The sequence below is a fragment of the Aythya fuligula genome, chromosome 15 (assembly GCF_009819795.1).
Source record: "Aythya fuligula isolate bAytFul2 chromosome 15, bAytFul2.pri, whole genome shotgun sequence".
Classification (NCBI taxonomy): domain Eukaryota; kingdom Metazoa; phylum Chordata; class Aves; order Anseriformes; family Anatidae; genus Aythya; species Aythya fuligula.
Window position 1 is genome coordinate 10,662,818 of NC_045573.1, and position 246,600 is coordinate 10,909,417.

General features: G+C 41.9%; 6 protein-coding genes and 1 long non-coding RNA gene across 17 annotated transcripts; 3 read left to right on the plus strand and 4 right to left on the minus strand.

Annotated features, from left to right (window-relative positions):
- The first annotated feature begins 533 nt into the window (after nucleotides 1-533).
- Nucleotides 534-63,620, plus strand: GSG1L (GSG1 like). 2 transcript variants are annotated; one of them, XM_032197285.1, is made up of 7 exons: nucleotides 534-1,176; nucleotides 21,538-21,585; nucleotides 38,630-38,782; nucleotides 42,022-42,133; nucleotides 46,460-46,627; nucleotides 52,827-52,894; nucleotides 61,063-61,139. In XM_032197285.1, exons 1-7 carry the CDS (start codon nucleotides 876-878, stop codon nucleotides 61,083-61,085), a joined length of 873 nt encoding a protein of 290 aa, XP_032053176.1. In that variant the 5' UTR covers nucleotides 534-875; the 3' UTR covers nucleotides 61,086-61,139. The 2 variants fall into 2 exon arrangements, with proteins under 2 accessions (XP_032053176.1, XP_032053175.1); XM_032197284.1 differs by lacking the exons at nucleotides 46,460-46,627; nucleotides 52,827-52,894 and adding an exon at nucleotides 62,833-63,620 and having other exon boundaries at nucleotides 61,063-61,668.
- Nucleotides 63,621-77,326: 13,706 nt separating this feature from the next.
- On the minus strand, nucleotides 77,327-148,727 carry KIAA0556 (KIAA0556 ortholog). Of its 5 annotated transcripts, none has more exons than XM_032197352.1 (26): nucleotides 148,684-148,727; nucleotides 147,801-147,877; nucleotides 145,114-145,283; nucleotides 140,652-140,734; nucleotides 139,605-139,739; nucleotides 136,037-136,298; nucleotides 131,883-132,032; nucleotides 129,426-129,589; nucleotides 127,692-127,801; nucleotides 127,132-127,246; nucleotides 125,067-125,270; nucleotides 121,099-121,236; nucleotides 114,655-115,543; nucleotides 106,830-107,564; nucleotides 105,350-105,558; nucleotides 101,240-101,315; nucleotides 98,127-98,304; nucleotides 95,845-96,010; nucleotides 91,169-91,326; nucleotides 90,839-90,903; nucleotides 88,933-89,043; nucleotides 86,065-86,204; nucleotides 83,463-83,564; nucleotides 82,647-82,804; nucleotides 80,040-80,128; nucleotides 77,327-78,113 (listed from the first exon to the last, which is right to left on the minus strand). In XM_032197352.1, the coding sequence occupies exons 2-26, from the start codon at nucleotides 147,860-147,862 to the stop codon at nucleotides 78,058-78,060; spliced, it is 4,725 nt and encodes a 1,574-aa protein (XP_032053243.1). In that variant the 5' UTR covers nucleotides 147,863-147,877; nucleotides 148,684-148,727; the 3' UTR covers nucleotides 77,327-78,057. The 5 variants fall into 5 exon arrangements, with proteins under 5 accessions (XP_032053243.1, XP_032053244.1, XP_032053242.1 ...); XM_032197353.1 differs by lacking the exon at nucleotides 148,684-148,727 and adding an exon at nucleotides 148,291-148,436 and having other exon boundaries at nucleotides 140,652-140,731; XM_032197351.1 differs by lacking the exon at nucleotides 148,684-148,727 and adding an exon at nucleotides 148,291-148,436.
- A 6-nt stretch (nucleotides 148,728-148,733) lies between these two features.
- GTF3C1 (general transcription factor IIIC subunit 1) lies at nucleotides 148,734-190,477 on the plus strand. Of its 2 annotated transcripts, none has more exons than XM_032197349.1 (37): nucleotides 148,734-148,969; nucleotides 149,156-149,365; nucleotides 149,534-149,710; nucleotides 150,695-150,838; nucleotides 151,381-151,477; nucleotides 152,145-152,268; nucleotides 154,925-155,083; nucleotides 156,549-156,664; nucleotides 158,204-158,528; nucleotides 159,747-159,958; nucleotides 160,563-160,702; nucleotides 162,383-162,536; nucleotides 163,508-163,611; nucleotides 164,861-165,045; nucleotides 165,417-165,692; nucleotides 166,674-166,819; nucleotides 167,241-167,338; nucleotides 168,522-168,618; nucleotides 169,356-169,533; nucleotides 170,304-170,439; nucleotides 171,727-171,862; nucleotides 172,079-172,160; nucleotides 173,344-173,529; nucleotides 175,121-175,278; nucleotides 175,411-175,553; nucleotides 177,119-177,200; nucleotides 177,935-178,047; nucleotides 178,614-178,676; nucleotides 179,811-179,904; nucleotides 180,737-180,909; nucleotides 181,549-181,833; nucleotides 182,927-183,180; nucleotides 184,610-184,896; nucleotides 185,405-186,065; nucleotides 188,168-188,207; nucleotides 189,196-189,388; nucleotides 190,072-190,477. In XM_032197349.1, the coding sequence occupies exons 1-37, from the start codon at nucleotides 148,749-148,751 to the stop codon at nucleotides 190,291-190,293; spliced, it is 6,471 nt and encodes a 2,156-aa protein (XP_032053240.1). In that variant the 5' UTR covers nucleotides 148,734-148,748; the 3' UTR covers nucleotides 190,294-190,477. The 2 variants fall into 2 exon arrangements, with proteins under 2 accessions (XP_032053240.1, XP_032053241.1); XM_032197350.1 differs by having other exon boundaries at nucleotides 160,566-160,702.
- LOC116495109 lies at nucleotides 163,606-182,927 on the minus strand. Its single transcript, XR_004253925.1, has 3 exons — nucleotides 182,577-182,927; nucleotides 164,825-164,931; nucleotides 163,606-163,662 (listed from the first exon to the last, which is right to left on the minus strand). It is a non-coding gene; the product is annotated as an uncharacterized LOC116495109 (long non-coding RNA).
- Nucleotides 190,478-190,878: 401 nt separating the features above from the next.
- POLR3K (RNA polymerase III subunit K) lies at nucleotides 190,879-191,588 on the minus strand. The gene is made up of 3 exons (XM_032197363.1): nucleotides 191,414-191,588; nucleotides 191,223-191,310; nucleotides 190,879-191,140 (listed from the first exon to the last, which is right to left on the minus strand). Exons 1-3 carry the CDS (start codon nucleotides 191,522-191,524, stop codon nucleotides 191,013-191,015), a joined length of 327 nt encoding a protein of 108 aa, XP_032053254.1. The 5' UTR covers nucleotides 191,525-191,588; the 3' UTR covers nucleotides 190,879-191,012.
- Nucleotides 191,557-194,843, plus strand: SNRNP25 (small nuclear ribonucleoprotein U11/U12 subunit 25). 3 transcript variants are annotated; one of them, XM_032197359.1, is made up of 6 exons: nucleotides 191,557-191,672; nucleotides 191,774-191,864; nucleotides 191,944-192,049; nucleotides 192,136-192,210; nucleotides 193,245-193,307; nucleotides 194,645-194,843. In XM_032197359.1, exons 1-5 carry the CDS (start codon nucleotides 191,565-191,567, stop codon nucleotides 193,297-193,299), a joined length of 435 nt encoding a protein of 144 aa, XP_032053250.1. In that variant the 5' UTR covers nucleotides 191,557-191,564; the 3' UTR covers nucleotides 193,300-193,307; nucleotides 194,645-194,843. The 3 variants fall into 3 exon arrangements, with proteins under 3 accessions (XP_032053250.1, XP_032053252.1, XP_032053251.1); XM_032197361.1 differs by lacking the exon at nucleotides 194,645-194,843 and adding an exon at nucleotides 193,735-193,799; XM_032197360.1 differs by lacking the exon at nucleotides 194,645-194,843 and adding an exon at nucleotides 193,507-193,692.
- Nucleotides 194,844-195,306: 463 nt separating this feature from the next.
- RHBDF1 (rhomboid 5 homolog 1) lies at nucleotides 195,307-231,787 on the minus strand. Of its 3 annotated transcripts, none has more exons than XM_032197356.1 (18): nucleotides 231,697-231,787; nucleotides 216,597-216,738; nucleotides 214,305-214,435; nucleotides 208,658-208,871; nucleotides 206,435-206,641; nucleotides 205,581-205,703; nucleotides 205,257-205,417; nucleotides 202,683-202,934; nucleotides 201,972-202,083; nucleotides 200,966-201,040; nucleotides 200,533-200,694; nucleotides 200,319-200,419; nucleotides 199,506-199,569; nucleotides 198,949-199,043; nucleotides 197,899-197,974; nucleotides 197,277-197,377; nucleotides 196,870-197,023; nucleotides 195,307-196,070 (listed from the first exon to the last, which is right to left on the minus strand). In XM_032197356.1, exons 2-18 carry the CDS (start codon nucleotides 216,714-216,716, stop codon nucleotides 195,651-195,653), a joined length of 2,568 nt encoding a protein of 855 aa, XP_032053247.1. In that variant the 5' UTR covers nucleotides 216,717-216,738; nucleotides 231,697-231,787; the 3' UTR covers nucleotides 195,307-195,650. The 3 variants fall into 3 exon arrangements, with proteins under 3 accessions (XP_032053247.1, XP_032053248.1, XP_032053249.1); XM_032197357.1 differs by lacking the exon at nucleotides 231,697-231,787 and adding an exon at nucleotides 231,158-231,281; XM_032197358.1 differs by lacking the exon at nucleotides 231,697-231,787 and adding an exon at nucleotides 221,030-221,140.
- Nucleotides 231,788-246,600: the final 14,813 nt, after the last annotated feature.

Sequence of the window (246,600 nt, forward strand, 5' to 3'; positions counted from 1 at the left end):
AGTGCTCTGTGTGGAGATAATAGCCTGTGAAAGGGGCTCCACCCGCTATTGTGAAGGACACAAGTTCTGCTCACTACAGACATTCAAACCTGAACTCTGAGGCTTTGCTGACTTGCACTGCAAACCCCTGAAGACAGAGAATTACACAAGGATACTCACAGCAGAATCAACCCTTCAGTTTGCTGCTCATTAGCCCAGAGAAGAAAAGCTGAAGTGCTGCTCCATCCCTCCTCCTCTGGTCAAATCCCTACCCTCTGGTATGTAGACAATGCATTTCTCAGCTACAGATGATGATCCTTTTTGGAATTAAGACGTGACGCTCCCCCTCATCTAGCTCGGCTGTCAGCACGATGCAGTTGTCCCCGAGGTCTGCCGAGGAGCACGGCAGCTCCGCAGCCGTCCCTGCTGACTGGCTTCTGACGAGTTTTTTCCTGCCTCATCATACTACAAGCAGAGTACAGCGAGTCCTGCAGCCTGCAGGTGTCTCCCAGCAGAGGAAGCTGCAGAGCCCCTGGGGATCATGTGTGGTCCCCGAGCAGATGTTGACTTGCTCTTGGTGCTCTTCGTGAGGCAGACCCTCTCTGATCCTGTCAGCGTGCTGAAGAACACCGACTACCAGAGGACGGCCGCACTCCCGCGCCTGCAGCTGCTCCTTTAACGTACAAAGGCAGGATTTCAAGTGAAGAGAAGAATGGGAGTCTGGCTGCAGCGTTTCCTTCACAGCTATAACAACAGATTGGAGGAAGCTGAGAGTTTTGGTGCCTGGAAAACTGGATTCTAAATCGTGAGAGGCTTTGAAACACCACCCCGCCCCCCAAATAAAACAAAAACCTTTGACTTCTCTCAGCAGGAGGGGGAGGGAGGGCGGATTTACCATGAAGACAAATCGAAGATGCAGAGCCCTGCTAGCAGTGAGTCTGAATCTGATGGCTCTCCTCTTCTCCACAACAGCTTTTATCACAACCCACTGGTGTGAGGGCACGCAGAGGGTCCCCAAGCCGAGCTGTGGGAAGGAGAAGAAGACAAACTGCCTCAACTACAGTGGGAATGAGACTGCCAATGAGACAAACCAGAATGTGGTTCACTACAGCTGGGAGACAGGAGATGACCGCTTCCTTTTCAGGTATTTCCACACTGGGATCTGGTACTCCTGTGAGGAGAATATCAATGCTTCTGGTAAGTGTAAAACAACTTCCTTCCAGCTTGTGTTGCTTTGTGTTTGGCTCGGCGTAATAGACAAGCTGTTCTATGCTGTATCTTAATGCAGATTTGCCCTGCACACAGAGGCAGAAATTTAACATTTTTTTTGTTTTTGTTGTTAAAACACAACCTGTTTCCAGTGAGAAAAGATTTGCTTGTTTACCTGATGGCTGATGTGGGGTCTGTGCTCTAAAGCCGGCTGAACCTCTGATAAGCAATATGTGTTCCCCCTCATTGGGCACTGCAGCCAGAGACTGGCCAGTGTTTCTCTTCTGAGAGCGGCTCCATGGAGCGCACAAAAGGCAGCGGCTCTTAGTTGTTATGGAGATTCTGACATTTCCCCCATCTAATTGCAGTTGTCCCCTAAATAACCCAAAGGGCAGTGGTCTGAATGACAGTGAAAGCACAAAGCTTACTGTTTTTATCAGGCTGTTGCCCAGACTTCCTCTTTTCTAGCATCCATAAGTAAATGAGTACTCACAAATCCTTCCTGGTGGCTGGATTGTATATTATATATTATATATATATATAGAAGTAGAGTAGAGTAAAGGTAGTTAAAGGACAGAACTGAGCACAAGAAAGCTTATTCCTGTTCCCTGCTCAACCATTCACTTACTCAGAACCACAAGAGGAGACATCTCTTCAGCTATTCAGTAAAATCATTAGAAAGAAATCTGTTTCTGTACCCTGGAATTCACCAACAAATGAACCACTGGAGGATGGGTGGAAGGCAGACCCTACTCCCAGAGCTGTCTGGTAGAGCTAGCATCCAAGCTCTGGTTTGGAAGAGCTTTGCTGCCATTGTCTAAGGAGTAGATTGGGAGGTTGGTCGTTCACCACGATTTGGATAGAAGAACAGCTAATCATCCTATGTGTCTCCTAAGAGACACAAACCTCCCTGATACTGGGAAGTTTATGGGATCTGGTAAAACCCTGTATAAGTGTGTACTATGAAGTGGGACAAACTTTGTGAGCATCTCACAGTCCATTTCAAAGTAACACTCTGGACATTAGAAAAAAGATTACTTTTGGAAATATTCTCAGGCCATAGCAGACTTAAGTGAGCAGCTTAAGACCCTCCAACATTTTGAGCATCTTAGCTGGGATTGGCACCATCAAACATGCCTAAGTTTCTGGCAGACGTTACAAGCTTTCCAAGCCAAGCTTTATGTTCAGGATAACTTGTAATTCTGTGACTCTAGCCCATTCAGAAAACTGAATTATCTTTGTGTGAAGAGAAATACAGTGCTCTATTCTGTACTGAGTACACAAAGCTGTGCTGTAGTGAGTGATTTTAGGAGGTAGCTGAAAGCCAGCTTTAGAAAGTTATGGTGAAACCAGGAGAAAGAAGGTTGTTTCTCCGCTCTAGCACACCACTACAGCCAGCCACATGTATGTTTCCTCTTATTTAAAACACTAACTTGCTGAAAAAGAACATTTCAATTAGCAGACCAAGAATGACTAAACTTTAGAACTCAATCAGATATAGGGATATATTGGCTTGGACAGACAATTGCTTTGTTCAGGATTTATAATAGTGGAGTTTTGTTGGTTTGTTTGTTTGCTTTCTGGTAAGGACAGGAACAGTAGAATGGACACAGATTTAAATTTGATCCCCAGAATGTCAACATAAACCAACCAGTCTTAGTCCAAACTTTCAGGTTTCTAGTACCTATGTACTCTAGTACATTGTCATGGCCTTTTGCAGCCTGATTGGCAGTCATTTCATCTAAGCTCCAGGGTAGTAAGGCCACCAGCCAGCCCCAGTCCAACAGCACTGTCGTCATTGCTTATACATACAACTCCTCTGCTCTATACACCTATGTGTAATCAGTTCCATAGGCTGGTCATGCTGCCCACAACATGCTTACAGACCACACTTGTATCATATGGTCATATGGTCACTGTGTTGTTATTAAACGCGTAAGGATGCCAAGAGAATGTCAAGAAAATACCACTTAGCACACAGACGGCAGTGTATTAAATCAGTCAAAATCACTAGCTTAAATGGACTTCATACTTTCAATAACACTTTTCTTAAAGTTTTACCAATAGCATACTGAAAATGACTGCATAAGAAAGTTAGCCTCAGTACTGTCATTAGATGCTCCTTAGTCTTCCATTGCTATAAGTTACTGACTCCATAAAATGTCAGCATCTTCAGAACACCCTTTGTCCAGTTCGCAGTAATATGTCCAATTCTCACTCAATCCACATACTGAATGTACCATCACCAACACATTGTATTTAGCCAGGTGCTGTTCCTAACAGGTCTTGTAAATTTGCCACACTGCTACCACTGTTATTCTGTGTCTTGGAGACCCTTCACTCTGGGTATCAATACCACACATTCCATACACAAAGCACGGCTTGAAGGATTCACACATGACATTCCCATAAACATACTGTTTGCTGAACACTCTTCTTTTAGCCCCACCTGATGTCAACAACAACCTTCATCTAGGCCCAGTCCTTTCAGCAACCAGCTCTGTCCTTTCAGCTTCTCAGCTCTGTCAGCAGTACACATGGGCACAAACAATGGTCAGTGCCATTCCTATAGTTCTTCACGTATCCCTGATTCCTTGCTGCAGATGTCTGAAACAAAGCAACATGAATCCCACCTGCAATTCCAATAATGCTCTGTGTTGTTGTGATGTTATCAAAACAAAAAACAAAACAAAAAAAAATTTGAGTGTCTTCCCTTCCCACTGCTTATCTGAGAAGTCCATTAAGATTACAGGTGTAGAGGTGCAAAACCATGCCATACGCTGTCTGTACAGAGGCTAGCAAAGCATGCTTTCGTCATGGTGCAGGTTTGTAGGTTTCACTAACATCTCTAACAGAGATGTAATGTTGTGATTATTTCTGAAATATTTTGTGAACCTAAAGTTTGCTTTTTATCCAGCATGCTTAGGACTGCTGAAGTATCTGAAAAACATTTTGCAAATGAAAAATGAAATTGTGAATCCTGGGAAAAAAAGGGATTCAAACATATATATTCTATTTGTGTGTATGTCCTCCAACTATTTAGCACAATTTCTGACTGAAAAGTATGCTGAATCCCAGTCTAGTTAAAAGAGGATGGAGGTTCTCCCTTTCAGAGTGGGTTCAATGCTTTGGATCCCAGGCAGGTGGATGTACCTTCCGTAAGAGCGATACGTCTAATTTCCAGAAGGAGATCAAGCTAAAGCATACCCTATCAGCTGTATAGCTCATGCTTGTTACGAGTCCCATTCTGCACTTAGACGATCCACAGAGTGCTTGGTACCTCCTTCCAGGTTATGAATTCCTTACAGCCAGGTGACTCAGAGCTGAGCTCCCTATTGTTTTATTTTTTTATTAGTATGACCTCGAGTGCATATCTTATTTCACACCTGCTGTTTGGGTCTGTGCTTGTGTCAGTACTGGACACTTCACAGGCTAGTGATGTGCTAGTAGCAGCAGGGATAGGAAAGATTCAATGGTAAACTAACTGGTAGATTTTCTGACTAAAAAATGTAAATAACATAAAATAATTAACACATGAAGTAGCCAAGGTGGCATACCTTATCTTACTGAGAACTGGGAAGCAATAACATTTTTGCTCATTAGAGAATGTATTTGATTTTAATAGAAATAAAACATAACTCAGATCTTGTTTAAGTGGCTAATAAGCAGGCAATCTCAGTAATAACATCCACATTTCAGGCTGAAAAGCAGCATAAGTACAGCTGTCTAGGTGCCCTTTAAGAGTACTGTCCCATCAAATAAAATTGATCCTTTCCATGTTGCTTGTCATGCTCCACAGAAGCCAAGGAGATAAGGAATGAGTATACATAGGCTTGGTCTTATTCTTGGAATTAAATTTTGAGCACAAGGGGTCTATAACATTTTGCATTCTCTGTACTACCACATATTCATTAGCACTCTTTAAGGATTAAATGGTATAGTGGAACACAATATGTAAGGGTATATCAAAGTGGGCCACAAATAAGGACAATAAATGCACATTTGCAAGACCCAGAGAACTAGAGAGGTGTATCCTGCCGTCTTGAATAAATCTCTAACATGAAAAGACAAGAACTTGCCATACATTTTCACAGATCCATAGCAGTACTGTTTCACCCTTCTCTCCCCCATGATGTGATAATAAGCATACGTGACTCACTGTAGGCAGCTGTCCAGGGAGAGGAAAACACCTTGTGAATTTATAATTAAAAAGCAAGAGGAATTGGGAATTATTATTGGATTACGAGAAATGTAATATAATTGTCATTACTGAAACCTGGTGGTTTTATTCACATGACTGGAATGTAAAAATTGCAGGTTTCAAATTGTTTAGGAAGGAAAGAGTAGGTAAAAGAAATAAAGGAGGTAGCACTCTATATTGAAGATACAATTTCAAGTGATGGAGGGCCTGCATAATTTTCATCTGAGACTGTTGAAATAATTGGCACATGAAAATGCAGCTTTAGTAGCAAGAATCCTTATTAAATCTGCATATTTCTGTATTCAAAGAAGACTGGAAAAAATTATACAGGCCACTTGACCCAACCACATTAGGACAGGTTTTGAGGAAGTACTCAGTAGGCAACAAACTGGCTCTATCAAAGCTGCGCTTTTATCAAAGGTGGGCTTTTATCAAAGGTAGAACTTTTAACAAGATGAATACCTTCTTAGACAAGAGTAATGCATTACACCCAGTCTGCATGGATTTACATAAACTGTTTGATAGGATGTCCCACTGAAAATTCTTTACAGAACTAGAGACAGCAGAGAGAATCGTAACAGTGTGGTGATACATATAGACATACATGTACTTCCAGTGGAAAATGCCAAATATCCAAAGCATCTTCAGACTGGAAAGAAGCCACAAAGAAGAGAGCTATGATGGGGATCAACAGGGAAGGACAGAGTTAAATCTGTTTCCACTATTTGTGATCTTGAGGGTATAACAGACAAATATTCCTTCCTGAAGAGCTGCGTGCCATGGAATGTGTTACTAACAAGATTATTTGAGAGCAGCTTCCAACCAGGAAGCCCCCAGACTAGTGATGCAGTACTGATACCAGAATGGGAGTACATGGGTGGAATCACTCTAAACCTGCTCTTTTGCTCTTCCCTAAATATCTGCTACATAATGATGATACAAAGATAGTAGAGCAGGTAGAAATTTTGCTTGAAGCTGTGGTGAAGATTTTATCATGTAATATTTATTTTGATGGGGATAAATAGAGAGGCTGTAAAATCATTAGTGAGCAGTCTTACAAGGAGGTTGTGTCAAGTAATATAAAAAGAGAAGTGATCACAGTGGAGATGAGATATATCTAGTGGTCCTCAAATTTGGTCTTGGGAAGATTCTGTTATTGCAGTGATTATCGATATCTAGGGAAAAGAAGTAGGAACACAATTCATGTCATATAATTTCTTAAAAAAAAAAAAAAAAAAAAAAAAAAAAGGCAATGTGGATCCCACAGCAAACGAGTGGACATTAGCAAATTCAGATGTCTGTACCTAAACTGATCAACGGCATTGTTACAGTCAGTAGAGAGTAATGAGTGTTTCTCAGGACATCTCAGTACTTACAGGAATCTTAATTTGAAGAGAACAATCCTACTTTAAATGTATTCCTTACATATGCTGTGACACAAAGTCTGGAAATATTGGCATTACAGAGAGATTTATCTTCCTAACTAAAAGTGTGAGCTAGAGGGAGTGAGAATAATATTCTATCAGTATCCTGCTCTATGTCAGCAGGGTAGTAAGAATAGTATTGAACTAATTAAAATGAAAAGAAATTTAAAAGCACCAACCTCTAAAGAATAAAATTCTGTGAGGTTGGGGGTACTTATCAGTGGTAGGCAAAAGATAAGAAACAAGCTGTGGGGCAGCATTTGACAATGAGGTGACTGCAAGCTGCAAAGTGCTGCAATATGAAGGAAAAGTGTTATCTTATGGAAGAATCAGCACCAGTGTGCATTTTGTTAACACCATAGGTAGGGTAAGAAAAAGGGAGAGTGTGAAATAGATGCACAGTGGGATTTCTAATGTAGTTAAGGAAAAGAGAATATCCTTCAAGAGAAGAAAAGAAAGAATGGTCCTCTTTAGTATAACAAATTAAAGATCAAGAGGGGATAGGATGATACCACAGATATATACACACACACATACGCGCATGCACATATTTAATTATCAAGAAAAGAATATGAGTTAAGTAATTAGTCATTGAGAAACAAAATGAAAATCCAACAAATGGTTCCCAAAAAGTGAGTCTCTGGAATTCACCTCCACAGGGGGCAGTGTGAGCAAAGGAAACCAATGGGCAGAAATCCTTACCTTTTAAATTCACAGAAAGACTTGCATGACAAAAGAGGAGTATTTCTGTCATGAGGAAGCTTGGCATGAGTACTGCTTAACTGATTTGTTGGTATCTTAAGGAGGTCTGAAAGAAGGCATCTTGATTTGACTGCCTTTTGCCACACCATGTTTATATTATATTAAATTATATTGCATCCATATTTTGGGGTTTCCACTGGTCACTGATGGGAGCCAAGAAAAAAATAGTTGCTAGCTTGCCATGTTTTCTGGAGGGTTTTATGCCTTCTCAGAAGCATGAGAAATTGGCTACAGCTGGAGACTATGCAAGGAGGATGCTTTGCTGCTGTTCACATTTCAGCTTCTCAGAATCTAATTGTTATGGCTGTTCATGCACTGAACATAAACTGATGATCTAATTTGGGATCAGAAGAGAAATCTCCTCCAGGTTAGGTAACAGGGATGGTAATGGATTCTTGCCTTCCTTTATAATAGAGGGAGAAGGATCTGTTTCAGAAAAGCACTAGTGAGTCCCTCTTAACAAATCCTGGGTTTTTGCTTATAGAATAAGATCATTCTGGCCATAGGAATTTAAGCTATATGAAAAGAGTCCTCACATCTGCTTGTCTTCCTCTTGTTTCTCTTCCTGTAGTACATAATAGCTGTGGTTTCTGTTGTGGTCATTGCTTTGCAACAGACCTTCAGATTTTTATAGGATGATGGGGATGTTTCGTGTCCTTGGTGCACTGGGAATTTTGGATATGAAGTCCTCCCAGTCCTGCTAGACAGACTAGCTGTATGAACATCTATCATACAAATAATGTGGAAATAAAATCCCTTCATGCTGAGACTGGTAACAGAGTAAAGTAAGGGCAATGCATCATTCCTTCTCTGGTATGTTATTCTGTGTTTTATGAGCAAAAACTACGTTGCTTCCTCTTCAGATGTGTCAATACTCAACCATTTAACCAGTCTGGAAGGAGGTATCTGAGGGGCTCTCCTGGTTCCCCGTAAATGGAATAAACTTAAAAGAAGTGGAAGACCAACACGTGGGTATTGTATTTCAAAGGAACGGTCAAAGGATGGTCAAATATGACCATCTAAATAACAGACACTTAATTCAGTGCTAGTTACTGCAAAATATAAACAGATGCATTCAGGACTACAGAAATAAAAAGGAATGGAATATCAATCATCATGGAATCCTCATGGTTTTCAAATTACACCAGACTAAATCCTGATTTTAAAATTCTCCTTATGTGGAATTAACAGAGCTAAAAATAGGTAAAATTAGGCTTACTGACATCTCACAATGTGGACTTATCAGGGAATAGGGACACTTCTATCAGGATCCTCTGTTAATCAAGTTTTGGTGTAATGTTATTCAGTATTCTTGTAGGTAATCTAAATGTTTATATATATCTTTGCTGATCTAGCTCGCCAATGATTTAAAGATTACAGAAGACAATAAATAATGAGAAGCAGATGTTATTACTATGGAATGACATGGCCTGTAGAATAGTCACAAACAAAATACACTTTCAGGTGTTCCATCTTGCATTTGGCTACATTATAGGGCATGGCTGGAGGGAAGGGCATAAACCATGCTTACAATGTGGGAAAATGATTGGGAATCAAGGTCACTCCACCATGCTCAGACTCACTAGATTTGGAGAGACATATGTCAGTACGGGTTCTGCCATTCAAGGTCCCTTCTCCTCCAGCAATCACTTTGCCTCTTACCTACTGTCACTTGCATGTGTTTCAAGCTACAACCATAAGACTCATGTTCAAAGCAACATGCCATGCCATGATAGTAATACTCTGTTCTGATTTTGTCTTTTTCTCCATTTTTAGCACACATTAGCTTTTGATGTTTTCATTTTTTGGAGTAATCCTATCCGTGAAATGGAGTTTCCTTCTTTGCTCTTAGAGACTTTCATCTCTGCCTGCCCCGCTTACGTATTTCTGCAGCTAGGGCATGGATCCAATACAAATACTCTGGTTGGGCGTTATCTGGAGAGAAGTTCTGGTATGGTTAAAAGAGAATTCACACTGAACCACCACTAATTGGAAAGAGTGGGAGATACTCCTTTGATCTTTGCTAATCACCAGCCTGAAGGGAACTGCTAATACACTCACATGAGAAATTGTAGAAGACATGTCATGCATATATACAGTGAGGGATATATCACTGATATGTTCTGCCAAAAGCATAATTTTTGGTCTTCCAGTTTCCTGGGGACACCTTATAATCCTACAGACAGCAGACCCTCTGATATCTAGTATGTTTTGGCAGATTTACATTAGTAAGGTCACTCTTGTTTTTAGAGTACTGCGTCACAAATAAAAGCAGATGGGAACTGTACAAATGGTAGTTCTTTGCCCTGAGGTCCCAGCAGAGCCAGTGAGTAGGAGACCCATCTCCACTTCTGCATTAACTGGAATGACACCTTGAAAGAGATGAGTTTCTTACAGCTATTGAGACTCAAAGCAAGGTGCAGAGTTTCTGACCACAAAGCTAAACACAGAATAAGCGCAGTGTGACAGATTGCCACCTGTGGGATGAACAGGCAAAAACTCTTTTTACCATTGTGAGGTTTGAAATGCTTAACGTAAGTCAGTACTCTGCCTGATTTAATCTTTTCTAGTATAAAGTCAGGTCTAATTTGACATCAGAATCATTGAAAGCCTCTCAGCACCATTGGTTCCTTGGTTCTCCCAATCACTTAGAAATCTAAACTGTTTTCCAGCTCCCCAAAGGTACACACATCTATGTGTATGTACATGAAGGGCCACTCAATCCATCAGGTCTTACTAAGGTAATCAGATGTGTCTTGTGACTTGGATGTGTTTCAGTTAGACATGATTTGAGAGTAGCCTGTGGATACGTTTGCTTTCAGATACTGTGAAAGATTTTCACACTACTTAGAGTTCCAGTGCAGAAAACACAGTTGCCATGGCACATAGTCTGACTTAGCAAAGTCAAAGCCACACTGGTTCATTCCCTACTCTGCCTGCACCACAGTTACCTACTGCTGCAGGGAAGCAAAGGGGAAACTCTGGAATGAGGATTTTGCCTCTCTAATAAGATTATTAACATTTCTTTGTGACTATGTGAATTGAGGAAAAATGCATGACCAAAATGAAAAAGTGGAAAGCTTAAAGAAGTAGTCTACCACTGTAAAAGATAGAAACTTCTAAGAGTTCAAGTTTGCTAAAAGAATTGGAGAGAAACAAGAACTTGGAAGTTGGAAGCGAGAGAACTGTTGATGGGCAGCAGCTATGAATGACAGCCTTCAGAGTGACAGAAAACAATTATTTTCATAGTTCAATACATATTTAACTGTAACTGTAACAATTGATTTATTTCCCAGAAGAAGATACTGTTCCAGCAAGATCAACAGAGTCAACTGTAAAACGTTGATTTTGCAGATTAAGACTTGATTCTTCATTAGAAAAAAAAATTAAATCAATTACGTGCTTTGTCTGGTATCAGTTTAATCAAAACTGGAACATTTCACTTGTTAATTAACCTGATACAGCTTAGTTTGAATGAGCTCATTAACCTGTATTTTCTCTAATGTAGTATTTTATTTCAATGAAGTTGTGTTTCAATCCTCATCCTCTTCTAGGTTGGGGCCCCTGGAGGGTTTTATCATTTTGTAGACAAATACAATGATTTTGCTCTCAGTAGATGATGTGGAATCTCATTAGAATCACATGATTCCAGATATAGTTGGAGAGATAAAGAATTGTAAGGGCCTATTGGGGAAAAAAAGGGGACCTTGTCATTCATAGGCTGGGAGCCAATGTTGCTAAAAGGGAATGCTGTTTAAATGAAATTTAATCATTTAACGGAACTGTACTTTTGAACTCATGAAATTTTATGCCGAGTAAGTGAATACAGGCAGCTTTTTCTTTTCTTTTTTTCCAAGATGAAAAGCAGAGTTATAATAGAGATCCTCTTTTCAGTCAGAACTACCATATTTCTTCTAAGTTACATTGCTTACCTAGAATATTTTAAAACAGTGCAGTTGGAAGACGTACCAGCTAGGATTTTTCAGAGTTAGTTTTTATTTTTCTGCCCTGGATATTAATGAGGCATTTATCACTGGCTCAGACAGGAAAGAATTCAGGAACATAGGATCAATAAATATGATACAGGACATCAGCTTCTGGACCTTGCTATGGCAACAGTTGTTATAAACTTAGAATATTGTCTTAAAGCCTATGCTTTCCATGTGTTTTCTGCCCTCTTCCTGATTTCCAGCCCAAACCACCAGCTTGGTCTGGACAAGTCCAGCCATTGTGATGCAGTGTGGTGTCCTGAAGACAGAGAAACTGTTCCAGGTGAAGGTGAGAAATCTGAATTCTCCAGCTACAGAGTGGGAAAGGAGTGAACAAGCCATACATTTTAGGCAACGGGTGGAAGAAACAGTAGAATACACATTGGTCTCAGGAAGACTCAAAGTCAGCATTAACATTGGTCTTGGAAGTACATCTGTGTGCTATAGTTTAGACCCAATCTATGTGCACCTCAACCTGCCTTTCCAGATGTCCTATATAGCTCTGCAATTACTCTCTAGTGACCACCACTTCCCCATAAAAGGATGTCAGCCTGCACCCACTTAGGAAGTTGCAGCTAGGCGTATCTGACCTGTTGCAATGCAGTTTCATTGTCAATGACAAGATGTGCATAGCATAAAGGGAAAGGTAGCTCATGGCCCTGAAGCTGATATCCTGTGCAGTCCTGACAGCTCTATGGGGCTCTGTCTTAATTTTCTGGCAGGTTTGAATTCTGGGGATTTGGAATAGCCATTTCTCTTTCTTAGCTTTTGCTTTCAAATTATTGTTCAGGCTAGGGAAGTGCAGATGCCCGAGGAAGGTATGAGGAGGCAGCATTTGCTTCCAATACAGTCAGAAGCAGCTCAGCAATCTGAAGTGTGTGTGACACACTGAAGTAAGAGTCTTCAGTGGAGAAGGTATGGGAGCAGCTCTGCTAGGTCCAAGTACTGTGGACAGGAAGCTGTCTGGAAGACTGGCCTGCCAGTGCCACTGTATGGCCCTGTGTCTGCACAGGAGGGTTCAGTGGTGCTTTTAGTGACTTATTTGAGGTGCCAGGACAGGCAGGTGACCCCTTCATCACTTCTCGACAGCATCCTGCAGTGCCTACTTCCCATCCCTGCAGCATTCTCACTCTTTACCAGCTCATTTACCCTCTCCAAAATGCAACACTGCCAAAAAAATGCCTCATACTTCTTTTTTTCCTGAAATGATTTTTCAGACATGAGACCATTTTAGTGACAAGCATGTGCCATAAGCTTGGGAGGGCTGGAAGCCCTGGGCTTCTGACCATGTTATGAGCAGGAGGAGAAGCACTATGTAAGAAGTATGGGCCTCAGTGACACTGCAAGTGATATAGTGGGATCATCTTATGCTGCCACAACTTTCTTTCCCATTCCCATGGCCTGACACTCCTCTGAGAGATATACTTCTTCCCATACACTGCTTCCTAGGAATGCACAGAAACCCAAAGCCAAGCTTTCTTCAGAAGAAACCACAGAAGAGCTGGAAAATATTTGACTTCTGTGCTGCAGGTGCTTGCACGGCTGCAGAGCCATGAAATGGGATGAGTTTCAGCAAGCCTGTATGAGGAAACGTTATGTGTGCTCCTGGTAATGGAAGCTGAACCCGGGGGACTTCCAGACCCAGGGGATTTCTCCTCTCTTGCCTGTTTGCTGCTCCTTTCCTTTGTAGTTCAGGCTGTGTAGGTACTCAAGATGGAGATGCACATGTGCATACAGAGAGACGTGTGTTTGACTCTTACATGGCTGGCCATACAGAGACGTGCCTTTACAGCACCCACAGGACCACCAACAGCACTCCCATCAGGTAGCCCTCACCTCTTCCTCCTCTCTGACTGAGCAGGTTCCAAGATCACTAGTGAAGCAGTACCCACTCCTTTCCTCTGTAGATGCACAAGCACATCATACTCACGGTCCCTCAAATATTATCATGGGCTGTAGGGCTATGATCTGTACCAAGAACTCAGGGCTGTTAACCCAGCCACCAGCTGGGAGTGTGGGTCTTTCCAGATATGTCTCCTCCTCCTCTGTCTAGTTCAGTTTGAAAATCCCTAGTAAATTACAAATGCACACACACGCATGTATGCAGGATTAAGTTACATCAATCAACTAGGGAAAAACACAGACAAAAGTCAGTATTTCCAGTTGCTGGTACCTATAGGCCACTACGACCTATGCCCCATTCTCAGGAAGCCCAGCAGAGATGCAACTGAACTTGTGCAGAGCCAGCATGCTTAGGAAGGAATGCATTTGCCAGGGCTTGCATAGATGACATCACAGGTGATGTTTTTACCTTACCCTTGGGAAGCCATGGAAGAAGCTGGTACCACAGGTGTGCTTCAGTTCAGCTGTTCAGTCCTCTCTCCTCAGCTTCCAGCAGTTGAGCTCCAGAGAGCTTCACATACATGGCACGGCAGACAGTGTTCAAGCCAGGTCACATCTCTTCTTTCTACATAAGTTAGTTATGTACAGGAGAGATCACTCCTTGGCTCTCTCCTCTGTCAGAGTCACTGAGACAACTGGGTGAGGGCAGGTCTATCACGAGGAGGAATCTTAGACACTGTTCTTGTTGCATCCCTAAATGCTCCCTTTTTTGTATTCTCTAAAGACTCTCCCAGAGCCTGGTTATGAGAAGATGCATCTGGAAAAGGGCAGCACAGCAGGATAAACTCTGCCAAGTCTAAAATTAAGCTAAAGAGGGCTTAAGAGATCAGTTATACAAGATATCCAAAAATAACTTAGAATAAATCCTAAGAGGAACAGTGAAAGCACTACTGATAACTTCAGTTCTCAGTGAGATGCATGTCTGCACACTCAAGTACGAATGAGCTCTGAGAACAACACCAGTGGTTACCACTGAAAATGGAGGAGGGGTTCCTGTGCTCCAGTGACAGGAGAAACAAAAGGAAGTGTTCTTCATCAGGAGCTGTTTGTGTAGTTCTCAGCACAAGCTTTAGCACTAAGCCCAGCACAATCTGGAAGACAGCAGTTGAGCATGAGGCAACCTTGCTCTCCTTGTCCTGCAGACTACATTTAGAGGAAAACACAATTGTACCACTAGCTTCCTCAGTACCCAGAAATACCAAAAAGTATTGTAATTATCTTACCATGTATCTAAAAGGCATCATGTGTCTCCAGCTCTCAGAGCGTTCTGTTTTCTTTCTGTAGTAGGAAATGCCATTCCCCCTTGGCTGTCTTGGGCAAACTTGCTGGAGAGTTGGGTAGCTGTTAAAGGTTTCCAGTAATAGGGCTTCAGATTCACTGCAGCTGGGGAGACATGACTCAGTAAAGTCAGGTTCAGATAAAATTGAGATAAAAATAATAGCTTACATCTGAAAAGAAATAAACAAACAAACAAAAACAAAAAAAATGCAGGTCCATATGTATAGCATGAAAAATCCTGCTTAATCTGCTTATATCGTGTTCAAATTTAAAGGTCCTTCTCCTTATATTACTTTGCTTTGATGGAATTTTTTTTTACTTTGCTTTGTCAGGAATACATTCCTGACAGACATCGTGTCCTATGATGTAGTCTCTGGATGAAAATGATTCCTACTTACAGCACAGTATCTTTTTATAGTCCACCTACTTGTCTGGACTTCTTGGTCAGGGGCCTAAAGTTCACCAGGTGTGAAAAGAAATTGAGGGAGCTGGGCTTATTCATGTCCCTACAAGTATAGGAAGTATTGCTACAAAGATGCCAGAGCAGCTAGAGGAGTTCAGGTTGGACATTAAGGAGCACTTCTCTAGAAGGGTGGTGCAGCCCTGGGACCACAGCCTTGGAGAACCTCCATCCTTGGAGCCACTAGAGATGAGGTATCTTCATTGCTGAGGTATTTCAGGATTTGGCTGGGCAAAGTCACAGGCAACCTGATCAGGTGTTCACGACAGTCCTACTCTGAACACAAAGCTGGACAAGAGGCCTGCAGGGTCCTGTCAACACGGTGCTAGTGGGCTGTTAGGATTTCTGTGATCCACCAAGTATCTTTCAGTCTGTTGGTTCCAAAACTTACTCTTCTGTCATTCCTTCTGCTCAGGTGTGGACAGCCCAGTCTCCTGGGAAATAGAGATTTCACTTTGATAAGCTGTGTTTCCTTTTCTTGACTGTCCTCTTAACACCTGGATTGACAGAGTCCTTCCCTCTGCCCTGGTGATATTGAAATGTTTCTTTCAGGGTCACATGAACCTTTTATTTTATAGTAATTTACACATAGACAAAGACTACAGATTATGTACACAGCACGTTTTAGCATATTTAGCACAGGTTTACAGCAGCAAAAAGTAAATAAAAGTAGCAGTATTAGCATTATAATAACAGATAACTATTTCATCACAGTCATCATTTGAATAATTTCTTATATGTCAGTCCTGCTGACAAAGACATCAGAAGAATTAACATTTTATAGTGGTTTGTATGTATAATTGCTACTCAGAAAAAAAAAAAATTGCACACTAACTTCAACATCACTACAGCATTTCACTTCTTATTCTTTTTTAATGGCTCACATTTCCTAAATTAGTCATTTGTCTGTGCAACTAAAAGTGTTGAAAAGTAATAAAAACTTTAGCTGTCTTTGCATCAATTGAAGTCTTAAAGGGCAGAATGGATTCTTCTCCATTACCTCCAGCAGGCATGCCATGCTTTGATTCCTTGAGGCAGGGCAGACAGGGTATGGGGCAACTTGTAATATATTGAAAGAAAAACATTCATTGGATGGATGCATCTAAGCAGAGGATTTATTTTATAATTTCTGTGATTGCCTGAAGAAGAAAAAGAAAGGTCAAAACATCCATCTTTAAGATACATTACCTTCTCAGAAGCAATATGCTTCTCAAGAGTTCCTGCAGAAACTGAGGTAGAGTCCTACACAGAGAAACTGTAATTTACAATGATAAACGGATAGAACAGCCACAAGGCAGAGGGAGTGACGTGGGGCTGTGTGGTGGTCATGGCAATGAATTTGTCTGCTTTTTTAACAATGGGTTTAAAAAGGTCTGAAAATACTATGCAGTTTTTTAGCTTGCTTTGTGCTTCATGTTTTGTCTGTCATAGTCACAGTGTCATATCTAAACTAGGGCCTGATTCATGCCTTCTGGAAAACTGGGGTGAGTGAGGCTTAGACATCTGGAACAAAGTAGTCAGAGTTAGACAAATGCCTTTGTTTGGTCCCCCCCCAGAAAGATGATGTCTGTCTCTCCAGTGAACTAGTACTAAATGTCAGGTTCTTGTGGAAAATGACTTTTTTGCTTTCTGCTGTAGCATCAAGTGCCCAGCTGGTGTTCCAAGCTGATTCTCAAAGTCTTTAATGATAACCTTTCCAAAATAATCATCTGACAGCGTGAATCCAGTATTCTCTACAAGCGGGACCAGAATGATTTTTGTTCTGCTTAGCTTGTTCCCTGAGAACATGCTTCCATGGGTTGACTTATAAAATAAAGTCAACTATTCTCTGCTCATTCACATTCTTCCTTGCATGAGGAGTACAGTGTTTGGGGCACTGAGAAAGTGCAGCCAGAATTTGAATGTTATGCCTTGTACAAGAAAGCCAACTGAATGCCTCTTTAAGGGCCCTCAGGTTGGTCCCTCAGGTTTGTTGCAATCAAATCCATTAACATTCTTTGAAGTGAAGTACAGAAAAGTTGTCCAAATGAACTAAAATTTTGAAGAACTTTCTCTATCCTTGAGCCATTACATAGGATTTTGGCAAAAGTTAGATTAGACAAGACCTCATTCCTCACTTTTCACTCTCAAACCACAGAAGTTACCTCTGTCCCAATGACATCCTCACCAGGAATATAATTAATACACTGTCTTTGCCTTTGGAGTCTCTCTTGCCTTGTATGCTCAGGTCGTGTTCAAGTAATGCCACCGTCCTCTCTAAAACATGTACAGATGCCAGCCAGTCAGCCATCCGTAACTTTCAGCTGTGTCTTGGTTGGAACTATCCAGGATTGCTGTAATTATAAGTTTTCATATTCTTCTGTAGCTCGTGCACATGTTGCTGCAACATCCTCCCCACCCACAAACTCCACTGCATGTCCCTCTCAGCTCAGACCAATTAGCAGAAGCTTCTCAGTTCTGTTTGTTCTCAGCTCCCTTTTGATTCCACATCTGTGTCTACATTTTGCTTCATTGATTCCATGAACAATTTCATCCTCAATGTGTGATTTACCCACTGCTCCTCTGCAGATTAGTCCCTTTCCATGTTTACCTTGACCATTTTCTCAACAACCAGGATGCTTATAGCAAAATTCTGAGGGCAGAAAAACAACTTGTTATTCACTTTCCAGTTTCTCTCTGTCTATCTTTCACATGCACTACAGAGGATTAAACTAAATTCCTTCCTGAAAGCTTCACATATAGCTGAATACCTTTCACCTCCTTCTCTCTTTTGTCCTCTGGCTTGCAAGCTGCCCCAGGCTCCTTCTGCATTAAAAAAATAAATGTTTTCCATTCTGCAGGCACTATGAAAACCATAGATGGTAACAATTTAATGATTTGTCTATTTAGAGTTCCTTCTACTCTAAGCTTAAGATAGGTTAATAAAAATAATTTGCAAATCTTTTATAGAAACAAATCAGGAAAGTCTCCTCGAGACTCCAGAGAATGTAGTCCAAGACCTCCTGTTAAACCAAGTCCTTCTAAGGAAAATTTCTCTGTAATCCACAGTCAAGAGTCATTTATTATGATATAGAGGAGTTCTTCATTCTGGTGAAGGCTAGTGGACAGTAAAAGTCTTTTGCAATCTCTAAAATACTTGCCGCTGGTTTCTCAGAAGATACGCTGTACTAGCCAAAAACATGCCTCCTCTTCCATCATCTATAGAATTCACTCTCTAAAGTTTCTTGCATCTTCAGGTTTTTTTCCAAAGACTGCCACATTTAATTTTTTTTCCTAAGAAATTACCAACACATTTTTCTTTCCTTTTTTTTTTAAAAAAAAAACTCAAGACACGGCTGGCATAGGCAAACTGGTCCAACAAGAAGACACCAAGTCACCTGGAACATTAAGTTTTCAAGACACACAGTTAAGGTTTCCTGAGCCAAGGACTTAGATTACATTTGGACTATTAAGAGTCATCCTATCTAAGGCAAGGATAGCAATGTACTCAGAAGAATAGATGCGTGCTAGATGTAACTCAATGTACGCTGGAATACATCTGGGCTAATTGACCTAAAGTAAGACTTCATTGGCTCTGCTGCCACCCCATCATTATTACCCAGAGGAGTGTTGGTGCCAGCTGCCTGTTATTGCTACTTGCAGGTGGTGCTGCCAACCAGGTACACTTTTGCATGGACCATTATGCTCCCTGTTTTAAAGTGGTCCATTGCATTTTGTTGTTGTTGTGAGATACTGGAGTTGAGTATTATCAGGAGTGATCTGCGTTTAAGTCTGAGAATAGCTTCTTGAAACAGAAGTAGCTTCACCCAAGCTGGGGAGCTCTGATGCAGCTGCTGGCCTGAGACATTTGGGTGTTGCAGGAAATGTTCTGCACTGGATAATGGAGAGTCAAACCTCCATTTAAGGTACTGAAAATTCCCTCATGCTACCTAGGACATGACAATTTGGGACCTCTGCATTACAAAGATGTTTTAGTCTAGCCTTGAGAGCTGCTGTTCTTTGCAAATGATGGTTTTCATCACATTTTCCTTTCTTAGATAAAACCTGTTCAAGGGAAACTAAGTAATTCCCATAAATATCAATGTTTGTCTTCTACAAAATGTAGCAGAGTGGATAACAATCAGACACTTGGGATGAGTGACAAGAAAAAGGAGCTCATGTTTCCCATTTTCTGTTTTTTAACTATGCAGGTTGGGAGAACTCTGAGGTTTAGGTAATTAATGAAAGGACAAAGTGAGAAAGGTTCATTCTTCTGTTTCAAATAACTTACTGAAATCTTTAGTAACCTTATTCTCATGACACCACTGAACTGGTTTGTCATGATTTCATTTTTTAAATTTTGCTTTCCTAGGAGGTTTATCCATTCTCACCTTTGGATCTACCCTAGTCTTCCTCCCCCTTCTCTCAATTTTCCTTGCACTGAGTCTTTTGAGGATCAACTGCATCCTTATCCCAGCGTAAGAAACAAAGCTCCTTCTTTCCTCTCTGTACTGATGACTCAGACACCCATCCATACTCTGAACCCTTCTCCCACCCAATATGCAGCTTCCTGTCATCTCCTTGTGGCCATGCAGTGAACAGAAGGAAGAACGAGGTAGCTCTAAACTGTCAGAGATCTCTTTTTCTAGTCACTGAGAACAACTTACCATTCTTTTCACTCACCCCTATGGCATAGGCAGGAAGTTGATTTTTGGCTGTTCTCATTACTCAATGTCCCTAATTCCTGCACTTCATGCAGATTTAATTCTTTAGGGTAATTGTCCCTGCTCTGTAGCCATCAGAATTACAAGAAAAAAATGGGAAAATCACTTTCTGAGTTTGCAACCCCTAACATGTCACTTATCTGCTACTTCTCATTATTCTTCCGTCCTCTTATCCTTTCTTTATTTTTCTCTGCTAAAGTGCCTACCAAGATCTAATCAACAGCAGCCTACCTGAGTTGTTATATAAGCTGTTACCCTTGTGCTCAGTCATCTTGCTGTGCACTCATTCTGTCCCCAGTATCCTCTTGTTTTATGCCTTTTCTTTCTTGTGCACTGTGGGACTGACAGGGTGGCTGCACAGTACATCACCACTATTCATGTTATTATGGACAGTTGCAAGCACAAAGGGGCCCTGATCACTGGTGCAGTTATTGCATGTCTATGCCTGTCTCTGACAAGATGGAGGAAAAATTTAGAGTAATTAGCATTCTCTCTCCTATCGTCAAGTCCTTCAGCTACTTTTTCTTACTCTTTAGGCAAATTTCCTGCAATTTAGGCAAATCCAAATTCTGTAATTACCATACATGTTGCATGAACAAGTGTAGCAGTGTGCTGCTGAATGAGCTTTGGTGGGATCACTGGGATGAGCATCCTGATCAGTTTGCTCCTAGACAGGGCTGCCATTCACTGCCAGGGGCTTGCCAGCAGGATGTGCTGAGGAAGGTGGACACATGCTTCTGTAGCACACGTTGGTCTCCTCGCACACTTTGGCAGTATACTGAGGTAAGGCAGCCAATATTCTAGGGCAGACCTGGCAAGTCCTCACTGCGCTACTCCTTTTCCCTGTTTTGCATGAGTTTTTTAGCTCCCTTGTACATGATAAGTACTTTCAGGGAGGGGCAAGAAAGGGAAATGCTTTGTTGTTTTTTTTTGGTTTGGTTTGGATTTCTTCTGTGTATTGTTTTCATAACAGGTGTTTACTTTTTTCCCTTTTTCAATGTATTTCCTATCAGTATTACAACTGTACTTCAGGGTTGTGGGGGCAGCTTGCCAGCACTTACCAGAATTCTGCAGTCAGAAGTATTTTCGTCACACTGGCATATAAACATGCTGTGAGCAAATCTGTCAGAGTAGCTCGAGAGGGACTCTGAGAACTGAGACATCTGTGCGCGTGGCAGTGCTTCCTGTCTCCAGGAGTTTTGGCCATCCTCTAGTGAGGTACAGACATTGCACTGAAGATGAGAAGAAAGGGATCAAACATATTGGTGAATTAGGCCTTTGTCCTCCCAGTGCTACCCTACCACAGTGCCTCTCCATCTAGAGTTCAGAACTGTTTTAGCCCTTAGCAAAGAGCATCACAGACCCAACAGGGACCTAATCATGTGAGAGGAAATTTTTCTTTGCTAATTTTATTTTGTACTCCTGACCAAAGGACTGTGAATATGGCCTTGTGAGGATAATGTGTTTTGTCCAGGATGGAGGCCCAGTGAATGTCTGCTCTGTGTGTGAGACAACATAGTGGTCCTGTAGAGTCTCAGGTGGGAGTGATGGCAGAAACAGCAGTCAGAAAGAGGAAGCAGAGCAAAAACAATCAAATTATGTCTCCTAAAATAATCCTTTTCTTTTAAAGGTGAAAAATGTCGAAGTTTTATTGACCTTGCTCCGGCTTCTGAAAAAGGTAAGACAATACGGTCAAGGCTTCTTCCCATTTTACAAATTGCATCAGTACTGTTTCTTGTCATACTTCAGTGCCAGGGGAAACATTACTTCCTAAGTACACAGGAACTTACATGTCATCCAGATTAGATGCAGCCAAGGGTTTAAGACAGATGTTTACTTAGTTTATGCAGACCTGTCGTTTCTCTGACGCATTTTTTCTTCATTTAGCTGCTTGGTTTTTGTTTTCTTTTTTTTCAAGTAAATGAAGATTTATATTGTAATAAAGACATCTACCTACTTCTTGTACCAATGAAGGTCACAATACATAGTTTCCTTAGGCCATGAAGACATTTATAGTCAGAAAACTGCAGTCACATTTATTTTCAGATACCAAATGGCACTTTGCGAGAGGAGATCATGTATCTGCTTGTTTATTTGACCTACACTCAAAAAAAAAAGAAAGAAAAAAAAAGCAACTGTACAGAAAGGACAGGCTGCAAAGCTTTTCTTTACCTCATAATAGAGGTGAAAATTCTCTACAGCAATTTAAGCCATATTTCCTAAAAGTGTTTATCAGCAAAATAATAATAATAACAAATGAGTAGAGTTCAATTAACCAACAAATTGGGCAGCTGAGCACCCAGTTCTGCATCCCGCTTCCTGCTCAAGACAGAGCACTCTGCCCATAATTGAACAGGTGCACAAGCCCTGTACTGTCCTTCACACTGATGAGATTCTGGAGAATCCAAGGGGCAGGTGAAAACTCATGTCTGTATGAAGAAATGACACAACTTGTTAGATCACTTGAGACGATCACAAAACCTTTTGTGCATATGGTATGTTCATCAGGTTTGACAGAGGCAGAAAGCGGCATAAAGAAAAATTGTTCTTAGTCTAAATTATTGATCAGCTGGACAACTTGAAAGAGAAGAGTAATTACTATTAATAGTGGGGTATATCAGTGAGAGAGATAGTAACAGTCTCTGTGAAGTTTCTTGTAAGTATACTTGAATATATTATACAGATAATGGAAACCCAATTCTGGGTTTACTACCATTAATGGACTGTGAGCTAAATCTTACACACGGCAATGGGACCTTGGGCATAACAAGTCACATGAAACCACTAGCTCAATGTTAAGTATAGGTCAGAAAGCAACTGTCTTTTAGGAATCATTAGGAAAGGGCTGAGAACAGAGCAGAGAATATCCCATCACATGATGACTGTACACATTCAAGAATTGCTCTCTCTATAAAATATAGCGTAGTATTTTGTCCTTTTTAGTCCAGTTCACAGAATGGCAGCAAGAATACTCAGAGTTCTAGAAGGTTCTGTACAAGAAGGAGACTAAGAGTCTTCATCCTGAAGGAGAGAAATGTGAAAGGAGACAGAATGGACATTTATAAAGACATAAGAGGAACGGAAAAGGCAACAAGACCTAGTGTACATTGCATGACACTGTCAGGAGACAGACTCAAAACATGCACAATGTGTCTGTTTTAAAGGCAGTGGGATGGTTTTGTGCTTTATCCATTTTTCTGTGCAAGTTCATTATGGTTCATAATGCTGGGTTGCGTCACCCACACACTTTCCAAAACAGCACTTAGTACTGTAAGTATTTTTTGGTGTTGCTAAACACTGTCAGCATTTTTTTTTTCCAGTAGCGCTTTTAGAGTTGCTGCATGGTGTCAGTGTATATTTCTAGACTATTCTATTTTTCCTTTTTGAAGAAGTTAAGTTCATTTGGTATAGTTCTAGTGAAGAAAATTACTTCTATTTTTGAAGTCTATCCATGCAGTTGTATGGCATATTCACAGAAAGAGGGGAATGCTCAGCTGGAGATACAAAATACTGACTACCTGACTTACAAGCAGAAACAGGATAAACTCTGCAATTGTAGACCAAATTGACTCTGAAACATAGTCAATCTGAATTGTTCACCATCAGTCTTGTATTGTCCAGAGATCCTTACATAACATGAAAATTGTGTCAATGATGCCCAACTTATCATAGAATCATAGAATCACAGAATCATTAAGGTTAGAAAAGACCTCCAAGATCATCTGGTCCAACCATCCCCCTACCACCAATGCCACCCACTAAACCATGTCACTAAGCACCACATCCATCTTTTCCTTAAACACCCCCAGGGACAGTGACTCCTGAACCTTCCTGGACAACCCGTTTCCAATGCCTAACCACTCTTTCTGAGAAGAAATTTCTCCTAATTTCCAACCTAAACCTTCCCTGCCGCATTCTGTCTTGTCCTATCTCTAGTTATGTGTGAGAAGAGGCCAACACCTTCCAGGTAGTTGGAGAGAGCAATAAAGTGTCCCCTGAGCCTCCTCTTCTCCAGACTAAACAGTCCCAGTTCCCTTAGCTGCTCCTGACAGGATTTGTGTTCCAGGGCCTTCAGCAGCTTCGTAGCCCTTCTCTGTATATGGCTGCAGGGCCTCAATGTCCTTCTTGTACTAAGGGGCCCAAAACTGAACACAGCACTCGAGATGCAGCCTCACCAGAGCAGAGTACAGGGGGATGATCACCTCCCTCGTCCTGCTGGCTACACTATTCCTGATACAAGCCAGGATGCCCTTGGCCTTGGCCACCTGGGCACACTGCTGGCTTACATGTATGTTCAGGTGAGCATTGACCAACACCCCCAGTTCCTTTTCCTCTGCACAGCTTTCCAGCCACTCTCCTCCAAGCCTGTAGCGTTATATGTTGGTTTTTTTTTGTGACAAAAGTGCAGGACCCAGCACTTAACCATGTTGAGCATCATCCCATTGGCCACATCCACCATCCATCTAACCTGTCCAGGTCCCTCTGCAGGGCCTTCCTGCTCTCCAGCAGAAACTTCGCTGTAGTATTCTTTAACTTCCTGACTTACTCTGTTCTTTTCTAATTAGAAACAACTTCCTAATTCTTTAATTTCTTCATCCTCTCACTCAGCATTGATGTTACTAAGTATCCCCTGTGCTGTAATACCCTTTTGAAAGAGATCAAAGAAATCAACACTTGAACCTGTATTTCTCAAATAGATCAATGAATGTATTGAGACCAGATGATTCCAGAGGGCTGACTTCTGCTCCATTCCAAAGTGAATCCTATTTAGAAAAGGTGGTAGCACTATGTAGCTGGCAAACAGCAGCTGGCAAGGGGCAGGAGACAGATTTCCCCCACTTTTGGAGCAATGAGAAACCAGTGAACACCTCCACGTTCTTGTGACATTGATAGGGCATGCAGACTGGTCAGAAGCTTGTTAGCTATTCAGTAACACCCGATGCTGGGACAGATACTTGATTCCTCTTCCAAGTAAATGAGATATTGATAATGTACAGCAAATATGTAAAAACCGAGGGCCTTTTTCTGAGGTAAGCTATACTAACATATTTTGGTTTCCACAGACCATTGTGTAACTGGATTTTTTTAGACTAAATTTATCTTTACAATAAGACTTCAGCTTATTCCCGTAAACACATTCTTGGTATAACTTACCACTTAAAAGTGTATGTTCAAGGTTTTAATTGTCTAAAATGTCTCTATTCATGCATGCACTATTACTGCAACTGGGCACTTAGCTTCCCAAATTTTTCTTTTCAGTTGGTTTTCCCTGATCCAAATAAGACCTCTATCTAACCAACTTCTATGCTAAATACAGGTTGTTGAAGCCTGTCAAAATACTTCCAAGCACATCATCTTCCACTTTTAAGGCATGCTGGAAAGAAGTCTATGAACAAACTTAGCCTGGTTGTGTAACCAGTCTCTTCTAGAGTCCATCACCAATTAACAGCAAGTCAGTATAAAACCGCTTCATAATATTTAAAACCTTCTTAGCAGAGGAAAGGAAATTTAATCTATCTCTAGTGTAGCTGGATACCATATTTCTGAACAGCTATTATAGCCTTTGCATATATTGCACCAGTGCCATCTACTAAAAAGAGGCAAATCTGAGCAGCAAGATTTGGGGCAAACAGACCCACGGAATGGTATAAATAATCATTCGCAACCCACGCTAGGAGAGCTCTCCCCTACACTTAAGTCAGCTGCCAACAATCTGCCAGAACCTTCTAAGGCTAACATTGAATTTATTACCTATTGCTGTTTGTTAATGCCAAATCTGCTTAATAAAATCAGCTTGGTGATGGTAGGTAATAAATAGAAAAAACATTTTCTGTGTTCACAAATATTTTGTATGACAGTTTCCATTCAGTAATGATAAAGGATGGTAGGGTGGTAACCAAGGCTGGTTACTTTGGCCAGGATTCTTAACGGGCAATCACTGAACAGTTATTGTTGGGTCCCATGCTCTGTGCTATTTTCTAATTTTCATTACAGATGTGAGTAGCAAGGGAGCACGTATTTCCAAAAGGAGTTGGAAGGAAACTGCTACCTGATCTTTAAGTTCTGAATTGCTCCTGGGATCTTCTCCACAAAATGTGATCAAAGTTTTGCTCCTGCTGAGTATTTTTATGTCCAAAGAAGAAAAGTAACCTGTTTAGTGAAGGACATTTATGTTTTAGAATGGAAAATGCATGCAGTTTTTAGCTCCTTGGTCCATTTTTAAATATACCTTCCAACCTTTCTTCTCCCTTTGGGCTGTTCAAAACAAAGCTTGCTAACACAGCTTTCTGTCAAGCTCCCTGATGCAGTGCCCATCCAGAACACTGTGGCTGCGACACATTCCATCACAATTTTCCTTCTCTCATCAGCCCTTTTGGGTGTACCTTCTAGCTCCTATCACTTCAAATCTGTGCCTGAGAGAAATTCCAAGAGGCCATGGAGGATACAATAAAAAGGAAGAAAGCAAAGCCAAATACTATGCCTGGGAACAGCAGCACCACAGTATAAAGCAAAAGGTAGCAATATGTCCCACCAAATGATCTGACAAATGACACCACATATAAAGGCCTGTTCCTCCCTCTGCACAGAACTGTGTAGAGATTTGAACTCCCTCATTCTTCCCTAAATGTATAAATGTCAGCTGTGAGATCAGGAGAATGAAGAGTCATAACTGGCTAGACTCCCTATCCAAGTGAGGACTGGGATATATACAGAGGAAGTTACTTGGAAACGGCATCTGTGCTGAAATAACTTTGCTGGGGAAGAGGGAGGGCTTGCAGGGAATGTGGTGCCTCTGAGGGTTTTTGGGATGGTGCTCAGTGTGGCCATGACTCATGTGCATTCCAAACACCTGGAGTGCCTGCACCATGTGCTGAAATGTGGTGTCTGGCCTGAGGAGTACAGACTCACTGGGAAGCTGCTTCAGGAACAGGCTAAAAGGTTGTTGGCTCAAAGTTTAGAGATGGTTGCACCAACACAGGACAGGATTCACATAGGATTCACAGGACAAAATCCCTACAGGTATGGTACAATCTCAGCTAGTACTCCGTAATTCCTCACCTGCTTCAATTGTCATATCTATGGAGTAATACCACCCAAAAAATAACAAAGTAAGAGGTCATGAGCAACTGCCCATACAGCATTGCTTTCTACTTATTCACAGGGTAATTCACATGCATAAAATAAACAATACTTTTCAGACACCATAAAAATTGAGGCAAGGTGAAATCTGACAGAAAATGTTCATTGCTAGTGAGTATTTAACACTCAGAATTGTTACAGAAGACTTTTTAAATTATAGAGTGCACTGTCAAAGATAGAAGGTGCCTTCTGTATGTCCTCTATACAGATCATGATAATGCATCCTGTAGAGATGAAAAAATAAAAGTTATGTATTGACTAAAAAGTAGCTGGCAAAAGTAGGATGGCAAACAAATAAACAAATAAAGTCTCACCTAAACAAAGAAGAAGAGAAATCTGAGCTAAATCCATACATGTTTCTAAACCAGCACTACAACAGCGGGTAACAAGAAAGAAAACTAGATGCCTGATTTTAATGGATACTGACATAATTAGTGTATCAGAAATTTGATGGGAGAAAGATAACTAGTGGGACAATAATGTAACGGCAATGATATTACACTCAAACCCAAAGCAGGTATTGTGCACTCAAGTTGAATTAGAATAACAAGGTAATGTCAGTAACAAGCAACACCATCTCTGTAATTGGATTCCATTCCATTCTCAGAGAAAAAGTACAGAACTATGCTAGTGATCACCCATTGGGGTGGCCAACAGTAGCAGGGTCAAACTTTGTATTAGGGATGGTATAAGGACAAGAAAGAAAATAGTAGGAGACAATTTTAAAATTCCATACGTAGACTGAGAAAATGTCACACTAGATATGATGCAGAGCCTAAAATTTGAAGAAATGTAACGGATATGGAAAAATTAGTCAAGAAACTTGTAACTCTTTACTTATTCCTGAGGGGTGTGGGAATGTTGATTCACAATGGTTCTAGGAGATACTTTGCATCTGTGACTAACATACACAGATTCAGCATCCTTGCAGAGTGAATAAGTCAAAAAACAAACAGCAACAACAAAAAAAAACCTTGTGAATTAGGAAATGTAAGAGAAACAAGCACTAATTAAAAGAAATGAAAGGTTCAGCTAAAATCCCTCCATGGGGAACTGTACAGGGGCCAGTGCTCTTCCAAAAGTGCTTGAGAAAATGGTTGAACAGCTTATTGCTGATAATGGGCCATTCACGGCACTAAAGAAAAATGAGTAGAAAAAAAATGCAATTGCGGTGAGTGAGAGGGGAAATGGCAGATAATATTTGATGTTGATAAATGCGAAGTGGTGAACACGAAGAATAATCCTACCTTTACAAATATAGTGATGGCTTCTGAATTAGCTTTTACCCCTCAGGATAGAGTTCTTGGAGTGGTGACAGACAGTTCTATGAAAACATCAATTTAGTGCTCTGCAGAGATTAAGATGAAAAGAAATATTAGGATCATTGTAGAAAATAAAGAACATAACAAAAAAATATCATCATGCCACCACATGTATTCATGATGTACCCACCCACGGCACTCTGAGTGCACTCCTTATCCCTCCCTTTCCAGTGCCACCTCAAAAAAGATATGATAAAATTTAAGAAGAGAGGAGAATGACAGTCAAAAATAGGAAACACTTTTTTGTATGAGAAGGAAAACACAGAACAGATTTCAGGATGGAAAACACAAAAATGAAACTCAAACCAGCCAATTAAATTTTTTTTTTCTTTTTTCTTTTTTTTCTTTTTCTTTGTGTGCATGTGTACTGTGTAGATGAAGAAGAAGAAAAGAGGATAGCTTTTCTATAACTGCTTCGACCACCTAGAGACCTACATCCAGTGAAAAGAAATTTAACTGGTTCTCCTGTAAGAATTGCACACTTCCCAAAACAGTCCCTATTGTCTTCTTAAATATTTCATATCCTGCTTACATTAATTTTAATATAATTTTAATAGGGTTTTATATATGTATTTTTATATATATATATATATTTATATATACATATACCCACACAATCAAGTACCTGTGCACTTGTATAAGGAAAGTTATGTAGAAAAAAAGATCTTGCTAACCTTTTATTTGTGTTTTCTGACACATCTGTTGTGAATTGTAAGTTGTTTTTAAGAGCCAATTAAATATACAAAGAAGAAACCATGCTTAGGATCAGAATTTAGGTAAATTTGCAATAAGCTTGCTTTTCATGCTGGTAATTCAAAAGGCATGGAGAACATTGTTTCTCTGCTGTAGGGAATGGTAGCCACAAGTTCTGAGTATAACTCATTTCTCAGCCCAGTGCTGAGGAAGTACATTAGCAGTGCTAACTCTAGTTCTTCAAAGGAAATATTTAACCCAAAAATATTAATTAATGCACATGGGATAATCCTGATTTAGGGTGTTTGTCATGAGCTTTCCCATTATATTACTCTACTGTATTCACACTAGGATACAGAGAATGTATGCAAAAAGATATTCCACAGGTTGTTCAATGTCCTATGCAGGATTAAATTTAGAATCAAGCCCAAAGTCATGCCATCAAACTAAAGAAAATTATTTTATTTAGCTCACAGCTCAAACTCACCTTTGAAATTAAAGAAACCAGCAAAGAACTATAGCTAAACAAAACCAAAACAGCTGGCACTTCTTCTATCTCCTGAAGCAGTTTCTGCTGATTTTATTTGTCATATGGTCTTTCACGTTCTGCAAACTATAGTCTTATCTGTGTGCTGCTCCTTTGCATTTTTTGACTGCCTTAGTTTTACAATACCAGATAGTTTTAGGTATGCCCAATGTCTTTCAGGATTATGAAGCTTGCTTTGTTTTGGAGGGAACTCTCTTAGTTTTGTGGTCTGTTTCTCTCATCCCACATCTTTTACACTGCCGCACAAGAGGAGCAGACAGATGGTCTGATATTATGAGACTGCATTAACCAACAGATGGACTGACTGCTCAGAGCTGAGTCCCTGTGCCAGCCACAACAGCATGCTCAATGTTTATTCCTTCCACCATTTTTTATTGATCATTCCAACATTTCTGGCTTATAATTCCACTCTTGGAGCAGCAGACGTGAGCCAATGACTAAAACCATCAAAATGCAACTGAAGAGAAAGCATGAGATTTATGTGACCATTTTAAGCTTATTTTAATTCCTTTCACAAACAAGATGCATAGCATTTCACAAAATGTACCTGTTTGTATATTTTTCCTCTCTTCTCTCTCACAGTGAACGTGGGGAGGAGAGATTAATTTGAGATCTAGGTGTCAGTTCTAACATAATGGGCATGTCTGGAAAAACAGAGCAATGACAGACAGAGGGTCTAGAAACATAGGGGGAAGCTAGTACAGAGTGGGAGAAATGAAGCAAACAGGATCAAAAATGCAGAGAAATCAACTCTCTACATATATAAACAGCCTATCTTAAAAATCACTAGTGTAAGAAACCCAAACCCGTAAGTCTACAGAACACTCACCATAAAAGCAACACCTATTACATGAACATTGAAACAGCTGTCACTGTACCAGTAGCATTATGCTATTAGTTCTGGAATTGAATATTAAAGAAATAACTAGATTTCCCCTGTTGTGGCAGACCACAGTGGGTGCCATGAACCAGGGTGCCATCTCAGTCAGGTCTGATAATCTCAAAGAACACATCACTCTGTTCCACGGTTTCTAGCACGTAGTTGTTTGTTGTATGAAGTGTGAAGGAGGAAAAAACTCAAAGCCTCCACCAGCTCGTATCAGATTTTCTCAGACAGATGAAGGCTGAGTTGATGGAGGAGAGACTATGTCTCATCGTAGCTCAGCTGGACTCCTGACTATCAGAGCAGATATTTAACACTGAATTATGAGGAACCTGGCAAGTGTAAACCTTTTCAAGATCTCTTTGGCTCTCTGCACCATAGTCCAGTCTTATAACTCACCCAGGGACAGCATGGCACAGTGTGACAGTTCAAATGAGGCTGTTTTAGTCAGACCCTTGAATACAACAAAAAGAAGGGCAGTTCTTAGAATGGCTGGTAAGCAGTAACTACATCTCATCTTCAGCAGGGAGCACAGGCTGAAGTAGTAGGTGTTTCCAAGGAGGATAAAATCCCATTGAGATATTGTCAATGTACATTTACCACAATTAGGAAGATGATTTTCTGTTAGAAAGGGCCCACAGGAATGACTCTGGACTATCAGTCCTTGGGCATTGCTCAAGGAATGCCAGGGTGATCAGGAGGCAGTGTCACATAGCTTGGCAGGTAACACATTTCCAAACCACTAGTCAAAATGCAAGACTAACATTTTCATGCACACAGTTCCTGCCTGTACTGCATATAATATAGTTAACATGACTCAGCAAACTCCTTCAGGAATAGCAGTATGATTTTCCCAGAAGAGATTTTTTATGAGCAAACAGCTCATGTTTATGGATTAAAACTGCTTTGAACTCTTAACAGCAATTTCTCTCTCAGCCACCTCCTCTGTATTGCCTTGAGAACAAGCACTAATATTGGATTTTTGATAGTCACTTTCATGACCTGGCCAGCCTGAAGAAGCAGGCCAGGAGGGGATTTAAATATTATTATTTCATCTGGAGACAGGACTTCACAATCTGGCATGAGAAACTGTTGTCATAATGAGCTGGCAACAAAAATCTACTTTTCTGATTTACAAATAAATATATAATCATAAGCATATGGCATAAAACTCCCTGCTTGTATGTGAATGTGGGTGATAAGAAGTGTAGATGTGTATTTATATTCTCTAGAACTGGTTTGTCAGCTGTATTATTCTCAAGAGCACAACAGTAGATGAAATTATGGAACTTTGTGGTTCCATGAACACTGGGAAAGTCTTCTTTATCAGCCCACACATAATATAATTCAGATGGTATCAAATTCTTGGTATTTCAGTCCCAATTTGCTATCAAGCCTGAGAATGGCTTTACTAACATAACACAAAACAATGAAGAATCATCTTTGCATGCTGTGGGGGAAAAAGCACAGAAGTGCATGTCAGTAATTTCTTCACATTCTTGAGGTAAATGTAACTAGAACTTTCTGATATAAAAGTTGGAGTCAGCAACTGTTGCTTATTTTTGATAGGAAATTGCGGTGGATTTTAAAAAATAATACTTGATGCTTCAATATGTATTTTTGCTCAGGCTACTGTGAACGGCCCCTAGTTTTTCTTACATAAAAAAAAAAAAAAAAAAAAAAAAGCCAGATGCATACCACAGGATAACCTACAAAGACAACAGCAGTTACTTCTGTTTCATATTTGTGCTTCTTAAACTAGTTACTAGACAGGCTAAATCTGCTCAAAATTTCTGGAAGTCTTTGGACTGCTTAATAGAGAATTCATTGAAGTGTGGTATGATGCATGGAGTTCTTCTAAACATAATTTCTATGACATTTTTCAGGATTACTTTTTCAAAACTCAGTGTTGAAGATACCTGATTCAGAATGCTCCTTGGTGAGAGGTAATAGTGTGATCATTTACAGGGCCTTGCCTAGTGCTCAGGGCTGACATACTAAAATAAATTCAAATTTTGTGAAGAATTTTTGAGCCTTGAAACTCATTAAAGCTGAGGTAAAGCTTCTTTATCTCATTGTCAAAAAAAAAAAAAAAAAATCAGCTTGCTTCTTTTTTCCCATTCCAGAATTGCCTGCAACATCCTTTTGTTAACATGTTGTCTCTATGCAGTATTTGCACTCAACATGATCACCCACTTCTGAAGATATGCACTTAGTATCTATGATTCTGCTACCAAAATCATGAGGCTGTCCTCCACTGTCAGACAGGAAAATGAGGAACTGATCTGATCTTGTCAGACAGTTACGTTGCAATTGAGTTTCCATTTTCAATCACAATGAATGGTTTGTTCACTTCACATGTAGTTGCTGGAAAATGAATTTGCTTGGCATGTAGCAATGTTGATTCAGTGGCTGAGTCGTTTTCCAGGGTGATCTCAAAGGTGAAGCACTCTTCTCTGAGGAGGTGGCAATGGTGATTTTCACCAGGAACTCCACAGAGAAGACAATCTGTTAGCACGTTGTTGAGGAAATAACAATAGTGTGATGCTTGGGGATACAAAGAAGTTCATTTATGTCCTGGCTAACTTGTTGGTCTTCTCAGAATCTCTGTACAATGACAGAAGCACAGATGAAAAACATCCTTTAAGCATCACTATGTTTGCATTTTATGCAAAGCTGGTGATCAGATAGTAACCTGTTTTGAGATGAGATGATATGAAGGGCCTTCTGAGGTAGGACTCCTATGATATAAGTGAACTTATGTGGACTTTTTCCAGCTCTGCCCTCTAAAGTTCCAGTTGAGCAGCTCATCCCAGGTCATGTTCTTACAGTGCTTTAGTTTCTCAAGAAGGTTGTCCTGAAAATAGCTATTCCCTCTTGCCTCCAGGAATAGCTCTACAGTCTGATAGTGAGCTTCAGAACAATCTCACGTGCAGCATACCCCACGTAAAAATTGTGAAGCAGGAGCAAAGAACCAAAGTGGCCCACAGTACACTAATGGAACTCTATCATTGTCAGCAACCCTGTCAAGGAGGTGATGGTCTGGTTAGTGTGGAAGCACCTGAGGAAGAAATGGCAAGATAAGGTGTATCAGAATAGCAGGTGTTGATGGTACTGAGATTAGTAGGTCATCAAAATCCTACTGACCATCCATCTGCAGCTTCTCAGGCCACTAGGCTGGGAGACATAGGAAAGCAAATAAATTGTGATATGTAACAGAGACATGATATAACAGCAAAACAGATGATTGTCAGCTCCTAGTTGGGACAAAAAGGCACATGCAAACAGTACATTGTTGCTAACCTACAGAAAGCACAGAAGACATGAGGAGGACTTGACAGACAGCATCCCTTATTCTTTGTATCATTTCAGAGAATCCTGGAAAGACTGGCTGAACACACTTGTGCTTGTGAGAATATGTGTGTACAAGGGTGTAAGTGAAATCATCTTATTTATTGATCTATTTATTTCTTTTTAAAGTAGAAGACCTTCCTTTCCTCAGAGGTCTCACATTGCTGCTGCAATGTTGCACTATTATTTCCTGCAAGGTGAGAAGGAATGACACACTGCCTGACTAATGCTGCACATTATGAGGAAGAGGCAGTCAGAACCTAAAATCTTTCTGCATTAACAAGGGATGTCCTTGGCATAACACACACATCTTAGGTGAGCTCTGTACATGAGCTCGCAGCAGCATTCTGTGCACACATCAGACTGATGAAGAAGGATGAAGACCAAAACATGAGAGAAAGAATACAGACCCTCAGATACAGGCCATTGAGGTAGGAGACTCCTAATGAATCAAGCACTAACTTTTCTGAAGGAAATATTTTCGCAAAGGCTGAGTTAAGTCAGACAAACCACTGGAGCAGAGGACAGAGGCTGATAGGTACTAAGACAGACACAAAAGGTGACAGCAGAGAAGACAGGAAAAGAAGAGAAAAATACTCAGAAGAGCTTCTTCCCTGTCATCTTGAACAACTGAGGTTTCTTCAAGAAAGGGTGCTATCTACTTTGCTCGAAGGAGGCATTTGAGGTTGTAAGTGGAGGTAAGTCATGTCAAGTGACTGCCTGATGAACCTCCAGTTGAGAGAGGAGCAGTGGGACATCAGCATCAGCATAGATCAAAGAGTCACTCTCTCCTGAATTAATAACCCAAATCAACTGTTCTGCTTCTATTCATCTTGTACATGAAGATGTAAAATCCAGATACATCTTACATTTGTGGGATGTTATTATTTCAGATTAAATTCAAAATCAAAGCAGGCAGGGCAGAATGTATTCAGACCCGTATAAACATTCTACGTGTGACTTACCTTCCTCTATATTAAATAGATTTTTAAAAAGCACAAAGTAGATGTTCAGTGTACACCATGAAATAAGACATGAAGGTCAGACATCAAGTTCCTTTATAGGTAGGATCAGGACCCAAAGAAGAAGAAATAATTGGCTATGCTTTCCACAGGAAACTTACCCAGTCTATGTGTCTCATTGGAAAACAGTTTCACAGGACAGCAAAACTCATCTCTCATTGAGACTTAACTAACATTTCCAGTTCCCCATGTTTATTTCCCCTGCTGCATACATTCATGTAGCAGCACTTAGGTCGGGCCCCTAATGAAACTATTATTGGATGAAGTGGCTGGAATTCCTTTGTGCTACTCTTCCAGGGTGCTTTCCCGCTGACCTCTGATCCCTTTCCTGGCTCTGGGCATCCATTACTGACATTGACATTAAACTGGTAAGATTGACATTCCCCTCCTCCAGCAACTTTAGTTTAAAGACCTCTTCACCAGCTTGGCAAGCCTGTAGCCGAAGATGCTCTTCCCCTCCTCTTGCCCTGTTTGACCAGAGGGATCCTATTTCTCTCAGCAGCACTTGTTCCTCAGACTCCTTCGCTTGGAGAAGCCAAATCATTTCCTGTGACAGCAGCCACGCAGTCAGGTGTGCCTTCCTCCTCTGACTTTCTCCTTCCCCAGCAAAGTGTATGGGAGGAGGTGAAGCAGTTACAACACAGCAGAAACTGCACTGCTGAGCTCTTTTACTCACTGCTCTTCTGGACATGTTAACCTGGCCTCTCCCACACAGACATACTGTGCACCTCTTCAGTTTCTTGGCATTTCTCAAGCACACTACACTTGTGTCAACCGCACCGACCTTCAAACACCCTTATTGCCTAGTTGGGCAATAAGTAAAGCTTATATACAGGTGATGTACATCCACTAAACCTCACAAACCAAAATAAAGAAATTCTAATATGGTCAGTGAGACCACACTGACTTTCCCAGCTTCTTGAAGCTCCTGGCTCTGAGGGCTTTTTGAAGACATTTACATTGAAGCTTACTTTTCTCTGCTACTCCTGGTAAACTGCATTAGCTTGCTTATTGAGTAGTGTGCTATTGGAATTTTGGTGGTGGTATACAAATATGCCTATGCATCTGGCAGGCATTCTTAAATCTTAGAAAACCTCCAAGCTCTTGGTTTCTTCAGTCAGTCTGAAATACTTACAAGCCACTGTAAGGTGAATGAACGACAACTGCAGTTCATCCTTTGTATAAAATGGGTTTTGAAGCTTTTTGAAGCCTTTGCACTGGAAGATGGGGAAGAAGCACTAGCAATCAGGCTGGATAGAAACAGCAAAAAGAATCACCAGAATTTTGGAAGTTAAGTTAGTATGGCTGGTTGTTTACAATTCTGAACAAAACACACAATGGGTGGCACATTTTATTTACCAAATAAATCTAGGTCTGGCTCACAGGTGAAAATAACATTTTCATCTGCTCAGAAAATAAATCATAATTACTTTATAAGCCTGCATCAAACAATGCTAAGCATCAGAACCTAGTATTAAGGCCTCTTCTATTATTCCCACAGCACCAAATCTCAAATCTGCATTTAATTTGGAAGCAAGCCAGAGACTGTTATAGTATGTGTGAGGAGGTTGGTGCACTTTTCTTAGAAATGCCCAGTTTACCAGTGTTAGTGAGCACTAATATTACAGGGGTACTGGGAGATGCTGTACACTGCAATATTATGCCCAGCACCATTCTGCACAACCCAAGCCTATTTTGCCTTTAATGCCCTGGAAAGATGCTGGAGGTGATCAGAGCAAATGATCATTACAGAGACATGAGACTAAGGGGGGTGAGAGTAGGGATCAGGTGCATGGCATAAATGGAGAAGAAAGAAATCTTGCAAGGAAAGGGGTTGATACAAGGGGATGGATTTCTTGCCAGGAAAGCCACACCACAGCCTTGAACTGCAGTCACTAACACAGCACTACTCTGGTCTGCAGATACCAGTAATGAGTATCTGTGAGAGCTGATACAGGGAATAAATAACCATCCAGGCAGATTTGTTGTGTATTACTCTTTCAAGGCTGGATTGAGACATTTATGAATTAGAACTAGTTAGGGCTTTATGTTGCCTCAGGTTATAGGTCAGGTTTACATAATCTGATTCTTTGTGACTCAAGGCATTTCATCATTTTCATGTCACAGAAACTTCTGGTTTTGACAAAATGAGGTAAAATCCCTCTTTAATCCTCCTGTATCTTAGAACAAGACCCTTGCTGTCTCTCATTCCTGTTTCTTTTCAGAAAAGTGTTACCAGTTGCCCTGATAGCAAACTAACTAACAGGTGTGAGAAGAAGAGGTGTTTACTGCTGATGGATGCAATATTACACAAAAAGTCACTGTAAAAAATTAAAAGGCTTATTTATGGCTATCCCTGTACCATTGTTTAAAAACTCAAAAGGTTGTATATGGTGGCAACAGCTAAAAGCACATACTAATTAGATGCAATTATAATGGCAACTTCCCAGACAAAATGTGAGCTGGGATCATCCTTGTCATTGACAGGACACTCAAATATTTGATAGAAGTGAGACTGTGTATCTGATTTGCTAAGCTCAACTACATGCATTACCACACATGTTCTTCCAAGGAGGAGAGAACATATATTAATATAAGTGAATTCTGTAGTAGTCTCTATGGTTACAAATAGCGTTTTCTAACATAAATCATTGTCTTCAGATGCTTAATTTTCCATGTTTCAACAGCTTAGGCTGTGATTTTCTATCCCTGCTCATTGTTTCCAGGTGAGTTCTCTAGCTATCAGGTTAACAAATGTACTGAGGAATTCTAGCAGATTCTCATGCAGAAACAGCTATTAGAAATCTGGCAGAGACTTACTATTATCATCTGTTACCATCCACTCAAATTTACCCCATGGCTTGCTGACTTTCAAGGACTCCTGCTAGAGGCTTTGTGCTGAAATATCCAGATGTAACATCCACCATGAATGAATCAGTCTCACACAGCCACTACCAAAATGAACCACTTACCTGTGCACAGCCCCAAAGAGCTACAAAAGTTGAGGTTCAAACAGGGCACATCAACTCTTCCCTTCTCCCTTTCAAACCCATCTGGGGTTTGAAAACACAGAAGGCAGCACAATTTTATTTTTATTTTTTATCTGCAGCTGCTCAACTGGGTGTAATATAAAAACTGGTTCCACACTGCTCGCATTCAGGTATTAGCTGGAGCAGCAGAGATCTATGAAGTGGATCCAAATACCCCAAGTCAGAGCATTCATTCAGCAGAACATTCACTTCTGTGAAAGAGAGCTTCCAAGAATGGGGCCCAGGACTATGCTCTAATACATATTTTAAAGTCCAGACTGGAAACATTTTCTTTGAACAGTCTTGCAAAAAGGAGGTATCCAAGACTGTTCATCTCCCACCAACCCAATATGCTCTAGGAGAATATGTGCTATCACCACAATGCATGCCCATCTAAAGTATGACATAGTGGGGGAAAAATGTACTCTGTCCTGTGTTTTGGGTCACAGGAGACAAGATGTTTTAGGTATACCCAAAGAGGTTCTCTGGCCAAGCTGGGATCCTAAGCAACAGCTTTGTCTTTCTCTAGCATCTTCACCACCCTTCTGTACTTCAGATTTTTATTCACCACCTGTTCTACTTCTCAAAGCTTGTGTAGTTGTTTACTAAATTTAATCTACTGGAATACCCAATTACTGATAAATATTCTTGATTTTGTAATTAATTTTTATCAACTTTAACCTCATGAAACTATTTACCAAATAAGTGACTGGTTGCTCCGCTTGTACTTTGCAGGTGTCCTGTGGCTGTCAGTAGTATCTGAAGTGTTGTACATCATGCTGTTAATCGTTGGATTCAGCCTTATGTGCCTCGAGCTCTTTCATTCAAGCAGTGTAATAGATGGGCTCAAGTTAAATGCCTTTGCTGCTGTCTTCACTGTGCTTTCAGGTATGAATGTTCCTTTTTTTTTTCTTTTTCCTTTTTTTTTTTTTTCCCTGGGAACATGGACAAATAAAAATTCTAAAACTTTGAAAGAATAAAAACTGGGAGCTACAAGACTCTTTTATCCTTGGTTAGCTATCACATTTCCACTGCAAGCTGGGAGCAAGGACAGCATTATAATGTTGTCTCTTGCCAAAGAGAAGTAAAAAAAACATAGTCCTGATTTCACAATGGCAATGCAGTTATTAGCATCTCCCACAGCCCACACAGCCATTACTATACCCTCAGGTAATGGGAAATGAAAAATATATAGTGTTGAAAATTATTTTTCCCCAAGAAAGGGTTGTAGTAATCACACTTAGGAGCAAACCCAAGAATAATGTGGGAACGTGCAACTTCCAGAGCAACTGTTCAGGCTATTTTCATGCTGTCTGTACCTGGAGCCTTTAGCATATGAACTTGAGGAATTCACTTCTCTAAAAAGAGTTATCAAATCTGGCCATGTAATTGAGGACCAATTCACTCTGCGCTGTCTAAAAACTCCACTTCCCAGGATTTATAGAAGCAACCATCCACAGATGGCTTTTGTGATCACTCCTAGATGGACTTCGTTGGCAAGAAGAACTTCTGCAACACAAGAGGATTTTATTCTGCTGTATTTCAATCTGAAAGACATTATAACATGCAGTGCACATTTCTGTGAAGGAGCCTCAGACTTCAGAGATTGCCTCAAATTGTGAATTACAGTTAATGATATAAAACTTAGCTCAGAAGTAGACCTGAAGGGACCAAAAAAGATAAAATAAAATCTGGAAAAACCACCAAAGCATAATAGCATAATTTTCAGATTTGGATGGCATTTGGATTTAAAAAAAAAAAAAAAAAAAAAAAAAAAGGTTCAGTTTTCAAACATTGTGGCATTATCAGAAAAAATATTTACAGGAGTTGTTTCTTTTTCACTTTGCCATTAACTGAACTTTTAAAGTTTTGTGAGAATTACAAAGCTTTCTTTCCTACCTGTCTTTTTGTTTTTATTTGTAAGTAGAATGCCATTATGTTCCAAATATAAATTTTAAAATTTTGGGAGGAAAAGGATAGAAAAGGAGGAAAAAGCAAAAATAAAAATACAACATGCATCTGCATCAACAGAGGAGTGGCCAGCAGGTCAAGGGAGGTGACTGTTGTTGTATGAGTCTATGATATTTAATCAATGAAAAACCAAGATCCCATTTATATAATTTTGGCTTCCCTTAATAAAAAACTATTATCTATAGCTTGTATCTATTATCTATATCTTATATATTGCATAATGCCATTGACAGCAGAGACAAGTGTCCACCCCCAACATCCCCGCCCCAGTTAGGCAGAAAAAGCAATAAATGACTCAGTTTCACTTTGGTGCCTGAATTTCAGCAGTCTCTGTCCAAGACCTCCCACTCACCTGTGTCACTGGACTGGCATCCCAGCCTCCCATACAGTGGAGGTCTGAACATTATTGAAACCCCCATTAAATCTTTGTACGATGGAACAGAACAGAACAGCCTTGCTGAAGTTAGTTCTAGCCTTGTCAAACCTCCTGATGGCTCCAAGTGACTATGACAAGCCTCAGGGTAGTCTGTAATACTTTTATCAAGGTCGAAAAGTTACTGAGAGAAGGTATATGACCAGCAAGACACAAATTTTAACATCAATGCATAACCATCAGCTGGAGAAAAATTCTCTGACTTAAAAAGTATAACCAGCTCCCAACAAATTCTGGAAATGAAATACAGCCAGAAACAAGCCAGGTGTGTGCCAGCTTGCTGAGCTCCCACTAGGCCACCCACCCTGCTGAAATCTCAGTTCTGCTGATGTGAGCTGCTCCTTCCACCTCCTGACTTTCCACTGTGTCACACTGACACAGAGCAGCTGAGCAATTTACTGTGGCTTCTTGGAATAAAGTATCTTCTTTCAGCCCCTGCAGTTGTTTGCATTAAATATGACATTTGTCTTGCTTAACGTACCTACAACAATGTCCTGCTTAATATACCTTCAGCACAAACATGGCAGTCCCCCAGCTTCCCTCCCCCCCAAACAGCCCTGAATCACCCACACATGTAGTGAGATTAATGAAGTTCTTTAGATTCTGGAAGAAAACAGGAGTCAAGTTGAGAAGAGCCAAAAAAAAAAAAAAGGATGGTCAGAGACATGGGTAAATGGTGACTTCAGTTAAGGACAAAGTGTAATGTGCCCTGTTGTGGAAGAACACTGGTATTTTTGAAGTGCCTTCAACTGTTGTTGCAGCACAGAGTGGGGTTTAACATCTGTAGGCCCAAGGTCTGTTTGGAAAATGGATGACCCTGCTCTACCTTTAGCTAACCGCCTAGACCCATGCTTCTTGTGAGCTCAGCTGCACCGTGTAGTCACTAAAGCAGACGTATCGCTGCCTATTGTATCTAGAAAATTCCCCAAGAATCAGAGCTGCCACTTGCTACCACTTCTTGAAAACAGTTTTGTTTTTCCTCAGAGGGATGTCTAAGTGTAAAAACACAGGCGTTTTTTTCTGCTTAAGCTGAAGAACTGTGATGGTCAGCAAAGTGGCAGAGCCAACTCAGGTTACCATGTCATCTAACTGCAGCTAACACATGGCCTAATATTCATTTAGTTGTACTTATCTCAGAAAAAAATACAGAGGTGTCATAAAGCAAGCATTATCAACATTGTACCATTAAAAGTATTCCTGTGATAGAATCTCACCACACATTACCAGGAATATCAGTATCAAGCTATTAACTTAAATTCTTTGTGTAACATCCAACTGTTTTCTGAGAGTACAGATTTTTAAATCTTAACAATCATTCAGCTAAAATAACATTCTATTTGGAGCGACATTTTCAGCCTAGCTTTGCCTACTGAAATGTCTCTCCTTATTCTCTTACCTGAGGCCTGTGTGAGGTGGGCTAAGTGACATATCTTGTAGGTGGTATACCCTTGTTTTGCAGCAGCATGGTTAGAGGCAATGCTAATTGTGCAAAATTTTCTTCAACCGTTTTCTTTCTTTAACTCTTCTCTTAATTGAGAATTCAGTATGATGTAAAATAATGAGCTCTCAGTCACACCTTTCCTCTGCAAACACCTCCACGTTAGAATAGGAGGCATTAAAAAAAAAACATAAAGACTTTAGCAGAGCTTTCAGAGTTGCCTAGTGTTATTAAAAGATTTTTTTAAATAGCACAAAGTTTCATGGTACAATCCATACTTCTCAGGTCTCTTGGGGATGGTGGCACACATGATGTATACTCAAGTTTTCCAAGTGACAGTCAGCCTTGGGCCAGAGGACTGGAGACCTCATTCATGGGATTATGGATGGTCCTTCTGGTAAGTGTCACTGCTAGTTAATATCTTTTAATTTTTGAGTTGTTCCATCAGTCTGTTGGGAGATTGTAAGAAGCATCTCAAACTTCCAGTAACATGCATGTGAATTTCCAGCTGCCAAAATGCTAGGAGCAAAAAAACAACATAGACACGCAATCACTGAAGTGTTAGAGGACAGTTATCAATAATTGTACAGCAGCAGCTGTGCGTATCAGCAGGTACATAGCATTTGTAAATAGACAGATACCACAATTACCAACACAAATTGAGCACTCTCATTAAAGTTCAATTTAGGTACATAATTGCCATGGCATTTCAGGGAGCTTTAGGATTTTTTGTTGTTATTTTTGGTTTTGTTTTTAATTAATGTCTCAGATGAACCTTACTTTGTAATTTTTAACACAACTGCAGAGAAATTCGTAGTGCTCCTGGCACTGTGATCCTCCCCTGTGAATCATGGTGAGAAGGCTTGGGAGAACAGAAAAGACATTCTAGCGAATTTTAATTTTTCTTTTTTAACTTTCCCAGTTATCTTTGAAAATAGAATAAAAATAATTTGGTCAAGATTCATCAGCTATGTTATATTGTTTGCAAGTTTATAAGCTTGACAAGAATATCAGAATGAGGAGAATAGAAATAAAAGCATTGCAAACAACATTCTTATTCCTCTAGAAGCATCAGCCTCTTTGTATGGCTCTGGAAAACACTTCATTTTTTTTCATTTATGAATATATTGTATTATTTTAATTCCATCTCAAAGCAAAGACAGCAATCTTGGCAAACACCAGAAAATGAATACAAGTACTTCTTATGCACAACACTGCAGGGAGTTGTTAGTCTCTCCTTTTCTCTTCCCTATCCATGTGTTTCATGGGAAGAGTTATTAACATTCTAGTAACATAATGCAATATATAAATAACATTATTTTTAAAATACACCTTATTGTGTGGATTACTAATAAATATTTATTCTTGCATACAAGGATGAGCTTTTAAATATATTTATATACTTATTTATAGAAATATGTATAACTTACATAATAATAATTATATATTAATATAATTAAATAGTAATGCTTGCTATCTATTTGTCTTTAGTAATCTATTTTATAATTTACTGCAAAACTCAAAATTCATAATGGTGTTAAATGTCTTGCATGGTAAATCAGTCATTAGATTATTCACCCTTCATCTTCTGCAAGACAAGAGATGCCTGTCTCTGAACAGGCTTGGAGGCCCATTTGGCACAAGCCCATCCCAGAGCCATGCACATCGTATATGTGCTAAGAGCCCAGAGTCCCACCCTGAGGTGCCAGCACCTCATGCTGTTTGTAGAAGTACAAGTACTGGAAGTCTCTCCCTCCCAGTACCTTACAAGGCAACATACTTGTCAATGCAGGATGCTGGGCAAGGCACAAACATGAACTCAGTCACAGCTTCCCTGAGGGAGATGTGAACAGCAGCAGCATTTTCAGCCTGCAGTGTGGATCAACAGCATGAGACAGGACAGAGGATTCCTCATACTGTGCCAGTGACAGGGCGCAGACCTGGGAAAGGAAGATTTGAAACTCAAACACAGCCAAAGCAAGGCTTTTTCCCTTCAGCAACACCCAAACCATTACAGCTGTGCAGACCAGTGCATCACAGCTACCTCTGGCACTGCCCAGCCTTGAACACCCACTTGTAGAAGTGTTAAAAACAAGTGCCCACACAACCTGGTGGGTTTAGAAAATGCACGTTTAGGAATTTCTTTCTGCTCTGCCTGGCTCCAGTTGATGGCCAGAAGCATGAGATTTAAATACCCTTGAATAGTAGTGCATCATTTACAGCATCTTGTAAAAAGTATCATAGCAGCATCCCTCTAGACCACCTACCAGAGCACAGAGAATTGCAACACCGCTGAAAGGTGCCAGGGAACAGCCTCCCCAAGCGCCAAAGGTCATGAATAGAGCTGGAGACTGTCATTCATTTCAAACGTGACAAAAGGAGAAATGGTTTTCTGTGACTACAATTCCTTTCTATTGGATAGGAATGATAATTATACCTCTCCTCAAAATAAGCAATAGCTGCTTGTGATCTGCTCAGAAGTCCCAGGGTTCAAAATGCACCCCTCAGTCCATGCTATCTGACTCCTTTTCTAGGCCTCTGGCAAAGCCTGGAGGTTGGTCCATGCTCTGGTGCACACCAGGAATGGGATGATGGATTCTCTAGGCAGAGAGTTTCAGTGTTTCCAAGGATCAATGGGAGTTCAGGCTTGGCCACTCCAGAAAGAAAACAAATGCACAAGTCTGAGCTGTTTGAGCCAAAGACCTGAGCTGAGTTACCAGAGGCAGTGCAAATACAGTCCTACCACACCTCAGCACAGCTGGCATGGAGGGGCATTATTTTTAAAGATGTCTTCACGAGGGTATGATGTAACTCAGTGCTCTTTACACTTAAAAAAATGAATGACATTTAACCAGGGTCCTTAAAAACTAAACCGTATCAATCATAATTGCCTCATTATTATGATTTGCCAAATGTCAGACCTGAGGTCACACCGAGAGTCTTTCTGCATTTCCTTCTCTGAACCTTTCAGCATTTCTGAGTTAATGATTAGAAATGATCAGAAGCATTCAAGAGAAAATGTTCTCCGTGTGTTATTCCCCAGGCACTAAGTGGGCACAGTGAAGCATGTGGTTTCAGCTGGCTTCTTCTTTGATATAGATCTGGAGACCAGCTGGAAATGTTTGGGGCTGTTGGAGCTTTTCCATGCACTCTGTGCATGAAGTCACATGCCAGGCTTCCCTGTGCCTGGACATTTACACATAGCACAAGTTTCCTTTCCACATCTTCACCCAACCATGGGAAGCCTAAGGGAACTTCATCCCCCCAGGGGTTCACTAAACTTCCTTCTCATTTGATTGCATCTGGCAAACAGGTTCACAACTGATTAGGGAAGGGCTGCTTCCACACACTTCATTACCATGGGAGTCTATAAAAGGACTGTTGTTATGCACTGAATTTTGAAATCATTGAAATAAGCCTTTTCTGTTTACTTGAACCATTTTTTCCCAGGTTTTTCAGTTCATGAATATGTGCTGTCTAATTTGAAATGAAGGACTGTTTCCCTGTCTGCAGAACATTTGCAGTTTGGGAAACAGTTCACAGTTCATGCTGAGAGCTCAGTTTATAATGCTTATTTATGAGATAATGCTACTGTGGTTGTATTTTTTCTGTTCTGCATAATTTATATCAACATTAAAATTGGTTATAGAAAGGATGAAAGAAAGGAGCAGGTAAAGTGTGTAGCTGACAGGTGATTAAGCCAATATGAAATAGATGCAGCTGGAGCTGATGGGCTGAATGCGATGGGAGGGGAGCCTGAACAAGGATAAGTCCTTCAAACAATAGGGGGGAAAACAGTGCCTTGTTTGTGCTCCAATTTCGTGTTGAAAAAAACCCTGAATTCCTTGGGCCTGGGAGTCCCCCCAGCTACATCTGAACATAAGATCAGGCAAAGGCTGGAGGCAGAAGGCACACAGGAGGGAAACCTAACCCACGAGCAATGAGCGGAACAGCTCCCAGCTGGATTCTGCTTGCCAGGAGACCCAGGCTAACACTGCTGTTCCAGCCTGGTACTGGGACAGTCACTTTTTTACTTCCATCTTCCTTCTCCCTGTCCCCCCATGTTCCTGGTCGTCACTTGTAGGTGTCCTGCCACTGGCTGACTGAGGTTGGCTAGCACCACTTGCTTGCTTGGAGCACTGCCCTCAGGTTGGATGTCTCCACAGAATGGAAGTGCTGTCTTCTAATCTGGTCAGGCTTTCAGACACCGGATATAAGCCAGGCATGCTAGAAATGTCCATGAACCAGGAAAAATGGAAATACAGTAGTCTGAGGAAGGCAAAATGAAATAGAAACCATTCACTAAGTAGCTCTGGAGCCAGTCTCCCATGGATGCTGGAGACCTTCCAGGGGCCCAATATGTATTACAATTCTCTGCACAACTCCTTCCAGGTGTTCATTACTGCTCTATACATTTTAGCACTTGTCTGCTAGGCTCTGAAACATTTCAAAAGGAAAGCTAGACATGTCAGACTCTTCTGTCAGTGCCCCAAGTGCTAACGTTAGCACTCATCCATGGGATTAAAGCTGTGCCCAGCACAGCATCTGTCTGCATGCCTGAGCATGTGCCACAAGTCATTGGAGGTAAGATGAGGAGGACGGGTTTGTCACTGCTGACTTACCTGCCTAGTCACATCCTGTGTATGTGTGTCTCTTGGCTTCAGAAATATGACATGAGCTGCTGTCTTAACCCAGCTCTGTTTGCTGGTTTCTCTCTCCACAGTCTGGCATGGGGTTCTTTCACCTGCTGCATGGCGGCCTCCGTTACTACCTTGAACTCTTACACTAAGACTGTCATTGAGTTCAGACACAAGCGCAAAATCTTTGAGCAGGGCTTTCGAGAAGAACAGAACTTCCTAGACCAGGAAGCCATCAAGTACTTCAGAGAAAGGTCAGTGCAGACAGTCTCTCGGTCAGTGGAGGTTTTCATGGACTCTGCAAATCTCAGAAAACCTAGGCTCTCGCCCATTTCAGCACATGTGGGCAAAGTCTCTGAGATACGCAGAGATGTGTGTTAAAGAGAGACGCAAAAGATCCTGCTTGATCTGTTTTTACTTAAATTTTGTGATGTCCCAGTGCCTGCCTTTTCGTATGTGCTCATTAAAACACAAGACTGATAAGTCCTTACAGAATGCATTTGATTCATAGGAATACGTAAGAAGCTATGTTACAAATGCAATCAGATTTTCCCTCCCTGAGAAAAGGTAAAGTTGTGGGGGTATAACAACTGTTACAGCCATCCTTTCTCAGAGCATGTCACAGGCACCTCCCTAAAGATCTAGTAGTTGCTGAGACATTTTCCAGCCACCACCAGGCTACATTTGAGTTGCCATCTTCCATATTCACATGCTACAACCCATCCTGGGCTCCGCTACACAAAAATAGTGCACATATCATATTGCGGTGCCATGCTCCTTTGCAAAAACACCCACACTGCCACACATGCTGCTCCAGGGGTCTTAGGTTCACTTCAAATTCCATTTGAGCTCTGAAGGCCCAGAAACACTCTTTTACACTGTCTACAAACACAGCCTGCAGGTGCCATGGCCCACCCGTCCCACTGCTGGCCCCATGCTGTGTGACCATCACCAGGCAGTGCCCACCACGCAAGGCACAGGCCTGTGGCTGTGGCTCTGCACAGCCAACTTCTCAGTGGCCAGTTGGCCCTCATCACGAGATATAAGGTCCATATTCTGCTCCTTCCTTGGCCTGTGAGTGTGCTTACCAGTATGACAAGAACAGGACCACTAGGAAAACCTCTAACAGGCATTTTCCATTTATTACAAAATATTTCCTGACCTCCAGAGAAAAGCTATCACTCTCATCTGCCACCCAGACCCTACATATTCTTGCTGCATGCCCAGCACCCCCTATAGTACTACCTCCTCCTCTATATGGATAGGGGTACAGGGGTAGAGGTACAAACGTTGTCAACACACAGTTATGGTATATGCACTGGTCTTCCCCCTCACATATGTTGCTCACCTCCCACGTATTCTTTGGCCTCCTGTGTAGTTCTATATTTGGTCTGTGACACACTAATCCTGCCTTCCCTTCCCATTCCCTTCCCCTGCACTTACACTCAAAAATCATTGCCCATAAACTTAAACACTTATCAGCAGTCTCCACCTTGCTACTCACTCATCATAACCATCTGCAATGTATCAGTTATACCAGTTATTCTCCTTTCTCTAGAACACACACCTTGTGCTTGTCACCAGTGGGGTTTACAATGTGCCTGAGGAGACAGCCCACATGAGCTACTGGAGCAATTACGCTTGCTGGCAGCAGAGATGGGATGCAGATCAGCCACTCTGGAAGGTGCTGACATCATATAATATAAATTAGTTTATTGCATATGGAATAATTATTCAATAAAAAGCACAGAAAAGGCCTTGGACTTTGCAACGTCCTTCTGAAGGGCAGTATGGGTTAATGACTAGGATATAGGCATGCCTTGTCAGAAAGTATGCTAATTTATTCTGAGTTCTACTAGTTACGGCTCTGTACTCTTTGTTAGCCCGTGAGGCTGCACTTGTGCACTTGGTGCCCTCCTTCTTTCACATGAAGCTTTGCTTAACATTGCAGAATGTGAAGAACACAAAAACATTGACCTCAGACAACAGGGAATGTCTGATAGGCTCTTTAGGTGTGCCTTCATGCAACAAGGAGCTAATAAGTGCAGAGAATCCTCACCAAAAGCCGATTGTTAGAAGCAATGTAAAGAGATTTTGGCTGCAGAAAACATAGGGAGGATTCATTCTCATTCTTCTGACTGATGTAGCAGTTTCTCAGTGGTGGAAGAGTGGCTGGGGAGCTTTGAGGAGACAGGAAATTTAGCATGATGAGACATTTCGGTAGCAAATTGAGGAGTCCTCCTGAGCAGGAAAAACTAGAGACCTTACTGCTTATAACTTTCCTTTGGTTAGCCAACCTTAACTAATAGGCTCTGCTGTTACAATTGCTTCTCTGCCAAATTCCAGATTTTCTCTCTACATTTCATACAATCTGGAAGGATCAAAGAAATGATTCAACCAACCATGACTTTCCTAATTTTGCTTTTAGAGACAACAGCGAGTTTTTTAAAATATTTTGTGTGTAAAAAAAAGTACAGACAGTGAAGGGGAAGTGGTCCCTGTGTGTCTTAGGAGAAACACAAAGTGAGGGGGAAATAGCTGAATTATTGAACTGAGAATGGCAGATGTGAGACCAGCAGAACTGTAAGCAACAGAATATGTTGCATCATATTGGGAAATGCTAAGGAAACTTTATAAGATATCACTGCTGCCCTTTCTGGAACAGTAAATAGGAAAAAAAAAAAAAAACTGCATAGGGGACTGTAACCCTCTTTATCCCACATCTGTGTTGTGTGGCTTGATTTTGATTCTTGCACGCTCCATACTACACAGACTTGCCATTTTTATGTACAAGTAAAACAATATCACATAACACTTGACAATCAAATTCATGTTGGAGCTGTAATCTCAGAGACCTTCACACCAACACACTAGATAAACAGGTCAATGACTTAGCTTGGCCCACCAAACATGACGAGCTGAATCCAGCCCCAAAGGCTTGTTCACGTCTCTTGGGAGGAAGGCTTCACCTTAGCCATGCAACTAACAGGGTATTTAGCACATGTATGCCCAAGACAAAAAGACACTATGGCCAGTATAAATCCATGTCTTTTTTAATTCTCATTACATATATATGACTCAAAAGAAGTGCCATACTGGGCAACATATGTATTGAACAGCCTTCGTACTGGTGAGAGGTGACCTGTGTTTAATATTCTTGTCTCTACCACTTGCTCTATGACAAGGCTGTATATTTTATTCTGTCCTTCCAGCTTCCTTGATCCTTTTGAGTTTGTGTGAACAGTTCACTAGTTGGCCATATCCTCCAGTCTCTTTCACACACACCTGGCAAACACAGCCCGAGCATGTGGCATCCCCAGACCATGTGCTGCCGCAGCAGACAATGAGAGGTCCCACAACGGGCCCCTAAAATGAAACTATTCCTGTTCATAAAGGTAGCCAAAAATACACATTTGTATGACACTTATCCTCTTCCCATCCATGGGATGGAGGCATGTACCCCCAAACTGCACATGTACCCCTCAGAGTGACTATCACAGACCTAGCACCTCTCAGACCTCTCATGCAGAGCACATCTCTGCCACATCCCTGTTCATCCTGCAGCATGACACTACACAGACCTCCCAGCAAACACATTTAGGCTACCAATGTCTTACATTTCTGGACTGATAATTAAAGCATTCTTACTATGTTGTTGATGCTTGATCGTATATTCACTGTCAACTAATGTACTTCATGTTTACGATCTTCTTATTTTTATTTTGTATTATTTTAATTGTTATATATGAGTGTGTAATAACAAGTCCTAAGGAAGGATTACCATGGGATCATTCTAGAGATCTAAAGCCATGTGGCACTGCAGGCTTTTTTTTTTTTTTTTTTTTTTTTTTTTAAGTTAACATGCTCATGGTCAGCATCACCTGGGTACGCAGGGGTGCTGGAAACAGTGATTAGTAGCAACATATTTCTAGATTCCTTGCATCACCAAGTAAGTGCCAACAGTTTCAGCAAGCACATGACTTCCTCTAGCTCTGATGTTCTTTTGCACAAATAGAAAATAACTTAGACTCCCCTTCCTTCTTGTGCATATATCCAAGGATACTTCACCTTCCCACCTACTCCTACACCTCCATGTTCCTTTTCAAAACATTTAAATAAAACCATCCAGCCTCTCTTCCTTCCACTTGCTTTGTATATATCACTACCCTCTTCTTTGCATGTTTCTCTACCTCAGTACGCATTCAGCATCCACGGTACACATGCAAACAGCCTCTGTGTTGAAAAGACTTAGAGCAATGGGCAGTTTTCTAAGAGGAATATATATTTTTGGAGGAAGTTAAAGCTTCAACAGCGGTCTCCACAGCTGCAGTTCATCATCTGGGAGACAGGGAAGAAGAGTTAGCCCCATTTTGTCTGAAGTAAGTTTTTTGTTGGAACATATATCTATAAGCCCTTGTTCCCAGAGAAGACATTTGTTTTATGAATAAAAAAAATATAAAAAGACAACAGAACACCCCTCCTGAAAGTACTTTTTCAAACATAACATCACTGTATTTCATTTAATTTTAACCATATGCATCTGCACCAGCTTTTCTTGAGGACTCCCTAAGACCCCAACTGAAGATTAACTAGCAACATATTAGATGATGTTCCCTTGACGGCTCCTGTTTCAAGAAGCGCGCACCGTGTTCACAACCTGTGCAGGGGATGAGCTACATAGTCCCCAGCCCATTCCTCCCCACCAGCTCACTCCATCCCCTCCTCACAGCATGTGAGCCTTACCCTGTCTGCATTACTGCTGCTTGTGAACACTGGTCTCCACACCACAAGAAGTACGTCAGCTGTGCTGCACATGGGAAGGACCTTCAGAGCTGCAGAGAGGAGGATCTAGGGTGAGGGAATATCGAGGCTTTGGATAAGAGTATGGAGAATTGAAGCTTAGGGTTCAGATAGGGGGGCTGAAAGGGCAGAAATCAAATTCAGGGGAACTTTTCATGGAGAGGGACTAGTCAGTACCTAATCAAGGAATAAAAAGCTATTGAAATGATATGAGTAAACTTGAACTAGCCAGTGACCTCTTTTACTGTTGGCAAGAGGAGGAAGATCAGCAGCTTTTGAAAACTCATCCAGGCATGGTCAGGCCATGTGAGGCCAGAAGTGTTGCATCCCATTGGACCTGTAGCCACTGCAGATGGGGTAAGGAGGTCAGCCCACCCTGGCACCGGTGGGAGAGGGAACCTCTCAGAGAGAGGTTAAAGAGATCAGCATGGCCCTGCCACCAGTCTGATACCCAGCCTTTTACTCCCTGTGAAGCAAATCTCACTTCATAGCAATTGTCAAGCCAGCATACAGATTTATCAAGCAAATCTGGAAAGTTCAACCTTCCACAGTTAATTCATCCATCCAGTTTTTGCCAACTTTCAACTGTCCATCAAAACCCATTGTGGTACTGAGCTATTTTCACAGCGTTTTTCTTGCTGACTGAGCCCTTACTCTGATCTGCAAACTGATGAAACATCAGGCAGATGTTACTGGTGAAATTCTAACTAGAAGTGAGTATAAACTGACATGGATACCAGTGCAGACAAACTGTCTCTGGAGGGCTAGAAAATGTAGTTTTCAAATGCTGGGAGAAGTTTGAAACAGATGTCAGGAGTAAAACTGTTATTGCAGAAGTAATAAATTAGGACTGTTCCTGACCCTTTGAGAATCCAAACTTATTTTTAAATCATTATTTTTAAGCACAATTTTTTAGTTTTTGTGCATTTATTTAATGTACCTTAATCAGACCTTTCTTTCTCTAACTTCATTGTACTCACATAAAAATGTTGTGCAGATCATATTGTCAAAAGATATCTCAGACTCTTGCTTTGATTTCTTCTTTGGTCACCTTGGTATTTGAACAGGTTTTTAGCTACTGACCTGCAGTACTTCCTCTTTACAGGGTCAATATCTTGTCATGGGCAACAATAAGAATTTCACATCTGACTATTCACCTTTGATTAGCACACAAGGATGAGTGTAACATTCTGCCTTGAATTTATTCTGTACTTTATCCTGCACATTATTCTGCAACACAGGAGGGTCTATCTGCAGAGCTATTCCTTCTGGAAAATTACAAACTGGCATTTAAATGGTGTAACACTATCAACATAGCCACTCCCAGCACACACCTACTATACAATGCTGTTAGTCCCTGATGCTTAAATGCATCCTAAAAAGTGAAAGAATGGGAGAGATGCAGCCCTGAGCCCCTCATTTCTATTTCCCATGGCCTCTTTACATAAGTTTTCCCCTGAGAGGGGCAAGACCAATGGAACTGAGTCCTTCCTGAGACTGTTACGATCACCATAATGGGCCTGGCTGGCTATAGATGGAGGAGCCCAGGTATGATGTTCTCTTATTTATTTTTTTTTGACCCTTCCATTTCTGTACATTTGGGAGCAGCCTTGGTTTCTGTTAAAGGTGCTACTTCTATATTCTCTTTTCCAGGACTGAGGAGGAGAGGGCTGAGGCTGGGGACCTGAGGTTACAGTGCCTCCATAGCTGCTCCCCAAATAGTAAGTGATTATGGCTCTGAATATGTCTGGCACACAATGGCTTGTACTGTCCCCACAACTGGTTTCTTGGAGTTAAGAATAAGGTTTGGAGTAGGAAGCACTGTAAACAGAGGTTTGTAAGTTTCCCAGACAATGTTGCCCAAACAGTAATCAACTAGTATATGAAGAGTACAAAATTCTCCAGGATTCAATTTAGGCTGTACATATATCCTATAATTTTATGCTATCTCAAAAAGCTGTGATTTCATAGTAGTTTAAAGATATGCTATAATTTACACCTGTATAACTTTCATTATCGCTACCATTTTTCATCTATATTTATCACCACTTTATGATGATGCATGCTATTGAATATAAAAATGATTGAAAGCAGCTTTGATAGACAATAACATTTATATAATTAATGCCTTTTGTTTGCACTTCTATTAATCTTTACTCAGAAATTTGTTATGCTTTTATTCATCATTTGAAAAAGAAAAAAAAATCTTGCTTTAAGCTATGGGAAACAATGGTTCAATGTATGGAGCAATATTGGAGGATGGCTCCTGTCCTGCTCTTAATACTACACTTTTTTTTTTTTTTTTTTTTTACTTACTTCAGGAAAGAGGTGTTGTGTCTCCATCAATTTCCTTGCAAAGAAAGCAAATGATTCTTCATTCAGGAGGAGGGAGGATGGGGAAAGTGACTTGCTTGACAGAGCTCTAGGATTAAGTCTGTGCTAATAAAAGTAGCATTTTGCTGCTTCCGTCTTGTTGAGATGCACATCTCAGCCACATACTCATGGAAGCTTCGTGTCCACAAGCCTAATGATTAATGGTTCTACTTCCTCATCAGACCAGCTGGAACAGCTCTCCAGGTGGTCTCCACAGAGACGTGCTAGTGTTAGTACAGCTCACAGACTTGTTCTGTCATCAGCTCAGTTGGTAACTCTTGCTCCTTGAAAATGTCATGGCAGTTGTAGAACTTTCCACAGGCAAATCCACATCCTTTGTTTTCGCAGGCCTGAAGAAATCTATTAGTATGAAATTGTTCTGGGTCATATTTCCCAAGAAAACTCCCTCCCTATCAAGCTAATGCTAGTGCTCAAATGTGCTTATTTTATTATGATGACTGTCCAACGTTTTTTGTTTCAAAGAACAAATAAAAATTCTTGACATCATGAAGTGTTCCAAAGAATAGAACCAAGGCTCTGTTGGTCCTTTGCTCAGCCCTGCCCAGTACTTCCCTTTGAAAGACACGTAGCTTACCTCAACAGCTGTGATGACAGATCTGTAAAAGCAAACTGCAAATGAGAAGTCAGGTATCCAAATCATCTGGTGTGCTTCATTCAATGTGTCCATCTCCGTGTCTTCAAATACAGGCAATTGCTTCTGGAAGCAAACAGGAAAAACTACATATACCATTAAGCTAATAAGCAATAGTAGCAATACGAGCATTATACAAAGGGCATCATTTCAGCTAACCAGTCTTCAAGACAACGCTGTGTTTTTATTTGTAAAGACCATTACAGTGTTCCAGTTAAAAGAGACACATAACTGGGCAAGGTCTGGATGGGAGAGAAAAGTCAGGAGATGTGAAATACATCTGAAAAAGAGAATTTCTGCACGTCACCACACCTTGCCATTCCAGGAGCAGATGCAAATCCAACACAATTTGCAAGTCACTATAAGTTCATTTTAGTTCCTCCTGTTATCTTGTCCTCAAGTGTTTTCCCAGAACATTCTGGTTCCCTTTTTCTAAGTGATACTTTAGCATAAACTTCTCTCATTTCTTCATTTGACTGGCAGCGGGTTTATCTTATGATATACAATAGCTACAGAACTGTCACCCCTTCTTTTCATGATAAAATGGCCAAAATTCATCACAAAACCTACACAGGAGTCCATCCATATTTATGTTAAATTCAATGGCAAAAGTAAGATTTATCTTAATCCTGGAACTTCCCAGAGTGAAAGACTCACTATACAGAGCTATTTCCCTGGACCAGTTCATAAATCTCTTGATAAATCAACTTAGGAATTGAATTAATTGGAAAACGTGACTATCAGTAGCTGATTATTACTTAGCTCTGTAACAAGACTCATAACCAGCAAGACAGCTAATGTATCTAGGTCAAACTGAAGCCGAGAGTGAAAATATCACAAATAAATCTAAGACCTTGTAATGATATTAGATTTTCAACCCCACTAGTTGATCCAGGTGAGAAAGCAGGGTACTGACTGATCATCCACACACTCAGTAACAAACTGTGGTGACTTTTCAAAAGACTGAAGACCATTTATTTAAGGAAAAGCCTTATAGACAAATACAAGACACCATGCCAGAGCTTCACAGACCACAAGCTAAACCTTTAACAGCTTTTCAGATTTGGCCAGTCCATCTATATTTATATGACTCGTATTTGAAGTCTTCACGCAGAGGTTGTCCCGTACCAGTAGGACACATGGAGGTATAACCAGAAGTTATTTCCTACGACCCACTTCAACTGGCATTTCGTTCCCTGGAGGACTTGCCAGCTGATCTCACTTAGAAATGCTCCAAGGTTGTTCTAATTTGAACCAGACAGTATATCAAGAATATTCACTCATATTCAGATACCATCCTTTTTCCTGTCCTTACACAATGACAAAACTGAATATCTGGATCTTGTATAGAGAGAGGGTTTTCACTGAGTGCCACTGTAGAGCAAAATGCTAAAACATTTACATAAAAGATTAAAAGGACAAGGCTGAGCAATCATAGAAGACAAACACCCACTCTACAGGTGACTTTAGAGGAGAGGATAGTAAAGGTTTGAGAACAGATCAGGAGAAATGTGAGATTGCAGGTAACACGGCCTTAGGACAGGACAGGACTCAAAGATCTCAGGTTCCTCTGCTAGGAGACTAAGCATCCATTTTGAAAAATGGCCTTTAATTATAAATCTATCAGAAGCTTGATTCTGGGAGTCTCGATCAGAGTTATACAATAGCCAGTCTTGATAATTATACATTAAACCATGTATCGTCCATCACTAAACCATAATTTTCCTTTAACAGGGAAACTTGCCTGAGCTGGGCTAAGAACAACATCATGGAGCTCTAGCTATAAATTGACATCCTCTGCTCTCCCAGAGCTGGATTCCTCTGCAAATGTATGGCACTGGCACTTATACACCTAATAACTCCAGCCCTATTTTTTTCATAACAAACTTACCATTTCCACTCCAAATGTCTAAACACTCTCAGTAGCCTTTTTGTTGTCTTTTTTGACCTTGCAGGTCTCAACTTTTTCTATCAGATGTGCAGGGCTCGGAGATCTCGATGCACTGGTTGGGCAGTTGCTATACAAAAATGATAGAAGAAGTTTCACATCAGGATATCTTTGTTGTTATTGTTTTGCAGTTATTTGTGAGTAAGAAATGCTTACTGTTATTACTTATACCTGATTTCAGACATCTGTATGTTCATACCACTTCCACTCTCTCCTCCAATCCTCTCCCATCACTAGGCATTAATATGAGCCTGCTGCTTTGATCAATGTGCTTGGGGTCCACAGAGCAGATGGGAGAGGTACAGAGAACAGATGTAGAACAAGGGGTAAGAAAGAGGCAGGAGACACAACGAACACGGAGGAATGGATATGGTGGCAAAGCTAAAGAGGTGACAGGTAGCTCAGAAGGGCCAATAGCAGGAAATAGCATATTCTCCATTTTTTTGCTTGTTGTCTGTGTCAAAAAGCCTTGGCTGCTATTTGAGGCAGATTAACCCAGGGTCCAGGACACCACCTTTTCTTGCAGAAAAATGAAAGACTATTCAAAATGCATTCATCATTAAAATAAGATAGTCATTGTTTTTTCAGTGTGGGCGTTTTAGAGGGTCGCCTGACTGAGAGGAGGCCTTGAAAAAAATCCATTTTGTTCTCATATCATCACCTGCAGTCATTTCCCCAGGGTCCATCCCACAGTTCTTCCACCATCCTCCTACCCCTGGTTGTCTACAGTAAGATTTATGCAAACAGCCTCTCAGTGCTTCAATTTAAAGCATATTGTCATCTTTTTCTATTCAAACAAGATCATCAGAAGCAATCTAGATTTAAAATATGATGAGAATGATTCATAAAAATGAAAATCTGCTGCTTTTTCTTGGTTCCAGGAGCCACAGAGGCAAGGTAGTGCTGGGTTTGCAAGAAACTTTCATCTATCTTCGAATTCAGTGCTACAGAAAGTATATTGCACAAGCTCAGCTGGAGAGGGCAAGGCACAGACGGTAGACAAGGTCACTCTAACAACAGGGAACATGCTTTATATGCTGAGCAGCACAGGGCTGGAAAAAGGCAGACAACAAGGGCTTGATGCGTTTGAAATGTTGCTCAAAGCTGAGTCAAGGATTCTCCTTGTGGAGGCACATGACAGCTGCAATCACCTTCCTGTTTCATGTCAGCATTGATTTCAACTCCAAGTCCTGAGATTGTTCCTGTAATTTATTCAGTTCACAGTGATTCACTGCATAAAAACAAGTGAAAAAAAATCCCCTCTGATAAAGCACTATGGTTACAGACCTAAGAACCAGTCTTGCTATACTGAAAGCAATGGGAATTTCAGTCCTGTCTTTAGTCCTGTCTAAACCCTTGCCCACTAGAAAACTCCAAAGTTATAAGTCTCAGTTCTGTCCTCATTTACCTCTGCTAAAATCCAGACTTGACATTTTGCTTTAACAAACTCCAGATTTCTTCTTAAGCAACCTAGTCCCTCTGTTCCTGTGAGAAACATAATGATAAATGTAAATTCGGTCCCATGTTAAGCACTGGGAAGAGTGAAAATTGAAGGATACAAAAGTAAAAGAAAGTGATAGTTTATAATACTTGCTTTTTCTTCCAGTGCACCAGTGAACTGGGAAGTTTCATATAGAAATTTCAATGTGTTATGAAACTGATTTTTGTCACACTCTTTTAAGTATTGTCTTCCCGTAAATGTACCATTTTCTACAGCTAATCCAGGAACTATAAAGAACAAAACAAAATAAAACAAAAACCAGCCCCGTCCAACACTGCTAAAGATGTGAGAAGTATTGCAGATTGCATATGCACCCAAATAGCATTTTAGCTACATGTACTGTGCATGTTATATTTCTTCCAGAATGTAAGCAAGGATTATTGTTCATTTAATGTTCAATTAGTTTTACAGTACAAGATATTTCAGGACAAATATATATATATAAAATTACAGAATGTATCTTCATTTCAGTTCTCTTAAAATGAGTTTTGCTATTGTCAGAACAAGTTTCCTCCACTTTTCCACAGCAAAAAGTATTTTCTGAACATGGGGTTTTGTAGTGAAGAAAGGAAAGCATCTTCAGTGACCTGAATCAAAACCATGAGTCGACAAATTCAAAAAATCTGTCTTGGAGTTTATTCTGCAAAATGGCTGGAATTATCCTTTGAACCTATACCATTGAGAGTTGCCAGGTATCATACTGCATTTCAGCTGCAGATATGTTCTGAGTTGAATAAAGCATGAAAGTATTAACTGCAAAGTTATAAGATCATAAGAAGTGTCTTTCTAAACCCCTTCAGAAAAATGAACAGTAGACTAGTATAGAAAAATCCAGTCTTCTGCAAAAGCACCTGATAGAGCCTTATTTTTTGAGCTTTTGTATAAAAGCTTTTCTAAGGCTTTTCAGATCCTTGGATAGCTGTTTAAGGACTGAGCCATAAATTCTGTCAGAACACCTGAATACTGAAGGCCAAAATTAAAATATTCTCTGTAACACTGCCCTTAAGAGAATTTGTTCAGGGAAGTCTTTCTACTAATAATGCTTTAATTTAAATAGCAAATAAAACCCAACTTTAGAAACTGGTAAAAGGTGGCCAATTTTACAAATTATGCTTATTAGAGAGAGCTTGTAAAATGTGTTCACATATTAGTAAGGAATACGTAGTGATAGGCTGGGATGCCTCAGGAAAAAAAAAAAAAAAAAAAAAGACACTTATTACAAGTAGTAAAGAGGACTAAGTGTTGGGATTCACTTCTGAAGCTGGAAACCCAGTTCAAATTTGGCTTAGAGAAGACAGCATTGTGAAGCTGCTTGAAGTTTCTATTTATGATGGCATAACACTTCCAAAAACAGGAAAAGATGACAATTTCTCCATTTCACTAAAGATGCAATTTTTTTGTAAAAAGGAAAAACACCGTTGTTGATGATGCCTAAGTAATGGCAAGATCCCAGGATGGTCACAGTCCTAGGCCATTGGCTGAGATATCTCTGATAAGGGTTCCAGCCCATTTAAGCTACATGTAGTGTGCGGGCAGGACTTAACCCCAGAAAAAAATGCTGCATTAGAAAATCCCAAAACATTTATTTTATGAGCAAAGAGAAGCCTTTTGTCAAGAGATGGGATGGGGAGCAAGGAACATGCAGAAGCATCCAGAATTTACCTTTCCTCCAGCAACACTAAGGCTTTGCCTTTCCTAACTGTGATTCAGTTAGAGCCTTCCAGGTGTGCCACAAGCAGAGACCGCTTCATCCCTAGCGCCTTGGCTTTGAACATGTCATGTTCTCCTTTGACATCTGAATTGGCAATGAAGTGCAGCAGGAGTTCAAACCCCTCTCTCCTCAACTCTGCTGCACTGGATGAGGGCTGCGACCTTGTAGGTAGGGAGTCTGTTTTGAATCTTAGATCCAGCTCTGTAGCATCTTTAATTATGCCATTGGAAATGTCTTCACATCCCCTGTTCAGTCAGTTTTTGAAAGCAAGGACTTGTGAGGAAGGGTGTTCCCCCAACTTTGGCCTTGTTTACTCTCCTGCTAACTCATATTACACTGCCTTTTGGCTCTGTTTATATTCAGTAGCTCTGCTACTGTCTGCTCTTCCAATTATAAAAATTCTAAATTTGATTTAAACTTGATAATTATTCTGTGATCTAGCAAAGGTCTAAATTGTTTCAGCAGCCCTACTGAAGCCAATAGGTGTGAGGCTTGCCCTTTAGGGCCTTAAAAATGGGGTTTAATTGCATCTGACAGTGAGAAAGGTGGAGAAGTGAACATGCAGTTAATTCAAGGCACTGTTACTAACAGAACAACACTAGATATCATATATAACATATCCAGACAAGGATTTTCTGCGATCTTCTACCACAAAAGGAACATGAACATACCAGATGCACAAGAAGACTCATCTGGCAGCTGGTATTACTACAGAAATCTGTCATGCCCTTTGTTTCTCAGAAATTATGAATTGTGAGATGCCCAGTGAATGTGAACATGTTCCCTATCAAGGTCAAAGCATTTCTAGCTGTAGTCGCTATCCATGAGAACAGTTACAGTTTACACTGGTACATCTTCCTCTCTTGCCATCAGTCTTGCCAAACTACGTCAGATTTAGCTATATAGCAAAAAGCATTGGGATTTCTCCTTCCCAGCAGCAGCCAGGAAAGAAGTACATAAAACAGTATTCAGGTGAGGCAGTCTGGAATGCCATACAATTGGCATTTATGGTCACCTAAAAGCTGGTCAGCCCTGTGCACAGTTTACGACTTAGGGTGGAAGGAAAAGTCCATAGCACTCTGAGCTGTATAAAGGAAATGTCCTATAATGTCACTACAGGAACAATGATATCATTCTGTGCAGTTCTTCTATTTTTACCTTGCCTGTTTATTCATCCCATGATTCACTGGGCAACCATGCAGGGCTACCAGGAAACCAAAGCATATGGGTCCAAGGTGAGGGCTGGTCTTCATGCTTTGTAGGGATGATCAAAGGCAGGTGCTGAGACAACCTGCAAGTCAGGTTTTATCCTCTTGCATTCTTACAGGAATTTGTCACAATCAATATGCCAGAAACTTTCTCCCTTTGCTGTGTTTCCCTGTCCTTGCCCAATACCAAATCCTTATTTCTCACAGAGCTCTATGACTTTGAAAAGGAGAACACTGACATGCCAGTGATTACACTGATGATAGCTTAGCTGGCACCAAGGAGAAACTGGTCATGAATTTGTGTGCCTTATTCTCAAATACTTTGCTCTTGGTCATCAGAAGCAGAGGATTTTATACAGACATGAGAACCAAATCAGGCCATGGGCAAATGCAGCTATGGGATATACACCTAAAATTGTCCCAAAATAGAACTAAAATTGCTCTATAAGCAATTAGGCCAGTCCAGAGGAAAAACTGTGTGTTTGTCTTTCCTCAGGGCTTCACAACACCCAGCTCTAAATGTCACTAGCGTTCAGAAGAACAGGAGTGACCATAATGCTCAGAAAATACCCCCATTTGCTACGTCAAGCTCTTCCAGCAACATATCAAGCAGCTCTTCACTTTCATCAGAACCAACCAGACAGATCTCCATGGTTCAGGATCAAACCCAGCTGGACATCGTCTCCATCACTAGATTGGCCCCAGGAGAATCACCAAGCCCCAAGACATTTGAGCAAAGAAATAAAAATTTAGCAATTTTGTGTTCCAGCCCACTTGGTGCAAGGACTATTGCAGCATCTTGCCCATCCAGCCCCAGGCTCAGTCTAACACCCAGCTCAGCCAAGCCTCAGCAATACTCTGACTCCTCTCCAGTCAGTCCAGGGATCAATGCTACTTCCTTCTATACCTTTTGTCCTCACACAGCACACAGCTTAGAACCTTCAGCATCAGATTACACACTGACCCCAACCAGGAAAAGCACAAGGCCTTCAGCAACAATGACTCCTGAAGATAGTTCCCAATCTCCTGGCTCTTCTAAAACTGGATTAAAAACTACAGGAAAGGGGTTTGAATCAGATCTGGAAGATCCTGATCATGAAAGGTATGTAACCAGATCATACACGTGTTTAAGTCCTCAAATGATTCAACTTAGTACAGATGAAACACAATCATTAACAACCTCTTATCAAACAATTTAAATCTTTTACAATTTAAATGTTTCCAACATTTGTTTTCCTGTAATCACCCTGTGCCCTCACATAACCCTGCAAAACCATTATATTTTCCTTCACTTTTTTTTAGCTAACCAGACCTGAGTATGGACCATGCCTAGGCCAGGTTGTCAACCTCAGCTCCTTGAACAAAACAGTATAAATGTGTCTCATTTCCTTTCAAATGAGAATCCATCTCTCTCCCATTACTAATCAGCCACCTGGGAAGCAAAACTGCCATGATATAGCTCAACCCCCACCATCATTCCTCCTTTATCCTCTAGTGGGCTAATACAGTTACCATTTAGTTTTGGTCTTCAAGGTGAATCTTACCGAATGATGTTCCCACTTCAAGTGGCACAAGTGCCCCACATTCAATCACCATCACGTTAGGATTAGTATAGAAGTACTAAGCCCTGGGGAGGCAAGAGAGTTTAAACTAAGTGCCAGTACTGGCATAAAGACTCAGTCCATCTGGACTTTGGAAAAAGCCTCTTGACAATAGATTCATGGAATCATTTAGGTTGGAAAAGACCCTCAAGATCACCAAAGTCCAACCACCCACCTAGCACTAGAAACCCACCACTAACCCACCACCACCATGTCCCTAAGCTCCACATCCCCAGTCTTCCTAATTACCTCCAGGGGTGGGGACTCCACCACTTCCCTGGGCAGACCATTCCGAAGCCTAACCACCCTTTCTATGAAGAGATTCTTCCTGACATCCAGTCTAAACCTCCCCTGGTGCACCTTGAGGCCATTTCCTATCACTTGTCACCTGAGAAAAGAGACTGACACCCACCTCCTTTCAGGTAGCTATAGGGAGCAATAGCATGATCAGGCTCTGAAAAAACTTCCCATTCACAGCAGCAGAAAAAAATAGGCTGTTACTGTGAAGTCTGACAAATAAGAGCTGGAGGGTGTATTCAGTGACATTGCAGGTACCTTCCTTCCAAACCTCAGTTTCTGTAGCCTGACCCCATGCAAGTTGGGCTGATTTTACCCCACTGAGACACTGAATTCCACACTGTGTCTGCCACTTCTTTTCTTGGCAGGAGATTTGTAACCACAGAGGAATTCCAAGCCATGGAGAAAGAACTAGAAGATGTAAAAGAAGAATTGAAATGCTTGAAGTGGAAAGTGAGACACATTGGTGAGACAGTGCAGCCCCTGGCAGAAGACAGCAAGCGTTACAATGGCTACACCCTGACGGAGCTCAAGGCAATGGTGCAGTCTGAAGATGATCCTTACAAGGCTGCACACAAAATCCTAACTGCACTTTTCAGCGATGTGTACTTGCTACAGCACTCAGTCACTGAACAGGCAAGCAACACAAGATCTCTGCCCAAGCCCAAAATAGACCCAGAGTTGTACACAGTGTATTGTGACATTCTGAAAAGCATATTCCCTGGAATTAGCAGCCAGACCTTGAGGGAAGAGACACAACATATACAGAAAAGCACACAGAAAGAAGTGCAATAACACCGAGTTCATAAAATCTTCTGCAAAGTGAGACAGACGTCTCTGATGATTTTTAAGCACTGAACTACGGTACTTACAGTTGGTTGAGTCTATCCCTTCTAGGTATGAATCATCTGTAAACATCTTGGTGAGCTCTGAGCCCTTCATGTCACCTGATGAGACAGGGTGAGAAGACGTTCTGCATACCTACCACAATTAAGACAAAATTTTCCCCTTAGTGTCTCTTTCAATATGTGGATGTTTCATTGTTTCCAGCTACTATGAATACTGCCAAAAGAATTGAAACAAGGCATTGTGTGTTCAAGCAAGGGCCTTCCCCCACCCCAAATAGACCTGTCAACCAGCATCTGGGTAGTTTCTATTTTCTAGAGTATATCATTCATTAAATTACATTACTTGTTAGAAATTTGTGCCTGTCCTTTTTTTTTTTTTTTTTTTCTTTTTTCTTGTTTTTTCTTTTTTTTTTTCTTGTTTCTAATACTTTACACATCAATCAACAATTATTGCTTGAATACACATTGGGGCAGAACCTGGGCATGCAGCAAACCACCCTCTTCTGCCCATCCACATCCTGGGTTATACAGGAAAAAATCCAGTTGTCAGCTACAGTGCACCCAAAGAGATGTCCACTGGAGATATCTAAGAGCCAGGACATAAAAGTGTGCTGAAATCCCCAGGTCACTTCAGGCATGATGGAGTTAACAATCCACCGGTGAACAGGTAAAGGTAGGAGTCTGTGACCTCTGTCTTTCTCTCCTTCTGATAACTGAGCTGACAGAACAGTTCAAATATTTGAACTATGCTTTGTCTTTACATGGCAAAGACGCTTCTCTGGTGCCTGTCTTAGCCACTCTGTGCTGGTTACCATGCCATCTCGCCACATAACAGTGTTGCACCTGTGACACAGACCAAGACCTTGTGTTTTATGTATGATAGTACACATCTGCGTGAGCTCGTGTACTTTTGGTGAGCAATGACATTTAGGGACAAGTGCTGCTTGATTGCAGTCAAGTTCTCCTGCTTCGATAATTCCAAATGTACAGTATAATAGCACTAATATTCATCACGGTATATGAACAGCAATTTGTGTGCTGGAAAAGCTGTCTCAGATCTGATTAACACAGCCTTGACTGGGAGAGAAAACACATATTCCAGGAGTCCCTGTTATAATAAATAAGGGACAAAAAGCTTTGCTCTTTCCACTTACTTTTAATATTTTTGCATTCTTGCCTACCTTCCAGGCTGCGGCTTCACAGGATGCTTTAAAGTCCCATCTCTCAACTCAGCAATTCCACAGCTTCTTGACAGAGCAGATCCATGCAGCTGCTGCTAGCAGCCTGCCTGCTCTTCTGGCAAGCTTTCCATGTTTGGCCCCGCAGCCATGCTCAGGGTCTATGACAGAGGGAAATGACCAGAGTGTTAAGAGCATGCACACGCCTGGCTGATGATACATGGGAAACGGTCCTGTGTGTTTGTGTGTCTGCGAAATTAAAGTTTTCCTCCTAATGCACACAGAATGAAATGACATTCATTCACCGAGATGCACCTCTCCTGTCGCACGAGCCTTTGCTCTTCAAATCCTCCCATTCAGAACCTCAAAAACTCCACACACCCTCTCTCCCCAGGTGGGATGGGGAAGAGAATCAGAAAGGTAAAAGTGTGAGAACTCATGACTTGGGATAAAGGCAGCTGATGTGGTAAGGCAAAAGCTGCCTGCGCAAGCAAAGCAAAGTGAGGAATGCAGTCACTCCTGCCTAGTGGCAAGTGGGTATGCAGCCCCTTCCAGGATAGTGGGGCTTGTCATGCTGATGGTGTCCTGGGAGGACAAATTCTGTCACCCTGAGCTGGCCCCCTTCTCTTTCGTTCCCCCAGTGCCATGGCTGAGCATGGTGCCCTGAGGTCTGGCCTGGCTGTTTCTCCCCACCTTGGGCACCCCTGGCCTGCTCACTGGCTGTGCAGCATCAGGAGCAGAGAGGGCCTTGGCTCTGTACAGGCCCTGCTCAGCAACAGCTGGAACATCAGGATGTGGCCCAAGTTTTTACCAACCTGCATCTGAAACACAGCAACATATGAGCTACCATGAAGAAAATTAACTCTATCCCAGCCAAAACCATGAATTCCTTAAAATAAAAATGACATACTTGTTTAGGAGCCACATCCTACATGCTTAGAAGTTTGCTAAGCTTTTTGTTTTGTTTTGTTTAAAAAGAAAAGATCATTCTTAGTGTCACCCAGCTCCGGATGTCTTCGGATGGGACATGTTGAGGACATGCTCTGCACTTTCTTGGCTCTTCTAGGTAAGGGCTCTGGGGTTGCTCTGACCTTTGTATGATAGATATTACCTGTCTGCCAGCATGGTGTATCTATACTGTTCTCTGCTTAGTAGCAATTTATTTTACTTGCAATCTGATGTACAGACCCAACACAACTTGTTGCCCACTGTACCCTCATTCCTTTTATGTCCATTTCCTTTTATGATAAAATCACCCATCTAGTCGATCAAGGGAAGCCAGTTGATGTAATCTTTTTGGATTTCAGTAAAGGTTTTGATACAGTTTCTCATAGTATCCTATCACTTCTGCCCATTTTAGAGACTTGCATTAGGTCTTTTACCTTGATAGCTTTCAGCTATTCCAGTGGAAGTTTGGGTTAATTGGATCCCCTCAGAGGGGACACCGGTACTTGAGCCACCTCCCCTGCTTTTTCTACATGGAGCTCATTTTCCTGACTGTTTCCTGGTGTTTGTACTCCTGTGCATTACCACCTCTTCTTGTTCTTGCATAAACATTAGCTTTCCTTGCTAGGCATGCTTACCTAAGTTTGACTGGAGAGAGACACACTTGCTAGATTTGCTTATCCAGGATTGCTGGGGAGAGAACCGCAGCACTCTCCCCCCACTTTAGAAGAGATTTTCAGTGCCCAGGTCATTTTCTCTCTAGCCAGCCACTGCTAACAGAACAGAAGGGTGAGGGCTGAATGCCTACACCTGCAGAAAGAGCCCTTATCTTGGGAGGGTAACAAAATTGAGTCAGCATAAGGAAAATAAAATAGCAATATCTTAAATACATGGGCCTGAAAGTAGCTTTTGGCTTTCACTTTTAGCACGCTGCTCTTGCCAGAAATGTGTCTGGTTACAAGCATGTTCTGTCTAAAGACTTTAGGTTTTGCTGCCTAGTACTCAGTCAGAAAAGAAATTACACAGTCCCATTACTCTGACAGTTAAAGATTCATCCGTTGTTCTTGAACAATTCATACTGATTTGCACTGCGTCTACATTACTCCTAGGCCTAAAAAAGCCTTCTCTCTGAAACATTATCACCTTCACCTGTACAGACAGACAGAGAAGGCAACCAGACATACAGAAAAAAATCAGTCCATAAATCCATGTTGCATTCCATCCTCTTTTTCCTTAAGCTATTTTTTTTTCCTTTAATACATACTTTCAAGTCTAAAGAGCCAATACTGGACCAAATCATTTTTCTTTCCTAACTACAGGAATTACATTTGATACTCTCCAGTCACTCCCAGATCCAGATTCATTAGTATTGCACCTATTCAAGTAACGTGCACCGACTGCTATGTATTCAAGCCTGCATGTAACCTGTGGACCTAAGCTGTCGCACAGGGTAGACCAAGTCTGTCTTCCCCCACTTCATCTCTGGGAGCTGATGCCCAGTCAGAAGAGTGAGGACATGAATACTTTTCACAGCCTCAGGCGATCTGTAGCTTGCACTGATTGATTGAGATAATTAAGCAAGCTATTAAAATTCACCATACTGTGGCTCAGTAGTGTTCAGCTGGCAGAACAAATTCTACAGCAGGTGAGTTATGCTAAACAGAGGGTTCTGATCCACACTGCTCACAGAATTACAGAATAATTTTGGCCTCCTGTTGACCCCTAGAGGTCAACTGGTCCAACTCCTCTGATCAGACAGAATTCTAGTACAAGAAACCAAATAATAAAAGTTATGCTGCAAAATCTAAACTGTTGCAATACAATAAACATCACTAATAAACAAACAAACAAAAATAGCTATACAAACAACCTGTGCTGGAATTATTTGCAGGCCAGATCCACTACATGAAAACCTGAGGAGTTCTGTTCTCCCAGAACTGTACTGGGAGATCATCAAGATAGGAACTTTCCTAAGGCTAATCAGGCTGTAGAACCTTAATTTACATCTGCTTCAGTGAGTAAAAAAGATAAATGGCAAAGTTTCTGTGGTACTGTTTTGCAGGGCCCTTTACTATGGTTATATCATGCATTGCCAATTCATTTTTCAGGCTTCTCATGAATATTTCTAATGCATAATTACAGTCAAATTCAGTCATTAAATCATACATTTTATAACCTCATGCTTACCCCTTCATTCTTTTAATAATAATACCCCTGCATAATGTGAATGCTTTCTGCAAAATAAGTCCACCAGCCCTTCTGGTCTGTGACTTACTATATAGCAGAAATAGTTTTAGGAAATGTCAAGTTTTTATATTCATTTTCAGCATCACTTTCATTGAAATATGAGTCACAGTTCTTGGGCAGCACCATTAATTATCATTAATCCCTCCTCCGTTCTTCCTACATGGAAGGCTGCTTCTCCTGATGTGTACTCTACTCATTTATAGACCTTTACATATTTATATACCTAATTCCTTTTGGACACTCCAATCCAACTGACTTTGGTAATGTTCATATTAAACCTACAATCATTATTTCCCAAGGTGAAACTGCCTCTGGAGACTTTTCCATTTCTTATAATCACGTTTCCGTATGTGGTTACTTTTTCACTATGAGTTGGCTTTTCTCCCTTTGCAGTCTGACAGGCAGACGTGCACCCAGCTAGTAGAAAGGCTACAGATGAGAAATAGACAATGTGGAAAGCAAGTGGACTCCAGTCAGGATGCTGGAGAGAACGGCTGCGTGTTGCAGTTGAATTTCCAGCTCAATTAGAAAAGCTGTTTTGTCTCTGTAGTATAAACCTCAAATTTCTACAAAAGGAAGACCCAAGCAGATATTACATGCTTCACATAGCCTGCTTTGCTAGCAAGTCACCAATGCCAGCTTCTGCCTCCACTCTGACCTGTCAACAAGTGGAAAAGGCTGGAACTACACCCTGCATCCACTTGAATTACTCGTTAGGCTTAATCTGAGCATGGCACATGAGGAGAAGAAAAAGTAGAAAGGAAAAAAAAAAAAAAAAAGAAAAAAAAGAAGAAAAAGAAAGCCACCTTCATCTTTCACCCTGAACAGATTACCAAGATGCAGATCCTCCTAGGGCCTTAATGCTACACTGCAAGATCCTGAAGGACTTTGGATACAAGGACAGGAGATGCACTGATTCACCAAAGAACTACACTGAGAAATTGCAGATCTTAGTAAAGTTCCTTAGTAAATCTTAGATTTATTGTGAAGAGTACATTTTCTCAATGTCCCAAAGAGAGTGATTAAAATACACATCAATGTCTTGCTGGGTCAGTGGATTTTGATCAGATTCCCATTTTGTATTAATATTCAGATACATTACCATCCCAGAGAGATGAATAATAGGAGCTATTTCATTTTTCTGACAATATTAAATATAATGAATAGTCTTACTACCATCCTGCATCCTTCTCCATGAATTCTGACCACAGATAGATCTCCTGTTGGTAATGGAAATGTCAATTTGATTCATCTATTCGCCAACTAATCCCTACCAAATAATTTCCAGTATACAGCAAGCCATCCCAAAACATTATTTTGGAAATAAGCCAGAACTGGTATTCATCGTAGATTAGTTTTTTCCACTGTTTAGGCTTATACCACTTCAGGGAGCTTTGCTACTTACTTTATTTTTAGCAGTGACTCCAGCAAACTGGAGAGAGGTAGTTCATAAGACTTCTGCTAATCTGCAAATCTAAAATTATAGTTGGGAGACCAATTTATCATTACAGAGTTGGATGATGACAGAAGAGATGACCTTTCTGCAATACCAGACATCTTATCCATGCCTACCTAGGCTTTTAATCAGCAGGAGAAAGTATGGATTATCATGTGTCAAGAGAAAAAAAAAATCACAGTAAAAAAATCACAGTGAAGTGTTAAAGCAGGCTGCCCAGAGAGGTTGTGCAGTCTCCATCCCTACAGGTTTTCCAGTCCAAACTGAATGCAGACCAGTGCAAGTTCGTCTGGTCTCCTCACTGTCCCAGGTTTGAGCAGTGGATTGGTCTGGGTGCTTCCTGAGGTTCCCTCTGAACCTGAATTACTCTGATTTTGTGATTCTATTATATCTGACTTCAGCTTTGCTTTGCTTTTCCAAAAGCTTTGGTTTTGTGCCAATTCCAAGACCATGTGTAGATTTTCAGGAGTGCACATGTTGAAGTATTTCATATATTTTGCATTATTTTTTGTACAAATTCCTTAAATTCTCAAAAATATCTCTGAAATATTTTGGATTAAAAATACTCTATGTTACTGTGCAAGCAGATAAAAGGACTTGCATTCAACACAGCCCGTATTAAATGGATTAAAACTGAATACCTGGCAAATTTCATAACGTATGTTTATTTGTGAATCCCAAGATTCACACTGTTTGGACAGAGAGCTTTGCACCAACAAACAGAGAATGTCAGTATGACTACATATAGGAAAAGATTTGTAACAATTGAAGATGTGGGATAGAAACAAGGGACTATATCTTGAAATTGGAGTGGCTCTGTGAAAGTTTTAACGGTGCAACAGTGGGCAGATGGCTGAACATGAGACCCCTGTTAATCACTGTCTCATTTTAGCCTTCAGCACATAAATGGGGAAACACAGCTAAGAGAACAGTTACACCATTTATTACACGGCAGTAGTGTCCACAAAAGATCACGTTCAGTTTTAAATTCAACAAATCAAGAACAGAAGATTCACAGAAGAAGCATGCAAATCACTACAGCATTGGCAAGAACGCGCTACAGCTGATCGTGCACTTTCAGACAGGGATGCTTTGTGGTTTGTCCTCATCCCTGAACACTGGTCAAACCTGGAGCAGCATCACAGGACTGACTTTTCTAACAGCACACTAAGTTAGGGATGCTCAGGTACTACCAGGTGATGCGTCTTCCTCCCACCAAGCAGAAACGCCCCTAAAGCAAAGGAGCATTAGAAACTACTTCATTCCTCCAAGCCCTTCCCTTACAACTAAAAAATCTTACCACGAAACTCCCCTCTGTCACCCTAAGCATGCTCTGCACAGCTAGGTGCACCTTCACTGAGTGCTTTCTGTCTGAAACACCAGATACACATGCAGAGGAACTCAATGCCCTAATGGCAAGAATGTTACACTGGGTCAGATAGACTCTACCCACTATCATGCCTCTAAGCCAGACGTTTAGAAGAAAACAGAACAATTAAGAACCATATAAGAAATTTCCTACTAAGGCTCTTCCTACCTTCAAACATTCAGGCTCAAGGACTACCTAAGCCAGATGCTTTTATGCATTTCGTGATTCTAGATTTCTGCTAAGTCTCCCCATGAAGCTGAGTTAGCTTCTAGTAACAGTCAGCATCTTTTGCTAAAGGCATCCCCATCTACCTGCAACATAAAGAGCCAACTCTTTCATGTTTCAGACCTGATTCCTACTCTGTGTTGAAAGTTAATGAGGAACCAATCCCTCTGCCCCATCCCCAGGCCAGTTATTTGCAGATGGCCATATAACCCCTCCTTCCCATGAGCTGCTGGCAATCTACATCTTAAAAGTTATGTCTGAGACAATCCAAAGGTCCATCATGGCAAAATATAATCGTCTAATGTTAAGGATTTCAAGAAAGGGAAACTAATTGCCTTTTTTTTTTTTTTTTTTAAATGCTTACTTGCAGAAAGTGGCCTGGAGAATAACAAGCAGTAACAGAGTAACAGCACCAGTGCTTTACACTTGCTAAGCCACACTCATAAGCAAGCAGGGATGAAAATCACCAATGTCTCACCTCAGTTCAGTATGCTGGCTGACTCATTTTCCTGCCAACCACTCTGTGTGCTCTGTAAAGCTGCCGTGCTAGTGCTGCCTCAGTCCTCATCCTCGTTGAACACACTTCTTGCTCAAGATGAAAGTTCTTTCCCCAGCTTGTTAACAGACAGAAAAGTCTGTACTGGCTGCTACCTTGTGGTGCTATCAGGTGGAAAAGAAATCAGTGTAAAAGATAAAAGGGCTCAACCGCTATCAGTTCACTGTCTTTACCATCTCTTCTCCCAGATACAATGCTCCTCTTGGGCAAAGTCATTTCCCTGAGAAATCTTCCCAGCCAGAGCAGCTTATTCTGTATTGTCCTATCCTTATGCCTATTGCACTTGCTTTCCATGCAAATATTCTCTACAATTTGGAGATCAGTTCAGCCTATATGCCTGAGCTGAGCCAAACCAATGAGCTGTAGGTGGACGAAGGAGCACTGATGGAAGCAATAGTCTGGAGTGGGAAGCTCCTACCCTGCAGATCATTGGAATGGTCAGTCCTCTCCTTCATCTAGGACCTAAGCAAGAGATCACCAGAGTGCCATCACACAAAAGGTCTGTAGCCTTTTTTTTCCCCCTCTTTTCCAGTAATTTCTAGATCAGTAAGAAAGAAGTCACAGTTTGCAAGTGTTGCCTTTTACGCCTGTATCTCACCACTGCAGCACTGAATAGGGTCCTGAGCCAGGGTGAGTGGAGCTGATGCTGTTAGACAAGGGTGGAAAATTGATCTCTTCCCAGAAAGATTTAGAGGCCAGTCAGACAGGAAATTACTCCAGATGGGCACTCTGTCCCCATCTCTCAGCTCTTCCTACAGCTAGGAGATTCACTCTATAATTGCTTTTTTAGTCCACATTTTATCCTCAGCTGACAGAATTCCATTAGGGTGATACAAGCTGTGTGATAAAGGGATGTTTGTGTCTCACATGGGCTGTAAGTCATTTCTTACCAAACAAGCAAACAGTCACAGAAGTGGGCAAAGAGAACACTGAGCCAGGAGCCCTCCTCCTTTTGCTCTGAATATTGGGACTTCAGCATTCAAAAGGAAGCAAACGTTCTTCCAATATCTTACATGCCCCCTGCTTCCCTCTATTCTCTTTGCAGGAGACACATCAGTGCAAATCTCCAATATGATGGAGATCCACTGTGCTTTGATCACAGCTGAGGGGCTAGTGAACAGTGACAGCACAGGTCACAGCAAGTGGCCTACATATAGGAAACTAGATGAAATGAAATGAATGCTTAAATACATCTAAGCACATACAACTGAAGAGCAAAACAGGTTGGTTACACCTGAAAAAGAATGTTTAAACAGGACCTTCAGGACTATTTTGGAAAAGAGAAGTGGGTTTCTAAGCATAATGATGTAGCTAAAAATACACAACAAAATAAACTGAAAGTGCATAAGGAAAGGTGCATCAAATCCTGTAGTGTACATACATGCAGCACCTATAGCACTGGTGAAGCCATTACCAAGCAGCATATTAAGGTCTGGAGTCCACATTTTTTGAAAAATATTGGAAGAGTTTCAGAAGCTTCAGTACATTTTAACAGGAGATCTGCTTCTGTTAGAACTCAGCCTCCTGTATCAGCAGCCCCAGACCATTAAGGCCAGCCTACAGTATCCACATACAGCATCTGCTCACACCAGTGCTGGTTTGGATTCAAGCCACTTGCTGCATTCCCTGGGGCCAGTCAAGAGCTGCACCCAACAGCAAGGACTGGCAAAGCAGATAGTAAGAGGTCGGCTGCTTGCAAGCAGCTCACAATGCTGTCAGCCTCTCCAGGTATTCCAGATATTCACTGACTGGTGAGCAGCTGTTTACCCTGAACAGCAGCAGTGTTTTAGACAGTGCTTGCATCTGTCTTGCTAACAGTGTGCCACAAAGATGTGAGGAGACCACTTGGATGCTGAAATGACCAAGGAGACACTGAGAGGGTGTCAAAACTACTCCACTGCTGGTCTCCTTACGCTGATGGAGCACAACTGTCCCACAAAACCTCTAAAGTTACAAACATTATTGCAAGAGCTTAAGCTTCTCCACATTCCCAGAGTTGAACTGCAGGAGTAGAGAAATCAACAACGTAAATGGAGCAGATGCTCCTCTCACCACCCATTCCTGCTACTTGGAGGAGATCAGACAACAAGAAGCTGAAAGCAGGATAAAATACAGGCTGTTGCAAAACTGCAAATCTTCCACACAGCATAAAAATCTTTATGGAGTTTTCATAACCATTTTTCTTCTTTCTCAGTCTATACTCCAGAGCAGGAGAACAAATGTTTCTGAATTCCCTGAAATGCTTCTATCTTGCAGAGAAAAAGCCCTTACCTGAATCATGGGTAAAACGGAGTCCATCTGCTTCCTAAGTCAGAATTGGGATGTCAATACAGCACTTCGTATTTGCTTTTACCTGACTTTAGCTGTGCAGTGAGCTTTTCCTGGAAATGTAAGGGGATTTAAAAACTCAGCATTTAACCTCTCTGACCCATGGCTCCCATTCTCATATCATCACTGGCAGTGAGCCCTATCTCTGGCCAGTCCAGAGTAGACACAAAATGCCCTGTGTTGCCAGGAGCACCAGAACTCTGCCCAACCTCACAACACCCAGTCACTCACCAGCACTGTCAGGCTCTGGTAGATGCTGCAAGTCTGGTGTGCATCCTGGAACTGACAGGATTAAACATCACTACAGGGAACAGCATATCACTTGGACCCAGCAAAAGCTCAGCAGGACCAGGAAACCTCACAAAAAATACCACCACTAATGTTGTGGTGTAATTTTATGTCCAGGTTCTGACAGCCTAAGCTACCAGAAGAGCTCGGTTTAACTTGGCTGCTGTATGCAGCATCTCATGAAGCTCTTCTGGTTTCATCCTCCAAAATGAGGACGAGTCCTGAGTCTGTAGAAGAGCTTCCATGTCTTATATGCTGTCTCTTATACTGTCCACACCCCAGCTTGCTCCCTTGCCCACAGATGGGTGCTTCTCATGGGCAGAATTTAAATTCTACTGTATTAAACCACAAAAAGGAAGAAATTGTAGAACTGAAATTGTAGGCCTTCCTGGGCATCCTGGTTTCCAGATTCCACTGTGAAGACTAATAAAACTATCTTTTTAAAGATCAAAAATTATGCAGCACAACATGCATTTCCTTACAGATTATTTCTTTTTCCTCTGCCCTTGTGGGACAAACTCATTTGTTATTTTGACTTAACCCCTTTGAAGTAAGTCGCTATGGGTAAAGGTGAACAAATATGCCTCAAAAGTTTTTGAATAGCCCAAAAATTGAACTGGGCTTAAGTTTAATAATTGATATTAAAGTATTCAGCCAGAGTTCACATTAATCCTCCTTTTTCCTTTGTCATGCTTTTGACAATGTCAAATGATGTGTTATTGCTGCTTGAGAATTATTTGTGCTGAAATTCTGACATTACTTGACATTGACCGAAGCACTCTGTGGGGATTTTCTTGATTGCATGTTTGGTCATCTTCTTTTTCCTCTCCTAAATGCTTCTCTGACATGAATGTATTTGTGACTAGTTGGTTTAAAAAAGTGAAAAAAATGAACTTAATTCTTCCCCTGCTTCACTATGGAAATGAGCCCGATAATTTGAGTACACAGGACTGACTAGGACACAATTATCTTTGGTTACATAAAGGGTCATCACATCTTGGCTCCAATTAGAAAGGCACACACTGACATCTCCACGCTATAGAGATTAATGAAGTATTTTCTAAACATTACGATACTTTCTGTATGTGACTGACCAGTGTCAAGGACTTCATTAGGCCTTGCCTTGGTGACATATGCCGTGCCAGAGTAGACTGTAGGCTGGCAAATCCTTCTGTCAGCCAGAGACAATGCAGAGGAGGATGTTCCATAACTTAAATTTTTGGAAATATTTCAAAAAGACCTTTATGCTCTCTCCACAGTGTGGCAATTGTGGGGAATCTCTTGAATGGGCAGAAGTTGCTGCTAGGAGAGGCTGACAATCTGTGTGCCAGGCCTGCTGCACCATATATGAATCTCCAGAGGCAAAAGGTGTGAAAGCAGGCTGCAGTTACCAGCTGGATGGAGAGGAACTGGTGGCAGAGAAGCGGGGAAGGAGGAATTGTGACCCTGTGGATGCCTGGATGATGCGCTGCACAAGAGGAAGGAAGTGATCAGCCACCTCTCTCAAAGTACACGCCTCTACTTTTACCCATTCTTGCAGTTACAGATCATGAGGACTGGCCCATGAACATGTCCCAACAAGGCCACCTGTTAATTCAGTTTCCAAAAACTATCCCATTATTCTCTATTGAATACAAGGCTTGATGGTGATGTAGCAGAGGCAGCAAGTGGAAGAGAGCAGCCTTAAAATACTTCTCATTTGGAGATTACAGCATTGTTCAGGACCCATTTGAGATTGGCCAAGTATTTTGCAAACAATTAAAAATCCTGGAGACAGATCACAGCATTAGGGTTGGAAAACCACTGCCTGTCCCATAGGATTTGAGATGCTCTGTAATCAGACACAGAGAAGAGGGGTCAGCACAGAAAATCCTCTCCCTCTCAGACCCAATTCTCTGCCTATTCAGTGCAATTTTCTTAGGAGAACAGGCTATGACAGGCCTCATCTCATCTGTAGACCACTTGTATGACAGATCTCTGATCATGCCTTAAGTCTTATAAAAAATAATATTGCAATAGCCTCTCCTCTTCCAAGCACTTTTTTTTTTTTTTTTTTTTTTTTTTATCTGTTCTTAGCTGTACCAATAATGCTTCTTTCGGCTCCTCCTCAATTTGTTTTGGAGTTTCATTTAACAGCTATCTGATTTGGAGAAAAAAATCAGAACTTGGTTCTTGGCAGAGCAACACTGGTAAGTGCACTGTGGGAGACAGCTTGAAGAACAACAGAAGGATTCTTTTGTCAATGAAGTTTGGAAACAGCCTTTAATCAAGGTACAATATACTCACGTACTTCAGTTTTTTCATTGGCTTAACTTTAGTGATGACTGGATAAAACTCAGAAAAACAGTTTATCATTTGGGAATACAACAATGCTTATTCTGATTCATTCAAGCTCTGCTAATGCTCCCAAGAGAAGTCTTGCCACATGCATTATCCCAATTTCACCCTACTGTGATGAGTTGCACTTCCTGTTCTAGATATCCTGGCAATGAAAGGAAGCACTGGTGTTAGAAGATGTCCCACAAGTTTAGTAATTAATACAAATACTTTTGTGGACAAGAAGCACTTTCATTTACAGAAAACAAAGCTCTTAATCAAGCTTTGTGAAAATGTATTTTATTCATATCTTTTACTTTTTAAGCAGGAACACTTGTCACACTAATAACAATACCAATAATTAAATTCCATAACAAATTCTATTGATATTATAAAGAAATAGACATCTGTTTTACATTTAGAAGTGCTTTGAATTTAGTACAAGAGACATTTTGTTGCTTAATCAATACACAAAAATCCAGGAACTGCATTGCTATCTTCAGTCTTTACAGCTTAGCCAACAACAGCTAAGTATTTTATAAGCAAATATACAGACTACTGCTCTCCTGACTTACAACAGAAAGGGAAGCAGCACATTTTGATTCTGTATCAGGAGCTGCAACAGTGTATCTGTGATGTATAAAAGCATTTCAGAGCTTTCAGTTCTATCTGGAAACAACAAATGAGTTCTAAATGAAAAAGGTAGAACGTTCTACGAGATCTTATAATAGATTTACAGGTTGTCACCACTGACAAATTTTCAGTGAAAAGCACATTTGCATAGCTAAAAATCCTGCAGCATGACAATTTGGTTAGAGTATTCTGTATTTTAAAAATGCAGTTCACTCCTTACCATCTGCTAGTTAAAATGCATTTACCATTTCTCAAAAGGGTTGATACACTGCTGGCAGCTGGTCTGGTTGGTGCAATCCAGGGGTATAGCCTCCTTGTTCACATAACCAAATGCAGGCAAAACTGGAGAAAAGAGCATTAGAGCACTGTTCTGTAGCAGGAGAATATGTAGCATATTAGTGGATGGTCCTTCAGAAAAAAATATTATTTTTTTTTTTTTTTTTACTTTTTTGTGATAGTGAAATAATAAAAGAAATGGTTATTTCACTGGAGAAAAAAAAAATAAAAAAAAAATAGGCATGAGACAGCTGAAACTTCCTTATTAAACCTTGATAAACCCACTTCTGACTTTCATTTTCTAAAAACAATCATCACGTCTGCGTGCCCAGTGGAACCTCTTCTGATATCATAAACAGTGTCAGCAACTAGAGAGACAATACATGAAAACATAGAGTTGGCAGCCTAGACACAGAGAGGTAATGAATATTTCTTATATGTGCATTTCCCAAAGAACTATTTACAAGCTTCTTCATCAGTAACAAAGCACACACTTCCTTCTAGCGTGAAGCTTCGCAACCAACCACCTAGGATTTCAAAGTTAAAGCTTAAGAAATGCTCTAAAAGACCTCATTATGACCATCACGCTTCACCCAAGTTCTTGGTACTTTGCAGAAACAGTTGTCAGTTAGCAGTGAGGTTCTCACTCATTCCTATGTTTCTTCTTCTATGGATTTTCAATTAAGAGCGGGGAGAAAATTCAGACAGCGTAGATAACAACAATAAAAGAACCAGAAAACTAAATTCATGCTTTAAATTTCATTACTGAAGAAAATTCTTTTTTAGCAAATAAAGCTTCCTCTCATAAGATATGAAGCAGTTCAGAAAACACAGAACAACTTCCATTTAGATGATGTGTATCTTGGAGAGCTAGATGACACATATCTAGGGCTGGATGTATTCAGGACTTTCCAGCCACCATCCCATGTTACCTCTTCCTCCTCTGCAGTCCTTTTTCACATATGCAGGTTTTGGGACGCAAAGCTGTTGAGGGAAATTAAATGCTGTTTAAAGAATGCTCCTGTATTAATAACAAAGTCCCATTTCTATATCCACCACAGAATAAAAGTTACGCTACTCTTTTCAGTAATATATGTTACATTGACAGTGAGTGAGGCCTTGTAGAAAAGAAGATCTCAGAGTGACAGACTATGGAACAGTATCCATCTGAATCGGGGTGAGGAAGTAATTTAATTTGTTACTCTGTTTCTCAATGGAGGCTGAAGAGCATTTATAGATACACACACAAATTTTGGTCCCAGAAGTGACAGCACAGGGACTCAAAAGAAGACAGAAGTCAAATCAGGTCCTATGGGAAGTAGTGGCAGAACAGCGCTAACTGTGGTTCCATTTCAGAGCACAGAGCACTAACGCTAGCTCTTTCTTGTGCATCATCCCCTCACCAACATTTTGATTTACAATTTTACATGAGTGATCTGGCTTCAGAGACTAGATGGGATTATCACAGGTTTGGGATTATGTTGAGGGAATAGGATGGATATAGAAGAAATAAAGGAACATAAGGGATGGTACAACAAGGTGAGGTAGAAAAGCAACATCTGAAAGCCATGCTGGCAAAATGACTTCCATCTTTCAACAAGAAGGATGGTCTGACTCCGGAGACATCAGGAAAATCTTTTTTCCCCAAAAAGAAAGTCTTATGTAATCACTTTCCTGGGGAACCTGGTCTGAACTCAGTGTTGGCCCTGTTCTAATTAGGAGGTTGGACAAGAGCCCTCCCTAAGGTCCCCTCCAACCCAAATTATTCTATCACTAATTGATGAATTTATATTATTAGCCCCTGTGTCTGATACCAGTAAGTACTATAGAGGTGACAGTGGACAGAAGTCAATAGGCAATCCTCAACAGATAACCACACAGTAAGAGATGAGGACTGGCCCATCTTTAGGTGGCATAAAAGGCCTTTTCCTTCCTTAATATCTGGACAACAGATGTGACAGCAATGGCAATGATACCCTATAGCTAGTAAAGTATAGCTATGTCTGCACTGCAACCCAGGATGTCATTACTACAGACACAGATGTGCGCAAGATACTTCTGACACAGCTAGTGCTAACATATTAATATTTTGAAGATATATTTGCACTGGCAACAGCACTTCAAATTCCTTTACAGAATTATTACTAAAAGCTATCAAATAATTATGAAACACTTTTTAGAGAAACTAACTAGAGAAATTGTCTTGGTTGGGGGAGAAAAACAATCATGAAAATACCAGCTTGGTTGAGAATTTGTAATATATTTAGGGTGCTATCCCGTATAATTTACAATGACAGGGACTTTTCAGACTATAAACACAATCTACTATTCCTCCTTGGGGAAGGAAAAAAAAACAAAACAAAACAAAAAATAGGCTCTTTAGTTATCACTTTGTAAGACAAAAGACCAACAAGACAGACAGTGGGAGGAATAAGGTCAACTCTTTTTCATCCCTGTTCCATTTATTGTGATTTTGGATTTGCTTGAGGAACAACAAGCAAGTAGTTCTAGGACACATATGCATCATCTCTAAAGCTGCTTAAAAGGCCAGTGGGGAAGCAACAAGCCTATTACTCCAAAAGCTATCTTTGGACCTGTACTATAACACTACTTTTCAGTTTACCTTAAGTCAGTTTCTTTCCTGAGGACTTCTGTTCATGTGTTGGTATAAACTACAACTACATGCCACATAGGCCATTGATTTATTTCATCCACTTTCAGAGTTAGATACAGAATAAAAATCCATCAGAGTATGACATTCATGTTTGCTTTTTCCTAAGAAAAGGTAGAGCTAAATAAATAAAAGGGGTGTAAGTCTTCCCATTTTTCCCAGCTTAGGTCTTTAGCAATGTTTATTATCCATACTGTCTTCCTAGAAAATAAGCAGAAAATTGTAAAGACAGAACTAACCTGGATCAGCCACAACTTGCTTCATTTTGCTGTTTGTGATAATCTGATTTTCATTCATCATTCGTACATCCTGATCTCCCATATGATTGCTGAAAAGATTAAAGTCAGTACAATAACCGAAATAATCAACATTTTGTAAGGCTATGATTGGCATGGAAAAGGTTACCAAATGAGTTACTTAGGTTCAGGAGGCTTAAAAGAAATAATACAAAAACTGAAACAAACAAAAAAAAAAACACTGAAGCACAAACACATCATGAGACTACGTAGAAAGACAAGGCATTCTGTCTGCATCTACCTGAAGTGTTTTTTTTTCGTTTGTTTGTTTTTGGTTTTGTTTTGGTTTTGTCTGTTTGTTTGGTTTGTTGTTGTTTGTTGTTGTTGTGTTTTGTTGTTGTTGTTGTTGTTGTTTTGGTTTGGTTTGTTTTTTTTTTGCCAATTTTAACTAGTGGCATATGTAGCAGTAGGCACACATTCAAATATAAACATCAAATTCATGCTACAATTTTCTTGCCTGCCTGCACAACTTGAACCATAACAACCAAAGAGAGATTTTACATTAGTGCTGTACAAAGAGGGTATAAAAGCCCTCTTTATGGAATATGGAACTTAACATTATTTTGTAATGTTTATATAGTATTACTTGAAAAAATCCTGCAATATTAATTTATTGTGATAAGTTTTGTTTACAGGCTGAGATAGAATTTTAAGATTTTTTTGTGTGTGAAAGAAACAATAAATTCAAAGTTTAATTAAATTACAGAAAAAAAATGTAAAGAAAACAACACTAACATCTCCCTTTCACACAGATAAAAATCCGTGCCTTTGATTTTTTTCTTTTCTTTACAAATACCACACACAATAGGCTTCTATTTTTGCAGGAAAAAATGTAATACCTCTCAAACCAACAGAGTGCAACAGGAGAAACAATACTGGAGCAAATCAGAATTTACATCACTGATGATAACATGAGACTTCAGTTCAGGGTTCATAAAGTGTTACCATTGACATGTGAAAGAGAATAGACCAAAGTCAGAGTTCAGGGTTCATAAAGTGTTACCGTTGACATGTGAAAGAGAATAGACCAAAGTCAGAAGTACCAACATATAAAAGCTCAAGAATATACACATTTTAAAAAATATATATATAGATATAGTAGATATCTATGTTTTATTGTCAGAGTACCCTATATTTTAGTGGGGTAGCATAAGGAAAAAGAAGGAATAGAAGACTGCAAAACAAGCTAAGAAGGAAGACCAAGAACATTCCTGCACAGGAATTCTATGAGAAAAGACTCTGCATATTTTTGACTGGAAAACAGATCATGAATTTTGTGAGACCATAAAAGGATTTCCCTCTTAAAACTTAATCAACAGATATATGTCTTTTAAGCATGTGTAAAGGAAGTTATGTGAAGAAGATCTACAACTATACGTGGAACTTCCCTGCTTTCAATAAAATAATACTCAAAGATGTTAAAATGAAGATGTTAAACTGAAGAAAGTAAAAGTTCATTTCTCCTTCTTCCTGTATCCCACTGAAAAACTCTTCAAAACTCATAATTCCTCAAGACATTTTTCATTTCAGTAACTTTTTCACTTGAAAAACTCTTTACCGCCAAATTTTACCATGACAACACAGCCACTTGTCCAAAAACACAAGTCTAACACAATACTTCCAAAACAACAATAATCTACTTTAACATCTGGCATTGCCTGTGGCCCACACCACCTGTGCATTTTCCTGTGCTTTAGAGAAGCAAAGGAAATCCCTGTAAGCAAATGTGAACTTCTACAGTGAGTCAAGATAGCTTACATTCCTTCCACTTATTTTTAAATATTTTAGTATTCTTCTGAATGAATATGTCTCTTCTAAATGCGAACTGTTGTCTTTTTTCAAGTTATGTATGTGCAAGACATTCTGCTTTTTAACGATCCAATGTATAAGCAAGTGTTTATTTGTATAAGCTTTAAATTTTTCACCTTTTCAATCTCACTGAATATATGCTTTTCTTTCAGTCTTCATTTTCCTTGCTAGGGACTGTTTTTTAGGCCCTGTTAGCCCTGATCTTCAGAACATAAGTGTATTTTTCATCACATTTGCTGTGAGATTGCCAGCTTGGTGGTTTCAAAGTGTTAGTCCTCAGAACTCAATTCATTCTCAGTTAATAGTTCACTAGAACATTCATAAAATAATAGATTTCTGTTTTTTGAATCATTATTTGTGAAAAATCAGAGGACTTTTAATTTACTTTTGATATTTGATCGTTATCCCCCTCCCCCCCCCCAACATAGTATCATTGGGGTTTATTATTTCTTCTCTAAGGAGACCTAGTTCCTTTACTTTATCTTTATTACTATAGACTGCCATGAAAATACATATAAATATGAATCAATAATCTAAATAAATGCTAAAAAATGCTTAGAAATAAAGCTAAAGCTAGCGTTTTGGTCCTTTTATTTAAAAGAAAAAGATTATTTTTTAACCATTAAATGGGTTTGAGTATGCTTTATAGGGAACGTTTATACCTATTTGTGTACTCCTAACATTAGTCACAAAAACAGTTTTTGAAAACAACACTCTTCCAGTCAAGATCCACCCACATACCTAATAACACTTCTCTTCTGATGACAAATCTTTTCATCGTCTGTAAAGAGAATGGTATGGTATGGGACCACTGGGTCACAAGTTGGTAGGATGCCTGACACAACATGGTTCACCATATCCAGAATCCCGTTGTACACAAGCAAGTCATCCACCAGAAGCTAAAGATATTAAAAAAAAAAAAAAAAAAAAAAGATTAAAAAACCCCCTAGGAATCACTTTCAGTAGTCCTCTCAATGAAATAACTAAAAAACATTTTGCACTGTTTGTTTCAGAAGTCCAGTCATTATTTTAGTTTTTGTCTCCCTAAATTTCCATTCTGTTCCATTTGCTGGTGGGTTCCCCCCCCCCCCTCAAGTTTTTGTCTTCTTATTTACATTTCTAATGAAGTTTTCAAAAAGGTACTCAAAATGTATTTCATGCTCTATGTAATTGCACTTATATTAACTGGAGCAAATCACTCTTAAATTTAGGAATTAATGAATCTTAACTCACTTCAGCTGTCCAAAACCTGTGTCTGTGGTTATTACAGACCAGTATTAACCAGTATTACAGACCTGTTCTATAGTTACTAGAGAAAGAAAAGCATTATTCTATCTTAAAACAATTATCTAATTATCTAATTATTAAAAACACCTGATAAACAGGACACATGACTTGCAGAGGTTAATCATTTTAATACTAAATACAGTGATAAATGATATAAATCCCTTTCTTTCAGATTATATAGAATCACACTGAAGGAAACTGAAAAAAGTGCAGAAATCATGGCAAGGTGATTCACCAAAAGAGTAACAAGGCATACAAAGGCATACTTACACCAAATTCCTTCACACCTCTCTGAGGTGTTTTGGCATAATTCCATAACTTGATCATTGAAACAGTAGTAGGTACATCAAAAATAACATACACCCTATTCACCTGCAAAAGAGAATTCATTTACATTTTAGAGCACAAATCCCCCAAAGAAAAGTTTCATACAAGTTTCATCAAAATTGGTCTGCATTTAAAGAGATATAGCTAGAGGGCAGAAAACTGATAAGGACTTAAGTTCAGCTATCATCTCTGTTGATAATTCACACATGTTGCCTCTTCTCCAGAGCTGCCCTCTCAAATGTACATTAACTCAGAAGATAACATCTGCATCTGAGCTTGTCATTCAGGACTGCTAATCATTTGGGAGAGGGCGAGAAAGACACTTTTAATGAGTATTACATCAACAAAAACACAGACATGGACTTCAGCATGAGACAAGCTGACTATGAGCGGAATCCATCTTCCTACTAGCAACACTAACATTTCTCATATATCCCAACAAAACTCTAACAGAAGTTGTGTACCGCACACAAGTTGCAAAAACAGGTACACAGACAACTCTCCTAATGCTTGCCAAATAATTATTGCTTGAGATACCGTTCATTTTATCTTTAAGTGACATCAATGTCAAGATGTTAAGAACACAGATTAGGTCACAGGAAACAAATCTTGCCTATTACAGCTAATTCTATGTTATTCCTTTTATGAGTTACTATATCAACTTTAGGCCAATGTATCCTATATTCCCCCTCTAGCATCCTCTGTAGTCTTAATCCTTCAATGTTTTGTAGAAGAAACTGTTATTTGTATTAAATCACTACATATTTTTTGTACTGAAGAAAGAGAGGTAGATGTGGTCAATAAAGCTGCTTTTATGTATGCTTTTCTGGGAGAAAATTTGGGCTAAAATGTCCAAAGACAATTGTTAGTGTGATAGAAAATGAAAAATTTGATGGAAAATGCATTTGAACAAACAAATAAAATATACAGTAAAAGGGTAACAAAGAATTCAAACCAAACTTATATTAGTAATAAATCTCTAAAATTTTAGAGGTAGAAAGGAAGATAAATTTAGAAAGGAAAAGAAAGTCCCATTGTATATTTTTTTCCTAAAGCTTTCAAATTTTCCAATGTAGCAAAAAGTTAATTCAGCTTTCAAGACAATTGAAATGTTTCAAAACAAGCTAACAATGAGGATACAGAAGACTTGGTTCAGCATCCCAACTATAGACAATGATCATTAACAGGCTGCTTGCTTAATCCATTTGTACTTGCTGGCTTTGCAACCAAACCATGGAAGACGGCAGAGAGGAAAGAACTATATGGATCTTGAAAAGGTATCACTCGCTACAGCTTAAGTACAGAAAGGGCCATTACTTTGCTTACTTGTCCCTCCTGCAAATACATATTGAAAAACATATTAGTGTTAAAAAGGGTAAATGGATAATATCTTATCTACTACTTTGGTGCCAGACATGATGACAAAAAAAAACATTGTATGGATCTGTGCTAGAACCTCAGGCATTATTTTCCTTTTGCCAAAATGAAATAATCTCTGCAATAATGTTTTTATAAGGACATTAACACATGTCAGACATGCAAACTCAGATGGTTGTCAAATCAACCATTCACGATGCTACAATGGGTATCTGTGCATCCCGAGTTAATTACCAGGTTCAAGATGTGGGATCTAGACCCTAGGAACCTCAGGCATTACACAGAACTTCCATTTTCCTAAGAAACACAAGCAGTCAGTATTCCCAAGTATAATTAAAGTTTTATCTTAACTATACTCACTGCATTACATCATCAAAGAATATACAGATTATTTTCAAAACTGACTTAATCCTTTGCTTATAGTAGTCTAAATAAATAACTGTAATATATGCAGTAAGGATTTTTCCAACACAGTAAGCTATAGCACATCACGCTTTAGGTTTACATTTTAATAGTTTTGAAATCTATCCTCTAAGAAATACATCTTAACAATGTCCAAAAACAGCCCCATGCAAAAATGTTCTCTCCCAAAACAAAGTAAGAACCCATCTAAGTTTATCAGCTTTTCCTGTTTAGATATTTGGTACCCCATACTTTAAACATGCTGCTTCTAAAAGGGCTCAATTGCTTGGAGTTTTAGGACATGAAATACTATGTCTGTCACTTCTAATTTATGAATTTGAATTCAAGACAGTTAATGAGGTTTAAAGAAATTCTAATTACTGTAACAAAATTTATTGTCTTTTGCAAAAAATGGTTTACAATTTTAGTACATTCCCATTTGAAAGGTGTTCACTGCACAAAACACATATATTAAGCTGTTTTACCAGTAACATTATCAGAGTAGCTGATAAAACATCCATGCTACCTCTGGAAATTATTTTGCTGTTGCATCAGGGAAATAACAAGCAGGTTACTAAGCTGGGAGATATATACCGCTGCTACCTTTTCAGTGAAGAGAAAGTGGAATAAAGAGAACGTCTTCTGAAAGGTAGCCTAGCTTACTAATACCAAATTTACCTAAAGATTATGCATGTTTTCCCTTTCTGTTATGCTTCTGGCCACCTGTATGCACATCGCTAGAATGGAATGAAAAGGGAAAATGTACCAAACCAGGAAGAACTGGTGCAAGCCACATATGTCTGCCATCAGTTGTGTTATTTACTCTGTCAATGAGTTTGTCTGGAGTTCGGATATCTCCAGATACATCTTCCAAAACATTGACACTATCTGGAAAAGCAGCAATGTCTGGAAAAAAAAGCTTTAAGTTTAAATAACTGTAAAGGACGTTTCAGAAATAACATATTTTAAAAGTTCATGCTTGCTCTTCCAGACTCCATGAGCAAGTATTCTATAGATAGAATAGAGCAGTAAAAATTATAAAATACTCCAAGTATTTTACTTAGCTAGCTGAGGAACTTGAGAACACATTCTTTAAAGCAGTAAAACTCTTACAGATTCTGGCATTTGAAATTATGTTTAAAATAGGAAGAAATTAATTAGCTGCATTTCATTTCTTTTAAAGTACATTTTCATGACTTCATCAATAAAGTTCCCTTATTAGAAATAGTCACTTCCCAAGTGTTGTTTTATTTATTTTGTGACAAAGCTCCACTTTTTTTTTTTTAGCACAAACATGTAGAAACTCATATGAAAGATACCTTAAGAAAAGTATCCTTGTAGGAGATAGCCAGTCTGACTGCATTTTCCTGAAGTTCCATAATACTTCTAATAAAAATCATTAACTGTCTAGTAAGACCTTCTTTCATTTCTTTGAGAGGGAAAGATTAAACCTTCTACAGGCTTTCTGTATAACTAGACTTCCTCTGTAAGGGAATGTTTCAGTTTAAAACATATGTATGCTAAAGACATGCAAAGAAATGTGGATGGATGGCATTGTCTTCAGAATTATAAGACCCTAGCAAGCTAGTTTGATGGACAATAGTTTCCCCTTGCTTTGCTTTCTAGAAGGCTGGAGTCTCTCAATATTTATAAGGAATTTAATAAATAGCACAGAAATGACTCAGCTATTTAAGAAAAGCTTGCTTCAGACTTGGTAGCTGAATTATCACATGTACTGTACTGAGACAGATGTGCTTTTTCTGGGATCCTAAGATATCCAAGAAACACTGCTGTACAAGCAGAAACAGGTGATTATTCCAAACTAGCTGTGCTATCTTTACATGGCATTGTAAAAATATACAATAAGGACATACTGTAAAGGCATACAATGTAAGTCAAAAATCCCCTGATCTTAAAAACAAACTATTAACACTTCAATTTCAAATGTTTCTTCTCCATCACAGATGTGGAGATTTCAAGTTCATCATGCACCATAGAATACATAAATAAAAATGTTGCTCAGAAAAGAACCTTCACTTTTTTTTCAGTGTAATCTCTATTTATAAAAAAAATGAGGATCTGTTGAGATATACAATACACACAGCATTCACGTTTTTATCAGTTTTAGTTGGTTAAGATACACTGCTTTTACAATGTGATTGAACAACATCAGTTCTATATGGAGGTATACACTTCCAGCTCTTTAAGATTCATAGAACCAGAGAATGGTTTGGGTTGGAAGGGACCTTTAATGATCATCTAGATACAACCACACTGCCATAGGCAGGAACACCTCCGCCCAACTCCAGGCTCCACAAATCCCATCCAGCCTGCCCTTGGGCACTGCCAGGGATAGAGCTTCTCTGGACCAGCCAGTATCTAGCCACCCTCATGGTAAAGGATTTTTTCCCCAATATCTATTCTAAATCTTCCCCCTTTTAGTTCAAAACTATTGCTTCCTGTCCTATCACTATACACCCTGGTCTCTCCTCATCTTCCTTGTATGCCCCATCTAAGTATTGGAACACTGCTGTAAGGTCTCCCTGGAGCATTCTCTTCTCCAGGCTGAACAACCCCATCTCTCTCAGTCTCTCTTTATCTTTACAGGAGAGGAGCTCCAGCCCTCTGATCATCCTTGTGGCCTCTGCAGGACTAGCTCTACCAGCTCCCTGTATCTTGTGCTGGGGCCTCAGAGCTGAACGTAGGGCTCCAGGTGGGGTCTCATGAAAGGACAGTGGATGGGTTGAATCCCCTCCCTTGCCCTGCTGGCCACCGTACTTTTGATGTGGCCCAGGATACGGGTGGCTTTCTGGGTTGCAAGTGCACGTTGCCAGATCATATCAAGTTTTTTCATCTACCACTACCCCCACATCTTTCTCTGCAGGGCAGCTTTCTACCCATTCATCACCCAGTCTGTACTGATGTTTGGGATTGCCTTGACCCAGGTGCAGGACCTTGCACTTGGCCTTGTTGAACTTCACGAGGTTTGTACAGGCCCACCTCTCAAGCCTGTCAGGGTCCCTCTAGTGGTCAGCTGCACCACTCAACTTCATGTCATCCACAAACTTGCTGAGGGTGCACTCAATCCCACTATCCATGTTGAAGACATTAAACAGTACCAGTCCCAGTACGGAATGCTTAGGGACACCACTCCACCTGGACAATGACATGTTGACCACTACTCTTTGGATGTGGCCATCCAGTCAATTCTGTATCCACCAAACAGTCCATCCATCAAATCCATAGCTCTACAATTTAGAGACAAGGATGTTGTGTAGGACCATATCAAAGGCTTTGTACAAGTCCAGGTAGATAACATCAGTTGCTCTCCCCTTGTCCACCAATGGTGTCACTCTGTTGTAGAAAGCCACCAAGGCAGTCAGGCATGATTTGCCCTTTGTAAAGCCATGCTAGCTGTCTCCAATCACCTCCCTGTCTTCCATATACCTTAACATGGTTTCTAGGTCTACCTGCTCCATAAGCTTACCAGCTACAGAGGTGAGGCCAAATTTAGTTGATATAGAGTGCTGAAGTGCAACTCTTCAGTGGCCCTGATTGCTATGAATCTTTCAGATGTGTCCTTCATTCCATCTATTGGTTACCCATGGAACACTGAATCAAATTCAAAGGATACTATTTTCAGTCAGTAAGATTTGGTCTCCATGTTCATTGAACAGCTCCAGTCCATTCAAACCGATGTAGTATGGATCACCCCAAGTTGTCAGAAGCTGAAACTGAAAAACAACTGAAAAGCAAAGAGCTATTAAGGAAAATTTTGATGCTGATACTTTTTCCTAATGGAATATTTATCTTGCACTTTCAAAAATGACTGTGCAACACATATCTCCAATGTTAGACATTCTCATCTGCAGTGTATGAGATGCTTCTGATACTACAAGGACTGTTTAGCCAAATACCAAAGTAGGCTACATATTTGTATCACAGATTCACAGCTCTGCAAGCCTGAATACTTTGGATGCTGTCACCTTATCTCAGTGTAAAGAAGTTGAACAGATGCAAGTTTTGCCATGCTTTTTGGCACCAAGTTTGGATGGCAGCTGCTTGCCAATTCTCTTTACAACTGGAGATACAGTCTGACAGATTACTCAGGTCTCTTTGACACCACAGAATTCGCATTTCCTATTCAAATCCAAAAATTTCTGTTTGAAATGAAGAAAAGCTTTTAGGAAAAAAATCACAATTCATCCTTGTTTCCTGCAGTGGCCAATACCTAATGCTTTCATAAGAAACATTATTAGACAGATATTGTAGAGTATGCAGCCATCAAGAATTTCTTTTTAGTCTATAAAGAGGGAAGAGTGTTTTTTTTTTAATACTCTCAATACACATTACAACAATCCTTACTCTTCTTAATGTCTATAGAAGTCCAATCATTCATGATCCTTCCTCTTTGAAGTGACATCTTATAGCAACAAGTTCCATTATATCTAGTTATAATATGGGTGAAAAAAATGTATTGTTCACTCCAGACTTTGTCTTAAATCCCTGTGAATAAACTGTATTATTCTCAGAGAAAAAGTCTGTCATTTCTAATACTGATAATACACAAAAATGAAAATCTGCAGTTGGAACAACTACATAAAAGTCTATCTACTTACATTCACATATGCTCATGTATGTTCTTCTGAAGAACTAATGATTTTTTATTATTGTTATTTTTATTTTATCATTATTTATTTTTAAGTGTGTGACCTTCCTCATTATATATTGCAACTTATTAACACCACAGCTCTTATCTGGAGGCTTGATTGCCTTTCTACATTTTCTGAATACACCTTTGCTTGGTTTTGAATTGCATGAGTGTTGCATGAGTGACAACTGGCCAGCAAATATGCCCATTCATTGAATGGCAGAAAATGTAATAGGTATGTGCTGTCCATTTCTCTAGTGGAGAACCTATTTTTCTCTTTCCTCTACCCAGCCACTGATTTTCATGAAACTGTCAGGAACTTAGTCTTGCTGAGACCTCAGTGTCTCTAAACATGGTTAGAATAGCCTAATGGATTTAAAAGGCCTGTCAAGTAGATGGATGGCATGACAGGAAGTAGTATCACAAAAGTCTGTACTTATTTAAGAAAGCTCAATGTTTCTGGCTTTTTAAACTTAACAAAAATGGGAAAAATATTACACAGTTCTGATAAACACAGCCTTAACAAAGATGTAAAATAAGACAAATTCCAAGAAATAGCAATGAGAACATTCAAAGATACGCCAAAAATACAGACTACTTTTAGTGTTGACAGGCTGGCAGGATACTGTGCTTATGAACCTCTAGCTCGGGTGGATTCCAAAAGGCAGGAAAAAAAGCTACTGGAGCATTTTACTACAGGTGACACATTCTTATATTCTGTTTCATTTATTTACTCTTAATTCATACCTTTCTCATCATATTCTTGGTATCTCAGTCATTTCTTAAAGCACCAGAAACTGTTGGATTCAAAACTGTCAGGATTCATTACAATGTTATACAGAACACTTCGGAGTTGCGTACCAAATGAGAAAATGACAGAGAAGGATACAACCACATGGCATTAATGGTGCTTCATAGTCCATACTAGCTTGTTCCATTCTCTTTGAACCAGTCCTGCCAAAATGACCAAGGCAAAATAGTTTGTATGTACATTCTTGGGTTATTCGGAAAAGAACAGAGCAAACCCAAGAAATTAAGTCAAAACACACACACACCCCTCTGCCCCCCAGATTATGTAATATAATGTATTTTATTGAGATTAGAGAACATTATATTTTCATCTAGATGCTACAGATTTGCTTCAAAATAAAAATACATATAAATATTGAACAGTTAAGAGAAACTACGTGGTGCAGATAATAAAAATATCCTACTTTACCTCTTTTGTACCCTATTAATCAGCTGGGGCTGCAGATAGTCAAGGAAGAGAATTTCTTGGGCGAAGTCAAAGTGGCAGTTGCCTGGTCCCTTGCGGATAAGAAAGCCCTCTGGTGGGGAGATGCTGTGACCATCCAGCGTTACATGGACTACCTTAGCCTTGTTTAAAAAAACATAAAAAACATAACATAAATCCAATGCACTAGCACTCACTTCTGAGGCTGAAATAATAGTTTCAGTAATTTTGATGTATTTATTCCTTTCTTCTGTAGTATCACATCCTTTGGCCTAAACCAGAAGACACCAGTTGCAACCTATAGTGTGCAATCCAAAGCATCACAGGTGACACTGAACTGTTGAGATTGATGGGGATGGCAGAGGTTGGGGATGAGGGAAGAAGAAAAAGATTGGAAGAGCTCCTCAATTACTGCTCCCCCCCCTAGAGCTCAGCAAACTGAAGCTTTGTGAGCTGCAGCAGTACACCCATCAGACTGGACAGACTCAGCTTTCAAGACAGCACGTGTCATCTGGGGAGATGGTTAGTTATTTGTTGTGCAGCTGAATGCAATGCTAGCTCAGGCCTGACTGCTCAACCCTGGCTGAAGCTAGCCTTTAAGAAATCATGTAACTTGATGATCTCTTGGGAGCAGACACACATTCAGGTCTCGATTCTGTTTACAGAAAAGCTGTATTTCACCAGTTCTATTTATCTGTGTGGCAGGTGGGATTTGGACTTCTCCAGGATCATGCAAACTGATGTACCAAGCAGTGCTGTATGTAACCCAAGGACAAATGAATAAAGAAGAAGTACCTGTATCAGGCAAAACAGATTGAGCCACGTCCACATCACAGATGTATGCGTGCCTGATACAATCTCTGAAGATTAAACTAAATAATTCAGGCATGCTTAATAAGAAGATGAGGGAGTCCTGGCCCCTTCACCCTCCCCCAGCAGCACCATCTGGTGCTGTATGCACCATCCCAGACACATAACGATTCGGTCATGCAGCAACAATTATCACTGCATCTTGCCTTGCAGTATGTTAAATGTAACCTAATGATAATCACAAGCAGCATTCATTGCACTTAGTCTATCACTAATTACTGCTTAAGGAAGGAATAATACCTGGAAAAACATAACAAGATGGCCTTATAACTGTCACTACGATTACAGCTTGCTGATTAATGGACTGAATGAGAATGGATTCATTTAGTTAGCAAAAGACAATTTAGTCTATCTCTAGATTTTACACTGACTGATGTCTATATGATAATTTGAGGCTAATTTAATTTTGTATGGAAATATTTAATTTTCATCACCTGTTATTAGGGCTTATATTAAAATACATATGCAGTATTTATAGACACTTAAAATGGGAATTTTAGCTTTCTGAGAAGAGCTTAACATTAAGGATTTTCTGCAAAGCCCATATACTATCAGTTTCCTGATATTCATAACGGTTTGCATATCTTTACCATTTGTAAACTGTTTTTATTCAATTATGATTTCATTAAGTTGTACATGTAATAACCCAGAAGTAAAGCTTAAGATATTTATTTTTTTTTTTACATAAATATTTATTGATTTGAAAACTTAACATACTGTACTGGACTAAATGAGGTAATCATTTCACCTTCAAAGAGCACAAAGATAAATTAAGAGGGAAAGTTTGTATAAGTAGGGGGGAAATAACTATTTCTGGCTTCATCTTTAATAAGCTTGGGAGCAAAAAAGGAGATACACTTTTTGTATATGACATGATACTGCATGCTACTTTCCAGATGAATCAGGCTGCCAGGCTAGGAAGAAGCAAAGAATCCACTGAAATACACTTTAGTTTAAGAAACACATATTGAATGGGAAGTCTAGAGACTCAGAGATGAAATCTTACCTATTACACCACAGCTGCTTATATTTATGTGCCCTTTAGAGCCCTCATTTCTAAGTAATTTTCATCATCTGAGAAGGCTCTCAACCATCACACACAGCATTTTACAAATCGCATAACAAAGCTTTCACAAGGTAATTTTTCATAGAGCTGGAAATAGCATACAAGCCTTCATTTTGACAGTTCACTGCCATTACCCTCTCATACTAAAGCTGTGAATAGAATCCACCAGTCTACAGCTGCCTAGAAAATCATTATATTTCACGTCCTGTTTCCTAGAAGAACAGCAATACTTCAGAAAACAAATGTCATGTTGCCCTGGGTTTGCAGTTCAAAGCCTCTTTGCTGCAGGGCCCAGCAGATATCCTGCACCTTCAGTTTTCCAAATAACTTGTCTCATTCATCCTTTTGCCGAACTGGAGGTAAAAACGCCTCATTTAAATTGTACCCGGTAACTGCTATGGGACTTACAGGTGTGCCACTCACAAACATGCTTTATTGGATCCACCTCTTTTGTCAATCTAGCAAATAAACTGTAAAAACAAACAGACAAACAAACACACACAACACCTTCTTTCCTTCCTTCCTTCCTGTCTTGGTTTGGTCTCCAAAAAACAAATTCCCCATTAGATCTTAGGGATCTGTTTTTGTTGTTGTTGTTTGTTTGTTTGTTTGTTTTCCTCCTTTAATAACTGAGACACACACAAAAAGTAGATTTGATTGGAAAATTCATGTTCAAACTTTTCTTCCCTGCTCTGCCTTGGAGAAACTTGGGCTCACAATACTAGAGAAAAACATTCCACAACACCATTTACAGACAGTTCTTCAGATTGCAATACACATAAAGAATCACAGAAAAATTTTAATTCAAATAGAGTTCTGTGTAGTCTCCAGTCACAACTCTTGCTCAGAGCAGAGCGTCCAGCAAAACTAAATTGGGTTATTCTGCCTTTTGTTGGAGTTTTGAAAGCCTCCACCAACAAGGTCTCACCCTGTCACTGCATACTGTCCCAGTGCTGTACCATTCTCATGGGGAAGAGTCCTTTCTTTATGCTCAATCATACAAATTAAGTCATGGATTTTACTAAAAGAACTATATGTTACAAAGGTGTATGTTTACATGGTAAGCTCAGCATGCTCCTGAACCCTACCATGTGTCAAGCATGTTGGGTTAATGCAATGTATTTAAAACAATCACTTGTCAAATGTTAAAATTTCTGTATCAGTTGTGGCTAGAATGAAAGATGTCACACTCAGGACCCTGTGAGTCTTTGGACAGTCTTTGGCACTCTACAACACCTCATGCTTATGTTAAAAGATGCCAGGGCTCAGTTACAGAGAGCGAACACCTCCTCCTTATGTGATTGTCCATATGAAAGAAATTCCTGGAAGGTAAATTTACGTAGAAAAGTAGTTCTCCAATATTTGCTACTATCTTGTGCAATCTTATTAAGGACCCATGCCTCCAACTTCAATTCTAAAAATTTTTCCAGAGCTCTGCTGATTTTTTTTTGTTTTTGTTTTGTCGTCTTCTCTCTAGTTTTATACACACCAACATTTTTCTCCTTATGTGACTGAATTTGGAAGTCAAGAACACACCAGTTAGATGTGAATGGGAAGATCTGGAGACACGGATTCACAAACTGCGCAGTGAACAGCAACAAATTCTTCACTTTCATTGCAACAGCATATGTGTCTTCTGAGAAAAAGCAGGGAAATGAGTTACAGCCAAACTCAGAATGAGAGCTAGATATAACACCAACTCCAACAGATGTTATTTGATAGTCAGCTCCAAGAGTTCAGGATAAAAACAAAATTAAAGCAAGTAATTCAGAAAAAGAAGTGAGGAGGTATGTTATACAATTTTAGCTAAACTACATTAGCCAAACTGCTGGAAGATGGCAGCTTTCCCAAACAAATGGGAAGAGTTCTAGAGACTCACTTCTTGAAAAAGGTAGCATTGATTAATTGGGCTTAAAACAATCCACGTATGACAGCCAAGTATAACTCTGCTATCCCCAGCTGTTTTCCATTCAACTGCCTGGTAACTACATAGGTTTAATGAACCATAAACTCTATGTTAGTATATACTTAAAAACTGAAAGCAAATTTGAAAATTGCATGGCATGGCCACAGAGACAGAGCGTTGGGTTTCATGATGCAAGTATAAAGAAGTTTCATTACATTCCTTGTTTTAAAAAGGCACACCAAATTCTCTATTTAACATTTTACTAAACATTACTAGTTAACTAAATAGCTATACAGCTTTTATAATTGATGTACTAAATGATAACTTTTAAAATGACAGACTTAAAAACAGCAGAGAGCATGAAAACACTAAATAACACCACTGTCAGAGACAACAAGAAGTTTATACGCAGATACTGCTTTCTTTAACTTATCCAAACAGGATTTCTGTTGACGTGCTCACTGTTCTACCACCCTTTTATTGCAGGAAATGAAGAATCATATGGTAGGCCTAAATACTGGCTAGTGAGAGGATATCACTTCAAGATCATGTATCTTGAAAATAATATGTGCTACTATGCGTCTCTTAGAAAAATCATCTGTGAAGTTTTCTTTAAACTGTCTCTCTCTTTTTTTTTTCTCCAGTATTTGCTGTTTGTGGAGACAAAAATGCATTATACCTGCCACAAAACTCAGACTCAGACAATCTAGAAAGATTTATGGCATTCCATTAAGGCAGCTATATTCATTTATCACAGTACCAATTTTCCAATGCACTGCTGTATATTTTTGCTGGCAGTGCTCCTTTTCTTTTACTTACCCCTCTATAGGTATCCTCTGGAGATTTATTATAGTTCCAAAAGCGAAGCCCTGCAATATTTTCAATTTTATAAAAATGGATTGTGAGCAGATGATTTTCTCCAAAAGAGAAGGGAATGAGCCACATATGGTCATCCTCAGCTGTGATATTAGTCCCATCTATTAACCTACGAGGAGAAAAATCCATTAGCGGCAGAAAGGAAAAGCCTGCTTTACTCATGAAAACAAGTGTTTTACTAGGTCTTTTTGTGATTTCCACTTACAGATTCCAGGGCTTTATTATGCCTATATCTATGAAATTAAAGAAGCATAATAATAATAAAAAAAAGTAATACATAATCATTGAATTGAAGGCCGGGGTGGTAGGGAGGCAGAAGAAAAAAATAAAAACATTTCATTTAGTTGAGTCTGTTGAGGAATAACAGACAAATCCTTATTTTTCCCTGTGCAAACAGGTAGAGAAAAGCTAATTTGGTATCTCTGTACCGAAATGACTGAAGGCAAAGCCCTAAGGCCCAGATGTTATATAACTTACTAACACAGAACTGTGCCTAGCTTAGCATACCTGGCAGTCTGCAGTGTGTTACTGTGTGCAACTATATAATGCAACTATACTGAATCTGAGCTGAATGGCTGATGGATATAGCTCAGAGAAGCAGCAGTCTGTTCACATCTTTCATCATGCTCACAGTTAAGCATATTCCTACTTTGTTTTTAATAAATAAATAAATAATTCTACCAAAGTGACAGTGTTGTCTCATAATAGCACAGGTGTTAGGCTGACTAGATAAATTTCATTCCATTATTTCCTCATCTTGGAATTCCAACTTCCACCACAAACTATGGCATACAAAGAGTGCAAAGGAGAACATGAATTAATTGACCCAGTGTAATTACTTTTGTACACTGCCCTATGTATCTACTCTATTTAAAAGTGTAATAAATAAGTGGGTACCAGACTTGGCAGTTCCTCACAGGAACAGGTATGTGTAAGGACTCTTTTCACAGAGAAACTGAACCAACGAAAAAGATGTAAAACTTGGCTTGGTCCTAAATAGTACACAGGACTTACTTGAAATTTTGTAGTTGAAGAGCACTGAAGCCTACTCAAACTCAACATACTTTGCAGAAATATCAAAAGGAAAAAATAAAGCCCCTATTTCTTGTGCTAAAGAAGCCTCTTAAGTAAAAATGGAGTCTGACAAAAAAAAAAAAAAAAAAAAAGAAAAGAAAAAATGAAATCCTTATACACAGCAGACAGAATATTAAGGGATATCATGCTGGAAGCATAGAACAAATCTATCTCACTAAGCAAGACATTAGAAAGAGGGAGGACTTGAAAAAATGGAAGCCAGCCTAGCTTAGTGGCAGATAAAGAAAGTATTACAAGCCATCTTTCAACAAAAGTCATGATCAAACAAACTAAATCAACAGGATCATAAACTCTGGAAGGGTAAATGTATATTCACAGGCTAAGAAAGGTTATGAAGGCTAGCACGCAAAAGGTACCATAAATAAAATTCCTCAAATACATCAGAGGCAGAAAGCCTGCCAGAAACTCTAGGATCAACAGATGACCAAGCTGTAAAAAAAAAATAAAAAACCATCCAGAGGTGATAAGATACCTAAGGAAAAGCTAAATTAATTCTTTGTATCTGGGTCCATCATAGTGGAGTCTGGATAGTACCTCCAGAACCTCTTCATTATAAGGGATCTCACGGGAAGATTTCTTAGATCTTTAAACCTATGGAAAAGATTTTTGTACATTTCATAATTTGAGAAAGTTTATTTGCCAATGAATAAAACTTCATTGGAGTTAAATGAAAGCTGCAGTATTAAAAATTAGTATCTACTCCTGCAATTCCCTAATCCAACCTCACCCTTCACTAACATGACGTTTTTCCTCATAATTATTCAGAAATCCTGCAAAAATATTACTGCATATGCATAGACAAATGCCATAGAAGGCACATATTTCTGCCTGGAATGTCCTTAGCAGTGATACCAATCAGGCACGTTACCTTTTCCTAACTCAAATATTGTCTTTTGGAAACACCTCATTAATTTTTCTGCAACAAACCGTTCCTGGGAAGCTCATGAAATCCAAGAATCAGTAATGAGGGTATGAAAATCGTGTTGGTATTTACATGTGTTAACCTAACAAAAGTTCATATAGTTCTGTCATTTTATCCAATTTGATGTAAAGTGCATTTAAAATTGATAAACTCTAAAACTGTTGATTGATAAGAATATTGAACAGACTCCACCTCTTTCACTACTTACTTTTCTAATGTTCTGGAATCTCCTGTATACTCTGGAAGATCATTCAAGTCTTGGGGTGAAGCAGAAATCTGTTCTGTACTTATTTTTAATGCTTGACCATTCTTTCCTATCACTTCAAGTCCAGTCAGCCCAAGGTAATGAGAATCTCCCCAGTTCATGGTAAAATTCAGTTGCAGGCCTATATAAAAATATACATACGATATACACACATACATAATTACTAGTATGAAGTAAGGCGCAAAGACTCCAAAACTGAATAATCAGTGTGAACTGGAAGACACTTTCACTAGTACAGAGCAGTCAAAGACACCAAAATCATGAACATGAAAGATCTGATAGATTTCTTAAAAGCAAAGATAACAGGAAAGCTGGACTGCACAAAGACTTGAAAGTACAAATGTTTTCCAAAACAGAGCACCAATGCAAAATTGCTACTTACAAGTCCTGATCCTCATAAAAAAAAAAAAAAAAGAACACCCCCACACTTAAAACACTATTGGATCAGATGATCTTGAATGTCTTTTCCAATCTTAATGATTCTGTGATTCATACCGTGGGTTAATACAGAGTAATTCAAGATAATACAGGTAAGAGCACTGCAGTGTTTATGTAGGCTGTCAGGAGGAGGAAGGCTTCTTTCTCTATTATCTCTCCAACTAGCCAGCAACCCAGCAATTTGCTTTGGGTTGGGTTTGCCACTGCCACTAGTGGCACTAGGGGATCCACTCACTCTCCACATTGTAATCCACTAATGCATTCTAAATTCAACTGCTCACAGCCTGGCACAAATGACTGCTGATAGTCTGCATCTGAGCACATTTCATTCAACGATCAGGCTCAATTACCATCAGCTAGTCACATAACCTCACAGTTTTCTTTATTTAGGACAGTGTGGCAGATATTACTGCAACACCATCAATGCCACATTGATGCCTGCCTACTTGTCAACAGCTTGAATCCAAGCCATGAATCCTACCATGTATTATCCAACCAAATACCATTTTCTATCACACGATTTCTAATGAACTAAATAATTTTTCTATAAAGAAGCATGTGTGCAAGCCCCAAGAATTAGCAGTACGCGTATTTTGTTTAAAGAATTTTATATGCTGTATTTGGATACTTCTTGGTCTACATGCCTACCTCCACATAATAGCATAGTAACTACTGTAAATCAGTGTTAGACCTTTAGTGGGCAACTGACATCTGGGTCACTTGTAACTATACAGCTCCTGGTCAAGCATGTTATCAAGTGTCTCATTACTCAGACTGCAGAGTGACAGTTATTCAATAATACATTTAAACTGTGACACGACAGATTGAGATTATGCAGAAACACAGAAGACCTACCAATCTATTGCCTTTTACCTTCCAGGTGACTATATAGACTCATCTAAATCCAGTCTCTCATAAATACTACATCTCTTAGAGAATACCAACTCATAGTTAACCCAAATAAGACAGGTGGTTTACTAATGTGTTTAACATACCATCTTCATGTTAGAACTCAAGTAATCAGCCACCAGCTGGAGTTTGTACCAGTGATCATCATACTCTGCGCTTGGCAGTCTGGCTACTTTTCCACCCCATCCACCTTATTCCCATCCATTCCATTCATCTTTTACCAATTTGGCTACAAGGAGTATATGAGAGACTGTTAAAGGTCTAGCTAAACTGAAGATATATAATATTCACTCAGCATTCACAGCTCTTCTCTCATCTCCATAGCCAGTCATCTCCTTACAGAAGTCTAGCAGGTTGGTCAGGCACAATTTCCCCTTGATTTCATGACTGGCAGCAGGATGAAAGAGATAATGACCTACAAAAGGTCATTAAAATCCTCAATCCTACAAAAATCCTCAGTGACTCCACACACAATTTGCAACCAGGAGTCCCACATGAAAAGGGCAGTGGTGATTCTAGATTTTCTACAATTCCCAGTCATTTCCCCAAGTGAGAAGTAGAAGGACTCTTATTTCAGGTCTAAAGCCCCACGCCACAGCATAAGGGGAAGAAGGAGCAATATACACAGGCAAGACATGGTATGTTGAAATCACTGGGAATCCCATAAACACAAGTGTTAGTTTACAGTCTGGTTCATTGTTTTTTTGTTTTTGTTTTTTGCTTTTATGCAAGGTCATTTATAAAGTCTCTTGTAGCAATTAATGGCAATTTTTTGCTGTGCAACACACTAAACTGGAGGTCTTCTGTGTTTGGTAAGATGTAGGAAACCTCCCTTATTTGCAGCTGGCTTCTGCTCCAGCATTTTCCCTGCAAGAACTCAGTGGAAATCAGAACCTCTTTCTTGGGTAGAGATAAGCTACTCCAATCAACTTCTTAACAACATCTTGTCCATATGAGAGACTCCATCTACTGATCTCTGAATCACACCCTCACTATCTTTTTCATTGACTTTGAGAAATGGGACAAGAGAAAGGCATCTAAAGTTCACAGATATGAGCCGATCATAGATGTTCATATACAAAGTTTATAGGTGTAGATCATACATATAGACCATAGATATGTAGCTGAATAACAGTATTGTGAGTATTTTCAGAGAGCACATCACAGTTTGCTAAAGGCTTTATGCCAGGCCCGAGAACCCAATTTCTCCTGTGCTGGTCAAAGGACCAGGAAATTATACTTCTAGGCCATTCAGAGGTTCACTGGAAAATAATTTAAAGGCCAGAAAGATTTGCTTTTGTACAGGATAAACAGATAAGGTACTTTCAGTAGGGATGTAACATTCTCATCTAGTTTTAACTGTAGGCTTTCTATTGTGAATCTGATCTGAGAAATTCAGTCAGTCTAAATAAATATGGGGGATTGGAATAGAATTACTTGGTAATGGACACAGCTATCACAAATCCCATTCAAGGACTACGCAAATGGCTAGTGTTATTTTTGAGATTAAATGCCAGCTGTCACAATATAATGTTCTAAAATCCACAGTAAAAGAAAGCTTCTGTCTTAAATATTCAATTACTCTTCTTTATTCCAGACCAGACATCTGTCACCGTGTGACTCTGACAATTCAGATTCTCCTTGATAACATGTCAGGATAGTGAGGGGGTAGGTGTGGAGTGGCGTATGCAAGCAGTAAAAGAACTTACACTTTCCAGTAAATATTCCTGGCTCCTTGGGTATACATTCAGAGGAAGAGTCTGGCAGAATTACTTGCTTTTGAACCTAAAAAGTAAACCAACAGGTGCAATAAACATGCATTTAAATATACACTTTTAAGACAGTTCATAACATATTTGTTTGTTTTATGTACAGTTTTTTGTGTTTCAGTCTCCCTTTGCCTCACCACTCAGGCTGTTCTGCAAACAATGGAAAACATGCCCCTAAACATGAAAGACCACATGCATCCTTACTAAGTCAAGACAATATATTTGTTGATGTTAGCGCATTTTTGAGATTTCCTAGCATGGGATGACTTTTCTTGGAAAGGTTGAAATTGATAAGTCACTCTTAGTTTCATGCAGACTGCCATTAGCAAATGATGACATACTGCATTTGCAACATGTAGCATATATGTCACAGAGATAAAATGTTTGGATGCAATGTAAGACCTCAAAGTGCCATCACTTTTTTTTTTCCCTAGAATCAGAGGACAGAAGAAACGAGCAACCTTATCAAAAAGCAGGTGTTTGTTCCTTGACAATACTAATTAATAGTTAACAACACAAATTATCGAGGCTGCCAAGGAATATGCTTTTTCCTCATGGATTAAAAATTTATGATCTTTATTCTATTGATCACCTACCTTGAAATGAAGATATTTTTCATAAGTACAATCATGGCTGACAGCAAGGGATGAAAAAATAAATCTTTTTCACCCCCAGCAATCAACCCATATCTATTTATTTTATTTTTAAACAGAAGCTGGATTCAAATTAATGGCTCAATGATCTAGTAACATTATTTTAATTGGTCAATAGGTAAGGCAACAAGGTGCATTTCCACAGAGCATTTCACAAAAACACCTCCTCAAAATCTCTGAGTAAGCTAAGCTGCCATGGGGGAAACCCTAACTAATTAAACACCTGGTTTGCAAACAGGAATCAACTGTTGGTTTTGACAATCCAGGAAAGTGAAAATCCAGGAAAAACAAACAAAAAAAACCACAAATGACAAAATTTGCTGATCCTACTGAGGCAATTATGATAGTAAAGACAAAGGACAACTGCAAAGGTTTGTAGATAGACTTTCTTTCACCGAGTGAGGGTGATAAAATAACATTAACTTAATTGTAGATAAATGTAAAAATGCTATGCAGAAGAGAAACAATCCTGACTTTACATACGCAATACTGGGCTACAAAGTAATAGGAGATCTGAATGAAATCTTGTAATTGTTGTAAGTAGTTCTACAAAAACATCATCTCAAAACTCATTAGTAGGCAAAAAGCTAAATAGGAAACTAGGAGTCTAGACTCATTCTCCATAGTTTCATTCATCATTAGAAGTAGATTTCCTGTCATTCAGAATACACCAAAAGGGCTTACATTATGGCTAAAAAGTAAAATAATAAAAAAAAATCAACACTTGTCTCCTGCTATTATAGTCAATTTCCATAGTACAACCACTGACATCCCTGATCATCTACATCATCTACATGTGTTCTCAGACAGCAACATACTTCATGTAACAGCTAATGTCCTTGTGGTAATTATGTAGGTGAAACTGAATCAGAACTGCACACTATAATACATTCACACAGAATCTACAGAGGATGAAAAAAACCTCTGCTGTTGGAGGGTATTTTCTCACAAAACAGTGACTCCATCTTTGATGTCTCATGCCTTTTCCACAGAACAACTTTCAAAGACCATCCTGGGAATCAAAATTTGGAACTCTGCTGAATATTAAAACTCCACAGACTCAATAAAGCTACTGCCTTTATAGAATGCAGAATAGTGCCTTTAAATATTTTAAAAGACACCTTTTACCACCTCTTTTCTCCTCCTTCCCCATTTCTTGGCCACTCAGATCCCTCCATTCCACTGGTGCCTGCTATCTTTTTTTTCAGCCTTAGTCTAATGTTCTATTTCAACACTGCCTACGAACATTGTGATACCTCATGGCTAGAACAAAATATTATCCCACATAAGAGTTGCTGGAAAATAAATAAAAAGCAGTAAGTATTACCATGCACCTACACCTGACCATGCTCTACAGCATCTTCCATGTGAGAGAAAACTAAAGTATGACATCATTCTGGAAAGTAAGACATTTAGAATAGCCGGTGGACAAATCAACGCAATAAAAATCCATGAAGGGACACTAAACACAAAAGTCAATAAAAGTTCTTGTGACACAGACTCCTAAGGGTTGGATGAGTGCTCCAGAAAAACAATCACTGCATTTTTGCTCTGTTCTTACATTCTGCCTTGATATTCACTACTGGTGACTGTCAGAGTTGGCTCAAGTGCACTAGTCACAGGTCTGACCTGCTACAAAAGTTGACATGTTAACTGAAATCATGGAGAAAGAGATGGAAGACAAATGACCATAGATAATATTTGACGAGAATGTAAGATGCTTCCATTAAGACCTTTTAAAAATTCTGTAATCAGCACAGTAAAACACTATCTCAGTCACAGCAAGAAAGGGTCAACAGGCAGAGACTGTTCAAACCCAATATTGGTCTGAATGACAACTCTATGCTGGGGAAGACAAATCATATAGTAGATTCGTATCATTCTGACAGCATAAGCATCCAGCTTGAAAATCTTCATGGTACTAGCAAATTCTGAATGACAGGGAGATCAATGGTTCAGTCGCAAAAGCTTTTGTTATTCTATTGCTGATACAGCATGTTTCGGGGTTAGAAAAGAAATAAGAAAAACATCACAGATGAACAGCAAAATAAAAAGCAGAGGCTCTGAGTAATCACCACGCAGTCCAGGCCTCCTAAGCTTTTGCAATGGAAGAGGTCCTGAGTGAATGCTAACAATGAACAAGTGGATCAATAAAAGTCAGGTGAATTTCAATTTGTGTTCAAGAAATCCTACACTGCATAAGGTATCACAACAGTTTAAGATACTGAAAGCAAAGATGGAACCAGAATTACCAGTGGCAGTGTTAAGGCCTATTTGTTAAGTTAAGTTATGTTAAGTTATGCCTCCGGTGGCACTGGAGGATTCAAAGGGTTAGAGTTGCTGCCAGTGTCATAACATTTTATGTCCTATAAGCCCCCAGGAGAAGACGTCAAGGTAGAACAGGCAGGTCTCAACACAGCACAAGGCTCATTAAGAACCATATATTGCTGGGGGCACTTCAGTTGAACCAGCTGGAATTTTGTTTGATTCAGTTTTGGATCTCCTTTTAAATATACAAGAGTTTCCCCTAGCCAACGATGTCCTCATTGGAGAAATAGCAGGTGCTCATGAATATTCTAAGAAGGTGTAAGATCTGATGGAAAGTGGGTCAGAGACTGAATAATACTATCTTAAGCAGAAAATCTTTCAGGATCTTTGCTCAGACACTGGACTGTTGGGCTGGACTGATATGAGGCAAGACTGCAGTGCCTGAAAACACAGTTCTCCTCTAATTAGTAAAATACCTACTGTATGGAATAGTAGGGGAAATTTCTATGCTGCAAAATGGACATAGACCCATGAAGATGCTAGTCAGAATAGAAAAGAGTTAAAAATAAAGTGAGAGAGAGGAAAGGTAAAAAATGCTATTATGGCAGATCCTTCCCACCTCAGTTATTTTATTTGTAAAGGAAGAAATAAAGAAGAGTACACTCTGTATGGAAAACATGGAAAAATCTTTGGTTTGGAGTGACACAGAACAGAGTAAATCATTACAAGACTAAGCATATGGTCAAAGTCATTGTCAATGGCATAAACCTTCGGGAGTAACTAAATCAAAAAGAAACGCCTCTAATCTCTGCCCAAATAAGTAAAGTAATACAAAATAAGAAAAGGAATACACACACACACACAATCTAGTATAGCCTTCCTTGTAGTCTTCCTAACCAGAGAAAGCAAAAATTGGAGGATCTCCCGTGCTTGAAAAAAAATGAAATTATTATTATTGTTACTGAGCTGGTGGAAAAAAAAAAAAACACAACAACACTTCAAAACAGGCAGATAGCTGTATTTAGTTTTTCTGTGGAGATTTATGCCGTAAGGGAAATCAGTGCCTCCTACTTCCATGTCATGTTTCAGAAAGACGTGCCTATAGAATTCTGAATGAAGAGGCCCCTACCTGTTGATTCTCTGTTCTTAATCCCGCTTGTGTGAAAGGTCTTTCATCTCCATCCCCATCAGCAGTTGCTGGCCTCTTTAGCTCTTCTTCATATCTCAGGGAGCTGTCATTTTCTGTTTCTCCATCATACATCTCATCATAGCAGAATACAGCTTCAAGAATATCATCATCAGTAGTGAACAATATAGTATCCCCAAAGTGCTCCGGAGCTGAAGGCAATATATAGAATTAAATACAGAAACCATACAAAAGAATATACAGAGTGATAAAAACTGTCTTCGGTCTTTCTTTTACATTTAAGTTTGCAGTAGTGTTTAAAGATAATATACTGGGAATAGGTACTGACTACTGATATAATAACTATATTCAATTTCTGGGCAACACAATACTGGACAGCAGCCCTGCAGAGAGGGTTCTGGGGGTTTTGGTTGATAGCAGGCTGAATATGAGCCAGCAGTGTGCCCTGGCAGCCAGGAGGGTCAACAGTATCCTGGGGTGCATCAAACACAGCACTGCTAGTCAGTCTAGGGAAGTGACTGTCCTGGTCTACTCTGTGCTGGTGCAGCCTCACCTCGAGTACTGTGTGCAGTTCTGGGCACCACAGTACAAAAAGGATGTGAAACTGTTGGAGAGTGTCCAGAGGAGGACTACAAAGATAGTGAAGGGCCCAGAGAGGAAGATATAAGAGGAGCGGCTGAGGTCACTTGGCCTGTTCAGCCTGGAAAAGAGGAGGCTGAGGGGAAACCTCATCACAGTCTACAGCTTCCTCACAAGGGGGAGTGGAGGGACAGGCACCGATCTATTCTCTTTAGTCACCAGTGATAGGACCCGAGGGAACGGAGTCAAGCTGCAACAGGGGAGGTTCGGGCTGGATATCAGGAAGAGGCTCTTCACAGGAACTCCTCAGGGATGTAGTCACTGCACCAAGCCTGTCAGAGTTTAAGAAGCGTTTGGACTGTGCTCTCTGTCATATGGTCTGATTTTTTGGGTAGACCTGTGTGGTGCCAGGAGTTGGACTCGACCATCCTTATGGGTCCCTTCCAACTTGGGATATTCTATGATTCTGTAATTTCTACCTTACACTGCATAGCAGACGAACCTAGAAAACCCAGTCAAATTTCAAGTAGTTATAAAAAGAAAATGAAAAAAAAACCTTCTCCAAAAAACTTTTCCAAACTGTGAAGACTACCTGTGAAGACTAAAAACCAGCAACCTGTAAATATTGAAGACTATCTGTTACTGAAAATAAGGTCTAGTTGTTAAGACTTTGCTAAGAATAAAAATTAGCTCTATATGTTACTTAAATTCACAGTATCATTGAAGAACACATTAGTTTTGCATTATATTTTTAAATTAAAAGGACTAAATATTAACAAAGTGCCAATTTGCCTTGAAGTGGAAAGTGATAAAAAACAAGACATATGTATTTGTTTATATTATATTACTGTTTCCACACAGAAAGTAAGAAATGATAGCATACCTCCAGACAAGGTTCCTGAAGCTTTTGCAATTTCTCCTTTAAAGATGCATTGTTCATTTAACATCATTATAATGTCTTTCACACCTCTGAAAGAGTGTATGCGAGATTTATTATAATTCCAAATCCTAATCATAGCTACTTGACAGGGATTCACAAAGTCAATAAAGATGAAGTGAGGTTTTCCAGGAGTAAATGGTGCTAGCCAAAGATGCATATCATCCTGCGTCAGATTTACCCCATCAATTAGATTGGTTATTACTCTGGGATCTTTGCCATAAGCTGGTAATATATTTATATCAGGTGGTTCAGCTGTTATTTTTGCAATCTGAACAGGCTCTCCTTTAGAACTGAAAACTTCAATTCCATTAAGACCAACATAATGTCTGTCTCCCCATGTTGTTCGAATGTCTATTACTAAGTGCTGCCCATAAGGTAAAACAGGGATTTTAAAATCACTTCCATCATGTGCCTCCACTGAATTTTCTTCTTCTTGCCTTTTTGGTAGTGTTTGTACTCCCTCTTTTTTCATAAGATGATATTCTCCAGTCCGGTTGATCTTCTGCTGATGGAGAAATTCATCAAAGATATCCCCTTGAAAATCCATGTTAGAGATTCGGCCACGATGGGAAAAATTAAACTTTACCAAGGAGTTCCAGGACTCCTGCAGGGTATGTTCTTGTTCATTGTGCCACTTTGCTCTAGAGGTGGCTATGTCCTTGATAGAAAAGTCTTCATCTGAAAATAACATTACATATGAATTTAATGTATTGACAAGACTAGAAGCAAATGACTACAGCACACTTTCTAGAATTATGCTGGTTATATTCACATTCCCCAACTGAAATTCTGGTATATTAGCACTTTTACATTGCTTCCCTGTTTAAAAGGCTATGTCACAATTTCCCTTTCCACTTAGACATAATGAAAACAATTGAAGAGCAGAGCACATGCCAACATACCAAAATGCAAGTTTTAGACTTAAATTCTTGACTCAACACACAAAATTTGCATAATGATGAATTTCTTTAATTTAAGATCTTGGTCAAAACCCTTTGGAAAAAAAACCATGCAGGAAGTACACAGTGTTAACTATACCCTACCTGCCATTACTGCACTCCACATTTCATATTAGATTTGGAAAACGCCAGTACAACACTTTGCTTTTATTCCCACTTCTAATTTTAGAGATTTTTTTGTATATGTCTCACACATAAAACAATGCAGATAGACAACATGATACAAGTCAACACTTAAAATGTGCAGACTGACAGAAGGCAAAACTAATCAATAAGACAGAGGCTTTTAGACAGCTTCTCTTCATAGTATTTCTGCAAGCACAAAGTCCATTCAATCTTTGCTGGTGGCAGTGTCCAAGTGCCTAACTTTTACTTTTTGAGAGCTATTGAACCTCAGGCTGCAATGGACAGGCTGTACCTGCATTAAGCAGTGACCTACCAGTTGATTCAAGGACTTTACTCAGTGATACTTATTGGGTGGCCATCACAAGGTATCATCCTCTGCATTTCTGCAGAAGACCTTTCATACTGTTGGACAGAGTTGAACTGTTTAAGTTTCCAAAGCATTAGAGGGAAAAAAAAAAAAAAAGTGCTTCCTATTTCAGCAAAACAGACTGAAATAAGTTGGTGAGAAATTCCAGTGGAATGGGTAGGGCAGGCATAATAAAAACAGAAGCAGAATTATTTGTACCACTACTGGAAGATGACGTAGCTTCTCTACTGCAGATGCATACTTATCTGTGGATGGAAATCAAAATTCTACAAATATAGCATTTTAAGATAAATTCATGAAGCATCAATCCAGCATTTTTTGTGTAGTGGGTTAACCTCTGTTCTGTTATTACTGCCTGTAAATTTCAAATATGCTAAACTTTGAATTTAAAATATTAGAAACTTAAGCTGTAATTAGTGTGCACTTCCTAAATGGAAAGAACTGACTTCTTACTCAAGGATTTCTTAAGCTTTGTATCACAAGGTAACAAATCCAAAAGCTAGCTCCTGCTGAAAACATACTGCCAAAACGATAAGTTATTGCATGTGAGTGCATCGAATAACGTGGACTAACCTGAAGAAATCACTTGACTGTTCATTTCCTCATCCTACCCTGTGTCTATCTTGTCTGCCTACATCTTTAAACTGGCTGCTGCCTTTCACCATCACTGGTGAAATGGTCAGGGCTGGGAGGCTAGACTATGCAACAAGTGTAACTGGCACAGCAAAAACAAAACATAATTGAAAGGATTTTACATGGTTTCCTTCTACCTCCTCTGAATGCATAGTTTTTCTGTAAATTGTAAATATAGTTCAGAGCAGGTGGATGGTTTCTTACACATTTATAACCCCTTGTATATTTATACAGCACCAAAGAAATGCTGTGCTCTTAGTGAAAATCTTCAACACAAGATTTAACAGTTTACCAGAAACTTACTTTTTTCCTCCACTTAGACAGAAAAGAAGTCTGTAACAACCTTGACATATGAAGCTAAAAATACTTTTGAGAAACCATCAGAATGATGGCTGGAAAGATACTAACCTAAAGCATGCTCTTTAGTGGGCCCTAAAGGGAGAAAAAAATTAAAACTGCTGCTTGGATTTGGCAAGGTAATTCTTTTAAATTTAGCATCAGATCTACATAACTACAGATCCTCCTCTTCCTTTCTGCTTTTGCCACCGTCTTCTATATTCTACCTTTAACTACAACTTCTGTTGCCACCATCCTCTTGCATAGGATCTGTCTTTCATGCAGGTTTCCTCAATTCCTAACTGCCCAAGTCACTGCATGGTATCAGCAACCAGGGCCTCGATGTCCTTCTTGTAGTGAGGGGCCCAAAGCTGAACGCAGCACTTGAGGTACTGGTGTGGCCTCACCAGAGCAGAGCACAGGGGGACGATCACCTCCCTGCTCCTGCTGGCTACACTGTTCCTGATACAAGCCATTCCTGATGCTGTTGGCCTTCTTGGCCACCTAGGCACTCTGCTGGCTCATGTTCAGGTGCGCACTGACCAACACCCCCAGCTCCTTTTCTTCTGCACAGCTTTGCAGCCACTCTGCCCCAAGCCTGTAGCACTGCATGGGGTTGTTGTGGCTAAAGTGCAGGACCCAGCACTTAGCCATGTTGAACCGTTCTTTCCCAGTAAAATGAGGATTTTTGACTCTGCCACCTGTCAGTCTTGATGGGTCAGGACAAATGAGACCTAAACCAGTACCCCTGGAAAAGGGAAGTCATGGCTGGGAATCGAGTATCCCTGCTAGCAAAGCTTGCACCTGAAGCAGAACGGGTGGCATAAGAACAACAGTAATCCGACAGATTGGCCTAGGTCATTTTCCAAATGGGCAAACAGAAATAATACCTGGACCTTACATATCAACAAAGAATAAGCAATGGAGTGAAGGATACAGGCTTCTCTGGATGAAAAGTCTTTGAGAGGTTATCCAAAGTAAATGCAGAACCCACCAGGACTGGCAAAAGGAACTGACAGGGTGCCATGTCTAAGGCGGGTGTAAATTAAACCATTAAACTGACAGTGCCCAAAGCAACTACAAATAATTAAACAGCAAAGAGGGAAAGAGTCTTCAGTCACATGCATTTAAACAACAGTGATGAGCAAAGAAGTAGATTCAGTGTACAAAGAGGATGAGGTGAATGTTGCTTTCTATGCAGATGAGACCCAAACACTCCTCTCCCTGGCCAGCCAGAGGCGGATAACGATGAAGCATTGCATGGGAATACAATGGGGGCAGCATGCAAGAGGAGCTATGTGGGAGCGAAGCAAGCTCTCCTTGTGGTCGTGCTGGGGAGCAGCTTAATTTCCAGCTCAACATGATTAAGAGCAGATGATAACAAAGATTTTCAAAAAAGCTGTCACTTCTATATTTTCTTCAAATAAATGGAGAAAAGCAAATGTAGTACCAAACAATTACAGGCCCATGGGCTAGATTTTAGTTCTGTACAATGTCCTTGAGTGGATACTAAAACAAATGGTTATCAAGAATAAATGCCAATTGCAATAAAATGCAAAATAATGTTTTCCCAAAAGACTACTTAAGACTAATTTTTAATTTTGGTTTTGGAATCACTGGGAAATAAGTAATGTTCCTAGCCTATCTATGGCCAATAATCTTTTACACCAGGGACAACTGAGATAAAAATAAGAACTTGAAAGCAGATGGGAAACTACTGAAACAGGGTTGTGTTCCATATACATAGGCATAAAAGCCTGGAGACCAACCTGTCTGCTCTTCTCCATCCCGCATGGGAAATACAAATAGGAAACAAATTTCAGAGTAGTATTTCAGAGAACATAAGTTATTTGCAAATCACTTCCTTGTTCAAATCATTGTCCCTGTGTATACTCATGGGATGGGTGATCCCAAAGAGTACTTCCCAGATTCTTACAGTTTACCTGAATAAGATACTGCATATTTATTTAACCCTTGAAAATGCCAAAGCTTGAAATTTTCAAGATAGGCATGTACAGAAGAGTATTTGATATCAGTTGGCCTTCCCTGTTTTCGATTTTTTTTCCTTTTGTTTTCTTCCCCACCCTCACTTTTTTTTTTTTTTTTTTTTTTAAATGGCAAGTACTCTAAGCAATACAGAGATTACAACTCCAAAGCACTTCTAGCAGAGTGCAATAGGAGTGATTTTCAATGGGAGGTTAACAGGTTTTTTAGCTACATTAAAGAGTGACAGCAGGAGAAGTAGAGCTCTGAAAAGAAAGCGGAGGATAACTCGAAAGCACAGGTCAATGGCTGAAGACTTACAGGATCTGGTATTCCTTTTAGCATCTAAAATTTATTATTTTTATTGGAGCCTTGTGCAACTATCGTGGTACTTCTGTCATCAACTCTGCATGTAGCTAAAGAACACTTGCAGGTGTTACAGACACATTCCCAGCCTCCTGCATGCCTGAGAGGATTGTATGACGGATGCTATCCCAGAGCCCAGAAATAACAACACATTCAGCATTCATCTCCCCTGTGGGTTTAAGAGGAATGTCTTGAATCACCAAGCCTTGTGTCCTGCTTCTGCCAGCAATGCACACCATGCAATTCCTCTAGTAACTTCAGTAAAATACATTTTGGGACATTAGCTTGGAAAAAAAAAATCTTTCCTCTTCTCTTCTCTGTTGTATTAATCTCATTTCTATTCCCAGCAGCTATAAATAGCAATCATATTTCCATGCTGCAATCACACGCTTCGTTTCCCAAATCATTCTAAATGCTCTCTTCTGTTCCACTTCATAATCAGCTTTCCTGAAAATGGATGATCAGAACCACAGTTTTCCAATTGAAGTCTCACAAGTGCCTGCGCTGAGATAGTAACGTTTCCCTAACTAACAGAAATGCCTCTGCTGATACATCCTCAGAGTGCATTGCTGTAATCATGCCTGCATCGCACTAGCATTTCATAGTCAGTCTGTGATCAACTACTCAGCCAAGATCCTCCTCTTCCTCAGTCATTTGCAATTGATTATTACTCAGCTTGCAACTTAAGTTTCTGTTATTAGTCCCCAAATGACCTTGCAAGCAGTTTGTACTACTGAATTGCATTCTACTGCTGTCGCTCCAGTCCTCAAGTTCATCTTTCTGTTCTTCAATCCTCTTAACTTTTAATACCCCGAATTATACATTACATGCAAGTTTTGTCAGCATACTTTCATCATTTGCTATGAACACTGAAGCAGTTACCAAAGATAAAACTGTATGCTTTAATAGCAACAGTAACTCAAGCCAAGTATGCATGTATGTGCTATTTCTAATTTCTGTTGTTCTCATTATTCTTCATTTAAAGACCAAAGATGAGCTGTGATGCTGCATATGGGCTTCTGCAGAGTCCCCTTTGTCACATACTTCTATTGGAAACAGCAGTTGTCCCAGCTCTGTAAAAAATTAAATCCTCCACTGTTAGGGAAAGATGTAAAACTGCTCCTTGTTGTTAATGCTCACTCAGTTACACTTTGAAAATGACTTCACCTTGCACAGCACAGAGAACAAAAATTGTAAAATATGGTTTTCTCTGGGACAACCACGTATTGGGAGTTATATTGTCAATTTTTCAGTTTTAAGCTCTGGGTAACAACCTGCTCTGAGCAAGGTTAGAAGACATCCTAACAAGAATCATGATAACCCTCATCTCTAAATTCTGGACATTCTTGTAACTGAAAAGAAAGCATTAAGGTGGGATTTGTTTACAATTTCAGTAATGTTGACAAGTTTTAAAACTCAAAGTCTCACAGGAGGGCTATTCATGTGCATACCATAAAATACAAACTATACGTAGCCAAGTTAATGGTGCTGTAAGATCCCTGGTTTGTTTCTCAGCATTGGTTTTCTATATATTTTATGCATGCATCAAAACAAAGGTTAAAAGAGAACACAATGCAGTAAGAAGCTTCGTACGCCTTATTGTGATTTGGTCAAATCTCTTGCTTTTAATATAGTGAAATCGCTTATTCCGTATTGTTACGAAACCTCTGTTAAATGATATATTTTATGTGCTTCCATTACAAGTAGGTTTTAACTTCTTAACTTAATGCAAAATCTGATTTAGAGGATTTATATAAGATAAAATATATTCCAGAATTAGATGAATAGCACTGCAACAAAGAAGAGAGATTTAGGCCTACCAAATATAGAGTGCATTATACGGCTTGTGGATTGGCCTGCATATAATATACTTACTCAGACTTCCACATGACACTTTTGTCACAGAGAGAAATCTGAGAATTTAGGAACATAAGCTTAGTTAAAACACTGAGATCAAGAACATAAATAAATAAATAGATCAGTTTTCCTTTTTTAATCCCCTTCTTTAAATACAAAACTGAGCAAAACTGCAAACAGGAAAATACAGCTCTTTCTTTTTAAAGTCGTTTAAAAAAAATCTACCTGTTTTCTGCTTACACAGTAAAAGAAAAAATTGAAAAGGCAGTTTTGAAAGTTAGATTTGAAAGTATAGACTAAGTGCTTATAATATTCCTTTTTTTCTGGGGGGGGGGGGGAGGAGAGGGAATTTTACAGTATGGATAAAGTGACAACCACATTATAAACTGCCTTTTGAGTAGAAAAAAAAAATGTTTTTCTTTGCAAAGCTTGATCTGGGGTTACAATCATACAAATTCTCTCTCAGAATTGCCTTTTAGTCTTTAAATAGTATTAAACCAAAAAAAAATCCGTATCTGTGGGCACCTAATTCTATTGCTTCTGCAAGGATGCTTGGCCTAACATGCGCTCATTTAAGTAAGGATAAACAGGCACCTTGTTAGTCTATTTTAAGGCACTTACTGGGTTTATATCATTACCTGAGATATATCAACACTCATAAGGATTGCTAGGAAAGGCAATCTTCTAATGCAGCTTTAAAAAACACTGTGCTCAGACTCCATGGGCAAGACAATTTCAGGTAGGTCAGGCCTCACTGCCAAATCAAACAGGTAACAGCTGCCCCCCAGTAAGGCTCAAGGTGATCTTATCAATATGTATAAATACCTGATGGGAGTGAATAAAGACAAAAGAGCCAGACTCTTTTCAGTCGTGACCAGTGAAAGAATAGCAGGCAATGAGCACAAGTTGAAATCTATGAAACTCAATCTGAGCACAAGAAAATGCTTTTGCAGTGAGGATGGTTCAATACTAAACCACCCAGCCAGGCACAGTTCTGGACAAGCTGGTTTAGCTGACTCAGCTTGAGCAGGGAGGCTGACTATGTAATGCCAAGGGATCCCTTCCAACCAGTGATTCTGTGCTTCTGTGAAATGAAGAAAATATCAGCCCTTGCACTGAAGTTATTATTGTGAGATCTTACCTTTGGGTGCCAAATCATCTTCTTTAATGTTTACAGTGTTTAATCCCTGCTTTCTTACACTTCTCCTTCCGCTTGTAGGGTACTCTAAGCTGCTGCAATGTTTGTTAGAAAACTCCTCTGAAATGTCTAAGCCAACACCATCATCCTTTCTGGCTAGCACTTCCACTCTTTCATCTCCATTTGTATTTCTGCTTCTGGATCTTCCCAGCCCATTTCTCTGACATTTGACATCTTCATTAGTCCTATCTGAAAAGTTTGTCATGATTACATCTGACTTTGTTTGAAATCTTGTGCCTAAATCATGTTCTGTAGCAAGCCAGGAAGGCTTCTGCTTACTGGAAACATCTTGATTATTCTCTGCTACTTCGGAAGATGGCCGTAACCAAGAAGGAAGTCCACCTGTAGAATCAGACAATTTTCTTCCTGTTAGCTTTTCCATTTGCTCACTCAAAGAAAGTTCATCATCAGATTGAATGTGCTCAATAACTTCTCGTGCTGGTGCATTTTCTTTGGTATCTTTTATGCAAATGTGAGATGGGAACACATTTAGATCATTCTCTAACTCAGTCAAATTTTCCTTAGTAAAGCTAATTGAGTTCACCTTATCCTCAATGTGATTTTCTTCTGGCGGAGATTTCCTGTTTATTGAAGTACAGTTTGACTGTAAACACGCGAATTGCAGGTCAAGTTTCTTGTCTGTGGCTGCAGCTGCATTTATTTCTTTCCTTTCACTTGAAGGATAGGTAGCGATATCTTGCTTGCAATCTGTAAGGTCAATTGTAGTGCTATGGTCAGTGATGAGATCTCCAGAGGCTCTCTCTAATTCACCATCAAATACAAGGTTCTCATCAACGTATAATTTCACCTTCTTTGCTCCAACATCAAGGTCCTGGAAAAATAAAAGCATGGAGATTTCCATCAAGGTGTTCAAACATTAGGTACCACTCTTCTGGAACTCTGACAACAGATGAAAACAATGAAAACCCCGTATCAGCAACATGCTTTTAAGTACTTTTTAAATGAAAACATCAAATAAGTGAAAACTACAGTGGAATATTTAAGATTTTATTTAAAAGGACCAACAGATCTTCTAGACATTACTATGAACCTTTTTGGCTGAAACCTAGGAAATAAATGCTTATATATTTAGAAAACCTTGAGCTAAGACACCTAGATTAAGTATATTTATATTTGATCAGGATGTAAATTCCAGAGGCAGATTTGGCTTCAGCACCTTTAAGATTCATGGCTTACTTGACACGTATGCTACACAGCAAACAGCCTGTCGCATTAAGGGGTGTAACTGATTAACTGTTAGGGGCCTGGTTGGATTCAGGGTCCTGAACTATCACAGTCACAGATACACCAATAATGTAACATGCCCTTGCTCTAGTCTCGTTCAACGAGAACTATCACAACTAGAAACAACGCAATTAAGTGCAATTTATTACAGCAACAGGTACACAGGTTCTTTGTATTGCCAGCAATAATTTACAGCATAGGCAGCTCTGGAAGCAGCTCTGCAGAGAAGCACCTGTGGGATCAACAGCAAGTCAGGCACAGTCAGCAGTGTGCCTCTGTGACCACGAAGGCCAACTGCACTCTGCACTGCCAGCTCTGCAGGAAGTGGTAACTCCTAACTCATGATACTCCATCTGAAAAACAGAATATTGTCATCCCCTTTCATCCTATCCCTCTCCAAGAGAAGTGCTGGCAAACTGGGGAGAGCTGAGCAAAGGCTCACTACCACGGCTGGGACTTGACCACAGGGCTTCAAACAGAGGCTGAGGGAGTGAGTTTGGCCAGTACAGAGGAAAGAAGGTAGAATGGGGATCAAATCATAGCTTCTCCTGCCCACAAGGCTGCTTGTCTCAGAGGATGACCAGAGAAAGACATGAGGCCAGAGATGCAGACTGTATCGAGAAGGGTTTCAGTCTTAAATATAAGAAAACAGATTCTTCTCGAAAGAGTGATTTATCTTTGCACATTACACAGAGAGGTGGTATAACCTCTATCTTGGAGACTTTCAAAACTCAGCTTGACAAAGCCTAGAGCAACCAGATTTGGCTTCATAGTCAACCCTGCTCTGAGCAGGATACAGGGCTTACAGACCCACTCTCATTCAGCCTAAATCTTTTTGTAAATCCGTATTGAAGCATGGAAAGGTGACAGGAGGTTCCCCTAGGCCCTACAGCCATTCAGCACCAGAACTGCAATAGGCATGCTAGCACAGCACATCACTGTCTGTTGAAAGATGGACATTTCCCCATGAATCCAAAAGACTGATCCTGTTCAGTTTGCAATCCGTTTTAAAAACAGGACTGATGCTGGTTTTGACATACAAAGTTTTACATAATTTGCCTATTGGATTTCAAAATATAAACTCTCTTAATATAATAAGATAAAATTCAACATGCACACAGGAAGAACAGCTCCCTGATAAAAACTAATTCAACAAGCTAGGAGCCTTCCACACAGAGGAAAAGATAATGAAAAACGAAAAAAAATCAGCACAGCTATTTTGAATTAAGATTTATAGACCCTTGTCCCATCTGACAGATGACTACAGAGCTTCAAATTATATTGGTGGAGTCCAGGCTAAATAAACTAAAATTAATTACACATTTAGTAGCTGAGTTGGCAACTCCTTGTCAAGTGATACTGTGGATGCTATAAGTTTGCAAAGGATCAAGGAAGACCAACTGAATTAATGGCAGAGAAATCCATTGCAGGTTACTGAAGACAACAATAACAAAAAAAAAACAAAAAAACAAAAAACAAACAAACAAAAAAACATTTGCCCTAGTAAGTCTCTTGAAAATTGCTTCTAAGCTGAGACAGTATCAGGAAGAATTATCATGTACTTTTGCCTTTAATCTTACTCAAGTTATGCTTACTATATTTTCTTGCCTACTGCTGAAGACAGGCTACTGGCTAGATGGACCTTTGATCTGATGCAATACAGCAGGATTTACAGTTTGTAATATACTTTACTTTTGTGATAGAGACATAGCAGGATTGCAGACTGAACTCTTCAGATCAAATACAGAATTGACAATCTGTATAGTGGTTGTAATTTGGAATACTATCTTTTTAATTATTATGATTTTTCTAGTCTCAGTTGCTAACACAGCATGTTTATTATGGTGTTTCTATGTTTTCACATTCACCCACATACAAGCTGTCTGTCTACCCCTACTAACTTCTAAGTCACTGATATAACCAACATCCAACAGATTTGAGAGAACAGATGTTCTCAAACAGGACAGAACCCCGCAGTTTGCGAGAGGTAACTGTCTAAAGGAGACAGGAAAAAAAATGAGAACCTATACTGAAAAGAAGGTGAGAATAACACAGTTTCAGGAATTTGGGACAACGGTGGCTGATCAACTATTTTGTCAGCAAATTTTTCTCAATCTGTCACAAAACAGACTGTTTGCTTGTTTCATCAAACAAAGATACAGGGCAGAGCATCTTGTGAGTCAACTTGCAGTCAACCAAGGAGAGTTTGTGCAGAGGCAACTGGAGTTAGGATATTGTAAGATGCACCTACAGAGAGAAAAATAGAAGATGCAGGCAAACAAGAAATCTACAGTGGGGGAAGAGGAGGGGGAAGTGAGATGTGGCAGGAAGGAATTCAAAACATTCCTGATTTTAAAAAAAAAGGAGAGAGAGAGCCTTCGTTAACTTCTCAGAGAATAGCTGTAAACCCAGTTTAACTAGTCATAAAGTCATGGCTGCCTGCATTACTCTTAAAGTATCATAAAGCACTGGATGTCTGTAATGATGCATTTGGTCATAAAATTATTTCTTTTTTTCCCCTTGAGCCATAGGGAACAACACTAGATTAATCTAATTGGGGATCAAATCATTGTAATTATATGTATAAAAAACTAACTACATGGCTTTGCCTGAAATTATCATTGGAAAGACTATCAGGATGCTCCAGTAACGTTATTTTCCAAGTGTTTGCATGTCTGGACAAGTAATTTCCCCTTTAAATGCTACAGATATTGGATATACACAGTTGAATTTGGGATAACTCCAACATTTCTACAGAATATGTTAGCTTTTATTACAGTTTTGAATATTCAAACATTAGTCCTGTGTTTTTACTTAAGAACAGATATAACCTGCATGGAACCACAGAAATATACATGTGTATTTTGGAAAGAATTTGTCAAATTCAGCTTTTAAATTAAAATTATTTAATTAATTAATTTTTAAATTAAAATCAGCAACAGCTTGTACAGAACAGAACGTATTGAAATGAGTCCCCCTCATTTTGTGAAAACAGTTTTATGGTTCCTCAATATTCTTTCTTGGCTTTCAACTTCAGCCCCAACAGAGCACCTGCTGGCATAGTGCTTTCCAATAAAGCAACAAAGACTATATTTCTGGACATTTCAACGGTATCTGTCAGGAAGGACAAAGCTTTGAACTGGAGACACTTTTCTGAGAATTATAGCTGTACAGAAAACAACATTGCCTCTGCCTGACTTCTCAAATAAAAGTGAAAAAGGAGGAGCAATAAGTCAAAAACAAGAAGGAAAAAGTATTTCTATTAACCTAACTCTGTGGGAACAAAACTCCAGATTAGCCAGGAACTGCAAAACCGCAACTGTACAGACAATGCACCCCAGTCCAGCGAATTGGGTGAAAAAAAATCTCCAACTCAAGAGAATGGACATTAAATATACACAAGGATGAATAATCACTTGAAAGATTATCCAGTTGGAAAGCATCTAAAACATCCATGCATTTAAGTATTAATTCCATTCACAGATTTGTGAAGCCATACCAGTCACTATATAGAATCCTATGAAAAGGGCTTTAAAAGTATCAAGTAACAATTCAAATTCAAGGCCAGAGAAAGTATTTACGTGTTTGACAAACTTGAGAAAAAAATGGGCATCCTTACTCTTGATCTGTTTTTACAGATTCAACATGACCACGTTTTTCACAGACCTCATCTGAAGTAAATAAAGAAGGCAAAGTGAAGCATTCTCTGAGACTTTCTTTGTAATGCACTAAACCAATGAATACATGACAATAATCTGACCTGGTTTTTAGAGCTTCCTTCAGACAGTTTTTTCCTACTTTCAGAATCAAAAGCTAAAACTCAAATATTTTCAAAAATCCATAAGTACTGGTCTGAATTAGTCTTTTATCTATTTGAAGAAGTACATGGGTGCCTCTCACTTATGTGTTTTCTGAGGGAAAGAAGGTTAGAACAGTTAAAACAAATAAATACAGCTCTGGATTTATGTTAACAGAAAGAAAATTGTTAGCTAATTGTATTTTTGTTTCTGATCCTTCTCAGACAAAATGTCCTCATGACAAATTATAGTTAGGCAGAACTGCTTTGATTATTCCTTCACATTAAGAATAATGAGCTCGTGTATACTGTTGGACTGCAACTGAAATCTGAAATCCATGGAATTACAATCCTAATGGATTTTACAGTTCACCTCATAGCAGTTTATTAAAAAAAAAAAAAAGTCTTGCAACACACAAATATGTTTATGTGTATTTCCCATATATTCAATAGGTTTGGTAACAAACCATAGTATTACCTCCAAAAGCAGCAATCCCTTTCACACCCTAACTATGACGGAACATTCTGTAGCCTACATTTTAATAGAAAAAAGCTATTAAGATTCCAGAAAATACATATAAATCACATTATAACAAACTTGTTTAAGCTGTTCACTCCACAGCCACTTCCATACATATAAGTTACCACGTGTGCTTATATAAGAACATGGATGAGAGGAAGACCACAGGGATAAAGCCTCTTATTTATAAAATAGAACAGCAAATCCTCTTTCATCCAGTACCTGGGATTTTTTTTTTCCCTCAACACTTCAGTGTACCAACAAGAATAATTTCCATGGTGACATTCAGACACACAAACAAGAGACCATCTGTCATCAAATGTCTCTCTCGTAACACTAGATTACAAATTACATTACGTACATACAGTTAGTTTATTTTTAATTAAAGTAACAAAACAAAAATTGAACACCAGTCACCTTGTTTATACCTACACACATGAGAAATCCAACATTTATTTACATATTGTAATAAAGCAACTCAGAGCCCTGAATATTAAGATGCACTTACCTTTGTATATTTATTTCTCAACACAGTAAAAGATCACCTGACAGAATGTGCAAGCCTTTTGCTAGGTCTTTTGAGATTTGTAACAGCTTTCATAGCAAATGCTAACTGTGCCTATGAAAATGTTCATGTTTACATTGCTACAACTTACAATCAACAACAGAAGCAAAAATCTGCAGTAAACATGGGCCTCTCCTAGCTCCGCATTTCACTAGAGAAAACGTTACCTATTTTTATTTCATACTTTTGGAAAGAAAATTAAACTGAGTTTCTACAGGAAAAGTAGAGCATGCATAGAGGAGTTGAGAAAAGACTACTTACACTAGTTGTGCTGTTGTAATTCCAAATCTTGATCTTGGATATACCAAAGTCACGTGACCGGGTGGGGTTGCGGATAACAAAGTAAAGTTGGATGGGAGGATGGAAAGGGCACATCCAAAGGAAGCATTCCTTTGTCGTCTAAAAACACATACAAGCAGACTGTCACCAGTACACCTTCTTCCAAAGCAGGATATTTAATTAACTCACCACCCCACAGGAAAAAATCAATTGGAAAAGTAAACGTTTAATAAAACCTGTTATGTTAAGAGCAAAACCTTAACCTTATTTTCAAACAGTAAATCCAACTCTCCTGCCTGTAAGACAGCTCTCAACCTGACTATTAGATAAAGGTCAGCTGCTTGCCTTCCCAAGTGAGACATCTGCATGCTCATGAATGACAGGCAGTCTGCCATGCTTTGGAACTACAGGGTCAAAGCAAGTCCAGTTTATTTTAATCAAATTAATCAGCTTTGCTGGCACTAGAGAGGATCACTGAGCACAATGGACACTGCATAATCATTTCACAATTTCTTAAAGTGCTTGTGCTCCTGTTTTACCATCTAAGGAGGGGAAACATCGAATTTATTTCACTCCCTTTATTTTAATCAGGATTTGCAGATAATTAATTTCACTTGCAGATATATTTCTTAGAGCTATATTTGAATTTTTTTTAAGATAAAATAGAAATCTCCAACATCGATTTTACAGACAACTGACAATCAAGATAGCTTAAATACCAAAGTATGCCTAATTCTGGGCACTGTTCAAGAGTGCTATTTGTACATGTTTAGAAACAGAAAAAGGATGTGTGGCAGTTCAGAAAGAAGCAAGGAATAAAGAGTTTCAAAATCAAACGTCACCCCAAAACAGAGAAGAATAAGGGCAACATGTAAACATACATGTAAACAACATTTCAGTGACCTGAGAAGAGCAGGTAAATTACCTCCCTTCCTAGTTTCAATAATCCATAGTGCATACAGTCACATAGCAGGTACACAAAGCCAATATTTTTCCACATCCTTTCACTTAGAACTGAGCCTTACAGTTTTCCCTATAGATGGTAAATAAAACTTTCCTATCGAGTAATTTAAATATATATCTGATGATGCTAAGGACAGATCTCTGCCTGCCTGCTGAACAAACAGAACCAGTTCTCAGAGTGGTCATCTACCTGTTCAAAGTTCTGATTGTTGATGTCATCTCTGCCCCAGAGGCCTCTCAACAAGCTTTGGGACATCATTGTTACTTTGAATGCATTTGCGGCATAACAACTATACAAGCACCAGAAGGGCTTATTCCTTTTTACATTAAAAAGGAAAGAAAGTCTATTGACATTGAACAATATCCCTCAAACCAGTGAAAACCCAATTCCAGGATCAATTTCAAGGCTACATCATATTATTCGAGTCATATTGTGAACAAGCATGATCAAAAAAAGAATACTGATTCTCCAACAGCAGACAACACGTGATGAAGGTCTTCTCCAGACCTCAGACCTCTTAAGTGAGAACCTGATGGCCTAGAAATCAGTAGGTTCTCTGGGTGTACTGATATAGAGCCAGAGTTACTTTAACAGGCAGACAGCAGACTCAGAGCCAAAACAGACTCTGGAGAGACCCATTTGTACTTCTATCCAGAAGCTCTGTAAAGGCTGCAGATCTTCCAAACAACAGAAGAAATAATCAGCCTGGCTCCAATATGTTGTCTTGAGTGAGACGCAACTTGGAGATAGTATTGTTTGTCAGTAGCATGAGCATACTCATTTCAAAAGAGCTGACACCAGAACTTCAAGATACATTAATGAATCCATGCCGAAACTCAGTCTGCGGAGGACGCTCGTGCTTTATAACATTATACATTAGGTACTCTGCTCTGGAGTCTAGAGTTACCATCTTTGGCATTAACGCTGAAAAAAATCTAGCCCCAAAGTTCTTTGAACTATCAGGGTGAACCTGAAATGCCAGGAGTACTCATTGTATTTGAGCTGGATCAAAGCAAAAAGTGAGAGCAGGAACCTTTGTCTTTAGATTTTCTGAGAGATTGGCCTCTGATACATTGCTTTGTGGGGGCACTGAAGGTATGCCCGATGCAAAGGAAAGGAAGGCTTGAGCCTTGAGGAAATCAACAATTTAAAGGACTATGTTACACTGTAATCAGTTAAAAATAAAATATCATGGCTTAAGAATAATGGGATATGTGAATATATGAAAAATGCTGTATAATGGATTAATAATTACATTACTACACAGTATATAACTATCCAGAAAGACTGAGAATCACAACTACTACTACTTAGTGTAAACCGGCACAGAGCATGGCCTATAAACGAGACAAGGCATTTATGACACACAAACTACAACTTCCAGGAGACAGCAAGAAAGATGCTACAAGTAGAAATATTTGTCTGGAAATAACATTCCATACCGAGTTTCAATTAACTTTTAGAGTATTACACATTTGCCCCCTTTCTATTTTCATTCACCCTGCAAGTCGAAGAGTATCACTAGCACGAAATGCACTAAAACTTGTACTTTTAAAAGACTAAGTCATTTAGTAAATTCAACCACTAATATCATACTCATTTTTATTAGAATCCTAGCTCTGAAGTCCCACGGTGAGTTTCGAACACTTTATATCATCAGTATGTCAAAACACATACAGCAAATCCCAAGAACAACTGAAAATATGGCAGTATGAAGAGCTATGAAGTTTTCTGATCTCTGCAGTAGCACCAGAATTTCACAGAATCACAGAACTGTAGGGGTTGGAAGGGACCTCAAGAGATCATCGGGTCCAACCCCCTCGCTAAAGCAGTTTCCCTAGAGCAGGTTGCACAGGGAGGTGTCCAGATGGACCTTTAATATCTCCAGAGAAGGAGACCCCACAACCTCCCTGGGCAGCCTGTCCCAGTGCTCCGTCACCCTCACCGTGAATTAGTTCTTTCACATGTTGGTGCGGAACTTTCTGTGCTCCATTTTGTTGCCACTGCCCCTTGTCCTGTCCCCACAAACCACTGAAAAGAAGTTGGCCAAATCCCTCTGTCTCCCACACTTAAGGGATTTATAGACATTTATAAGATCCCCTCTCAGTCTTTTCTCAAAGCTGAACAGAGCCAGGTCTCTCAGCCTTTCCTCACAGGGGAGACGGTCCAGGACCTGTGTCATCTTTGTGGCCCTCCACTGGACTCTTTCCAGGAGATCTCTGCCTTTTTTGTACTGTATTTCATTTCAGTTATTGAGATTTCATTGTCTTCAGTACGTAAAAGCACCTCATCTTACTATCTAACAGGAGATCTATGAAGTAGTTTTCTTTACCACACCATACATTTTTCTTAATCTCTTGTTCAAAAGCACCTACCTAACCATCCTTATTCTTCCACTGTCCTTCTCTAGGTAAAAGCATAACAAGGGGACAGGAGAAAAGAAGTACATTTCAGTCTTAAGTTTGCAGTCTTAAGTTTACTGAAATTCACATTTAATAAACGGAAGAAAAAGCAGTGAAGCTCCTATACCTTCAGATCACAGGTAGTACTTGGTTTAACAGCAGATGTAATGTAAAAAATGCAAAATTTCTTGTCCTTAAAGTTTTGTGATCTTGTTCTACGGATACTATAATTATATTACAATAGTTTAAAAACTGAATGTGTTCCTTCACCCAAGATAATATCACAGTGTTTATATATAAAGAGGCACAGATAAATGTGTCTCCCTCCAATTGCTAAGTTAACTAAGTCAAATAAATTTATCAAATTCTGTTCAAAAATATTACAACTGAATACCAACATCTTGTACAGGAAAGCTGGATTTGTTAATAATAAATTGCAATTTTTATGTTTTTAATTTTCAGATAGCTGTTCTGCAAGTCAGGTTCAAAATGAAATCATGCAATCAAACAAAAAACCTTAGCGATGGAATATTACAGAAATAGTAAAATAAGAAGTTGTTACATTCCAGACTAAGCTGTCTTACATTTAAGTTCTGATTGACCAAGCAGCACAAATCTCCTGGGTAGTCAGCATTTCGAATGTCCACATCATGAGGAGACACAAATATCTTTTCATTGCATAAATCAAAGAATTCCACCTCTCTCAAGCCAACATTTTCTGGATTTCCCCAGTTCGAAAGAAGTTCCATAGTCACATAAATGGCATCTCGTACTTCCACACTTGTCATCTGGACCCAAATGAAATAGAACAATTTGACAAAACAACAAAGCCTGCAGCAACATGAAGACTGTTAATACTACAATGCTGACAATTCAGAAGCAAAATGCCTTTAAACACAAAGCTATCTGGATGATATTTAATCAATTATTCTGGACTCTAATAATTCTGTCCCACACCAACTAATAAACCTATAGCAGGGTAAGAGAACAGAACTTATCACCCTCTTAGATTTCATCCACTCCAAACCTAAGGAGAAAACTGCTCTCTGTTTTGTCTTCTTCATTTGTCATTCTGATGAAAAGAGGAACGAGTTTTCTGCTCACAGAATAACACGTGAGCTGAGATTACAAACTATACTGTAAAACTTCAGGGTAAGAGTCAAAAACAGGAGGCATGAGCAACATGAATTATATTTTATGGCTTTTAAGTTTTTCAAATATTGTTTATTAAACATTTTTGTCAATTCACATATTTGGTAAGAGTTAAAAATACCACTATCGCAGAGACTGCAGGTTTCTAAGATACATTCTACTAGCAGAACTGTTTCCATCTTAATTTAAAAAAAAAAAAAAAAAAACACAAACACAAAACGTGCAGATTTGTACAAGCCAGCACAAGCTCACTGATATTTGATGTTTTGCCTCCCACATGATGTAAGAGCATGAAGCATAGAGACAGCTAAACAACTTCCATATCTCTTGCCAATAAGCAGTCCAGTAGAACCAGACTACCAGGAGACAAGTGGGAGAAGGAATTTATATAGATAAGATCTCTAAAAGAGAAACTTCTGTTGAAGAACCTTTGCTATCCTTTGCTTTAGATCACCTTGATGATTAACAAAGGGCCTTATTCTTACTGACTAACAAGCAGTAATCTGTTTTACTACACAAATTATAAGGTCTATTAAAAGCATGAATAAGCAGAGACCACTACACTACAACAGGCCTGCACCCAAGATAGCACCCATTAAATGTGCTGACATATTTAAAGAGATGCATCAAATCACTATGGCTAAGTCATCCAAAATGTGTTAGAGCTCATGTAAGCTGGTAAACATCAGCATGTTCTCAGGAAAAACTGAGAGATTTCTCCGAGTACCAGCTGCTTTGACACTCTTGACTAAGAAAGTAAATAGTTTAGGTGTATTTCTGTGTAGTTTTACGTTATCATTACGGAAGCAATGCTTTTCTACTACAACAAATATACTGAAGAAACAGATTTATTGACTGTTAGGAATGAAAGAAATTAAATGATTTAGATAAACAAAATAATCTGGTTACATGGATTTCTTGCAATGGCTCTATGGAATGAAGCCTGACAACCTCTTAAAAATATCAAGAAGTTGGGACCCTCTTTAGCAATCTGAATTTTTCATCATTTTCACCAGAGAAACACAAATTATGTTGCTAAATCATCACAAGGAGGAGTCAAGGATGTATCCAACACTAGAACACAACTCTCAAGAGGAGAAAAGGCACCCTAAGCAAGATGAGAACATCAGTGGGGTCTTCAAAAAGCCCTACCACAGCAGAGAAGAAAACAACTATCACTTCTATAGCAGAAAGTGCTACACAGAAACAGTTGTAGTAAATGTGAACTAAAGAGGTCCTTTATGTTCCCTTCTACCTTACAGACTACAAGAATTAAGTAATCCAAAGAGGTACCTACTAATAAGACGAAGAACAGAGAGCTGCTTTCTAAGGCTTTGAAGTGGACTGCAATTTAAGAGGATGATAAATTCTCTACTATTACCTTGCCATAGCTTTATTAGTTGATGTAAGGCAGAATTGGTGGAATGCCGATCATTCAATGCACTTGTATTTCAGTGGTACTGGCAAGGATCAGTTATGGTGCGCATATACACAGACCTTCTCTCTTAAAATGGAATCTGCTTCAGATTTTTCATCAGAAAGGAATATTTCATTGTCACAAGCAGAATGGCTCTCAGTCTCCTGAAGGATTTTCAGAAGTTTCTGTTGTTGTCTGAAACACACATTCTTTTATATGTTATTTCCTTATAATTCTTGCATTTTTAAGAAACAGTTTAATTCGTGTGAAGGTGAAGAGATGATAGGATGAACCCACACAGCCCACAGAACAATCTCACATATACCCATGCTGAATGACAACTGTTGCAGCATCCCACCTTAGATACACACAGTCTAGTTAGAAGACTGGGCTCCAGTTCTCTGAAGCAGTCTGAGAAAGTAATACACAGGAAATACAAACAGAAGTACATGGTTAATACAGACTGCTGGCAGTTCAGTTCTGATTCACAGCCATTAGCCCAAGGCTAGAACCTTCTCTATGTTTTTGTCAATACTTGCCCAAAATCTTGGGCATCTAGAGACTATTGGGTGTGGTGGTGCCCAGTACTGAAAAATATCCCATCAGAAAAGGAAGCTAGCCTTAAAGGAAATATACATACCTGCTTCCAAAAGGACAAATTCTCTCAACAGCTTCTGTGAGTGCAGCCCTTGCCTGACTTTTTTCTGAAGGTTCATCCATTGCAGAGAGAACAGATAAAACAGAAAACTCCTATGTAAGAAAAAAATAAACATTTAATTCACATTGTTCTCAGCTAATCTTAGCTAATCTGTAACTCTAAACATGTAGTTAAAACAGAGAAAAAGCCCATCAGTTTTTACAACGCTATAGGTTCTTTCTCTACCTGCACACCACTGCTTAAGTATACGCTGATCCCTTTGCGATTTTTCCTAAACATTTGCTGGTAGCTTCTGTTAGAGACAAAATATATAGCATGGTGAACAACTAGTCAGATGAGGAATGGCAGTCCTTCTGTTCTTAGGTCATTTCTATCTCTCTGATTTTCGAAGACTAAGAGAACTTTAAAATGCTTAGAAGTGAATTACTTCTTCAATGTTATGCATTGTTATACATCTAAATATCAAAGGCCAAGTTTTTACAATTCCTTCATTGTGTAGTAGAATTAAACTACTTCTGGAAGATCATTTAGGTCAGCTTCAGGACAGGGGGCTTTTGAAACTCCTTCTCAAGTGTCAAGGTAACGTTACATCTGTTTTAAATATTACTTCATTATTTTTTAAGAATAACAGTCAGAACGCCAGCACGCAGATACTTATAGTTTTGTGATTTCTTTCCAATGAATGTTCTCACATAATGTATCTCAAAAACAGGAGAACTAAGACTGAAGAATTGACCTAGATTGCAACAACACCATGTTTAAAGTACTCACCTAAAATAAAAGAACATTTTATCCTTGGCTCCTGACCAAAACCCCCCAGAAACTTATTGTTGACTCAGAAATGACAGTGGATACAGATTCACCATAGCATTATCTCACAAATTCAGGGACAACATTTTAGGTTAAAGCAGTGCTGTCTCAGAATTCAAATGAGTAAATCCAAAAGGCAATACGCACATCTCTTTTCCTTCCTGTATATGTGGGGGTCCCAAACACCAAACTAGAAGCAGACTTTAAATCCATGAACACTGTCCAAAACAGACAGTTCTGTAAATTTCAGTTTATGCCCAAATTTCTTTATCTACTTTCTTTTTGTTAAGAGAACCGAGGTATTATTACAACTAATCATCGGCTAGGACAATCAGGACAAACTTCCCAATTCTTTGTCTAAACAAGGAATAATAGTTGGATCTGAATCTGAAAGGAGTAGATTTTCACTTATTTCCTTGTTTATTTAAGAATTTTTTAATTGCCTTTGATAAGAGATATACACAAATTGCACACCTTACAATCTGCATATGTATTAATAGGAAACTGTGCTCATATTAATGAGTTCAGTAGGAAGGTAGGATTTATTGGCATGGAAGTAACGTATTATGTTGCTTAAGAAGCTTCCAGAAACAGAATTGTTCAAATGGGTCTGTAGCTGTGTATTTGACTGTATAGACATATCATGTGACTGGTCTATCACTTGTTTGGTGATCCATGAAATTAAGAGTGCATTACGGGATGGTATCCCAAGGAAGCAGATTTAAAAAACAAAACAAAACAAAGACCCCGTATGGAAGAACAATACAAATCCAACTACAGTTGAGAGACATCACCGTTCATTCTTACACAACCTTATAATTATGTACGAATTTTAGGATTATAATTCATGTTTAAGGAAAGAATGTCTTTTTTTTTGTACTTGATCAAACATCAATTTTGCCATACCTTTTGAGGATATGTGGAAACAAACTGTCTTTTCAAATCTCTCTGCAAGACTTCATTTTCAATTTGCATAGCCTTAACCACAGCTGAAACAGAGAGATCAGAATCCTTCTCACACACATTCTTTCGAGCTGATGAAAGTGGTCTTTCTGGTCGACTTAATGGTCCTGCCAAAAGAAGGAATGGGTCCAGCCATACAGATATGGAACATTACAACAGCATACATTTGAAACATCCACTTCAGTTACTGAAACAGAGCTATGTTAATAGTCTGTAACCATCCCAAGCAAGGCTGAATTGCTCCAATTTGTTGTCCTACGTTAGGACTCCACATCTACTTTAGACAACAGCTGATACTGTAAAACTGAAAAGAGGAAAGAAAAGTGACAAATGAGAAATGGCATTTTTAAGCTTTAAAGTGCTTTTGCACTTTTCTTTTTCTTCAGATAATTAATGGAAGTGCCTTGTAACAGTTAAATGAAAAAGAAATGCTTAAAATTTCAGCACAACAACGTTTTTCAGTGAAACCTGGGTAATTCAGCTGTTTTGGAGGAATCCGAAGACTCTTCTAAAAAAACAAACAAAAAAAACCAAAACAAAACAAAACAAAAAAAGATGTGGTTTAACCTGGCAAGCAACTAAGCACCACACAGCCATTCACTCACCCTCCCTCCCACCCAGGATGAGGAGAGGGAATCAAAAAAAAAGTGAAAGCTTGTGGGTTGAGATAAAGACAGTTTATTGGGACAGAAAAGAAAGGAAAATAATAATGATAAGAGTACTACTACTACTAACATGTACAAAAGAAGTGATGCACAATGCAATTGCTCACCACCTGCTGACTGATGCCCAGCCTATCCCTGTACAGCAGTTTTCCCCCACCCTGGCCAGCCCCCCCCATATTAATTGTTCAGCATGATATTATATGGCATGGAATACCCCTTTGGCCAGTTGGGGTCAGCTGTCCTGAGTCTGTCCCCTCCCAGCTCCTGCTGCACCCCCAGCCTGCCCACTGGCAGGACAACGTGAGAAGCTGAAATATCCTTGGCTTAGTGTAAGCACTGTTTTGCAATAATTAAAACATCAGTGTGGTATCAACATTATTCTCATCCTAAATCCCAAACACAGCACCATTCCAGCTACTAAGAGGAAAATTAACTCTATCCTAGCCGAAACCAGGACACAAAACCAAGTATGACCTTACCAACTAAGCAGTCAAAAATGCCCGAACACGCACCCATCTTCCCAAACACACAACAGAAAAATAGAAATATCACAGCCTGGAAACAGATTTATGGGTTTAGAGGAGAGGAAAATAAAGTTTGTTATTTTCACTTGCTTTTTTTAAGGGAAAAAAAAAAATGAAGTGAGATTTGGATACATTAATATCCTACAACATCTTCAGGTGTAGAACCAAGTCCTTTTTATTCTGCCTGCAGTCCACCAACTAGTGTGACTGATGAGGCTTGTTTCTTGTTTAGAATCTGTTATGTTTATCTGTCAGGTTTGCATCTGTATATTTTGTTTATGACTTTCCCCTTTTCCTTAGGATCCCATTTGACAAGATCCTCGATCAGATCATCTTACTGAATTAAACATTCCCCCATTCCACATGCCCTTATCAGTTAGTGTGACTGACTAGGTTTGGTTCTTTCTGCCTCCCTTATTTGCCAGTCTGGTCTGTGTCTCTGTATGTTGTCTATGGATTCCTCACCTGCTTACTAAAAGGAAAATGAGGAAAAAAAGAGAAAAGCTGATATTGTAAAGGTCCCTAACCATACACACTTACAGAAGCAGTGATTCTCCTTCCACATGCAGTTACACAGGTGGGCACAAAGAATGGGACAGGACACCAGTATCACAGCACAGTACCGTTTTAGACATGCACATTACTAAATTTTGATTCCATTCCACTACTCCTGCAATATTTGTTGAAGATGATATTAGCACCATTTACTGTTATGCTCTACTGTGCTTAAGTGCTGTCCTTGCACCCATCTATCATTTGTCTACCCAAAGCAGCAAGAAAGCTGTTTTTTTCTGCTGTGGGAAAACCATGTTCATTTCCTGCTGTAAATGCATTGTGTAAGTATTTCAACAAGGGCTAAATTCCTAACTTTAGGACACACTTCTGTTAATACCATAAGGAATAGATCTCCATCAGGAAAATGAGAAACACAGAGCAAGTACAAGGAACAAAAGGAAAATAAAGTCTTAGGGTGCGGAAGCAAAAAGAGAAGGAAGGTAATAAAGATACATCTGAAGACCAAAGTGTACAAGCTCTAGACTTTCTCACAGTTTTACAAAAGTTAAAACTCCTGAGGTACTAAAAACAACACAAAAAGACAACAGCTAAGAAAAATTTCATTATGACAGATGTGCACTGAAATTACACCCAAACCAATGGGGAAAAAAGCATGAAAACTCTCCTTATTGACATTATATATTCTTATTTCTTACTATAGCAAATTCTTTCATGTCTTTCCAGCTGCAAGGACTCAGCAGAGAGTGGCCGACTGATTTTATTTTTTACCACAACTGGTCTGACAGGAATGTACATTTCAGCATTATCTTTTCTTTTTGCTGAGAGAACTCGTACTGGCTTCAATTCTGCAAGATAATAAGGAAACAGGAAAAAAAAAAAATCAACTTCAGAGATATTAGGGAACAGTCAGCCAGGAAAAATTTATTGGACCTTAAATACTAAAGTTTTGCCACTTTAATTATGCTGGCATAGGTAAAGTGATAACCCATCTTTCCTTCCTTTTACTGACGCGATTCTATTGATGTATTAATACATATGCATGGCTTGCACTGACCTAGCGAAACAAAATGAAATATTTCACTGTGAAGTATGTTAGACCAGTATATCCTGACTGCAGCAGGTATTTTTCAGCATTACTGAAAAAACAAAACAAACAAACAAAAAAAAAAAAAGCACAAGAAACCAAGTCATTAATTAATATAGTTGTACCAAAAAATATCTTAAAACTGTCTTATTAAGAAGTTCCAAAGTGGGAGAGGGTTGCATAGTGCATTTCATAAGAACAGTTATCTACTCTTTCATTTGAGAATTATTAACAATTCCTTTGCTTGCATCACAGCTTTGAAACTTCTCACTAGAAAAAATAAAATCACATATCTTGTTCACGCTGCCACTGTGCCCCTTGTTCCTCTCCTGTCTTCTGCTGCTGCCTTTCCACACACTACTCATTTCCATGATATTAAGAAGAGCAAAAGAACACTCCTTTACTCAATTCATGCAAAGATTTTTTCCTCTCTACTTGACCAATTAACTACGGATGAAGAAAAAAAAAAAAAAAAAGAACAATGGAACAATGAATGTATCTGAAATAGGTTGGGAAACTAAGTCTGGTTTCTCCCTGAACTTTCTACTTTTAACAAGCTAATTGTCTATGAGATCTAGTGACTGGTTTTGGGCTTGGACACTGAGGTCTCCAAAGAAGACCTGATGGGGTTGGGGGGTAGGGAGGGGAGTAGCTAAAAATCCATCTGGCAAATTGACAGATCTACAATCAAGCTTAAATAGCACATGCTATGATAACAGGCATCCAGCACCCAAAAATGTGAAATGGAGGAAGCTGAGACTAGGAAAATTTGGCTGCTCTGATTACTGCAAAAACAGTTCCAAAATATACTTTCAAAAGTCTCTTGAGAAATCTCAATCTGAGACAATTGTTGTTCAGGTGTCTAGACCTGGTGATGCAAGTGGGTTTACCAGGGCTATATCTTGGTTATCCCTGAAAAAAAAAAAAATAAATAAACATAGAGTCCCAGAAAAATGGAAGAAATCAAAGAATGACAATAAATTTCTGTTTACATCTCCCCACACATGCCAGAGCCAGCAGAGCTGCTCTGACAGTGAATAAGTCTGCATGAGAATCTTCAACAACAAAGTAACGGGAAAGCAAAACATAAGGAAGTCACATCAAAGGAGCAGCACAAGAACCTGCCTGACAGTGGCCAGATGAGGGCACACTCTGAGCACACAGTCCCAGAGTAACAACGCTCCTCAAGAAACACTGACCAGTCCTTTAAGGACTTCTTGGACAGGAAGATGCGTGTAAAACATTTTTAACAAACAACAGCGTCCCCATCATCTTCCATGAAGTTGTGTAAATCTTTCTTGAATGCACTTAAAATTTGGCTGTCACATCATTTGGCACTGGGAGCTACAATTAATTTGTATTTGCTTTAGACTTGCTGCCTGAAAACATCGTTGCTGCTCTCAGTCCTTGCATTACAAATGAAAGTGATTAATATACTAGCACCATATGCTATTTTATAGAGCTCAGTCCAATCCCTTCTGCATTTCTAGAATCAAACATCTCTCTTCACAATGAAAAATTATTGCTTCCTTTGTTACTCCTTGCATAAAAGTTTCTGTTGTATTCCAGTTTACAATTGTTACACTCCACTGTACCTTTTACATTTAGAAAAGACTTGATTCCTTTCAATCAAGTCCACTCAAAGGCTAATTAAGCTGGAGACCTGGTATGTTCTCCAACCTCAGTGCTCAGTAAAGCACAACACATGGGCTTGGTTGGAGGAGAGCTGGAGCCCAGGGTCATCACAGCAGCGAAATAGATCTTCAAGTAAAAGCAGAAACCATGAAACTTCTGCAACTTCCCATTAGGAAGAAAAAAAAGGAAAAAAAAAGCAGATGAGGTATTCTGGGGGGCGGAGGAGATCATAGTTCAGTGCCTTAGAAATATTACACTTACCTGGAACATGAGAATCATCTTAAGACGATGCACGTGCATCAGATACATGTATGCACACCTGATAAGTGCATATTACAAACAGGATGGATGAAGAGACAAGCAGTTTAGGTACCCCTAACCCCATCATGATACAACACCTCCAGAAAAGCCTTGATGCTTTACGTGATGTGGATTCTCTGAGACAATCCCAAGGAATTTCAGAAGGAAAGCCAATCTGAGGAAGGGATGTTGGATAGCAGAAACGAAGAGACATTATAAATAAAATGGGTGAAGAATGAGGAGTTAAAATGTCGGCACAAGTTTTAGATAGCATTTTTAAAGAGCTATTTTTTCAACTGTGGCAAACATTTGTGCTAACAAAAATAAACAGTAAAGACCTATCATGTGAAACACAGTGAGCTACTGAGGAAGCAATAAGAGAAATTTCTGAGTGGAAAACCATGATTCTGAATCAGTGGAAAAGGCAGCTGAGAAGAACTGAGCTACCCTGGTATACACTTATTCATACACAGTCCTGCAAATAGCACATTAAGAAACAAAACAGGAAGTTCTCAGATACTACTAATACAGAAATACTCTGCCCTTGGAGTAGCAGTCTGCAACAACATTACCATTTTGTTTAATATACTGTTAACACTTAAAAACAAAAAAAATTTCCTGAACACCTGGAATTCATTCACAGAAATGCTAGGTCTCGTGCTGTACAGGTTCAGACTGGGTGATGCAGTCATTCGCTCTGATTTATATCATTATGTAAAAGCTGGACCTACAGCCCAGGAACCAGAGAGAGTGTCTACTGTATGCCTTCTGTATTCAGAAGCAAGTATTTATTTGTCAAAAACAGTTAAGCTTTTCTGCATATTACTTTCACTGTAACATAATACAGAAACTAATTTCTTTTCTTTTTTTTTTTTCTTTTTTTTTTTTTTTGTTATTTTTGTTATTTTTTCCTCCCCATGTTGGTCCTGAAACCTGCATCCCTGAGGACTTCAAACTCATTAGTGCAACCTTGAGAGAAAAGCTGGTCTAGAAGGCTGAAGCTACAGCTGGAAGTGGAAGCAGCTGTCAACACTGAGAAGCCATGTACGCCTACAGCCTCAGTTGTCTTTCCTCTAGCAAACAGCACAGCAAATCCCAGTGTACAGCTCCCTTGGGCATAAGAGATCCCTACCAGATGAGAACAAATAACCAGCTATGTTATGATCTCATCTCTGACAGCAGCAAGGAATATAGAACAGGGAGGAATATAGAATATATGGTGCAATTCTTCACCATGCTGAAGCTTGCAGCTAGCTCATAAAGTACAATGAATTTGCTACCCATTAATTTGTTAAAACTGCTCCTGAAGCCATCAATATATTTTACCTTCTAAATACCCTATGGCAATGATTGTCATATTTATTTACCCATCACTGTTATAGGATGTCTATCCATATATACGTACAAATTGAATGTTGTACCTCTGATTTTAACTATACACAGGCTCAATGTGGATTCTGGGACTATGAGAAACAGGCTATCATCTTTGTATCTTTATAATCTATTAACTTATACTTAAAAACAAAAAAAAAAAAAACACTATTTCAATAAGGACATATAGTAAGAGAAGAGTCTTTATTAAAAGTCTACCCAAAGACATAACACAAACCTGGCTGGTTCTGTATGTTACCCAGGAAGGAATAGAGGCAAGTAGGGGTGCACACTTGCTTAAAGAAAGCAAGGACACTACACTGGTATGACGCCTTTCCAGCACCTGATTGTGGACATTGGTATTTTGAATTACAGCACAAACCTGTAGGGATTCCCTTAAAAACAATGCTGTCAAAGAACTATTACAATACTGTAGTAGTATAACACATGGAGACTTACTACTTTGATCCTGCTTGTACTCCAGCACAGTAAGGGCACCAGAATCAAGGCCAGAGCATCTCCCAGCATCCTGATGTTCAGAAGCTTCTTTCTGCAATGATCTACTGCTATGCAATTGAAGGCCTTCTAAGCTTGTAGATGTTTCCTCAGTAGAAGATGGTTCTGAAATCACTTCTTCAACAGAGTCATAATCCTCACTAACAGAGTCTTCTTCTTCCATCTTTTTCTCTTCTACACTGAGTTGCAAGCTGTTTTTCAGTTTCTGATACAATTCAGACAAACAAGTTGTCAGGAAAGCTCAAACATTTATTTTAAAATAAACCAATGTGGCTGCCTCTTCCTCCCATAGGAGAAAGAAAAATCTTCTCATGAACTCAGAGCCATGATGTAGTTAAAGATATTCATATTCCTATGTCATGTCTTCATTTCCCTGGTGAAGACATGTAAAGAAAAATCATCCTACATCTCCAATGTACTTTCTTGTCAGAGTCCTTGCAGGGAAATTCTGTAGGCCTAGGAATTTTTGTGCAAAACCAATTTTTAGGAGTAACTTAAAAACAGGAGGTAAGTAATGGAGAAGGCAAGGACACACATTTTTACAGTTTTACACTGTGTCAGACCCAGAGACAGTAGGCACAAATTGGAGCACAGGAGGTTCCCTCTGAGCACCAGGAAGCACTTCTGTGCTGTGCAGGTGTTGGAGCCCAGAGCCCTGGCACAGGTTGCCCACAGAGGCTGTGGAGTTTACTCCTTGGAGATCTCCCAAAACCACGTGGGCCTGGGCCCCCTGCTAAGGCTGGGGGTGGGAGGGTGCACAGATGGGCCCAGGGGTCCTCCAGCCTCAGCCATGCTGTGAGTCTGCAACAGCAAGATCTCTTTTAAGTAATTTAATATGTGATAATATGCATGTACATATCTGTACTTTAAAAAGCAGTAGAAAAGACATAGCCTGATGAACTAAGCTTCCAGTTTGCAAAGAGGTTTTGAATTGGACCCATAGGAAGAAGATTTTATGCAAAAATTAATCAATTTACTGTGGAAAAACTCCCCATCTTCTCACAGCATATGCCACAAACAGCATAGATAATGCTGGGGAGCCTTTTATTCTTATGAATGTAAAAGGCAAAGATCTTGTCTATCTTAAATCTACTTTTCCTACCTTTGCTGGTATTGTTTTGATAGAAGTATAGGTAAGCAAACAGTATGAGTAAAATGAAAACTGGAAGCTATGTGAGGTACAAATGAACCATGACAATGTATGTTCAGCTTGTAATGAAAGCTTCAAGCTGCTCTCCTGTTACAGATTACATTTGTTAGAAAAGCCACGTTGACAGAAACATATTACAAAGAACAGGCAAACCTAGGTTCAAAAAGAGGGTCTATAAGCAACCTGAAGTTTGATATTAAGCATATTTCCAGCTGTTTGACAGGGAATTGTAGGGGCTTTCTTTTAACTTATAAGCAAATTTAATGAGGTTTTAAGATATTCAAGAGAACACACTACAACTTCAGGAAAACCAGAATTATTTCCACCTGGGATACAAACAGTAAGTGGAGTTTTGGGTTAAAATTAAAAGATTACTACTTACGCTTAAATGATTATAAAAATACATCACTGTAAGCAATTTTGTGTTTTGTGGAGCAAAAAATACATCATAAGCTCAAAAGCAGTACAGGAAAGGTAGAAAGAAGCAGAAAAAGGTAGTCTGGTTTTCTAACATTCCATTGTTAAAGACATGAAGTGTACATACGCTAAGATTGTATATATGTGTGGAACTGGAAGCTACAGGTTTAATAAACCACTGAGAAAAACCTTAAGACGTGTAGTGAGATATTCATCAGCCTTCATAACGTGACCTGCTAGACTCAAGTCTTCTGTTACAGGAATTTTGAAACTCAAATTAATACTGTTAAACATCTTAAATACTGTGTCACCTCCTCTTCTGAATATATTAGCTTAGCAATTTCTGTTTTGGAAAGAGCTTCTCATCTTTTAATGATGGTATGTGTTGGACTAGGGCATGACAGGGGAAGGCAAAGGAGCAGAGAAGGGAGAAGGCAGTGAAATTCCATCTACTTGTTTGCTAATTAAGATCATTGTTGATTTAGCAGCTAGTCCAAGCGTCTTCTGGATATGCCAAACCTCAAAAAACATTCCTTCAAACTCACAGAATCCTGACTCGTGAAAAATGTTTCACAATTTACAACGCAGTCATCCACAAACAGCTGAGCAGGAATCACAAAACAATGAAATAAAAATTAATAATGAAAGATAAAGAGACTCATGACCAAAGACATCATCAGTCACGAAATTCAACAAGGCAAACTGTAAGAGAAATTAGCAAATCTGCAAGTTAACTATGTTTCCCCAAAGGAACATTATAAATAACAATATAGTCACATGGACTTTTACCTCTAGAGCTTCATCAAGATCAGAGACAAAATCATAGACAGAACTGAGCATACACAAGCATACAGAGCTTATTGCTGTTTACTGCTTTTTTAGATCAGACTGTGGGTAAAAGCCACCACTGATCAGCCTTACTAGTCACATAGTCAAAGAGATTGGCCTGGGGCTTACTCGGCTTACTCCATATCTATAGTCAATTAGCGGTTGTCACCAGCTGATGCAGGCATGGACCTCACACACTGCAAAAGGTCAAACAGCTACATTTCAAGTGCCTACCACCCAGAACCTGAGCTGTCATATGATCAAAGTGAATGATGTGTTCATGAGTTCACGGTGCCAGTCTGAACTGGTCCAGAGAGGGTCAGGCCTTGACTGATGTGAGCATCAAGTGTGCGGAGTGTCATAAAAGAAAAATCTTAAAATAGAAATCACTGTCTACATATTATACCCACGCTACTTATTAAGTAAACTTTTAATTAAATATTCCTGAGTAGAAAATGGGAGTAGGGATGATCTTATTTGGAAAGGCAACACTTATAAGGGTAGCCTATCTGAAGATTCAGTTGCTTTGCTCTGATAGTTGCAACATAATCCTTGCAGCTCCTGGTGAGTAAACACTAAGCAGATCCGTAAGTTGAGCTAAAGTGCCACGTGGTTAAGAGCAGGTCATTATTTCATTTCTTACTATTGTTTCAAAAATCAAGTAATTTAGTTCCCTAAAGGAACATTCTATAAACGTAAGCTTAGTTTAAGGCTCTTTAAATAGTGTTCAGTGTTAAGACTAAATTCAGTTTGATAGAGCAAGTCTGGATTACATTAGGCTTCTTCTAACATGGATTCCCCAAAATCTGCAGGCTGCCAATCTGTTGGTTGTAGCCTGGTAACAGAGAACAAACGTCTTGGGGACAGAAATCAGCTATAGCTAGTTTCAGCCATTACCAGCCTGCAGAAGGCACAGAGGAGGATTCAGACTTTCAAACTTAAGATACCACATTATATGTAGTACATCCCTGAATCCTTATCCAATATTATATCCTACAGTACCTACTGTCAATACTATATACCGGGTTTGCATGCTCTAGTCAATACTAATACTTGGCCCCACTTGCATTTCAACTGACACTTCCATAAACTATAGAAGGCAACTGCTAATTGTACCTGAGAGTAATGGAGAGGATCATCACTATTTCTCTCCAGGCTCAAGCTTTCATAAGGTTCAAAATCTTCAGAGTATTCCAGAGGAGGTTTAATGCAGAGTTTAGTCCCCCTTTCTGTTTTAATCTCCACAGTTTTCTGTTAAAAGAAACATGCAAAGAAATTAGACATCTTTAGTGCCATCAGCAGTACAAAACGAATAATAATCTTTTACATAACGATATTAAGATCGAGCAATCCTTTTCCCCTCTGTTCCATGGAAGGTTTCTGTCCTCTCTCAGCTCACCTTTGGGCCCTTGCATTATTGTTTGACGTGTACAGTGCCCCAGTCGAACTCCATACCTGCTGCAGTCCCTGGAGTACACATCATAGTCACGCCCAGCACACATCATTTGTTTGGAACCAAACCCAATTCCCATTGGGGTTCACTTTCTCACCTCAACAAGTGAAAAAATGATAAGAGTAGAGATATAGCAATCAACAGAACAGCTGAAGTGGAATCGCTTAAAGCACAGGCACGTACAGAAGTGCTGGCAGAATAACCTCCCGGGGAAAGCCCTCAAGCCTGCTCTGGTGAATTTGCACACATAAGTGCCTCTCTGAAATGTCACTGTGCTAATGGAGAACAAACAGAAAGAATTACAGGTGTGTGTCCAGTTACAGGCTACAATGTCACCAGGGTCAGAGATGTATGAACCATATCCCACCACAGCTGGAGTACTGTCATGGAGAGAGGCTCTTTGAGAAGGACAGGCTGAGTAGGTGAGGAGTAGTCATCCTTTAAGTGAGATACTAAAGTGTCTTGTAAAGGATGTCACTGAACCCAAACCAATGAGATTTGTCACTTTAGGCTTCAAAGAAGACACAAAACTGGTCAGAGTATCATTTCATGTTGTCACCCAGTATCCATACTAAACCAAGTTTCTGATTCTATGAGAATCTCAAAGCATATAAACTGCCAACCCTCCACTAATTGCAATCAATTTCCCACAAAATTATTTGTGATGTAAGAATTAGTTCAAAGATGCATTACTTCAAACTGCTTCTTACCTGAAGCCATCCTTTGCGTTGTATTTTGCTTGGTGCAGTCTGTGTGCTGCGTTCTTGCAACTCACTCGCTTTTAGCTGGGCTGCTAAGAAGAATTAGAAGATGGGAAGCAGAAATACAATATTTGAGGATACATACTTTATTTCACATTATTTTTCCCCCCAGATGAAGAGTGAAGAATGTATCTTTGATATGAGAATAACATTAACAACTGAAAAGGCATTCCACTTCAAATACTGGCTAGTTATGTACTAGTAGCAAGAGTTTTGAATCTCTTTGGGGATAAATCACCCTCACACATATTCAAGAGAATAAATTGCCTAAAACTATGTTAGCACAACAGCATGCACAGCCCCACATTCACTGATATGAAGTACAGAAATTTGTTCTAGCACAGGTGTGCACACCATTCCTGCTCCTAGCTGGGTATATGGTAAAGTGAAGGTGAAGGCAGACTTTGATAGACAGGGCCCTGATGAAGAACAGATGTTGTGCTGGGTTTACAAAGGGATTTTGTATGTACATTTACTCTCAAACTGAGACAACGTACTGAGGTACTGGCAGATTAAACACAATGTATTGGACATTTAACATACTGTGCAGAGAAGCATTCTTCATGGACAAGTCAGACACAAAGGAAAAACAATCATTTTCCTTCATTTCTAAGGTGAGGGAGAGTTGGTATCAAAACTTTGGTGAAAATTCTTTGTATGGTCAAGCAGAACAAAAGGTCCCTGTTCTGGAAATAGTCCCAACTTACAGCACAGCAATGGATTTTTTAAAAGATGCTTTTACTGAGACACAAAGATGCACATCTTGCAGGTCACATCAGCATCCTCAACAGAGCAAGGACATCATCAACACTCTCAGTACAATCCTAAATAAAGGCATCTCATTTCCTATGTCCAAGACAGATTTACAGCTTCCATTTCTTTTCAGTGGAGAAAAATAGCTGATGCAAAACCTGTCTTCTTTAAGCCATAATTGAGTGGTCATCTTAAGCCAGCAGAAACTGGCACAACCAATAGAAGAAGCAGCATTCCTACCAAGGTCATAGAATCACAAGAAGATTTACATTGGAAGGGACCTCTAGAGGTCACCTAGTCCAACCTTTCATTCAAAGCAGGATTTACTTCAAAATTAGATTAGGTTCTTCATTCCCAACTCTCAACGCCACATTTTCTTTTTTGGGTTGGGCAACCCTACATTGCACCTGTGCAGTGAACCGTTCAGAAAATTTATCAGCAAGATTTAACTGAGGAAGAATAGAAAACAAAGATTACTTTTAATTTAGTCACTTGTACTTTCTGGTTGTCCACAATTGTACAAACGCTAGCACAAGCATGTAGGAGAGAACAGCAAGAGGTAGTACCATTCTTAGTACAACAATGCAGGCTTAGGTCAATTTCGAGTGATCATAAAACTACAGAGCAAGATGAACAAAGGCTTGTTCTGTTGCCTCTACACAAAGTACTTATTCACTCACAGAGGCCTGAAACAGGGCAGAGAAGAAAGGGAATGGATTGTTCCAGGGAGGAAATAAGATACCTGACATCTTGTCTTGTAAAACATCCCTTCCAACTATAGCTCCTGTTACTCTGTTAGGCTAATCCTAAATAACTCCAACTATACCTCGCAGTCATCAGCATTGGGGCTGACTGCTTTGGGGCTCCTCAGGCACCAAGGGTGATCTGTCCTGAGATTACAATGCTAGAAGCATGGTCTGATTTGGTCACTGCTTTGGACAAAAGTGGAAACACTTTTACCATTCAGTTCCTAAGCAATCCTTATTTTCTAAGCAAGTGCCCAGAAGGTCATCATGTATGGTACAAGCGTAAGTAAGAAAAGGGGACAGGGTAGGACTCATGCCACCAGTGCTGAGTATTTGGTTCTCAGAATTGAGTATTTTGTGATGGATTCCTGTGACCAAATCCAAGCCACTAAAGTACAGTAGTTCAAAACCCAAGTAGAAGATGATGCAACTGAGTCACCTACACTAAAGAGATGTTTGCAACGGAGGCAAAAACATTCTTCCCATGGGATGGATAGAATATGAATACAAACTATTACCTGTTTCAGCACACAAAATAGGTCCACTGTTGTCATTCCCTAGTAGGAGTATCTTTGGAGACTCAAGCTGACAGTGCCTATTCTAGTAGCCAAGGACTGAGTAGGACACCACTAAAATATTAGTCATAATACAAGGAGACCCCACGCTGCCCTTAAGAAATCTCTTTGACTACATCAACATTCACTGAAAGTACAGACTTGGTTGTAAAACTGTCTGGATTACACACCCATATAAATGACAGTGTACGTGGAGACCAGCTTCCCGACTCTACATATTATAAGCCCATCATCTACTTTAATTTATTTATCAAGCCTAAGCATAAGTGTGTCAATCACTATTATCATTAATTATTTCTAGGAAACACAGACAAAGAAAATAGCCCAAAGAGATTTATGACGACGCTTTCAGGAAGTGTGGAGTCCTTTCTGTACTATTAAGCATCACACATTCTTAATTTTTTAGAAAAGACTAATCTGATAGATGGATGTTCTAGAAGTAATAAATGATGCAATAATTCTTACTGGGGATAGATAGGGAAGAAAATTCAGCACTGTATCTTAGCCAGAAATCATTTCTGAGAGTAAAATAATGTTCAATCATTGAGAAGAAATGCCTAAAAATGAAACAGACTACAGAATTGCTAAGATACTACCTCCAGGCAAGAATTTTATATAGATCACCAATAACGCCCACATTCGACTCTACTGGTAAAATCAAATGGTAGAAGAAAAATGACAGGATGATTTAGTTGGTATTTTTCACTGCAGCTGCATATGTTTAAGAAAAGAATATTGGATAGCTAGGAAACAGCAAAACACTGAGTTCTCTTCTACAGAGATAATGCCACTGTCTCAAAGCTGATGGATTTGAGGAAGGGAACACAGACTGCCACTTAAGTCCTTAAAAGTATCTTAAATCCCAAAGACAAGCTAAATATTCTACTTGAACTGAATCAAGGGGCAATAAGCAACCACAATGAAACAAAACACACACACACACCGTGGTTAGGCTTAGAGATAACAACTGCACAGCAGAACTTGAAGAGAAAACTTCTCTTCACAAAGTTCTGTTACAGCTACTGCCATAACAGCTCCACACAGCTTTTTGACCAAAAAGTCAAAGATGTTGGTTTACACACCTTCAGCTACTTAAAAGTATATCACTCCAGTATGACGAAAGCACAGAATTTCCTCTTTTCCGATATTCAAGAACATGAAGCTTTTTGCAACTTTACACGCAATCTCTTACTTTCTTATAGAAAACAGCAAAACTAAGGGAAAAGACAGGTAACAATCTCATTCCCCCACCCCATGCTTTACGACTTGCAAGAAACAATAGAACAGACTGATAGAACAAGCCTGAACTCACTTAAATTTGAAAAACAAGTAACATGTACCCATTGTAGAAGGGAGGGGGGAAAAAAAAAAGAAAGAGATGAAGGCTGGAGTTATGGCTAGAACAAAAAAAAATTAGCTTTGGGTACTGTTGAGATTAATAAACTTTAAATCATAAATGTTCATATTAAGCATTACTTTTAAATATTTGTCTTAATTTTTTAGGGAAAAAAAGCTTAGCAGACACTATCCATACAGCAACAGATTAAGAAGATACACTCTGTGAGACAGGTTGCAAGTATGAGGATAACAGACGAAGGCTGGTAAAATGCTTTACATTGGGATTTAGGGAATCATTTATTTTCATTAAGCTAAATGGATTAGAAAGCCACTAAGCTCCCTCTTTATAACTTCATGCATGCAAAATTATTCCTACTACTACATTGCTCTCTATGACAGACTGACTTAAACAAGAAATAAAATTTCACTTTTCAAATAAAGCCAGCTAACCACAGGAAGAAAACGGCAAATTTTCTTTACTTCAAATATTTAAGTAAAGATTAGCTGTCTTTTTAAGAGGACTATGATAACTTCAACAAAATTTAAGTCTATAATTTGATTATAGTCTCTCTAATCAAATGCCATTTGTCTGCAGGAAACCAGACAATACTGAAGTCTATCATATCTTAAAACTTACGAAGAGTGTTATGTATGAGACAAAGGTATATAATTATTTTACACTGCAATTTATATATATTTCTAATCTTCTAGTTTTAGTTATAACTTTAAAAAGTGGAGAGATGGGGAAATTAAACATGGGAATTAATTAGGGATTAACCGAGCAATTGATAGGGTGTTGCAGAGACCCCTTGTAACATTCAACTGGCTTAATAAGTACTCTGATGAAAGCAGTACGGAATTTCATTCCACTGTTCTTGAACACTGCTGCCTCATTCGCACAGCCTGACAGGTAACTGCACTGACTGAATTACAGCTCTGATGAGCAAATATTTAAAATTTTTGAGGCTGCAACCTCTATAAAACTCTGATGTAACTTACCATTTGTCCTGGCGGTCTGTGTCTCATTTTTGAGGTAGCCATGTGAGTTGAATTTTTTGTGGTAATTTCTCAGCTCTGAATTAGCTCCATTTATATACAGAGAAAATCCTTGCTCTAACTGTTCCAGTTTGATTTGTGTAGGATCCTTTCTTTTTAAATGCCTCAGTAGCCTAAAGTAGAAAGGATAATAACTCATCCCTATACAATACATATACAGATGATCATATTGGCAATAAATACAAAGGCACAGTGTCACAAAAATAATTTAAAAAGAAAAGTTTGTACCTCAAGTAACAATTTCAGAATATAGCTTCCATCACCGATTCCTGTTCTTTAATGCTTGTATGAGTACTGACACCCTGTGACACAAAGTTCAACCACGTGTTTCACTTCTTAGATTTTTCTATACTGTTTATCATTCCACATCATTTTTTTTTTCCATTTGGCATTTTTTCTACTGAAATTTTCTTCTTGAGAACTTGAGAGAGTTTTGTTTAGAATTCTGGAAATCTTAAAATGGTTGAGCTCTTTTCAAGAAAAAAAGAAAGTACTATTTTTGTTTCAAAACTTGAGGGGGAAAGCCCCAAGTCAATAGTGCAGTTAGAGATACTAGAACTTTAAAATCATTAAAACTTCAAAAGAATAAAATCTACTGTTCATTTGTTTGGCTTTGATTTTTTTAAGTGTAGAGAAGATGAACTTATAGTAAGTTAAATGTCTATAAACATATTATGATAGAAATCCACACAAGTTTTTAAATAACATGAGTTACAAATATTCATAACTATGCATAGACTGACACTGCTAATGAGAAGTTTTGAATTTTTAAACTACTTCCTGCTACCAAAAAGATCCTATATTTTAAGAATTAACAATTTGGTGAAATAATTCTGCATTAATAAGTAGACACTGCAATGAGTATGTCAGCAGTACTGAAAATTTACTAAGTTCTCTAAATCTGCTGTGTACAAACCTTACTATTTGTTGTGGAGGGTGGATTTTTTTTGTTGGTTTTGTTTTCTGCCAGAATAAATCAACAGCTGCAATGCAACTGGCTTATAACACAGGAGTTCAGAGGAATCTGTAAAATGCATGTGAGATTGAAATTTCATAGCTCTGAAGATTCTAACACCACTCCAGTAGAGAAAGATACCATACATTTCGCTACGATCAGGTCAGAGGAGATGGAATCCAGCCCTGGAGTTAGGGTCTCTACAGGAAAAGATTGCTCCCGTCCTTTTGGATACAGTCAGAGACACTGTCAGCAGAGCATCACTCTGGGCCAAGAACATATTCTCTTCTATTATAATAAACATGCATTCATCATAAGATGTAACTATTAGTTTCGCTCTCAGTCTTCACTATTCTCAGTCATTGACTGAGAATCCAGTCATCTCCATGGCCAGAGATGACACCTGCCTGTAAAGACATTTATTCAAAGTCAGCTGATGGAACTTTTTTTTTTTGTGGTGTGTGTGTGTGTGTGTTGTTGTTGTTGTTGTTTTTTCAGGTTCTCTCTGTGAAAAAAAAAAAACAAGGCTGACATAACCCTTGGCCTAACACAACATCCTAACCAAAAAACATAACCTTCTGACTGAGTATTCCTAACTCATGTTAAGAATTCTTGGCCGTTCACCATTCTCATTAAAAGTTGCACATTCCAACATGTGTTTACAAATGCTAAAAATAAAACTGAGCTTCCAGATACGCAAGAACCAGGTTTCCTGCATTGTCACAGCAGATGAGGCTAGAGGGGTTAACATGAGCAGAGTCTGAACATGTATCTAATACACACACCATCCTGTGTCCAGCAGGCTATATTATTGGAGCTAGTATCCTAACAATCTGAGGACTTATTACAAACATCAGGCCTTGTGCCTACACAAACAATTCAGCAATTTGCTTATATATCTCTAACAAATGCCAAATCTTGTCCCTTCATGCAGGTTTTCATTTGTGAAATTGGCAGGTTCAGGCCATTATAGGCCATCGCCTCTCCATCGGCTGCTCCAAAAGCATTTCTCCATCCTGCAGGGTAACATTCACAAGCAGCCCAAGCCCTAAACCACCCAGAGATCTGCTCATCCAGGTCAAAAACTACATCCCACTTGCACTGCAGCTCAAAGCATTCTGCATGCTTTGAAATTTTACTCAGCAATGGGCAACCAATCCCACCCTGGGGAGCAGTGCTTCACAAGTCTGCTTACCCTGTGTAACAGGGTCTGCCTCAAAGTTTTTACTTTGCTCAAGTCCTGTTCCCCAACCGAAGGTGTTAGGGTCGCCCTAGGTCAGTAACCCCCAGATAAATCCCTGGCTGCTCTTAGAGCACACAGCCTTCAATTTGGCCAACTCAGTGCTACTGGCTGCCAGCAGGAGCCTCTCCTTTGTGCCGAGCACTTATTAAGTCCACTTGCAGCAAGCCATTACTCTGGCAAAGACTGTCAGCTCCAAGCTGTATCTTATTTTAAGGTATGCTGGAAAAATATCACCACAGTCTCCTCCAAAAATAAGGACTTGGAAAACAAAGGGAAGAGAACTACTGGAATGCTTTAAGACACAGAAAACCAGGCCTCACAATACAAACAAGTTTTTAAACTAATATTCACCACTGCTGATTTTAGACACAATATTACATAGCACACAACAGAAATTACATACTCAATAGTGATATCAATTTTGTCTCTTACCGGTTTCTCTGCTGAAGGGATACTAAATATTCATCATGTTTTTCATCAAAGTCAGTCACCATATCCTTAGTGTTAAGCTGAAATGAATATAGAATTGCCACATTTAAGAAGAGAAGTAATTTACTGTAGACTGTTACTGGTTTTGCACCCTCAGTAACCATGAACGCTGTAAACTGAAATCAGCACCTCATTCAACAGCGCACAATGCAGTCAGTGTAACAAGCAAGTTTCCTGAAGAACAGAATTACTTTTTCAGAGCCCTTCACAATCTACTGAAGAGCCTCAAAATACTAAAAGGGGAAGGCAGAGGGTACAACCAGTGTTTAATCTGAGAGCTGCCGAGCGGAGAGATGCTGAGGCACAATTGTGAAGGCCACACCCGAGGCCCAGCTATGGGAGAGTTTCCCTGAAGGGGCACCACTCGTGCCGGCTATTTGATCTAAAACTTGGGAGCCTGGATACATTTAAAGCGTTTAATCAAAGGTTTTACCTTGCCTGCCTTTCAGGAAACACAAACTTTTTCCCACTGAGCAGCCCAGAATTGCTGCCACAGGCTGCGGCAGGGCGTCCTCCTACACGGCGACAAGCTGAAGCTCGTCACCTCCAGCCAGCTCCGTGCCCAACATCCCCGCCGCGTCCCCCCGGCACCTCAGCTCGCCCCCGGTCCCCTGCGCTCGCCCCTAGTTGCCCCCCAAACGCCACCGGCTCCCTCCGTCCCCTCTCCGAGCAGGGGGCCGGGAGCCAGGCGCGGCCGCCCCGCGCCCCCTCAGCCCCGCGGAGCCAGCGCCTGAGGCAGCCTGGGCGAGCCGGAGCCGAGGCGCGCCGCGCTAGGCCGCAGCCCTGTTGTTTCCCCGTTTCCCTGTTTCTCCGTTTCCCCGGTTACCGGCGCAGGGCGGCGGCGTCATTTCTGTGGCGCCGCCGGGTGCCGGAAGCGGCGCGGAGCGGAGCATGGAGGCGCTGTGGGCGCTGCTGGACGAGGTGGCCCTGGAGGGCCTGGACGGCGTCACGCTGAGCGCGCTGTGGCACCGCCTGGGGACCCGCTCGCCCCCGTTCCCGCTGCCGCTGGAGCCCGCCACGCAGCAGCTGCTGTGGGCCGCGCTCAGCGCCCAGCCCGCCGTCAGCTTCTACCTCTTGCCGAGGGCGCGGCCGCCGCTCCGCCTGCACGACCGGTGAGGAGACCCCGGCCTCCTCCACCCCTCCTGGCCTCCTCTGTCCCCCCCGGCTTCCTCCAGCCCCGCTGTCACCCCCCCGTCCCGCCCCGCTGTCCCCTTCCATCCGGGCACCGTCCCCCGGAGCTCCCGCAGGAGCCCTGGGTTCCCCCCCGGTTTGGGTAAACGCCGGCTGCTTTTTGGCAGGTATGAAGAAATAGACCTGGAGACGGGAATACTCGAAACCAAAAGGGATCCGGTGCCGCTGGATGACATTTACCCTGTCCACATGGTTTTGGATAATAAGGATGGCATACAGGGTTCCTGCCGGTATTTTAAGGAGAGAGTGGATATCACTGATCAAGTGAGGAGGAAGGATCTGCAGCCCTGTTATACTTACACAGAAGCTGTTGAAAAGTGAGTGAGATCCTGCGACCTGGCACTAAAAGGGTTTAAACTTGATTTTAAAACTCTACTCCTGTAACCAAGTTTGTGCAAATCTATGGAAATGGGATGTTTGTGGGGAAAAGTGATTCAGCTCTTCTTATGGCTCTAATGAACTTTTGCTCTTTTCCTTTCTGTTAGATGGGGAGAGAAACTGGTCATCGTTGCCTCCCAGGACCAGCGTTACAGAGCTTTGATAGGCTGGGAGGGGGATCCTGACCTAAAGCTCCCGGACTTCTCCTACTGCATTTTGGAGCGTTTAGGTCGTGCTAGGTGGCAAGGAGAGCTTCAGAGGGATCTGCACAGCGGAGCTTTTAAGTAAGTTTATATTTTGATATATCAATTAAATTGAAGTGAGTAAGTTTCTACTGACTACTTACATGTTTCTGCATTCCTATGTGTCAATTAAACTCATATCTTTATTGGTAGTGTCTCATACTTGCTAACAAGAGCATTTGTCTCATGGAGCCTGTATTACAGAAGGTACTGGTCTCTTCGTAGAGCTCATTACACTTCCTGCTATTTTCTCATGGAACCAGAGATTGTCTGTTGGGTCAGTGCACAGGCTTTAAAGTATTTCAGTTCTCAGAGGACTGAATATACTGTAGAGAACTGGAAAGATTAAGCATTTGCTAGAGCTTGATGTTTGAGGGAGATTATTAAGGAAAAATGCTAAAATGATCAGTCAGTGACCAGGGTGCTCTGTTTCAAGGAAGAAGTGATAGAATACCTAGACCATACTATAAGTTCTCTGTAGTAATGGACAGTTAACATTCTAGGAAAATCATTATTGAGAGAACATTCACTGCTTGCATTAGGTATCTAGAAGCACGATCACATCACTGCCAAGTCTTATCATGCTTCCATGTGATACCAGTAATAAATTATTTTTCTTGCATTTAATCCTAAAGCTTGTTTTTTAGCACATAATTCAGAGGAAGGTTATAAAAAACGTATCTCTATGGTATTTTGCAAAATGGTGCATCTCTTCCAGGGTTCTGAAACACTTGAAACTGAACTCCCAAACAGTCTCATATTGTATAGCTTCTCTCATTTGTTTTCTGCTTATTCTCTGTAAAGCTTTTGCCTTGTTCAGAGTGATAGAAAATACTTTGTACAATTAATTTCACAGGCTATCTAAATTTTGGTACTTCTTAATTTTGAGATCGTCACTTTGTAAATTAGCATAATGTATGACCAAGACTGTGGGTAATTTAGGTGAAGGCTGTTTGAATACTGGATACTTAGTATTTGTTTGCAGAAGATCCTGTGCTTATACATATCTTGTTATCTTTTCTTCAGAGTGGATGCTGGAAAAATTCATTATCACCGAAGAGTATTGGACAGAAATGGTCTCATAACAATGCAGTCTCATGTGATAAGACTACCAAGTGGAGCACAGCAACACTCCATTCTTTTACTTCTGACTCGCTTTCATGTTGATAGGTATGTGCCGCTGGAGTGTTCAAAAGATCTCCTGGGTAGGCTGTGGCCTTTTACAACGCTGAAAGTTTGTAGTCTCGATCTCTTTAAAGAAAATCACAATTTATTTATTAACTCATCTTCCAGATGCTGGACTGCTCTTGGAAGTGCGAACAAGAGGGTGTTCTAGTGCCTATCACCTGCCTGCTATGAGCCTCTCTCTTCTCATTGTAGCTCACATCATTCTGTTAATTTTTAGTGTTCTCACTTCAAACATACTTTTAATACATTTTTGTTTTCCCATTTTGTTTACAGTCAGAACTCATGCCTGTGAATTTCCAATGAAGCAACAGCTTGGACTTACTTATGTTCCCTCACTTGGGGTCTCTTAGTGACAAATTCTCTCACCTGCTATTCACAAAAGGAAAAGAAAGCTCTAAGTTCTAAAACAATCTAAGAACACTTCAGTGTACCTTCTCTAATAATTAACATTTTAGAAAGGTATAATTTGTGCTTACAAAGTTACATGCATGCTGAAATGTCAAATATTCTCTTTTCTCGATTAGGAGGAGTAAATACGATATCCTGATGGAGAAGCTCTCAAGCATGCTAAGTGCTCGTTCAAACCATATGGAAACATTAGGAAACTTGAGGGAAGAATTGGTGAGATCCATTATTCTCTTTCAAATTCTTTCTTACATAGAATATAATTGATTAGTATCAAAGGCACTTCTTCATACTTCCATTTTTAAAGTTGCTACCACATTTTGAGGTAGGATATCAAAAGAAGGATCTTAAAAACCTGCTAGTTTATTGAATTAGAAAAAAGAGAAGAAAATATAATTGTCATATTGCTCTAGATCAAGTTAATGTCATTGCTTGCTTTAATCAAGGAGTTCTATTCCACCCGCAGCTTTAGAAAAATTTTGTCACAGCGCCAGACTTTTTTTCCACATACAGTCAATAGATACTGTTGTGTAATACTTGTAGGTGGTTGCTGCTGCTTATTTGGAGGATAGAGCTGGAGGGATGGAACATACTGCAGAAGCCCCTGAAGCTCTGCCTGTGTCTTCACTGATGGGCTTTTAAGATTCTTCCTTGATATCCTGCCCCAAAATACTGTGTTTTAAAAACAGGCAGTATGAATGTCTTTGCTAATCACCTAGAGGATAGAGACTTGTGATAGCAAAGGTCATTGAATTAGAGAACTCCTTGGTCTTCCATTGATGTTTGTGTTTTTTCTTTTTGAAGATGAATAGGTAGTTCTGTGGACTTCCTGAAAGGCAGAGTTTTGGCTCACAATTCCTTTTACCGTTTCTCTTTGTGTTAGGGTCTTTGTGAGAGAACTTTCAAACGTCTTTACCAATATATGATGAATGCTGGCCTAGCCAAGGTAATATCCATCCCATTACAAGAGATACACCCCAATGGAGGGCCCTACAAGACAAAGAAAGGTAAATAGAACAATATTTTTGCTTTCTTTCTGTGTAATTACACTGATGCCAATCTTTTTATAAGATTCAAATCTTAAATTAAAAGTTGCTTAAGTACATAATTACAAAGACATATTTTCAGAGAAGTGTGTTAATAGAGTTAGAACACTGCAGATGTTTGAGTTAATCATTTGTTCCAGCTTTGTAAGAAATAGGTACTGTACACATCTTGGGTGAAGGCAGGTTCAATATAAGCAGTTCAAGTGAATCATGACTCCTGTTCAGACTGTTGAAGTCAATACAGAGTATAGGGATGATGAGCAGTCTGCTGCCTTTTCAGATTGGCAGTTAAATATATAAAGCAAATGACGCCACGATTAACTATCATGCTACAGAAACGGGCCGTTTTAGTTATGACTTCTGCTGGAAGTTATGATTTTTGCTGGAAGTCATCAGAATGCAAAGTTTCTCTGGAAGGTGTCATATTGTCATCCTGTAGCAGTATTTTTTTTGGGCAGTATTGCACCATGTTTGTTTGTTTGTTGTGCTTTTCTCATAATGAATTGTGTCAGAGATGTTCTAGTAAGCTCAAGATATTTGCAAACAAGAGTGGAGAGACTAAATAGTATTGGACAATAGAGTTTGTTATTGGTAATAAAATATCTAACTTCCAAAGTATTTGCTTAGAAGAAAAGAGAGTTCATATCTATAAATGTGGTGGCAGCACACAAGGCAGTAGGTGATTTATCTGTTGTCACAAATTGAGACAGCAGCAGCTGCATTTACTATTTAATGTTTTGCTATGAAAAATGCCACCTGGTGAATCTTTAAGATGAAATTATCATTCAAGTTATCGGCATAAAAGCTAAATGCTTTTATCCACAAAAATGCATTAAAGACACTAGGTATTAAACTAGGATGATTTAATAATAGCTGATTTTCATAAGAGTTCAAGATACTTTAATCTCCAGAGTTACAAAGGAAAGCAGATAGAAATATGCAGGACATGTTCAGGACAAAGCCACAGCATCTGCTATGGGAAGCACATTACTGGGCAGCAAGAGCTAAAGTAAAAAAGATTTTGATTTTGTTTGTATGTTTTCAAATATGGCTTCAAGTGAAAATTGATGGGCTGTAAAAACACAGAGGTTGTGATAACAGTGCATACAGCCCTACCAGAATGTCAGAACTTTATCCAAAGCAGAATCTGACAGGGAAAGAATTCAGATGAGGAAATATGGGATCATCTGGCCTGGAGCTCAGTCACATGAGTAAGCTACAGTGGATTAACTTCAAGTCAGCTAGGCTTCAGTAAGTCATCATATATAAACATAAGATAAAATTCATTAACTGAAACCTTAATGATTTCAGCTAAAGCTTTCACCTGGCATTTATGACAGCAGGGCTCTGCAAGAGGAGTAGTGATGGCTGTAGATGTTCCCACTCACTGCTGCAGGGTTAATTGGCTACTTGTGCAGTAGCTACTGAATTGCTGCACTTGATAAGCTGGTGTTGTACAGTAATCTATTTCTAGTTTATCTTAAACATTGGTCTCTTAAATGGTTCAGCAGTAGCTGAATGCTTTGGTAATAGTGGATCATCATTATATCAAAGAGCAGAGCTGTTAAAGCTGTCCTGAAGTCATTTGTCCCCACTCTTCTATGAAATCCCAGAAGGCTAAAGCAGGTAGAGGATTACTACAGCACAGCTAGTACACAGTAACATGTTAAGATGTGGGACTGAATTGTATGCCAAGTGTCTTCTGGATAGCAGTGTGTTCTGTCCTCATATACAACAACCTTAGATTTTGTGTCTCGATTTTCATTGCATATCGTTACAATACACCATGTGTGTTCACAAACTTACCCATTCCCTAGGAGCAGATTAGGTTAGAAGATGTCTTCGGACAAGAAATCTACAAGCTTAGTTTCTCACAAATAGTTGCACGTAGAGCTTCCTTAATGTGACTGACATCATCTATAGGATCTGCAGACATGGATGGAGAAGAATCCGTTCTTCTCAGTCATAATGGAACTGTAGAAAGTAACTGTACGTTTTAGTTAGGCTCTAAGAGACTACTGGGTGGGGTAGGACTGTTCTGTGTGATCATTTTCTAGGATGCTAGGTAGTTGGTGTATGCTTCCTTCTGTATTTGTATACATGAATGTTAATCATGTAATTTGCATTTGTAGAAAGTAAAAAAAAAAAAAAAAAAAAAGTTCTGAGTCTGTAGGGACGGAAAAGTAAGGAGATTTCTTATACCCAGTGAGTGATCTCACAGTCAGATTTGTCTTCTGAAGTTGTAATTCTGTGGATCAGCATATCAGGAAACACATTTCACAGATTTATTTGTACTATTGGAATTTTTACTATTATTGCAGTGTTTTCCATTCCATTCTTAAGTCACTGCATTGAGCAGACCTAATGTTGACATAGACATGAATGTTTGGAACATCTCAAAAATTCTGCTAGTCATTATTTTGACAGATCCCTATATATATATATAGGGAAGAGCTATTGAAAACCTTTCCTAGAAATAAGCAATTGTCTTAAGTCTTTTCTTCCCCATTGTACTACTTTTACCATGCTTCCTGGGGAAACAACATAGTTTAAACCTGTACACACGCACATGCAACTTGCATTTTGTTTAGAGTTGTTACAACATTCATGTTCACAGGTACTGATGTCATGGTCCGTTGCCTTAAATTACTAAAAGAATTTCGGAAGAAAATGGAAGATTATCATGATGATGATGAAGAAGAGATGATCACAAAAGTTGTCCAGCCTGTGGATATTGTTTGTGAAAGGGATATGCTCACCCAGGCTTATGAGATAAGTAGGTGATGTATTGAGAGATTTGTGTGTGGGGGATGGCTTATCTGTTACAAAGATTAACAAAATGTTTCTTTGACTTGCTTAATTCTGGAGTGCATAAGGATTCTTAACTTCATAGTAAGCTAAGTTACAGTGCTATGTGTGAAGGGTATTAAAGCATCATGAATATAATATGCTAAAGATTTTTCAGATTGCCCTCTTACTCTTTATATGTATGAGAGAGAGGTATTGTGGTATTTTTTTATTATTTTTTCTAAGTTCTGATTGCATTCTATGTATCCAAGTGTTAATTTTCCAGGAAAAGATGGGCTTCTTGTTCAGATTAGACTAGAGCTGTAAGCTTCCTGTAGGTGGCTGGGCAGTCATTTAATCTCTTTATCTCAGTTTTCTATGGATAAGAAAATACTGTTCTCTTACCTGTTGTGTCAACCATTTGGACAGTCAAGAGTCTTTGAGGTAAAGCACGCTGGGGTTGATCAGAGCTGGGACTTCCTTGTCACAGTTTTGGCTTGAGACTGTCTTGTGCAAAACAACTCTTGAGTCTTGCATGTCAGGCTTCATCTCTGACAAGAACATAGTGCTGAATACTTAACAAGATTCCCTTGATTCAAAATGTCAGTTAGTTATTAAAATTAAGAAAAAATGAACATGTTAAAAACTTATAGCTTAATGTCTTTTCCCTACTAGTTCATCTTTTCTTGTCTTGCTTATATATGTGCTGGAAGGAGCCAATACGTTTTAAATACTTTACAAGCCATTTTGCCTTTAAGGAGAGTTAAATGCAGTTCATGTGTTTTTGTTGTTGTTTTTATTGTTGTTTTTAAATTTAAACTGATGTGCTTTTCATTTTGGCTTTTTTCATAATTTAAACAACAGAATCTATTTTTCCATAATCATGTTTCAGGGAAGACTAGTGGCCTTTTTTCCTCCTTTGTAACAGCAGTCATTGCTGTCTTTTGACTGGGCTTCATATCCATTGCTGCCATCCCTGTAAGCTTATCAACTATTCAGTATCACCAAAATAAAACACCATGGGAAACGCTGTGGGATAAGAAAAGGTGATGAAGAAAACAATGTTCTTTCTCCTTCTCCTACTCCTTTGCCTTTCATAATGGAGAATGAATATCTGACTGTAGAAAGCCATCAGGTGCAGGATTCACTTCATTTTAATATAAAACTATAAGTTTTAAACCTAATTCTTCTGGGCTGCTGCTTTCCATCAAATCCTGTTTTATGACAGCATTTGGCTATCTTATGTATGTCTTTGAAAATTTATTTAATTGTCAGTGGTGAATATTAAGGTTTATGTTCTGGCATATGGTTCAAAATCACATAGCTTTTGAGACAAGTTTGACTTTGTAACAGTTATTTAGAACAAATACGAGCATATATATACAGATATATGTGCATACAATTCATTCAGATTGTTTTCCTGAGATATTTTTTGGTTTTTCTTTCTGAAACAGTTGAAAGTAGAGGAACAAAAGGTATTTCTCAGGCCGAAATTCGGATGGCTATGAATGTGGGGAAGCTAGAAGCAAGGATGCTCTGTCGTCTCCTGGAAAGGTACAAAGTTGTCAAGGTAAGGTTAAAATAAAATAATACTGATACTTACTGAAACTGAAAATGCGATTCTGGTTACTGTGGTAATACGTTATAATATTGTTAACCTCAAACAATAGAAACTGTAGGGGTTTGAGAGTTGACAGTGAAAGAATTATGATAAAGTTGAAAAAATTGACTTCAGTTGAGGAAAAGATATATAAGAGAAGTGTTCAAAAAGTGTTCAGTTAAAATTTTAACCTACTATAGTCTTATATCTAGGCCTAGTTGTTAGAATGTATCATAACTGCTCTTCTAGAATCTTTTCTTTATTGCTTTCTGGTTAGCTGCCCTAACACTTAATAGTTCGCTGACCCAGATGTACAAGTATTGTATGCTGGTTTGTGACTGGATGTAATCAAGACTGGGGAAAAAATGCACCTTGCCCCAGATTTGCTGTCCGTATTGAATGCACATTCCGGTGATCATTCCAGATCAACACTGTTCCCAGCAGTATGAAGCAGGTCTACGCTCCAAAAAAAGCCAAGGCAGAGAAACACACCTCAACCACTAAAGCACACTCACTGTAATTGGTGGTAACACAAGTGACCTACTGGCATTTGGGAATCTGCATGTTCTGGTATTTTATGGAAATGAACATAAATGTTTCTCAACTCAAAATAGCCCTTTTAGTTCATCTTTATAAGACAACGGATGTTTTGCAAAATTGTCTTCTCTTGTAGCCTTTTCTGAATGATCGTATCAGAGATGTTCCGTAACTTAAAACAAATCTACATGCATTTTGAAAGCAGCATTACATGCTGAAAAAACAAAACAAAACAAAACAAACAACAACAAAACATTCTTTTGTAGAGGTTATGGTGGTTAATATCTTTATTTCCAAATATTTCAGTATTTTTTCAATAGGCTTATGACTTAGAGATGAACAAATTAAACTGTCTTCTTTCATATGCACCCGCCCACCCCTTTCCACAAGGGCAGGATAATTGCCATCTTACTTCAATAGAGAATTGTTTACTAAGATCTTGTTTGGTAAAAAGTTCAGTAGAATTAAAAACAAATGAACTATATAGGCCACAGGAATGTCTAAACGTATTTTATCTAAATAAACTGTGAAGAAGTTGTCTTCCCTCATTGATAGCTAAGTCTTTAAGTTTCTAGATGTTTTATACTATTCAGTGTAGAAGCAGTTCTACTTAAGTCTAATTCACTTTAGTAATCTCTACACCACAGAAAAAAGTTCTGAAATATTTTATTTCAGTGCTAAATGCATGTAGTTTATTCTTCCTTAGACTTTTATACATCCACTATATTATAGGCATTTCATTCTAGTATGCAGGTAATACAGACTTACTTATTTTTTCATGCAGAGTATTTATTTTGATTTCTGTATGCTAAGGTTAGCCAACAATTTAGTTATTTAGAAAAAAAAAAGATAATAATGTCTTTATATATGAGCAGAGAGCAGTAAGAAAATTTTCTCACTGTTGATGCTGGAGACCAGACTGCAAGAATGGAAAAGTAAGGTAATAAAGTAATGTTCCAATTCTTTTCTTAGGGTTTTATGGAGGATGAAGGACGGCAAAGGACAACAAAGTATGTTTCATATAGTTTTGCAGATGAGAGTGATTTAAATCGTCAGTTTGAGAGAGAGAAGGCTAGAAGTGAGCAGTTAGCTACAGTTACTTTGTCTCTAGTGCCAGAAGATTCTACCCCTGTAGAAGATGCATTTCCTGGAGAAGATGACACTTTGGTTTCAGACTCTGACAATGAAGAAGAAGTGAAATATGGCAAGAAGAGAGGAAAAGGTCAGAAGGCCACTTCAGGTTCTCTGATGAAATCAAATCTCCAAGATGGTACCCAACAGTCAACACCAGTTAAAGGTAGATCATGATTTTAAGGTTTGGAGAAAATGTAACTGTCATCTTTCGTGCAGGAAATAGAATGGGAGCTGACAGACAAGCAAACTAACATTTTTTATTCAAATATAAAAAATCTTCCTCATTTAGTAGTGTGTTTTTTTTTGTTTTTGTTTTTTTGTTTTTTTAGTTTTTCAGTTGGATATGTATAGTTTGAGTTATAGTTTTTTCAGTTGGATATGTATAGCTCTGTAGTTTGCATCAGTACATGGACAAATGTATTTGATACAAACCTTCAAGTGAGATGACTATACATGAATTCATACTGACTTCTTGTCTGATATTAGCTAAGATGGTAACTAACTACTGGAACAGGCTGCCCAGGGAAGTGGTGGAGTCACCATCCCTGGAAGTCTTCAAAAGACGCTTAGATGTAGAGCTTAGGGATATGGTTTAGTGGAGGGCTGTTAGTGTTAGGTTGGAGGTTGGACTCGATGACCTTGAGGTCTCTTCCAACCTAGAAATTCTGTGATTCTGTGATTCTGTGATACTTTTGAAGCAGCAGTAGCCTTGGGACGACTTGATCTACAACCTTACTCACCTAAGCATATTGTAACAAAAATGTCTTGTCTCCTGAAGCTAATTGCTTCATCTCTCTCTTGAGTTATTTGGAATGTCACAATGTAAAAGCTGACAGCCTTTTGGGAACGTATTTCAAGGAGGATATCATGGTTTAGTTTAGCTATTTGCATGTTCCTACCACTTCTTTGGTGCACTCCAGGGGAAGAGAGAACAAATCTCCATACCTTAAGTATATTGTCTTGGGAGTAATATTATATCAGTTCTCAGTTCTGCTCTGAGCCAGAAGAGTTCCCCTCAGGTTTCTGGCATAATTTGAAAGTCTTTTTGACAGAAACCCTTCTTTCTTCAGACAGCAGTTTCTGAATAAGCTAATCTGTCCCCTCTTGGTAATGTAAGTCTGCCTCTGAAGAGGCTTCTGCATGCAGAGAGCACATTTTTGAAAACCACATTTCCAGAGTTAGCTTTTTTAAAAGCTTTACTTTTTGACAATTCAGTCACTCACAATCAAACCGCTGCCTCCAGCATGGTAGAAGAATATGTGAAAATGCTATAAAGTATACAGTTACCTGTGAGAGTGGGGGAAGGCCTTTTATAGAGAGCTGTACATTTGCAGAAACTGTGAGAGCAGAACAATTACAAGGCCCTTTGTTCTTAAACCAGGCTTAAAGCCAACGGCTGTGAAGTCTGTGGGGAAGAAGCTGCCTTCCCCTCAAATTGTTGAAGAATCTGATGAACAAGCAGACACCTCTTTGGGGGAGAATTCTACTTTGGAAACTCTAAAGCAGGAGTCCAGTTTTTCTACCTGTGCTCATTCCATTGATGAAGATGGAGATGTGGCTGTGGTTGAGGAGGTCAGACTTGAAGACCCTAAGGTAAGACCATGGGTCTTAGTATTTTCTTTTGGGTATGGCTATCTGAGCTAAGTTGTGTATATTTGCAACAAGATTCCAACTATAGCTTTTGTATTTGTTTATGGGATTGGTTTTTTTTGTTTGTTTTTTAACTTAATTTTATTTCAAGACACATTCATATTCTGTCAACGTTGTAGGCAAGTGAAAATTATTCCAGCAGATAGGAAAGTAGACATCATTCTGGGTTAGTTCTCTAGTGTTTTACAATTTCCCCATATTTACTTAATATGTGTCATCACCTAATGTCCATCTGTGCATACAAGTGGTGTGTATTATCTGGTTTGTCTGCCCTAAACCAGAAGAATTCATGGGCTTTGACATGAAAATTGTGTAGCTTCACTGTTGCAAGAACAAGTGTGAGATGAAGTGTTTCTGAGGGACAGAACATGTTGGCTTGGACTCAGCACTATGGTAATGCCACTACCAGCTCTCTAGGCCAAAACTCTCAAGTCAGCCAGGGTCAGAACATGGAATGGGCAGAGTGCAACTGTGTGAAAAACAACTGTTAGGCTGATGACCCTGAATAGTTCATATTAAATATCTTTTTGTCTATGTTTTGCACTAGAAGATATGTGACCAAAAGAAGGAAAAGCGTTCCAAAGCTACAGCAGTGGAGCGATCTCATGAAACTTACAGACTGCTAAAGCGCCGAAATCTCATCGTGGAAGCTGTCCGAAACCTCCGGCTAATTGAAAGCTTGTTCACGTGAGTCTGTCTGAAAAACAGTGTTATGGGCACCCGATGCGCTGTGGTAGCACAGGCCCTGCTTCAGGAACCCTGTGTGCTGTTGGCTTTTTGTATCCCTAATAGTAGTGCTGTAATGATGGAGAGAATGCAGCAAGGAAGGGGGAGGGATTAAAGTTATACTGAATCTTAAAACTTAGTCAGGTGTTTAGAAGCAATTATAGCTCTTCTCAGATAATTAAACAAGTGGAATTTTAAACAGTATATTCAGAGATCTCTATTAATATTGATCAGAGCTGACCAGAGATCAACTCTAAGAGATCTACCTATTTTCTCCTCTCAGTATGCCAGTGCCCGGAGCCACATAGTAAGGTACAGCACTTCCCTGCTTGAGGATTCTTTCATCTGCCTAAGTTTTGTATCTACTTGTTTTCAAAAATTGTTCTTGTGTTATTCTGTCATTGATTGTAGAGACTCTTCATGTCACTCAGCCATCATTTGTCACTAGGATTTTAGTGGGATCTGGAAAGTTTGCTTTTCTTAGCTGTTTTATGTGGAATGGTTTTATGTGTTCTCATGATTTTTCCTGTAGGGACTAAAAATATTTCCCTGAATGATATAGCAATCTTTCAGACTTCTAAGATCCACTTTCAAAGAGAAATGGCAATTCTGGCATTCTCCTTGAGTCCCAGTTTCCAAATTCGCAAGATTCTGTTGTGGCAGATTGGATTACACCCTCCATCTTCTATGTCAGCGCGTAACATCCTGGCTTGTAAAAATACACCGGGCTGCATGTTCTAAGAATTTAGTAAGAAATAATGACTTTATTCTCCTCTGGTTTGAGAATTTTGAAACTTTCTGTCTCCTAGTTCAACTGCAGAGTGTTGTGAAACTAGAGCTTCATCTTGTGGCACCAGCCTCGTTGCTGATTCATCTAGCCTTGTCCAAGAGCAGACTTAAAAGATACTTCTATCCCCTATGCTCTGTCCCCTTTAGTGCTATTCATAGGTTCCTCCCTTACTAGTGAAAGTTCTGCCCCTCTCCGGTGTCTGCTAGGGAAATTTGATGGTTGTCACTATAGTTGTTAGTTGCCATTATGTGGTATTCTTTTGAAAGTTGAAGTCCAGGTGTACATTCACTTTACTGTCTCATTTCCTTAATACCCTTCATTATTCTCTTCAAAATTCGCTCTCCAGAAATAGGGCCTGGAGCATTTGTGAAGAAGTGTATGAAAATGGGCATAAAGAGAGTAGGGTGTGAACATGCTCCTGCAGACTACTACAAGAGAAGAAATGAGCTTGCTTCAAGTAACAGGATATGTGTATTTGTATTGTGAGTGCATGTGTTGTTTCTGAGCTCTGAACACTGCAAAGTAACCTCTTTCTGCCTCAATCTTAATTGAACTCACAAATGGAAATACAAACTGCATCCGTCATGAAAAGCTGTAGGTTTTCTTCACCTTAGAGAAGCTGACATAAGAGCAGTGGTGTTCACCTGAAAATGGTACATTTAATAACAGAGAAAATACAGCTGAAATTTAAGGCTAAGTTCCTAGTTATCTACAGCAAAAGGGAAAAATGAGCAGCAATTGCTGGAAGTAGGGAAAAATCCATTTGCCTCATTCAAGCAAACTCAAGCAAACTGCTTAGGCAGTTTGGAGCATTTCTGGGCTAAAATGCAGGGGTTTTTTTCATCTTGTAGGCTTCAGAAAATGGTCATGGATCAAGAGAAGCAAGAAGGTGTCTCCACTAAATGTTGCAAAAAGTCTATCATCCGACTGGTCCAGAAGCTTTCACGAGAAGGACTCCTCAGACTCTATCGTACTACGGTCATCCAAGATGGCATTAGTAAAAAGGTGCATGCTCAAACCCTGGCAACAGAAACGGCTTTTCTCACAGCCTTCTGGTTTCTCAAAGTATTTTGGGCCTTTGTACTGAAATATAGGGAGGACGTTACTTTTTGTAGCAGAACCCTCAGTCGAGCTGCCTGTAAGTTACACATCCCAAACTGAGCTACTGTGAAAACCAGGTTTCTGGTTACTTTCAATTATTGTACTGCAGATAATCATGAAACCAAGGAATAGTCCCTAGGTCAGTCTCTGAATATCCTGTCCGAGAGGTTTTGTTGTTTGTCTCTCCTTGCACTGTCAGGCTACGGCACAATTCTATTCAATCTCATTTTGAAAGCAGAGAGTGTATGAGAAATGATAAGTTAGCTTCTGAATTGAGACTTATAGAATGGGATCTACCTTGTATTTTTAACAAAAATGCAGTGTTACTGAGTTTTATGAAAGTAAAATGTCTGTAGTTTAAATGTTTGTAGTCTGTAGTTGTAAAGCTCACACTTGTCATTGTAACGAGCGTGAAATATCAGAAGCAGGGAGAGAAACAGTTCATTGAAAATCACTTTCTGCACAATTACTGTAGATTACACATGAAATCTTGCTAATCTGAATTGTGTGTGTACTTTTAGCAATAATATCTATTAGTTTGGCTTTATGAGGTACCGCTTTTCATTTATCCCTTTCAGCTTAATATTTGCAAGTTTGTATTCTCCAAATATTTCAGATTTTTTTTTTTTTAAAAAAAGAGGTTTGTGCAAATGACACTGAGTTTTTATTGGTATAGAGACCAAACAGCCTGGTGTCTTGCTTAGTATGAGCTAATTGGTCTTTCAGTCCAAAGGTGTTAATATTCTGTGAATTAATAAAACTTTATAGTGTTCATCCATTGTGGCTACTAACTAAATCTCTGATAATTTATGCGGCTGATTAAGAGTTGATATCTCCATAAATACCTCTTGTTCATTTTCTTCTGCTTTTAACAGGTAGAGTTTGTTGTTCATCCTTCCGTGAGTCCTAATGATCCACTTGTAAAAAGTGCCATCGAGCAGGTGCGTTTCCGAATCTCCAATTCAAGCACAGCAAGCAGGCAAGTTACAATGATGATCTCGTGGGGAATCTGGCTTATTACATGTAGTACCTGCAAAAGTATGCAGAGGAAATAAATGCAAATTAAGCAAAAGAAAAATTAGCCTCCTCTCTAACAAGAGAGATCAAAGTTCAAAGATGAAGTGAGGTGCTTAATATCTGCCAAAGACAAGAAAGAAGAGGAATTGAACTCTGATCCCTTGAACTTAGCATTAGCTTCAAGGTCTTGACTTCTCCATGCTCATTTTGTTTTGCATTTCAGTCACTGTCTTCACATGGTATCACACCCAGCTAGTTTAGAACAGCAGTGATTAAAGAGCTTTGCCAATTCATAGAGAATGCGAATGGCAAATGAATGAGAATGGCAGCACTAAGCTTCTTAATTTTCTGTCTTTTGGTTAGTAGTGGATTCGAGGCCAAGTTAACCCTGTAATCTTGGAGCAATATGTAGAGAAAACGTAGGGTTCTCTTTAGCTGCAGACAGAGAAATACAGGAATTGGTGAGATGAATGAGGAAGAAATTCCAACTGTTTCTTTCGGGATTTAAGCATTTTACTGCCTGTGAGGTGTGGGCAGATAAACAAATCATCATAGTGGGACTTTAGACTGTTGGCATTAACTTCTTAATTTGCTAAAGATTTGAAGTTCAACTTTTGGAACACTTACAAGCCTTATATAGCTTTTATAGAAGACTGGTTCACCCTTTACCTTAAAAACTTCTGCAAAGGAAGTTTTTTTTTAAACTGTAAATGTAGTCTGTGATGGTCACCTACGTGCAAGACCACTGGGCAACAGAGAGCATAGGATTCAGGACTTTGGAGGTGAAGCAGAAAAAAAAACATGATCATGTAGCCTCATAATGAGATCAATTCCCAGAGATGGGGTTCTGTTCCCTTCTTTAGGAACCGTGCATGCATTCTCAAATGCAAAGCACAAGCTTCCACCTGCACCTTGTGTCTGAAAAGATTAATATAAGAAAGAAATCCTATACCAAGAGAGAATAGGGTTGTGCATATTAAATTTCAATACCCAGCTTATCTTTTCAAAAAAAGCTCATAAAAGTACCTTTTTCCATCAAAATATTCAGTATCATTTCATGGGAACAAGTGTTCAAGGCCATCCTTCTTTTGCAGAGAGACTTGTGTTTCTTTTAATTACCAGCCCCAGTGATGCCATCTCTGTTCAACTTGCAAGCATTGCAAAAAAAACCTTACCTGTTTTTACCGAAGTCTTGTATGGTTTCAATACAGGGTTAAAATTCCGCAGACACCAACATTGCAGGACCATGCTGAAGAGGAAAACGTGGGGCAAGATGCAGTTCCTGAATCAGGAGAAACACAAGAAAGTTCATGTAAAGCTGAAAATAATAGTCGAACAGGAAAAAGCGATGAAAAAATGGGCATAACAGAGCTAAAAAACTATCACCCTGTTACAGGTATATCCAACTTTTTTTTTCTGTCATCTTTCACATTTCCATTTATTATTAATGATCACTTTCAGATGTTGGGTTCTCGTAAGATATAAGTGGTTGTTTTTTTCTTATTTTCTAGAAATGCCTTACATTAGAAGCAGTCTCAGCTAGGGACTACTATCCAATGTTTTCTTAGATTATTTTTTTTTTAATTGCAAGCTGGGGTACTTCCATTCTCTACTTCTTCACAAATGTGTAACTGATATTTACTTTCAATGGCCCACCTTTTCTTCCATTTTTTTTCACATCAGCTTTGCAGAGGTAGCTTTTTTTTTCTTTTTTTCCTGTTTTAAACCACTTTTTATTTCTGTTTGATACTTTATCTTTCCTCCCAGTTCCAGGACTTGGGCGTTCTCTTGGCTTTCTTCCCAAAATGCCCCGTTTAAGAATGGTCCATATGTTCCTTTGGTATTTAATTTATGGGCACCCTTTAAATGGAGCAGACCGAAAAGGAGGTAGTGATGGTGAGAAAAAAGGCAGCAAGCAAGGGCCAAATGTGAACGCTGCTATCTTCGAGGCCCAGACAGATGGGAGCGTGCACATTATTGAAGCTGAAACAAATCCTGAAATCTCTGCACGTGACACTGAAGTGGAGTTGTCTAATCAAACAGGTAAGAATTGACACATCCTGGCTTTACTAGAGGCTTTGCTGTGCTTCAGTGTAATATTTCCATAGCTGTTTGATAATATGATTTCAATGAAAACACACAAAGGTAGGAACACAAATGCTTGCAAAAAGTACTGATAGATTATTAATGGCTTGTTCTCAAATTGAAAAGGATATCATATAGGACCTCTATTCTGGGGCCAATCATAATTAATACTTTTTCTTAATGATTTAGATAATTAACCAAAATATGCTCAAACTAGGGATGATGATAAGTGGAAGGTTTGCTAGTAATTTGGAGGGCAGGATTTGAATTCCAAATTGTATTGAGTAAATTGGAAGAAATGGTTTAGATTTATTCTTATTAGGGATAGGTCTGAACCAAATCCACAGTTGCATAACTAGTGCTTAAACTAAATTATGTAATGTTGCCACCTTCTATTTTTTATATAAAAAAGTTGTAGTAAGGGGGACAGAATGCATATCTTCCAAAGTGAAGACAATGTTCTAGTTAATTGATCAACTGTTCTCCATGCTACTGGATGTAGAAAAAGAAATGGATTGGATATCCATATTTATTTATTTTTTAAATATAGTTTAAGGATAGTTAAGTCTTTGAGCAGATTATCTTGGTTAAAAAAATAAAGATCTTATGGGGTAGTCTAAGTACCGTCTTCACACTTCAGAATATGGGAATTTGTTATATTTGTAGTTTTCAGACATCCTCTAAAATGTCTGTGTAAGCAAAGAAAGAAGAACAAACTTACTGTTACAGGCTTTTCAAGAGTCCTCACCAACATTGAAAAATCCACTTCAAAAAAGACTGAAAGTCAGCGAGATAAGTAATTTTTAGGTCATGTTAGATTTTCAGGCATCCAAACAATGAACTGCCAGATATGTTCTGCTTGAGCACTCACAGTAAAATGACTAGTGTAAGTATTGAGTTTGTCTTAATCTGAACCTAAGCCAGTTATTTTGTTCCTAGTGTATGTGGATGATATGTCATGGATGCGCTATGTCCCTCCTCTGCCAGTTCATAGAGAGTTTGGATTTGGATGGGCTCTTGTTAGTGACATTCTTCTCTGTTTGCCTCTCTCACTCTTTGTTCAAATAGTACAAGTGAGCTACAAGGTATAGTGCTTTTTTTAATTATTATTACCTCATATTTGGTTTAATTTAAAGTCTGATAATTCAACTGGATTTATAAGCAGTAACAAATACCACCTTAGTCTTTTTAATGAAACTAGCCATTAGAGAGTAGAAACTTCATTTCATCGTGGTTTCTTGTACAGAAATGCTAGTTGCATGTACAGCCACGCTGAGAAAAATGTGTAGCCCTATAATACTGAAAATTCTAAAGGTTATATTTTGCAAAGAGCTTTTTATAATCTCAGTGAATCTCCTGCCTGATTAACACGATTAATGTTTAACCATTTTACAAAAGCAGTAACTTTTGCTTAAAAATATTTCAGTAGACAGTAATAATACCAAAGCTCGGTACTTTAAAGGATAGTTATATTTCACGTTTTGATTAACTTATAAATAATTCTAGGTGGATGGTCTGGAAGAATTTTTAAATGATCCACTACAAAGGCACACACTGATCAGATTTCTTCCAAGGTCAGTGCGACAGCAGCTTCTCTACAAAAGGTAAGTAGATGAGTCAAAGTAAATGGCTCTAGGGAGGAAACAACAGTGGCTGACTGTTTTCTCAGTTATTTTCTGTTTATGTCGAAGAGAACTTTGTTACTGAAGACAAGCATCATCAATCTTGTAAGGATAGTGTGCCAAACTGTATTTTTCTCTCCCAAATAGAAGGTAATAAGAAACTAATAAATGATATTCATGCATGCTGTCGGGCAGTGTTTGAGAACTGGGAGGCTCTGTCCTTCATAACTCATCAGCAGGATGTTACTTCTGTTCAAAACACACTCCCAACTGCTGCTAAATTCAAAATTTAATAGAGTCTAAATGATGCTGTCCTTCATAAATCTTTCAGGAGGTGACACATTACCTAACTCATGCCTCTCATACATAACTTTCAGTTTCTGTGTTATGTGCTCACGCAGGCATGTCTGCCATTGTTTGCCGTTCCTCATCTATAAGGTTTAGAAATCGAGATTGGACTGAAGGTATAAAGTGAAAAAAAAAAAAGTGGTATAAATTCCCATATAATTGCACAGAAAAACTTAGATCTTAATGAAGTTAAATGTGAGCAAAGCTGAATTTTTCACAAACTCTCTCTCTGTCTCAGAAGTGTGATCTCAAAAGCTTCCTGAAACTTCCAGAGTTTTGCCACTGAAGTGGATAAATATCATGGGAAATTATGCACTTTTTGCTATGCCAAGCTCTGAAAGCAGTTTCTTGGAGCAGGTAGTTCTGAACCTTACAACTTTAAAGAACTGGACAAGAATCCTTATAGTTGTATGGACACGTGAAGGTTTATCAGCCCATATTTAGTAGTCATGTTTTGTTATGTGTGTCTTCTCATAATAAGAAATTGTCTGCAGATCTGCTGGTGTTCTAACCGTGTTCAACTCTTTTGTACATAAAGTATTTTTAGCTAATTATGTTCTTTGCTAGCAAAATTTTGTTAATAATTAGCTAAAATACTATGTTTTTTGTTTGAGGAAAGAAAACTTGCAGCTTTGTGATTTTACTTATTTTCTGTGGACTAACAAGTCAGACACTTGAGAAATTCTAAAACCCAGTATTTCAAAAAAGCAGCTGGTTTTCTGAAACTTCAGGTTGCTGTATGAAAATGGCATGTTTTCTGGTATCATTGTTAGTGCTTTCGTGAATGCTAATTTGATTGTTTCTAACATTACTGCAGGAGGTACATCTTTTCAGTCGTAGAAAACCTTCAAAGATTGTGTTATATGGGACTGATACAATTTGGTCCAACAGAGAAATTTCAAGACAAAGACCAGGTAATTCTTTGAAAACTTAACCATTTTCCTTCGTGTTATTTGTTCCAGTGATACAAATGCAAATTTGGGGGGTTGTAATTGCCTTAAGCAGTTTAATTAAATACTGATGTTGCAGACATATGCAAACCTCCTGTTCCAGCTGTCATATTGTAAGTTATTTTTCTCTGGAAAGAGAGTACTCAAGTGTATAATGCTGGAAGTTGCACAAATAATGACCTATGAGTTTGCAGACTTTGTGAAAAATTGGTATGCCATATACTCATTTATTAAGGTGTTAGGCCTTGGATGTCTAACAGACAGAATTAAGTCACTAATCATAATAAAATAGAGACATTCTTACACAACTTTTTGTAAATTGAGAGCACATGCAAAGGAGCACATATACTTTACAAGATAGATAATTAGGCCCCTAAAGAGGAGCCTAATCTTGAATGAGAGTTTGTAGGAAGTAGGCATTCTATGGAAACTTGGAATAGTCCTGTGCACAAGCTGGGGAAAGAAACTGTTCTAAACCTAAAAATTAAGTTTTTGCTTCACTGGCAAAGGAAGTTTGGGAATACAATGCAATATGGTGGATGTTGGCATCTCTGAGCAATATTTGGCTTATATACTGGCTCAAAACATCAAAGACAGAGAAAATGCTAATCATTGCTAATCAGATTAGATTTCGTGTCTTGTAAATTATGCGATTTCAATGCTTTCTTTCTACCAGCCTTGAAACATACTGTATTTGACAGGTGTTTGTGTATATGAAGAGAAATGCTGTGATTGTAGATACCACTATCTGTGACCCCCACTATAACTTGGCACAAAGTAGCCGCCCATTTGAGAGGCGCTTATATGTTCTGAATACCATGCAGGATGTGGAAAACTTCTGGTTTGACTTGCAGTGTGTCTGCCTTAATACACCATTGGGTATGGTATAATTGTACGTTCTTATCACCTTTAATGTTCATTCTGTTAAAGCCATAATTCCTCCCTCTTTCCTAAAACTTGAGGCAGGCTCTGTGTATGCAATTGCTTGCCTTTAGTTCTGTTGGCTGATCTCCTTATGCACGAAAAAAAAAAACTAGGACTTGGAGTTTTGTCCTTGTAATTCTGTGAAGTTGAGATCTAAGAAACAGAACTATATATTTGACATTTTCAGAACTGTATTAAAGGGAAAATCCTTTCTGTCCCATTAGAAGTATCGATATGTGTAATAGCCCTGCTAGATTTCAATTCAGCTATGAAAAAAGCTTCTTTGAGAATACTTTGAGAATAGTTAGTAGTATATTTTTGTCATAGTCCTCTATCAATTCAAGCAGATCTCTCTCTTCCTTAAAAACATGTTGCTAAACTTTCCAGCAGATAGCCCCCGTTAGCTGAGAAGTGGAATTTAAAGGATTTTTGCACCCAATTTTTTTGAGTTTATTTTTTGTTTTGTCCTTTTGTATTTTTAAATAGGATATACAGCTGCAACAAGTATACATTTAAGAAAAAAAAAAAAAAAAAAAAGATAAAAAAGTTTGCTACTGAAAGGCCAGACAAAACTAGTCTGTATTTCTGTAATTAGTCAGGTGAAAGAATCTATTTAGTACTGTTTGGTAAGTCAGTGAGAGCAGTAGTTTCCCATAGCAGGGTAGATTGAAATGGGTTGAAGTCTAACTTCTCAACATGATGGTCAAAATCATTTATATGTCTAGGAGTTGTCCGCTATCCTCGTTCAAAGAGAAGTAATCTTCAAGGGGAGGAGACTGCACTAGATGTAGAAATGGAACAAGAATCAGCAGTGGATAAACACAATCTGGAACGGAAGTGTGCAATGTTGGAATATACCACGTATGTCTGCTTCTTGCTTGTTTTGTGGAATGAATTGAGTGGGTAAAAAGAACTGTTCTGGTTTTGAGAATGTCACTCAACAGCAAATGCAGTGAAGATGAGCATTTCATGGTTGGTTTTTGTTTTGGTTTGATTTTGTTTTTAATTCAGAACTTTTCTGATTAAGAAGAAGCATAGTTATGTATCAATTCTACAAGCACCGTGCCTATCAAGTAGGTATTTATTCTAGCAGAATGGGAAAAACAGGTTCAGATTTCCTTCCAAAGTAGTACAGATGTGTGGTGAAAGAGTCTTGGGGAAAGTGAAACTGGGAAGGAAGGAATGCTTCATAAGCACAGTTAATGCAAGGGAAAAAATTAAGGACTCTCCTGTGCTTTATAGCATGGCACCTCAAGTACCACAGAGCTTCAGAAGCTCTCAAGTATCACATTCTGAATTCTGTCCTTTCTGTGTTGCAATTTCTTACATATTGCTTGCAGATCAATTCCCAGTATGGTATATGTACACTGGTGAAATACAGAAGCCTGAAATACATCTTCTGCCAGGATACATCACTGCCAGGATACTGTGACAGCCTTGCAGAATAGCAGTTATACTTTTAATACTGTTGTGCACTATGGTTTAGTTTTGTTGTCAATACTCTATTCTGTTTTATTAAACAGTGTTTAAAGGTATTTTCAGTATTACTGATAGATACATGAAGTTATCTAAAAATAAATAAATAATGGAGTATATATCTGAGGAAACCAAATTCCAGTTTCTGGTTTTGTTTTTCCTTCCAGGCAGAGAATTTCACATGCATTGCGTTTTTTTGTTTGTTTTTGTTTTTGTTTTTTTGTTATTTATTTATTCATTTTCCTGTTTGTATGTGTATTCAAACAAGGTTTTAATGTGTTTTGCTAGCTGGAGAGATCAGTGCTTGACAGTGTGAAAAATGTCAGGTTTATGGTGGCCTTTAGTTCCCATGGAAAACTTTCCCCACAGTTGCCGTGAGAAAGTTTCTCATCTGAGCAAGTGTTTTCTCTAGTTCTGTTGTAGGAATAATAATGAGACCAGTGTTTAACATGACCACTGGAACTTAATTAACAATAATGAAGTTGCTTTGGGTATAATCTTAAAACTGAAAGCTTGGTCATTAAATATCTGGCACTACAACTTAATGGAAGAGCCTTTGCGTCTGCAGAGTAAGGGGAGAGTTCTGCATGTTGCACACATGTAACTTAGGAATTGCTTTCTCAGATGCTTTTATAAAATAATAAATGTACATTTTTTTACTCTTTCTCTTAGAGGCAGCCGAGAAGTGGTTGACAATGGAACAATCCCTGGGGATGGGTTAGGTGCTGCAGGTCTGGATTCCAGCTTTTATGGCCATTTAAAACGCAATTGGATCTGGACAAGCTACATCATCAATAAGACTAGCAAGGTGAGTATCTTGACAGTATAATTTAAGAAAAGCTCTACAGCCATTCAAATACGTAGTAGTAACGGGAGAAATGAATTCTTCATTGTAGCTAGGGATCTTTCTGTTGTTCATACTGAAAGCTTATTTCAGACGCTACTCAAACGATACCATTATTGTAATGTTAAAACTGATGCACTCCTTTTGCATATCACTTGTTTGAAAATGCTGTTCTTTTAGGAAAATACAGCTTCTGAAAACGGACTGACAATGAGGCTCCAAACCTTCTTAACAAAACACCCTCTTCCACTTAGTACTGGAGGTAAGGTGCTGGTGCTGGTGGGGGCTGCGACTGTTTTATGACTGATAATGTCTTTGTTAAATCCCATATTGATTACGTGGGTTATTCTGTACCTGACCTAGAATGCTTCTGAGGCATTGTAATTGAAAAGTAAATAATTTCCTTTCCTATTTGTTGGATATCTGGAACATTATTTTTTTATCCTTTTTAATTTCTGATGTGCAGTTTGCAAAAAGTCCAGAAGGACCCAGTGTCTCTTATGACTAGGATGTTAGGTCCTGAATCTTTCTAATAAGGCTGTAGTAGTATCAGAGGTCTGGTTTATACCGATGTAGTATAGAATACTAACCTTATTTTCTAAAGCAATTTGTGAGTGATGTTTTTTCCGTCTTTCAGTGATTTGCCACTGGTTTAATTGGATCCAAACTTTTTGCCTTTTGATCTTTCCTAAAAGTGGGAAACTTCTTGCTGCTTCGATTTTTTTGTTGTTGTTGTCAAGGGTGTTCATACTCTTGTACTTTAACTGTATGTTAGGCTGTAGTTGCTCTGCAGTCAAGTTGTTCTGTATACTTTATATGTAGATACAGCTACATAAAGGTGTCTGTTTGCAAACAGTCTTATTGCACCTTCAGACTTCTGGTTTTCTTCATCCCTAGCCTGTTTTGTAGCATCTAGATGACTTTAAGGTTAAAGTCCTTGTTACAAATAATTCATTCAACATCTTTATAAGCTCAATTTGATATATTAAAAGGAGCTATTAAAAGAAGAATGTGCGACATTAAACACTTGTAATACTGAAACTGTTAAACCATTTTTGCCAAGTCTAGCTTGATTTAAATTCCTAAATTACAAAAAGCTCACTGTAATGAACCTTCATTAAGGCGCTGCTAAAATTGCATAGCCTAGCATCTAAGTTAAGGCAGAGGAAGTACTTCATGTTGAATATAAAACCTCAGTTCAGTTTCCTTGTGTTTTTGCACTGTATTCTAGACTTAATAATTACTTGATAATTCCAAATTTAGGTAGGATTTTATTCTGTGTAAGCTACTGAGAAGTGGCATGAAATGCCACACTGACTAACAAAAGGCGAGTTGGAGAGACCTTCTCTCTTAATACACTGAAACTGGCACTTGCTTTTTATATCTTATTATTGTAGAATGAAATTGCTATAAAGATCCACTTCTGTAAATATATGTCATCTTAGGTAACAAAATTAATATTTTGGGAGAAGCAAAGGCAGGATCTAAGTCTCTTGTCCAGAAGGAGGAATGTATTGAAATAAGTAAAGAAGCAACCCAGGATCGAAACAAACGAGTGAGAGGTGGAAAAAGCCAAAAGAGGAAGAGGCTTAAGAAGGATACTGGGAAGGCAATAAAGAAGAAAAAGAAAGGTAAGTAACTAGCACACATCAGGAAAAAGAAGCATTCTTTTTAATGCATCTACCTACTGTAGCTTGCTTTAGAGAAGCTGATGTGACTGACACAGTGTGGGAAATGGAATGTTACTGGTCATCTTGTTGGGTTGTCTCTTTTGGTGAAAAGGTTCAGATGTTCTGGGACTGTATTGTAGCTCTGGTGGAAAACAGGAGCATGCTGCAGCTGTTACCTGTGTGTTGATCATGGTTGTACTACTGTATAAACGAAAGAAATTCAAATTGTGCCTGGGCCAGATCAACTCATTGCAATTCACCATTTACCTTTTTGATAGCAGGCTTAGAGCATCAGACCATGAAGAATCTGTAGGTAGTCAGTTTTCTATCTAAAGTGCTTGTTTGCTCATTCCTGAGCAAGGTATTAATGCATTTTACTTCCTCAACTGCTGTCACCTGGCTCCTTCTCTGTTTTTGTGCTTTCATTCTTACAAACTCAGTTTTGGAAGTTGTTCCTGGCTCCATAATCCTCCTCATCCCCTGAGGGATTCACATCCAGACAGATAAACTTTCTGTAATCCACTGCATGTCTGTGCATATCTAGACTGCTGCTTTTTGTGTCTGTGGTAGTATGTAACAACAAGTTCCCCTGATACAGTCAGTCTTCTGCTTTTGAATGACAGACACAGAGCTGACAAAGCAGCACAAAAGAAAAGAAACAAAGCATTAAGTGTGTAGTTAACAAAATTTCTTCCTGTCAGACTTTATCTCTTACTTTAATCTTCACAAGGATAAGGTAATAAATCAAACAGCAACAGTAGAGAAACATCTGTTGTCTTCTGAATTGGCTGAGAAGCTACTGATGGGAACTAAAAGCCTAATTGCTTGCTTTTCACACTAGCCACAGTGAGCACCTTTTCCTTCTTAAAAATTTTTGCTGCATTGTGCTTTTATTCACAACAAACATTGGTCTGAACTTCTTAAATATAAAATACAGTTGTAATGTTTCAGGCTTGCTCCTTGGATATCTTTCAAAGGCAAGCTGCTTTGTTTCCTATTCTCATGCAGGCCTTAGTCTCAAGAAAAATTCAATGTAAATTAAAACAATGACATTTGAGGAAAACAGATAACCATTCTTCTGTTTAAAGCACCTGCTTGGTGTTACAGCATTTTTTCCAAGTTGTACATTATAACCATTTACCATGCATACACCTGGCTGAATGCATAGTCTCTAGTGTTTTTGGTTTTTCTACAGATTGAAGAATGATTAAAATACATTTGACACATCTGATGCTTCACTGTTGGTTACATTGCACTTCTCTTGTAGTGTGTCATAGTGAATAGCCTGGCTGTACTACATCTTATGGAAACATAATACTGGAAAGAACTTGAGTTATATCCAGTCAAATTCTGTTTGTGGATTTTTTAACCCATTTCTTCATTGATTTAAGCCATGTTTTCCAAAGCAAGGATAGCGTATTTAGCCCACTGAGTCTCTAATTTGGGCTTTTGCTCCTTGAAGTTGCACATTAGCATTTATAATGTTTGTGATAAGAGTTTGAATTCATCATAATACGTAGTGCTGAGATAATTGTCTTTTTCTGGATTTTAGAGGAAACTTCTGTAGAAAAAAGCAAAAGGCTCCGCTACCATGACGAAGCTGACCAGAGTGCTCTGCAGAGAATGACACGTCTGCGTGTCACCTGGACAGTGCAAGAAGACAGCTTGCTCATGCTGTGCCGAATTGCTAGTCATGTGCTAAATGCCAAGGTAGGGCCTCTATTTAATGGGTCTGTGTATTGAACACACATTTCATTGATCCTAGGAGTTCTTCCTGGTTCTAACCATTATTTGTGTACATAAAATATGAAGTTTAACTCTGAATGTTTCTGTTCTTCGTAGGTAAAAGGACCCTTTGTTCCATGGCAAGTAGTTCGGGATATCATGCATGCCAGTTTTGAGGAGTCCCTTGATAAAACTTCCCATTCTGTTGGACGAAGAGCTCGTTACATTGTCAGAAATCCCCAGACTTACCTTAATTACAAGTAAGAAGGTTTCTGTGTTCTAGGTATAAGCTGAATTCTGAAACTAAGGGATGCGCTCCTCCCATGTTTATCTTGTTTCATGGGAATATAAATTTCCCATTTTCTGCACCCTAGTGCTACCAAATCTGTCTCTTCAGGGGGAAAGACGTATCAATGGCATAAAGAATAGCACAAGAAATATGTTGGTATGTAAATCAGTAGTGCACTTGCATCTTAAAAGTACTGTACACTTCTGATGTTAGCTGGTATTGTGTCCACTTATTCTTCTTTTCCCCATAACTTCAAAAGAAGATACGGTACATTTGAGAAGTTAGAGGTGAGTGCAAAGTATAATTAGGGATGGAAACAGATACTGTAAAAGGATTTGTGTGCCTGGAAAAGAGAACTGAGGGGAGATGTCAAATGATTTTTTGGTTCTCTGACATGTTTATGCTATTAAGAAGGAACAATTACTTAACTGATATAAGAACTGAAGACGTTGCATAAAGATCATAGCCAGTAGTTTAAAATAATGGTAGGTTTTCATAAAACATGCAGTTGAGCTTAGAACTCCTTGACACAGGATGCTTTAGATAATAAAGTTTACATGAATTCAGCAAGTAACGAGATAAATGAATGAAAGAAAAATCCACTGAAGAGTATTAAAGACATTATAAATGTAAAGACATTGTTGTGGATCAGGAATTTCCCTTTTAAGCAAATTCTCAGAAGCTGGGAGATTACACAAAAAAGGTATCACTCTGCACAGCCACTTCTTCCATCTTTCCAATCTGTATCCTGTTGGTATCTGTTATAAGAGGATTCTGATTGAAATGGAATTTTTTTTTTTTGATCCATTATTACACCTTTGTGAAGACAAAAGTTCTGTAAAAGGAAAGATCAATTGTCAGTTACATACATCTTGTTTGATCCTTAGAAAAATTTATAATTGCTTTTTTTCAAACTAGGAAAAAAGGGTTAACATACTTAAAGTAACTAGCTCTACTGTTTGCTCGTCTTCTTCTAGACAGAGGAGACAAACATGCTTGAAAGAACAAGTTGAATCTGGTTTGGGTTATTAATGTCTCAATTTGATTGTCAGTTCTTAAGTAAAGATACAGGGATTTAGAAGTAACAGTGGCAAGTAACTCTTACACTTTGGTATCTTCTTTCAGATGAACCAAGCTGTCTCACTTAAGTTTTTCAGCCCTTCGTCCCTCACAGAACACCTCTGCTTCCTATTCTGCTCTACTTTCTTGCATTCCTTACGAAATATTCAAAAAAAAAAAAAAAATTACTTGCATGGGTGCTATTCTTGCACTGTGTATGGGCTGTGGCATAGAAGTTTTTCCTAAAGGAAATTTAGGTTTATTATTCAGGTCTCATTTCTATCACAGCCCATGTGAAGTAGTGAAATGAAGATGAGGTGGTTTGATTGCACTGATAATCTAGGTATGTGGTAAGTTAGGCAGAATTCTTCCTTTATTCCTATTTTGTAAATGACATGTATAGTTTAATTTCTCTGAGCAGCATTAGACTGAGAGAATTTCAACCAGTTACAATGTCTTCAATTGTATCTGTTGCAGAGTTTGCCTTGCTGAGGTTTACCAAGATAAAGCCCTCATTGATGATTTCATGAATAGAGAAAATAACTATGAAGATCCACAGGTAGGAGTGAAATAATCTGAAAGGTCATAGAGTGCCTGCATTGCTTGGGTTACTGAGTGCTTGCACTGTGATTTCGTTTCTTGAGTACTTGCACTATGATTTAATTTCTTATCTCTCTTGTGCTCTTTGCTACGTTAAAAATAGCATTGTTGTAAAAATGTAGCATCATTGCTATTTGGGAATGAGATGGACACAGGCAGCCTTACAAAGGCATGTAAACAGCACAACAAAATTGTGTTTTTTTTTTCAATGTGTTTGTTTGTAAAAATCCTTCATGTGTACTCATGTACACTGACTTTTTTTTTTTTAATCCTCTTAGCCCCTTGTCTAACAGGTGTCCTTCAAAAAGTGATTGTGCAAACTGATTTGAGGTAGAACATGATAGAGACTGTGAAGGGTATAAGGAGAAAAAAATACTTAAGCAGAAGCCTAAACAAAGCTCCAGCAAGATATCTTATGCTGTTGTGTCTAATTTTTTTTTAACTGTCTTTATGGTGGGTTGCTTGTAGCTGTGAGCCTGATTACAAACAGAACCTGCAACTTTTGAGAAAATCAGCAGTCTTTACAGAGCTTTTAATGAATTCTGTCATCTGTTGGACTATTTCTCTGACTTGATAATTCAATACTAAGCTATCTCTACCAGAATCTTCCATCAACACTTTGAAAGTAAATGGTCTTTTCCGACTCTTCAGAAATGTTACCAACCTCAATTTCTTTCTCTTTGTTTTTTAAAGGTTTGTGCAACAGAGTTTAAGCAGTTTGTGGAAAGACTGAAAGTGAAATTCAGTTCGACACTGGGGAATCCCAACCTTGAGATTCCTGATACTTTGCAGGAACTCTTTTCCAGGTAATGGTGATTTTGACTTTCCTTTACCATTTTCCAGATCAACTGGCTTCATTTTGTATCATAATGTGTTGCTGGTTATTCAGCTAAATCATTTCAATGCTGCTGTCTAAAACTGTAATACCAAAGAGTGCTTAGTATTGTGTAGCATTCCCCAGGCTCTCTGTTGATGAATATTACTTGGAGATGAGTTTGAAAATATGGGTCTCAACAATTTTATGATAACAAATTTAGCACCTTTGTAACTTTTATTTATTTTTTTTTTACTTTGGGAAAAGCTGTATGTTATTGAAATGCTGTGGATGGCAACTGAAATTCTGAGAACTCAGTAAAATACCAAATCTGTACAATTCTGTACTGGCTCCCATGCATGTGTTTTATCTGACAGTTATGCTGAGGGCTGCTGGAGCAGAGAGCACCCTTGCACTGCTTTAGTACTTAGGTTATTAGCAATTGCTGTGGTTAACCTCTGCATTTCACAGTTGATACGAAATCAAGATCTCTGTATGGCACAGATTCAGCATAAAACATGTTACTTTTGTCATGGTGTTTTCCCTTCACTTATTTAGATTTCGAGTTTTGGCAATTGGAGAAGATACAAACCAAAACACAAAAGAGGATAGTCTCAGTAGGTGAGTAACATCAGCACTATTTTTTTCCATTGGGACTCCAGGGTCATGTCAGCCCTCACATCTGTGAAAGTTGTGCATATAGTCATCTAATTCAGTATGTTTTTCATGTGTTTGTTTGTTTGTTTTTTCAATATAAAGCTAAGTATAAGAATACGCTTAAAAGCCTGCAGGTATCTCTGACATGGATCGTGGATTTGATAAATAGAATGACAGCAGCAATGACCTTCTCAAAATTTCTTTGTTGGGAAAACCTGAATTTTCAGTATCTTTGTGATTATTTTTATCTCCAAGTTTTTAAATCTCCTTTGCAACTCAAAAGAAATTTTTACCACTTACTGTCCTCACCAGAATTTAGGAAGTAGTAAGATCATTCCTGAAATGCTTTGCAATGTTCTACAAATCTAACCTCTCAACTTGTAAAGAAATGGAAAAGAGGTGTCTGGAAATTGCAGAACACTAAGGAAGTGCTTGACTTGAAGACTGTGTTGGGAATCCTCGGTTGCTCTACGAAAATCTACTTTATTATGGCTCATGTGCAGACAAAAGATAGGGCAAGACTGTCAGATGAGCCCAGGTCTCACGCTGGCAGAAAATGCAGATATATTTTGGAAAGTGGCTTTTGGCAGAAGACTTTTGTACTTGGGAAGCACCTTCTCTGTGTTAGCCTATAAACATCCAGAGGAGTCTTAGGAGGAGTCTTACGGAATGGGTAGAGGTGGAAGCAGAAGTTTTATTTACTGGCAAGGAGTTCTCTGGAATGTGAAATAAGACAGTCTTTCCTGTATGAATATTCTCAACTAAGACAATAATCTGTCATTCTGGTGGTCTCTTACCATTATAATAACATTTATGTTTTCCATATGGGTGCTGTACCTTAAGAGGAGGAGATGTTACCAAAAATAACTTTGTTTTATGTCAGGTTATCTGGACTGATCCAAAAATTCAGGGTGGAGTGTCAAGGAAATGTTAACAGGCTCCTTTACGTTAATGATCCTCAGCTGATCTCACATCTTTAGAAATCTATATCCAAAGAAGCAAGTGATTGAGTTGGCCTATTTTTGTGCTAATTCAGTAGTTTGGTATCTCCTGCTCAAAAATCATCATCATAAATAAACACTTTTTTCTTTTTTTCAGTGTCTACGATATTCATTTTTTAGTGCTACAGAATCTTATTCAGAGCACTTTGGCACTCTCGGATAACCAGATGAAATCTTGCCAGTCGTTTCAGGTACAAAATCTAAACCAATCCTTACTGGTCATACAGTCCTAAAGAGCTTTTCTTTACCTTGTCACGTCTTTTCAAATGGGAGACAAGAAACCCTGAAACTTAGATTTGTATCCATTCTGTGGGGATTATTCTGTTCTGCTTTTGAGAAATTATGTTTTCCAGGCAGTTCTTCTATATGGTGCTTTTCTGCTGAGGATGAGATTGCAAGATGTAAGGTTGCAGCAATCCCTGAAAATCATAGGAAATGAACTCTATGTCAATTCCAGTGGGTCAAACTGTATCATGATTTAGTGCATGCTTGAGCAATTGAAATTATGCTCTGGAGGAGATGCCACAAAGGCAGTCCTAGTATCCAGCTGACACTGGCGTTGGTCAACCTCTCCTTCAGTGTTGGAGATTACAAAAATGTATCATCTATCAGTGAAACACTTCAAAAATAAAGTTAGAAGTTCCAAAGGAGTTTAATATCAACAGGCAAGATGGAGCCTAAAAAGTCAAGTTTGTGGAAGCATGTCCGCCTGGTAAAATGATGGGAAGAATCTATCCAGATACAGTGCAAATGAATGTGCTTTACATAGTAAATTCTAGTAGGAGACTGATCCCGTTTTCACTTTTAAGTGTCCTACAGAATTTAGTTAATTTAATTGGCATTTACTTTGGAAAGCCTGGAAGCCAATAAAAGAAACAAATAGTATAGTTAAGTGAATTTATATATATCACTTACATTCTGGCTTGTAGCTCAGTGTTCATTTAGTTAATATAAACCTCAAGTAGGTGAGCCTACCAGTGGGTTCTGAGCTAAAACTGTCTTTTACATTGGTGTTTTTTGCAGACGTTTCGTTTGTACCGGGAGTACCGGGATGACATTCTTGTGAAGGCTTTCCTAGAGTGTCAGAAGAGAAGCTTGGTCAATCGCCGTCGAGTAAACCATACGCTGGGTCCAAAGAAAAGCCGGGCTTTGCCTTTTGTACCCATGTCATATCAGCTCTCTCAGAGTTATTACAGGTGGGTGTCACTGTATATGCATGAGCAAATAAGAAGAATCAAGTCTGGTATGCTTGGCATGGAGAATACACATGAAGTATCTAGAGTTTAAAAAAACAAACGGCCATAACAGCTGAAGCTCAAAAGATAAAGATACCATCTGTGTATGTTAGCCCTTCATTCAGTTAGCAACTGGGACCATGCAGGGAATAGAGACAAGTTTGCTGAAGAGCCTTTACAGAAAGACATGTGCAGAGGAGAGGGGAGGTAGCACCAAAGTTCTAGATGTGATGAAAAGATTTGTCTCTTAATTATTTTGTGCTGTATTGTACCCTGGATGTCGGGGGGCAGGGAAGAGCAGTTAGCTATAAATGCAGTCAATGCTCAAGCAGGAGATGAGATTGTTCCTTTATATTTGCTATATAGTACCTGACCTTTACATGGTGTACAAATGCCTGCTCTTCTGGACCTAGTAAAGGGACTGTGAAAGCAGATGTAGAGGATACTTGGTCATCAGCTCTAGCATGGCACTTTAACTATTTGGCTGCTCTGTGTACTATTGATTTGAAATCTATACACTGTAAGAACAGACTACGAAAGATTTATGGTTTGCCAATTGTTTTTCTTGTTTGGTTGTTTGTTTTCTTTTCTTTTGTCCAGAGTTTTTACATGGCGGTTTCCTAGTACAATCTGTACGGAGTCCTTTCAGTTCTTCGAGAAGCTCAAGGACACAGAAAAATCAGACCAGCCAGATAACTTCTCCTTTAAAGATCAAGAAAGCAAAGCATCAGAAGACATGATTACATTTCCTATGGATGGACCTGGTGGTCACTGTGTGACAATGCTTTCCCTATTCTCCCTGGGACTTGTATCTGTGAATGTGAGAATCCCAGAACAGATAGTTGTGGTGGACAGCACTATGGTAGAAAATGAAGTGATAAAAAGGTAAGCACTGTTATTTTTATTAGTAAATAAGGTTTGGGGGTAACTTGAATGAAGTTGGCTATCTTCCCATTTCAAGGACTAAGAAAGATTTACTAGGATTTCTTTATCAGTGACACCTGGCTCCACAGTATTTGTTCTGTGTGTTGTCTGTTCTTTAATTTTTATTTTTTAAACCTGCAGCAATTGAATACCATTGAAATTGAAACTCTCTCTTGGCACTCCTAGTTGTGAGTAGAGGTACCTGAGTTCAGTTTTCCAACCGGTTTTGATATGCTCACAGTAGATTTTTTTCAAAATGATGTTTTCCTTTTTGGTTTTAATATGTTTTAAGAGATGGTACTTCAGGTCTAAGCCATCTCAGAAAATATTAGAAGGAACCTAGGTTAGGTTGTCTCTAGCATAATCTGCTTAAAACAAGAGACAACTTTAGGGTTAGATCAGTTGTTCAGAGCCTTGTCTGCTTTGCGTTTATCCAGAATGGCTCTTTCTTGTCCTGGAAAGTAACAGTGTTGACTTGACTAAATTTGTTCCTGGGAAATCTATCATGGCTGCTGTTACAACTATTCTTTCTCTACTTTGAGGTTGTCTACAGTTTTCTTGTTTTTTTTTTTTATTTTTTTTTTTTATATTTTTTTATTTTTTTTTAAATAACTGAAGTGTTTGGTCTGTGATGCTTTTCTCCTTTTAAAAATAAACCCTACGCTATGAGACAGACATGCCTCATGCCTGTCTGAGACACTTACGGTTTCAGCCTTTGTGCTCTGAGAGGTGTTCTCTCATGATGAAGCTGCTGTTCAGCCAAGAACAGAAGTTCAGAGGTTCAGCACTTTAAGCTGAGATATGTGGGGTTCATTTCAGATGTTCACAAAAAGACAGTCTATACTTCACTGTGGACGTTCACTGGATTTTGTTTTTTTACGGTTGTTTGTTCTCAGCACTTCAAATAAGCCTGTTATGGACGTACCCACAGCTGTTCATGACTAACCACTGGAATGCAGAATAGCATGTGTTCTTGCTGTACTCCTTGTAATGAGTCAATTTCTTATTTTGGGAGGGGGAAAGGCAACAAACAAACAGTCTCTGTTTGCTGTAGCTTGGGAAAAGAAGGACTTGAGGAGGAGGAAGAGGAGGATGACGACTTAGACGACAGCTCTGGAGGCAAACGGAGAATAGAAGTAAAAGCTCGTCAAGCATCTCATACCAATTACTTGCTGATGAGAGGCTACTATGCCCCTGGAATCGTCAGTATGCGCAATCTGAGTCCCAGTGACAATATCGTGGTCAATTCCTGCCAGGTGAAGGTTAAGCTGCGGTGTACACCAGTTCCGGGAAGACTCAGCTCTCCAGGTTGGTTCACAGATGGGCTGGAGCAGGATAGATAAATCCTCAGCTTATGAGTTTTCTGAGTTGAACAAAGCCTCCTAATAGGAATGTTCTTTTTTCATTAGACATGCAGTTTGCCTTGTAATGCTTTCTCTCCTGACTGAATACAAACAAGTAGTTGACTTCTAAAGGCACCTTTTGGTGGTTGGTGACAAGTCCTTGGCTGCACTTCATGTTGCATGAAATTGTTTATCAAAATAGGATGTTTGTTCTCTTCTCCATTTTTCCTGAAGTTTGTCTTTCCCCCCAGTAACTTAAAGTACCATGCTACCTTACACCCAGGGTTTCTTTTCTGTAAAGAGGAAAAAAAAATCTTTCAGAGCTCCTTGAATGGAAATTCACTTTTACTTGTCTGTTGCAAGTGACTGAAATAGTGGTGTTCAATCTCTGGCCTTTTAGCTACAGTAATTAAACTTGTTGATAACATTTAGAGCTTGAATATTTGCAATTTATCGGCACTCTTCCTTCCTGAAGGTCTTCCTTTCTGCTGTAATGCAAATGTATCCAGGAAAGCCTGTAGCTGTTTAGCTCTTAGTGGGAAGGGCTAGTGCTGTCCCTGCCCATTCCTATTGTTATTGTGATAGAGGTAAAATATAAATTATTTCTCATATCTCTGCTACCACACATGCCCTGCAGCTCTGCTCAGCTAACAGCTCATTACAGTTCTTATTTTTCCTTGGCTGTCAATGAAGTGCAGCTGTCATGTAAGTGTCTGTCAGTGCATGATGTAAAGGAAACCTGCAGATAAAAGGGCAGGGAGCAGATAAGAGGTCTGCCAAAACTGCCACCTAACCATCCGAGACTGAAAAACGGTTTTGTGCTGCTTCAGCTTCTGAATACTTATAACAGTGGGGGGTGAGTTTTGGTGCAGTGACAGACCTGTCCCCAAACAGAGATGCTTGTTATACTGATTGTACTAAAACACTGGGAACTCGCAGTTTATGCCATTGTTTGGCTAATAGCTTGCTGCCACAGATCTTTCAGTGTGAGAGAGACCTGGACAGGCTGGAGAGCTGGGCTAACTAATTAATGAGGTTAACTTAATTAACTAATTAACTGAGTTAATTAACTAGTTAATTAAGTTTAGGTGGCCCAGTGTAAGAGAATTCCAGAAAGTCTACACTGTCTTCCAGTGATACTTCCCTTTGCTAAGAGAACAGGCCCTTTCCAACCAGCTTGCTGTACATCTACAGGCCTTTTCAGACACAAATATGTAAGGCAGAAAGGAAAAAGGAAGCTGCAGTAATGAACATGGAAAGCTGAGCTCTGTTTTTAATTGGAATTGTCTAGAACACCTCTAATCTGTCTGTCTCAGAATATTTATCTTTCCATAGTGCACTGTGTAATAACAATACATCACAGCTTATACACTTGTTTTTTATTTGCTTTGCAGTTTCTTCTGTGCTTGATAACACAGCTGTGGGAGTCTCCTGCCTTCCTGAAACTTTTACTAGACTGATAAAAGTCCAAGACGAAAAGTATGATATTGATCAGTTCCTTCGTGAGTGTACAGAATGCTATGGCTATACTCCCGGAGACACAGCTGCTGTTTTGGAGATCCGTAATGCAATAGAAGCCACTTCCCACTTCGGGATTTGCACAGCTGACCTGGGCAAACGTTTCTGCAGCTATGAAGAGGTGGAACCTGCTCGCACCAGGAACTTGCAGCAGTACATTCAGGTGGTTTAACTGCCAGCTGTTTTCCATACATTAATGTCTGCATGCCTAGAATTCCCCTTGAATAGAACAATCTTCCAGATGGTATGAAGCAATATAAATTGAACAAAGCTATTTGTATTAGGCAAGAGATAACATACCAATAGCATGATAGAAATCTTGTCTCATAGTAAGGCCAAAATCTAAAGCAGCATTTAATCAAAGATAGGAATTAACTTTTTCAGAAACTTAGAGGTGTCAACATTCACCTCTGGAAGCAAAGTACTCTTTCCCAGTTACAGTTTAACTTAATTTAAGCTGAACAAAAATGTCTTGGTTTGCAATTTCAGAGAAGTGTAAGGTACAGAACATCTTTTCAACTTAAGCGCAACAGGACAGGAAATTGAATAACCTACTAAGCTCTCCCTCTTTGCTGCTACTTAAATATGACGATTCCATGATACTTAGTTATAATGCCTTTTTTTCCATTGTAAGCTCCTGAGATCTTTTTTTTTTTTTTTTTTTTTCATAGGACCTCATTGAAATGCAGCAGGTTTTAGAAGTAGGAGGCTATACTGTACGACTGGTTGCAATTATATTTGCCAAGCCATGGCTATTACATTCAGTATGTCTGATAAATAAACCAGATGATTCTGGTCAGCAAGGTGCAGACACTGCTCTCTCAGATGTACAACAGGATTGCCTGCTGTCAGGACCAAAGAAAGGAGAGGAATGTTCACAAGAGGAGGAACAGCTGGAAACAGACACAAAAAATCTCTGTGATGAAGAACCCCCAAAAAAGAGATGCAAGACTCAAAATGATGTCCTTCAAGATGGTAACCAACTCTGCCAGGATTCACAGAGTGCTTTGAAAAGTGCAAATGCAAGTAACTTTGATGCAGATGTTACTGATCCTATTACCATGAAGAACCCTTTGATTACGGACGGGGAATCAAGCTCCCTGGGGGGACAATCAGAACATACAGCTGAACACCCACTGTGTGCTCCAGACACTGTGAATGTGGATGCATACAAGGATCAAGACAAACCTTGTTCTGAGGACAAAGAGCTGGAAGTAGAAAATGATGATTTCAGCACTGACCACAACAAGCTTACCCCTAGCCTTGAACACTCAGCCAAAGAGCAGTGTGATGATGTTTCCCATTTGCAGGAGAACCCAGAGGCCTCTAAAGGTATGTAGGAGTGCTCTACATCCACGAAATAGAGGCTGGCTCGTTGTCATCTGATCCCAAACAGGTAGCTCCATTTTATAAGCAAACCCTTAATCCTTTATGAAGCCATACCCACTAAGAGAAGTTTTCATTTCTCACAAAGGGGCACTGTGCTAGTTGATCTGAAAGGTATTGGAGGTTTCAGATATGTGACAGATTACTTTCTGTGCCTGTGCCTGGAATGTTCATGCCTAGTCCAGAAATGTGCTTTCCTTAGAAACCCATTTCCTTAGAATCATAGAATATCCCAAGTTGGAAGGAACCTGTAAGGATCATCAAGTCCAACTCCTGGCACCCAAAAGTCCACCCAAAATTTTAGACCATGTGACTAAGAGCACAGTCCAAACGCTTCTTAAACTCTGACAGGCTTGGTGCAGTGACTACATCCCTGAGGAGTCCCCGTGAAGAGCCTCTTCCTGATATCCAGCCTGAACCTCCCCTGTTGCAGCTTGACTCCATTCCCTCGGGTCCTATCACTGGTAACTGAAGAGAATAGATCGGTGCTTGCCCCTCCACTCCCCCTCAAGAGGAAGCTGTAGACCACGATGAGGTCTCCCCTCAGCCTCCTCTTTTCCAGGCTGTACAGGCCCAGTGCCCTCAGCTGCTCCTCATACATCTTCCCCTCTAGTGCCTTCACCATCTTCATCACCCTCCTCTGGACACTCTCCAACAGTTTCACATCCTTTTTGTACTGTGGTGCCCAGAACTCCACACAGTAGTCAAGGTGAGGCTGCACCAGTGCAGAGTAGAGCAAGACAATCAGTGTCTTAATGTTCTCCAATGATATATTTAGATCTGAAGTTTCTCATCTCTGGCTTCACTCCAAAGATGAGACATTTTTAAATCTAGAAAACACAGCACTATGGTGTACCTTTAACTAGAATGCCTGTGACTGAAAGCTGTGAAGTCATTAAACCATTCACCAGAATGCAGGACGTGCCAGTGAAGATTAATAGCCTCTTTTGTGACCCAATCTGACTCCATTTTCCTGTCCTTTTTATTTCCAGTTTTCTTTTTTTAATAGCTAGTAGTCCTTGCCAGGATTTACATTGAGTAGGTTGATGGCAGAGGTTCTTTTGTTTTTGTTTCTACCAGCTCTCATTTCAGATTGAATCACAAGCTAACAGTCTTTGTGGCATTTTGCCAAAATCTGCCCTTAACCTGCATTTACAGTTGCAGCCTGCCATATGAATCAGTGCAGATTGATCCATAGGGTCTGGGAGTTGACTATTGTTTAATTGGAGCTTTCTTGCAAGAAATAGACTCTGGGCTGTCTAAGTAGCGTAAGACTTCAGTAGTTTCATGTTAAGAACTGCTAAAATGATATTTTGGATTTAACTTCTACTGCTTTTAACATAGGAAGGGTAAAATTGTAGCTGCAACCAAGTGCAGAGTTCTTAGCGGCCTAACTGATGAAGCACAGCTGAAGGGTTTACATGTGCTTATGCCAAAGCTGTTAGCCTCTGGGTGTGGTAGAGGTATGTACACTAAGTAACTGTGTAATTAAAACCCATGCCATAACAGCTCATGGAAGTTGCAGTGACAACCTTCATTTTGTAGGTAAACCATGCTGAAATCTTGAGTTTGCATTCTCAAATCCTAAGTACAGTTACTCAGACAGCTGATCAACTTCAGTATGACTACCAGCAGCATAAAATTAAACAAACCCAAACCCATGTGAGCACTTGCAAGCTGAGACCCTGCATAGGGTGAAACTTGGTTCTTTCAGCACATAGAATTGTCTGTTGTTCAGCCATGTAATAAGACTTTTAGTGATAAAACTTCTTGCTATGATTTTGGAATAAAACCACAAGAAGTGTGGCTGGAGCAGACAGATGTGGTTGTGAGAACAAGTGTGGAACAAGGGCTGTGCTGCAGGCAGATAAAGGCAGAGCGGAATCGTGGTACTCCCCATGCAACAAAGAACAACACACCACTTAGTTTGATTGTTATTTTCTAGCATAAGCCATTGCCTTTTACAGCTTAGCTGCCTTTTACTTTCCTTCTACTATATAAAGTTTGGGCTAATTAACTTAAAAACTATGTGTTTGTTTTATTTTCAGACTGTTCTATGACAGACTTATCCCAGGCAGCTAAGGACAGGTGAGTAACAGAGATATCTGCAGAACAGCTGAAGTTATCGTTACCAAAATAACTTCTGAAAGCAAATGCTTTGGAGACCTTAGTTTTATGTTCTGGTGGGTTGAGAGGACTGAAGATGAGCCCCATGTTTTCCTCCATTGTTCTTGTTAATGTTGTTGATGTGTTCATATGTGTGCTCCCCAATATCAGAGGAACAACAGGAATTTTAATTCACAAGTCCAGTGTCAGTGACTCTCAGCTTCTGCATGGCCAGGAAAGGCATAGAGAAACTCTGCAATATGGAAAGTGTGAATTACAATGCAGGGTCCAGCCTTTGCATCCAAAATGCTAAAAATGAGCAATTCGGTTTCCTGGCTGAGTACCATTGCTGTATGTTGCAGATCAAAGCAAGTCTTTGGCAACTTTTGGAGGATAATAGAAGTAATGCAAACAGGTGAAGCAAAACTTTGCTGATCATCAGTGATGTGCTGGGTCCTGCACTTGGGTTACAACAACCCCATGCAGTGGGTACATGTGGGGGGAAAGAGTGGCTGGAAAGATGCCCAGCAGAAAAGGACCTGGGGGCTGCTGTTTGACCTCCAGCTAGCCGAATGTGAGCCAGCAGTGTGCCCAGGAGCCCAACAGCATCCTGGTTTCTATTAGAAATAGCACAGACTGTTACCTAACAGGGCTAGGGAAGTGACTGTCCCCTTGCAAGCAGCGCTGGTGAGACTGCACATTGAACATTGTGTTCACTTTGGGGCCAGTCACTGTTACATAGAAGTTATGATGATAGGAAATCTAGCTAGAATAATTCTTTTTGGGAAAACCTAGTAAGAACTAAGGACAGGGTTGGTTACAATTGCACACAATCAGGAGATAAAGATAAACCTGCAAGCATTTTGCCTTGGCTGCCAGTATAGGGGGATGGAAGAGGCATTGTGATGCAGCCAGCAGTTTACATTCAAAGTAGCAGCTGGCAGAGCTGAACTTGAACTGTCTTTTGCAGGGCCTGTGAGAACGTCTGCTTCATCGGGAGACCATGGAGGATTGTGGATGGGAATCTAAATAAACCTGTATGTAAGGGAATGATGGAAGCTGTGCTCTATCACATCATGACAAAACCAGGCATAACAGAAGACCTGCTGCTGCAGCATTATATGGGGGTCCTGCAGCCTGTTGCTGTCTTGGAGATACTGCAGGTATGTGAACCATCAGCTGTGTCAACCTGTTAGGTTAAGCTTCTGCAGTAAGAGTCAGCACCTACTTCGCTTGAAGTCCCAGCAAAATGGGTGACAACTTGATTAATAATAAATCTGGTGAGAACTGGTTTTGAAATCCTATACAGAGCTATATATATTCTATCTGTAGTCTTATACCAAGTGCCAGTAGATCTGAATGCTTCCCTGTGTAAGATCCCTGAATATGCAGCAGGTATTTTCAGCACATACAGCACACAGACTGCCTTGTTGGGTGTTGCTGTGGGAGCAAATGCCTACCCATTAACAGGTGCTGACTCAGAATCCTGGTACATTTATACCAGCTCCAACGTGTAACTCAGAGCTGTCACTGAAAGTGTGTTCTTACTAATCAGACATCAACTGCTACACTGAAAGGCTTTTATCCTCAAGAGATACAGTAGCTGATGAGCAAAATGACAAATGAGGATATATCCAGCTATTTGAACTTTCTTTGGTGTGCAGTAATCTTTGCCATGCCCTTTGCCATCACTGTGTCCTCCTGTGGGCTGGAAGTGAAACCACTCGGTATAAATTGCCTCATGTTTCTGGGAACACTAAATGTAGAATAGCATTTGAGGGGGTGGGTGGGTTGTTCAGTTTATTTCTGCAACTGCTTAAGCTAAAATATGTGAACTTTTCTGCAGGGTCTTGAAGCTCTTGGTTGCATCAGACGATTTCACCTGAAAAAGCCATCGATGGTGTCTCTCTTCTCTAAGCCAGTCATAGAAGAACAAATAAACAATCCCAAACTGAGTGAAACCCCAACAACATACTTTGAGCCTACCATAGACTGTACTCTCAGGCTGGGAAGAGTGTTCCCCTGTGAAGTTAACTGGAATAAATGGGTGCAGATTATCCACGTATAATAGATAAAAGATAATAAAACGTAGAAAAGATCTAAACTTAAGAACAGGCGTGAATGCAGATTAAACGCTATATAACTTCCACTCCATCATGTTTTGTTTTAAGAAAGCAGTTTTTTTTTAAGTTATTTTTACTTTTGAATACATTTAAGCTGAGAATAAATCTTAAGCTGAAGGTAATATTTGATCCTACTGTGTTTTTCCAATAATTGCTCTGAAAGAAATTCCTGAAAAAGCCAAGCCAGGCCTCTAACTGTCCAAAGGGCTCCATGCATCCTTCCTAGCTTTTGCAAGATTTCAAACAGAACTTCTCTGGTTTGCCCATGGGGGGAAAAAGGCCTCTCTTATTTTTTTCTCCCCTTAAGGCTCCAGGGGTAACATTTTACCTTTGCTTTGTGTGTGGGGGTTGGTTCCATAGCACCTGAACCTGGCCTAACCTTTGCCGAGTATTCTCAGAGAGCTTCAGCTAACCACAGTTACCTCTTAAACACCGATTTCTCACCGTGGCACTGTCTCAGCCTCTTCTCTTTTAGTCCTCCACGGCAGCCTCACCCTCAGCGGCTTTCAAAGCACCACACGACGCCCAGATTTCCACTCACCGCCAGCTTTATTGCGAGGGCGGCCGCCGCCAGCCCGGCCCCGGCACCACGAGCAGGGGGCCCCGGGGCAGGCCCAGGCCGGGGCCCCCTCAGCTCGGGCCGGCCCCGGGGGGCGGGGGGGGCTCAGTCCCTCCAGCGGTGGCCGCACTGGGGGCTGCAGCACTTGTAGAAGGTGGTCATGGGCTCGTCGGCCGAGCGCGTCTGGATCTGCATGAAGTAGGCGCGGGGGTGCTCGCACTTGGGGCACGGCTCTGCGGGGCGGGGGGCGCGGGGCCGTGAGGGGAGGCGAGGCCCGGCCCGGCCCGGCCCCGCTCCCCCCCTCACGGCCCCTACCTGCGGTGGAATCCACGTTCTCCCAGGCCGCGGCGCCGCCCAGGACATCGTCCACCTCCTTCAGCTGCGGGTATTTCCTGCTCGTCACCTGCGGGCCGCCGCCGGTCAGCGGGGTCCGGGCCGACCGCGGCCACCCCCCCCCTCCCCACCTTTCCCCTTTATCCCCCCGGTCCCCCCTCGTCCCCCGGCACCTTCCGCGTCACATTGCGCACGTAGGGGCAGGTGGTGCAGGCGAAGCGGTGGCAGCGCGGCCCCTCCTCGGCCACCAGCACGTTGCCGCAGGCCGGGCAGAACAGCAACATCGCCGGCCCCGCGCCTCGCGCCGCCCCTTCCGCCTCAGCGATGGCGGAGGCCGAGGAGGAGCTGGCGCACGCCGAGGTGCTGGAGCTCTTCCAGGCGGCGCTGGCGCGGCTGGTGCAGGACCCGCTGCTCTGCGACCTCCCCCCGCAGGTGGGGCCGGGGCTGGGGAGGGCTCAGAGGGGGACGGGACGGGACGAGGGAGCGGCGCGGTTGACCTGAGGGCCCCCCGCCGCCCGCTCGTCCCCCCGCAGGTGACGCCGGAGGAGATCGGCTCGCAGGTGGCGCTGGAGTACGGGCAGGCCATGACGGTGCGGGTCTGCAAGGCGGACGGCGAGACCATGCGTGCGTCAGGGGCCGGGCTGTGTGTGGGGGGGGGTGTTTGTGGGCCGAAGGGGCGCTGACGGGGCTGTCCCCTCCGCAGCCGTGGTGGTGGTGCAGAACGCGACCGTGCTGGAGCTGAAGAAGGCGCTGCGGAGACACGTCCAGCTGCGGCAGGCGCGGCAGGGCGGCGCCCAGCACCTCAGCTGGTGAGCGGCGCCCCGCGCCTCAGCCCTGCCCCGATCGCCCGCGGGGCTCCCGCTGAACCTTTTTTGTTTTGTTTTTTTCTCCCCAGGAAGTACATATGGAGGACGTACCACCTCACCTATGCTGGAGAGAAACTGGCAGATGATAGAAAGAAGCTGAGAGAGTGAGTGAGGCGCTTCTGGCATCTATAGGGCTGGGTGGGCCCAGATAGTCGGGCTGTACTCGAGGCGTGAGCACTGGGGGGGATTGGTGTGCACCTCTGTGCCACAGCTCGGCCAGGTTCCCCAAAATGTGGGAGCAGAGCTTCACGCAGGTGGGACACGGCCCCAGCAGAGGACAGGTGCATGGCAGGAAAGCCTTGGGTAATTCTTCAGCCACGACTTTTCTGTGATGAGGGTGTTTGTCCAATTTGGATGACAAAGGCAGGCAAACATTGTCCCTGGCCCAGGCACACTAAACTCTGCAGAACAGCTAAACACTAAAGGAAATCAGATGGAGCTTTTGAAGGCACAGAATGGGGTGAGGGACCTCTGAAGGTCATCCAGTCCAACCCTCTGCTTAAGCATGGTAACCCAGAGCAGGTGGCTCAGTGCTGCATCCAGCAGGGTTCTGAGTACCTCCAAGAGCAGAGGCTCCACAACCTCTCTGGGCAACCTGTGCCAGTGCTCAGACCCCCTCACAGAGCGTGGCAGAGCTGCTAAGGTAGAAGGGCATGGGGAGGGGTTGAAAGAATGGCAAGCCTGCTCAGCCACACATCAGAGACAATCCTTGTAACAACACTGACAAACCACTGCTATGCCTGTTCTCAGGGCAAGGAGGCAGGAGGTACTTCTGTGTACTCTAGCTGCTGCATAGAGCAAGTGCTGGTTATATCAGCCCTCATGCACACCAGCAAGAAAAGCTTGTCTGAAGTATTACAAACTCAGCAGGAATGAGAGTCCCTAGAAAGACAGCCCTACCTAATCAAAGCTGTCCTTGAAAGACTGAGCCATGGGTGACAGACATTATGTTGAGAAGGTGTTGCAGTAAAAAAGGCAGGTAATCAGATCCTGTTCAGCCTATGCAGGTGAGAATTTTAAACTGTCCTGCAGTAGAGCACATTAGGAGTCCATCTTCCCTTGGGAAAAGGAGGCTATAGGATTTCAAAGTTTGTGGTTTCCAGAGAACCGGCATGTAACAGCACACCTCTCTGTTCAGGTATGGCATCAGAAACCGGGATGAGGTCAGCTTCATTAAGAAACTTCGAAAGTAACCTGTCAGGTAAGTCCTGAATATCCATTACAAGCTACCAGTTCTTCAGCTTTGTCTTCCCAGGGCCTTAGCATTCACTTACAGCAGCTTGTGGTGCTGCTCTCCACTGTACAGCAGAGCATTCCCGAATGTCCATGGCTACATTAGGCTCACACCCTGGCTCTGGTCCATTTCCACATTCTCATTGTGTTGCTTGTGCTTCTTTTAGGGCAGGGAATGATGATTCAGCTACTTTGGTTAACAAACCACATCAGGACCAGCAGAAGCAATACCTAAGTGCTAGCAATGGTGCATCTCTAACCCCTACATTACATGGTAGTCTCTGCTCCCCCAGTGTCTTGAGAATCCTTAAATACAGTAGTCCTTTGTTTGCTCTCATGACTGCTTCTGGGACCATGCCTTTTTTTTTTTTTTTTTTTTTTTTTTTTTTTTTTAGACTTGATCAATCTCTGGAAATCACTGTCACAGATGTGGCAGGTTGTTAACTAATGCCTAGGAAGAGGTCTCTGTGTTACAGGTGACTGCCACCATCCAGTTCATTTGATCCTCCTGTGAGTCTCATTATACCCAAGTGACTCTTCTTCCACCTGCTCCTAATGCTCCTGTATCCTTCAGAGCACCTGCAGTTAGCAGAAGTGTCCCACGGGTGCATATACACAAACACAAGTAAATGTTGCTGTTGTTCCACATTGGGTGTATTTTGAGCCATTTTCCTCAATTACTGTGAGTTAGAAGGAGTTATCAAAAGGCACCTCTGCTTATGTGCCATGTAGCTTTTGTTTCTCAATTTTCTCAGTTTATGGAAATCTTGAGTTGAGCTGAGTTGTTTTCAGAAGGCACTAGGCAACTTTTGGCTGTAGTATTTTTGTGCAACTGATGCACTTAAGACTACAGAAAGCGTGTATATTTACCTGTATGTAGCCCAAGTATACAGCGTAGTTGTGGTACTGTGATGCAGTGATGCACACAAACACAAGGGGTGGTCAAGAATCCCAAACTTAGCATGTTTAAAATTGTCTGTCTCCCCTCATCACCTAAAAACAGTCACCAAAAAGCAGTGGTAAGTGCAGTTTTTTGAAACACTTCTTTGATTTGTGGCTCCAGCTGGCTGGGTTAGAAACTGTCACTTTGTGACCACAGTAGCTTTTTCCCTCCTTCAGTGCTACCGCATCTGTGGCATCCAGTGTAGTGAAGTGTGTGCCATGACAGAAGAGATCCGTCTACCCCATGGTGCCCACACCCAGCAGTTACCTATAGCAGCACTTGATTCTTCTAGTACTGTGCATTTAAGAGAGCCCATCATGTAGTTATTACCGCCACTTTCAAATACGTTCTTTCTTTAACAGAGAGAGCAGAGAATCCAGCTCTACCACGACCAGGCACTAGATCCAGCACTCTCCTAGAGGAAAAGATATTGTACCATTTCCCAGAGAAGCAAACTCCAGTTGAATATAAATTCCTACGTGTTTTTGCAGTCACTGTTCAAAATGTTTTCCTCTGAGTTGTATGCACTGTGATTAAAGAGAGACTAGTTTTCTAAAGCGTTTAAAGCCCTTATTTCTCTCCTTAATGCTTTCTACAACTACCTGAAAGGTAGTAGGGAACTGGGGGTCGGTGTCTTCTCGCAGGTGACTAGCAATAGAGCTAGGGGGAACGGCCTCAAGTTGCACCAGGGGCAGTTTAGGTTGGCAATGACGACTTTTCTTCTTTTCTTCTCAGAAAGAGCAGTCAGGCATCAGAAGGAGTTGCCCCCGGAGGGTGGCAGAGTCACCGTCCCTGAGGGGGTCTAGGGAAAGGTTGGACGTGGTGCTTAGGGACATGGTTAAGTAGGTGACACTATTATTAGGGGATGGTTGGACCAGATGATGGTGAAGGTCTTTTCCAACCTTTCTGATTCTGTGATTTCCATTAGCAAATCTGTCTGGGTATTTTGGGTGCCAGAAAAGCATGCGTCCTACTGGTGTATGAAACAACACTGGTGAAATAAAGCAACAAACATAGCCACAGACTATGCAAAACAATTAACAGTAGCTAAAACGCTACCTTTCCATTTAATCACCACCTCAGCAGTAGTAAATAATTCTGGTTAAAAATGTAGTATTGAAACTAGTGTAATAAAAATAATGGCAGCAGAAAAGGTTCAATACAATTGAACAAGGCACAAACGTTCTGTTCAGAGTCTTCTGAGATAAGGCAAAACATGCCTGCCGAGTGCTAAAGAGACAGTTTAAATTAACAACGGGCAGGGTTAGAAGTGTCATTGGATTAGAAGCTTTGTCCATATGGAACTAGCACAGCAAATGCAAAGACAGTCCATCTCCAGTGCCTGCTCGAGAAGCCTGTCTTTGCCTTTCAGTGGAGCTGTGCATCCAGGTCGTATTTCTCGCAGAATTTGTCTGTGAATGGTATACAAGTAAGGAACTCACACCACTCACACTTGATGGGGTAGAAGTAGAATAGAATCACAAGTCCTGAGAAGAGTGCAATGAAGATGAGCTGGAAAACTATAATTTGGCATCGCTTCCTATATAAATCAAACTTCCCAAAGCTAATGTAGGGCAGGAAGGCAAAGGAGAGGAAGAAACCACTGATGAATCCTGAAATGTGAGCAAAATTATCGATCCAAGGCAGGAGGCCAAAGGCAAAAAGAAAGAGCACCACAGCCAGCAGCTTGAAGAAGGCCCTCCATGGGCGTGCCAGGATTTGCCAGCTCTGGAAGAGCTCCACAAAGAGACAGGCCAGAATCCCAAACTGGGATCCTGCAGGGCCAACCTGCAGAAGAAGAGCATTAGAAGTAACATCAGGCACATGCCATTTGCCTGGCTTCTGCAGCCAGCTCCAGCCATTAGTTACTTAGCATTCAACCAACTCCTTGTTCAATGTTACTTTGGAAAGAGATGCCGCAGCGTGAGACTTCATCCTGACACTGGGGTTCAAGGCCTGGTTTGACACGAGGACCAAGGTAGGTGTGAGGCCATCAATGGCCAGAACAGATTTTCATTTTAAGGAGGGTGAATCTGGTTTGAGTCACCAGAGTGGAGAGGTCTTTACAGGCCATCTCCTTGGTTCCCTCACCCACCATGCACTCTTCCTTATTGATGGTCCTCCAGGTCCAACCCATGAAACCGATGGTCACATTAGACTTTTTCAGCTGTGGAATGTGGTCAGGGACAGCGCTGGACCATCTGTGGGAAAGGCAAGCTGTGGTCTTAGCCCACACCCTCTCCTACCTGCCACTTGCATGTGGAGGGTCTCTGGCACCAGCTACAGATCTTAATTCCCAGCCTACCACAGGCCTCATCATCTGGTCGACACCCCCAGTTCACTGCAAGAGGCAGCCATCTCCCCACAGCTAGAACGGGTCAGTCACTTGGAAAGCCCAGGGTACTCTGGGGGGTGTTACTGCTTGGCAGCTAGGTGATGGTGTGGTGCCGACTTCTAGCTACAAATCTGCACAATCCACATGCTGCAGAGATAAGTGCAGCTCTGGTTTCTCTGCCGGAGAGGCACAGGTATGAAGAGACTTGTATTCAGGGCAAATTGCCAGGACCCTAGCCTGTAGGAGACCCACCTCTGCTCTGTAGGGTAGAAATATAGCACTGGCAAGGTTCCCCGTGATGCCACTGAGCAGGTAGATGATAGAGATGCGATGCCACCCTGCCAGCTTCTCTAGGTCCCGCAGGATTGTCATTTGGAAACAGACTGAAACCAGGCAGTGCAGGATCCTGCCAAAATCAGAGTACAGGAGCTGAAGCAGCAGCCACTGAATTCCCCAATGTGCTCATTTGTCTTCTCCGCCAAGTCTGATCTGGCCCACTCCTTGTAATATCCCTCCCAACAAACGCAGCCTGGCAAACCTCAGCAGGCACAAAAACTCAGCCTCCCACTGTCCCCCAAGGAAGAAAGCACTAGAACAATCCTCGTGGCAATCCCATGGTTCCCCCACCCAGGCACTGGAAGTTTTGCACCTGTGTTTACCCAGCATGCAGGAAAAGCGAGAGCCAGAGGCGGTAGAACTGGTCAGGGACTTCTGGATTTAGGAAAGGGAGGAGTCCACAGACATCATCCATGCAGTGAACCTAGGGCAGCAAAAGAGGGGTCATGAGGTGTACCAGCACCACCTGGCACAGCCAGTTACCAAAGTCAGAGACTGCAGCTAGCTCTGAAAAAGGGGTTCACCTTTCCCTTCCCTGCTATATCAAGTCCCAACTCTCATCTCCGACACCAATTCACATGACCCCACCCATTACTTATTGCAGAATTAGGCCCTAATTTATCACCTCGACACATGCACAATATACATCCCCCTTTGCTCACCCATGAAGCAGGGAGGTTGAATTCACCTGCTGCTTTTACAGTGGTCCTGTGCTGGGTTTTTGTGGCTACCAGCCCCAAGTTCTAAACTGGTCTCCCAAAAAGGAGAGATGCAGCTAGCTCTGCCACTACATTCTGGATCAGCAACTTCCCCTGCGCTCAGAGTGGGACTCAGCCTAAGGGCAGAACACAAGATACCCACCCATACTGCCACAGTCACTCCCAAATCTTGCCAAGTTGCTAAGGGGAACAGGAGTGCCCATACAAAACCCCAGCCTGCATTTACCTGAGAGCAAAGCGTTGCCTCCTCATGGAAATAGCCCCGCATAAATTCACAATACTCCCGGGAAGTTATTTCACACCTGGAAGAAGGACAAGTAATCAAAATGAGAAATGACCATCACAGTCATGTATGGGAGACACAGTGTCGTCCCTGGACACCCACTCCTCCTCATCTCATCCCAAATCTGTCTATGAGAACTGATGCAGCCCTTGACATGCTGTAGCATCGCTGCAACAGGTGCACTAACGCATTCCCATTCCAGTCAGGTGCCACTCTTCATACCTGCCACTTCTCCCCCTGCTCCTCTCCCAAACACAAGTCTGAGTCACCCCCTGCTTCCTCCCCCCCCTAGATTAATGCCCTGCATACAAGGGTTCCAAAATAAGTGCCAAAGCTGAGCTATTTACAGCTGAGAAAGAAACACTGGGGGTTGTGGAATTTGTGTCTCTTGAGCTTAGGAGTCCTGTGCCCCAGTCGCTGACAGCGCAGAAAGGCAGGGGCTAAGCCAAGAGTGTCCTGCCGTGACTTTTGGGACAGAGAAACCCCTTGGGGCAGCGCTGATTTTTCTTCCCAGCAGGGAAAGCCATGCCCAAGCACTAGGCAACTAGCAGCTGAGAAGCAACGTGAGGAAGAACATCTTCCTTCTTGGCAAACCCCAGAGTTAGTCATTTCCTGACAGCTCCTTGAATGCTCGGAGGCACCACGCTGGGTCAATGTAGCCTGTTAGGAACACGCTGGCCATTCCCGAGGAAAAGCACTGAACTCCACAAAAGAAATATTTAATTCCCAGGGTTTTGAGTCCTTCCAAACTGCAGGATCAGTTTGATACCCCGAGATACCCTGCCACACCAAAGAATCAGGCTGGCTGTTACCCTGCGCTTGTCCGAGTCCTGCTCTGTCTGCAAGACCCTGTTGGGCTCCCCTTACCAGCAGGGCTCTGGGCTGCATGCAGGAAGCCCAAGGAGGACAAATGGCTTTGTCTACAACCCCAAAAGGGACCTCTGTTTCTCACCCTGCTACCCAGCCCCTCTCCATACAGGCAAAACTCATTACCTTCCTTTGGTCCCAATGCAGCAGGGCCGGCCTGTAATCACACAGTCCATGTGAAGGTGGTTTGTATAATTTCCAGCACTGTTTTTTGTGCATATCTGGAAAATGACAACAGGCTTCAGTTAGACAGTCGTGATTTTCCTTGCTGCCTGGGGAAGGTCAAAACAGCCACTTGGGAAGAAGCCAGTCCCACAGACACAGCCTCCTGAGGCCTTCCTCTGACAGCAAGATGGTGCCTGACACCCCATCTGCCTGAGCTGTTGGAGCCTAAATCAACACCTTCTCCCCTCCCTGCCAAGCAACCAAGACAGCTCCGAGACTGAGTCTGTCTCCATCATCCTATTACCCTGGCAGGACTTTAGCTGGTACGGGGGAAACCTTTGGAGTTGGAGGGCTTCAAGCCTTGGCTTGACAAAGCAACTGCCGCCCTGACCTGGTGATTGTGACAAGGAGCAGGAGGCTGCAGCAGATACTGCTTCCAACAGCAGTGCTGTGGCTCTGAACAGTGGGGTGGAAATGCCAGATGCCAGCACAGGCCCTGTGCCACCAGCGATGCTCACCGGCCATTTGGTGATGTCGTCCGGCCACTCGTGCGGCTCCATTGAGGCTGGCTGCTCGCACACTCTGCAGCGACAGAAAGCAAAGATCAACCACAGAATTGACATTTCCCAGTACACCAAGCTGTCCTTGCACCCCAGGCTACCCTCCCACAGGTCCCCTCTGTCCCTGGCAGGGCGGTAACGCATTATATCAGGTCAGCCAAGGCTGTGCTGATTGAAGCCACAGCTCGCTTCCAGCGAGCAGAGGTCATGGCTCCAGCACACAGGCAGCTGTCAGAGAGCAGGAAACTGCCCAGCAACAAACTGGAGGCTGCCTGGCTCCTTTCCAGGTGGACACAACCCCAGAGATGGGCACTGAGTTGGTCTCAGCCCTGCACCAGCCCATGGTGACCAAGGGCAAGTGTATGCTGTGGCACCTGGTGGCTGCCAGGGCTTTGCGGGAGAGTTGTGCTGGGAACAGCGCTGCTGTCCCCCAGGGAGGGAGCCTGTGCAGGGAGCTGGGGGAGCAGGTGAGGAGGAGAGGGACAAGAAAAGAGCCCACAGCTCAGAACGAACCATGGTGTAGATGGGCAGCCAACAATGGGGATGGGGGGAACACAAATATGAGTACACCCTGGGAGGCTCCAGAGGAGGGAGCTGCCTCAGCCTCCCTTGCAGCCATCAGGGCAGGCAAGGGCATCACAGCCCACACATCGCATGGTCTCCAGACTAGCTGCTGCCCTGTCCATCACAGAACTAGTCTGGGACCTCTGACTCTACTGTCACAGCAGCCCTGGTGTGCCCAGGTCAGCAGCTAGGCTCAACAGGACCTACCTGGGGTCCTGATGACAAACTGACCCAAACTGCCTCTTGCTTCCTGCCAGCATCGGTGTGCTGGGGTGGTGGGGCCACTTCACCCAGACAGCCAGGGTAGACTGCAGGAGAGGGGAGAGGAGAGGTGTCACTGTGAAGCCCAGGGCGGGAGAAAGCATCAGTAGAAATGGCCCTGAGCCTGCAGGAACAGCAGGGATGGGACCACCACACTCACTGAGCACTCCTCCTCTGAGGTCTGCACGCAGCCCGACTTGTCGTTTCGCACACAGCAAGCAGAGTGCTTCTCCTTCTCCCGTTTTGCCTTGATGAAGCTGTGCACTTGCTGGTCCTGCCTCATGCATGGTGAGAACTTGGCCCCCAGGTGGATCAGGGCCTCCTGGCAGAGAGATGGAAAAGTTCAGCTCAAACGAGGTGCAGGTAAGGACTGATCAGGACAGAGCAGGCTGGGGGGGGGAACTCCCATCAGGGCCAGGGACAAGACCTGCATAATGATGTTCAACACACATCAGGCTTTTTCTCGGTATTTGCCACAAAGAAGTGAGCCCAGAACAAGAATCCAGGGAATTCCTTGCCCATGGCCCCAGAAAGGTCAGTGTAGCACGTATCCCCCTGACAGCCCACCAAATGTCCCAGCCGATGACACTCACTGAGCTGGGGCCAATCCAAAAGTTTTCCTGCTGAACATATTTGACATTTTCATAAACTCCTCTGTTCCGCAAGACCTGCAAGGAGAGAAAGTGAGAGCCCCATAAGCTCTTGCCTAAAGGGGCAGCAGGGCAAGCAGCAAGGACTGGTGAAAACAGCTCCCAGGAGGAGCAGGAATCCCCACAGCAGATGACTGAGTATACAGCTCTCTCAAACTGGTCTTTTGCAGGATAGCAGGTCTGGGCACTTTTTTCTAAAGATTTAACTGAAATCGTCTGCTACTGGCTACTTCCACTTTCAGGAAAATCCATGCTCTCCCAAGGATGGCCGAGGTCCTGCAGAAAGCTTCACACAGCTCAGAAACACAAGCAGCAGCTGCCAGCAATGCACGTCCAGATGCTGGTGACAGTGCTCTGAAAGCTGTCAGACTTGTAGGTGAGAAGTAATCTAGGACATCCCCTGCACAGAGCAGGGATACAGCGCTACAGAGATGTGTACCTCAGAGAGAGACCTTTGACAACATGTGGGAAGTCTACAAATAGCTTCAAAGTTTGCAAAGTCAGACAGGTCGGTTTTGCTCCTGACAGAAGCAAAATCCTGAAGCTCTTGCAAAAACCGAAATAACTAACTAAAAACCTAACTAACTTGAAAACCTAACTAACTTGCAAAAACCTAACTAACTTGAAATACTTCCCTACCATGAGCATCCTTCTGGTCTCCACCAGGAGGGGAGTACATTGCTCAAAAGGGCTCTCAGCACAGACACAGCCAGAACCTGGGAAGAGCCCACCATGCCTTGTGTCAAAATCCCACCTGAAAGAGCTCAATGTCAAGAGCAATGTGGCTGCAGGGGGGAAAACAGGCAGCAGGAGGGCTCACAGAGATGCTGCATGCAGGCCCAGAGGCAAGGCTCAGGCAAGTAGCCATTATGCTGAGGACTGACACAGAACCAGCAGCAGAAGGCTGAGACACAATCACAGTCCAGGCACGTCAGGGTGAGTTACTTACTGAATCAACAGTTTCGTGTTGTGAGAACCCCACAGGGGCAATACCATAGATGCACACAGCGAGGATGGTGATGAGTGAATGCACAAAGGTGACCCAGTATGTGAAGAAAGGCCTGGATGGAGGTAAAGGGAAAAGATCAGAGGCAGAAATCCAGGCACATTACATCTGCTCACAGAGCACAGGAGAAAAGCTGCTGCTTTCTCCTAGGTACCTTGGTAGACTCTGGGGACAAGGACCAAGATCATCTAGGGATGCACAAGACAGGGGCAACAATCTTGCTGGCAGCCAGCCCCTGTTTACTCTGACTACCCCACAACACTGAGCATGCCACTCTTTGCCAAGAAAACCATCCATGAACACACAAGCCTGATGCCAAAATGTGCCGTGTGCTGAAATAATGACTTCAGGGAAATGATGAGAGGCAGGAATACCTGAGCCTTCTTGCTCATAACAGGACAGTAGTGGTGGGGAAGACACAGATGCCCAAAGCAACAGGAGGAGTAGGGTACACTCCCAGTGCACGATGATGCCAACATGCTGCTGTCAGCTGCAGTTTAGTGCTGTGCTTCAGGGATACAGACTAGGGGGAGGTCTCAAGCCACAGGTTTCACCCCATCACTCCCAGGGAGTTCCCTGAGTCACCCAGAGGCAATGGCACTCTCACTCTCTTGCTAGCTGTATTGGGAACCCTTCTACAACTGCAGCTCTCACCTGTGATCGTCCATGTCCTCAATCTGCCGCTTCACGTAGCTGTCGATGCGCTTGCGATACGTCCGGTTTGTCAGCTTCCCCACCATCCCCAGGCCATACGGCCGCTTCTCCTTGGCAAAAAGCTTCCTGACAGGGACAGCGATGCGCTGGCCACGCTTCTGTGGGCTGACACTCACCACCTCCTGCCGCAAGCGGACCTTGGGCTGTGCCAGGCCCCCGTCCTTTTGCTTCCTCCAGCCTCGCTCCAGTGGGCTGGAATAAAAAGTGGAACAACAATGGTTTCCTTCTCTATGGCACAGTAACGGGGACCAGCGCTTCTCTGGTCTCTGGTGGCAGCACACCTTGTGTCTGTCCCACCACAGCTGGCCTGAACAGCAGCTGATGGCAGGCAAGGTGCTCTGCAGTGGAAGTTGTATTTCCAAGTGTTACAACGCCCCAGCTGACAAAAGCACGGGATGATGCACAGAATGTGGCACAAGATAGATGTGCCAAACTCAGCCCCACCAGTGAGGAGCTCTCACAGCTTTAAAGAATTGTCTCAGCAACCAGTTAAATGAGGGAGGCTCTGGCCAGGCATCACTGAGCTTTTCATTTTGGGGAGACAAGGTTTCCAACCTCCCAGCATCAATACTGCATCAGGGAGCAAGAAGGGTATTCTGTGATGATTTTGACCACCTCTTTCAATCTCAGCTTGATCTTTGACTAAGAAGTATCTTTTCTGCAAACAGATGGAGAGGAATGGAAGCCATGTGCTGTATCCACAACTACATCCTCAGCATCTCCAGGGCCAGCAGCCCAAAGACCCTGCTTTAACCCTCATACACATCCACTTCCTCTTCTAATTCATTCCTCTCACTCTGCTCTCTGCTACAAAATGGAAGTGCAGTTTAGCCCAGCAGTGGAAATCCCCACCCTTGAAGCACTTTGCTGTGATCAGACTGGCAAGTCAAAATCCCATGCCCATTAAACCAAACAGAGGAGAAGAGCAGGAATCCAAGACCAAGACAGTTACCTCTCAAGACCTGTCTTCCATTCTTCCCTCTATTTGCACTGATGCATGCATTTCTCAGGAGAAAAACAAAACCAGGCTTCAACAACACAATAAAAATCCCAGGCATCCCTGTCTAAAGGAATGTTTTCTTACCAAAATAAAGTATGCAATGAATGAAGGTTGCACAAGCTACTGATGAATAGCACCTGCTCTGGAAGTCTGCACAATCTTCAGATGCTTTTTGTATTTCATGGCTCTTAAAGAGCAGTCTGGAGTTCAGGTATGCAGCACTGAGAACCTGGCACACACACACACTACCTACCATTTCACTCTTGCTCACTGCCACGATAAGCACATCCCCTGCATATGCTCTAGTCTCTACAGATAATTTCCCTGGTATCCTAAATGTTCCTGTCTGCACAAATACAATGGTTGTCAAAAGTGACCAGAGAAACCAATTGACCATCTTTTTTTCTGAAAGATCACCAGAGCATCTTGGAGAGGTCAAGACAGCTTTGAAGTACGGACAAGCACTAGGATGAGGTTAGAGTAGTTTCTGCATTACTGACGTGCTTTTTCCCAGTATTTCCAGTGCTGGGCTATCAGCCTATGCCAGAATAAACACCTGATCGCCTAAAAGGACACCTCACTGCAATTCTGATGCTGTTTTCTGAAGCGTGAAAGAAGCATTATTTTCTTCAATAAATACAACTATTTGAGGAGATATGAATGGAGCCAAAAAGGCTGAGGCCATCTCAAAGGAAAGACAATAAGCTCACACCATTCGTTGCTTCTGCTTACATTAAGAGTGAGTCAAGTACTTGGAAACACTTGAAGGAAAGCACCAACAGAGCAAGATGGGCTGCGAGCAGCAGAACCACAAGGACCTCCCTGTCTGCTACATGTTCACACCCAGCAGAGCTCTCTGCTGGGGTGAGCTGCCAGCTAAGCCAGAGCTGACTCGGAAACGACACAGAGCAATTACTCAGTACCAGTTACTCAGGTGGAAAAAATCTCGGCGTACAGTACAGTACCACCCACATATTTGTAAGGCTCTCGGCATCAGTGCCACACCTTTCTCTGGTTTCAAGTGAGGAATGCAGCCCAGCTTGACGCTCAGCAACGCTTCACACCACTCCTTGCAGTTAGACGACAGTTCCTGGTGTCTGTAGCAACAGCTTTCTCATCTTTGCTGCATTCTCTGTAGCTGAAGGCTGGGCCCCTAGCATCCTCAGCTGATTTGACGTCTTTTGTTTGCCCACGGCATGACACAGCCTCCAGAACACATCACATCAGTGTGGGAAGTTGCTGGACAGGTGGCCTCAGAGTCACTTTTCATGGGTAGCTGGGGTAGGTGGTCTCTCACTCAAAATATCAAGAGAAGCAATCTGGACTTAAAGAAAACCCACCACTGTTCTGTTCTTTGAGCTCTGCTCCAAACACCTGTAGTACTCAGATCCTGCCTTCCCTCGCGCAGGAAGGTGGGTCTTGCCCCACCAGCTGCCTAGCACCGAAGGTCCCACTCTGAATGGGTTGGCCACCACCCCACATTAGGCTTTTTCGGCTTCCAAGAAAATACTCACAGTAGCAAGTGGCTTCTTTCAAGCTCATTTTTGTCCAAGGCACCTCCTGTGAGATCTGTCTGATCCAGAGGTTTCACCTCAGCATCTTTGACTGCGGCTTCTGATGGCGACTCAAACACCTCATCTGGATACGTAGAGAGCTCCTCATGAAGGACTCCTTCCTGGGCAAAGACACAGAAGTCCCATCAGAAGGGGGTGAGTATCACATTTGAGACACCAGCCCCCGGAGAAAGCAGCACCACCCCCTGCAACATACAGCCCTGCCAGAGCTACAGCCTCGTGCTGTCTCTGGAGCCAGAGCCACATCAGAGTCCTGCCTCTCACCCGAGCAAAGAAAGAAGTGTCGAGCTCATCTGGGAAATCCACCGTGTCCTCCTCCAGGAAACTTGCTGGGGTGAAGCTGCGCCGCTGAGCCCTCCTCAGTGTGCTGTCCTTCACAGAGCGCCCCTGTAGCCAGCGAGAGTGGCATCAGATCACTGCCAGAAACCTGAGCCCCAGGCACATGCAGTGTCACCCGGACAGGACGCGGGGAGTCCAAGCGCTGACCCTGTCACGCTTGCCTGTGGAGCACAGCAGACCTGCTGGTGTGCAACACCTTGCAGGTGACACCTCCAAGTGCTAACCCACCTCTCAAGCCACACTGCCCACATCCCATGCAGGCTGGTAGCACAGGCTTCTACAACAACATCTGACCAAACAGCAGTGGTACCAACCACAGCAAAAGGGCTTCCGGGCCCCCCTAAGGGACACCCAGAAAAGCAGACGTGGCAGGACGAAGAGCCTTGCGTTGCAAGAGGCTCAGGTGCTTCTACAGTGCCATGAGCAGGTGCAGACACCCAGAGGTCCAGGCAGGCTGAACTGGACCTGCTGGAACCCTCTAAGGCTGCTGATTGTGGGAATCAAAGCCCCAAGGCTGATAAAAGGTGGGCAAGACATATACCAAAGCCCAGCCAGCATCCTGGTTTTTACTCCTGCCCGCCAGACAGATGGCTGAAACAAAACAGGACACCTTCTGGTTTCTCCCCCTCCATCACTGCCCTCCCACATCCTCTCTACTCACAGAACGTACTTTTTCCAGGATCAATGGCCTGCACACACAGCTCTTTCCCTCCCACTCCCCTCGCACCGCAGGGCCCCATCTTGCTGCCAGGCTGATCCTGCCCTGTACCAGACAGTACCTTCACCAAAGCTGCAGCTGCTCGGAAACTCATTTTGGCAACTGACTCCCGTTTCCGCCGTCGTGGGAGACGGTTGAAGCCCGAGCGTGAGCTGGTGAAGGAGCAGAGCGACGTGGCACCCGGCGTGATCGGTGTGTGGGGGATGCTGCAGCCATCGTTGTCATCAGCCATACGGAAAGCTCGGCCCCGGGCCAAAGGGTCTATGATCTGCCCAGAGAAGAAGCCCATGAGTCACCTACCCCCAGCTGTTGTCCACCAAACCATTCTCCCTCCAGCTCTCCATGGTCTCACCTCTTGAAACCATACAGTGGCCTGACTCCTGGGATCAGCCAAGAACCAGGCTAGAAGAAACAGCAAGCAATTCTACATTAGGGAGATAAATCATAACCTGTTGCAAGCTAAGCCCTAATTCTCAGTCCCAAACCCACATCCTCCTCAAACCTCTCCCAACTTGTTTTTGTTCTTTTTGTGTGTGTGTGTGTGTTTTTTTGGTTTGTTTGTTTTCTTTTTTTTTTGGTTTTCTTTTTTTTTTTTTTTGGTGATGGTGGTAGCGGGGTTTTTTCGTTGGTGGTAGTGGTATTGATCATTTTTGCCCAGAATGTTCCTGACATCTACACAAGACTCCAAATCTCCTTCAGCCCTTCCTAAGCTCTTGCTTTCACTCATCTTCTGTGCCATGGAACTCTGCAGTCAGATAGGATGATATATGAGCAGGACTTTAAGAAATCCCTGAGTGCAACCATGTCCTTTATAGAGCTCGTTTCCTTTCTGATGGTGGACAGCACTGGACTTAAACAGTATCCTGGTGAAGCTTTACTGTACATGTACATCTGATTCCATTTATCATAACAGCTGGAAAAGAGCAGGCAAGCTTCCAGGAGCTACAAGCCCTTCTCTGGGATTCTTCAGACCAAAGCTGCCACTTCTTCTGAACACATGAACCAACCTACTGAAAATATTGCCTTCAGCTACAATACTTACCTCTATCCTTACATCACCACAGCTGCGGTTTCCATATGACTTCTATGCTTTATCCTAATGTTTTATGACCCTTTTTTAATCCACAGTTGCACACTCAACAGAAAGCTGTATAGGGTTTCACCTACTGAAACCAGGTTCTGATTTAATGTAGCCTACATAGAGCCCAACAATATTCCTGAGTTTACTGGGACCAAAGCCCTCAGCAAGGTGAGACTGCATTGAAAGATGCACAATATTCTCCTCTGTTTCAGTGATGCAGCCAGGCTTCAGGTCACAGACTAACTTGCTTGGGAAGAAATTCATTTCCCACTTGTCCAAGTTGCAGCGGTGCTCACTGATGCCCTGATACCATATTGATTAAGGTGGTGAATGGAGCAAAGGGAAGAGCTAGAATGTTACAGATTAGTTATCAAGTGCTGGTAACTGAGCATGTTTGACTGGGTCCTGTCCCTTATGGCCACAGTTCTACTGCAAAGGGCACCAGATACCTCACAATTTGTGAGGACACGTGAGCAGCGCTGTAGTACAGCTGATGCAAGAGGCACTTTTCCAAGTCCTATAACATAATCAGGTTTCTTTGAAGCCAGTAGCTGTGCTACTGCCTGCATTCAGCCTGAGACAAGGCAAGTGCTCTGGATGTTACCTGGCCTGCTACTGTAAATGGGGGATCGACAACAGTGTCCAGTCTATGCATGACAGATTTTTGCCTTTGTAAAATGGCAGCAAAAAGCCTCAGCAAGATGTTCTCAGACACGCTGCACGCATCTAACCACCATGCCACCAGAGTCCCAGTGTGATCCCCAAATCCTCCACAGGGCTGCCCTCAATCCATTCATCACCCAGTCTGCACTGATACTGGGGACTGCCCCATAGGCTTTGCTTGGCACTGTTGAGCTTCAGAAGATTCACACGGGTCTATTCCTCCAGCCTGTCAAGGGCCCTCTGGATGACACCGAGCATATCACCTGCACCATTCAGCTTGGTGCCAGCTGCAAACTTGCTGCAGATGCATTCAATCCCAGTATCTATGTTGTTAATGAAGATATTACACAGTACTGGTTCCAGCACAGACCCTTGATGAACACCACTTGTTACTGGTTTCCATCTGGACATTGAGCCACTGACTGTAGCTCTTTGGAGAAGACACGTTCAGGCAGAACTATGCCAACAGATGGGTTAAAAGTGGTAGAGACACTGTGCAGGAAGCTCACGATGGCCTTCAGACTATCCCAGGTTACTCACCTTTTGCATGCCCAGCTGGCAGGGCCCAACATAGAGTGGAGGGGGGGTTTCTGTGCTTGTTAGAGAAATATTGTCCTGACTGGGCAAGTCCATTTCCCGGATGACCTGAGGTTTCAGCTTCCCATACCGCAGGCTGCAGTGGCGAAGGCTCTTTCTCTGCCATTTCTGTGTAGCATCACTGTCTTTGCTTACTCCAAACCAGTCAGCTGTGCCTCTGAAAGATGTCAGCATACAAGTACACAGGAGCATTATGTTTGCTTGGACAATGCAATTGAAAAGACAAAACCCCCGGTGGTCACTTCCAGCCAACCCCAACCAGAATGTAGGCAGAACTCTTCCCCACGAGCATCCCACAGCCTGTCCTCAGCCAGTTTTAGCAATCTGATATATGCTGGCCAGAAGTGTTCAACCATCAACAGCATTATTTTCTCTCTTGAGACAAAAGAAAAACAAGAGATTTAATGTGTGTAATGAACAGTTAGTTCTGAGTTTTCCTAGAAAGAAAGAAGAAGAGATGGAACAGAAATTCACATAAGAAGTCGGTAAAATGTTTTTTTCTTTAAAAGGCATCCACAGAAAGCACTTACCATCTTCAGGCCAGCTTTAGGTCCCCCATTGTGGGACTACAGTTTTCCATGTCTCTGTGTCATGTCCCAGTGGCCACCAGAATTCACTGGTCTCTCCCAGCTGCCCGCCACACCCCCAGAATATCCCCAACTTCTCCTCATGCTGCAGGATTTCCATCCTGCTCAAAATTAACATTAACAGCAAATGCTTGCTGTGGTCCTGCTCGCTGCTAAGGCGGGTGCACGTAGCTTCGTGCCGCTGGTGGCAGAAGCAGGAGCACGATGCTGCAGCCACAAAGTAGGTATGCTGCCAAGGGCCTGCTGTCATGGAAGCCCACTGGATCAGAAGCAAAATCCCAAGGAAGGTAGAGAGGGATAGGTGTGAATTAGACCAACAATCTACTTCAAATACTGCAGGAGAAGCTGGTATCCTAAACACATGAAGATCATCGCAGCCCTGCCAGGCCTTTCCCACGGTGGTTAATCCTGCTTCAGAAGGTGGCAAGCTGTGTCAGCCTACAGCTGTCTGGCCCAGGTGTTGAAACTTGAAAGTCCTTCCACGCCAAACCCGAAACCCTCGCCTCGGGCCCCCTGCTCAGGTGTAGGATTTCCAGCTGCTGAGAAGCAAGACCTCACAAATCACAAAGGGAGTATCAAAACATACATTGGAGTAAAGGGTAGGTTAAATCTAGAATTACATCACGCAGGGGAACTGAGTCAGTGCACTGGAGGCAGGAAATTAGCCCTGTGTTTTCCTTATTCCACCCTACAGAACAAAGATACCATCAGCAAGCAGGTGAAGGTGTCCTGACACTACGTAAAAAGACACAAATTCAAAACACAGCCTCTCCAGCTAAAGCCTCCAGATGCAAACAACCACACATTGCCCGCAGCCTTCTCCAACTTCCCAGTGACCCAGAACAGGCCCTTCAGTGGGCACAAAGTCGAGTGGGCCATTGCTAGATCTTACCCAACCTCACTGAGCCAAATTTCTCCAAACGCCTCCACCTAGTCAATAGGGGACAGACCTCAGAGAAGGGGCTATGCCCAGCTCAGACCACTGCTCTGCTCCCACAGACCCACAGCTTGTCAGAGCAATCTTTGTCCCTGTTCCAAGTAGAAGGGCTCAGGGTAAGTGCCTGGCCTGAAACACCTGAACCAAGTCCACAGCACAGAGGTAACACGCAGGCTGTGCAGATGCACAGGCACAACATGCCACAAAACGTTCTTACAACACATCTCAGACCTCCATAACTGACATTTTAACACCAAGGTGGCCTTGGGTGACAAGGGGCCACTCCTCAATGGGAGAGAGGAAAGAGTTGTTTGTGCCCCTACTAGCCCACTGTGGAAAGAGCAGTGCCTCAGAGCTCTCAATCTCTGTTCCTGTTAGCACGGAAGGACAAGCACTATAACAGCCCCTCTGTGGAGCAAGTACTGCTCCTGAACTGCCAGCGACCACTGCTGGTGCAGTGCCAGCACAGAGATCTGTCCTACTGATCATAGCCAAGACAGTCCATGAGAGCCTTAGAACAGAGTTTATGGTATCTGGAGCACCCTGGAAAAACAACGAACGCTCTGTCCAGCTGGGGAGCCCCATCACCTCCTACAGACACCCTGGGGCACTGTAACCAGCAATGAATCGACATCAGGGGCTGGCTCTTGTTCTTCTGTTGCTGTGAGCTAACCAGCTCTGATAGTCGGAGCCCAACCACGAGCAGTTGCAAGGGCAGACACAGTGTCAGACTGCCACCTGGCCAAGGGTAGCAGGGTGGAAGGTAGGATGAGAAGGGACACCTGGGCATTAGGTCCAGTCCCTGCCATGCACAGTCACGGTTTACTGAGCTCCAGTCTGAGGTTGGTAATCGATGGCCACTGTGCCCTGGACTCCTGGAGTGTCTCATCTCTTTGGTGCTAAGTAAATGAAGGTCTCCACCTCAAAAAGAAGACAGTCACATTTGGATTAGAAAAAGTCACGATGTCAACCAGCTCTGAGCTACATTCAGACCGATGTAACCAGCATCCATTTGGTGCAGCTTTATCTCTTTCCTCTTCTGCTCCCAAGAGGCTTTGGAGCCAATGTACGCATATTCCACATGTTGCAGTAACGTTGGCAAAGACAGGCTGCACTGTGGCTGCTCTGGGGAGATATTACAGTTACGGTGAACACCGGGAGGCTGACAGCTTGTTAGGAGAGGCAGGAGGGAGTGAGGCTGGCGAGTGGACAGTTTGTTAGTCCCATGCTACATATTGACAGCTGCCTACACATTTAGTAGGAGTGACCATCGTTTTCTGTTAGACACACACGTGAGCTTTCTCCCTGCCACCCATTTGCAGGCCTCCTGGCCACGCCTTGGAAGGCAAAGTGGTTTCAGCAACAGCCAGAGTCTGTGCACTTCACAGCAGCCCTTGCACACACATGCAGGGGTAGGTTGCACACTCGGTTCTACCAGTACCTGAAGAACGATCGGGGCAGGGACTGCCGCTTTCTCAGGGAACTCCTGCCCACCCGGTGCCCGTGAACGGGCAGGGTCTGACTCCTTTGAAACCGTACCTGCCTGCTGCAAAGAAAAGAGAGCTGAAGGGAAAGAGCCCACCATGCTGTGAAGCCACTGTCTGGCTTCATACACCAGAGTGTGAAACCACGCAGACGTCACCAGAATGAGATATGCTCTGCTTGGATACAGGTATCTGATGCCACTGGAAATGTTCTGGGGTTGTTCTCGTTGACCCTGGCAGGGTCTTACCTGGGGCACAAGTCTATCTGTGCCACACCTACTGCCTTGCTTGGACATCTTGGACACTGTAGGAGACTGGAAAGAGTATTAGATGCTCCACTCCAGCACTTGAATTACTACCATGCCATATTCTGGACCATACACTCTTGAATTTAGGTTCACACCTGATCTGTGTCCTCCGAGAAGATGTGAACAGGAAGGTACAGAGTGCTGTTGCCAGAACAGTTTCACATTCTGTGCATAACTGGGGCTGCATTAAGTAGCAAACATGGAAGTCACCCTCTTTGGACTCACAAAAAAATAAATAAATCCCAGAGACACTTTTATGGATATGTGGTCTGCAATTCTTCATCACATACCTCACTGGTTTTTAGGTCATTTCTCAGAACTTTGCACTTCCCTGTCTTTGTTTCTGGTCCATTATTTAATCCTTTTATTGCTAGGTCTCGTGCATTTCCTGCAGCTCTGCCCCTTGGAAAGTCCTTCCCGCTGCTGCACCTGCCCCCCTACCCACATCAGTCTACAAAAATCACGTGTAGCTGATTCCTCCAGGAGGAAGATAGACTTGGCCACCCCTCACACTGCCCAACAGCCTGCGACAACTCTGCACTGCTAAATGGCATCAACCCCCTACACTCATACTGTGAGCAGGAGACTCACCGGCCTTCCAAAACCATTTGTGCACTCCTAGGCCACTCCCTGTGGGACCACACCTACTTTCAGGGTTACAGAATTACTACCCAGACCACCAAGCACAGGATGCAGCCACCACCTGGGCCCTGGCATTGCCATTCCAGCCTATGCAGGCAAGAGAAGACATGGCACAGGTCTGTCAGTGCACCACCCGCACATGCCTGTCCATAGCCCTGCTGCTAGGCAGGAGCTTCACCACCACGGCCCAGCACTCCCTCCTTGCTCGCTGTAGCTCCGTGTGCCTTGTCTTACAGTGTAGTAGTGCTGGAGGCAGATTTGTTCCCTCAGCACTGAAGTGATTCCTGTCTCCCACACCTCTCAGCCCTACGCAGCTCTACACACACACAGCACATGTCAGAGGCAACTCTGAGGAAGGAGGCTGCCCTGGCCCCTCTGCACAGAGCTTCTTGTGTCCTCTCGTCCTTGACGTGCTCTTGCCTAATTGTCCTGGCACAAACAGCCGTAGAGGCCTGCTCTCAGGCCATGTTGCTGTATGGGCAGACACTGAGGTGTGGGTAAAAGATGGCCGACTGACCACGCCCAGAGGGTGGTGAGCCAGGCACTAAGTCTGGCTGGAGGCCAGCAACCAGCGGTGGATCCCAGGGGTCCGGTCCTGTTTAACATCTTCATTAATGTACCCTCGGCAAGTTTGCAGACAACACAAACGTGGGAGGAGTGGCAGATACTCCACAGGGCCATGCTGCCAATAAGAGGACCTGGAGAAATGCATTGACAAGAACCTCACAACAATGTAGGACCACAGGGATGATGAAGGGACTGGAGCACCTCTCCTGTGAGGAGAGGCTGCGAGAGCTAGGACTGCTCAGCCTGGAGAAGAGGCTCAGGGGGATCTCACCGATGCCTGCACATCCCTGAAGGCAGGCCCACATCCCATGGAGCCAGGCCCTGCTCAGCAGTGCCCAGGGCCAGGCCCAGAGGCAGTGGGCACAAACTGGAGCACAGGAGGCTCCCTCTGAGCACCAGGAGGCACTTCTGTGCTGTGCAGGTGTCAGAGCCCTGGCACAGGCTGCCCACAGAGGCTGTGGAGTCTCCTCCTTGGAGAGCTCCCAAAGCCACCCGGACATGGGCCTGGGCTGCCCTACTCGGGGTGGCCCTGCTGGGGTACGGGGGGGAGCACATGGGCTCAGAGGGGCCTCAGGCCTCAGCCATGCTGACAGTCTACGACTGCTAAGGCTGGGCTTCTGCCCGCCTCCCCACAATCACGTGCTCTCAAATACTGCACCAAAGTAAGGCTAACGCACCACATCACACCTCAGCTACACATCAGGGTCTGGGGTACCCTATTACTCGGAAACAGACAGCTTCCCAGAGCATTGGAACAGTCAAAACTTGTCTCTAATTGGCAAGGACCATACACTGTCCTGATCACCACAATTTTCCACCCAGAACCTGGTATCTCGCTTACAAAAAACAACCCTATATAGCACTACTGGGCTCACATACTGGGGACCTATCTGCTTCCACCCTCTGCCCCAACCTAATTATAGACAACAAGGGAGACAACTTAATCCTGCTTTGACAACATGCCATGTAAGTGCCAGGCAATGGGACAATCAGAGGCCCATGAATTAAGAATGGCAACAGACGGCAGAATCCATTATAGCAGGCTGCGTGAACTCGGCATCTCACCTCTTGATGGTCTGGGTGATTGAGGTTTGTCGTTGTAGCACCGGTCTCCTCACTTCATTAGGCAAGGAGGGCACGCGGCTGTTGTCAGCAGGCATGCTCACACTTCGCAGAAAGGCCTGACGTCTTGTTGGCTGTGAAGAAAAGCAGAAGGGGAGTCAGCATTCTCAGAGAGATAATCTACAAGGCCAGCCAAAACGTGAACCATTTAGTCAGCAACTCAACAGCCTCCCTCTCCCCCCAGCCCAAGCCACAAGCTGGTTGCATGCAGTTGAGCAGCAAAATCGGGCTAACAAAGACTGAGTTCATGACTGGCTAAGGTGAAGAAACAGGAGTGGACCTGCAGAACAGACCAAGGACTTGACATCTGCATGTTGCAGTAGGTTTCAATTCAGACTGGCTCTAGCCTGTCCCATGGATTGATGTCCATTTGTAGATGGGCTGTGTTACATGAGATCCTGCAACACATCCCTCTGGCTTTTCTCTAGCCAGAAGGAACTGAGATCACAGGTTCCTAGACCACCAACTCCACAAGGTGAAGCAAAGCACAGTAAGCAGGGCCAAGTGAGATTTGCTTCATAAGCAACTCCAGATCTGCACTAAAAGCCTACGAAAGCTGTGGGTGAGTCTGTGCTGTAGTTGCTGCCGGGCACAGGATAAGCGAGCTGGGAAAGCCACATCAGCTTTGTTCATAACCTAATTGTCTGGATGCACTCAGGTCTGGAAGCTCTCAGCATCTCCTGGCTGAATGTCACCTACCAAATAGGACACAAATCACCAGACTGTTCTCAGCTAACCTCCCCAAGGCTGCTCCAGATGAAATATTCATTAGCTTGGCAGAGACACCATTTCTAAAATGCAGGCTGAGCAGACAATCCCTCTGCTTCAATTGCCAGTGAAGCTCCGACCAACTGTTTCTCTGGTCAGACACTGTCTCAAGAGTGCTTGCAACTTCTTCTGGCCAGAGAACTAATAATTTCCACTAATCTTATCATTTTTGTTATGTTTTATGTTAAAAAAAATGCATATACACACAGGTTATAAGCCGCAGGAGCCTGTTATGCAGTCTTATCCTAACAGCCTGTACTGCACATGCTGGACTTTTAGAGAACATCATCTACACCAGCTTTCATTGTAAGTGCAGAGTCCCTCTGTAGAAGATGCCCAGCTGGATTTAGAGATTTCAGGTAAGAAAACATCCATCAAAACCTTAAATGACTCAGACAGCTTCAACCTGCACAGTTAAAGCCCTGTATTCACTTCTAATCCTTGCAGACTGAATCCCAATCTCCTTCCTTCCATGAGATCAGGACCAAGATGCATCTACCAGAATCCAACACATAGCTGAAGTCCATTTTTGTCCTTGGATCAGAGAATGGCAGTGGCCAGTCCTTGCTCTTCCAGTAACAGCATAAATTCCCTCTTAAGATCAGCACGCCCTCAACTCCTCTCCAAAGAAGCTACAGAACCTTCAATTTCTCTGCTGGCTAAACTGCTCTTGTGTATTACCATCTGAGCCCAGACACCACACTCCACCCATGGATCTGGGCTCTGTGCAAGACTTCTCTGGCTCTGCCTTTTTAGCAGGCAGTCTCTGTTCTGCAGCAAGGTCATGAGCAGCCAGCGCCATCCTACCCTGGTCTCACCCGTATGTAAGAGCTTTTGCCACTCTGAAGCAGAGATTCTTGGCAATTCTTCCTCTTCCCAGCAGAAATATGTATGTTTTACTCTCATACTTCGTAGAGTTCCAACTAACCCATCATCCTGTCTCTACTCCACCACTCTTCAATGATTTCTACTTCTCTTCCTATGTGATTTTCTTATGCTCATGCTGGTAACAGCTTTGTGTTGCCAGTAACTGTTCTTAATCTGCTGTTACTGACGAGAGCCTGCTATTATCTTGGCTATTCATAAATCAGATTTGTTCCCTGCTCATTCCAGCAGAACTCCAGCACTTACAGCCCTCATATTTCTCTAGGAGCCCTTCACTTCTCCAGTTCCTTTAAGAAATGTTTGTTTGGCCACCTCAATCCCACATCCACCCCCCCAAGCCAGGACACTTTTTACAATCCCCACATCCGAACAGTCACATCCACTGATCTCAGCACATCAGCAATACACTCTCATCCTCTCCATTCCTATCACCTTCAAGGGGGAGCTTACTACTGGTCATAAATTTACCCAACAACCTGTCATCACACAGCACCGCCTTTCTCTCAGCCAGGACTGCAGCAGGGCTCTGCACACCCCCACCACAACCCCACAGACCTTCGCTCCTGGCCCCGGTCTCTGTACCTGCACTGGCAGAGGCTCTTCTGGCACCGCCATGGGCACCGGCACCGGGATGTCCAGTTTCAACCATGGTGGCTTCTTCCGCTGCAAGCTGCTTGTGCTGTCATGCCGCACCTCCGACATTGTCCCACGTTTGTCTTCAAGCCTAGGAGAGGGGAAGAAATCACATTTGGGAAGGGGCCAGGCACATCCCTGACACAGTGCGTGTGGGGCCAAGCAGACTGCCCTCCTGCGGGCTGATTTACAGGCCCCAAGCCCCACAGCACACAACTTGCCAAGCGCCCTTGCCAAGTGCCTGGCAAGGGTGCAGAAATCCCAGCTGCTGTCAGCCCTGGTCAGCCAGGGCCAGACACTCGGAGCACGTTTCTGAGGCCCACAGGACCTCAAGCCAGGTGCTGGAGATCAGTCACAAATTTTAGACTCACTTCCCATTAAGATTTCCTGGGACTACCATGGAATCCAGATTCCACAAGAAACAGTCAGGAATTAAATCTTAATTAGCTCTGGATCCATTCCAACCAGCTAAGTAACTGCAGCCCGAAAAGCCACCGACACCCCCTCCAAAACCAGCCTGTGACTCACACAGGCTCCCTTGCCCACCCAAAGGCAAGCACCACGATTTCCTTACTACCTGCTATTTAGCAATTAGCAAGTGCCCATATGTAACTGTTTCTAATCTCCTTTACATGTAATCATTTTCCAGAAACACACCACAGCACAGAGTGCACTACACAAGTACATAGTGCCCATAGCAAGCACAGCATGAACGTTACAGAACTGGCATTAATTCTGAACTAAGAGTGGTTTTCGTACATAAAAAATAATGATATAGTATTTAAATAAAAACAACTGTGTTACAGAAACACTAAAGTAACCAGAGTGACTCATTGTCATCTTGTCCACTATACTGTATCTCAAATTTCTCTGTCCTTATAGGTTGCATGCAGTGAGACAAGGACTATGTGATTTCTTCAGGCTGTGAGAGTGCCTCCTTTGCTGCACATGCTAAAAATAAAAAATAGGAAAATTGATGAGGATTCAATCACAGATCTCCACAAGTGCTTGCCCATCAGAGCTATTCTGCAAGCCCCGATTCCTTCCTAGCACATACATGTAAAGTAATCACAAGCTAGCAGTGGGAAGCACGTCTTGAGCAGGACAACAGATCCAAGAGGATCCCTCCTTGTGTCATCCTAGAGCACAGATCCCACAGGAGACAAAAATCAGAGTGCCAGCCTCTTCCCCTCCCATAAAGAGCAGAGGGAACGAGAGTCCAGTTAACAGGACAGCACCAGTCCAGCCACACACGTTATGAAAGGGAGCAGAATGCTCTCTTTGGATTAAAGCTCAGCACTTTTACAGTGTTAAAACAGACAATTTGTTCTGAATGCACCATGAATCCAAGATGCAAGGCAGGAATTCTGAGTGGCCAAGTCCTGGGACAGGACCAGAGAGGCAGCGAGACCTCCATCCTTGGACACATCCAGCACTCAACCAAACGAGGCCCCAAGCAGCCTGAATTAGCCTTGTGCTGTGCAGCAAATGAACCGCACAGCCTGCAAAGGTCCCCTCCAAGCTAAATTAGGCTGTGGTTCTCAGAAACAGACGGCTTTTCCCAGCATTTTCACCATGCTCCCACAGCTCACCATAAGTGCTCTGAAAATGGAGCCACACAAACAGTGAGGCTTATCATTGCAGAAGGTACATGGCAGAGGGGGGAGCAGGTCAGCAGAAGGGAGCGGAGGGGGACCTGGATTGGGTTAGGAGAAGAGAATCTTGTCTAAAAGGAGGTGAAGACCAGCTGCTAGCTCGGTCACACAAGCTGGGCTGGCTGCCAGGAGCACCATGCTCAGCTGAGCTGGAACAATGGAAAGCAAGGACTCAGCTGTAGGTGGATGAAGGTTAGGTTTCAGCAAATACCACAGGCCCCCAAAAGTCTGGGAATTCACAATCTGGCCTGTACAGACATACCCTCTGCACATGCACCAGCACCCCATGTGCACAGATGCAGTGCCACGCAATAAAAGGTCACAATTCCTTCCTGTCCTCCATCCGTAGCTGCAGGGGTGCCTAAACGCACCTGTTCCAACTTCCTACAAGATGAGAACAGCAAGGGTATTGGGGGTTCCTGCCTGCTTGTCTTTACTTTTGAAGGAGATTTGGTTGAGTGCTGGACATCTCCAAGGCATGCTCACACGTGCCTCTTGCCCTGGCACAGTCTAATCTGTCACCTAAAAGAGTTAAACAGAAAGCAATCACCCCAATATCAGGCAACAAAATTTGGCACAACACTCTCCTCATCTTCACAGAGGAGAGTCACATCCTGAGGTCCTCCATGCCATGCAGGAGCCCTCAGCAATAGCGACAGCATGGAAAGCTTGCAAAAAAAGTGACCCTAAGCAAAAGCAAAGCACTAGCCAGAGAGGCTCGAACATACTCTGCTTCAAGGGCTTAACACTGCACGGTCTGAAGGGTAAATCCACGATGAGACAGCTACGGGCTGGCACGAGAGAACGTGCAGGTGTGACCCCATCCCAGGCATGGCACCGGCACACAACAGGCACTTAAGTCAAATACGGTGAACGACATTCTGATGGAATTGGTGTTCAGTCCCCCTTCCTAAATTGCCACAGCAGGGACGTGCCAGCATCCTTCACCAGCTCCACTGCAACCCACAAGCACTGGCATCTCCACATGCCACACACGAAGAAGAGTGTAATAACACCCGTTATTACACCCGGCCTTCACTCAAAGTGCTGCAGTTACTAACCTGGGGCTCAGCACTGCACTAAAAGCACTTCCTGAGTTTCACGCTACCCCCTTGATTATTTTTAAGGGGTTAGTGTTTCAGGATACTACATCCATGTACTCGTTCAGGCCAAGAGGCTTCATCTCAAAGTTGACTGCACTGACACATAATTCATGGTCACATGAATTTGCATGGTCACATATCCTCGAACAATCCCAATTTCTCAGTACTGTCCTAATCAGTGTTTTCAAGAGGCCACTGGCAGCAGCAGGACAGGAACGTACACAGCACAGCCACGCTATGTCAGGCCAAGCATCCAAGCATCTGCCTAAATCCGGTATCTCGTTACCAGCAGAGGATGCCTGGCAATCAGTAGAGGATCACTTGACAGTCGTATCTCCCAGGACAGAGTCATTGCATGTGCTATGAATAACTCAGGAACAACTTGTGCCAGAGCTGTCTTTGCATTTAATGGTTCTTTGCATCCATCCCCATATCCACCCAACGATTTCTTCTTCCAGAATTTATCCAACCCCTTTCTGAATCCGTGCAGTCTGTCAGTATTGCTAACTGCCTGTGGCAAGGAGCTGGAAGACGTGCTGTGTGCCGAGCCACCCTCCAGTTTGTCTTTAAACCTGACGCTTCCCGTGTTCGCTCAGTGCCTTACAGTTCCTGGTCTAGACGAGTGAGCAGCTTTTCCCTGTCCCTCTTCTCCATGCCCATCGTGGCTGTACAGATCTCCTCCATGCTCTCCCTAGCATCTTCTCTTCCCCCATACACAGCGGGATCCTTGTCCAGGAGAGACGCACAGGGGTTGTCTGAAGAGGCCAGGAAGAGGCAGAAGGGTCCCGTACCTCCTTGGGGTGCTCCCTGCAGCACCAGCACACAGTTCTGGTGTCACCATCTGCACTGCTCGGCCAGCTCTGCTCCCTCAGCATCATAGGACCAAGGAACTGGGCAGCACAAACTCTGCCCCAGCACACACGTTGAGCACACAGCATTTGCAAGCCCAGCTGCACGTTACAACTGTCGTGGCAGTATAGAGATGATTAATGAAGGCCATTTCAATTAAAAAGCAAACAAACAAAACCCTTCATGGCGCAGATACTCCAGTAAAGTTACCTTCAGAAGCACCTTGACAAAGCAAGGTCACAGCACCAGAATGAAAGCTAAATCCACCGTGCTGTGGCTCAGGCTAAGAAAGAGGGAGAGCACCTTAAATTCTGAACTTGGCACATGATCAAGAAAAGCTGCTTAGCAAATTCCTCTGACCCAAACAGAGAACGGGAAGCCTTGTGTGGAAAGTCTGAGTATGCTCCTAAAACTGAGGGGCATCTCAAATACATTCTTAGATCTGCACAATCGTTTCCAACACAGAGCATCCTTCCCTTTCAACACGCAACCGAAGCTATCCCCCTAAAAGCCTGATTTTCTTCTTCTGAAATTTCCACCATTACCAGCATTTTCTTTTGTAATAAAGCCGTTGTTTTCCCCAAAAATTTGCATTCCAAATGCAAAAAAAGGAAAAAAAAAAAAACGCTTCATCCAACCCTACCACACAAACAAGCCCTGTGTGCTTTTTCCCCCCACCACCACGGTGCTCCTCGGCAGCCCAGCGTGTGCGTGCTCTTACAGACACCCCCAGGAGGTAGCAGCCACTGGAGCTATTCCGCCGCCGTCTCCTCACCGTGTTCAGTCCCCGATGATCCTCCAGCTGCTTGCCTCCACTTTTCAAATCGCCGTCACTGCGACAGCTGCATTTGCCGTGCCTGCTGCGCAGAGCCCCCGGCAAGGGGTTTGTTCCGGCAACAATCCTGGCCGAGGCATGCTGGTGGGCTTCTGAGTGGAAACACAGCAAAGAGAACAGGATCCTAAATGTGTTCTGCAGCCAGCAGGAGCCAGGGGAGCCAGCAGGCTGCTGTCTGTGCCTCTGTCTGCAGGAGGATTTCTGCTGGCCCGGCTGGCCGGGAGAAGGCAGGAAATCCAAGGAGAAGAGGAGCAGCGGGGTTTCGGCCTCATGACTGCCAACAGCACCATCTAGCATGGATCAGACCCAATGAGTTACAAGTAATATCCCAAATACTGGGCACAAGCCAGACTTTAAAACAAGCCAGACGGAGGGGCTGAGGGCAGGCAGGGACGGGGAAGGCGGACCAGGCCTGTGTCCCTGTGCTCTCAGGGAAAGCTGCCAAGGGTGCAGCAATACTCAGGCTTCTGCCACAACCTCCATCCACCACATCCCGCCCTAAGGAACCACCTCCAAAACAGAACAAGGACATCAGCACTGCCCTGGCTGCACTCCTGCATGGGAATCTCCACTGCTTTCCCAGCCCTCGCTTGCTGAGCTCAAGGGAGATGCCACGAGGCTTTGCAGAGCTGCCGACAGCCCGGCAGAAGCTGGGATCAGGGCGAGCCGGGAACCTCTGGGCATGGGCCGGGCAGCAAGCCAGGAAAATACACTGTCCTGCTCGCCCTGCCCCACAGAAAGCTGGCAAGCAGCAGGTCTGCTGTGCCCACACTGCACCCACACACCGCCTGCTGCCCTCTGCCACATGGGGCCATGCACCAGCTCCACGTGGGTGCCGGCACAGGCTGGTGCTGCCACAGCAAGCGGCAGGAGGTGACCAGCAGCCTGCCTTCTGCTGGCAAGCAAATCCACCTGCCAGCTGCCCAGAGAGCAGGCTCACTGCAGCAAGCCGCCTCGAGGTGTTTCAGCAGCACGGAGCTGGCCCTACCCAGAAGCAAATGACTTCTCGTTGATCTGACAGCCTCGAGAGGCTCAGACAATGCTGGATAAGCTGTGTGCAACCTGAGACAGGAAGGGTAGGACCTGCCTGTTCGGTGACAGCTCACCCTGATATCAGCTGAGCTGGAACAGCAAACCAGGGTCCTCCGCCTGGGCGAAACATCTCTCCTCCATCCCAGCCTGGCAGGTCAGTGCTGGGGAGCTTTTTTTATGTTCAAGCAGAACATGGAAAAAATGGTTCTGGGGTATAAGAAGCCTTCGTGCAGGCTCTGCTGGAATGGCTGAAGGGCTGCATTCACTTTGCGGAAAATTGCATTAAAAGGCACGGGATCTCCCTCCCTCCAGGGAGCGTACACCATCCCTACGTACTGGCACCCTCACAGCTCTGAAGAACAGCAGCTCTCTGCCTTTGGGGGTCAGAAAAACACTCAAGCTCATCCTGAGATGTTGTGGGGACAACTTAATACAACCTGAGAAACAACCGGAGACCGGAGCAGCTGTAGTCACGGGACGAGGAGCAAAGGACAATGCACACAGATGTTAAACCTAGAGAGGCAGGGAGAGGCCAACCCGTCCCACCCCAGACAGGTCAGGGCTTTATCCAGAGGCAACAGCAAAAGAGCTCTTTTCAGCCAGTGCTTGGAGAAGAGCTACAGCAGAAGCTACGTGCTTGAGCAGGTGGCTCCAAAACCACCTGCAAGCAGATCATGGAAAAGCAGAACGTGAGGACTACCGCAGGGTCTCTGAGGCAAGAACCAGCCACGGCAGGGTGAACACAGAAGCTACACGGAAAGTTTTTGACTTCTGTGGCCACCCAAGCAACCAAGCCATCATCAAGGGGCTTCATCGTGAGCCATTTATTTAATTTGCTGAGAAGTGCCAGTGGAAACTTCCTGTCTTGGAGGAGGTCAAGCAGACCCCTATGGCAGGAAATAGGAAGCTACATTAGGGAAAATAAATAAATAAACAGAAGTTTACACAAGGCCCTGAGGAAAGAAACTGGCATGTGAGAGGCACACAGAGCAAAGCCTCACCTGGCACCCACTGATCTTGGAGAAGGTTCAGCTCCACTCAGAGACAGAGGGGTTTAAGTGCAGGTAATAAAAACGCCTGACAGTGATGTCTGAATGTATGTGAGCCCACCACATGATCAGGAAAGCAGACCAGAGGTCCTTTTGTGCAACTGATTTCCCTAATTTTCAGGAAAAAAAATAATGTGGGTCATGATGGAAACCAACTAAAAACAAGCTCCTGTGGGAACAGGAGCATGACAAGCTTTCAAAGCAGCCCTGCATGGGATATGCGGGGCATCCAGGTCTGGTGGCCTCATATTGAAGAGAGAAGAAAAACAGAGCTCGAAAAACTCTTCTGATTCCTGTTAGCCCCTGGATCTGCAGCTAAACTCCTCCAAGAACAGGTTTAAAGATGACCCCAACTGCAACCTGCAAACACTCACAGGCAACAGACTCTGATCTTCCAGGTCCTTTTGTTCCAGCAGACGAAAGGCAGAGCAGGAGTCAGCACAAAGAAGTTACCGCTTCCAATTCAAGCTGCAAAGACGTCACAGCCACTTGTAAGAGATGCAAGGCAGGAGAAGCAGCAGTGCCCCCAGCTGCCACGCTGCCCCCTTCTCGTGCTGGCACAACCATCCCCACAGCTGTGGGGTGACCTGCACTGGGATCCAACCCGCGTTAGCTCAGCAATGAAAACAGTTTGTTCCAGCCCCAGCTCCTTCCCCAGCCCAAAATCACCACATGGCTCCACAAACACTTGTGCCAGCACGGGGAGAGAGGAAGAGGCAGGAACAACAAGAGCAGCTGGAGCCAGATGACAGAAATGCTTCTCGAGGCAGTACAGTTCCACGCAATTATGAAAACGTGGCCAAAACCTCACAGTTGTAGCACTGTCGGCAGCTTAAAATTATCACAAGGCAGGTGGTGCATTCTGCATCTCTTGAAGCTTTAATTATTTCCTGAACTCTGCCCTGAGTGCAGGTGTTGAGTGCGGCAGGAATGAAGTACTGCTCCTTCATCAGAGGCAGAGTGAATTTTTGCCGGAGCTGCTGAATGGGAAACCAACTCCACAGAAGTGTGAAGCTGCAGGGAGCTGACAGCCAAGCCTCACACACGGGTAGTTTCTGCAAAAAGGTTTCCAAGGGGCCAGCTTTCCCTGCTAGCCTAAGGCCTGCAGCCCTAACACAGGGAACCGAGCCCCACAGACTGGGCAGAGGCGCTGCCTTTTCCATCTCCTAGAGCTCCCAGCTGACAGAAGGGTGTTTGCAGCACCACCCAGAGCCCAGACAGGGCCCAGACCAGGAGCTACGAGCATCCAGCTCCATCTCCTAGAGTAAATCTACAGAGCTATCGACAACCTACCTAGAAACCAGCAAGGGGAACGGCCTGAGCATAAAACATCACCAGCAAAGAGGGGGGAGCAGCAGGAAGCTTTCTGGAGTACTTTGGTGTCTTCATCCTGTTTGTGTTTCCCTGTGCACACACCCTGCAGCTCCACACAGAGCGCCAGCCTGGTGCCCTGTGTGACAGCCACATTTACAGCTGCTGCATCCCAGGGCTCTGGTTGCAGCACACCACTTGTAGGCTGCGTCAGGGCACGGACTGATGACGGTACCTGCTCGTAGCTCCAGTGACAGTGCATCAAGCACAGAGGATGAGAAGCTGGCACCAAGCAATGCTTCCATTCCTTAGGGAAGCTGGGAGAGTCGTTCTCAGAAGGAGCTGGCTTTTCCCTCGGACCAGCAGCAGCCACCAGCCAGCTGATGCATCTCAGCACGCTCACACAGGAAGCTGGGATACTGCTGCTGGTCCAGTGCCGCAGTGAACGTAGCCAGACTGGATAACAACTATAATCACATTAACAACTCAAATATTAACAAATCCAGTTATAAACAGCAGACTGCCAACAGTGGAAGTGTATCCAGAAGAAGGCTCATCTGCACAAGCCTAGTTCTTGCACCCTTTTCAAAGGTGCCAGAGCCGAGACAGCAGCACTCTGTGGTCTGGGGTCCCCAGCAGCATCAAGGCAGTCGCCTGGGTCTGCAGTCTTCAGCACCACTGGAGCTCCTCGCTAACAAAGAAGCAGGAAAGAGTGATCACAGCAACTATTTTAGTACACTTTCAACCCACTGCAAAAATTCAGCAGGACTCCAGAAAGGATTGTACTGGTTTTCGTTACCAGTAAAATGGGCGCACTGTAAATACTGCCTGATCCACGAGTACCACGGACACGGCCGTCACCTCAAGTATGCAGTAAGGTAAGATTCAAAAAAGGTTTTGATAGTACAGGCACAATCCTGTGTTATAACACAGAAGAAAACAACAAAATCCTAACACTGTATTTTAACAAAGGTTTTGTTTTTTGTTGAAATTCTGCATTTGTAACTGTTTTTTCCTATCAGCTCACGTATTTGTCACACGTACTGCAATTCAGGACACAGGAAGCTAAGAAAAAGGCACCAGTTTGACTCTCAAGGCAGCAGAGAATGCTGGCTCCGGTTACTTTTGGAATAGCTGCTGCCCATGCATTCACCTTAGTATTAAAAGCAGCTAAGTATCACTATTTGTTGTGCTAAAGGAGAATGCCTCACTGGCAAATGAGATCAAAACTGCCACAGATGACAACATTTCCTATGGAAAGTTACATAAAAGCACACTGAATAGCAATCTAAAAAAAAAATCTTAAAGGAAATAACAAACACTAAAGCCACCAGAAGACATTCTCTATTCAGAAGGGATGGAAGCAGCAGCATCTGAGCCATGCAGGCCAGCTTTCTGCACACCCCTTTGAAATTCACAGCATCTTCACACAGCTTCACACACCTGCTTTCTCCAAGGTGACCGTGGTTCTGTTCCCCCAGATACAAGTTAGAGTAAGCCTGCATGCACCAGCAATGCCAAAAGCAATGAAGCCCAACGGAGATGATTCAAAATATACGCATACACACACGTTTGAACAGCTAAGGATTCAGAGCAGAGCTGGTTCAGCTAGACCTGCTCTTGTTAAGCATTAGGTGATCTAGCCCGGGACAAGACCTGTGGATAGCCCTTGACACAGGCGAGCTAGCCTGCCCCTCCGCTGCTCCAGTTTCTGCTCTGGCTGGTGCTTGACAGCTCGCCACCACCTTCTCTTGCCTTGCCTCACGGGGAAGCAGTTGCAGGCAGAGCTCGCCCTGCTCTGCAGGTGTGTGCGCTCACGTATACAGTCATGTGTGCCCAATGCGCTAAGTCATTTATAATGCAAATAATCAAAACTCTAACTTTGTTTTAGGGGGGAAAAAAAGTGAAATGTATTTTTTAAATCCAATTTATGAACTGAGCAAACGGCATGTTCTCTCTCACTGCTCCCTCTGAATTTACAGTCCCACAGCAGACAGAGAAAGGGCAGGCACGCTCACACCTTTTGGCAACGCAAATCCTAGACAGCTGGCTTCTGTGGTTGACTTTAAAGTAGTGATCTCTGAATTCAAGAGACAGAGAAACGTACCTGCCATCTGCCGATTGCTACAGGGCAGTAACACCTGAAACATGGAAGCTGTATTCATGCACCCCAGACATCTGAGTCCTCCAGATCTTACAAACCAACCTGTTACAACTTTCATGAAGTTAAAGCCCAGCAAAGCACCAGACCTGCAGAACTGTAAAAGCAGCATCCTGCGCAGCTTCAGGATGATCTCATACAGATTGTTCCTTTTAAAAGAAAAGCCTTCAAAGCAGGGATTGCTACTGACCAGCAGAGCAAGCGGCTGTCCCTCTCTCAGCAGAGTGGAAACAGGAAGGGGAGGAGGCAGCAAAGGTATATTATCCAGAAAAGGCAAGATCAGACATGTCTTCGTATCTCTTCTCCCCCGGGAAGCCTTTTGCAACACACTTCTTAGATCATTGAGAAGAAATTAAATTTCCGGTAACAATCACTGTGTTTTAGAGATGCTCTGATTACTCAGGCTCGGTCTGCTCGTTGCTGAATGCTCCAGTCCCTTTGGGAACGTACCCGCTGCCCGGGTTTGTATTGCAATAGTTCTAACAATTTGACAGCGTGCACTAGACACTCTCCATTGTGCTCCAAACAAATGGCGCACCCACATCATTGAAAAGCAAGCCCAAAGGAAATTTCAGCATGCACAAGCCTCACATCAAGCTGGCATTTACCGTCTCTGCAGCAGAGCATACAACCAATGAACTTGCCCTACGCAGCTTGGAGACTCAACAGTTAAGGTTAACATGAAACAAACTCTCCGCCTTCATCAGGCAGCAAAGAGCCACTGTTTGTTATTCAGAAGGATTTGACCAGAGTTTGGATGATGTCCTTGAAAACTCAGCTACTGATTTGCTCCTTGTGGCATCATCCCAACACTCGTTAAAAAAAAAAAAAAAGAAAAAAACCCACTTCCTCATTCCTACAGCAGCACTGACTGAAACAGCAAGTATCAGAGACTGTGATCTCAAGTGGGCTTCAGCTAGTCCTGGAGAACTGTTAAAGGAGCAGGACCAAAACCAGAGCAGGCGGTTGGAAACCCCTGAAGCTCAGCTACCACGGACACAACCATGCACGGCCTCGGCACGAACACGACTACCACTGCTCCACATCAATGCCACAATCCAGCCTCTCTCTCTCTGAGAGCTGCCCCAGACCTACCAATGGCACCGTGCAGCCTGCCTGGAAGGAGAGGTTTGGCAGTCAAGCCTTGCCCTCCCCTTGTGTGCTCACACGAGGATCATCCCTTCCTAAATATTTGTTTGCATGGTGGGTGCTGACCTCAGAGGGGAGTTACCGGACACGAACAGAGCGAGCAGGTCACGATCTCCATTCAGTTCAACTGGTTCATCTGCTAGTTCTGAACAAGGCAACAAACAAACAATCAAATAAAAAAAATATATATAGCCACAGCTGGGGAGATGATAACCCACCTGACAGTGGACATTTTCTCCTCCTGTGAAAAAAGCGACCATCTTCATTTTACCTTCCAGGAGAACGGGGACATTTTACCTATCACCCAAACACAAAGGTTCCCACTAAACTCAGGTTACAGCCCCACAGTGCAGTCTGTACCTAGAGAGGCTGTCACGCTCTCAGCAGAGGATGCAACACAGCTCTGTGTGCTGGCAGGCACTGCGTACATTCCATGGGTTTCCTAAACCTACAACAAGTACATATCCAGTAGCAGGGAGGCAACCTTACAATAACAGTGCCAGATCTGCACAGTTCCTGTCTGCTTCATTCCAGCTAGTGATGACGGAGTTAGACATAGGGCCTAGCATCTCTTCAGCTGAAACAAAAGGAAACTAATCCACATCTGAGCTCAGAAAAAAAATATGAAGGAACCCATCCTCATGTTTTAAGTATTCACTGGAACGGGTCATCCATTGGTGACAGACAGGTGGCTGCAGGAACAGGAATTAACAGAAGCGTTGTGTTGGGTCACATTTAATGCTGGAAGCTCTGAGAAGGGTGCATGGTGTCCATGGGATGCCAAAGCCTCCAGAGATAACTAAGGAAGAAAGGCAGAAGCCACAAGGGAAGGATATTATCAGAGACTGCTCTGCCAGATAACAGCTCTTGAGATGCAGATAGAGAAATGTCAGATGTTCAGCTCATGGCCAATCCCACTCAGCAGGCAACATCCCCAGCTGCACAGTGGGTGTTCTGCCAACCTCCTCCCTGGATGCACTGAATGGAAAACAACTCGGGACTCGTGTTCACATTGCCCATCTCAGACCTTCAGCACTAACCAGGCTGCGCATTCACACTGCAGAAAGATCTAATACACTGAATGGAATCAAACCTTTACTAATTATATCTGAGCATATGGGCCCTGTGCCCAAAATAAACTGTCCTGTCATGCTACACTCAGCAGACCCTGCCTCTTTCAAGGCAACATGCTGGGACTTGCTGGCTACTCTCCGGGGCTGGATTCCAGAGGAACAAGACCAATGATCCCAAAAGGAATTCCTACTCCTGCCGTGCAGCCTCACTCTGCTGCAGGACTGCTGAAGACCCCCACTAAACCAAACCCGCTGTCCCCAAATCCTGCAACAAGGCACCAGCCCCTCTGGCCGCGGCCAGGTGCCGAGGCCAGGAGCTCTCGGTGAGGGCCAGGCCGGGGCCTACCCTGCACAGAGCCAGAGCAAGACGTTCCTCAGCCCTGGGCCAGCCCACGGCTTTCCCCAGAACCTGAAAAGCCAGTCTGTAGGCAGGTCTCTTGCAAATGTATTGCTTAAAAAAAAAAAAAAAAAAAAGGCCTGTCATGGGAAGTCCCAGAGCAGAACTAGTTTTGTGGGAGTTGCTTTTACACCACACGGCTTTAACCTCCTTTCATGGGAACCCGCTGAAGCGGGCACAGCGCTGCTGACACACGACCACACAGGAGAGCTGCTGCCGCCCCGGGGACTCATGACCAAGGAGCACAGAGCTGGTGGCCAAGCTTGCTGCTCCATTCCAAGCCCAAAATCTCCCTCGGGAGGACGGCCGGGCCCCAGCTCAAGGACAGCGGAGACCTAGGTTAACAGCAGAAGCACTGTGGTAGCCATGAGGGCCTACAGATGGAGCAGCAGGAGGGAGAGGCAATGGCTGTCACTAGGCTGACAGGCTGGAGAGGGGAAAGAAAAAAAAAAAAAAAAAAAGAGCAGATGGTTTCAAGCATACAAGGCCGTTCTGAAAGTCCTTTTAACAATTAAAACATGAAGGAGGCACCTAAGAGCCCATTTGGTTCTTCCAACTATCTCAATGGATCTAGCACTACTTATCACCTCTTGCAAACACGGCATGGCTGAGATAGAAGAGCTGGAAAACAACCTAATTCTGCACACTGGAGTGCAGACCAAATTCTCCCAAGGCTCTGCTCCCCAGCTTGTCCCAAGTGGGCCCTTTTAACCCCCTTTATGGCACAAGAGGAGCTACTTGTCTTTGTATCAGCATCACTGCCGTTAAATCATCGTGCGCCTTCTTCATCCCATGTTTCATCCAGAAGCGCCTTCAGTTCCCTTCCTTCAATGTTTGCTGCCTTGTCCCTTCCCGTTACGTATAGCCTTTTTCCTTCACTGCAGAACGCACAGCTTTCTTCCCAAAGGAAACCAGCAGCCATAGGGACAAAAACAGGAAGAAAAGAAACAGCTTCCTGCTTGTTCCCAGACCCAGGCATCCCTAACCAACGCCGCACACTGCACCGCGAGGCCAACCTGCAAGAGAACCGCAGCCACAACCAGGTGCTGCACAAGGAAAACCCCACGGCCAGGCAGAAGTCATCTGTGCCGCCACTCACTCACCTCTCGCATCGCGTGAAAGAAAAGCACAAGTCAAAATACACGCAAGGAGCCCTCCAACAGCAGCAGCTATGTGTGTGTGTGTGTGTGCTATGAGGAGGGAAAGGACCGGTCACTTTCTTAGCAGCCCAACAGGATGCAGCACTGAGGGTGCAATCCTGCAGAAGTTTTCACAGACTTATGGAATATCTGAGTTTGAGCCAGAATCGCCTTGGGCTGCTGCAGTTCCCCCACTTCAGGCCAGCAGTGCACAGTGTGAAAAGTCAGCTCAGGGGCTGGATCCAGAGGAAAACTCACCTTTACCTGTAAGGATTATGATCCCCTGCAAGGTGGCTGCCAAACCGCCAGCATAAGCGGACAACCGGGTGGCAACGTGTGGCGAGGGGCAGCTGGAAGGGCCTGGAGCTCCAGCGTGGCCCCGAGTTCAGCTTCAAGCCGGCCACGAACCAGCCCCCCTCCCTGCAGCCCCCAGCTCCGGGGTCAGCGGGGGTCCCACCGCCACCCCTCCGAGGCAGGACCCGCTCCCGGCTTCCCCGCTGCGGGACACCGGCTCTGCCCCACGCCGCACCCGGGGGCTAGGACCTGTCACCCACCTGCGGCCCCGGGACACCCACCCACCCCTCGCAGCCCGGGGCCGCCAGCAGGGGGCTGCCGAGCCGCGGCGGGGCCGCGCTGCGGGACGGAGCCCGCACCTCACGTGCGCGCCGGGGCAGCAGGGTCCCCCCCCCAAAAAAAACCAACAAAACAACAAAACCCTTCGCTCTGCTCTGCTCTGCCCACCCGCACCCGCACTCACCGGGCAGGCGGCGACGAGCGCAGCGGCGGGGCGCTCAGCACCGAGCCGCCGGACTCCGGGCTTCAGGGACCGCCGCCGCCGCCACCGAGCTCGGCCCGGGCAGGGCTCGGAGACTCCTCCCCCGTGCCAGGGGCCGGCCGGCCGGGCACGCCATTCACAGCCGCGCCATGCAAATGGCCGCTGGGCTCCGCGCCGGCTCCGGCGGCGACCGCCCCGCCGGGGAGCTGCGAGCGCCCGGGGCCGCGGGGCTCATCCCGCAGCGCCGCCGCCGCCGCCGCCTGAGTCACGGCCCAGGAATGCGCCGCGCCGGGCGGAAGCGGCCGGCCCCGGGCCCCCGCCCCAGGCCGCCCCCTTCGCCGGTGGAGGCCTCCCCCTTCGCCCGCCGTGCCCTGCTCTGCCCCGGGTTGCCTGGGGACTGGTGGTCCCGTCAGCGCCAAGCTGCTGGGTCGCGCCCCCGGGGGTGCCTGGGGAGCCCCGAAGCTGGGAGTCGTGTGCCCCAACCCCCCCAGTATTCCCGTGTTTCCCATCCAGTTCCTCACAGCTTCTCCTCCAGGCACGTGGTGAGGGCATCAGCCCTTCCCTCCGCTGCTGCTTTCCTCCCGGCCTCAACGTTTCCCCCTTCTGGATGGCGTACGGCCATCCCCGTGGCTCAGCACTCCTCGCCTTTGTCCTGGGAGCGCTGCCCAAACTTTCTCCCTCTGGCCCTGCGGTCAGCCTGTACTGATGTCCTGCTCGTGCTCAGGTTCGCTACAGCCCCAGTGGACGCTTCATGCAGTAGAGCCCGCATCGTGCACATCCACCTTCAGCTGCACCCAAACCTGCAGCTGTGCACTTCTTAAATTTCAGCAATAACCAGGGGATGGGGGAGTGCTCCTTGCCTTCTTGCTGCGCCTTCCAGGCCGACCTGCACGTGACGGGGTTGGAGAGGAGTGGGGTGGCTGCGGGTGCAGCGTGCGGCTCAGCTGGTGAGCACATCTAGGTCGGTCCCAGCTTGTCCTTGGCAAGGTGGAGACCAAATGGCACGCATAACCCTGCTCCGTCCACAAAGCTCCATGAAGCTTAACAGACAAATTATTTTCAGATGTTTCTACCGCATAAACAAGGAAAAGAAGAGTCCAGTAACATGAGAGAGAAGGGATGAACTTGCAGGCCCTTCAGCACCTCCCAGAAGGAATGCACTGGAGCCAGCGTGATTCTGACCCACCCCTGCTCGTTCTCAGCCTCCTTCCAACAGTTGTGTGCGTTTTGCAAGAAAAATAAAGTTCTTACACTGAAACATGATTTATTGCTCCCACAGACAGCGCTCCTCACTCCATCCCACACGCTCAGAGAATCCCTCAAGGCCTGCGGGGTGGGATTGCCTTAGGCAACTGCAGGCATCTGTACTTATTTGGGTAAACTCTACCCTCTTGGTCAAGAATACGCTCTCCTTGCTCCCACTGCCAACCAGGGTGTTCCTCTTTCAGTGCACTGAGTCGTATCAGCCTAAAATAAATTGAAAAAGGTGACTTAATGCCAGCTTCTGACAGCAACGTCCAGCCTGTGATCGTGACATGAGACATGTCCATAGGATGTGCAGGCACTGGCACAGGCTCCCCAGGGCAGCGGTCACGGCACCGAGCCTGCTGGAGTTTGAGAAGCATTTTGGACAACACTCTCAGACACATGGTTTGTTTTTTGGGTGGTCCTGTGTGGATCCGAGGGTTGGACTCGATCCTTGTGGGTCCTTGTGGGATATTCCATGATTCTATGATAGGAGCCCTGCTGAGGGGGAGTGGCGGGGGTAGTAGATATGGGTCAGAAGGCCAGCAATGTGGCTCATGACCTCTTTTCTTTGCAAGCTCTCAAAGATTTCATCCCACAGAAATGTAGAAAGTGACTCGGTCAGGTGCTAGCTGCCAAACAACCTCCGTCTCCGTCTGCAGCATTGCCAAATGGGAATCCCCAGGTAGCTCATTGGCCGGGGTGTGAGGCAGAGTCTCCACCAAGATGCTCTTGAGCCCAAGCTGGTGTACTGCTGCCTTTTGGAACTGATGGGACTTATGTAGACTGTGAAAGGGGGGAATAGAGCCAAGCACCAGCCACCAGTCCTGGTCCCGAGCCAGTCATACTGAAGGTCTGGGGAGCACATTGCTCTAAGAGAGAGAAGTCCTTGAGAGACACCAGGCAGAGGACTCAGATGGAGAAGGAGGTATTTTCATCTCTGCTCAATGAATGTTGCTCCCCAGGAAGGCCTTAGGAAATTCCCCTCCAAACCTGGCATCTGTTCTCAGCAGGGGTTGGCCCCGAGCTGCAGTCCTGTTCTCCACCCCTCTCCATCTGGTGACCAGCCAGCCACTGCTAGGGTGGGTTCCTCTGTGTTTAGACTGGGATACCAGCTGTTTGCTTCCAGTGGTGTCTCACACAGGTGTCATCACTCAGGGTCAATGTGAGCCTAATTCTGGTCATAGCCACCTCAACCAGAAGAGCTTCCCAGATGCAAACACACTTCTCAGAGGACAAAAACCTCTTTGGTTTCACTGTTTGGAAGAAAAGGATTTCTGAAAATAAAGAGGAGCCTCTGATCTTTTTCTGAAAAAGTAAATACTCAGCCCAGGTCTCACCTAGCAAAGGGGGAAAACTGAAGAATATTTGCCTTGCTCAGTGTCCAAAGGGGAGGAATGTTATGGGCGGGAATTGCAGGGAGCACTTCTGTTCAAAATATGGCCTCTGAGAAGCAGCTGAAGGCCAGTTATCTTCTGGTGCTTGTTACGTTTAACGGGAACATGTGATTACATCAAATTGCCTCATTCTTCTCTGCTGGAAGCTGGAGTTTCCTCCCTTCTGCTTGAAATCCACGAGAAACTGTGATCCTACCACAAGACGCGGTCAAGACCCAGTGCAATAGATGCCCACCGCTGTGAAGTACAGAAGTTTTACTGCTGCAGCTCACTCTCACTGCTCCCTCTGAGCTGGGCAAGCTGCACGCTTGGGGGTCTGCACCAGCCAGAAGTGTGGGCAGCACAGAATGGCCTGTGGGTAGTTCAGTGCTCCTTCGGTGCCTCATCTTCCTCAGCACCCCACGCTTCTCCCTCCTGTGCACACGTTTGTATGCAGTGCTCATTGGAACACTTATCCTGTGTAATCAGGCATCAAATCTGCCAGCACTGACAGTCTTAAGAGCCTTAGCTGTCCAGCTAGGAGGCATTAGCGCAGCCTGCCTCAGGAATGCAAAACACAAAAGCCAAGTTTCCTTCGATTCTGTGCCAACAGAATCGTCCTTTCAACAGAAGGTCCTTTCCTTCCCTGCCTCCCAGCACTGGTCCCGCAGTCCTGGCCTGTCCCACCTGCTCCAGTCACAGACTCCAGTCACGCCGAGAACCTGGGTGCTGATTTTTACCAGCTTTTTGATGCAGCTGTAAAACAGCATTTTTGTGTTGTCCAACATAAGTTTCAGGTGGGTGCATGGGCTGGTTGGACATGCCACATTGTCTAGTCCCAACACAAAAGTCATGGCCCCTCTTTTGTTTGGCACAGCACAATGCTCTGAGCCAGCACAGCCCCTTTTCCTTCACCTTCTTTCAGCTTGCATGCATTGCCTTACAGTTATGTGAGGACAGCTGGGACACACCAGGAGCACAGAGATCTATTTTTATCTGTATTGCTTGTAATCTAGACAGATGGTTTGTTTTTGACCTGCTTTGTTCATGGTTTAGGCCAAAAAAGTGTCCTAGTATACAGCAAGCACAGCTGAGAGCATCGGATTGCAGCCTTCACAGGGAAAACAGAGCTTCCCTTGCCTCCTGGCAATGGACTGGCTTTGCAACAAACAGTTTTAAAATCTATATATACAGATATGATACACACAGATATATGTTTCATATGAAAGGAATAAAAACGTCATGGGAGAAGTAAGATGCCCCCCCCACAATATCTGTTATATAGCATGAAAGACTCTTACAATTTCCAAATCCACTGTTGGCAAGAGACTAAATAATATTGCTTCAGAATTTCAAAACTAGACAGATTTATCTCCAAGGGGCACACAAGGGCTCTCATAAAGCAGTCAAATATGGAGCATTCTTGAGCCTGTGATCAAACCTTGCTATCAGAGTGCAGGAACATAAGAGTCCAAATTCAAATTGCACAAATTACCTTTTAGCTGGTGATTTGTAATTCTGGAGTGCCCTAGATTTTAAATGGTGACTTTCATGTATGAAGGCAATATAATGTTGAGGGGAGAGCTATTGGTGTCCTGTTTCTGAAGGACAAGAGCAGGAAGCTCAGTCTGGTGGAAAGCAGACAAGGGGAAAAGGCACGATCTGAATGCAGAAAGTGTTCCTACAGAGAGTATTTTTTGAGAGCTGGATCATCACCAGCTTGAGCACTGACATCAGTAGTCTGGCAAGGGCCAAAAGGTGGAGATACATCTAGAAGGTATACAAAGGATTGCTTTGGAGAACGGCTCCTGCCGTGCACATTAACAGCTTTCTATCCAGGAACAAATGACAGGGACTCCTTGCAGATTTGCAATAATGCAAATCTGAGGAGAAAATGTGATGAAAAAACACTCATGGGCTGAGATAATGACAGGGAGATCACTCACTAATTACCACCACAGACAAAACAGACTTAGATTTGGAGATCAATATAATTAATTGCCTACTGATAACAGAATCACAGAATCACAGAATTTCTAGGTTGGAATCAAGAAAGATCAAGATCATCGAGTCCAACCTCTGGTCTGACACTAACAGTCCCCACTAAACCTAGAGCAGTGAGAACTAAAAGCAAACTAAGACCACTTTCCTCCCATCAACCCTCTTACCTCCTCCCACCGAGCAGCGCAGAGGAATGGGGCATGAGGGCTGCAGTCAGTCCCTAAAGCTTCGTCCCTGCTGCTCCCTCACGGCCACTCTGCCCTTGCTCCACGTGGGGTCCCTCCCATGGGATGCTGTCCTTCCCAAACTGATCCCATGGGGGTTGCCCACAGACAGCAGCTCTTCAAGAACTGCTCCAGATAAATGTCCGTACCACGAGGTCCATCCATCAGGAGCAAACTGCTCCAGCATGGGGCCCCCATGGGCAGCAGCTCCTGAGCATCATGAAAAGGGACTCAAACACAGCAATCACCACATCTCTCAACTTTCCAAATTAAAAAAGGGAAATTAATTTAAAGAGAGACAGAGATTTCCAATTCATTTACTTATAAATAACCTGAAAGAAATCATAAAAGAGGTGAGGAATTTTGTTCGGTCTGTTAGAAATAAGCTACTTTTTTTTTTTTTCTTAAGACAGAACAATGATATGCTATCTTCCTGCAAAAATATGAACTCAGTAATTGGAGAATAAATTAATTTGTTTACTGACAACAGTCTTATAAAGAACTTGCTCAACTAAAATGATAGGACTTTGTGTAAACCCAATAAATCTTTAAAGAAATCTTGACAAATAGTTTTGACATAAGCAACTTAGAGACAAAATAAAAGGCTGGAATTTCAAAGTAAAATCTGGTCTCCCTGTTTCATTAGCATAGTTTGGATCCACCCTCCATCAACAAATAAATTAACCCTGTCAATGTTTAGCAAGAAATGCTGTAGTTATATTTAAGGAACAATAATATTTAAAATAAATACTATTTCAAACCATCTTATTTAATGGGATTTGGTCTAAACTATTGCCCCTGTGCTTCCCAGCCAGTGAGAAAAGGTACAACTGGAAAGGTAGCTCCCTTTCCTTGTCTGTCACTGCTTTATTGCTTTGGTCCTTCTGTGCTAATCCTCATTTTTTAGGATGCAACAGGAGCTAATGAGAAGGAGGGGGTTACCAGCCTCCAAAGCTGCCGTTTCTCCAGAAATCCAAAGGATCCGAACTGGACACCGAAACACGAGCTATGCAAACAGGAAGAGAACATTATTTGGAATTAACCCCCATCAATGGTGAGCTACAAAACATGCTGAGCTATAAATAGAGCCTCGTTTTCCAGCAGACTTTTTGGTGGAGGAGCTAAAGAAGCTGTTGCCAACCTTAAATGACAAGGTAGTGGAGCTGTCTCTGTCTTTCCAGACCTTTCACACGACATGGTAAAAAGAGGAAGTTGCCATCTAAGTTTATAACCAATTTTCTGTTTGTTATAAGATGCCAAACCAGGAGAAGGCAAGTAAAGAATAAAAATTCATAAACTGTAAAAGAAAGCAACTGAGCTGAGCATAAGTCTTGACTCTCACCCAAGACCTTTGCATGTATTACATTTTATTATAAACATTTATTACAAAAAGTCTTGACTTGGAGCAAATGATCCCAGTAGTTTAGCACAAGCCAGCTTGTTTTTCCCTTCCAAAAATACTGGCACATGAAGCATTTTGAAATCAGATGGAGCTTTCTACTGCTTCAGGACTTGTGAAGTCCCAAATCAAGTCATTCAGAAAATTCCCAAGTCACTGTTTGGAAAACTTTGGGCGTATATGAGCAATCAAACTGTCTTCTCAGAGAGCAGCTAAAGCAGATTGTCTGGCCCAGAGGCATCTTTCCCTCTTTAACTGGACATGGCAATTGCACCAGTGAATATGGTCAAAGCTTCAATTAGGCAGAAAACCAAAAAATTAGGCCAACCTCCTGCAGGATTTGGAAAAAGAAAATATTTCTTCGTTCCAGGTTGCTACAAAGCCCCTGGATGTCAAGTTGTCCAAAAAGGAAAGGACTGCACAAAATATCTTAGTCTTTCAAAAAACACACCCCAAAACACAAATGTTTCAACAGAACCCATTATTAATGTAACACACAGAAATATCTCAAAGACTGGGTAGAGAATTGTGTCAGAAAAAGGAAAAACCTTCCAAACTGCTCGCTTCCAAACTGTCTCAGAGCCTTGGGGATGAGATGGACAGGCGTTTTACTGGGCTCCCCACAAAATCACCACAGGGCATGCTAGATCATCTGGGAAAAGGCAGATCTGGAGCTTCACTGCCCCAGCCTGACTCTTCAGGAGCAGAAGGGCTGCAGCACGAGGGACCTCCTGGATGGGCCCATTGCTGGGCTCTGCATCATCCCGACACTGGGGCCTTTCCTGGGCTCTGCCATCCACTATTGGGATGGCAGCCCTTGGTGCCAGCAAGAGAAAGAAGCTGCTCAGTGTCTCATTCCTATTCTCCCCTGAATAAAGCCTTGCAGGAAAGGGAAGGGATCATTTCATTTCTTAAAGGGCAGCTGAATCCCCTCTAAATGGCCACATTCTTGTCCTGCTTGCAGAGTGCGGCCGGTGCCAAACGTGGTCACAAAGGTGTATTCACAGCTTTTTCCGTCCTACACATTCAGGAGTTGAAAGCCAGTTTGGTACAGGCCCTCCAAAATGACTTATTCAGCAGCTGCTCGCCAGCTTCCTGTTTGCAGAGCGGCAGAGCTGGAGCCAGGGCACGAGCCCGTGCGCTGTGCACGCTGCCAGGGGAGACCCCGCTCCGCTGGCAGTCCGCAGGGCAGGGATCCTACCAGCCAGCACTGCTGGGGCTTGGTTTGGGCAAAAGCCCCATCACCAGGCCGGCCTCTTCACCTCTGCTTTTGGTTTCATCACCAAATTTGCTCTTTCCTGAGGTTGCTGCTCCCTGGGCCACGTTCCAGCTGTAATGAGGATCTTTTCAGCAGTAAATAATTCCTGCTGTCTCCAAGGGAATGGAGCAAATACTCAGCCTCAAGCTACTGAGCATTGAGGGCAGCCAGCTCCTACCCTTGCCAACAGCCATGGAAGTGATTATCCTCCTCGGGATCAAGAGACTGAATGTCTTGTCTAAAAAACTACAGGAAGACATTGGAGGAACAGCGACAAAGCTGTCCCTTAGCTCTTAGCTTCATTTATAGCAGGGAGGTCTGGCAAAATGAACTCCTCAAAATGACTAACTCGAAATGAAAAGTCTCCACCTGACACAATGCCACCTTTGCACTGTCTCCCTCCTGGTACACTCTCAGCTCCATAACACTTCAGGGAAGTGTAGGAAACACCAGGCCATAAGTCCGGGTGCTTTTCAGCTATGAGCTGAGCTCCCATGAGTGGGTTGGGATGGTGGGGTGACTCTGATGGGGACATCGTTGGTTTACCAAGGAGGAGAAACCCCCAGGTCCGTACAAGGGAGGTGAGCAGCTCACAGGAAACCCACATCTGCTGTGAGTGGGTCAGTGGCAGCTCCTGTTTGCAGGGGCAGGTAATAAGAATGTTTTCCCAAGGGCAGCCTTGGGTTATGTGGTTTCTTCACCATCTGTGGCTTTAGCATGACTGCCAGCAGCATGGTTTCTCCTCTCAGCCTCCTACACAGGCCTTTTTCTGGAAAACGCCTGCGTGGTGTCTGCAATCCCTGCAGCCACACTTGCTGCTCGGGCTACAAGAGGGAACCGAGAGCATCTTCACGTCCACAGATGTCCCTGGTTAAGTGACTCCCCTTACACAAGAGACAACCTTCCCAAGAGCATGCCACAGCCTATGGAAAAGGAACCTTTTGCTGCCAGATATTTCTTCTACACCACCACCATCGTTTCACCTCACATCTTGTAACTGAGCAAGCTCGTGGCCACCAGGAGGATGGCAAAAACAGCAAGATTTCACACCAGTGGGGCCACACTCTTTCACGGTTGCACACACCATACTGGAGGCTCGGGCTGTCCCCAGATGGGACACTAAATCACTAAATCAGCAGCATGCTGCTATGCTGACTACAAAAGCTGGTATAATGATCGCACAGATGATCGTTTGTTGCAGGCCCGTGGTAAATGAGCTCCTCTGTGGTTCCCTGGCACTAAGGGGACCCTTCCTGCTCACTACATGTTTGCTCTTTCAGCTGTGGTCATTTGTAAATGAAGAAAAGTGGTCACATCTGACCCTGGCTGTGGGCCATATGCATTGCCCCATTGCCCTCAAGATATATAAATTAGAGGCCTCTAAATGTCAAGCATGGGGAGCCAAGTGTTTGGCACCTTCCTGCATTTAGGGTAAAGACATGAACGATTTCCCCGCGTAATTGGGTTGTATGGTTACTGTGGCACCATAAGGTGACGTGGTGGATTGCTGAGCTTCCTGATGGCCATGGGAAGGTCTCAGGGAGTTTGGCCATGAATTAAACAAGAGTCTGCAATTAATTTTTAGCTTTTGTCAGTATGTCCTGCATATGCATATGTATGCAATTACACATGGTCAGAGAGCCAGCAGCAGAGCAGTGAACAGAAAAGTCAGTCCTTGATCTAAACGCTGGAGGAATCGTGAGATCTTCACAGGGTAAGTCAGACTGGTGAGCCAAACCATCTCTTCTAGATTTTAAATTTGTGATTGTATCACACATATGCTAGGACAGCCCCTAGTTGTGCAGAATTAGCTGAGAGTTATGCCTGAAGAGCAGGGTCTGGGGAAACAGTTCCATGAAACACAAGGAGGGAGAACCCTTGAGGGGCATTTTTGCAGGGCTGTGGATGGTGCTCTCTGTCCCCCTGCGGCCCCTGCTCACACCTTTCCTTAAAGAGCTTCCACCCTGGGAACTCTTTTCCAGGCCAAATGACCTCAGCCACTCCTCGTATGTTTTCCACTCTGGGCCTTTCACCGTCTTTGTAGCCCTCCTCTGGACACTCTCCAACAGTTTCACATCCTTTTTGTACTATGGTGCCCAGAACTGCACACAGTGCTCGAGGTGAGGCCACACCAGCACAGAGCAGAGCAGGACAATCACCTCCCTCGACCGACTGGCGATGCCGTGCTTGATGCACCCCAGGATGCAGTCGGCCCTCCTGGCTGCCAGGGCACACTGCTGGCTCATATTCAGCTTGGTATCAACCACAAGCCCCAGATCCCTCTCTGCGGGGCTGCTCTCCAGCGTCTCACCACCCAGTCTGTACGTACAGCCAGGATTGTCCCATCCCAGGTGCAGGACCCGACACTTGCTCTTGTTTAACTTCATGCGGTTGGGTCCTAAGCTCCAGGGACAGAGCTCCCTGACCACAGCTCCAGCACAAGGCAGCTTGGACCAGAAACAAACACTTACATTTCCCCAGAAGTGTAGGAAGGATGGGAGCGCCTGGCACAGCGCTGGACCCTATATTACTCTGTACCGAGGAGCAGGGAAGATGGAGAAATGTGAGATTTGGTGCTGCTGAGGCTCAGCAATCACAAGGCCTCATATATTTCTGTTGTACATAATCACACCAACAGAGCCAGCTCCTTTGGTACACAGCAGGTGAGTGCTGTTGGAAATGAGGCCAGTTTTCCATGGCATGTTTTATATTCTTACAGCCACTGATTCAGCTAAAAGGATGTTCTGCCCTGGGGCTGGGCAATTACGAATTTAGCAGCTAGAGTTATAGGTCCGTAAGTGTCTCTGTGGTAACCTTTTTTCATTGCATCTGGGAAGAGCCCAAACAGGAAATCTCAGGTAGAAGTGGGAAACAAAACCTCATAATTTGAGTCATCAGTCATACGGCAAAGTTAGGAGAGGAGTTAGCCCTAGTACAAAGGCGCTTGTCTCTGGCAGGGCTTCTAGAAATAGAAGCAGCAATTTCCAGTTTCCTGGAAATCTTGCATTTGAGCTTGTTCTTAATTGTCCTGCTGGAAAAGGAATACAATCTGACCTACTTTTGAGCAAAAGAGCAATTGGAATCAGGCTCCCAAAATAGGCCTGGACATTGATGCTTCCTTGGTGCCCACTGAAGCTGGTTGTTTGCAGTGAGAAAATGCTTCCGTGGAAGAATCTCAAAGGAAGAGTTTCTGTAAATGGAGCTTCAAATAAAATTAACTGCCTTGTTGTTTGGGGTTAACGAGTCCATCTTAATATTGAAAGGCAGTTGTGTTTTCTCTCTAGAGCTTGTTTTGTCTTTTTTTTTTTTTTTTTTTAATAATAACCCCGGTAACCAAACTGATGTGAAGCCACTGCTCAAAGTGAAGTCAGAGCCTGAAATCAGCCCTCACAAACAGTTGTGTTGCTGGCCTTTTGAAAACAACTCTTTTCAGATGTGTGATTGGGAATTTGCCAGGCCACTCCAGATATTTCCCCAGAGGTCCAGATGGTACCAGAAGACATGGAAAACAAAATATGTCATTCTTAAGTAAGCCTTGCTGTAAAATACTGTCATTGTACTAGTTTATTTTGAGTACATGACCCTTAGACTTCCAGTCCTTTGCAAATAGAGGGTGTCGTGCTAAGCAGGAGGGATTCGTGTGGGGTTGCACGTGTCCATGAGACTGAACACAGCCCAGTGAGTTGGGTACCCAGGCAGTCCAGTCCCACTGCAGGTGAAAAGCATCATCCAAACCATCACCATGATTTTCTTCAGCTGTAACAGCTAAAGCACGGTTATAAAGAAAATCCAAACAGCCACAGAGCAGAGGGTGAGCCTTTGGAGAATCCCTCTGAGCCCCTGCCTCAGTCCCTCAGCAGTGTACTACTGAGAGCTGTAAGCAGAAGGACTTGAAATCTGCTTTGGATGAGGAGCTCCAAAGAAGTGGGTCTGGAAAAAGTTGCCATTCAGTTTCACAATGAGGACCAGATTTTCAAGAATTCCCACTGAAAGGAAATTTCTACACATTTAGAAACTAATTTTGGAAAACAAAAATATTTCCATCCGTTTGCAGGAGGGAGGAATAGATGTCCCAAACAGACCACTATCCCCAACGTGGCTTTGAGCACCAGGGGCTTCACAATGTACCTGGAGGATGAGGGGTCCTGGCCAGCTGAGGAAACCGCTCGGTGCCCTGGGGAGGACATGGAGGAGATGGCTCATCAGCCCCAGGACTTGGTAGCATCCACCCCGCATTTTTGTTTGTCTATCTCATTTCACAGTCATGAATGAAAGGATGTAATGAGACCCAGCTCTGGAGAGCACTTGCACAGTGTGTCTGGGCAAAGCCATGGTAAGCCTGGCTTTTGGCAAGCTTCAAGTGGAAAAGTTACTCCTCAGCCCCTCCATCCTCTCCAACAAAATGTTCCAGGGTCCCTCAGGACAACTTGTCAGGATTCAGCAGGGCTTTGGGAGCCAAGCGGGGAGCAGAGGGGTGCCCAGTGGTGCCAGCAGCCCTTCCAGGCTCATCACCTGCAGCGAGCCCAGCGTCCTGAGGAGGAGCACAGCCCCTGGCTGCTGTGTGGGAGGGCCTGCACTGCTCTCCACCTGCCAGAGCGGCGGAGATGGGACCTGACTCATCTCCCCCTGCAGCTTCAAGTGGGGATGCTGGGCAGCTTACAGGCCGCTGCCAGGCCCTGTGCCCCGCTGTAACCCCCAGGAATGCTTCCTGGGCTAATGATAGCCCTACGGAATCTCACGGCCCACCAGATTGCTGCATGCTGCTACTTGCAAAACACTATTTCTGGCACCACTGCCATCCTAAAACCCAAACCATAATGCTGGAGTATGCCCAGTTCCCAGAAATTCCAGCGACTGATGAGATGGGATTTTTCTCACACACCCACACAGGAACTTAGGAAATGAAAAGCTAAATGCAAATGCAGAAGCTGTTGGTAGGGGTTACTTGAGCCTGGACACTTGGAGAAGCTCCTTTGTCCTAAGACATGAAATTCTCTCACTTTTTTTTTCCTAAGGAGTTTGCTCTCTGATGGAAGCTTCTCCCCAGATGCTGGAGGTCCAGTTTGGCACACGTTGGTAGGGAAGGCTCTGGTCACTGAGCTGAAATGTGTCTGCCCTGTTGAGAGGAGGACAGCTCATTGGGAAAGCGAGGAATCTGACTTTCTCCAGGGATTATTCTAATTAGACACTGGCTATTTTTAACCCATATCATATGTTTGAAATACAGCTTTAAAACCACACTGGAGCAGCCAAGTTAAATACTGTAATAACCTTGAAAATAGGTTTAGTGAATTTAATGGCTAACAATAACATTTCTAGCCATAATGCTAAACCAGAGGGACTAACTGCCTTGCTTCTTGGCACAAGCTGGAAACCAGACGATTCAGGAAAGAATCTGCAGCACCTGACAGAAACTCGTGACTATCTCAGCCTCTTTAGCAGAAGCACAGTCACAGGCCACTGAGAATGATGGGTGAATGAAGTTGCTCAGATACACACGGTCAAATCCTAGAAACAAATTACGTTTCCAGCAGCTTCTATATTCATGAATATCCCTACAGCGTGTCTCATAAATTAGCCAGCAAACCAGTGATTATGGCTAATGGGAAGGAGGCCAGTGGCTCAGTGCCCAGAGCAGCACGGGAATCCTGGGCTCCTTCTCAACTTGCTCTGGGACCAGGGAGGAGCAGCAGTGAGTCCTCGCTGACCACCGTCCCTCTGTGCCGTGATGCTGAGCAGCTCAGCGAGCCCACCCCCCGAGGGCCTGCAGCCATAGCACACTGGTGGGCTTGATCCAAGTTTATTTTTCCTGCGCTATGTAGCAGGACCCTGTAGCAGGACCCTGCTGCCTGAGCTATGTACACTCTGAAGCTGAGGTCTGGCAAAAGCTCTGGGAGAAAAAAATCCCTTCTTGTTCCTAAAATAGCACACCTCTTGTATAGCAGCTTAACCTGGCAGACTTTCAGTTACATGAGCACAGATTTGGAAAGATCAGGGTTAAATTTAACTCCAAATATTTGTGGAATTTGAGCTTTTTTTACAGCTGTAGAATTCCTGCTTGTTTTAAAACCTTCACACTGTGCCCAGGGGCCTTACGCTACACCCCACCCAGCCCCTTTTCACACGGGGGTCTGGTCCTTCCAGGGGTATAGAGATGCTCGTCCACTGCAGTCAGCTGCGATGAAGCCACAGCAGCTAAAGACCCGTGCCCAGCCTGTGCCAGCAGATGGATGTCCTGGACAAAGCTGCAGGAATGTGCCCATTCTGCTCCCACAGGGCACTCGGGTTTGCCAGCACAGCCTGGGAAGGGAGGCTTCTTTCCAGGCAGGGTGCAGGCAGAGGCTGCTGGGGTGGCTCCTCTCTGGCCCGCGCCTCCCACAGCAGGAGATTGTTCAGGGCCCGGCTCCCTGTGGGGCTGGTGTCTCTGCAGGTCTGCACAGAAATGTCACCCTCAGACATCCTGGCTTTGTCAGCCCTTATCCACGTGCGTCTTGCTCAGCAATCCTTTAGCTGCCTTCCTACAGGGCAACAACCAGACCTAGTCCAAGCCACCAGCTGGAGACTTAGTCAGCTTCCAATCTCAGCTGCCACTGTGGCATCATTCTGATAAATTCTGTGAGATTGTCCAGGCCAAAGTAAATTTACTTCACCTTGAGCACAGCCGTCTGCAGAAAACTTTGTGTTATTTTTTGTTGTTGTCCAGACAAGTTACCCTCGTTTATGTAGGGTAACACTCTCTTTCAAGGAGCATGACAGGCTTTGATCTCAGGGCTGTGAGAGGTGACTGCACAGCTGTTTGGCCTGGGGTGCACACATTTTCCATAACCCTCTTAGAAAACATCTGTGAGCTAATCCAAGAAACACACCTGGAGCGGCCCCATCCCCATCCCTGGCCTGCTGTGTGCATGGGTCGTAGGGGTCTCTGACATGAGGGAATTTTCCCACACATACTACAATGAGGATCAAGAAATTTCAACAGCACTGGGATGATTAAAGACAAAATTTGGAGTTTTTTTGTTGTTTGTTTGATTGATTGATTGATTTGCTTAGCTTGCTGTGGTCTGCGAATGCAGTGCCACTCCAGTATCTGTCCTGAGCATTGGAAACACAGATCCTGGGGGCTCCACCCCAGGGGCAACTGTGCACAATGCTGCTCAGCAGCCAGTTCCTCTAATCCCCCAGGTTTTTGGCTACTGTAACCCACCATGCCAATGTCAGTAGCCCTGAAACCACCTTGACCTTCCTTCCAGCAGTCCCAAAAGCAGTTTGCATTCTTTCTATTCTTTCCCCAGGTGCCAAAGTCAGAGGCTGAAGCTAGCCCCTGGGAGCACCTTGCCGTGCCATGGGAGATGATCCCTCTTGAACAATGGGAGTGCGCTGACACGGGAGTTCAGCTTCTCTTGTTCCTGAGTGCACCAAGTCCCGGGTACATGTATTATCCCAAAATAGTAGGACCAGCCATGTGCACGGCCTTCTCCTGGGAAAGGGCAGACATACAGCATGCTGCAGGGTGACAGGGCAGGACAGAGGAGTTACTCACAGAAGCATTTCCTTTCTCATGATGACTTAGTTTATCTTTGATTAGAAGAGGGTTTTTTTTGTTGTTGTTGCTTTATTTATTTATTTATTTTAAACTTTAACTAGTCAGACTGAGAAAACAGCGTGGCAGTGCTTCTAACTGTCCTGCTAACTGCTTCATTAAAAGCGTTTTGAGGGTTCGTCTAACCCACAGAAATTGTTCCTGAGACAGCCCTGACACCAAAAATGGATTCTACAACATTTAATTTCCAACCCTCTTAGTTGAAAAAATAAAAATAAAATAAAAATCTATTCCAACAGTAATTGAATTGTGGTGAATTTAGTGATGCTTATGTGAGATGTGTAAACAGCACATGTAAATAACACCTTGGCTATTTGGCTGG

Bases quoted from the DNA above. Each gene is read 5' to 3' on its own strand.
- GTF3C1 (XM_032197349.1), top strand. From the start codon at position 148,749: ATGGAGGCGCTGTGGGCGCTGCTGGACGAGGTGGCCCTGGAGGGCCTG. The intron at 156,665-158,203 runs GTAAGGTTAAAA...TTCTTTTCTTAG, and splicing joins AAAGGTACAAAGTTGTCAAG to GGTTTTATGGAGGATGAAGG. The intron at 158,529-159,746 runs GTAGATCATGAT...TTCTTAAACCAG, and splicing joins ACAGTCAACACCAGTTAAAG to GCTTAAAGCCAACGGCTGTG.
- SNRNP25 (XM_032197359.1), top strand. From the start codon at position 191,565: ATGGCGGAGGCCGAGGAGGAGCTGGCGCACGCCGAGGTGCTGGAGCTC. The intron at 192,050-192,135 runs GTGAGCGGCGCC...TTTTCTCCCCAG, and splicing joins GGCGCCCAGCACCTCAGCTG to GAAGTACATATGGAGGACGT. The intron at 192,211-193,244 runs GTGAGTGAGGCG...CTCTCTGTTCAG, and splicing joins GATAGAAAGAAGCTGAGAGA to GTATGGCATCAGAAACCGGG.
- GSG1L (XM_032197284.1), top strand. From the start codon at position 876: ATGAAGACAAATCGAAGATGCAGAGCCCTGCTAGCAGTGAGTCTGAAT. The intron at 1,177-21,537 runs GTAAGTGTAAAA...TTTCTTTTAAAG, and splicing joins GGAGAATATCAATGCTTCTG to GTGAAAAATGTCGAAGTTTT. The intron at 61,669-62,832 runs GTATGTAACCAG...TTTTCTTGGCAG, and splicing joins GAAGATCCTGATCATGAAAG to GAGATTTGTAACCACAGAGG.
- POLR3K (XM_032197363.1), bottom strand. From the start codon at position 191,524: ATGTTGCTGTTCTGCCCGGCCTGCGGCAACGTGCTGGTGGCCGAGGAG. The intron at 191,311-191,413 runs GTGCCGGGGGAC...GGCGGCCCGCAG, and splicing joins TGCGCAATGTGACGCGGAAG to GTGACGAGCAGGAAATACCC. The intron at 191,141-191,222 runs GTAGGGGCCGTG...CCCGCCCCGCAG, and splicing joins GAACGTGGATTCCACCGCAG to AGCCGTGCCCCAAGTGCGAG.
- KIAA0556 (XM_032197352.1), bottom strand. From the start codon at position 147,862: ATGGTGACTGACTTTGATGAAAAACATGATGAATATTTAGTATCCCTT. The intron at 140,735-145,113 runs GTAAGTTACATC...AATTCTTCTTAG, and splicing joins ACAGACCGCCAGGACAAATG to CAGCCCAGCTAAAAGCGAGT. The intron at 96,011-98,126 runs GTAAGTAGTGAA...TTCTCCTCGTAG, and splicing joins GATTCCAGAACATTAGAAAA to GTTAATAGATGGGACTAATA.
- RHBDF1 (XM_032197356.1), bottom strand. From the start codon at position 216,716: ATGTCGGAGGTGCGGCATGACAGCACAAGCAGCTTGCAGCGGAAGAAG. The intron at 208,872-214,304 runs GTGAGATGCCGA...GACATCTTTCAG, and splicing joins ATCACCCAGACCATCAAGAG to AGGCACAGCTGACTGGTTTG. The intron at 199,044-199,505 runs GTGAGCATCGCT...GTCATTTTCCAG, and splicing joins ACGACATCACCAAATGGCCG to ATATGCACAAAAAACAGTGC.